The sequence below is a fragment of the Spermophilus citellus genome (genome assembly GCF_964194105.1).
Source record: "Spermophilus citellus genome assembly, contig: SCAFFOLD_193, whole genome shotgun sequence".
NCBI classification, from domain to species: Eukaryota; Metazoa; Chordata; class Mammalia; order Rodentia; family Sciuridae; genus Spermophilus; species Spermophilus citellus.
In genome coordinates, this window is record NW_027672747.1 from 79,595 (window position 1) to 367,952 (window position 288,358).

The following is a 288,358-nucleotide window of genomic DNA, read 5'->3' on the forward strand; positions in this document are numbered from 1 at the left end:
TGGGGGCCATGTCCAGCTTTGGGTTGGATTCAGCTTCTCCCATCCTGGGGAGCCGGGAGGGGACAGGAGAAGAACCAACATCCATCCGTGTGAACATCTCGGGCAGGTAAATGTCTTTTTTTTAAATTATTTTTTTAAATCAAAGACTCAGAGGAGGAAGGTGAAGACTGTGTTTTCCGCTGTTGAGTTATCAGAATGCGATCTCCCGTGTTTCTTTAAATCCCTGCGTGCTTCAGACAGACCTGGAACAGGCTTCCGTCTCCGGAGGTGTGGGCAGGCAAGGGTGGGGGGTTGCTTGGGCTTTCTAGCAGTTATCTAAGTATGACCCAGATTCCGAGTGGGGGGACACGCCCTGCTCCCCAGGCTGGCTGGCCACCATGCCATCCCAACATGCTGCTTCCCGGCTTGGTTCCAACCAGCTGTCCTCAGGGTGGAAGTGCCCTGGCCCGCCAGGTTCCGGGGCTCCCCAGTGGTCCCTACCCCTCTGAGTATGGTTTTGACCACTGTGTGTCCCACAGGGTTGGCCCTTTGTGATACTGGGGTTGCCATTTAAGGGCCACAGTGGGTGGATTCACTTTCGGGGGGGGATGGAAATTGTGGGTTTGGGGTGCTGAACTTGCCCCAGGGAGCGTGAGTTTGGAGTGTGTGAGGCGTCTGCTTGGAGGGGGATGAAAATGAAGATTTGGCAGAAGTCCTTTTTTTGGGGGGTCTGTACCCCTCACCACAGTGTCGTGTGGCTTGGTGTTCAGGGCAGGAGCCAGGTTCTGTGCCTCCTGAATTCCAACCCCATGAGAAGCCTGTCCCTAAAAGTTAGAAATCGCCCCCCACCTCACCGCATGCAGCCCCAGCCCAGTGAGGTGCTCAGGGGTGGTGTGACCACTGCCTGTCACCGGGGTGACTGGTGAGGGGCTTGGAGGACAGGAAGCTGTCGATGTGTGCACACTGAGCGCCAGGGACCGTCCAAGGGAGGACCGCTGGACGGGTGGCTTTCTGGGTTGCAATGGCTTTAGATCCACCTTCTGGAGCCTGAGTCTGGTGTCTTCTAAGAGGAAGGAAAGGAGGTGGGGAGCCTTCTGCGTGTCCTCAGCTCACCCCTGGCCAGCCTGAGTCCTGCAGTTCAGAGAGCTCTTGATGAGGGAGGGGCGGGGGGACCCGCAGGCGAGTGGGGGGCTCAGGCTGGTGTTCACTTGTCTTTGGCCAGCTTGCCCAAGGCGGTCTCCCTCTCGGTGGCTTTGTGATGAGTCCCTGCGTTTTCCCTTACTCTCTGCGGTTTCTGTTCTCTCTCTGGCCTGAGGTAGCCAACCCATAGCCCCACCCCAGAGGGGAAGGTCCCCGCCCCATCCCCACTGTGCCACCCACCTGGGTCCCCGGCGGCACTGGCCTTCTGGGGAGGGATGGAGAGAGGAGGGGCGGAGAGCTGGGGCGGCTGGACAACAGAATCCAAGCCAGAGAGAGGAGATGGTCTGGGAATGTCGGGAGTCAGCACAACAGGGTGGGCTGTGGCCCGTGTTGATCAAACACTGCTGACATTCAAAAATAGACATGTTTAAGTTCTCCTTCTGAACTCTGAGATCAGAGTCTAATGTGCGATCAGGCACAGGCATGAGGGATCCACCTCTTAAATGTTCACAGAATGAGCGCACCCATGCACCTGGCACCATGGGCAGGCTCCCGGACCCTCCTTCCCGACCCTCCCCAGCTGGCGGTGACCATGGCCCTGACTTCTAAGCCCACGGCTGCAGTTTGCCGCCTCGTGAAGCTCGTAGAAATGGGGTCCCACTGGATGTTCTCTTCTGCTGGGTGGAGGCCACTGCTGCAGGCGTCAGGGAGCCGCTTCTGTGGCTGAGGGGTGGATTTGGAAAGGGCTTGCTGAGGGTTGTGGGCCACGAGGAGGTAGTCTTGCTGCCTTGGGGAGGAAAAGGAGTGGATGTTCCCTGATCCTGGCTCCATGCTCACGGAGTCTGAGAGTAACTTGCAGGTGCGGTACCCACACGGTGCGCCCTTCTGTCCCTACACTCAGGGGCCATTTGCCACTGCGGTGTCTTCTTCTCCTGTCCCCAGCAGTTCTGACTTGCAGCCAGCAATGACAGTGAGGGGCTCTCATTCGTGTTGCTTTTCCCTTCCTAAGGAAGACAACGGAGCTGAAAGTGTCTGTTGTTCCGATTTACGTTGCTGCCTCTATCTCTTCAAGTACGTCACCCGTCTTGGTCCCACATTTCCATTCATTGGAAGATGGCTCAGATAGCTTCCCAAGAGCTCAGATCTGTCAGTTCAATGAGGTGCATCTGTCAGTTCTCCCAGGGCCCCCACTTCATGCCTCTCGTTCCTTCTGATGTGCTACCAAATGCCTCTGTCATCCTCCCAGCCCTGTGCCAGAGGCTCCCCACCGCGCCGTGTAGACATTTGAGCCATCGCAAGGGCTGGGGACGTGGGCCTGTGTGTCAGCACACTCTGTCTCCTGCATCACGCCAGGATCCCGGCCCCTCACGCATGTTTCTGAGAACTCCTGAAGAAGTCCAGAGTCACACTGGCATCAGAACCTAGGGACATCAGAACCTAGGGACATCAGAACCTAGGGACATGGGCTCATTGGCATGGCCCCAGGTTTTTTTTTTTTTTTTTGAAAGGCGTGTTCTACATGGGAAGCAGAGGAAGCCCTGGGAGATGCGAGAGCACATTGTGAGACTCAGTCTGTCCTGAAAAGTAGAATGTTCTAGAAGGTATTACTGTACAGGGCTGGACGGCATGAGCCATAGGATCCCTCTGCTAGATGGGCTTGGCTGGTATTCCCGGAAGGTCCAAATTCTGGGAATTATTAACCTGGCTTTTGCGCTGGGAGTCTATTCAACAAGGGTGCGACCCATTGTCTACAGTTCCCCAATCCAAGAAACTCTGAAAATCAAAAGCTGAGCTCATTTGGAGATAAGACCTGATCAGAACTGAATTTATGTCAGCTTTTTTTGGGGTGTTTTTTTGGTGGACTGGAGATGGATCCCACCCGGGGCTAAACACGCACTCTTGGCTCTGGCCACATCCCCGCCCTCGTGCAGCCTTGATTTACAGTTTTCATTTTCAGGCGTGTGTGCATCTGGATATGTTCCTCCACAGGAATGTCTGGAAGGCCTGAGGAGCAGGGAGCGCTCCGTCTCCCCGGAGCGCGGTGTTCACAGAAGCCCATAGAGTGGTTCAATTTAGGATTTTCCCACTTCCTGCTGGTGTGGAAGTGGTGTCCGTTTCGCAGACACTATACTTTGAGTTTTGTTTTGTGCATGGTCTGATCATCTCTCAGGATGCCCTGGGTCAGTCCCCCGATCGCCAGAGAGTGACATCTCTAGAGGGCTTGTGGCAAAGCTCGAGGGGCCGGTGGGTCAGGTGCTTCTGTGCTTTCAGTGGGAAAGAGTCTCTCCTTACAGTGGGGCCTCCCAGGCCCCAACCCCGTCATAGTCAGGGAGCCTTGGGAAGGGGCTAGCGCTTCTCCAACCCAGGTCTCTTGTTCAATGGTGGCTCTGGCCCATTGGGTTTGGGATCAGACCTCTTGGGACTGTGCCGCTCGTCCCTGGGCTACACTTGGACTCTCCAGTTTGGAGGATCGACCCATCCTGTCCTCCTTTCTTCTTTCTGTGAAGAGTCAGGTTTGTTGAGGTATTTGTAGCAAAATTCACCCTTTTGATGTCGTGGCCTGTGAGTCTTGATAAATGCACGTGATCACGTTGCCACCACCATCGAATCAAAAAATGGAACTGTTCTGTGGCCCCAGCTTCTCCCTCGGTGCCCCTCTGAGTCAGCACCTGCTCCCCCGGTTCCTTGCAACCAGTGATCCGATCTCCACGCCTGTACTTCTGCCTTTTTCAGAAGGTTATATAAATAGAATCATGCCATACGTAGCTTTTGGAGTCTGGCTTCACTGGGCCCTTGAGGTCTGCTCACTGTGTGGCAGCTGGCCGCAGCCTGTCCCCTTTAGAGCTGGGTAGCATTCCGTGGTATGGCCGCACCACAGCGCACTCATTTCCCAGCCAAAGGACCTGTGGGCTGTCCCCAGTGAGGGCCGTGGTGAACAGAGCTGCCCCCACATTGGTTCACAGGTTTTAAGGGGGACATTGGCGGTGTGCATCCCGTTTCCCTTGGGTGAGTAAATGCCCAGGCGTGGGATGGCCGAGTGGCCCGGCTATGTGTGTTGAACTTGATAAGAGACCACCGGGGGTTCGCCAAGCTGCTCGCCATTTTACTTCTGTGTCTTTGTCATCCTTCCAAAAGCCCCAGATTCTCCATGCCAAAGCACATGTGACCTCAGGGGCTGAGGATTAGGGGTGTGAACCTTGCAAGACGAGGTAGGGTCAAACCCCAGGGAGACATCGGGGACATGGTCTCCAGCTCAGCGTCTGCACGGTGGAGAGAAGGGCTCCCTGGCGTGGAGGGCTCTGGTTCTGCCTGTTGTGAGGGTCATGCCCCTTACCCTGTTCATCGCCGCCACCCCCCCTCCCCCGGCACAAAGCAGCCACCTGGTAAATGTTTTTTGGTGAAGTAGAGAAGCACCGTCTTCACCTGTTGGTGGACCACACAGCGTCCCACCGATTGCTGTGCCAACGGTGGTGTGAAGGGGAGGACACGGATGAGGTGACCACGCTGACCAAGGTCTCTAGGAGGGTGGTGTTTGCATACTTGGAAGCAGTGGCCCTTGAGGGACTTGGGGCGCATCTCCCAGGTGCTTGGGGTCACATCCCTGTCCCCGTTGCCCCCCAGGAGTGAGCATGAGTCTGCCTTTCCTCAGCCCGAGGAGGCACCGTTGGGAGGCTGGGCTTGCTCCAGAGATGGTTGGGCCCCCCGCACTAGGTGGTCGAGCTCTCCAAGGAGGCTGTCAGCCTTGGGGAGGGAACTGGTTGGCGCCCACCTGGAGGAGGACAGGGAAGAGGGAAAACCTCTTTGGATTCTGGTCAAATGGCCCCGGGGTTCAAGGGTCTCCCCGGCTGCTCCGTCTTGGGCACCGGGGCTTCAGCTTCTTGCAGGTCTGAGGGGTGTGTCGCCTCCGGCAGCCTCTGTCCTGGGGGGTCCTGGAGGTTAAATGGGGTCATGCCAGCGATGACATGGTCAGCACGGTCTCTGGTACAAAGAAGGCTCTAAGCTACGAGCACTGTGAGAGAACAGGGGCGTGTGGTCTCCGGGGCTGTCTTTGGGGGAGCTTTGGCTCAAGGTGGGCTCTCTGGCAGGAGGAGGAGTAGAGGGTCCTTCCACGACAGGCCAGGGACTTTGCCAGGCTGCGTGGCGCTCCCTGGAGAGGACTCTGGGACATTTTGCATCCTCTGTTCTCTCTGGAAGCTTTCAGGGGAAAGAAAAAAATCATGCATGCCCACTTGACCCAGTTTTCCCTATTCCCTTCTGTCTAAGATAAATTTAATTCTCTCCCTTTCCTTCAGTCCCTCCCCCATTTGTGACAAGGTGAGGGTTTTAAAGTGTATAATTAGCTTCCTGCTCTCCCCTCCCACCCGCCGTCCTGTCCTTCAGGACTGGTCAGGAGTCCAGCTCAGAAGGAGGCTGTGGGCTCAGGGCAGGTTCTGTGGGCACCCTCAGAAGTCCCCAGCTAACTTGGCAGAAGAGCCTTGCTCAGGTGTTGGGTTAGAACCCAGGTGCCCCACGCCACGCACCACCAGTGCCCGCCTCCTCCTACTGGTCGCCTGGGAGAGGAGAGAATTCAAGGAACATTCCTGGAGAGGGAGCCAAGTGGGTGGGCACCTTAAGGCGCAAGCGAGGTCCTCACCATGGAGTGCAGAGCTTGGGTGAAGTCCACATCAGTGTCACCGTCCAGCTGGGGTCACACACGGCTTTACCTTCTGCTCAGACTGGGAGGAGCCCCGGGTCTTCCTTAAAGGTGCTTGGCGCTCAGAGGGACCTGCAGCTAAGAATGGGCAGCCTCTGCCCCCGACCCCTGGCGACAGCTTCCTCTCTAGATGGAGCCGTGAGATGGCCACCTGATGATAAATAACATTCACAATGTCAAGTTCAGTTCTCCTTTTGGGCCTGTTCATGGAAGGACCCTCTACTCCCACGTCTGCCCAGAGGTACTACATTAGGTACTACTTACTGCCTGTTGAGCCATAGCACCAGGGGCCAGGCTTGGATGGGGGAGAGGTGGTGATGCTGGGTGGACATGACACATATAGGACTTGGGACAGGAAACCCTGGCTGCAGACCCCAGCTCCAGCTCATAGCTGATGCCTCAGTCTTCTGGCTGTAAAATGGAGAGAGCAGTACTGTCCGAGGAGTTGTACGTAGGATGAGACGCTGTCCCCAGGGAGCCCGGGGCGTGTACAGGCTGTCAGCCTGTGAAACGTAGGCAGATCCTGCCAGGTGTGGTGGTACATACCGCAATTCCTGCCCAGGAGGCTGAGGTAGGAGGATGGAGAGTTCAAAGCCAGCCTCAGCAACTTAGCAAGGGCCTGAGCAACTCAGCAAGACCCTGAGTTTATATATATATGTGTGTGTGTGTGTGTGTGTGTGTGTGTGTGTGTGTGTGTATTTATTTATTTAATTTTTTTTAAGTAGGCAGATCAATGGGCCTCAGACCCCGAGAAGTCTGAAGTGTGAATCGTGGTCATGACTAGTTCTGAGCTGGTGCCTTCAGGGACTGAATATGAAATTGCAGGATGTCTCTTTTCACCCAAGATTAAAAGACTTTAATTCTAATCCAGATCCACCACCCTCTGCTCGTACAAGTCTTTCCTTTTGCCCATTTTTAGTTATTTAGTTAAACAGACAGCCTGCTGTGCCCATAGCCACGAACTCAACCTGCTGCAGGTGGAAAACAGGAGACAGTTTGGGTCTGTGCTGTACATCCTAGAGGCCCCCCAGGTCGCCTTCCCTCGGTGACACAGTGTAGCGGCTGTCTGCACAGCATTTACATTGTATCAAGCACAAACCCACTTGATACAGGATCCTGCTCTCCATCTTCCACAGAAGACTTTAAATATGCAGAGGATTGTGGGGAGGTTCTGTGCAAATACTGCGCCATTTTGCAGAAGGGACCTGAGAATTCGAGGATTCTAGTGCCTGCAGGGAGGAAGGGTGTGTGTGGGGTTCTGGAAACTGTCCTCCCAGATGCTGAGGGATGACTATAATGGATGTCCTGATGGATCTGTCACCACCATCAAGAACTAGAATGTGGGTTCTCAAAGTGTGGTCCCTGGCCCTCCAGGGGCTTCCGCCCTGGGGCAGGAATTCTCACCCCCATCACCTGGAGCTGCTGACACCCGGCCAGGTGGACCTCGTTCCCAGGGCTTGGGGTCCGGGGTTCTGTTGGTGGGGTCTGCAGCTCTGCTGTCCCCACGAGTTCCCATCTGGTGCTGTCACAGACCTGGCCTAGGAGGAGCGGGGAGAGGCTTGAACCTGGGCCCTGCCCCCCCTTCCTCCCATCCCCCACCCCTCCCCAGGGCAAGCGGGTCCTGATTCCCTTGCATTTTCTTTTTTAAAATCTGGTAGATATCTACCTACACTTCAGCGGTAGACATTCGGCTTTCCTTGTTCCTCAGTTTTACATCATCAGGGACTCAAACCTGCTCTTTTTACTCCACGCTCTAAGATTCATTTCTTGCTGAATGTAATTACCGATCGTTTACCATATTTTTCTTGGCTCTATAATATTGTGTTCTGTGATGATTCAATGATGTATCCATTTTCCTGGGTGATGGACGTTTGGGAGACACCCAGCATTTTTTTTTGTTGTTATCATGATCGGTGCCGCCGTGATGAATCAATCACTTCTGAGTAAATGAATGGATTCAAGGTGTTAATTTGAGTCTGTGTGCTTGGGGATCAGGCTCCAGCTAGAGCTGGCTGAGATTTGTCAGCGTTTATGGGCCACCAGCCACCAGGCAGAAAGTGGCCAACTATTCCCCAGTCTCCTTGTGGGTGGTGAAGAGCCGGGTTGACCAGATAGCCCATCCCTGCAGTGTGGATGAGCTGCTGCCTGTGGTGTAGATGTTAGCAATGCAAGTGGCTGAGCAGACAGCATGGGCTCTGGAGCAGGGGACAGGGGCTGGAGTCCTAGCTCTGCCAGTCATTGGCTGGGTGACCACGGCCAAGTCCCTTCCGTGTTCTGTGCTTTGGTCTCTGCCTTGGTTTGCATGTTCCCCGAGGCGCATTTGTTGGAAACTGAATTCCTGTGCCATCGTGTTGAGAGGTGAGACCTCGAAGAGGTGATTCGCAGGTGGGCATGGAGCTCAGGGTTAGAGCGCTTGCCCTGCGCACGGGAGGCCCTGGGTCCATCCCAAGCACTGGGAGAGGGAAAAAGAAAAAAAAAAAGATTAGGTCATGAGAGCTCGACCCTCATGAATGGCTTAATGCCATTATTATGGGGCTGGGTCCCTGATAAAAGGATCAGTTAGTCCCCCCCCCCCAGGCCTCTCTCTGGTCTTGCTTGCTTTCTTGCCCTTCCCCCTTCTGCCATGGGATGATGCAGCCAGAGGACTTCCACCAGATGCCCGTGCCTTGATGTTGGACTCTAAACAGGTGGAGAGCACCTGTCTTGGAAGGTGAAAGGCATCCGTCCTTAGTCCTGCTGAATGGTGCTCAGTACTTGGTAATAGGATACGGGTCTGCAAGGGCAAGGGTGGTGGACGGTGGATGGGTTTTGGTGGCCATGTTTCGGCTTCTCTGACCCAATGCTTGGAATAGTGTGTGCACATAGTTGGTGCCACATAGTTTTAATGTTCTGCCCTCCATTGCCAGGGCTCTCAACTCCGATATCCTTTGGCATCTGTATTGTTGACTGATTCTCCTGAAGGGTCAGCCCAACCGAACTGCTCAAAGACACAAGCCAAGGGGGAAGAGCGAGATCTGTTGACACCAGATCTCCAGGACCCAGCACGGCTTCCCTGCCTCTTAGGGTGATTCCCATGCTCCCAGTGGCCTCTGTCTGCCATCCCTGTGACCCAGTGCCAGGCCCTCTCCAGGGCCCCCCACAGCTCCTCCTTCCTGCAGCCCCACTCTGTCCCTGCGGTCACTGTCTTTGGAAATACCAAAGCAGCAAGAGCAGGCTGGCATCCAACAGGGTCTGGTGAGGACTTGAAGCGCTTGGGTCTTGAACGAACGGGAATGTCCACCCATGTCTGTGACTTCAGTTCTCTTTGGAAGAGCTGTCACAATGCAGATCTCAATGCTTCGTCCATCCCTAATCACATGCAGTAAGCTATGGACCATGTGTGTGGTCTGGGGGAAAGAGAGGCATCTCACAGATGGGTGGATGGATGGACAGACGGACAGACGGGCGGACGGATCATCGGGTGAAATGAAGGAGGGTGGCTGTTGGATGGCTGGTGGGCAGTTGGAGAGGTTATGGGGAGGTGAACGTGTGGATCCGTAGACGGTTGGGCAGGTGGGTGGACAGATGGATGGATGGATGGCTGGGTGGACTGGTGTACGGTGACTACGTGGGCAGATAGCAGACGGGGGGACTAGATGGAAGGATGAGAAGATGGGTGGTGGGTGCTGGGCGTGAGGTGTGTGGCTGGGGTGAGCGTCCACGTCTGACCGCCGACGTCCGGTCTCCTCGTTGACGAGGGGGGGGGGAACGACCCAGTAGGTGTGCTCACTGCCTTTGCTGCGTCTTCTCTGGGACCAGTGGAGTGACACACTTGGATAAAGTCGATGACACTGTATATTCCTGTCGTCCCTCTTCAATTGGAAAACCCTTGAGGGGGGAGGACAGGGGTATCTTGTCCCCCAACCGTCCTGCATGGTGACATGTGTGGCCATTTAATTGGGTGAAGATGGTGCTGTTGAGGGACTACTGAGGTTCTGGAAATGTCTAGTTTTGTTGGCTTCAGTCTGGGACCAAAGTCAAGTCCCTCGGTTGCTGCTCCGTGGATGGCCAGGGTGACACAGGAGGTGGCTGGTGGACTCTCTCCTCTGAGCAGTTTGAGTCAGTGCCTGGACGCTGCCCACCCGCCAGGGCTGCAGATGACACGGGCAGGTCCTGCAGGACCCCACGAAGTGGGTCCGTGTTTGTGATCCATCCCTCCACTCTGCCCCACCCCTGGCCTCTGCTGCCCACACCTGGCTCCTTCTGCCTGGCTGTGCCCTCGGTGCCTGTCCCTTTTCGTCTTGTCACATCTCCCAGTGGCTAGCTCCTCTTTTTCATTTATTTCATTATTTGGATCTTTCCTTTCTTCCTTTTCCCTCCCTCCTCCCCCTCCTCCCCTTCCTCCTCCACTTCCTCCTCCCCCTCCTCCTCCTCTCCTTCCCCCCTTCTTCCTTCTCTTCCCCCTCTCCTTCCCTTCCTCCCCTCCTGCCCGTCCCCATCCTCCTGTCCCTCCTCTCTCTCTTCCCCTCTTCCCTGCCCTCCTCTCCCTCCTCTTCCCCCTCCTCCTCCCCCTCTCCTCTCCCTCCTCCCCTCCCCTCCTCCTCCCCCTCCTCCTCCCCCTCCACCTCTTCTTCTCCCCTTCCCCTCCTCTCCTCCCCCTCCTCCTCTCCCTCTTCCTTTCTCTTTCTCTCCCCCTCCCCCCTCTTCCTCCTCTTCCTCCTCTTCTTCCTCCCCTTCCCCTCCCCCTCCTCCTCTCCCTCCTCTCCCTCTTCCCCACCCTCCTCTCCCTCCCCTCCCCCCTCCTCCTTCCCTCCCCGTCCTCTCCATCCTCCTCTCCCTCCTCCTCTTTTCCTCCCCTTCTCCTCCTCCCTCCCGCCCCTCCCCCTCCTCCTGTCCCTCCTGCTCTCCTCTCTCTTCCCTTCTTCCTCCTCCTTCAGAGCTGGAGATGGAGCCAGGGTCTTGTACCTGCGAAGCAGATGCTCTACCACTGAGCTGCCCCCCAGCCCTCCTCTTCCTCTTCTTTTAGGACCCAGAAGTCACCTTCTCCAAGAGGCTTATCCTCTTAATTTATTGAACATCTAAAGTACATAGAAAAATGAAAAATATATGTATATCCTCCCATCCAGAAACAATCTCTGAAGACGTTTTAATGTACTGCTTTCCCTCTCACTTTATGAATCTGAACTTGGGAGCACAGTTCCATGCTGCTGGGGGCCCCAAAACCTCAAGGCCGCCCTGGATGGCAGCCTGGGCCATGCACTGTTCAAAGTCAGCGTGCGGCCTGTGGAGGGCCAGGCTGTGGGTGTTCCTTCTGAGTTGCGGCTGATGGGGCTGAAGGAGCTTGTTCTAACAAAGATGAAGATATTGTGACAGTTTTTTGACAGATGGACCCAACAACTTCAGGAAGGGGTGTCTTGTTTAAATTCCCAGTGGTGCTGTGCGGGTTGGCAGATGCCCCAGGAGACTGTCGCCGATGGCCGATAGAGCTCTGATTGGTGGATGCATTAGGTTCCCGGGGACCACCTCCTCATGGTCGTCCCTTCTGTCCTCATCAGTAATGGTGCAGGGACATCTTTGTGTGGGAGTCTCTGTCAGCTTCTGACAGTTTTCGGAAGGGAATTCTCCAGGCCATCGCTGAAGCCGCGCGGTCACCGCTTCCTCTGAGTCCGTCGAAGGGCTTGTGCCACCAGGTGGCTGGTGGGTTCCAGGTGTGGCCAGCGAGGAGTGGGCAGAGATCAGTCAGTTGGTTTGGGGTTTTTCCTGGGCTGCGTGTGCTTTGGACTGGGGGGTGATGTTGTCACTGTGGGGATTTTTGGCACCATCTGGAGACGCTTTTGGCTGTCACAAATGCAGGGGGTGTGGTGCGATGCCATTGGCACCTGGTGGGTAGAAGCCAGGGACGCTGTTAAATGACCCACAAAGCCCAGGGGCGGCCTGGGGAGGCACCAGCCCAGGATGTCACGGGTGCGCAAGTTGAGGAACCCGATGTCACGCGTGCCCTGCGAGGGGCGTGGAGCAGGCAGGGTTGTGGGCGACTTGACTTCAATTCGCAGCTTGCCCTCCTGGCAGGCATTGGAGCCCGTGTCCGTGAACTTCAGACCCCATGGCTGCGCAGCCCCGGGATATAAATAGAGTGTGGAGGGGACTTGGCTGCGGCCGCTGCTCCTCCTGTCGTGGCTCTGAAGTCAGGCCTCGCTTCCTCGGCTGCTGGCGTGGTGGGTGCTGCTGCTGGGGACCGGGACTTCAACTCCAGGCGCCCTTGGCTCTCACGCCCTGGGGGGGGGCTGGCACATGCAGGGGGCAGAGCCCGGGACGGGGGACACAGGGGCCACTGTCCTCGCAGCCACGGTGGCTGAGGCCAGCTCTGCCTACCAGGCCCAGAGCAGGCACGGGCCTCCGTGGGCCGGGGCCGGGTGGTGGCCGACTTGGAGGGTCCCTCGCATCCCTCCTGCGCTGTCCGTTTCTTGCAGCAGAAACGGGGTCCCTTTTGGAAGTTTTGAGAGCAGCTGTTTCCACGTGGCTGGCCACACCGTGGGGGCGTCCTGGTTGAGGGGGTCTTTGTCCCCGTCCCCTGCCCCAGGCGGATCCCGGGAGGAGCCAGGCTGCTGTGGAGGGAGGAGGCCGGTGCCACCTGTGTCTGTCCACGTCACCTGGGCCTCATCCGGAAAGGGCATGTGCCACTCATGTCCGTGTCACGGGGTGCACTTGGGGCTCCGAGGGGAGCTGGTGGCACAGTCACCGCAGGCCCCTCCCCCGCCCCTCCCCGCTGCCCCGCTGTCTCTGGGCGCCTCTGTGGTGGATGGACCCCTCCTCCAGGGCACTGTCACTCCCTGGGCTCCCCAGGTGACCAGCAGTTGTCCCACCCACCCCGCCCCACACCTGCGTGGACACAGCCAGGCCTGACCCTTCCTGGCCCCTGAGCTTGCCCAGGTGGAGGCAGCTCTGGGGGCAGGAGGAGCCACCCCGGAGCAGGGGGCTCTGGGGACAGTCCCTGAACCGAGGCCCCTCTCTGGGGAATCACGCGCCCTGTGAGCGGTGGCACGGACCTCGTCTGTCTGTCCATCTGTCTCTTACTGGTGCCACGGATCCCGAGGACAGTGGCTGTTGTACATGCGCCTCCCGTAGCTCCATCAGAGGCACCGTGCACACCGAGGAGGGGACTGCTCAGGGCTCCGGCCAAAGTCACACATCCAGCAAACGATAAGCCTTTGGGGACAGGTGCTGGCTCCGCAGGGACCACTCCCAGAGGGGCCAACCCTCAGATGTGTGTCCCCGAGAGCTGGGCGGGCCAGCAGGGAGGGGGCGTGGGCAGCGCTGGATGAGGGCCTGGGCTTCTCTGTCAGAGCTCCGAGAAGTGGGTGGGGTATTGGTCCCCTCCCAGGGCGTCCCCGTGGAGGGACCTGTCTGGTGGGTTAGACGTCCCCTCCCCTGGCAGATGGCCCCCCACCTGCATGCTCCCCAGGTCCCTGCTCTCCCTGTCTCTGTGTGGGCCCCTCCCCTGTCCCCCCGTCCCCCGGGTGCCTTGGTCCTGTGGCCGGCGACCGGGTCTGTCCCAGCAGCAGGCCCGTGTCCTGTCCCCAGCATCCCCAGGAGAGTGGTTTCATCTCAGCCGGGCGCCTGTCGCTGAATATTTCATGACTCGGGCTACAGCTCGCGCGCTGCGAGGGTTTGATAATGGATTAATGAGGCCGGGGCAGGTGGCCCACTGTCCCCGCCTGCGCCCAGGCAGCCTGGCCCGACTCTGGGCAGGAGTCTGCCTGTGGACGGTGGCCGAGGGACAGGCCACCGGGTCCCTTTTGCTGCACACTGTTGGGGCGCTGAGTGGCTGCCTGGTAAACGGATTGAGGGGGAGATGGGGTGGGTGTGACAATGGGGGACAGAGAGAGGGACAGAGATAGAGGGACGGGTGGGGGCACAGGGGCCAGGAGAGGGAGGGCAGGGGGCCGCCCTGTCCCCGGCCGCCTCCCTCGGGCCTCATTTCCTCCCGGGCCCCCCTGGCCTCTTTTCATTTCCTGGTCTGCAGCGTCCTCCTTCCGTGTGGGCCTTTGTCCTCTCACATCCCCCTCTCAGCCCCCTCTGGTGTCTGTGCCCTCTTCCTTCCGGTCTGGCTTCAGCTGATTTTGTGTCTATATGTGAGGGGGGGGTGGGGGACAGGAAGGGTGGCAGAGACAGATGGACACAGAGACTAGGAGGGACGGAATGAGCCAGGCTGAGGAGAGACAAAGACAGGGACCAAGGGACAGAGAAGCAGACCCATCAAGACACTCAGAGCCCAGTTTAAAAGCCTCATGTCCAAGCCGGGCGGGTGGCGCTCTCCTGTCATCCCTCCTATCATCCCTGCGGCTCGGGAGGCTGAGGCAGGAAGATTTCGGGTTCAAAGCAGCCTCAGCAACAGGAGGCCCTAAGCCACTCAGTGAGACCCTGTCTCTAAATAAACACAGAACAGGGCTGGGGACGTGGCTCGGTGGTCGAGGGACCTGAGTTCAACCCTGGTACCAAAAAAATAAAAAAATAGACGAAGTCCGATGTCCATGTCCATCTTACCCAGGAGCCACCAGGCCACCGTGTGCTCAGGCCCTTGCGCCTGTCTGTCCCCAGGCCAACCCCTCCTTCCTTCCTGGAGGAGCCGCCCTCAGGGACTTCCAGGGGAGTCACCTGCTGGCCTTCCTGGGTCCCTTCCCCGCCCTGCGGTGCCTCTGGACATCCGCGGTACCGAGTTGTGCATGCACGTCCCAGGGCGGCTCCGTGTTTTCCGTGGCTCGCCGTCACCCTTGCACGGCCTCATCCTGTGGTCACCTGACCTTCCACTGGCCATGGGCGTGTCCACTCCCTTTCAGGGCTGTCAGGACCCATGTTGTTGAGCGTCTGCGCATCTCGCTCCCTCTGCGTGAGTGACCGGCTAGTGACCGTGCGTCTTGGCCGTGGCTGGAGACTCCACTCTGCTTTCCAAGGGGACCGTGTGATGTTCCGCTCCTGCCGGCCGCAGAGGAACCTTGGGGTCCTCCACGTTCTCGCCACATTTGATATGGGCCGATTTTTAAGCGGTGGCCTTTCTTGTGGGTGTTGGTGATCTGGGTCCTGATGTTAGTTTGCGTCCCCTGGATACAAATGCGGACGGACGTGTCTGACGCATGATCGGCTGTTGAACTTTTCTCTTCTGTGAAGCACCGTCTCCTGCCCTGTCTGCTGGTTTTGTTGGGTGGTTGGAGGCTTTTTCCATATTGATTTGTAGAGGATCTTTACATATGCCAGCACCTGGCCCTGACCACTGGCCTGTGCGGCAGCACTCTCTGCTCTTGGCGTGTCTCTGGTCCTTCCTACGGTGTCTTTTGGCCATGCCGTCCTTAGCTCGTGTGGTTGAATCCAGGCAGCTTTGCCTGCTTAGTTTGTCAGCTTGGCATCTTACTGAAGAAATCATCTCCACCCTGAGGCCATGGATATATTTTATAATATTTCCGAAAGTCCTAGAGTCTGGTGCAGAGTCTGGAGTCAGCGTGGGATTGACTTTTGCACACAGTGTTAGAGGGACCCACCTTCCTCCTCGTTCCCTAAGGATCATCCCAGCGCCACTTATTGAAAAGGCCATTCTCACTCTGGTGACTTGCAGAGCTGCTCCTTTGGTTGTGAGAGTCTCACTTCCTTTCCACCCTGTCTGGTTGTTGCTAAGCCTGTCAATCCATGTGTCTTTAATGAGCACCAGCTGTGTACTCGGCGCTGGGCTGCAGTGGTGGGCTGGACAGAGGCAGACATTGCTCTCATGGAGCGTCCAGTCTGGTGAGGAGGATGGACAAATAGCAATTGTTATTCAGTTGACAGTGACAAATGCCATAAGCCCCGTGAGGAGGGACCTGCCCAGTTTGCTCTACGAGAAGCAAACAGAGCCACTTCTGAGCTAGAGATGAAGTTCAGTGGCAGAGGTTGCACTTAGCAGGTACAGGCCCCGGATTTGATTCCCAACATCAGTAAATAACTCAGTAAATGATATAAAACAATTCCCCCAAGGAAGTGGTGATAAGCAGAGCCCTTAGTGGGAGAGAGATGGTGAGAAAGATGTTCTGGTCAGAAGGAAGAGCACGTGTAAAGGCCCTGTGGCAAGTGCCTAGGGATTTGATATTTATCCTCAAGGCTCTGTCAGGCCACCGAAGCTGTGATATGATGACCATATGTGTGAACAGCCCCATGGACTGTTATGTGGAGAATGAATTGGAACCGGGCAAGAACAAAAACTGAGACCAGTTAGGAAAAGACTGTGGCCTTGCGGGGAAGGGCCAGTGTGCTCTGGGTCGGGATGGTGGTGTGGAGGTGGAAGTCATTGATCAGCCTGGAAGCTAATTCACACTGGCATGATCTCGCCCTCCCCATCCCCTCCCTCTCTGTTCCTTTTCTGGTTGAATTCTCTGGGCAAGGAAAGCAATTTGTGATTCTGCCAAGGGTATATGCTCTGGAGGATGTATTTGCCACAGATGGTCTTTGGAATCCTAAGCCTCAGAAACTTGGCAAGACCCTCAGCCACTTAGAGAGACTCTGGCTCAAAATTAAAAAATTAAATGGCACGCTGACCCTCAGCACTGAGCGATGGGCGAGGCCGCGGTGAGGACAGAGGGTCGAGTTGGAGAGGTTCTTTGCTTATACTCTGGTGCAATTCTCTGGCTCCTTCCTTTCTCCCTCACTCAAGGGACTATTTGTTTCTGTTCCTTGTGCCCACCCTGCCTCCATTTCTGTTTGTCCCACTATTATCTGGGCTTATTTCCAGCCCCTGTCCTGGGCCCAGTGCTAGAACCAGCAGAGCACAACCACTGAGGCCCGAGTTCGGGGCTCACTTCTGCACCTTCAGCTGTTGGGTTTCAGGCAATCGTCCACCCTTCCTGAGTGACCGCCTTCCCCTGCTCAGCTGTTATTTCTGACTCTTCACTGGGCACACGGTCGAGGGTCACTGCCCGACCTCCTTGAAATCGGGCGTGGTTGTGCGATTTGCCTGAACCCGTGAAATGTGAGGGGAAACGCCGAGGGCCACTTCTGGACACAGGCTTTGAGAGCCGGCATATAATTGCCATGTTTCCTGTTTCCTGCCTCCAACGCTGTGAATGCCCCAAGGCACAGCCTCGCAGACGAGGTGCTGGAGAGCGGTTGACAGACACCACCCCATCCCACCCACAGCGGGCACAGCCAGAGCAGGGGAACGGGCACAAGGTGGTCTCAGCCTCTGAGCTCTGGGGATGTTTGTCACTGCAGCAGGGCACGACAGTCCTGACTGCCTTATCATCTGTGCCTTGGGCTCACGTCTAAGCCAAGGCCTCTCAGGGGGACGATGTATACTCACAGGCATCCGAGCGGCTTCTCGTGAACAATGTTACTTCCCTCGACTTTCTTCCCTGATGTTTAATCTCGGAAAAGAAAATGTGGGAAGAATCGTCTGACTTTTGTTCTGAGGAGGTGATCGGTGCCTGAAGCCTTGGATAGGATTCAGTTTGCTTGGTGGCCTCCCCCGGGACCTTCTTTCCCTCCTGGTCCCTTGGCATCTGCTGGGGGTGAAGGACCCTCTCTTAGCTCCTTTTATTCCAACTCTGGCCACCTTCACCTTCTTTGCCCGTGGTTTTAATTCTGTGGCTCCTTGGCCCCCTCACCCCCGCAGGGTTTTGCCGGGTCCTGGAGTCGCCGCGCCCCTCTCCCGTCTCTTGCGATTCCTGCTGGCCTGGCTCTCGGGGAGCCACCGTCGCAGATTAGCCAGCAGCTCTGGGCTCCCTGCAGCCCGAGGGTCCCCTTTTGCTCACCTAAGCAGGATCCTGGAGCAGCGGCCACCGTCCTGTCCCTTATTGTCACGCCTTCTTCATTCTGGGGAGATGCGCCCGGGTCGGTGGAGCCAGAGCGGGGCCTCCCCTTGCTGCGCTGCGGCTCTGGGTGTTGTCACATGGGTGCAGCCCCCCCCAAGCCTCCAGGGTGGAATCCATAGCGTTTGCAAAAGTGGAAGCTTCCTCGGGAGCCACAGCCACAGACCCGGCTTCAAGGGCGGCAGGACTAGCAGGAAAAGACCCGCGGGCCAGGCCCTCAGGGAAGGGGGCCAGGGGGAGAGGTGTCGTAGGGACCTGGAACCTTCCGGAAAACCACTGAAGCTGGTAGCAGATGCAGCCACCAGGTCGGGAGAGAAGGTGGAGCCGTGGGTGTCGGGCCCCTGGGCCCAGCTGCTCTGTGGGTTGAGGCAGGAGGGCCGCTGGAGCCCAGGCACCGGAAGCCACCTGGGCAGCTGAGCGAACCCCGTGTTCTGACAAGAGGAGAGGGGAAGGCTGGAGAGGCAGGCAGGGCGCCGCTGTGGGTTCCTCCTCCGCGCCCAGCCCTGGGACACCAGACAGATGTGGCTGTCACCCTTGTGAAACTTGTCACGGGCAGGAGGACATATTTTTTGGTGGTGGTGGGCACCAGGAATTGACCTCAGGGGCCCTCGGTCACTGAGCCCCATCCTCAGCCTTATTTTATATTTTACTTAGAGACAGGGTCTCACTGAGTCTAGGGCCTTGCCATCGCTGAGGCTGGCTTTGAACTCATGATCCTCCTGCCTCAGCCTCCCGAGCTGCTGGGATGACAGGCGTGCACCACCTGGCAAAGGAAGGCAATTTTTTTCTTAAACTTTTATTTATCTATTTATTCACTCTTATGTGGTGCTGACGATCGAACCCGGTGCCTCACACTATGCCAGGCAAGCGCTCCACCACTGAGCCCTAGCCCAGCCCTGGGGAGGCATTTTTAAAGGGCAACAAGTATATAATTTGTAATGTTTATTGGGAAGGAACCAGCTATGACCAACAACCCCAAGTTGGATGGCTTTCAACAGCAGCAATGTCCCCTCCCGGTTCTGAAGCCGGAGGTGCAAAGTCAAGGCTGTGGCAGGACGGAGCTGCCGTGGGGGCTCTGGGGGCCGCTGGCAGTCACTGGGGTGTGTGGCCAAGCCACGTCCCTCCAGTCTTTGCCCCCCCCCTTGTCTGTCTGTCATTAGATTTAGGGTCCATCAGGGTGACCACGTCTTGAGATGTCTAACTTAATTACATTCTCAAAGGTCTTTTGTCCAAGATCCCGGTCACTGTTTCCAGGGATTAGGGCGGGATGTGTCTGTTAATGGGGGGATCATTCAACTTACTCTTGGTCCCACGGATGCAGAATTAGGAGGAGGACAGAGATGCCATTTAAGCAAAGACCTGATGGTTAGGAAGCACAGAGGAGAATATGAGCAGGAGAAGGAGGGGACAGCATGTGCAAAGACCCCAGGTTAGGAATGAGTGTGTCCTGTCTGAAGGCAGCCTTTGTGGTTAGAGTGCAGTAAGCAAAGGTATAACAGGCGGGAAGAAGCCTGTGAGGCTGGCAGGGATGGATCACACAAGATCTCTGCGCCGAGGTCTAGAGGTGAACTTGACTTTACCTGCAACACAGGGCTCAGATGGGGTAAGAGAGTCGCTTTACTTCAAGGCACTTATTGACGTGAAACTCATGCAACATAAAATGGACCATTTAAGTGCATCATTCAGTGGCATGTAATGCACCTGGTTCCAGAACATTCTCAGCAGCCCAAACTAAAGCACTCTGTCCACTAGGCAGTCTCCGCCATCCCTCCTCCTGGTCACTGGTGTCTGGTCATCTGTTTCTGTCCCTCAGGTTCACCTGAGCTGGACATGTCACACAAACGGGACTGTGTCATTTGTGACCCTTTGCATCTGGCTTTTTCCCCCTGGCACAATGCCCTGGCCTCTGCCTGGGGGGAGCTGGGGGTCAGCAACACAGACCTGGGTTCCCCAGCCAACTCCTGGGACTAGACTTTCCTCGTGGGAGAGGAGGTGGCCTTGTCTTGGGTGGTGTGGGTCAGGCAGTGGCTGGGAGGAGCGTCTGAAGGCACATTTTAGGAGGGGAGTTGGTGGGGTGAGGAAGATGTCCCTGAGGGTGACCTTACCTGAGCTGCCAGGTGGCAGGTGGCACTGTGCACTGAGGAGAATATCGAAAATGAAGTGAGTTTCCCGAGGGAGTGAGGAGTCTGGCTTGGCTCGATGTAGAGCATTGAAGAGCATCCCCCCAAATTCAGGCTCCCTCAGAATCAGAATACAGCCGTGTTTGGAAGCAGGATCTTTGCAGATATAATCGGAGTTGAGGTGAGGTCATCCTGGATGACAGAGGCCCGGATTCTGTGGCAGCCTCCGTGGGCAGGCTCAGGGACAAGGCTGTGTGAAGGCAGTGGTGGATCTGGGTTGGACTGAGGAACCACAAGCCACAGATGCCTGAGGCCACCAGAGGCTGAAAGAGGCAGAGAGGGATCTTCCCCTGGATTTTGGAGGGAGCTCAGCCTTGCTGACTTCTTGATTCTGGACATTTGGCCTCCAGAAGAGTAAGAATAAATTTCCGTTGTTTGAAGCCACTGCTTGAGTCAGCTTTCTGCACTATAGCAAAATACCCAAGGCAATTAACTTATAAAGAGAAAAGGTTTATTTGGATTCATGACTCTGGAGTTTCCAGTACAAAATCCAGTGGCCCCATATCTTTGGGTCTCTGGTGGCTGGGACATCATGACAAGAGTGCACGGTGGGGGAAACTACTTATGTCACAAACCAGGAAACAGAGAGAGACAGAACAAGGGCACCCACGGTGATCTAAATACCTCCCTGGGAACTGGTGCCTGGAGGTCTCTGGTGTCACTGGAAGAATCTTGGTGGAGTGGCTGGGCTGGAAGCCAGCCTGGGGCGTGGAGGAGGATCAGGGGTGAGGGGGCAGCAGGCGTGGGCACCTCCCTGTGGTCCAGGGATCTGGGTCGGTGGCCACAGTGGGTTGGGATCAGGAGTGGGGGTTAATCTTCACTCTCTCAGTGAGACCCCCTGACCTGTCCTGGGCACTGGTGTCCTGTCTGGAGCGCAGGGGTCCCTGAGGGCCTGCCTGGGTTGGGATTGTGTTGAGTGGTGTCCCTCAGGAGTGGTCTTGGTCAGCATGTTCCGCGGGAGGCCACTGGTCAGGTCATGCCGGGCAGGCCTCTTTGCAGGAGGGAAAGCAGGGCCAGGGAGTACCGAGTGGCCGCCGTGTGGTGTTCACCGGGCGATGCAGGGAGGAGAAGGCATGGGAAGTGAGGGCTCCGTGGGCCGCGGACCTTGTGGGTGGACACTGGTTTTCATGCGGGAGCCCTGGGGGCTGGGGGGCTGGGTGGCAGGAGGGAGGTGTGGGGGGGTGTCGGGAGGCTGGTCCTCTCCAGGTTGCGCGGACGAGGAGGTGGTCAGTGGTCACGGGGAAGCCTGGCCTGGCCCCGCGGGCTCCCAGAGACTGATCCTCAGCGACCCCCTAGGCTGGGTTCCCTTTTGTTCTTGGGAACAAATCTGAAGCTGCCGGCGGCTCCCTGGGCCTTGCCGTTGGGGTCTTAGGGGAATCTTCAGGCTGGAGTTTGACGGGGGGGGGGGGGGGGGGGAAGGGTCAGAGAAGAAAAGGGAGGATCGCACAGAGCACCGAGCAGTGGGTCGGGCAGCAGGGGAGCCGGGACGTCCTCGTGGTAGGGGGACGACCGGGAAGAGCGGCCCAGTTCTCATTGGGAGGCTGACCCCAGGCACCCTCCTCACTCTCCAGACCCCAGAGTCTAAAACTGGTGAATGCGTCCTGCCTCAGTTTCCTGGTCCAAGAAACTCAGACACCGAAATCCTGGATCTGGTTTCATTTCATTTCAGGAGGAAGCCCCCTCCCCCTCCCCCCTCCCCCTCCCCCCCACCTCTGGCTTCGTGGCCCGGGGGTCTGCACACAGGCCAGGCGAGTGCCCCACCACGGAGCTGCACCCCAGTCCCCCACCTCTGCTCTGTGAGACTGGATTCGGGGCTGGGTGACTGGGCAGGCCAGGTGCGCCCCTCGGACCCAGCGGTCCCACATTTGGAATCCTTCCTGGCGTGGCGAGGATGCAGGGCCCTCTGGTCAGGGGTCTAGCACCACACGTTTAGGGGACTGTTGAATAAATGATGAAGCAGCCGCTCACCGGAGCATTTCACAGCCTCTTAGAAGACTGAGGTCCCTGTGCCTGTGGGCAGGGGGGCGTCCAGGGTGCTGAGGGGCACGACCACCCAACACTGTTAGTGCGAGGCAGAGGGGAAGCGCGACCCTGGGCGGTGTTTACTGAGCACCTAATACTCTCCGGCCTCACAGAGGTGCAAGCCAGGCAGATTCTTACTTCATGGTGCTGCCGTCACAAGGGAATTGAGATACCCCGTCAATTAGTAGAGTGTGGGACTGCTCAGTGTCACCGAGACAGTGGCAGCGAGGACAGAGGGGCGAGACCCAGAGGGGCGAGACCCGGAGGGTCAGGGTTTTAAACCTGGGAGCAGGGAGGGCTCCCCGGGAAGTTCAGATAAAAGCGGAAGAGCTCAGCTGCACCTGGGAGAAGAGTGACCTGGGAAGGAGGGGCAGCCGGGCAAGGGACACACACGGAGGCAGGAGGGGACCAGCCCCGGCTAGCAGGGGGCACTGGGACTCTCCACTTTCCAAATGAGACATAAACTTAAAAATCCAAAAAATGATGATTTTTTTTTTATAAATAAGACTTATCTATTCAGCACTAGGGATTGAACCCAGGCCTTCCCACATGCTGGGCCAGTGCTCACACTAAGCTGCGGCCCCAGCCCTCTTTATTTTATTTTGATACAGGGTCAAACAGAGGCTGGCCTCAAACTTGTGGTCCTCCCACCTCAGCCTCCTGAATAGCTAGAATTACAGGTGTAGACCACTGTGCCTGGCTAAAACTATGGGTTAGAGAATAGGGAGGAGGAGAGGAGGAGGAGGGGGGAGCAGGTCTTGTGAGCTCTCTGGATGGTGTTTCTCTGATTTAGGTTCCAGAGGGAAAATTCTGCTAGAATAGTCCATGGACAAGTCGGCAGGATGGGAACCCTGAGAAGAGAGCTAAGGGAGATGAAAAAAGGGCATTTTTTTAAAAACAAGATGAGGTTTAAAAAAAAAACATTAATAATAATAATTTAAAAATTCGGTGAAATTCACAAAACACAAAATTGACCATTTTTAAGTGAACGGCGGATCAGTAGCATTTAGGACCTTCACACTCCTAAGCCACCACCACCATCTGGGCCTTCACCGCCCGTGTGTCCTGCCTCAGGGACAAGGATAAACGGCCCAGGGTCCTCTGTGCGCTGAGCACCTACTCTGCCCCGGCAGGTCAGCGTCCCTTGGCATCTGCTCAGCCCTCCTTGCCGCCTGAGGCCCGCTTTGCTTCTCTGGCTGAGACTGGAAGCAGCTCTGGGAGTGGCCCCCAGGGGTCCCTGGGAGAGTGCCTCCGCCGCACCTGCCCAACAAAGTCCCCACGATGGCAGCCGGGATGACGGCTGTGGTGCCTGTCAACCCTTGAGAGTCACTCATTCTGCCTGCTACGGGTGGCCTCTGCTCAGTGGAGCCAGGAACGTGGCTTAAGCTCTGTCACTCCCTCCTTCCTGGTCATTGTGACCAACATGGGACTAACATGAAACTAAGGTCCCCAGCATCTCCTGACAGCTCAGTGGCCCCTCCTTCAGGATCTGCCTCCTCGGAGCGCAGGGGGGGGGGCCTGGACACGAGGTCATGGCACTTAACAAACCTGATTTGATTTTTGCACCAAAGACAGAGGCTGGGAACGGGATGGGCGTGGGGGGTGGACACGGAGCCGCTGGCTCCCTCGGGCTTCCGAGGGTCTGGCTGGGGGCGAGAGCGTCCCCTTGTCCCCTGCTGAGAGCGCACTTTCCCTGATGCGCCAGATTCCAGGAGAAGGGCCATCAGCAGGCAGCCTTCCCCCCCGCCCCAGGGACCGCCTGGTCATTTCCAGGGCCGCGCACAGCACCCTTGGACCCTGTGGGTCCCACTGATCCCTGGGCGGCGCTCTGTGCCCACCCCTGCCCGCTGCTCCCCGCCCCCAGGAGGCCCCATCCGGCTGCCCCCTCCCCGCCCCGCCCCCGCCTCCCTGGGCTGATGATCCCGGATCCGCTGACACAGGGACTTTCTCTCCAAGCCAATCAGGAGGCGGGAAGCGGCTCTGCTGGCCGCTCACCGCAGCTGGGAGCTGAACCAGGCGTCTAAATCGGGAGCCGGCGATCAGGGCTGGGCTGGGAAGCTTTGCCTGGGCCTGGTCCTGGTGCAGCCTTGGGATTGGGCCAGGGTGGGACCTCCTCCACTCAAGGACCCATGCCACCTGGGTCTGGGGATTGGGGGGCTGGTTCCGTCTCCTCCGGCCCTTGGGGCTTGTCTGAGATGCATGGGGGGAGATGCAGGAAGCAGGCTCCACCCCACCCCCAGGCATTTACTGAGCCGCTGTGATATGGTGGGTGCTTCCTTAGGTGCAGAGGACAGAGTGGTGATCAAAGTAGATTAAAAAATCCCATTTGCATCAGTGCTTCAGCTTCATGGGGGCGACAGTGGACAAGATAAAAGGAAATCTATCAGATGTGTGGATAAAGCCCAAAGGAAAAAATAAGTAAAAAGGGAAAGGGAGTTGATGGAAGTAACCTTTGGGCAAAGACCTAAAGTAAGGGAGGGAGAGAGTCTGGGTGTCTGGGGAAGAGCATTCTGGGAACAGGAATGGCACATGCAAAGGCCCTGGGGCAAGAATGTGCCTGATGTGTTTGGACACCGTGGAAGAGGCCTGCAGGACTGGAGCAGAGTGACCACCGTGGACAGGAAAGGAAATGAGGGCAGGAAAGGGGTGGGGAGGACTTTGGCTCTTCTGGTTGTGAGGTGGGATCCACAGAAAGGCTTTGGAAACTTGCACATGTATAAAACTGGGGTTTCTCTGCTTACTGTCCCTGGCCAGCGCTTTTCTTTTCAATCAAAGTCGGGGTCTTCTCTCGGGCCCTGCCTGAGCAGTGAGCAGGACGAGGCCGACAGGAGGGTGGTGGACTTCCCCAGGGCTCTGAGGGTGGAGGAGAAAGAGGAGCCCCAGCCCTCTTGGGATGACTCACAGCTGCGGCCACCTGGGCTCCACCTTCCCCTGGAGTAGACGGAAGGCGGCCTCTCCCCTCCCGTGCACCCAGAGCCGGGCTCTAAGTGCACATCCTCACTCCGCCTCCCCAGGAGGAGCTGCCGGTCCACTGCTGCTCTGACCACGCTCTGTGTGGCCAGGGTCTAAGGCCAGTGTGGCAGGTCCCCTGCGGGCTGGCCGGTGGACACTTGCAGAGCGTGTGGGAGGCTGTCCCAGGATGGCTAGTGTGGCTGTGTTTGACCCCATAGATGGGCTGTGGCGTCTCTGTCCCCTGCCCTGCGTGCCCACGACCCCCGGCCTCCTCCTAGAACCTTCCGCTCAGAGCTGATGCAAAGGAGGCCAAGTCCCAGCTGCCCGGGCCAGGGAGGGGGATGGGCAGCTTGATGCCGAAGCCAGCCAGGAGCCGAGCTGGCCGGGGGGAGGAGGAGGAAGTCGCATTCCAGGCACGGCCAGCGGCGGCCGGGAGGGCTGGGTCCTCCTCTGTGTACAAACACTGTCCACGAGTGTTTGTGCAACACGAGCCCAGCTTTGCTCTCTGGCGCCTCCTGCCCGGCTGCTCGGAGGCGGGAGGCCAGCGCGGATGGCCGCGGGCTGGGCTGTCGTCTCCCTCAGTGCCCTGGGAGCGCGTGCGCCGGGAGCGGCTTCGGAGGTCGAGGCTGGAGCCCAATTTCCTGCCTCGCTGGGGCGCTCGGCCGGGCTTCCTGCTTCTCACTCTATGTTTCCACCTGGAAAATGGGTTCAGGTGTCTGGGGTGACCTTGGTGAGACCTCCAAGATGCCAGACCTACCTTCAGGGCCCGGGGTGAGGTGGAGGGACGGGTGGACAAGGCCAAGGTCCCCCGAGACACCGCGATCCCTCTGTGGAGCAGTGGCTCTCATTCCCAGGGACCCTGGGTGACGTCTGGAGACGCTGTGGGTCGTCCTGACTGGAGAGGTCACTGGCCTGAGAATGGGTGGAGACCCCGGATGCTGCTCAGCAGCCTGCAGGGCCCAGGGCCGCTCAGCCTCAGAGGACGACCCAGCCCCAAATGTCCAAGGGCTGGGACCACCGTGCCCGGCGACCATCGCCCTGTGGCTTCCTGGGTAGCCTCCGCCTCTCCACATCTGAAGCTGCTCAGATCACCAGCTCTGTTCCCCAAGGCTGCTGGACAGGGATGCCTCTGAGAGATCCGCAGGGGACAAGGGACACTCATTCCCCAGCTTTCTGTCTTTAGCATGTTTTCAAGGCAAATGTGTTGGTACCTGACTTACGGCAGGGTAATATTCCTTTTTATGGATGGGACACATTTTATTCATGTGTCCCAGGAGGTGTGACCCTGTGTCCTATTGTGGTTTTGATTGGCACCTCCCTGATGGCTGATGGTGGTTTGATTGGCATCTTCCTGGTGGCTGATGCTGCTGGGCACCTTCTCCTGTACTCACTGGGCATCTGTGTCTCTTTGGAGAGATGTCTCTCCGAGTCCTTTTCCCATTTTTTAATTGGATTGTTTCTTCTTGTTGACTGGTACGTGTTCTTTACATATTTTGGACCCTGATTGGATACATCTCTTGCAAATATTTCCTACCACGCCTTTTGTTGTCTTTTTACCGTCTTTGTAGTATCTTTCGATGGACCAGCAAGTGGTCGTGAAATCCAGTGTGTCCATTTTTCAGCTACTGCTTGTGCTTCTGGTGTCAAATCTGGCCGCCGGCCTTTAAGCTTGAGTCCTGGGCCCCGTCCTGCTCTTCTCCATGGCCTCCGTCACCTCGTTGTGCGACGTACGTGACCTGTGGCCGTCTCCGGTTTCCATGGGGGATGGGCTGCAGGACCCTCCAGAGGCCCCAGTCTTTGGGGGCCCAGGTGCAGTCTGGGGACCTGAGGTCAGCGCTGCGTGGCTGAGGTCACCCGATCCTACCTGAGCGCTGCTCACGGCCTCGTTATGCGGTGTTACTGGAGGAGCGAAGCCCAGGGACGGGATGGTCTGCCACGTTCAGTACAGGGACACTTTTCAAAGTATTTTCCACCTGCATTTGGTGAAATTCGTGGATTTGGGTGCAGAGGCCCGCGCACCCCACCCGCCCACCAGACACCGTCCACCTCGGGTGGTCATCTCATCTACTCGCTGTCCTCTCTGGGGCCGGGAGTGTTCCTGTGGTTGCCCTCGGCTCTCCCTGGCATCTGGGACGGTGCCTGACCGTGTGGACGCTGCGTCCACGCTCTTCGGTCCATCCCGGGGGAGGGGCAAAGGTGCACATTTTCCTTAGAAAGTCCCCTGCCCGGGGTTGGGACAGGAGAGCCGGGCGGTGCCGTGGCTGGTGGGGCCGGGGGGATGGGTTGGGAAGGGAGGAGGGTGTCAGGGAGCATAGCAGGGCTTGGGGACACTGACCCAGGTCACGGGGCGCGGGCAGCCTCCAGGGTCCCCCCTTTCTGTCCACCCTCTGCGGTTCTCCTTAACCCTCGGCCACTCCCTTTGAGTACATGATCCTGGCCACCATCATCGCCAACTGCATCGTCCTGGCCCTGGAGCAGCACCTGCCCGACGACGACAAGACCCCCATGTCCGAGCGGCTGGTGAGCACCCGTCCCCCTCCTCCCCGGGGTGGCGCTGGCCACAGGAGCCAGGGGTGGGGGGTGGGCGGCTGAGTCCGGCACCCCATGCCCTGGGGCAAGAGATACCCCGGGGATGTCCCCACCCTGGGGCCCAGTGGGAGGGGACAGTGACAGTCACCTGCTCCAGGAAGACCCAGAGCAACCCAGGGGACCGGGGGTGGCTCAGGGGTGACACCTCCCACCCAGCAGGAAAACAAGTTCCAGTGAGAATCTGTGACCCCACACGGAGCCTGGGGCAGCGGCCAGGTGACCGCCCGGGGCCTGGTCCCCAGCCCTGACCAAGACCCCTGCCCTCACCATCGCCTTGGCTTGTCCTGGCAAAGGTCTTCCCAGGGACGGTGACCTCCCCACTGCCTCCGGAGATCCGCGTCCCTCATGCCTCGGGCCTTGTCTTGCTCGGCCACCAGACGTCATGTGCCCAGTGCTGTGACAGCGGGGCCCCTGTCACCATGCTGAGTTCCTGTTGGTCTCACCGGTGCCTTTTATGGCTGTTGGCTCCCTCAAGACGCAAACAGCTGGATCGTTTTTTATCATTATTGATTTTCAGTGCCGGGGACACGACCCAGGGCCACCCAGGGCTCACACCAGCCCAGGAGCCTGCCCTCAGGCCTGGGTCTTGGCAGAGGAAGCAGCTGGCCTCACAACGAGCAGCACTGTCCCTCTTCCCCAGAACCAGCCTGGGGGCCCCTGGGCAGCCTCCTGGGGAGGCCATACCCTGCTGCCCGCGTGGCCATCGGCTCTAGGGACGTTCAAATCCAGTTCCCGGGAAATCAGCAGGCTGTACGCTAGCGCTCAGCTGCTCCCTGAGCCCCAACCCGCCGTGCGTCCGTCCCTCTGCTACCCTCCCGCCCTGGCACAGCTCGTCTGTCCTTCCTAGTTGTTTTTTTTTCTGTTTTTTGGTACCAGGGATTGTCCTCAGGGGCCCTCGACCACTGAGCCCCATCCCAGCCCTGTTTTGTGTTTTATTTAGAGACAGGAGCCCACTGAGCTTCTTACAGCCTCACTTTTGCTGAGTCTAGATTTGAAGTCACCATCCTCCTGCCTCAGCCTCCTGAGCCACTGGATGGCAGGCGTGGGCCATGGCTCTGGCTCATTTCTTTTCTTAATTCAGTGATGGGATGGGACCCGAGGGCTTCACCACTGAGCCACGTTCCCAGCCCTGTCCCCTCCAGAACCAGCAGGGACAGCTGGGGGGGAGGGGACATTAGCATCTTTGCCTCCCAGGCTCATAAACAGGGACGGTCCCACGCCTCTGTTGACTTAATGGTCACTTGTCAGAGCGCGAAGCCTAAAAACTGTAGCCGGCCCAGGGACCCGGGGCCTGGGGACGTCTGTTTGGGGCTCGGGCGGAAAGAAGGCTGAACAAGGGTTGGGATGAGGCTCAGAGCGGGAGCCCGTGGGAGGCCCCCGGTCACCCCAGCACCACACGCACCCACAGAGTGACATCGGTGGCACCTGATGGGGAAATAGAGTCAGGAAGGCAGAGGTGCAGAGGCCTGGCACGTGAGAAGTGTCACCATCAGAGACGGGAAGGGTGCCCGGGGGCCCTGAGGGTCAGCGTCACACGTGCATTCCAAACACAGGGATGCCCAGCTGGAAGGGAGGTCCTGCAGGGGCGCGGGGCGGGAGCTCTGGCCGGTTCCCAGCCAGGACAGGGCTGGCCATTCCACAGTCAGCCACCTGGACCACTGTGCCAGTGCAGACCCGCTGAGAGCCACCTGCCAGGGTTAGATTTGGGAGTGGGGTCAGCGTACGAGGTCCCACCTCAGAACCTTCGAGTGCTGTATGTTGACACGTCCAGCCCGGAATCTGGCGACTTCTGGGAGAACTGTCCGCAGAACAGTCGGGTCCTACCTTGGTGCTGTCCAGGAAGTAGCTGGCAAGGCTGCGGGAGGAGGTTGGCAGGATGCAGAGCTGGGTGGCGGGTGCTGGAGGCCGTGGACCTGCAGGCGGCTGGGGTCCTGGCCCCCGCGGCCCAGCCCAGACCTGACCCTGCCTCTCTCCTCCCCAGGACGACACAGAACCATACTTCACTGGGATTTTTTGTTTCGAGGCTGGAATTAAGATCATCGCCCTGGGCTTTGCCTTCCACAAGGGCTCCTACCTGCGGAACGGCTGGAACGTGATGGACTTCGTGGTGGTGTTGACAGGGTAAGTGCGGGGCTCGCGCCCACGATCCCGGGAGGCTCGCTGGCTGCGGGCTCTGGCTGCGCTGGGGAGGCCGAGCCTCCGAGTCCTCCCACACGCACCTGCCTCCTTCCCCGCCCACCTCCTCCCCAGCCGTCCATCATCCTGGGCGTCTCTGTGACCATAGCTAGTCACCCGGGCCACTCCAACGTGCTCCCACACGCTCTTCCACACTCACGACCCAGCGACCTGGGACATAATCCACCCAGAGGGCAGGGTGACGTGGTGAACGTGGAGCTGAGGCGTGACCCAGGGTCTGTGGCTCCACTCTGGCACCTGTGCCCGCTGGGTCTCTGCTTTGCTCGGAGTCTCGCCTGGGTTTCGTGGTGGCTGACGTTGGGTTGCTGGGCGCGAGGGCCATGCCCTTTCCTGTGGGTGTCAGGACGGTAGATGAGGTGCGGCCGCCGACTCCCGGGGTTTCAGATGTGAGTACGATGAGCAGCGCTGGGCAGGGGACGGAACCGCTCCCTGGGACCCATATGAGGCAACACTAGCTGCTGTGACAGAAGGTCCTACACTGGAAATAACCTAAACACAAAAACGTTCTCTCTCGTTCACTGAAAGCCCAAAACGATCATTGTCATCGTGAGGCTGTCTCCTCCCGTGACTGAGGGACCTTGTCACCTCGTACCCCTGGCTGTCAACCACAGCTCTCCAAACCCCAGGCCTGTCGGCATCAAAGCCCAGAGGAGAAGTGAGGGTGGAAGGTGACGCGGGGTCCTCAGGGCTGGAATTCAGTCACCTGACCCCACAGCCCCGCAGCCACCGGAAATGGTCCCCATGACGTCCAGCCAGCCTCTGGGGTTCCCTTGGTCGGAGCCCGGTGTGGACGTGGCTCCTCTGCCTCCCCCTCTGCGGCCCCTGTGTGGGTCCTCGCGTGGTCTCTGAGGCCACCCAGGTCCAGGCTCTGGCAGGAGGCCCAGGTGTCAGTGCCCACGCAGGTTGCGTGCTTTCACGGTTCGAATCGTGGCTACCGGCTCCTCTGGGCCACGTGGGTCGGAGCCAGGCCGCTGGCGCTGTCTTCTGGGGTCTTGGGACACGAGAACCCTGTGCTGACGCTCGTGGGCTTGGGTGTGCGCTGGGGGACCTCTGTTGGCTGTGGCCACGGTCTTGTGGCTTGGGACGTTGGCAGGTTCCGGGGACATGTCACAGCACTGGCACTTCGCTGTGGCGTTGCCAGGAAGCTCGTCGTGGAAAAGCCTGTGGCTGGTTTTGTCTTTATTAAAATTCAAAATAAAAATATTCAGATTTCAAAAAGTAGAGAAAACAGCCAGCCCCGTGTGCGCTCGCTCTCTCCGTGGACACGCGTTGAGCACCTGCTGGATGCCTGGCTCTGCTCTGGCCGGAGACACTGCAGACAAGACAGGAGGGCGGACACGGTCGGATGGTGCGGAATCAGTGGGGCAGCTGCGTGTTAGACGGTGGCGAGGCCCACAGAGGAGGCCGGGATGGTCTGGGGGCGGGGACTCCTTTGAGAAGGTGACGTCTAGGTGAATGCGTGAGCCGGGGGCACCTGGGGAGGAGCACCAGGCAGGGCAGGGCAGGTGCAGAGGCCCTGAGCTGGACAGGAGGAGGTGAGGGAGCATCCCCCTCTCACCCTGCGGCCCCTCCAGGTCCCACCCCCGTGGCCCAAGCGCGTCCCTGGACTTCGCGCTCACCCTTTCACCTGCGGCTCACTCTGCCGCGCAGGGACCGCTCTCCTTCGGGAAGGTCAGGGCAGGTCCCAGAGTCTCCTAGAGAGTGTGAGCTGTGCGGACGGCTGGGGCCTTCACACAGAGCGCTGTCGAATTTGCACATGCGCTTCACAGTCCTGTCGGCTGTAGAGTGTGTGTGAGTGTGTGTGTGTGAGTGTGAGTGTGAGTGTGTGAGTGTGAGAGTGTATGTGAGTGTGTGTGAGTGTATGGGTGTGTGAGTGTGTGTGTGAGTGTGTGTGCACATGAGAGTGTGTGTGGTGTATGTGAGTGTGTGAGTGAGTGTGTGTGCACATGAGAGTGTGTGTGGTGTGGTGTGGTGTGTGTTGGTGTGTGTGGTGTGTGTGTAAGAGTGTTTGTGTGTGAGTGTGTCTGTGACTGTGTGTGAGTGTGTGTGTGTGAGAGTGTGTCTGTGAGTGTGTGTGTGAGTGTGTGTGCACATGAGAGTGTGTGTGGTGTATGTGAGTGTGTGAGTGTGTGCACATGAGAGTGTGTGTGGTGTGGTGTGGTGTGTGTTGGTGTGTGTGTGGTGTGAGTGTATGTAGAGTGTTTGTGTGTGTGTGTCTGTGACTGTGTGTGAGTGTGTCTGTGAGTGTGTGTGTGAGTGAGTGTGAGTGTGTGTGTTTGTGACTGTGTGTGTGTGAGAGTGTGTGTAAGAGTGAGTGTGTGTGTCTGTGACTGTGTGTGTGAGAGTGTGTGTGTGTCTGTGAGTGTGCGTAAGTGTGTGTGTGTGTGTGAGAGTGTAAGAGTGTGAGTGTGTGTGTGAGAGTGTAAGAGTGTGAGTGTGTGTGTGTGAGTGTGTGTGTGTGTGTGGTGGGGTTGAACCCAGGGCCTTGCCCACAAGGCGAGCTCCACAACCCTCCTGTAGACTTCTCGTCATCTCTGCACGGTGGGTGGTCCCCGATGAGTGTGTGCTGTGAGCTCCGGGGACTAAAGGCCAGGAGAAGGGGTCGGGACATGCTTGGTACAACCACATTTTTTTCCCAGTGTGTGTCTCCAATCTGCACTTGGCCGAGTCCGAGGCTCTGGAGGCCTGACTGCATGAGCAACGTGGGGTTCCTTCCCAAGCTTGAAGTTTCTCTGTCGATGTTTCTTCTATGACCTGCCTTTTGCTCCCCACATGAGATTAATCTGGTTAACAAGACTAGTCTTCCCCATCCATTTTCATGGCTGTGTAGTACTCCATGAGTTGAATTGTAAGTCCACCAACATCTTTATCTGTCTGGAATCATTTCCAGCTCCAGGCTCTTTGGAGCCCAGCTGTTGCCTCTTTCTGGAGAGTGATTTTCTCCAGGGCACGTACTCAGGAGAGGAACTGCTGAGTCGCGTACTGTATGCCTCCTCAGCCTTGCTGGATATCCCCAAATTGCTCTGCAAAGTGTTTGTGCCAGTTCCTGCTCCCTGGGGTGACTTCTGCTGGCGGGGCCTGGCTTGACCTTGCTGGCAAGAAGACCTTTGAAAACCCTGGTGGCTTCTTTCTCTTGTCTTTAATAACATGGTTCTTGAGGCACCTAAGAAAGTTCAAGATGTTCAGCTTGTGAAAGTCTCAGGACGTGACCGTGAAGGTCGCGGGCAGCGGTGAGCAGAGGCTGGTGTGGCACAGACATGGAGTGTGTGCCGCCCCTTTTCACGGCGGGGATCTTTCCTCGATCCCCTGACGTCTGGGGGTCTAGAGGGGCAGTTCTGCACCCGGGTTCTGAGGGCGGGCCCCATGGCTGGGACTGGTGAGCCCTGAGACTGAGCTCAAGGATTGTGTGTGTGTGTGTGTCTGTGTGTATCTGTGTGTGTGTGTGTGTCTGTGTGTGTGTCTGTGTGTGTGTGTCTGTGTGTCTCTGTGTGTGTCTGTGTGTGTGTCTGTGTGTATCTGTGTGTGTGTCTGTGTGTCTCTGTGTGTGTCTGTGTGTGTCTCTGTGTGTGTCTGTGTGTATCCGTGTGTGTGTCTGTGTGTCTATGTGGTGTCTGTGTGTCTGTGTGTGTCTGTGTGTCTGTGTGTGTCTGTGTGTGTGTGTGTCTGTGTGTGTCTGTCTGTGTCTGTGTCTGTGTGTGTGTGTGTCTGTGTGTGTCTGTGTGTCTGTGTGTGTCTGTCTGTGTCTGTGTGTGTGTCTGTGTGTCTGTGTGTGTCTGTGTCTGTGACTGTGTCTGTGTGTCTGTGTGTGTGCCTGTGTGTGTCTGTGTGTCTGTGTGTGTCTGTGTCTGTGTCTGTGTGTGTGTGTCTGTGTGTATCTGTGTGTGTCTGTGTCTGTGACTGTGTCTGTGTGTCTGTGTGTGTGTATGTGTGTGTCTGTGTATCTGTGTGTGTCTGTCTGTGTCTGTGTCTGTGTGTGTGTGTGTGTGTGTCTGTGTGTGTGTGTGTCTGTGTGTCTGTGTGTGTGTCTGTGTCTGTGTCTGTGTGTGTGTGTCTGTGTGTATCTGTGTGTGTCTGTGTCTGTGACTGTGTCTGTGTGTCTGTGTGTGTGTATGTGTGTGTCTGTGTATCTGTGTGTGTCTGTCTGTGTCTGTGTCTGTGTGTGTGTGTGTGTGTGTCTGTGTGTGTGTCTGTGTGTCTGTGTGTGTCTGTCTGCATCTGTGTCTGTGTGTGTGTGTCTGTGTGTGTGTCTGTGTGTCTGTGTGTATCTGTGTGTGTCTGTGTCTGCATCTGTGTCTGTGTGTGTGTGTCTGTGTGTGTGTCTGTGTGTCTGTGTGTATCTGTGTGTGTCTGTGTCTGTGTCTGTGTCTGTGTGTGTGTGTCTGTGTGTGTGTGTATGTCTGTGTGTGTCTGTCTGTGTCTGTGTCTGTGTGTGTGTGTGTGTGTCTGTGTGTGTGTGTGTCTGTGTGTCTGCATCTGTGTCTGTCTGTCTGTGTCTGGGTGTGAGTGTGATATCTGTGGGTGTTGTATTTCAGGACACACTCACCCTGTCTTTCTAACCGTGGTTGAACGCATTAGGGCTGCTGTTCTAGATCTTTCTCTTTCTCCACCCGCCCCCTCCGTCCCTCCTGGTGGCTCAGGCACACGCTGGCCATGACCACAGTCCCAGGGGAGTGGCCTGGCCTCTGTTGGCGGGTGGGGAGCTGAGGAGCGCTGCGGAGCTGGCCTCCTGTGCAGGTGATGGACGGGAGTCCACCTCAGCTCCCAGGGCCCGGGTACCGCCTGGCCCGCGTCGAGTGTAGCCCAGTTGACGGCTCTCCGACCCCCGTCTCCTGGTCCCGGCAGGCGGGGGCAGTGACGCTGTGCGGCTTGGGGGCGTCTTCCCGGGATTCTGTGGGCTCCTTGTGGGTCAGAGCCGCAGGCAACCCTGAGGATGGAGATTCATTAAACAAATTTGAGTCGTATTGACCCCGGCCACTGAGCCAGGCCCCTGGAAGAGCTGGCTTTAGTTCTGAGATGACCGGGCAGACGGCCACCGAGGACAGCCGGGCGTCAGCAGCTCTAGGGACAGTCGTCCACGTTCAGAAAAGAGGCCCGACTCCCGGGCAGGGCGGCCAGCTTGGGTTCTGTGAGAGGCTCCCAGTGCCACGCTGGGCACATAGTAGGTGCTTAGTAAAATAGACGATGGTGGAGCTGGAAAGTGGTGAGACTTCAGATCATCAGAATGTTCCAGAAAATTCACTTGGGTACCGAGGAGGTGGGGACCTTCCGCTGACAGTGACACAGTCCAGAGTCCACAGCAGATGTCCTGACACCAGATGCATGTGGACAGGCAGGCTCCGGGTCTGTGCCCGTGGACATCGGTGACCTTCCTGTTTGGAAGGCCCCGTTTGGGCCCCGCAAGACAAAGGCTCAGACGCTCGGGGACCAGCACAGAGGGGACTGGCGCTGGTCTCTTAGCTTCGTTGAGTTGGGGACTGACCCACCGCGGCAGGCCCCTCCCTTGACTTTCCCAGACAGAGAGGCTCAGTGACTTGCCCGAAGTCACAGTGAGATGGTGGCTACCCGGGGACCTTCCAGAACAGGGTGGTATCCGGGAGCCGGGGCCCCAGGTTCAGGGGCAGTGGGGTCCGGCTCAGCTCAGACTTCCCTTCCCCCCTCCTCCCCCGAGTACCAGGCCCTGGGCCTTTCTGGTGCTTCACCAGGGACAGTTGGGGACCAGGTGCTCATGAGGGTGTCTGGGGAGATGGCAGCGTGCCTGCCCCTGGTCCCCCATCCCCTGGTGGCTCTGCTGTGGCCTGAGGGCTGCTCCCCGCACGGCCCCTGGGCCCCTGTGGTGCCTCCCACACCCGCCCTCTGTCCCCCCCCAGGCCTCCCCAGCCGCAGAGTGTCCCTGAGCTGGGAGCCGCTCACTGTGACACCCTGGCCCTCGTGTCACTGGGAACCTTGTCCAGCACAGTGCGGAGGCCTCCACCACCCCGTCCTTCTCAGCCCTGCCATCCCTGGAGTCCCCTCCCAGTCAGCCACCGCAGGTCTCAGGGACCCAGCGGGAGCCCGCGGGCCCCAGGTTTCAGCACCCTGGACAGCACCCAGCGGAGACCTGTCCCCTCCCCCCCTCCCTGCCTGCCTGGCCGGCAGGGCTGGGCACAGGCCAGGTGGCCAGGTGACCCTGCCCCAGCTGGGCTCCCTTGGCCGTCTCCCCCGGGGCTGGAGAGGACCCCGCTGCCCGTCCCTCCGCGGGCTCGGGCACCGGTCGAGGCCCTGTCCTCTTGGATTGTGGTGACAGATGCCAGCCCGCCGCCCCAGGGGCATCTGGCCTCCCAGGGTGATGCTGCGGCTCTGGCCAGGGCAGGGGACACCCACCTGGGGGAGGGGGGACAGGGGGTGGCAGCCCAGGGCGAGGTCACCAGCCAGCCGCGGGCGGGGCCTGGCGGGCGCGGGGCCGAAATGGGGGGAACAGGGGAGGCCCCTCTTCCTTAAATTCCTGGGGCCCTCGTCTCCTGCTGGGGCGGCAGCCTGCCCCCAGGTCTTCCCTTGGCGCAGGGACTCTGGGTGCCTCCCCCCAGCCTGTCCAGCGACCCTCCCAGACCCTCCTGAGACCCCCTTGTGTCCTTCTGTGTCACTGGTGGCAGCTCTGTCCTTCCTGGGCTCCGTCCCACGCTGCCTCCCCCTCCTGCCCCCAGCCCTTCTGCCCGTGAGTCTGGCTGGCTCGTGCAGGAACTGTGATGGGGACGTTTGTAAAACAGGCCAGTCCGCGGGCCGAGAGGCCCCTGAGCACATGGCTGGCCAGGAGGAGGGGCACAGCCACGCATGTCCCCAGGGTTAGGGTCCTCTTGCCCGCCCCTCCACCCAGAGCCTAACCTAGAGCTATGGGGGGCCCCTGGCGTAGCTCTGAGGGAGCTCAGACACCTTTGGGATCAGCCTTGTTGGTGACTTGTGTGGAGAAGGTCTGGGCAGAAGCTGAGGGTGCCGCCCTGGCAGGGGCGTGTCCTCACGCCTGCTGGGGACTGTTGTGCAGGTAGCGCACAGAACCAGGAGGCTGGTGTGTTTCCTCTAAGTGTGGGGCTCGCATGCTTCCTAGGTCTGTGGAGACGTGACGGACTGGCGGGGGCCGAGCCCTGTGTGCCCAGAAGTCCCTCCATCCGGAGGAGCACGGACTGTGACCCTCACGTATTGTGTGACCTGTTTGCTGTGACGTTCTGAAGGGGTCTGGCCCGGGCTGGCTTTGTCCTCGCTGTTCACGGGCACAGCTGGAGGCCCCCAGCCTCGATTCAGGGTGTAAACTTCTGGCATCGGGGAAGAAACCCCAGACCCCTCGAGCCCCGCTCTGGGCGCCACAGTGTGGCTGAGCTGCCTCTGACACGCTGAGCTGCCCTGGGCAGAGAGACCGAGCCCTGCGGTACCAGATGACTGGGTGGCACCTTCACGCGGCCACATTGCAGCCAGCTGCTGCTCCTGCAGACTTCTGTGAAGACACAGCAGGTGGAGGACAAAGCCATTCCAGGAATGTGACACTGAGGCCACCAGCTGTGGAGTTAGAGCAGATCAAATCCCAGCACCATGGTTTCCAAGCTGTGTGACCTTGGGCAAGTCACTCCACCTCTCTGAATCCCAGTTTCTTCATCTGGAGGACAGAGGTGGCCTAGCCTCCCCACAGTCATCTGAGAAGTTTCGCAGGTTCACGTCTGGTGCGTGCAAGGTGGGGTTTATGGACGGTCTGACCAAAGGACGGTCTGAAGGAGGAGGACAGGGACGGTCCTGTGGGCCTCAGCTTCCTCCTCTGCAGAATGGGAGTCAGACTCTACCTACGGCTGAGAGGAGGATGTGGGGAGATAAGACGTGAGGCGCATAGAACAGCAGCTGGTGTGGAGGGGGCGCTCGATGGTCCCCGCCATTGTGCGGCTGGTGACTGTGATTACGATGACGTGATGATTAACCGCCTTCTCCAGGCCGGGCTCTGTGGCCCAGTTGGTTAACTACAGGGAACGTCCCCTTCTGCTCGCTGGGCGCCCAACATGCAGCCTCCCCTTCAATCTGGGGAGCCCTTCCCCTCTCCCCAGGGTCTTTCACTACGTTCCCCAAACTGGGTTCAATTTCCTGGGCTCCAGGGATCCTCCTGCCTCAGCCGCCCGCGGGGCTGTGACAGTGGGTGTGGGTGTTGTGCCCACGGAGCCCTCCCCATGGGCGGTCCCAGGCCGCGGACCCCCACCTTGCCCAGAAGTTGAAGATGAGGGGGCTGCTTCCTGCCCCTGGCTGCTGGTGGACAGGGGTGAAGTGACTCAACCAGGGAGAGATGGTTGGGACCCTTGGTGGCCCCTCTTCTGCCCCTCTCTGGCCTCCTATTGGTAGTCTGAGCTTTCTGATGGCCTCTTTTATGCACAAGATGGCCAGTCAGGGGTGCTAAACTGACCCCGAGACAGAGATTATTTGACTCTAGCAGAAAACAATATAGTTAAGGAAGTGGAAGGGATAAGAAAGTGTCTTCTTTGTCCATTTGCCAAGACTGTAACAAAATACCTGAGGCTGGATAGCTTAAGAAGCAAAAAGATTGGTTTGGCCTCATGGTTCTGGAGGCTCAAGCTGAGGGGCTGTGCATCAGACCATGGTCAGATTCTGGAAGAGCCCTGAGGTCGTGCAGGACAAGGGACAGGGAAGCGCACAGGTGGGCTTCTGTGTTCTCTAGCCTTTCTGTTTGTAAAGCCACCAGGATCCAATCATGACCTCCCCTACCCCTAACCTCCCGAAGGCCCACCTGTGAGCACAGCGGGGTAAGTTCCCATCTTCTTGGTGCCTCACAACCGGGGTTGAACCCCAGCCAGGCCCCTGGGCTGGGCAGTCTGCAGTAGAAAGTGTGGAGAGGGCAGCCAGGGACAGCGGCTTGGTTGCCTGCTGGAGGAGGGGCTGGGTGGGGCTTCCCCCAGGGCCCTGGGCTCCGCCTCCCCCAGGGCCTGAGCTCCGCCTCCCCCAGGGCCCTGGGCTCCGCCTCCCCCAGGGCCCTGAGCTCCGCCTCCCCCAGGGCCCTGGGCTCCGCCTCCCCCAGGGCCTGAGCTCCGCCTCCCCCAGGGCCCTGGGCTCCGCCTCCCCCAGGGCCCTGGGCTCCGCCTCCCCCAGGGCCCTGGGCTCCGCCTCCCCCAGGGCCCTGGGCTCCGCCTCCCCCAGCTCACCTGGCCTTGGGCCTGAGCAAGCCCACCTCACACAGTGCGGCCTTGTCTGTCACTCAAGTGCTGAGGCTCCAGATGGAGCCTTTTGAGAGTCCCTTGTCTCTGGACTTCGGCTGTGAGCAGGCGGAAAGGCCGCCTGGCTGCCCCTGATGTCCAGTGCGAGCAATGCCCAGGAGGAGAGCAGCGGAGCTGCGGGCAGCAAGGCCGGCTCCCCTGGGCATGGCCTCCACTGACACTCCAGGGACAATACGCCCTGTCTCCTTCCGGACACGGGGGCCCCAGGATTTCAGGGGGCAGAGAGCGAGTCAGAGAGAAGAGGCTCAGGGGCCCCGTGGACCCGGGCCAGGAGCCGGATGAGTTGGCCAGAGTGCCTATCGCGCAGGACAGTAAGAAGAGGCAAGTGCACACTGGGCTTGTCTCACTGTAACTTGAGGACGACAGTCACAGGGGAGCCATGGTGAAGGCACAGCTGCCCACGTGGTCATGCCTGGAAGAGGAAGGAGGAGTGGGGCTCTCTGTTCCTGTTGGAGTTTGGAGTGGCCCAGCAGCAGAGAAATGTTTAAAGGATGAACTGGACATTCAGTGGTGAATAAGAAGTCCAGCAAGTAGGTGGTCACCTTTCTCAGATGGCCATGGCTAGTGTTAAGTAGCTTCTCTGTGATTTTCTTGGCTTTTACCTCATGGCTGCAAAGTGGTTACTGGAGCTCCATGCATCATATCCACATTCTTAGGGAAAAACAGGGGAAGAGGTGGTCTCCATCTAGCTCTGCCAATTTTGGGATCAGGCAAAGCAAAAGCTTACTCAGAAACCATCCGTTAAACTTCCACTTGCATCCCATCAGCCAGAAATATGTCACATGATCACAGGTAGATCCAAGAGAGTCTGGGAAAGTATTTCACCTTTTTACCACTCCAGAGACTTTTCTATCTGTTTTTTGTACCCCTGGTGCCTAACTTCCAGCAGTTTTGACTTTTTGGTGGTGGGAAAGCAACGTGCATTCAGCAGAAACCTCACTTTGGATTTTGAATTACCATCTTTTCCTGGGTTAGCTATTCACATGCAGCACTCCCCGATGCTGCTGGGCGGCAGCAGGTTCCTGGGTTAGCTATTCACATGCAGCACTCCCCGATGCTGCTGGGCGGCAGCAGGGAACCGCAGCCCCTCTTCAGCCTCAACGACACCAGGGCACAAACCACACCCTCCAGTTTACCGTGTGGCCAAGCTGTGCCCTTCAAAAGGCTAGACCATTACGTGCATTTTTTATTTATGATATTTTCAACGTCCACTGGGCGTATCAGGACCTAACGCCATCATCAGTCAGGGAATGAAAGTATATCCTTAAAAGGTGCATTTAGAGTTGGGAGACTTCATTATAAAATTCCACCTGAATTCACTCATGTCCATTTATTCTGAATGCTCCTTTGTATCAGCTACACGTCATCACACAGTGCTGCGTAACAAGCAGCCCCCCAGTGACCAGCATTTATAAAACAGTGATTCTGCAGATTGGTGGGCTGGGCTGGGTTTAGCCAGGCGCTGCACCTCTCTGGGCTGGGAAGAGTCCCCTCCTGGTGTTGGCTGGCTGCGGGCTGATTGAGGTGGCCTCGGCTGGAGGTCCACTCTGCTCCACGCGGTGTCTCGCCCCCAGAGGCTAGCTGGGCTGTGCTCATGCGGTTCGGAGAGCAAGAGGGGTGCTCAGAACCATGGAGGGCTTGTCCCAGGAGTGGCCCGTCACCACTGTGACCACTGCTGGCCTGAGTAAGCAACAAGGCCAGTCTAGACTCAGGTGGCACCCAAGATGCCCTTTCTTGGTGGGAGAAGCAACACGGACCCATTCCAAAGGGGTGTGCAGAGGAGGTCACCCTGACCCCTGGGCTCCAGGGTCACAGGGCTGGTGGCCCCTTCAGGGGACCCCCCACCCCAGCTCCTTTCTTTCTGTCCCTGCCGTCTTCCCAGTGACTTCTCCCTCTCCTGCAGTGCCAGGACTGTGGAGCCCAGGCCTCTGAGGAGGGTCCGCCTCAGAAGCAGAAACTAGTGAGGATCAGGCACCTGCTGTATGCCAGACGCTTCACTTGCCTGGCGCCCTCAAGCCTTCCTTGGCCCTGAATACCTTCACAGTGAGAAACGGTGAGGCTCAGAGAGGGAGTCCACCTGCCCAAAGCCACACAGGCAGAAAGCTGCAGCCAGGATTTGGGCAAGGTCTCTCCTGCGGCACCGACGGTCTGGCTTCCTGTCACTCAGATGCCGCAGCAGAGTCCTCCGTGTCTGGGGGGCGGGCACCAGTTAGAAAGGGGCTCCCTTCTTGTGCTGTATGGGGGCAGGGGATCCAGGGTGTGGAGGAGGAAACAGGGCCACAGAGGCCCGCCGGGCCCTCCCGGTGCCCACTGTCAAGCCGGGTCAGGGCCCTTCCTCGTGGCCATCTGCTGGCACCCGTGACCCCATCCTGTCCCTCTGGAGGACCAGGGCTGAACCCCACACCAATAGGACCTGAGAAGGGGGCTCTAAAGATCCCTCTTTTAAAAAATGAACAAGGGAAGGGGTGAATGTGTCCATCCCTCGAGGGCAGGGACCGTGCCTCCTGGTGACGTGCCCAGAGGAGGGGCCGTCCCTCCTACCTGTCGTCCTGTTCTGGGGCAGGAGGGATGCGCTGGATGCGTGGAGCTTGCTCTGGAGATGGGGACACCCTTGGCCCCTGGCTATGCCTCGCCCTGGGTGTAGTGGACCCGCGGGTTCTGAGAAGCCCGGCCGAGGCCCGAGGACACAGGGGTGGACAGGGACCAGTCCCCCTCCTCCCGTCCCTCCTAAAGGAACCCCTGAAGAGCTGGACCCCAGGCAGGACAGTGACCGGCATCCCTGGCCCCGACTCTGTGGCCCAGGCAGGTGCAGGGGGTGCCCTGTTTGCTGGGGGCCTGCGGGGACTGTCCTCGCACTTGGAGTGAAGCACCTTCCTGGCCGTCAGCGCGGAGGCGAGGAGGACGGAGGAGGAGGACGGGATTCGGGTCCCACTCAGGCCACTGAGCGCAGGTCGCCGGCTCTGCGGTGACCTGATTCAGGAATCGGGGAAGGAAAGACCCTGTTTCCAGACTTCAGCTGCCTGATGGCGCCCGGGGTCAGCAGCTGGTGACAGGGTGCTGCCCAGAGCGGTGAGCTGGCCATGGTCAGCCAGTCCACGCTGGTAAAGAGATGGCTGCCCTCTGCCGACGGGACCTGAGGTGGCCATGTGGCCACCCCTGTTGGCAGAGCAGGTGTCACAGCCCGGGTGGACCTCGGCCTGGACAAGGTCAGGCTGAGCCCGCGGCACTGTCCGGGACCCTTGGGCCACGCCTGCTCCCGCCGGGCTCCTCTGCTGGGGCCTGGGCTTTGATTTTGAGTGACAGGCGACGAGGTGGGTTTCTGGGGCTCTGAAAGGCGCTGGTGTGTGATTCACGCAGCTGATGAGGGTCGCCGTCCATGAGAGTCGCCGTCCCTGCGTGGACGTTCCATTTTTTGGTGATACAAAAACCTTGAAATCTGCTCTTGCACCTGTTCCCAGCCACGCAGCAGGTTGTCCCGAACCCGGTCCCCAGGTCCCCAAGCAGTGCGGCGGCTCTGGGACTCACTCCCCGCCCGAAGCTCCGGGGCCGCGGTGCCTCGTTGGGTCCGTGGGTCTAGATGACGCCGCAGGTCTCGGGCTCGGGAAGAGGCGACAGTTGTGTTTCTGACCTACCGACCAATTGACCGACCTACGGACCGACCGACCGATGGACCGAGGTGCTGGGGGAACCCGGAGCTCACGCTCGCCAGCCCCGCGCTGCGCCTTTCCCCTGGAGCCCCCTCCAGGTCCCCCGTCACAGAGCCAGGGTCCCCTTCTTCTGAAGGGTGACAAGTGCCCCACATGGTCTCCACCCCCTTCCTTCCTCCACTCACCTGGGGTGGCTGTCCCCGGGTGAGTCCGCCCTGGCCACAGGTGGACCCCAGCCACATCTGCTCCCGCTGACTCCCGACGTGGTCACAGTGGCTTCTCCGTTACTCGGATGCAGCCCTCACCCATGTCCCCCTGTGCACCCTGCGCCGCACCTTCAGAAGCACTTAGAGCCACCCGTGCCTGGTGGCCCCATCTGACCTCCTGGCTGCCCGCCCCCCATGCCCGGCCCCACTCAGCCGCCAGAGGGCGCCTGTGAGCACCAGAGGCCTGAGACCCTCCAGGACTCACCCCTCTGCCCTGAGAAAGGGTCCAAGTCCTCCCCACAGGGCCGTGGGCAGCCTCTGCCTGTCTCCTGGTCACCTCCCCTCGGCAGCAGCCCCAGGGCTCCCTGCTGTTCCTTAGACTCACCTCAGGACCTTTGCACGGCCATTCCCTTGGCTTGGGACACTCTTCCCCAGCTATTTGCTTCGCTCCTCTGTCACTTCCTTTGTATTTTTGCTTAAAAGACCTTCAAAAGTGTGACCGCCTCCCCGTCACCCACCCTGACACCCCCCTCCCCTTCCTTCTCTGCCTCATTTCCCACCACCCCCGAGGGGTGTCTGCCAAGCCCTATCTATTTCTCGTCTTGGTGACAGTGGCTCCCACTGGATGCCAGCCCAGGATGTTCTATTCTGGTGCATAGTAGGTGCTCAGTAAGTGACTCACAGAATGACTTGTCTCCAAGAATGCTCCAGGCACCCCAGTCCTGCCTCAATTAGGTGACAGCAGCTGTGCCCTGCCCCTGCCGATGTGCCCTGCCCCCCTCAGCTCTGGTGAAACAGCTGATGAAGCTGACCACTGTGCCCACCTCTGACCATGCTACCCGGTGACACCCAGCACGTCCCTTCGAGTGACCCTCACACTGTCCTCAAGAAATTTCCCGTCTTGTGCACCTGCAGCACTGGCCCACCGGGTACCGTCCCCACCCCGTCCCCTTCCTGTGGCCTGGTGGCCGGCGGCCATGGCCTGGCTGTGGATTTGCCAGCTCCCCTCGGTGGTGGCACCTACAGGATGTCCCTGGGCCACCCACCCCCTCCACATGGGCTGCGGCTTCTCGGGGATGCGTGTCCCAGTTTCCTCTCTGCAGGGCTGGGTGGCTCCCCACCCACGGACACGGGTTCTGCTGCCCTGGGCTGACCGGAGGCTTCGGGGACGGGAGACCGTGGAGCCCCTGCTCCGGGTTCTCTGGGGCCGCGCCTGCGGGGCAGCAGCCACTGCTGCCCCTTAAAGACAAGTCGAGGTTCAAGCCCTGGTGTGGAGGCCCCGGCCCACATCCTCCCCGGCCCTCCCCTTCCCAGCCTCCCAACACCTCGGAGCGGCAGGCAGAGCGCAAGTGGCCAGGAGCCCAGAGAAACCAGGACAGGCACGCTGGGGACGGGCACGCTGGGGACAGGCCCAGAGAGGGAGCTAATTTTAGTGGCTGAAGAAGCTGTAAAGAGAGAAGGGAAGAGGGACAGAGGGACAGAGAAGGGCAGGCCCCAGTGGTGGGCACTGCTGAGCAAGGCGCTGGGGACAGTCCCGCGAGCAGGACCCAGCCGAGGGGAGCGCGTGAGCCCTGGGCCAGGCCGGGCCCAGCAGCCGTTTCTAGAAGGCCCCGCGTCGTGCCCCTTAAGAGCAGGGAAACAGAGGCACTGGCGCCAAGTCCAGCCTGGACAGGAACGAGGGGCACAGAGAGGTCGCGAGGCTTCAGGAGGAGCAGGAAATGCCAGCGCAGGGAGGTCTCGGAACTGAACGGGCTGAGGAGAGACCAGGGCTGGGCGGCCGAGCACCCCGGGGTGGGAACCGGGGCGGATGCGGTGGACATCCTGGCTTTTCCTCCCAGACTGCAGGGCCTCTCTGACCCTCAGTTTCCTTTTCTGTGGAACGATGCTTGCGGTCTCCCAGTGTCCAGGAGGTGCCGGGAGGTGATCACGCAGGGTCCCCCGGGGAGAGTCTCAGGAACGGGAGGTCCCATGTTTGGAAGTGATCGAGAACAATCCCAACAGCAACGCGCATGCTGACTACTCCGCCTTGATCGTTGTGCGCTACCCATGTGTCAGAGAATCGCGTTGTATGTAAAACGTGTCCCACTGTGTGACAGTTACAGTCACACTATGTGCCCGGTCCTCGGAGGCAGTGGTCAGCACGGACACCTGCCCCCAGCACCTCCATCCAGCTGGGCCACACCCATCAGCCCTGTCAGTCCACTCAGTGGCGGTCAGAACAGCAACGCTAGTGCTAGGCAGGCTGGGTGTAGCCGGAGGAACTGGGTCACTGGGCCTGGGTGCTTGGGGTGACTTCCTGTCCCCTGGGCCCCCCTTCCTGGCTGCTATGAGAAGAGCAGCTTCCCCTCCACCACACCTGTCCGCCATGATGTTCTGCCTCCCTCAGGCCCAGAGCTGCGGAGTTGGCCAACCATGGTCCAAGTGAACTTCTCTTCTATGTGGTCCTTGTGAAGTGTCTTGGTCCCAGCAACAAAAACCTCTAGCGAGTGGCAGAGCTGGGGGTTGGACCCAGCAGTGTGACCCCAGCATCTGTGTTCCTTAACATGTGCTTCCTGGCCCCCGTGACAGTCCCACGGAGCAGACACATCCCTCACGGAGCTCGCTCACTGGATCTTGGCAACAATCCAGTGAGGCTTGTTCTTGATGATTCTTGGTTTTATGGAGAGAAAGAGACGGAAGCACAGAGAGGTCAAGCAACTTGTCCAGGAAGCCCCAGCTGAAGACTCTGGGGTGGAGATTTGGGGCAGCCTGGACCCTGCATCCCGGGCTGTGGTGGCTCATAGATTCACTTCTCCCCCTCTCTCTGCGTTTGTGTAAAGATGGGACACTCTCTAGCCCTCACTGGAGCTGGCCGGAGGCTGTCAGTTTTGGGGAGGTGGAGGCCAGAGAGGGAGGAGCAGCTGAGCCTTCACTGTGGGCATCGCGGCTGGCTCGCTCACGTCACGAGTCTTCTGTCCCTTGTCGTAGACAGAGTTTATTTTCCCAAAAATATTTTGTTAAAGAAAATAGTGGGAGGACATGCCAAGACTCGGGCGGGGAGAGGCTCCTGGGCCTGGGGTGGCGGCGAGGCTGGGGCTGGGAGGAGGCCGGCTTGTGCCCTGCCTCTCAGCCACCAGGACGCTGCTCCCGGTGCCTCCAGTCCCCTCCAAGCCCGTGGTCCTGTCCTCGTGCAGTAGCCTGGGGTCCTGCGACAGGGTGTCTCAGGCGTGGCCCTGATGGCGTCTGGGCGGTGGGAGACTGTCCTGGGCATGACTGGGTCTCAGCCACACCCTGAGCAGGTCCCCTCTCCCGCCAGCCCCGACCCTGGATGCTGCCGGGTGCCTCCTGGAGGGCAGCGGGGCCCGGGTGGCGGCTGCTGAGCACGACTCCAGGCCCCGGCGTGAACGCTCTGCGCGGAGGAACACTGTGTGCCCGTGCTGGTGACTGGAGCACCTCCTGCCACCGTCCCTCTGTCCCCGAGGTGCCCCTTATCCCCGGGTGTGGTGCTCGTCCTCCTCAGGACCTGGCTGGACGCCTGAGCGGGAGGCGTCCTCCGGGGGTGACCTGCTCTTGCCTCCTCCAGGTGCCTGGTCCCTGTGCCCCGCCCCTGCCCCTGCAGACCCCCAGGTGTGGGGAGTCCCGTCACCAGGGTCGGCCAGGGCCACCCTGGGTCTGAGTCCCAGAGACGGGGTTTCCCTCCTCCCCTGCTGGACGTCACCGGGACCCTCCCGTCCCACGTCCCTGGGGAGGGGAGACGGGAGCTCAGCCTGTTGGGGTCCCGTCTGGTGTGGGGTCCCCTCTGAGGATGCCGGGGTGGGCCTGGGCGTGGCCTCCTCCTGATGCTTCCCGGGGGCGCAGAGCGGAAACCTGTCGTTTCCTGGGTCAGGCCGGTGCCCTGGGGGCAGGAGTGGTCAGATGTCCCCGGGGCCTCCTGGGAGTCCCTGGTGTCACGTCTTTATTTGGGGCAGAGTCGCTGTGAGGTCCCCAGGCTCTTGGTGCTGCGCGACGGCCCTCAGGTTCCACGCAGGATGGCGGTTCTCCCACTCGGCCCGCAGCAGGCCGTCCGTGTCCCTGGGGGGACAGCAGCGTGTCCGGCCAAGGAAGGGGGTGGGGGGAGGGGACTTGGGTGGGGGCAACCAGAGGGCTGTGGCCTGGAGAAACCAGAGCATGTGACCTGGTCCTTGGGTGGCGCCTCAGCCTGTCCCCGGCCCTGGCCGGAGCCTGATTTCCCGCCTGGCGAGGCCCGGGCCACCAGAAGTGCTTCTCGTCCCCTGGAGTTTCCCCACGACAGCGCTCTCAGGGCCCAGCCCAGCCCCAAGCCCCGCGGCTCTGTCCCCTCCCTCCCTCCGAGGCACGCAGTGTCCCCCCCTGCCTCCTCCTCCTCTGTACTGTCACTTGTCCCCATCTCTGGCCGGAAGCTCCTGTAGGAGGGAGCCCAAGGGTCTCTGTCCCACGTCTGTCACTAAAGCGCTCGGCGACCTGGCACTTACCCTGGGTCCCTTGCCTTGCCCTCTGGGCCCCGTGGGCGTGGACGGAGGCCCATCTGGTCCAATTCCGAATTCCCTAAGGCCCTGGGGCGGGCGGAGCTGAAAATCTGTCACAGAAAGAGCTCATCCCCCTCGAGAGCGGGGCCAGGCCCCCCTTGGCCTGCAGAGAACTCAAGGTTGAGAGAATGTGTGTCAGGGTCCCTGGGTCACCCTCGGGCCAGGAGATCTGCTTAGGGGAGCCACGGGGACCCGAAAACCTGAGAGGTTAAAACCTGCAAAAGGACCCAGGGCAGAGACCAGAAGGGACATCCAGGGGTCCAGGTCAGTCATCCGCCTCCCTCCCGCTGGACAGTGACTCTGGAGCAAGGCCCTGTCCCCAGGCCCAGAGCCTGGAGCCTCCCAGGCAGCCAGTGACTGTCACACTGAGAGAACAGTGCCTGGAACGGCAGGATTCGACTTCTCTGTCCCGCAGCGGGGAGGGAACCCTCCAGGCCTCGGGGCCACCTCCTCTTGTTCTCCCACCACGGAGCGTATTGAGCCTCCTTTGCACAAACCCAACACAGGAAGCAGGGGACAGAATGGAGCCGGACAGGGTCATGCACGCCTGGGCTCCCAGCCACGAGGAGGCCATGGCAGGAGGATCGCAAGTTTCAGGCCAGCCTCAACAACTTAGTGACAAAATACAGTTAAAAGGGGTGAGGACGTAGCTCAGTGCTGGAGGGCTTGTCCCCGATGCTAGAGGCCCTGGGTTCCGGCTTCTAGCACCCACAGAGAGACAGGAGGGAGGGGGCACCCCATCTTGTAAGTCGCACACCCAGAAATGGAGGTCGTTAGGCCCATTGATGGGGACTCAGCCATATGGTCACACCCAGCTGCTAAGAATGCTGGGAAATGCAATTCGGCCCTGAAACCAGGGGACGGCTGAAATTCCACCCCCCGCAGAAGGTGAGGGCTGGGCTGGGCGGCCCGGGGTCGGGGGGCGGTCAGCGCTTCTGCCCCGCGCTGCGTCCAGTTCCCAATGGAGTCTTTGCCCAGGGTGTCTTCATGTTCCTCCAACAGTGGACGGGGTCAGGACATGTCCTCGTCTTCTCTGCCTACACTGTGTCCTAGGGTCGCGTGGTGCAGTGCCACACACTGGCCTATTTGACACAAAGTATTGTCTCATTTGAGCTCTAAAATCCAGCTGTGGGCAGGACCGAGGGCCTGGGGACTTCAGGGAGGGGACCTTCTTGCCTGGCCAGCTTCTGGCAGACACCCACCGCGGCTCCCCCAGCCCCGCTGTTCCCAGGATCACAAGTTTAACCGCCCCCCCACCCTGTGTGTTCAGGTGACAGAATCACAGACCTCGGCCACCCCCGCGTGGCCCTGTACCTTCCCGTCCTTGGGCTGCCCCCCGAGGTACAGACCCCACCGCTTGTCACCCAGAAGCTCCTTCTCCGGGTCGGAGGACGCACACTGAGATCCGAGTGTGAGGGGCCGGGCTCCCTCCAACGGCCCAGGGACACCGTCCCTCCCGCCTGGCCTCCTCCGGCCTCCCCCGCTGCTCTGGGGTCACGTGACCAGCCCCCCTCTGCTCTGCCGGGCTGGCCCCGCGGGGACGAGGCCGGGGCGAGAGTTGAGCAGGGAGGTGGCTTTGGCTCGGGGTGTTGCGGTCACTCGGCTGCTTCTCCAGGGTGTGACCAGGCGCGACATCATGGCAGGAACACTGGGGTGCACAGCGGCTCAGCCCACGGTGGCAGGAAGATGGGAAGGGGCTGGGGACAAGGCAGCGTCCCCGAGAGTCCCCACTTCCCTCTGTCAAGGCCCCACCTCCTAGACTAGGGGGATGACCTCGTCAGTGGACTGATCCACAAAGCTCTGGTGGCGGGTCACCTTCCAGAGCCCCACCTCTGACCACACGGCCTCGGGGACCCAGCCTGCAGTGTGCGAACTGTAACCGTGGCACTCGCAGGTGCCAGGGGTCAGGACGTGGGCCTGGTCACAATCCAGGCCACACCCCCAGGATGCCCTTGGAGAGCTGACTCCTGGGGTCCCTCTTCCCTTGCATCTCGTACCTGAGGGGCTCTTCCCCGACGTGGGCCGTGTGACCTGGGAGATTCGATGTCACCTAGGCACATCCCACTTACCAATCACTGTCCTGAGGACTTTTCGTGCATTAACAAATTTCATTCTGTCTGAGTGTAAAACTGCAGAGAAATTGAGGCACAGAGGAGTTAAGTTATTCGCCCAAGGACACACAGTAAGTGGCAGAGCCGAGGCCCGAGCCCTTGTGGTCCAGATAGATGCTCCGAGCACCTCACGGGTGTCATCACAAATAGTTTTTGAATCCCCACTGTGCTAACTACCAGAAAGATAAACTATAGAGATAGAGAGAAAGAGAGAGGGAGAGAGAGAGATGGGCAGAGTTGGGCACAGTGGCAGGTCCTCGTAGTCCCAGCTGTTGGGAGGCTGAAGCCAGAGGATCTCAAGCCCAGGAGTTTGAAGGTCTGGGCTCTCAAGACCAGGAGACCAGGAGGCCAGGAGGCAGGGCTGGCAGGGGCTCTGCACCCTGGTCAGGACACCGTGTGTTTCCAAGCAGCAAGACCCCCCCCCCGGGTGGGGGACACTGGAGGAGCCCTGCTGGTGTCCCCTGGGGAGCCAGGACTTCACCTGTGGCCAGCCGCTGCAGGCTGGCGGGTCACCTCGTGCCTCCAGGGATCTCAGTGGGGACTGTCCTGTGGGGAGCCCGCCCTCCCCGGCCACAGCCCTCCCTCCTGTCACAGAGGTGGGTGGCAGCAGGGACTGGGCCAGCCTGAGCCTCTCCGCCCTCCTGCTCGGGCTGAAGATGGGCAGCTGGCTGCTCGGGGAGGCCTGGGGCGTCCTGGCACCAACTTCCCCCTGGACAAGTGGCTGCCACCTCGGAAAGGGACAATGATCTCCCTGGAAAGTTCCCTCTGACCCTGGAAGCCACCACCCACGTCTGACCCCATGGGTGGAACAGCTCTGGCCACCTGGTGTGAGTGATGGGACACCTTTGTCCCCTCGTGACTGGCTTGTCTCAGCATCGTGTCTTCAAGCTGCCTTTCTTTTCACTGCTAAGTAATATTCCATTGTGTGTTTTTGCCATTTTGGGTTTCTGCATTCACCCTTGGGGGACACCCGTCGCTTCCCCTTTTGGGGGCTCATGCTGCTGAATGGGGCTGTGCAGACATGGATTCTAGCCCCTGCATAGCATAGGCAGAAATTCTGGGTTTAATTATTTTTAGAAACCTCCGTACTAAAGTTTGAGTTGATTCAAGTTAGATTTAGAATTCCACTCCTTACCCTCGCTGGCCACCCTTCAAGGGCTTAAAAGCCACGTGTGGCTGGTGGCAGTGGGCCGGACAGCCCAGTCGGAGAGCCGCCCGTCACTGTCAGGAGCTGTCAGACAGCGCTGTGCAGAGTCCCCCGGGAGCCTGCCGACTGCGGCAGGAAGAACAGGCCCAGGCTGGCGAGAGAACGACTTCCAGGCCCGGATCTAGCTCTCATTTCCTGGGTGACCTTGGACAGCTCCCCTGGCTCCTCTGGAACTTTCCCTCATTGGTAAAATCAGGAAATCGGCCTCTGAATTCCACCTCCCTGTCCACCCCCATCGGGGCTCAACCCGCCCATTCTGAGCACTCGGATCGCGACCCCGTTGGTCCGGTTCTGCCCAGCAGGTTTCCCAGCTTCCCCAGCGGATGGTGAAGGCTGGCGTGCTGTTGAGGTGCAGACCGGGCAGAGGTGGCGGGCCAGCGGCTGTGTCCAGCTCCTCCAACGCACTTTTCCACGTCTGCACCACCCAGCTCCACGCCACGCACCCCTGCCCTTTCTGCATCTCGCAGGATGACAGCCTTCCATTGTCTTAGTCAGTGCGCGCTGCTATAACAAAAGGCCCCAGGCTGGGTGGTTTATAAGTAAGAGTCAGCAGGTCCAGTGTTGGGTGAGAGCTGCTGTCTCTGACTCCAAGAGGGTGGCTCTGCGGTGTCCCCCCAGGGATGCATGCTGGGTGTCCCCATGGCAGAAGGAGGAATGGCAAAAAAGACAAGCTCCCTCTGTGGATAGGGCTCCTCGTCTGTTCTGCGGCGGAGCCTCTGTGTCTGTCAGCCAGTCCCCCAGGCCCTCCTGCCTCCATCCCCGCCCCATGGACGGCAGTCGGGGTGGAGTTTCAAGACCTGGGTCTTGGGGGCTGCTCAGCCCACAGCACCCACCCACAGTCCCGCCCTCTTCCCACGTCCCTTTGTCTCCTGATCTGACTCTTCACGCTTCCAAGAATGTGCCCCCTCCGTCCCTTCCTCACCTCTCCTCCCACATCCCCCAAAGCCACTTTGGGAGAAGTCCCCCAGTGAGTGACCGCTGTCCTGGGTGGCACTACCGGAACCTCTTTGAGGACCATGGCCACGCCTGCAGCCCTGCGCATGCTCAGTGGAGCTGCCCTGCGCACTCCTGTAAGAGTCTCTTTCCCACTCCGCAGCGCTGAGCTGGGCTCCCTTGAGCCTGTTCCCACAGCAAGGGGTGTCTCTTGGGGACAGAGGTGGCAGCCATCCTGGCTGGAGGTTCTGGCCCTTGTCCACCAGCTGTGTGTCCAGAAACAGATCACCAGCCTCTCTAGACCTCGGTTTCCTCATCTGTAGGACCAGGATAAGGGTTTAATGTCCCTCACCTGAAATGCCCGTTCAAGGTCTCCGGGCCTGGGGGTTTCAGGTTTTGGACTAGGGAGGCTCGGCCCAACCTCCCTCGTGAAGGTCTTTAGAAAATCAGGGAGAGATGTGAGGAGCAGGGTTGGCTGTTACTGCGGCCTCGTTCAGTGTTTGGAAAGGCAAGGACCCCGCCGCGTTCTTCTGCATCTTGATGCCCCCAAAAACCACATCTGACAGTGTGCGTGCTCAGTATAAGTCAGTCAAAGTAAGCAAGTGGCTTACCGCCCAGTGCTGGGGACACTGGATCAGGGTGGCTCATTCCCGCAGTGAGCCACCCCGAGTCTCAGGTGTCTAAAGGACTGAGGCTCGCAGGTGGCCTGGTCAACAGGTGTCCTGGTCAGCAGGTGTCCTGGGCTGGGCTCCACATGGTCCTGCAGGGCCCCAGGCTCCATCCCCTGTGGTTCTTCTTGTCCTGGAGCCTGGGCAGCCAGATGGGGACCAGTGGAGGCCTTGGGGGGGTCTTGCAGGAAGCTGGTGATCCTCCCCCCACATCCCATGGGCCAGATTTAGTCACATGCCTCTGTCTGAACACAACGGTTACTGGGAAGGGTCATCGAGCAAAGGGTCATCGAGCAAAGCGTCCAGAGGCACAAGAGTAGGGAACAGAACAGCTGGCCACCCCGTGCTGTGCCGTGGACCCTGTGCTGGGCCACAGCTCACTGTCCTTGCTCCCCACTGTCCTGCATCTGCTGTGCGTCGGGCAGCTGCCCTCAGTGCCGGGGACACATGTGGATGGATCTCCAGAACCCACGAGGCCAGCGGTCCAGTAGAGAGGACGGGATGGCAGGTGACACCCCATAAGTGGCAGCTGTGGTTTTTAAACCGTGGCGGATGCCATCAAGAAGGAACCAGGGGTGCAGATGGAAGGAGGTGGCCAGAGAAGGCCCCACAGAGGAGAGGGTCACTCTGGTTGACCAGGGACGTGACCACAGCAGCGATGGTGGCTTGAGGCAGGTCGTCCTCACCAGGAGGGAAGCCCAGCTGTTCAGACTCATGGGCGTTAGGAAAAGGGACGAGGCTGGGAGTGGCTCGGTGGCAGAGCGCTTGCCTGGCGTGCGCGAAGCCCTGGGTTCCATCCCCAGCACCTCAACAAAATAAATAAGAAGAGGGGAGAGGCGTCCTGGGGGGCCTGGGGGGCTGGAACCAGGAGCTTCCCCGAGCTGGGGAGGGGCCGCGGGCAGGGCTGCAGTCGGGAGCTGGGCGCTGGACATGCTGCGCTGGGGCTGCTGCTGCGGTCCCGGTACTGTGTCAGGCTGAGTGACTGGAGTCTGAAGTCCAGGAAGAGAAGTCGGAGCCGGAGACCCAGATGCCGGCGTCCTGAGTCTGTGGAGTTATTCAAAACTGAGAAGCTGGACCAGCACGTGGCTATCGAGCCGCCCTCCATCATTCGAGGGAACAGCCGGGAGCCGAGGGGAGCAGACCAGGACCGTGCGCCCTGGACGCCATGTCAGGAGAGGCTCACCAGAGACCCCTGGGAGGGACAGCATGGACGGCCACAGTCTGGGCAGCAGGAAGTCCAGCCAGAGCTGCTTAGGTGCGAGGTGGAGGCAAAGGCACCAGAAAGATCACCAACAGCTGTTAAAGAGTGTTACTGAGAGCCGGGCGTGGTGGCGCACACCTGTCATCCTAGTGACGCAGGAGGCTGAGGCAGGAAGATTGCAAGTTCAAGGCCAACCTCAATCACTTAGCAAGATCCTGTCTCAAAATAAAAAATGAAAAGGGCTGAGGATGGGACTCAGGGGTTAAGTGCCCCTGGGTTCCATCCCCAGGACCAAAAACAATTTGATCAAGAGCTTTACTGAGAAGGGAAGAGGGAAGAAGAGGGAGAGTCAGCTGGTAGGCGAGGTGAAGTTTAGAAGTTGTTTTCTTTAAGATGGGACCTCTGGCAGCAGACTTCAATGCTGGTAGGAATATCCCATTAGGGCCTGGAGATGTGACAATGCCTGGGAAAGAGGGTAGGGCTGTTGGAGGGACATCTCAGTGGACAAGATGGGAGGATATTGGGTGTACTAGTGTGTCTTAGTCTGTTTTCTGTTGCCATAACAAAACACCCGAGATCAGGTAGTTTACAAAGAACAGAGGTTTATTTAGAACATGGCTTTAGAGACTGGATATTCACAAAAAATTGGCACCAGCCTCAGGTGGGGACCTTCTTGCTCCGTCATAACATGGCACATGTGAGACGGCAGGCGTGCTAGCTTGGATCTCTCCTTCTCCTCCTCTCTTCCCCTTCTCTCAGTAATGCCGTCATGTCCCCCACTCATCACCTCCTTTCTTCCTGCCACCTTCCAAAGTCCCTCCCTCCCAATGCCATGAATGTAAGGATCTGGAGAACAGGTCCTAACGTGACTTCTGGGGACACACCTGAGCTGCTGTGTTTCACACTAGGACGGAGCCTGGGCAGGTCACCTGCAGAGCAGGAGCAGGTGCCCTGTGGCTCGGTGCCAGGCACAGGCTGGGCGCTGGCCAGGGCTTGAGGAGTCCGCAGCCGCTGTGGGGTGCCTAGTCTGTCCTGGGCACTGTGCTGGCTGCCTGGGACATAGAAGCCAAGGACAGGGACAGCACCTGCTCCACCAGGTGACACCACGTGTGTGGGTGTGGGGACACACACACCCAACTGTCAAAGGGCCAGGCGCCCAGGAGTCAGGACCAGGGCGTGCCCACAGCCGTCCATGCGGAAGCCCAGGGAGGCAGGTCCCGGGTGCTCCCGTCCCCACCTCCCACCATCTTCCTGTCCCCGCCCGGTGGCCAGCTCTCGCTCATTCAGGAAAGCCAAGATCCAAGGAGTCACAATGGTATCAATGGACCCGTCTCCATGGCAACAGCCGTGAATGAGCCAGCAAGGTAACCCTGGAGATGACTGAATGAGAGGTGGCCCGTTGCCACGGAGACGTGCTGAATGGAAAAGCCCCGACGCGCAGGGACACGAGCAGGGACACGTCATGGGATGAGACAGCGCACAGAGTCGGGGTGTCTATTTTCAACCCCGAGTTACAAAAATACGTCTCCCGGAGGCTCACGATTGCCGCCTCCCCCGCCGCCCACCTGCCGGCTCCTCACCGCTTCCCAGGACCCAGCCCCGTTCACCGGGTCCTTCAAACCCCTCAAGGACACTGGGGGCTCCTCCTTGGGTACATGTCCCCGTCTCAGGTGGTACTTCCTGAACCAGCTACGGCTTCCTCTTGGGGACCAGCCCTATCCTCAAGGCCACCAGCCCCTGAGCAGAAGCTGGCTACGTTCTTTAAGGGCAAGAGCCGGGGGCACAGGGACGGGCAACCGGCACCTGGAATCTCTGCCGTGACCCGGGTTCCTTATCTGCTCAGAGCACATGTCACCTGCCCCTGTCCCTCTGTGGCCTGTCCATGGCTCCACCCTCTGCAGTGAGCAGCAGCCCCGGGGGACGGCCAAGCCCAGCACATCCACCCTTTGGGGTGTTGGAAACATTAAGAAAATGAAGCCGGGGGCTGGGGATGTGGCTCAAGCGGTAGCGCACTCGCCTGGCATGCGTGTGGCCCGGGTTCGATCCTCAGCACCACATACCAACAAAGATGTTGTGTCCGCCGAGAACTAAAAAAATAAATAAATAAATAAATATTAAAAAAATTCTCTCTCTCTCTCTTTCCTCTCTCTCTCTCTCTCTCTTAAAAAAAAAAAAAAAAAATGAAGCCGGTGTCCAGATGCTGATCAGAGCTGGCACTTATAAAGCACCTACTGTATACGAGGCACTGTTGGGAACACTCGCAAACTTAATGGATCCGGTCACAAGCCTGTGAGGCGGCTCCACCAGGTCCTCGACCCACAGCGGGGGGGGGGGGGGGGGGGGGGGGAAAGAGGGTCTCGGCTCTTTCCAAGACAAGTCGTCGGGCGGAGAAGCAGGTTTCAGAACGGCTGCCCTGGTTCGTGGAGGTGCAGACCCTCAGACACTCCTGGGTGAACCCGAGATCCATCTGCCTCCGTGGGGGTCGGGGGCGGGGGGTTGGAGGCCGGCGTGCAGGGAGGGACGCACCTTCCCATGGCACAGTTCTGCGTCAGGCATGTCCCCGTATGTCACCTCCCACGAAACCAAAGAAACAGGGTCCTTAGTCACATCTCCTGGGCTGGGATCTGGCAGAACACGGCGTGAGCAGGGTCTCAGCCTGAGGGCCCCGAGGCCCACCAGGTGGCCGACACCTGAGGTTCCAGTCCAGCCTGGACGCCGGTTCTGTGCAGGAGACAAAGTGACCAGAGCCACGTGCCCAGGCCCGTGTGTGTCTCACGGGTGTGTCTCACGGGTGTGTGCTCACTGGGCCATGGTGTCTAGGCACCGGGGAGGAAAATGGCAGGAGAAGAGCAGATGGAGAGTCGGCGGAGGCCGGGCCTGTCGGGAGGAGGGTTGAGTCCCCTGAAGGCAAGGGGAGCACAGAGGGACCTCGAGGGGGTGGTCATGACCGGACTTCAGTCAGAAGGGCCTTTCTGGCTGAAGGGGAGTGGCCTGCAACACAGTGAACGTGGGTACCCCTGGTGCCGTGGCGGGCGAGGGCCAGCCAAGGCCAGCCCCGGGAGTCGCGTGCAGTTCACGGTATGCAGGACGCCGGTCCAGTGGTGACCGTGATGGGGACTCTGCCCCCAGGCCCTGTGAAGGCAAGCCAGCTCCCATCCTGTACGCTGTGGAGCCTGAGCAGGTTCCTAAACCTCTCTGAGCCTCGTTTCTTTCACCCGCTCAGCGGGGAGGACGATGTTCCTGTGTCACAGCGTCACGGGGAGCATGACTTGAAGTTGACCTCGTGAAGCGCTCAGGACGTTGCCTGGCTCCTGCGGGCACCCAGCAGACACCAGGGACAGCCCATGGTGACGATGCAAGTCCCCGTCACCTCTGTTGCCGAAGGTCTCTTCCCGTTGTTCTGCCGTTTTCTTGGAGTGACATTCCGCACGTTTCCCTCCGGGGGGGTCACATTTAGCACCGACCCATCCCTGGGGACCAGTTAGGCCACCTCTGGGAAGCGCCATGGACGTCACCGTCGTGTGCGCCGGAAGCATGTCCAGCTGCATGTGTCCCGGCCAAGGCCGCACCCCCCGGGGGCCCCGGAAGGGCAGGTGGAGGCGGCGGGCATCTGGGGCTCTCCTCCCTGCCCCCATCCTGCCCGGGCGGCCTGGGCACCGGCCCCTGCAGCCTCCCCGTGGAGCACCTCAGCCACACCTGGGCTGGGCAGAGCCCCCCCCAGTGGGCTGGCCCTGGGGTGGCACCCGCCTGGCCTGAGTCCGCCTGGGCACCTTCCCAGCACCGCAGGAGGCAAAGCTGAAGAAATAAACGAGCGGGAGCCTCGGGGGCCAGGCCGGCCGTCCACACCACCACCCCCACCCCCAGGTAGCCGCGGAGGGCCTGGCAGGAGGTGCCCGCGGGAACCGCAACGGTCATTCCTCCTGCAATGGACACCTGCCCAGCCCTCGCTGAGGCCTGTTACTCTGTATGTGTGCGCTGTCCCTGAGTGTGCACGTGTGTGTGCATGTCCCTGAGTGTGCGCGTGCGAGCCTGGGCCGGGCACTGCATGGCTATTCGCACACTTGGTCCTCTGCCAATCTGTTTTACTGGTGGTGAGACTGAGGCCCAGAGAGGTTGTGCCTCACGGCCACACAGTGGTGAGCAGAGGGGACCAGGGTCACCACACGAGCCCCTCCGTCCTTCCAGGATGGCCCTTTTCAGTGTGGCGAGCGAGGTCACCGACAGCCCACACCAGGCAGCCGCTGCCTTTCTGCTGATGGAATCAGTGACTTGGCCTCAGGCTCCCTTCCTGCCTGTCCAGGGCCCGTGTCCCCCACCCGCCCCTGGATGTGGGCTCAGACAAAGCAGAGTCCCAGGAGCCAAGACCCCAGGACCAGGCAGGCAGGTCCAAGCCTGATGCTCCGTGTATAGCTCGGTGCCTCTCCGTACCTCATCTGCAGAACGGGGTTGGGGGCCCACGGCGTCAGGCGGCTGTGGCATTGAACTGGGTTCATTGTATCACAGTTTTGTTATGTTCTGGGCACAGGACGAGCCCTCCATCCAATCAACCTTCACAGTCTTGCGTGATCTGGTTAAAGTTTTGTCAACAGTTGGCCTCATGTACGACGGTCCCAGAGACCATATAATAGAACTGGAAAGTTCTTGTCACTTAGTGAGCTCGTAGCGTAGCCATTTCCCCGTGTGTGTGTGTGTGGGGGGGATACCATGTAAACGTCCCCTGCACTGTCATGAGGCACCAAGCTCACACCGTCACGTGGGACCTGTAATACTGATAACTGGCCGTCTTTCTGGTTATGTTACTGTATGGCTAGTCAGCTTTCCGTTACTATAACAACATATCTCAAGTAGTCGACTTAAAAAGAAGAAAGGTTTCTTTTGACTTCGTTTAGAGGCTTCAGCCCAGGGTTGGTCATGCCCTGGCTCCCAGGCCTGTGGGGAGCCTGGTGGACCTCACACAGCCGGGAAGCAGAGAGGAAGGGACCAGCGTCCCACAGTCCCCTTCTAGGCACATCCACAGTGACCTGAGACCCCCCCTTGGCCACGCCTCTTAAGGGTTCTGCCACCTCCCGCAGGCACCAGGCTGGGGACCGTGTCCTGGGGACTGTGTCTCAGCACATGCATTTTGGGGGGTCATTTTAGATCCAAACTACAGCTCACTACTGTGCTCCGCGGTTGTTATTTTTAGTGTCCTCCTGACGCTTACAAAGAACCATTCACTGGCAGCAGCGAGCCACGTCCAGCCAGCTGCAGCCTCCAACCGCTCGTCCCCTGCGTCCGTGGGCCGCGTCCAGAGGCCACACAGCAGCTGACCCAGCCGCCTGGGCTCGTGCATGGAGGCCGCTGTGAGGTGCTCCTCAGGAGTCACCTGTGGTGGCTGGTCACTTGGTACATGCTGGTGGCCGTTCTGGGTGGTGGGACCTTCCTGGGGACCCCTGTGATCGGGTAGCGGGGCCCTGGACGAAGCAACGGGAGCAGCTTGGAGACGGCGGGTGGGTTGCCGGGTGGGCACCCGCTGTGACCCTGTGCGCTGGTGTGAGTCATGCACCTGAGATCTCACGACCCCCAGTCCTTGGCTGAGACCCCGGGCCTAGCTGAATGGCCAGGCCTCCTGGGTCCCTCCTTGCTCCTGTGTCCCCCGTCTCTGCTAAGATTCTGGCCTGGGGAATCCTTCCCTTTCCCCCACCCCTGGGGCAAGGGGCTTCCTTCCCAGATGATTGTTTAGGTCAAAGGAAAGACATGAAGGGGAGGGTTGCAGACTGACCTTGAAGCTGCCGTGTGTTGAAGAAATGATCTTCACTAGTCAAGAGAGAAAAGGGAATGGTAGCATTATGATTATTATGTGTCAATCAAAATCTTTTAAAAAGAAAAAGAAAATGATTGCCAAGGCAAGTTCCAGGTCAGCTTGGGCAACCTAGTAGGACTCTGTCTCAAAATAAAAGAAAAAGGCCTGGGGCACAGCTCAGTGGTGGAGGACCTTTCATCCCTAGCGCGCGCGCGCACACACACACACACACACACACACACACAAAAGCTGTATTAGTTAATGCCAGATGCTATAACAAGTAAAAAAAAAATCCAGAAGCTCTAGTGAAAAATCAGCTCCTAGAGTGTGACCAGTCCCCAGGGCCTGGTGGGGGTAGTGGCAGGGATTCATGCACTTGGCTCTGCCCTGCATGGTCCATCAGAGGTCCAGGTTGACAGGGATGTCACCCTGTGTGCACCAGGGATCAAGTCACTCCCACCCGCCCTCCCACTCCCTAGGCACTGGACACTTGGCCTTTGAGGTCCAGAGGGTCTGCTCTGCAAGGTCAACCAACCATGCATCAAAAACATCTATTTAGCCAGGCGCAGTGGTGCACTCCTGTAATCCCAGCGGCTCAGGAGGCTGAGGCAGGAGGATCGTGAATTTACAGCCAGCCTCAGCAACAACGAGGCACTGAGCAACACAGTGAGACCCTGACTCAAGGAAAAAAAAATACAAATAGGGTCAAGTGCCTCTGAGTTCAATCCCCAGTAAATTTTAAAAAAATTTAATTAATTTTTTAAAAATTGCACCTGTACTGAACATGTACAGGCTGTTTTCTTGTCCTTATTCCCTGAACAATGCAGTGTGACAACTGCTTCCATTGAATCGAGTCTTCCAAGTCATCGTAGAAATGATTCCGAGTGTCCAGGAGGGCCGCGTGGGTCTGTGGAGCACGGTGCCATGTACACCAGGGAGTGAGCGTCCTCCGATGCTCACACAGACGGCATCTGAAGTGCAAATATGCAATAACCCACGTGACGTGACAGCCCTGCTTGGTGGCACCTTATTGGGGAGGAAATGGAAGCCAATAGGTCGCAGCTAGGAGGTGGTGGGTCAGATTCCAAGCCCAGGCAGGGCCGTGGAAGAGCCCAGTTGCAGTGGCCACACTGTTGCCCTCAGGGCTGGACCCTCCTCTGTGGCTGTGGCGTCCTGTGCACTATGAGAAGATCAGCAGTGTCCCCCGGCGGTGCCAACCGTCCCCCTGGGAGGCAAGGAGGCGGACTGTTCAGTGCTGCCCAGCGCCATGGCGCATGCGCAGGTCCGGATGCCGCAGGGTCGACGCCTTTTCCCAAACGCAGATTTTAATCAAGGAGTGAGGTCTCAGCTCAGGCGGGATCTGGGAGGTCTCCATCGGGGTCCATCCAGCTGGTGACCTGCCAGTCCTCGGGGCTCTTTCAGGGGGAGTGGTGACCAGCACAGGGCAAGGCAGGGGGCGCAGGGAGCGCCCCCGGGGAACCGAGCGTTAAGTAGCCCTGAAAACCCACAGTGCAGAATGGGAAGTGCAGCGGGCAGCTGCGGGTGTCTCGTGGGTGGGAGGGGGTTGCACGCTCCTGCACACTCACACACGTGCTCTTGCACACTCACATGCACACTCTCCCACCCACGCTCACACATTTTCTTACACAATCACCACTTTACACACTCACAAGCATACTCACTCTTACACACTTGCACGAACACTCTTGCACCCATACACTCTCTCACACTCAGTCTTTCACACTCTTACATGCAGACTCACACACATGCTCACACACGCACACACATGCCTGCTCAGGTCTGCACACCGGCCACTGGGATCGCTTGGTGCTGGGGAGGGCCACCTCCCGGCCAACCTGGTGTGGTCACCATCTTTCGGGGCGACCCCAGGATGACGGAGGATTCTTGGTTCTCTCTCCAGCAGGGATTGGCCTTGCTGGCTTCCCTGAGTCCCAAGTTTTCAGCTTCCCGACCCGGGGCGGGTCCACGTTTTACAGAGGAGAACGCGGAGCCGTCCAGGGCTGCCCGGGCTGGATATGGACCAGATGGCTCCGCGGGCAGGTGCTCATCCTGGTCCCGCTGCACCTCCTTGGTGGGATCCTCTCCCTGCCTCCCTGCGGGGTCCCCTCTCTCCTGTCCTCCTGTGTGGGCTCACAGGGTCAGGCTCTGGGGAAGGAGGAGGAGGAGGGCTCGGGTGGTTCTCAGCAGGGGACGGAGCTGCTGTGCTTGCTGCTTGGCGTCAGCAGGTTGGAGCTGGGCTCGGTCATCTCTGGGACCTCGGGTTGGTGCAAACCTGACACATGGTTGTGCTCTTAGGGGGTTTGAGTGACCCGCCTTGACAAGATTTGGGGGACTGGGTTTTGCTGAGATAAGGAATAAAGGGGCGTGGACCCCGTGGCTCCTGCGCCCGGCCCTTCCTCCCCTCCCCACTGTGGGGCCAGGCTTCTGCCAACTCATGGCTCTGAGGGAGGAGGAGGAGGAGGTCGGAATTGCTGCCTGACCATCTTCCTTCTTGGGTGACTCAGCCTGACACACAGTCTAATGGATGGGGGGGGGCTGTCGTCCTGAGGCACCTGCCCAAGCCCGGTAGCTCCAGGCCGGCTGGACAAGCCACACCCGAGAAACCAGGGCACCTCAGGCCCCGGCCTGCCCCCCCCAGCCCTGTGGATGCAGGTCCCCCCTGGGCCTGCAGAGCCAGAACGAGCTGGTCCAGGCCTGGGCAGCAGCTTCACGGGGTTGGTCTGAGGTCAGCGCTAGAAGCCAGGGCCAAGCCCTCCTGGGAGGGCAGGAGGATCATGGGAATGTAGCATCGCTTCCTGAGCCGGCCTCTGGCTGCGACCCCAGGCTCAAACCCGGCCTCCGTCCCTCGGGGCCTGAAATTTGTCAGAGCCGATTCCAGGGGCAGCTTCTGTGCATTTTGTTTGCCCAGCAAATGAGAACAGTCCTCGCGATCGCTCCTTCCTCGGCTCCTGCTGGGCATCAGGCCACGTGTGTGCAGCATTCACCCTGAACAGCCCTGTTCATGCCCCACACTGCCCTGGGAGGCCGTGGAGGCCCAGGGCCCAGCACGCACAGTTAGGAAATAACTGGGCAGATGGAAACACAGCCCCTTCCCGCTCAGAGCCAGCGCTCCGCTGGCCCCTGCTCTGTCCTTCCTCTCAAGAGAAAAATCAAAGCTGGTAGTTCATTCAGCAGATTGTCATTGGTCCCTTCCAGGTGCCCGGCTCTATTCCAGGCACTGGGGATCCATCAGTGAACAAAAGAGACCACCGAAGGCCTCTTGGAGCTGATGTCTTAGCCACACGACTGTATTAGTGCCTGCGTGTTAGGTCAGCTAAGTTCCTGTCATGTGTATTAGACGTGCTTGCTGCTGTAACAAAGAATCCCCAACATGCACCGTGGCTCAGGCACAATAGAAGTTTAATTCTTGTGCATATAAGACCCAAAATGGGTGTTGTTCTTTTATTCATCTGCTATATCATAATTGTACCTATTTGTGGGGTTCAATGCGTGTAAAATGCATACTATGTAATGACCAAAGAAAGATAATTAGCATTTCCATCTGCTTCAATCATTATTTCTTTGTGTTGGGAAGTTTCAAACTCCTCTTTTATAGTGCTTCTTAAAGTGTGTGATGAATTGTTACAAATTATAGTCACCCTCCTTATTCCTTCTATGTATGGGATTTTGGGTCCCCATTATCCAGCCATCCTCAATCCCCCTCACCGTCCTCCTTCCCAGCCTCTGTGACCACTAGTCTACTCTATACTTCTATGAAATCAATATTTTTAGCTTCCTCCTAGGGGTAAGATCACAGGGCATGTGTCCCTCTATATCTGGCTTATTTCGAACCACAGCATGATCTCCAGTTACATCCATGTTGCTGCAAGTGACAGGATCTTATTACTTTTTTATAGCTGAATAGTATTCCATTTTGTATGTAGACTACATTTCAAAGAGGTGTTCTAGGATAGCGGACAGCTCTCTGCTCCTGAGATGGAGCCCAGGCTCCTTCAGCATTGTGGCTCTGTATTGTCAACCCGTGGTCCCCAAGGTCTCCAGGCTCCTCCGTATTAAAATACAGAAGGGAAAAGAGTTTGAAGAAAACACTTGGGTAATGTTTCTGGCTGACCTGGGGTCACCCACAGGACTTCTGCCACAGCTGGCCAGTCACATGGATATGCCCATCAGCAAAGCCAGGAAGCCATCGAGAAAAGTGCCCAGGAAGGGGAGGGGGCAGCAGCCTCGGCCAAGGGTCCTCCCTGAGAATCCGGCTCCACATCTTGGTCCTTCCCATCTCCCTGCAAGCCCCACCCTAGGGCCACTTAAGGAACACCCCATCGTCCCCCCATGTCCTCTCTCAGACCTCCTGCCCGCAGAGACTGCTCTGGCCTTAGTGACAGAGTGACAGTGGCCAAGGACCCCTGCCTCTTGGAGTGGGGACACCAGGAATCAGCTCCTGCCTCTCCTGAGAGGTTGGTCCCCAACACTGGGTGACATAGGGGTCTTCAGAGGCAGCCGTCAGGGACCATCCCCCCTCGCACCCTCCCACCCAGGCTATGGTAAGGAGGAACACGGTTCCGAGGAAGAGCTTCAGAGGGGCAGCAGGTGAAGGAGGTAGGGAGGCAGCGCCCCCTGTAGGGAAGCCGTCAGGAGCCCGGCTTTCCCGGAACCCAGTGAAGGCAGGCGGGACTGAAGTCAGCCTCCCTCCCGCTCCCAGCCCCTCCCCTGGGCCAACCAACAGAATTCAGAGCAGAGCATTCTGGGAGTTGTAGTCCAGGGCCCACCTCTCAGGGCCCAGAGCAGTGTGGGAAGAGGAGCCCGCCCACACCGCGGTGACTGCTGAATGCCCAGTTATGTAACCCACTTTAACTCAACAGCAGGGCCACCGGGTACCTGTCTTGGTCCATTTTCTGTTGTTATAACTAAAAGCTGGAGGCTGGGAACTTTGTAAAGAAAAGAGGTTTATGTAGCTCACACACTGGGAGGTTCAAGGGCATGGCACCAACATCCTCGGGCTCTGGTGAGGGACCCTGGTGCTGTGTCCTGTGGAAGATGGCATCATGGCGGGGGAGCCTGTCTGAGGAGAGAGGAAATCAACAGCAAGGCCAGGCTTACTCCCTCATAACAACCCCCCAAAGAGCTACGACGCAAGGCCCTCGAACTGCCTTAGCCCTCCAGGGGCAGTGCCCCCCAGGCCCTGCCTCTTATAGGCCCTGCCAGCACCTCTGCCATCATCCCGGGGACCAAGCTCCCCACCCTTGAACCTCGGGGACCTGCCACAACCCAACCTCAGCCCCTGAACAGGGCTTCAGGGGGTGGTGGCGCCTGGAACCCAAGCTCTGGCCATGTGTGGACACCACGGCAGAGGCCGGAACTGTGCAGGGGAATGGGGTGGGGCTCCCTGCTTCCCGGCATGGCGGCCCCTTGGCGGCCCCCCTCGGCCCCGCAGTGTCCCCTTCTCCAGCCGCTGCTCCATTAACTCCACCCCGTCTCTTCAGGCTCTTGCCAAACTTTCCTTAGGAAGTGGCGGGGGGCGTTCACTGTCTCCTCTCCTGAACTTGCTGGGGATCACGTCTGCTTCTCTCTCCTGCCCTGGGTCAGAGCCACCTCCCACCACATCTGCAGGCCCGGCAAGGGTCTCGGAGCACAGTCACCCTTCGGGTCCAGAGGGTTCCGTGTCCGTGGATCTCACCGAACAGGGATCAGACTATTAGAAAAAGTCGGAACACGAGCAGACGCTGTGTTCTCATCATTATCCTCTAAAAACATTCATAACCACAGCCAAGTCACCAAGGGGTGGCTTACAGTTCACGGGAGGATGGCCCAAGTTCTATGCCCATACGGCGCCATTTTATTAGGGACTTGAGCGTGGGGGTGGGGGGTTGTGGTGTCCACAGAGATCCAGGAACTGACCTCCCTGCAGATACTGAAGGATGTCTGTACTTGGAATCGAATGAGACATTGGATCGGAGTCCAGCTGAGCTGCACACTAGCTGTGTGAGCTGGGGGAAGGGACTCAACCTCTCTGATATGGAAAGCAGAGCGAATGGTTGGACCTGCCATAGGGTTAGTTAGCGTGGAGACTGGATAAGACAACCACACCTCCATCCCCAGAGCCAGCATGCGATACATGCCAGCTCCTTTCTATCTGATTTTTAAAACTATATCAGAGTCTGCATGGAAAAGCGCCCTATCTACGGCACCGCCTGGACAATTTGAAAACTGAACGCACTCCTGTAACCTGTGCCCAAAGCAAAGAGTGGAACATCCTCGGCTCCCAGGAGCCCTGTGTGCCCTTGCAGTCACCCGCAATCCCACCTACGCCAGACAGCACACACGGGGCTTGCTGGTTCTTGAACTTTGAGCACAAGAGCCAGGCGGCTTCTTTCCACTGATGTGTGTGAGATTTGTCCGTCACCCCAGCAGCTGTCCGTCATCCAGGCTCTGCGGTGTGCCCCTCGCCAACTGTGCACCTTGTCACCTGTGCCCCTCGCCATCTATGTCCCATGTCACCTGTGCCCCTCGCCACCTGTGCCCTCGCCACTTGTGCCCCTGTTTCACTAACCACAGGCCTTTGGTGTCTTCCCTAGTCGGGGTGAAGGAAGGCTGCTGTGGACGCCCAGATCTCACCCGAGGTGATGTCTCCACGCTCCCCAGGGGTCTTCCCAGGAGTGACGAGCCTGGGTGAGGCTCTGCCTAGCTCCCACAGAAACTGCCACCAACCCCCCCTCCCCAAGCAGCGGGGCTGTTTAAACTCCCAAACAATCACTGTGGGAACTTAATTTTTTTTCTCTTCATTTTTTTTGGGAGGGCAGGGGGGCGCCGCAGGTACCGGGATTGAACCCAGGGGCCCTCGACCACTGAGCCCCCTCCCAGCCCTATTTTGTATTTTATTTAGAGACAGGGCCTCCCTGGGTTACTCAGCACCTGGCTGTTGCTGAGGCTGGCCTTGAGCTTGTGGTCCTCCTGCCTCGGCCTCCCGCGCCCCTGGGATGACAGGAGCGCCACCGGCCTACTAGCTTTGTTTTTGCTGCTGTTTTGTCTGATTCATTTTCATTTTTATTTATTTTATTGTGCGGTGCCGGGGGTGCAGCCCCGGACCCTGAGGATAAGCTCCCCCCGCCCTGTTTGGGTGCTTGAGGGACCTCACCAGGGTGTGGAGCCTGTGGATTCCACCTGGTGGAGGTGACCCACTGGGGCGGTGACACTCCCATCTCCATCCCCAGCCCCTACTCTAAGTTTTATACAAATGAAAATTTTTTTCCAATTAATTCTTAGCTTAGATGATTTGTAGGCCATAAAATAACAAACCTTACTTGTTCACTCAATTACTCCGTCTTTTACTTAATAACATATATTGAGTATGTATCATATATGACATAATTTAGTATAAGAATAAAATATGGTCTTTTACTTGAAAATGACTTATTGGTAAATGGTCATTGGTGGCTGGGGGTGTCACTTAATAGTAGAGCACTTGCCTGGTATGTCTGAGGGCCTGGGTTCCATCCCCATCAATGTAAAAAAAAAATCAAATGGTCATTGGGTTGGGTTTTGTTGATCTTACTACAGACCTATAAATTATAATTATAAATCCCTAACTGTAAAGGTCAAAAACGCCACACTGAAGTCAAACTATTTTTTATATTTTTTTGTGCAAAAGCAATACTTAATATTACTTAATAAAACCCTTAAATAAAAACATAAATAATTGTCTTCACTAATAAAATCTAGTATTATCTGACCTTTTAGAAAGGTAAAACAAAATATCAAGCCTGGTTCTGTTAAAAAATTTTTCAATAGAGAACTCATTTTGAAGTTTGTTAATTAAAAACTGATCATGTAGTTCTTAAGTGTTTATAGATTAAAACAAACAAACAAAAAAATCAACATATTATACAAGATGTGCTGGTCACTTCTTCCAAGATGGATACTTCTCCTTTGCGTGTGCCCTCTGTTCCACTGTAATTAAAGTTTATTACTACAAAATGCTCATGTGAAAACTGAACACTAAGCTTTCTCATGTGGCTCACCATAATGGTAAATCAAGAAAGGAAATGGCTTTGCTGCATGGGAAATGGGGCTAGCTGTTAAATGTTTCTTAAACCTTTCCATTAACATCCTGGCTTTTCAATGGCAGTTATACCATGTTTTAATTATGCAAACAGAAACTATTTGAAATTGTTCTATTCATTACATCTTCACCAACCCTCTCCCCTCCCCTCCTCTCCCCTCCCCTACATTCATCACGGTCTTTTTGATGAAAATATGTTGATGTGATTAAATTTGCAGACTACAGACAACATGCCATAGCTGCAGTCAGGGTGTGACAGCCATTAGAAAATTTTGGTAGCCTTCTTTTGTAAATAATGTTAAAATTATTAATGTAAGAAAAGTTAATATTCCCTATAATGTAGTCCTCGTGGCATCCTGTGTGGTAACTACTGTTACTATCTCTTGTCTTATAGATAGGTACAGAGAAATCATAAATACAGGATTCCCTTCCACTCTGGTCCACAGAGTAGATCCTCCTACCAGAACCATGGGCACTTGCCCAAGGGAGTCACCTGTAGGTGATAAAAATCACCTATAAGTTCTTGGTTCAAAACATTTCTCCACTGTCTATGATACATACCAAAGTTTATGACAATGGAATCACCCTCTAAAAGTACATTTAAAAACTAGTTTGTACCAGGTACACCTGTAATCCCAGTTGCTTGGGAGGCTGAGGAAGGAAGATTACAAGTTTGACAACAGCCTGGGCTACTTAGCAAAACACTGTCTCAAAATAAAAAATAGAGATACAGCTTGGGGATATAGGTCTATGGAGGAGCACCTCTGGGTTTAATCGCCAGTATCAAAAAGAACAAAAAGTGAGTTTGTACGAGCATGTGCCTACAGTTGTATGTGTGATAATATTTTTTTAAAATACAAAATCCTAGGGGCTGGAGGTGTGTAGCTCAGTGAAAGAGTGCATACTTAGCAATGAGCAAGGCCGTGAGTTTTTTTTTTTTTTATTCTTTTTTTTTTATTGTTGGTCGTTCAAAACATTACATAGTTCTTAATATATCATATTTCACAGTTTGATTCAAGTGGGTTATGAACTCCCATTTTTGTCCCGTATACAGATTGCTGTATCACATCAGTTACACTTCCATTGATTTACATATTGCCATTCTAGTGTCTGATGTATTCTGCTGTCTATCCTAATCTCTACTATCCCCCCTTCCCTCCCCTCCCCTCCCCTCCCCATTTCTCTCTCTACCCCCTCTACTGTAAATCATTTCTTCCACTTGTATTATTCTTCTCTTACCCCTCATTTCCTCTTATATGTAATTTTGTAAAACCCTGAGGATCACCTTCCATTTCCATGTGATTTCCCTTCTCACTCCCTTTCCCTCCCACCTCTCATCCCTGTTTAATGTTAATCTTCTTCTCAAGCTCTTCATCCCTATCCTGTCCTTGGTTACTCCCCTTATATCAAAGCAGTCATTTAGCATTTGTTTTTTAAGGATTGGCTAGCTTCACTTAGCATAATCTGCTCTAATGCCATCCATTTCCCTCCAAATTCTATGATTTTGTCATTTTTTAATGCAGAGTAATACTCCATTGTGTATAAATGCCACATTTTTTTAATCCATTCATCTATTGAAGGGCATCTAGGTTGTTTCCACAGTCTTGCTATTGTGAATTGTGCTGCAATGAACATCGATGTAGCAGTGTCCCTGTAGCATGCTCTTATTAGGTCTTTAGGGAATAGACCAAGAAGGGGAATAGCTGGGTCAAATGGTGGTTCCATTCCAAGCTTTCCAAGGAATCTCCATACTGCTTTCCAAATTAGCTGCACCAATTTGCAGTCCCACCAACAATGAACAAGTGTACCCTTTTCCCCACATCCTCTCCAGCACTTGTTGTTGTTGGACTTCATAATGGCTAAGGCCGTGAGTTTAACTGCCAGTACCAAAAAGAAAAAAAAAGGAAAAACACCCAAATTTTATCCTGACATATACTACTACTATAAGAACTCAGTACATCAAAACTATCTTTTTATGTCCTTTGAAAATATTGAGAGCTTTAGTGATAGGACTGCATCAAGTTCTCCACTGCTGATTATCCAATTATTTCTAGTAAAAGCTGCACTATCGTTTAGTGATGAACAAAGGGCCTCTGGGGCTCTGCTCAGTGTTGAGAGCCCATGCTTAGCATGCCTGAGGCCCTGGGTTCCATTCCCAGCACCAAAAGCAAAAACAAAGAAACCATAAAAGGGTTGGGGGTATTCCTCTGGCTGAGTTTGAATCCAGACTCTGGTACCTACAAGTGACTCCCTTGGGCAAGTGCCCATGGTTCTGGTAGGAAGAGCTACTCTGTGGACCAGAGTGGAAGGGAATCCTGTATTTATGATTTCTCTGTACCTATCTATAAGACAAGGGATAGTAACAGTAGTTACCACACAGGGTGCCACAAGGACTACATTATAGGGAAAGTGCTCATGATGGTGTCTAGCATGTCGTGAGCACCATTCAGTGTCACCTCACAACAGCAGCAGCAGCAGCCGCAGCAGCAGCAGAATGATGCTTTTTTTTCATGCTATTATAATAACTCCTTTCAATAGAAATGTAACTGTTGATCCTATGCTGCATAATGCCAATTAGAGATGATTCCCATTATTTTTATTTATTGTTAAGAGAATATACCTAAATTTCTAGAAATTATTTGATTTTCCCCATTCTTTCTTGTCTTAGACTTTCTAATCTTCTCTGACAATTCATATAAATTCTGATGTAGCTACTAATGTCAAGTAGCCTAAAGGCTGAGAGGAGGGATTGAAGGTGTATTAAACAATTAGGTACATTTCCCCAAGTTAAAATATCTCTTTTATCTCTTGTTATCAAAGTAAGAAATGCTTATTATAAAACAATCAGATAATTTAGTAAATTATGAAGAAAAATTAAAAATTGCTTCCAAATTCCACTACCTATAAATAAACACTGCTAATAATCATCTACCATTCCAGATTTTTATGTGAAAAATATACACAGATTTGTGTGCACTTGTGTGCACATCATCTTATATATGTATTTGGATGATATTTTATATTTAGCAATATAAACAGCAGTCAGTATTACAAACGTATAATTTCTTTATTATGGCTGTATAGAACTTCATTATGTGTACATATCATACTCCTCTACCTAACTAATGTACTACTTTTTTTCCTGCTTTCTTGAAATTTTTCATTTATTGATTTCCCCATAGCAGGGCTTGGTCTTTGGTTCTAACTTACCTACAGTTTCTAGAGCTGCATATGGGTGTCTAGTGACAAAAATATTATAAAATTCTACCTCCAAAAAAGATACAGATAGAAAATTAAGATGAAATCTTCTTCAGATTTGCTATAGAACATTGACTATAACTTTTATAAATATAAATTAAAATAAAAATTCTAGAATCTATTTATACTAAATACCCAAATCACTTAAAATTATTTGTAATATGTCTTAACATTTTTAAGCTTCCTTTGTTAAAAATACATAAGTAAGGCATTCTGAAAAATATAAGAGGGATTTCACATTTTTAGCTATAAAAAACATGTTGACCTTATTCGCCCCAAGGAAATAAAGCAATCCCTCTGTTATGGAAGGCTACAAAGAATAAAAGCTAAAAAGCTTGATAGTCATGTAGCCTTAAGCCACAAAAGGAGAAGGAAATATAAGGAAGTTTTTGCCTAACAGCGCTTCAATTCTCAAACCTGAAATCTGACCAAACCCACCTGAATGCAAGAAAAATTAGTTTAAAAAAATTATCAGGCAAATGACACATGATGACATACTTAATGAGGTAATGGTAGTGTCAAAAACCAATGAAATGAATTTTTAAAAATTTGTTAACACTTAAACTTCTGTAAGCCAGATAGTAGGGACAGCATGTGAAAACTGAGGTTAATTAGAAAAAATATGGTAATTGCTACTTTGTAAAAGAAATCAGAGACACATGCCTATGAATTTCTTGTAAAACTATCTCTCTTTCGATACAGTCCCTGGAATATTTAAAGTACAATGTGAGACATTTACACACAGAGCTGCCACACAGTTCCTCTAGTGAAATGAACTTTTCAGAAGGCAATAAAGTCAGTCTAGTATGTTGTTCAGTGATCTTAACAAAATGTGGCCCTAGGAGTGCTGTAATAATGTCACACTTGTGCATTCAGCCACAGGTCCACGTACACACACACAGTTATGCCCTGCTCTAAAAGCAGAAGAATTCTACTCTTAGATTTAAAAATGAGGAGGGACACAAAACTCATAGTTTTGGGGTACCTTCAGCTTCTCAACTAAATGAAAGATGGCACCACATTTTGAGAGTCGACACGGTAAAACTTAGTTGGCTAGAGAGAATGTGTACCATCTTAGATTAATTCCAGAAATTGTTTGAAATTAAAATTCCTATATGAGCATGAAGTATCAGACAGCCATCTCTGGTATGGCTCTATTGAAGTCTACATATGAAGATACTCAGGTTCAATTTGAGGGCATAAATCATCAGTTCTCCTGTTCTCATATTTAAATGACTGTAGCCTATGGGCTGAATGGTATAGTCATTTTTCTCTGCAACTAAACAAGGTAAATAAATGTGATATATTGGCACATCACCCCACCACTCTGCATATGGTGCACATTAAGGTTGTATTCATTTGCCATATGAATATAATTCCTTTTACCACATCTACTATTAGTTACAAGCAGTAAATACAGAGTTGTTTTGCTGGAACTTGAAGGCCTGCATTACATCATGGAGCACTAAACATCTTAGACCTTCTGGAGAATTTCATAGACATACTTTTAATGTCGCCTGAACTTGAATACTGCTGGCATACTGCTTCAAAACCCTACTTGAATTCTTCAAGGAGAAAGAAAACACAGGGAAGTCTTGGTACAATGGTATACAGCAAAAGCAGGGCCAAAAGGGAAGCTTTGGATGAGGTACATCCTTGAATTAATGCCCTTGACAAAGAATCAGATCAAGAGTCATGTCCCAGGGATAAAAAGGCTACTAGCTTCAAGCATAGCTTTCCTATTCAAAATCTAGTGAACATAAGGAATCTAAATTAAAATACCTTCTAAAAAGTTTTGCCCAAATGTAGCTTACAAAAGACCTGTGCTCAATAAGATAATGAGTTTATCTCATAAAAACTGCAGCGCTTGTTTTATTAGGCATATATTGTGATTTTTCCTTAAAAGAGTTATTGTTAAGTTCCAAATCCATGTTAGGTAGGGCAAAATAAAAAATAAAGTAGAGGGCTAGGGCTGTAGCTTAGTGGCAGTGCTCATGACTAGCATGTGTGAGGTACTGGGTTCGATTCTTAGCAACACACACACACACACACACACACACACACACACACGGCATTCTGTCCATCTACAACTACCAAAAAAATGTTTTAAAAGAATAACATGGATTCCCTTTGAAAAATAATATATTTTATCACAAACGTACATATCTTGGCATTTGTGACCCATAAATAATAAACCACAGGCAATTAAAAACAAAGTACACCTGTGTTACCAAGTACTGATTTTCCTATTTCCCATGGTAAGTCCCCAAATGCATCCAGCAGATGGTGCTCTAGGCCACCTACTTTCAAGAGGAATATGGTTTGTATTGCATCCACCTATATTTTGGCAAGACAAAGAATAAGGATTTATCAGTAGCTTCAGTAAAACATATTAGGCTTTACGATAAAAGACATAATTCCTAAATATGTGTACAAAAATATACATATGCATAAGCACATGTGCACAGAGGCAACCAGTGAATAATTCACCCCGGACGTCTTACGATACTACTTTATAGTCACATGGAAAGATCATTCCAAATTCATTTAAAAAAATTTAGAATGCCTTAAAGTTAGAATTCATTTTTAATTATTGCAGGAATGTCTCATTAGGGTGATACTAGTAAAATTAACAACAGTAGGATTTACGGTAATGACTTAAGTGATTGATGAGAGTATAACAAAATGAAGTTTTAGACAGAGAAAAAGCAGGGCAGCTATGTCATACAGTACTTTAAAAAACAGCTCTGTGGTCTGTTAGTGCTAGCCTTATGGTTAATAAAACATTCTTTCTAATTAACGGTGCTGAAATATTCTTAAAGAACAGAATCTTTTTGTTATGAAAAAAACTTGAATAGTTTTGTTTTTTTTCAGTAGACGCCATTCCCATAAAGGAGAAAGCTGACATAGATTAGCATGTCTGATTGCAAAGAGGAAAAAAAAAATGCCACCTTTCAATCAAAACCAGAATTCAAGAATGGAAAAGTGCTTTACTGAAATACTACACACACAAATCTATGCAACACTCTCACAGTCAGCAACCATTTGCTCCTAAAGCTAATCAACTGTGGCTTTAAAAGAATTACTCCAAGACCTAAAAGTGCCAAATAAGCATTTAATTTTTAAAATCCAAGTTTATAATTTATTAATATAAAACAGTCAATAAATAATAACTATTTAAATACCAATTGAATGCATGAGGGCATATTTTCTCTAGCATTTGGAAATGTGCAGTATGGACAATTTTATTCTGAAAGAAAAATATCTCAGGAAAAGTCTTCTGCTAGACAAGATTTAGTTCTAGAACAGAGAGAGCAAGTCCTAGGGCAAGGAGAGGCAATGTATGTCTACATAGAAAATATCTGCCATTGAAATACGCTTGGCTAATTTTATTTTTAAAAATCCACAACCAAATGAATCTTATTTTAAGTTTTCTTGTCACTGAGAAAACTGCATTCCATAGCAGATTAACCATCACAAGACAAAAGAGTTAAAAATGAAAAACTATCTGGTGGTATACAGGAAAACGAGCCTTTTGCTAAGTACTCTAGGCAGGTTTCAGAGAACATCTGAATCTTTTTTTAAAACTCCAAATTATACCATGTATAGGCTTTATCAAGCTTGAATTAGCCTGATTTTGTCCAAATAATATGCATATTTATGTTGGATAGCATTTTTTTAAATAGCTACATGGTTATCAACTTTGCATAGAGCCCCATTATCATATTTGAAGAGAATGATACACATAGGCTCATGACCCTAGCAAGTTAAATTTCCACTTGTTATTATGATTTTTAAATTAAAAACTAAATGAGAGCTGAATGAGGCCTATAAAATGAAATAAAAGCAATGTCTTAGTTTTTTTCCATTTAATTATTTCCCCATTCAAGAAAGAAAAGAAGTCTAAAATACAAATTTTAAGGTTGAGGCATTATATGCATTTTCAGGCCATATTGCAATTAGATATATATAAAAGCCTGACCACTTCTTGAAGGTCATTTCTACTGCACCTAAGAGACATGCTACAGGAATGAGCAGAACCTACAACTCCCCTCTGAAAAGCTCTGTCTGCATCATGGAGCCATCAATGAGCCAGAGGCTTATAAAATCCAAACCAGCTTGTGTGAATGTTTTAGTTTATACATAGTAAAAATGTCTTTGTTTTTGTCATTTTTCTTTCAAAAATCTTAGAAAAGCTTTTTCATTTTTTTAATGTGTGCAAATTCTTATAATATGAAAAAGTGCCTATTTGTCTTTTTCCCAGATTCATCCTTCAAAGCTAAAGCTAAATTAAATTGGGACATCAGATGTTATAAAAGGGCCAGAAAGGACGAGGTTCACTTTGAGAAAGGTGATTTAATTTAGTCAAGATACATTACAATTTTCTAAAATTTGTATTAGATGTGCTGTTTTATTATTCTTTTATTTTTTCCTCCTCATTACCAGCATTACTAGGAGTTAATGTCCACCATACTACAGACAATGAGAGAGTATAGATGAAGTGCTTCATGAAAAATATAACATTATAATATGTACTCTAATGCCAACAAGATGGTGTTTGTGCGGTGATTTATTTGCTGAGCATCCTGTGCTTCTGATAACACCTTAGGCCAGTTACTGCTGTTGCTTTCATTTTATAGACAAGAGAAAAGAACCACAGCAGAACTGGGAACTTAGATTTTAGATTTTACTACGAACCCCAGATTAGGTCACACCTACTTGATTCATTTTTTAAAGAACATGCGTGTAAAAACCATCTCTACATTAACTTATAAAATACTTAAGTATATAACGATATATTTAAACATATACCACCAAGCCCCCATATAGAAATAGAATAGTTTCCACATTCTGGAAAAGCTGAGGATTTCTCATTTTAAAATATATTAAGTCTTGCACCAAACAAACACATTATACCTAAATTTCTGAAATGCAACAGCAATTACATATGAGTATAGCTAGTAATGTCTTTATGTCTCAGAATTCACATTAGTAATGACTATGCACAGCATACAAAACATGATTAAGTAAATGAGTAAAAAAGAAAACAAAACAACCAAGATGCACATTGCTTCCTTTGCAGATGTGTGTACGTGTGTTTTGTTCCTAAATGTTTTAAGATAAATAATAAAATGGTAGACTGATTATCTATGTCAAATTTAAGTTCACCTGAGATAATTTAGTAAATCTTATAAATGGAAGAAAAGAAATTGAAACTAGTCACCCAACCTAGAGGCCAGAAGGCCGAAGAACAGGAACATCAGTCTGCATATGAGAAGAGCGTCAAGTACGTTCCTACAGAATATGAAGAACAAAATCCCTAAAACCGGTAGCTTTAAAATTGATACTATAACTATATGCATAAAATGGAGAGGTCTGTATAAATATGTAAGATACACACCACGTGCACACTGCGATTTGATCTGATCACAAAGACTGAGTTATTCACAGTATTATAACCACTGATTTTTCATATTCTATTCATGTAGGGAGTTATTCATACTTTCATTAAAATAAGAAATATATATTAAAAGTTAACTGAGTAAAATCTGTGTTTACTTACCAGTCCAAAGGCTATAACATACATAATAAGAAGCAACTTCGAAAAATACTTTGCATATATTCCTTTTAAAGTCATACTAGCCTTTGACTAAATTTTTTGAACAAAGCTTTTGCTTTCACACAAATATTATCCATTTAAGCACAACTCTGAGGAGTTGATCCAAAATACAATGCGCTTAAACATATTCACAGTGTTTCATAATTTAAGGCTAAGTGACAGAAGTAAATACCACAGTATTCAGGTAATCAGGGACAACATGATCCTTCCTTAGCCAAATACATTGTGACTTACTTTATATTAAGAAACTGTAAATATTTAAGAGCAGTTCAAATGCTCTACCTTATGAAGTAAAAAATCTAAAGCTATTCTTGCAGGAATTCTTCACTATTGTCATAATCATTTTAATTAAATTCTCATTTTTCAGGTGGTCCCTTTAATTGTTTTTTCCTACTTCTTAATGTGTTTTCTGAAGCCATTTCTTTTCTGCAGCTGTGTGTGATTGGCTTTAATGGTTGCTGCTTCCTTTTTTGCCTTCTGTGAATTACAATTTTAAATGGTTACACATTTTTTGTTTTACTGCCTTCAGCACAGTTTCATAAAGATGTTTAAGGCTGTTGGTGAACATTTTCATTTCCCATCTGAAAAACCAAGAGCCAATTTGAATATTCCATATTGGCCTTTTATGACCTATTTTATCTTTTAATATGTAAATGAAAGCATAATTTTATAAAGACTAGTCGATTTCCATGAAATTATAATTTTTATTTTGCTCTTTTAAAATATGAATTCAATAAACAAGATAATATGTGATTGTTCTTTTATGTTATATCTTTTTGTTCATGAATAAAACACCTCTATTTTATTTGGTGACAGCCATTTCCAATGAAGAGCTAGCAGTTTTGGATTGTAAGAATAACATAACAGAAAAGTAGGATTTCATGCATCAATTTTAATTATCATGGCCACAAAATGTTTTAATGACCAGTCCATTTAGATATTTCTTAAATTATAACTAAGAAATTAAAAATACTTGATTATTCAGTTTTACTCTCACCATAAGGTAACTTATACTGCAATATGTTATTTCTACGTCACATGTAAAAGTTTACTTAAAATGTAAGTTGTACTTACCACCTGGGTTATCTCCAATTCCACTGCTTTTTCCATTCCAGTACCACAGCAGAAGTGTGGCATCCCGTGACCCTGAGAGAATGTAGCAATTTCCCCCAATATATGACTCAGAACAAGTGAGGCAAGTGACGACATCCCAATGGCCAAACACCACTTGGATCAATTTTCCTGAAATAGAAAACAATTTTCTTTTAAATTTACTATTTACTAAATTGCTATTTAAAAAAATAAGTTTCTAGTGAGCAGATAACAACTTGCGATGCCATTTTAACTCAGATTCTGAAAACTCAGATTTTATAACAACAACTCTGAATTTTTCCTTAAATATAAACAATAACAAAAAATCAATTAAACAGTGGTAACACTTTTGAAAGGCATATGTTAAACCTATTTCAACAAATGATTCTTGAGGACCAAGAGACCATATCCTTTACAAATGGCTACTGTAAGTAACAAATGGATCGTGTTTGCTTATTAAAGCAGGCTCAGGAGCACCCTTATTGGAACCATTTTTAACATTTTCTTGAGTAATCCTACATGATTGAAAATAAAACAAAGCTTGGTTGCCTTTCTGTAATAGTACTCTGTAATTCAGATTTCACTAATATAAACCGGTCTCTGAATTAGTGAAGATTTAATATATTTCTTTTTCTTTTAAGTCACTTTGGAGAGAGCTTCTGCTTTTTTAAACTGGGGTTACATGAGTCCATCCAATGTAATTTTTTATGAAAAGACTAATTTATTGTGATTGAAATTTGAGCCAAGTCATTCTTTCTTTGTTTTAATTGTCTGAATGATGAAAATTCCTTTGGGGGTGATGATGAAATCAAGATTAGGCAGTTTAATGGTGATGGCTGGGTACAGTGGAGAGGAACCCAGTCAACTTACTATACCCACAGAGCTTCAAACACAGGAAGAGATGTCCAAGTAAAGATGTCAGGAAAAAACACTAAAGCCCTTGCCCTTTAGAACTTTTGTTCAGCCAGAGATTGTGTTAAAATTCATAAGAACTCATCTAAAGAATTAAGTATCTGTCGCAGCTCCTCTGCACCATTCCCAAAGTTAGTTCTACTAACATTCCTTTGAAATGTCTACAGAATCTACAAATGAATCTCAAAGAATCTATTAGGCATAGATTTTTTAAAAAGTCTCAGTAGAGTCATAAAAATATAATTCAAATAGTCAAGAAAAAGACTACTAAACTGAAGAAAAAAATGTGCCTAAAAAGCTTATGTGTTATGTAAAAATGTGGATGTGTAACCGATGTGATTTTGCAATCTGTATTTGGGGTAAAAATGGGAGTTCATAACTCACTTGTAGCTAATGCATGAAATATGATGTGTCAAGAGCTTTGTAAGGTTTTGAACAACCATTTAAAAAAATTTAAAAAAATAAAAAGCTTATGTGTTTCAATTGGAATACATAATAAACTATTCAGAAATACTGGCATCTAAGTGTTTTTAACTTTTCAAGCTAATAATGAATGTAACTAAGAAAGCATTTGCATTAAAAAATTTAAGTTCTTGATTCTAATAAACCCAAGGTTTGGTGGTGCATGCCTGTAATCCCAGCAATTTGGGAGACTGAGGCAGGAGGATCACAGGTTCCAGGCCAGCTTCAGCAACTTAGTGAGACCTATGCAACTTGGTGAGACCCTATCTCAAAATAAAAGGGACTGAGAAGGTAATTCAATGGTGAAGAACCTTTAGGTTCAGCACCTACTATGGCATGGTGGTGACCAAGGACACCAAACAGACAAACATGTAACTACAAATAGTGACAAGAATTGTACAAGAAAAGAAGAAGATCAGTGAAAGTAACAAAGTAGAACATAATTTGGGTGTAGGGGAAGCTCTCCATAAGATGGGGACATTACACATTTACATTACAATCCTCACTACCAAAGGAATAAAATAAACCTAAGGTTTATTACAAGTCTAAAAATTTAAAAATAAAATGCTGAAAGATATATTATCCACATCAGGTGGAATGCTGAATACATGTTTTCACTCATGAGTGGTAGTCTTGCACACAGCATAGTACTAGTAACTTTAATATCAAATTTATTTCAATCTCAAAAGCAAAACAAAAAGTACATTATTTTCTTCCCATGATTCAGTGGAAGCAAAGACTTCAGTCAAGGCAGGTGTTAACTGCTAAATGTTCAAAAAGTTGTAGGTGGACACAATACCTTTACTTTATTTTTTTTTTAAGAAAGAGAGAGAGGGAGAGAGAAATTTTTAATATTTATTTATTTATTTGTTTAGTTTTTGGCGGACACAGCATCTTTGTTTGTATGTGGTGCTGAGGATCGAACCCGGGCCGCACGCATGCCAGGCGAGCGCGCTACCGCTTGAGCCACATCCCCAGCCCACTTTATTTTTTTAATATTTATTTTTTAGTTATAGTTGGACACAATACCTTTATTGTATTTATTTATTTTTATGTGGTGCTGAGGATTCAACCCAGGGCCTCACACATGCTAGGCAAGCACTCTACCACTGAGCAAACAACCCCAGCCCATCTTCAGCCTTTTGAATGAACACCAACAAAATTTTCACTTACAAAATTAGGTTATATCAATTTTTTAAATTATGGTAAGAATTCAAGACTTTCCAGAATAAAAAACACCATAATAGAAAATTAAGTATGAAAAAACATAATAATTTTTACTTCATTTTAAAATGAAGAGGTCTAGTAGTGAATGGGTACCATGAGATTACAGGCAGGCCTTACATGAGATAAGAGAAGTGAGAAGTCAGGTAGCTGAATCTACTTTTTTCTTTTGTACTGGAGATTGAACCCAGGGATGCTTAACTACTAAGTCACATCCCCAGACCTTTATATATATATATATATATATATATATATATATATATATATATATATATATATATATATTTTTTTTTTTTTTTATTTTGAGACAGGGCCTCCCTATGTTGCTGAGACTGGTCTGGAATCTGCAGTCCTCCTGCCTCAGCCTCTGAGCCACTGGCATGCACCACCACACCTGGCTGAATGTACTCTTACTAATAATTAGAAAGCTGAAAGTTAAATTAGTGTGTTTTAATCACTGAAGGAAACTGGACACTCCATATTGTGTGTATGTGTTGATCAGTGAGTATGTAAGTGACTTGTATTTAGCCTATTGCTAAGTGTGAGTGTGTAAATACTGGGGTGACTTAAATACGTTATTTCCAGATAGACTTATTTTGGATGTGAAACTCAGCAAGGAGCATGAGAGAAAGAACTAGAACTAAGTAGGAACCTGTGGTAGGGGGTGCAGAGGGGGCACCAGGAGGTTCCCAAAGAGCAGCCGTTTACTTGCTACCTTACTTCCCAACACCTGTGGGCACAGGGTGGAAAAATTTAGCAAGGAAATAAGGCTGCATTAAATAGAGGCAGAATGTTCTAAGATTTCTGTGTTAATTCCAATTAGTTAAGTCCATGGCCATTCTTCCAATGTCAGAGCCCTTGGAAAGCATATACTCAGTCACTATGCATTCTCCTGCAACTAAAATTCCCTGATGTCTTAATTTTTGCCTATATAGTTATCAATATAATTTTTCATTTGAAAACTGTTGACTGAGCACCTGCAGAGTGCAAGCGCCAGGCTTGTTTAAGTGGCCATGGTGGTGATCAGACACAGTCCTGCTCTCAGAGCACCAACTATGGCATGGTGGTGTCCAGGGACACCAAACAGACAAACATGTAACTACAAATAGTGACAAGAATTATACAAGAAAAGAAGAAGATCAGAGAAAGTAACAAGGTAGAACACAATTTGGGTGTCGGGGAAGCTCTCCATAAGATGGGACATTTACACAGTTAATTGGAAAGGGTTTCATATTTTAATAAAGATTAACTTTACTCTCTACAATTTATACTTCAGACCCAACCCTGGAAAACATTATTTTTTTTAGGTTTACTTTTCCCTGCTCTGGCAGGCTTCTGTGGCAATCTCTGCTGTTGCTACGAGGTTGAGGCTCACTCCTCCTAAATAAATCACAACATATAAATACCTGCTGCTCTTTTTGGTAAATTATTTTCTGATAATCTCATAAGCGTTCCTCAACCTTTATTTTTTGTTTCCTTTAATACTAGTCCACCTCTCCACACACTAATATCAAATATTACCACAAGCACTAGAATATCCCTTTTTTGACAGAACAAATTTTCTAGTTAATGTTTTATTTGACAGCTGCGCTACAAATAAAAAAAAATCCAGCTCAGGACTCTGCACCACTGAATCTAAAATGTGGCCTGAAAATAATTCCAACTGCCGGGGGAAGGTTTTATTGTTGCCTCTGCTGTTCTGGTTGTGCCCCGAAAACATGATTTATGTTTAAAGAATTTCCTGTTACAACCGTGTTTCTCCTCCCTCCTCCCCCCACCAAATCTAATAAGAGAAGGAATTTTTTTTTGGCTTGTGTGCTAAAATATAATTGAATTCAACACTTGTGATAGCTTTGCCATTATATATTACTGATCATACAGTTTTTCCCATGCTTCTCTGACAAACATAGAAAAAATGTTTAATATTCTTTTTGTTGTTAAAAACAAATGCATTTACCTTAACTGAGATTATTTTAAAATCTACCATCCAAGTTTCCATATAGACATTGAGAAAGATACTTGGATTATCATTTGACATATTTTTTTCCTTCAAGTCTCTGGCAAGTATAAATAAATATTTTTATTCACAACTTATGGAAATGAAGTTTAAAGTAAGGCTACTCCTTGTGAGAATGCTTTATTGACACATAATTTTTAAAAAGTACATTAGGTTTTTGGGAGAAGGAAAACAACTGATATCTAGTTTATTAAATTTTATGTAACATGGCAGATGTACCAAGAACTTAGTGTTACAAATTATAATGTTTTCCAAATTAACCAATGATTGGTGACACCTGTATGAGACAAGAGGGTACAATCACAAAGAATGCTATATTTGAAGACAGAAGAACTAAATTACAAGGCCCAGTTCCATCAGCATTACCTACATAAATTTCAACATGCTACTTAACCTCTTTAAACCTCACTTCAATCATCTGAAAAATAAAGATAAGGACATCTGTCTACTTCACAGGATTATTGTGAATTGAAAACAATATCATGTATGTAAAAGAATTTTTATAAATTCTAAAAAACTGTGAATATAGGAATTAGCTTGATTATTAGTATTATGAAAGTGAAGCTACTTTTGGTTTATAATATTAATATTCAATGCCTTTAAAAAATAGAGAACATCTGGGGCTGGGGTTGTGGCTCAGTGGTAGACTGCTTGCCTTGCACACTGGGTTTGAGCCTCAGCACCACAGGAAAAAAAGAATAAAGATATTGTGTCCATCTACAACTAAAAATATATTTTAAAAAAATAGGGAACATCAACAAATTAAAAAAACTTAAATGTCAAAATCGCTTATATGAAATTTTGGAAAAGGCAAGAGGAGATGAGGAACGGGGCAGTGTTTGCAGGAGGCTGAGGGTGTGGGAAGAAGTTGTGCAGCACAAAGGAAATTCTGGAGGGCAGTGGAGTTGCTCTGTACCTTGATTGTGATGTGGTTACTTAACTGTATGCACTGTCGAAACTAATAAGTATAAACCAAAAGGAACAAATTATACCACCTAAATTTAAAAATAAGTCTTTCTAATGTGTGAACAACCAATACACTACTTAAAAGAATATTTATAAGAATCTAGTGAGAAGATATAGCAGGTTTAACCTGAAAGTTAATTTGTGTAAAAAATCGAGCACAATTCGAGATCAAGTAATGCTAAGGCTGTCAATACCATAGAATAAAAAGGCTAAAATTTGAATTTGATTTCAAAGCAGAGAAAATTCGTTATAAAAATGCATTATAATTTCCTACATTTTAGGAAAACTTACCAGTCAGTTCCCACTGTATTTTTAGAGAAAGTTAGTGAAATTTCAGGTTCAATAGTGTTCCACCTCAAAGACTTAAAACATCTAGTAAAAGCCTGAATGAGCATGCTGTATTCAAGACCCCCAGAACAAAGATATAAGCTATAAAAAAAAACTAGATCACCAATTCCATAAAGCAAAAATCATGCCTAAAAACAATTTATGGAGTTACCTCAATGAAAGGTTCATGGTCAATTATCATTTCCCTACTTTCTCTTAGCTATTTACAATACTATAAAAGAATGAAGAAAAAAAAAACAATTAAACTCCTTGAGTAACAAATACTTCATTTTTCAATATACTATACTTGGTAATATAGGAGCATAAACTCATACTTTATATATTACTAATAAGACTGAAAGATTATTCACCTTAAAGCATTTAATTAACTAGAAATCTCAATTAAATAGATATTTCCATTCTGTAATAATATTTCACTAAGACATATGTAGATTCTTGTTTTAGTTAAAATATCTACTTCCAGGAGTTCAGAGCATAGCTCAGTGGTTGAGTACTTTCTAAGCACGTATGAGGACCTAGGTTCAATTACCGGCACCAAACAAAACAAAACAAAACAAAACAAAAAAACACTTTCATAATAAATATTGATTAGTCTAATGAACTGATATATAATTTTAATTATTTAAAGTATTTGATTACATATTTATTATGTGTTTGTTTTATCCTCTGTTTCTAAACTCCATGAAATATCTAAATGCTTTTCCTATATGCAAACATTTATAAACATTTCTTGGGTTGTATCTCCTGTAATAACACAGAGGAGAGCTTGTTTGTTCCCTAGGGAGATACATGCAAATGCATATACAGACTTAAACTATATTTTAACAAGAGTTCCTGTTACACATAAAATCAGTAGTCTGCTACTTTTCTTCATGATGGTGCAGCTTTTGGCAACATTCTATGCAGAATTGGGTGGAGGCAAGATATCTACTCCCAAGAGAGATACTTAATGAGTCTTTCCAGTGAGGAAAAGAAAATCTTTTAAATAACACAAAAGCAGAAAGATACACTATGTCATAAGATCATGCACATACACATGTGTATGGTATTTTCATAGGGGGTTTTGCCTTCAAAACGGTGCCTGGTAGATAAACCTACTATAAAAGACTGCTACTTAAAAACAAGTTGTAGTTTACTCAATAGTGGACAATGTGGCAGATTAGTTGGCAGATTATTATAATAATAAAATAAATATTTATATAAATAATATTAAATTATATATATATATATATATATATATATATATATATATATATATATATATATATATATTTGGTACTGGGGATTTAACCCAGGCTTTACCACTGAGCCACATCCCCAGTCTTTTTTGTTTTGTTTCTTGAGACAGGGTCTCATCAAGTTGTGGAGGGCCTCACTAAATTGGAGAGGCTGGCTTTGAACTTGTGATCCTCCTGCCTCAGCCTCCGGAGGCACTGGGATTACAAAATGCACCACCATTCCCAGCAGCAGATTATTTTTCGAAAGGGGAAAACAGTGTCCTCTCATTCTTATTTTACAAATTTCAGAATTATATAGTTTTTGGAAGGAAGAAGATAAGGAAAGCATTCTAAGCCTCTCAATGCCAATAGTTACAAACTTTAGCTCACTAATGGAGGAAAATAAAAATTACCTGTGTCTGTAGAGTAGACTCAGAAACTCTTATCCCAGAAGCCACAGACGAGAATATAGCGGTTGTCTGAAGTGATGACAAAGCACTGGGAGTGGACTTGAATACTTTGGTCTAAAAGGTCAGTGATTTGCCTCCTGTGCATTCCTGTATTGCTGGCTGTGAGAATAGAGGAAGGAAGAAAAAACCTACTAAGCACACATGGGCAAAGATTGTCATACTGGGAGTTAGGGGTGAGGAGGAAAGGGGACAATTTCTAAAATAAGAATACTTGACCTTTAACTTTAAATTAATAATATTTGAAAAACCCAATAGGAAAACACAATTGCTAGAAAAATGTGGGTGGTTATGTTCAAGATCTTGGTAAAAAAATTTTGCTTAGAGGAAAGAAATAATAACATACAATTTAAAAATAGTGTACAATTCGCAGTACATGCTTTCTAGCTCTTGGGCAGGACCAAACTAGATTACAACCTCCAGACTGCATCACAGTTAGGTTTGTGTTTCTGACAATCTCATTACATCTATTGTCATGAGAATGCATTCATGTTGTGACAATCTATTACCTTTAACATTTTGTCACAAGGAAGAGATATTAGGATTTAAATGTCATATACTTGAAATATTGTAGCATCTTGTACTACTTTGGCTTTAACGGGTCTTTAATTTGACTAGATGGGAACTCCCATTTCCCCTGTTTACAGCTGTGCTTGCATGTGAGGAAAGGCTAAAATGACTATTTATTAAAGATTCTTGTAATTGAAAAAGCCAAAGCACAGCACACTGCCACTTTCTTACTCCTTATTGAAGCAATAAAACAAGACAGTCTGGCAGTGTGTTCCAAGTGCTTCAGAGCACCTGAGATGCGGTTTGTCACAAGGCATGAGGGCAGACACAGAGTGACACCAAGCACCAGGAAAAGTAATAATCCTCTTGGAGGATACTATCAAGTATGCCATTATCAGAGAAGGAATTTTCACTGAGATGCATTTTTGGCTTTGCTTCCGGGGATCCAATGCAAATAATGGTTCTCGCACTGTGAAAGAAACTCTATTATACCAGAAATTCAGAATGGACAATACTAATTTATGCATCTAACTAGTAAGCTCTTTTTACCAGTTTTCAATTTTTGAGGAAAAAAGTTACACATTATTAATAAATATGAAAATAGAAAGATATTTATATTCATTGTGTATAATAACTAAGTTTATGCGGATGGTTTAATAGAAGGCTCGGAAACAAGGAAAAAAGTGTTCCAAACACCCTCCTGTGCTGTGCTGGGAACCACTGGGGACACCGAGGATGGAATCGGCCCTGCCATGATGGTATACACCACACGATACACATGTATATGCGAAGTCCTGCAGAACTCTACCAAAGTCTGTGGGCACAGCGTGGCCATCTTAGGTCAGGAGATAACTGTTTGGTAATGTAGGTTTCTTATACTTTGGGTGAATTAATGAACTAGAAAGTAGTAGCAGTAGAAAACAGGCAGAATTCTAGTTGGGGATCATTTCTCCCCATTCTTCCACACAAAGGGAAGTTGCTAACAGATGAAAAAGCTTTCACAGATATGGTAATGTTGTAGAAAGAAACAGTATCCTACTGCAGTGAAGGTGTGTGATACATTTTTATTTTAAATTCCCCAAAACCTAGAAATCAAAAACAATATATGTAGTACTTTCTAAACTGGTTACTGCAAGTATTTGTGCAAGTATTTCATTCCACATGGGAACTATGAAAATGCTTATTTTGGGCTGTGTTTATATGACTTCTGCTTCTATGATATAAACTTCCATTGGTCACTTTTGGGTAGTGGCCTCTGGGAAAACCTCTTCAACAGATCTGGGCATATGCATAATTTTGAACTCAGGGACCACAAAGTACCCATGGACAAAGGCTGATGCCCCTTCAGCCTTAAGATGAACTATTTCCTAAGCAAGTGCTTATAATTTAACTTCACAAAGCCATCTATCTATCTATCTATCTATCTATCTATCTATCTATCTATCTAGTATATTTCACAGCAGCTTTTACATAATCTTATTGTTTTCAATAGTAAACTTCTTGAGATTCAGTAAAGTACTTTTATTCAATGAAAATTGAGTATATTTGTCTAAATAAGCAGTCTTCAAACTCAGGCATGCATACCCCTAGGGGTATGAGACTTCCCAGGGGATAAACAGGCACAGATGTTTTTAGGGGAATCAATCTCTAGTTCTTCAACTTTCATATTCTCTTGCCTAAAATTGACTTGCCTGAGAACTCTCCTGTGAGTTTTCCTTTCTCGTCTCCCTTTCCTCATGCTCTTCTAACACTGGATAAAATAATGACATATTTCCCTTCCATGTAGAGTCTTACTAGGATGCTTTACCCCAGGGTATAAACATCTCTTGGGAGCTTAATACAGGGATAATTCAAATAGTGATGTGATATCAAAAAGTGAATGCTTAGATAATATATTCTGTGTAGTTAAGGTGGTTTTCAATAAAATAAAATGAGGATCTAATCACACTGTTAATTAATACATCATTAAAAATAAGCTTCAATAATAGATTGTTACAATGAAAGATAACTTATTATTAGACCACAAAGATAACTTATTATTAGATTGCTATATAAATTTTGCCACATACAAAGGAGTTCAAAGATGTCTGACACAGTTAAAACTCCTTCCTTTCTCATCTATTTTTTATGTGAGTAACATTCCTTAGAGCTTCCATATCTTTCTTTATTTTGGAGATGAGGTCTCAATATCCAGGTTGGTTTTGGACTCTTGGACTCAACTGATCCTCCTGCCTCAGCTTCCCAAGTGCTGGGATACTGGCGTGCATCACCTTGCCTGGCTATCATTCCCATCCTTAAAAACAAAACAGTAGGATAGACCTGTTGACAGATAGTAGGTCCATCTAGGAATACCCAAACTAATTGGGGGAAAGCTCCATCTATTTCAATAAAAACCGGTTTCCAATAAATGTCTGTGTTATTTTTACATTTAATAAATGTTTTATTATAATGCTAACATAAGTATTAATACTTATAATGATCACTCAACGTAGATTAATTTTGTAGAAAGGTGAGCCTTCTGGTCATAGAAAATTTTAAAATTTAAAGTTATATACCTGTGTTTAATTTTCTGTATATTTTTATTGCTGAAAAGTGTAATTTTAAAAAGGTAAGATAAAATTATGTGTGGGAAGTAGGATAAAAACATAAATTGAAGATGAAACAGGAATGAAGTAAAATTTCTAATTATTAAGGGCTTTTATATGCATTTTTAAAAAATAGAAATTGTTTCTAGGTGCAGTAGTGCACACCTGTAATCCCAGCAGCTCAGGAGGCTGAGGCAGGAGGATCACAAGTTCAAAGCCAGCCTCAGCAACTTAGCAAAGAAGCCCTGTCTCAAAACAAAACATAAAAAGGGCTGGAGATGTGGCTCAGTGGTTAAGTACCCCTGAGTTCAATCCCTGGTACCAAAAATAAATAATAATAATAATAAAAATAGAAATTGTTGAGTATCAATTCATTCTGATACTTAGGGATTCCATTGGATACATTAAATTTTTTTTATCTATGCCAGAAATTCTAAGTATTTCAACTTGGGATGAAACTTTTAGAAGTCAACCTTAAAATTTTTGAGAAGATAACATGGTTTTAAATAATTATTTTAGGAACAGAGGCACAGTCTAATGACTGGAGATCTAGAGCACACGGAGGGCAAGTGGTAGTACATAGGATGGATCAGGCCCATGCCTGTTTTTTTTTTTTTAATATATATATATATATATATATATATATATATATATATATATACAGTTTTATTAGAAAACAACCATGTTCATTTATTTATGTATTGTCTATGGTGGCTTTGTGCTATCATGTCAGAGTTAGGTAGTTGTTCTGAAACCTCATGGCTCACAAGCCTAAAATATTTACTATCCGGCCCTTTACTAAAAAAAGCTTACCCATCCTTGTTATAAAGGTTACAATTCCGGATTTAATTAGGCTTTACACTAAAGATATTTATTGGCACATTTTAAAGCAAACAATGAGCCTATAAATCAGAAATAAGGCTTTCTATGACTTAGAGAATGGGCTTTACTATTTTCCTCACTCCTAAAGCTATACAAGTAAGATTTTAATTTTTTTTAAAAAATGTATTCAAAGCAAAATGCAATTTAGGAAACAGTAGTACTTATCCTTCATATAGATACTTTTTAGATTTCTGCTTATATTTTAGAAAATGGTAAATAAATTGGTTTTGAGCTTTAGGTTATTTTTGTCCATCCTGATAGTCTACCTGCAAATGGTAGCCATTTAGCTCTCTATTGAGATGAAGCTTTTAAAGACAAAAAAAGGTAATGTATGCATAGGGGACATCTTGGATTTGAAAAAATAAATCTATTAATTCATACACTTTCTTTAAAAATGTTAAACTCTACCAAATTTATTTGTACCAGAGAAATCTGACAAAATTATGAGCCAAACATCAATGCTGGTAGCCTACCCCAGAGGGAGGCAACTGGGCTTTTTATTCTAAAAGTTATTGAACAGCATCTTCAAGGCTGAACATTCTTGATGATGCCACATTTGAAATGTTCCCATATGGGGATGAAAATTCCAACTAAGCTACTCAAAAGACATAGCAGCAATTACATATTCTAAGTCATGTGCTGCAGAAGCACAGTTTATCCCAGTGGCTCTTTCTGATCTTCTCCCTGTTTTACCCCCCCCCCCGAACAAATTTAACCTCCAATGGCAATTTATTGGGCTGCAGGACCCTAGGAAAATGAATACAAATATCTTAACGCTACCATTGGCTGGGTAATATATTTCAACTTTGAAACCGCTCTGCAATTGCACATTAATCCCCAGACTGAACGGAGGGTCTAGGAAGAAAGGATTGATCTCTTTTAATGATGAAACCCTGGCACTACAGTTTTATTTTTTCACAACACAGTGCTGCTAAGAACCCCACTGTTATTATGAAAATTTCCCTAGCAAAGGAGCTCCATCACATTACTGGTGCGCCAATTCATCGTAACGTGCCTCGCTCCTGCTCATCAACAAGTCTGAGTGATGAAAAGATCCAATATTATCCTGACAGTACTTCATGCGCATTCTCAATCACACATTATTACAGCATCCATATTAATTTTCAGTGACACGCATCCTAGGCCTGTTCAAATTAGGCAAACCAATGAGGGGGAGTTGATGAAATACCAGCATAGCCACAGCTCATTGCATTCCAATTTGCATGCAAATGGTTTATCAGGAAAATTCCATTCCCAGCAACCAGCAAGTGAAAAACAACTGTAATCTACACTTCAGGGCCACCATACAGAGCTTAATGAATCGCAAAGAGAGAAGGAAGTGACAGACCTATGAGAGGATCGATTTCCACTGGCAGCTGGTATGGCTGGTCTTGTACAGCACCTTGATGAGCTGGAATTCACAAAAGATTAGAAAAAAAGCATTATTTTTCATATAGTAAACTACATAAAAATGCACAAGTCAAATCTTACGTAGAATTGTTTCCAACCTCCAAATCTTGCAGTTTTGTGACATTTAAAGACTAAAAATCCAGGTGCTTTTATGACTAGCTTATTAAACATTTATTTTAGATTAGTGCTGTTCTGAACATGTGCCATCAGCAGTGGCTCCAGTCCTGGGCCATAAGCTATAGCAGATGCTTGACTGGCAACCTCTGATGCTGCAACAAAACAAAATTAAGTGGTAAAGCGTGCTGAAAACAAAATGTGACAACCATCTGCTGACTGTAGCAAATACTATTTTTTCGTTACTTCTTAAAAAGGCAGTTTTGAATGCTGCAGCACAAAGGATCCACAAAAACGCCAGTTTATGATGGAGAAAGGGAAAGCTCTAAGTCAGGGAACATTTAATGTTTCATCCATCACTTAAAAGCAATCAATTGAAAGTTTGAATAAAAATAAAGAAAGCTATCCGCAGATAAATGTTTTAGTTAAATGCATTTGGCTGAAATATTTTCTTAAAGATTGGATTGAGGGTTTTTTTAAAAAAATGTTTTATTAATATTTAATATTTCCATGGTTTCAATTTAAAAATACTCTGAGAAGCAAATGAGTTAGAAAAATCAATCTATACTAAGAATAGTTTGTTCCATTCTCAAAATGATTTTAAAGATTCAGGCACGCTTCTTTTTTTTAACTGAAAAGAGGTTTTGCAAGCCATCTCCTTGTGGAAGGTAGGAGGACTTGGGCAGAGAGGAAGCCACTGGATGGGTATGCAGGCCAGGCGCATCATATGCCCTAAAAGGAAGAGTTTGGGAGAGATGATCTTTTCAGCTTCACAGTTCTGATAGTTAAATTCTGGGCCCTTTTCCAAACTATTTTCCCCAAATGACTCACGCATTCACCCTGATTAATATCTGCCTTTTATAGACTCACAAGGATTTACATTACCACTTGGTTGATATTAGAGCTCTGCTCAATACTATAAGATTTTAGGAGATCTTCCTGTCTTTGAGGGGATGAAAATAATAATCAGATATATTTCAATGAGTTTATTCGCTTATTTTAAAACTTACTGTCTTATTTTCCCTAGTTAATACATGCCAACTTTTCAAGGATGTCTGGAAGGCCATTAATACTAATAAATATCTAAGTAAGTACAATATTGGCATTAAAGTTTATAGTTTAGTGTGTATAAGAAGCTGAAGCCACAACGACTCACTCTTTTTTATTGAAGGTATTTGCCTTTGCTGATTACTGGCTCTGCTGATAAAGAAATCATAGGCTGCCTGATCAAGGAAAAAGCCCCAGAGCCTCTGGTCTGCCCAAGAGTAATACCAGTGTCAATCTGCACTAATGCCTTGAGAACTTTTCTCTACTTCTCTGAGAATCTAAGCTCATAGGAACATTAAAACTACTGTCAGTGAAAAGGGCTTATGGAAGTAATCTTACCACTGACCATCTGACCAGTAATTTGCAACTGACCATTATGTGACCTTGGGTAAGTTATGTAGCCTCTGTGCTTCAGTTCCCTAATCTGGGTTTAGTTGGATAATATAAAATTGCCAACCTGACCATTTTGACCTATAAAAACAGCAATTTGATATGGTTTGACTAAAAACAGAACCTATATCCTCAACTTGTTGGAGGGCTTAAGTACACATAAAATCATTAAAATGATCCTTAGAAACTAGAAAATGCTTTATAAACATTAGCTGTTGTTATTTATTTTGGAGGAGGTCTACCAAGTCCTTTGAATGAGAGAGGAAGATAAAGATTTTTTTTCTCTTTTGAGGTGCTAGGGATCGAATCCAGGGCCTGTTTGAGGCACATGCTGTATTGATGAGCTACAGCCTAGTCAGGATTGTGCCTTTTCTAAATCAGGACATAGATAGTACTCAAAGAACTGACAGAGCTAGCTGTTTTGTGAATGAATTATGAAAATCACAGATCCTTAGAAAAGACAGAATCTAAAATTTTTTAAAAGTTAGAGTAAAATGAATTTGATATTCAATGAAGAGAAAGAGCGAGTTCTAATGTTGGTTTTAATTAAGGGATTCTAACAGGTAAAGATAAAATGAAATATTGGATGCATACAAACACACCTGAAATGAGGCACAGATTAACAGAATAAATGTTTAATATTTTTAGGTGTAGATATAATCCAGAACTGGAGATCTCATCCTAGAAAGGTAACTCTGTGGTGAAGCCCCACATTATCATCTTTGTGTTTATCTATATGAAGAGTTGCTAGTCACACTGCAAAGGCAGCATGCATGCAAAGGTGGAAATGAAAAGCACTAATGACACAGGCACAGACAATGAGGACTCACTGAGGAGAAGTACAGGCAAAGAATCTGTAGAACTCTGCATTCCCCCAGGCTCTTACCTTACAGAAAGGTGATCTGAGGCTGGGAATTGTCAAATGCCCCATAAGTGATACTCCAGCAAAGGGAACTCTAATTCACTTTACATACTTTTCAAAAAATTGGACATGGAGAAGAGAACACCTGGCCACCAAGTACCAAGGGAAGCAAGCTTTTTAATCAGGAACATTCCCCTTCCTTAAAAGGGGAATGCCAGGAGCTTAGTTGTCCATGCTTAGAGCATAGCATTACAACCTGGGTATCAACTGGAGACTTAGGAGCCCCTTGAGTCTAATAGCTGCTGAGCCAGTTCTTCCAGAGATTGAGGTGGGGTGGTATAGCAGGACTCTTCAGTAGTTGAGTCTATTTTTAGACTAGAATTTCAGTTTAAAGAGAATTATAGAATATCCTCCCATATTCTATAATTCTCTTTAAACTGAAATTCCCAGGATGCCAGAAACAGCCACCCAGGATAAGCATTATTTGTGGTGGCCCTGGTGTTGTGAACATTAAAACATTTGCAAAACTCTTAAGGGCAACTGCACACAGAGTAGGTAAATCCTTGGTACATGTGATAGCACATACCCATCTATGGATAGAAATCAGAGAGCCCCAGAAGTACATTTCTTAAACAAATCATAATGTCCATACACAAGTATGTCACTTGCATATACTTCTCTAAGAGTTCAACTGAAGCAGACCCAATTAGAAAGACTAAATGTCAGCTTCAGTTTTGACCATCTCCTTTTTTTCTAAAATCTATTCTCTAATCAATTGTTTCCATTGTTTCACTTCCAGCGTCCAGGAAAATGACTATATTTAATCAATTTTGATACCACCCAGAGATTCTTTGTGACCAGTGCTTTATTGAACCAGGTCAGTATACCAGGTTTATGTTTGGAATGTCTTTTATTCCATTCTAAAATCTCTTCTATTAATTTGAATGAGGACTTTGCTCAAGAATTTATACTTGGGCAGCCAATTTCAGGTATTCTAATTTGTAGTGCTTTATGCACACTTTATAGATTTAATGACAAATTAACAGACCATTAAAATATATTCTTTTAGAACTTCCTACCTATAACAATGGCTTGGGGAGAAAGCCTGTAATCTGTAGGACTTTAGAAGAGTTTCCTCCTTATTTCTTTTGTTTCTTAAATTACAGGGCAAAAAAGAACAGTGCTAAATTCAGGTCCCAACATTCTGTTCTAATGAGAGCAATAAAATCACAAAGGGATGATCATAAAATCTGAGTTGGAAAACCTGGGTTCAAGCTCTGCCACTGACTGGCAGATGTGATGGTGAGTGAGCCCAGCATCTTCACTGAAGAACACTGCAGCCGAGGAACTCTACCACCTCTTCAAACTTGGATGGCTTTTGATTCTAATGGTTACTTTAATTGGGCATGGTCATTCAGCTCTTAGTGGAAGAATAAAAGGTACCAACAGAAGGGCATGCAGCATGTGAGCTGTGTAATTTAACTACTCTATAACAAACACTATCGTGCTGTACACAAAAAGTTTCTGTCAGATACCAGACAATGCAAAGTATTTATCAAATGAATGAGTGGGGGCAAAATCTGATAAATAAGTACACACTATTTATAAATAAAATAGTGTCACTGTATTAAAATGTTATACTAGAAACAATATTTATTTGCAAGGATAAAGAGAAACTGCCAGATGCCAAAGAACAGTTTAAGCTTTAACATTTGTACCACAGACCTCAGAGGTGGGAGGGGCTTCTTCCAGTCTTTCAAACTAATCATCGACATTTTGATTCAGACTCATGCTTGTTAACCAAAAGCTCAAGCGTTAAGATACATGCTCGTGGGTATGACAATATCTTCCTACAGTGTTCAGCAGGCACTTGGCCTTTCTTTACTCACCAGGAAGGTTGTGCCACTTGTTCACAGCAAAGAGTCTATTAGCAGTGACCGTGATCACAGCAGGAGCAGCCCAGCCAGGCTGGGTGTTGGCTGCCACGTGGGTGACAGGGGAGTTAGAGGGGAACTTGAGGACCATGATGACTTCCTGCTGGGCTTGGTCTGTGAACATAAATGGACTCTGCAGGAGGAGATACTGTTGAGAGGGCATGACAAGACCCAAATACACATGAAGGAGAAGACAAAGGAGGAAAAGAAAGAGCAGGAAAAGAAGAAGAAGACCATGTTAACACAGGTTGCAAGTCGAGCCACAGAAAGGCTGCAGAAACAGCATCATGATTTGCTTGTTTTTTTACATGGCATTATTTGGGATTTTCGGGGACTGAAGTAGAATATGTTAACAAAAACACTTCAAAAATCTATAAATGTCATTAGCTCCCTTTCCCTGCCCACTGCCATAGAAAACTAAAAGAATGATTTGATTTAGATTCTAAATAGGCAAAGTATTGGGATTACATTAAACTGTTTTAGTTGCTATTACATAATGATCTTTGGGATTAAAAATAAAAGAAGGATAAGAATAGGCAATAGGTGTTAAAAACTAGCCAGGGTAATTTCCAAAGATCATCAAAAGAAGTCTTGAATTAGCTCAAAGATTTTGACAACTAAATAAAGAGATAATTAAAACAAATATATTTATAAGCAATAGTTAGACAGCATGCATATATTATTATGGTCAAGAAATAATTTATGAATGTAATATACCAACTTAATTATACAGGTGTTTCAAAGCAATGCATAATTAAATGTACTTGTAAAAACAATATATTTATATAGTGTACCAAGTAATAAACACTGCCTATTGTAATGCAAATGCCACTGTTCTCAGTGTAGCTACAAGTAAAGAGAAATATCTAGATGGTTCTCATCCCTCTCATTAAAAAAACTAAAGCTCAAAACTTTTTTGATTTGTCCTTTGAAAGCAAAAAGTAATTGAAAATGTTAAATGAAACACTCTTCTAATAACCTGCAACAAAATAAATCTTGAAGACTGCTAAGGATTTGGAACATTGCTACAACCCATATGTCATAACCCAAGACATATACAACACAACTCTGATTTATTGGCTTTATTTATACTTTGTGGTAATCTGCTATCATACAATAATTGCACTGTACATTTTCAGTGATTCTCTCCAACCATGTGTATTTTCTAATAGCTGATTAGTATCATTCAGAATTGAAACACATTGATGAAATGCTTCTGGCTGCTTTCCTACTGCCATATTTCAAAACACCAGGTATATGTAAATGTGTAGGCACATATATTTAACACATATTTATTCAGAACTGCTAATAAAAAATTAAATACATTTGCATTTTACTATCAGTCCTTTTAAAAAAGTTATTAAGAGTACTTAGAAAAACATATTGCACTAAGAATTCCTATTTGCACTCTTTGCATAAAGGTGTAAATAAAGGCAACTAATAAGCTACCCAGACACCCTTCTGAGCAAGTGGCTAAAAGCCAATCAATATTATGAGTTAATCCTCCCTGGATGCTCATTCCATTAAAGGTGTCAGTAATGCCTCATCTGATGTGGCCTCAATTAAATCCAACTATCTGATGGTGTGAAAACACAAGGGGATACAGCAACAGCAGCAAAACCAGACAAATAGGCAGCCTTCGTGTGCCTGCTAATTACTACACCTGGTGTATATTATGGCTCATGCACTTAAAGCAGCACGAGGTGGCATTAATTTCTGCTATATTCATGTGTGTGTGTATGTGTGTGTGTGGGGTGGGGTGCACTGATGGTTGATGGGGGAACTCATCTGAATGTTGGTAAAAACAATTAATAAACGTGTGTGCCTTTGATTTTTAAAATCCCTGATATCAGTAAGTACTTTTTGTCACACAAAGAACCATTTATATGGTTCTTAAGGAATTTTGTGAAATCAGGCAAAAAATAAGAAAAAAGGAACAACAATGAACAAAAATCCTATAAGCTAGTTTTAAACAAGTCCTGTGGAAGGGAAATGAAAATAATTTCAGAGTACTAAGCCTTTTTTTTCAATTACATAGTTTTTAAATAATATTTACTCAAGTCAATTTATAAACTCTGAGAAAATCAGAGTACAACATAATAATAAAGTCTCCCTGAAAGGAAGTTCATACATATTTCTGAGCTTAACAGCTCATATTATAAATATAATTGGGCTCAAATTGAATAATTCCAATGTTTATGCCCTTAAAAACACACACGAAAAATATCTAATGTGTAGGAAGAATGTCTTGTTTACATAGTGACTCTAGTGGGCTGACTCTTAGCCACAGGCAAGGACAAACCACTTTCCACAGCAGGCTGCAGATACAATACCAGAATTGTCCACAGCAGTCTCACAACCAGCTGTCCCTCCAGTAAGTTCCTGCACACCCCATCCTGACTAGAGCTCCCTACACACATGCACACCACGAGAAGCTCTCTCAGGAGCTCCATCATAACTTTCGCCAATAAGCATGAATGAGGAGCACCAGCAGTAAGACAGCACTCTCCACCTTCCTGGGCTGCTCTGTGGCGATGGCAGCAGCCACAGATAAGCAGAGCTACTGATAAAAAGCTTTAAGAGAACAAAACCTCTTTTAACCTGGGGAGCTCAGGCGAGACTGGTCTGAAGTGGAAGCAGCCAGATCTCATTTGGTTTCCCCCAGATTAAGTGTATACTTGCCACCAACTCTAGTTTCTTTTTACTATGCCTTTCTTTTCCACCCACCTATGTATAAGGCAAAAACCAGAATTTATATAAGTCTAAAAAGAAGTTCAGGTATTTAATTCAGAGGATAAAGATAAAAAGAAACAGGGTGCCCCCGCCTCATGTGAGCATGTGCCTTCCCATCTAGGGACAGTAAAGCTGATCTGCCTCAATGAACCAATAATCTTTTGCCACAAGGAAGGCTGGGCATGGGAGTGTGTGCATTGCCTCAGTAACCATGGCTGTGCGGTGACCCAGGCAGAAAGTCAATGGGGCAGCAGAGGGGCTTCCATTAGCCAGCACCCAAACAGCCTGGTCTCACTGACAAGCTATTACTAAAACTAATTCCAAAGCCCAAGCATAAATCATTCTTACTATTTTTATGGCATTATCTTCCATTTGTCATGGCCTTTGTGTAGTAGCTTTCAACCCACTAGACTCACCCTTTATGTTTGTTAAAATCTGGTCTCATTGGTTTTAAAACATGTAGTGAGAAGGTGATAAAATATTTTTTAAAATATTTTTTAAAATAAATATTGTAGTTTATTATTATGGCCAATTCATGTTCCTAAAGAAATAAAGGGGAAAACTCTGGAAGTTGAAAGAAGATGAGAAAGAAGCAAAAGGGAAAAAGACACAGAAGAAGGGGAAGTGGGAAGAGACAGAAAAAAAAGAGAAAGACCAGAGGTGGACAGGCCTCAGTCTGTGTCTTACCCCTTTAGCTGTTGCTCCTTCCTTCCTAATGTCAAAATCCTGCCATCTTTAAGCCATAACACAGAATTTGAATTTATCTCAAATTATTCATATTTCCTTCTTTCTCTCTTTCTTTCACTTGGGCCCTATACATGCTAGGCAGGTGCTCTACCATTGAGCAACTCCAGTAATAAGCAACCTCTTTTATGAGAATCATGCAATTTGATTCCTTACTGTGCCAATTTTTTTTTTTCCCATCTCATTGAAGAATTTCTTCCTGAAACTTCAGGAACTACAAAGGTAGAATGACCATGTTATTTTGCAGCTCAAGTCTAATTCTGGACTGGCTTTTGACTTGCTTCGACCAACAAAATATGGCATAAATGATGTATAAGTTCAAAAGCAAGCCTTAAGAAGTCTCCCGATTCTGTCTTCATTTTCTTGGGAACTTCTGCCATGGGAAGAGTCTGATCTAACTTCCTTAAAGGGTGAGAGTCCACATGGAAAAAGAAGCTCATCCACTCAGCCCCAGCGTGAGTGAGTCAAGGTGAAAAGAGCAGAAGAAATGCCAATAGAACTCTCAGAATCATGAAAAATCAAATAAATCATTGTTTTAAGTCATTAAAGTTTTGATATACTGATATCTGGGTGGCGTGCGCGTGCATCAGGCACGCACGCTCAGCACGCACGCTGCGGAAGCGCGCGCGCAGGCCCAGCCCTCGTTGCCGCCGCCATTTTAGCTCCTGGTTCCAGCCTAACGGTTTGGACCGCTCGCTGGAAGAGTGCGAAGATGTCCAAGCGACACCGGTTGGACCTGGGGGAGGATTACCCCTCCGGCAAGAAGCGTGCGGGGACCGATGGGTAAGCCAGGCCTGGGGTGCGAGGCGGGCTTTGTTGGGGTCCGGGCGGGGAGCGGGCCACGACCGGCGTGGCGGAGCAGGTCGTGGAGCCCGAGCCTTTGTTTTCTTTGGGGCTCCGTTCAGCGGCGGTCCGGGCGGAGCGGCGCCGGTTCGGCCCGGCAAGGGCGCCGCGGATGTTGGCGGGGCCGGGTCAGGAGGTGGAGAGGCCTGTGGCGGCCACCAGGGCGCCGCCTCCGCCAGGCCCAGCCTGCCAGAGCCACTTTGGACGGAGCGGGAGCGGAGCGCGGACCTCGTGGCTTCGGTTCCCGACTGAGGCCTGGCGAGGGTGGGGGAGGGCGCGGCGAGCGTTCGCGCCCAAGGGCACCGGGTTCCGGGCCGAGGGCCGGGAGAGGGCCTGGGAAGGGGACGGCGCCGGGCCGCGAGGGCGGGGAGCGCGTGGGTTCTCGTGTGGGCTGCGGCGGGGGTGGCGGGAGTTGAGCGCGGAGTCCGGGGGCAGGGGGAGCGGAGGCCTGCGGGAGGAAGGCACCGGAAGGCTGCCTGGTGGGCCGGGGGCCGCGTCCCGGAGCCTAGGGGCCCAGCGCGGCGGGAGAGCGCGTTCCTCCGTCCATTCAAACACTTCGGAGTAGACGGCAAGCAAACTTCCGTCTGCCGCCCACTCTCCCGCCATCTCCTTTATTTCCTGCTTTGGTGAAGACGGTGCTAGGGCTAGGAGTTGGCAGGCATACTTTTCCCCCCTAAGTTTTTATTTGAAGGAGCTTTTGAAATACGGAGACTTATTCAAGAAGTGGTTTTCATGCTCATGGCAAAATATCGCCATGTGGAGGTTGAGAAATACAAGATTCATAGGGTTGAGGATTCCTTTTCCTTAGCCATTCTCTAAAGGTACCGAGGAATTTAGCAATTAACTTGAGGAATTGTATCACAGTCATTTTCTGGTCCAGTCAGTGTGTGTTTTCACTCTTGAAGAGCAGAATTCTCTGGGTAATAGGCAAAAAGAAAAACCTCAAACAAAAGTTCGAATGTCCAAATACCTTGCATAATTTCATCAGTTTTCCACGTAATCTTTACTGTCAAGGTGGAGTATAAATCAGAATGGGATGTACTTTTTGATGCCTAACGTATATTTAATTGTAAATACAGAAATATTTATGCTGTTTTATTTTTGTAGGTTTTTTAGAAATTATGATATTAGGTATAGTAATCATACAATAACATAATAACATAGCAGCTTAGACTGCTCCCTCAAAAAACATGAGCACGTTTAACCTCTGTCACAGACCCTTAGAGTTGGAAACAACTTTCAAAAGAGTATAATCAACTCCATTCAAGAAATGAGAAATGCAGACGGGGTGGAGTTAAGTGGATTGTGCAAGTTAACAGTTTTATAGTGGAATCTGGAATGCTGCTTTTTGAATTTCCACTCTCTGACACACAGTCTGATACTGTACTTAGAATCATTACAGCTTGTTTTAGTGACATTTATAATAGGTTGGTAAAGCAGGGAACACTTGGTTCTTGATTTCCTTTCAAGTAAAAATAAAATTGCTTGTCGTTGGCTAAGATGCAGCTAATATCTCCAGTAAGAGGTCAGGTTGGATCAAAGTATACTGGAGAATTGACTCATCAGGTTTATTGTGTATGTGCACCATTTAAAAGGGCTTTCCTTGGGATTAATAGTCTCATGATACACTTAGGTGAATGCTCCAAAACAGATATCCTAAGTGGATTTTTTGGGTCTCTGATTCCCCATAATATTTGAGATTTGCCTGTATTGTGGAGTTCATCCATGAAATAGTGCTTAAGGTCTGGATAAATTCTGGAGGAAGTTTTCAAACTAACTTCTGTGTCATTTGAGTGCTATTTCTCACAGGGCTAGTTTTCTTTAGCAGTGGACTTCTGAAGTTTGTTATGGCTCAAGGCGTGAAATATCAAATTTCCCCCATTTGATAATTTTAAGTAACTTGTTGAATGACCAACAAACCTGTAGTGTTTTTTTTTTGTTGTTGTTGTCGTTGTGTTTTAGTGCTGATAGTTAGGAGGCGTATTTGTTTGAGAGCACAGGCATATCACTTTTGTGAACTCTTTTGTTAAACATGATTGTCCCATTTCTCTAGTACTAAAAAGGGAGGGTCATTTATTTAGTGGGAGATTTCATCCATGTTCTTGCTCGCATACTATATAAGGGTTTATTTACTCCTGGCATGTTTTTGTTTGGGAGCAGGTGGAGAAGTTATAGGTCTCTTACGTATTCTGCCTCTTTCCTTTATTCCATGACCCTATAGAGTCTTCAATATAATGTTACTAACAACAAAACAAACCTCTATGAAGTGTGGAAAACACACTAGATGTTGGCTTTTCGATATTTCCTGATCGATACATTGGTTGTTTATTATATACATTGATATAATACAAATAGAGCACATAATGTACACGTGACACTTCCAGACTTTTTACATGTATAAACACATTTTTATGACAGTCCTATATGATAGGTGAAGAAAGTTGCAGAAACAAAACAGAAAAGGCAAATTCCTGGAAATCTTCGAAAAACATTTTGTGATGAACAATTTTGGATAGTCTTGGCATTTTTACTCATGACTATGAAGTATAATATGAATATCAGTAGAATCTCTATTGTGTGCTTTTAGTTTTGCTCAGATGTCAGTAACTATCCTTTTCATTGGCTGTGTAGTACTCCACTTGTAAAGGTATATCATAACTTACCCAGTATCCTGTTCCTTGCTGTTTAGGTGGTTTCCCAGTTGTCATTTTATAGGTTAAAAGTATCATGAACATCCTTATGTATACATATTTGCACACTCATGGGATTGGAAGCTTGTGGAAATAAGATTGCCAGAAAAACTGTGTGTGTTCAAAATATTCTGATTTTGATGACCAGCTTATATCTTCATTTGCAGCATTTTAATACCTATTATCCCTCGTGAATTTTAAATCCCCCCCACCCCCCACCATACCAGGGATTGAACCCAGGGCTGCTTAACCACTGGGCCACTTCCCCAGCCCTTTTTATTTTTTATTTTGAGATAGGGTTTTGCTAAGTTGCAGAGGCTGGCTTTGAACTTGTGATCCTCCTGGCTTAGCCTCCTGAGTCACTGGGATTACAGGCATGTCCCTCCATGCCTGGCTTTAACATGGTAATTCTAACTTTAAAAAAAAAAAAAAAAACTTTAATAATAACCAACATTTACTGGGCATTTTCAGAGTTAGACAACACTTTCTCGTGTTAATTCATTTAATCTTTTCAATACCTCACAAGGCATTAATAGCTGTGTTTTGAGATGAGAAAAGAAATACTGTTATATAGCTACCTTAAGTGCTGAGCCAGAATTGAGCTGAAAAATTGTATAGAATCATACAATTTTTGTGCTTGACAAAAATACATATTTAAAGAAGAAAATATGCATAAGTACAAGCCTATACATATTTATGAAGCAGAGGGTTTAAGTTCCCACTTAACAGACTTAATTTTTATTCTTCCTATCCTATTGAAGATAGATAGCTTGAACCATAAGGCAGTATTTCTAGGTGATTGAATTGTTTTCTACATCTGCCTCTTTCCTTTTTTCCATGACCCTATAAAGTCTTCTCTGTTACTTTCTTACTTTAATCTTACTAATACTTTTCACTATGCAAATTAATAAATTGAGGCTTACACCTTACCTGTGGTTATACTCCTTTTCTTTCTATACTATGATTGCCTTCATTTCTTGGTCAGCTCCTAATCTTGTGTCTTCAGAATGTATTTGATATTTGCTTCCTGTGTTGTAGAGTTTTTTTTTTTTTTTTTTTTTTTTTTTTAATGAAGCTATGGATGAAGTTGGTCTCTGAAAACCAATCTTTGTTGGCACAGGACTACAAGAGTATGTAATACATAGTTTACTTCTTCCATAATCCCTCTTCCCCCCAGTTTTGTAACTATTGAATTTTTGGTCCATATCTTAAGTATCTGATATTATGTGAGAAGTACAAGAGGAATTTATTAAACATTTTCTTTTCTTGGTCCTTCTTTTCTCCCCATGATGGTATGAGTATTAGAAACAATCCTTTTCATTTAGACCAGATGTTCTTAAAGAGTTCACTCTAGTTATGTGTACCATTATCTTTCAGATGGCTACTCTGAATTATTTGTGACTATAGTGCTTCTCACTTGGTGAGCATATTTCTGCTTGCCCAATTGTAAACTATTCCCCATCCACATTTTGGGCTAATATGAATGCTTATTAAATATGTTGAGCACTATGATAAGGTAGAAGGAGGGAAAGAAAGCAGGTAGTTGATAGCATATTTCAAAGATAGGTCAGGACTCTAAAATTTTGAATTGTGAGACTTCATTTTATGGTTAGTCATTTTTCACATTTTCTTTTGGTTTTGAGTAAAACTTTCTAGCTTGTATACCCTATAATTCTGTAGCATGTGGACATTGAAATGGAAGAAGGAAAAAAATCACCTGTTTAAAACAAGGATTTTCCCCCTTAAGTCTTTTTTTTTAATGGAATAGAATGGCATATTTTTAGAAGGAAAGGATCCGATTTGATTGGTCAGCCTACCATTTCTGTAGATGGACCATTCTGACTCAGTGCTGGGTTTATTAGTATTTTATCTTTGGTCGGTCAAGAATTTACTATTGCCCCATTGATGTACCATTATGGAGAATGACTGCTCTTTCTCTGCTACTGATACTTACAGCACAGGAAACTTGTACTCATTTGTGTATTGTGAATAAGGAGCAATGACACATTTAGCTTCCTGTTGGTCCTCATTATTTTTAATCTGGGTCCCAACACCTCGTGGCAAGTTTCTTTGCTACAAACTCCTTCTTTGCTATAGGAGTTTGTCTGAAATAAAGTGGATTAGTAAAATGAGCAAGGAAAGATTATTTTATTTCTGTCACCAGGCCCTCAGAGGCCACCAGATACAGCCCTTTGTCTTGCTGCTTGTCAGGTTTCCTCACCTAGATTAGTTAAGGTTATCATCGTATTGGGACAATCTAGTAACTAGAAGTAGATATCATAATTGACTACTTAAAACTGGCCTAAGTTTAATAAAGTGGCTGCCTGCATAATTTTAGCATTTTTTAAACAGCGGTAAAATGATGAAGCTAGTTTTAATTCTGCTTTATTTCATTTATGGTTGGCCAGTATATGCGGATTTACCTTTTACTTCCAGTGTTTTACTATCCCCAAAGGCTAAATGCAAGAGTAGACACTGAAAGCAAAGGAATAAAAGTGTTTTAGAATTTTCGTTTTTCTTGTAAAGCAGTATACACTTACTGAATAAAATTGAGGAAGTACTGGAAAGTATAATTAAGAAAGCAAACTTGCAGATAATCCTCTAATTCATATTTGTATTACTTGTGATACTGTGTGTAACATTGTACTGTGTTCTTTTCATTTAGCATTAGAACTTAAAGCAAAGTGCAGCTTGAAGGAGAATCTAGGAAAGATTGTGGGGCTGTCTTTTTTTGCCCAATTTATTTCTGTCTTCCCCACTCCAGCTGCAGTCTCTGACTTCTGTTGTGGAAATAGGAAGTTTTTTTTTTTTTTTCCCTTAGGATGTCTTAACCTTATGTTGAAGTTTGTAGTAAGATACTTTGAGGCATCATCAAGGAAGGAAAAAGTTTATGGTGGAGTGTGGAAAATTCTTGATTGTTATTTCTAATAGTTATGTAATTCATTGAAATTTTACATTAATTTTTTCATTAGGTTAGTGAACATTTGTGCTCTTATGACTGTAATATTGCTTCGAACATTATGCTTAAAATTTAGAATCTGAATTCTAAAATTTTTGTTCTTAGGAAAGAACGAGATCGAGACCGGGATCGTGAAGATCGGTCTAAAAATCGTGACAGAGAACGTGATAGAGGAGATCGAGAGCAGGAGAGGGAAAAAGAAAAGGAGAAGGAGTTGCGAGCTTCAACCAATGCTATGCTTATCAGTGCTGGATTACCACCTTTGAAAGCTTCCCACTCAGCTCATTCAACCCACTCGGCTCATTCAACACATTCGACACATTCTGCTCATTCAACACACACTGGACATGCAGGACACACATCACTTCCACAGTGCATTAATCCATTCACCAATTTACCCCATACACCTCGATACTATGATATTCTAAAGAAACGACTTCAGCTCCCGGTTTGGGAATACAAGGATAGGTTTACAGATATCCTGGTTAGACATCAGTCATTTGTGCTGGTTGGCGAGACTGGGTCTGGTAAGACAACACAGGTGAGTTACTTTTTCTTTTTTCTTTTTATTATAGTTGTTTGGAACTGAATATTACCTATTCTTTCACAAAGTAGAAGGCATATGTAGTCATCCCTACCTCATGCCAGAACTAATAAGACATCTAGGATATTTTTCAAACATGGATGAGTCATTATTTACTGGGCTTCTGTTAATAGATATGTAGGCTTCACATGGGCAGGTATGTTTGTAGAAATGGAAACTTGGATATCATTTGCAGTTAAAATACATGTAGCCAAATTGCCTTCCCTTCATAAGTAACCTGTCAGTTTACCTTTCCATAAGCAAGTGTGAGAGCATGTTTGGGAGTATCACTGGATTGGAGTTTTTACAGATCTAATAGGTGAAAAAAATAAACCTGGGGTAATTTTTAATTTGTATGTGTGTTTCCCTGAGTGAGGTTAACTATCTTTTTTTAAGTTATATGGACTGCAAGTCAATTTGAGTATTTCATGGAGGCTTTTCGAAAACTACTACAGCAACCAAAATAGAAAAGCTTTTATTGAAGACTGAACTTTAGTGAGAACTATTTTCAAGTGAAGGAAAACTTAGTGCTGATGTTAGGAAAAGAAACTGTAGCCTTTTTTTTTAATTAAACAAAATTTAAAAAGTTTTAGAAACGTGCAAGTCTATAACTCTTAATTATGCTAATCTATTTCATTAAGTCCCATGTTTTTAAATTTGCAAATATTTCAATGAAATGGACACATGTGCATTCAGATACATTGGAAATAATGTAATACTAATTAATTATATCACTATACTAATTAAATGCTACATACTATATTTTTTATAGATGTTTTACATCTAATACAATAGGACAAAATGGAGCATTGTCAGAGTATTTTAAATAATTATATCAACTGTTTTACTGGTTTGCAGAATATTAACACACCTGTTAATTAATCAGGCATTGTGTACTTTACATGTATTATATCATTTTAAGTTTATATACAACTCTGCAGGGAAAGTAATCACATTTTATGGAGGACCAGAATGCGGCTTAGATTAATGAGAGAACTCTAGTTTAGTGGGCTGCTCTGGGTTAAATAGTTTCTGGATTTAGGTAAGTTCAGCATTAACAGTTTTGTCCCTTTTCAATAGCCGGTTATATTTATTTCATACTGCTGTTCTGTGGTCTGATGTGGTTCAGAGGAGTTTTTATTAGTAGTTAGTGTGGATAATTTAATCGATTCAAGGCACAAGAGGCTCGTGATGATTTGGATTACACATGCTTTCAGGGGTTACTTTATGTGAATATTGAAGACTGCAGGGAATTTTGGGGATGTGAAAGGGAAACTAGAAAGTTAAATCAGTAAATTTCATCCAGATGCTTTTTAGTATAGTTATCAAACTTGGACACAAACCTAATAAAGAGTACTTAGCAGTTGTTTTGGTTATCCCTGCCTATCAGAAAATGAAATCAAACATAATTTGAAATAATGACTTTAACTTTTGAAAGAGCCATAGAAAAGACATTTTGCATTGTGCTTGGTGTGCACATACTATGCCTATATTTGAGAAATTAAAGCTAGTTCAGTCAGGAAAAACATGAGTGAGGGTACAAGTTTAGAGAAGGGAACACTGCACACTTTGACTAGTGTGAAGGGTTGGTGGGGTAGGTGAGACTGGAGCCCTAGGTTGAGCCTTACTACCTCTTGCCATAGGTAAGGAAGCCATCAGAGTTTTTAATTGGAGGGGAGTGACACAAATTTTTATTAAAAATGTTCAGTCATGAAAGACCATATAGGAGATCCTAACAAGTTTTGACTTTGTGTGCAAGGTTAGTGGGAATGAGGAACAAAGAATGGAGTCTGTTTTTTACTGCCACTGAATAGGGGACATGGGAAGAATTAAAAGAACTTGAAGGAAGGTGAGAAATGGTTTTTTCTTTGAACTTGATGAATTTGAGATACCAATAAAATATTCATTATTCAGAAGGAGATGTGACTACCAGGTTTGGGGGTAGGAGCTAGAGTTATAGGATTGACTTTGTTCTGTTGCAGGCAATGTTGGAATTTAAGAGAATAGAAAAGGCTACTCAGGACAATATATAAAACAAGGATTATGTTTTGGGAAAATAGCCTCAAGTGGAGGAAGGAAGAGCAGAGCAGATGCCTACTTTGAGCAGACCAGTCGCCCACATCTTTCAGGATATGCATCCCTTCCAAATTATATTTCCTTAGAAAGTTTGAGTAGATGCCTTATCATAAACTGTTTTGGGAACCCTTAAAAATCTCTGAAACCCTTTCCAGGGTCCAAGAATTTCTTAGTATTTTTCATACAAAACAAAATATTGCAGCATACTGAATGTAGAGACAGAATTGAGGTTTCTTCCAATAAGCTAGACATGAGAGATATGTAAAAATAATAAAATGTGCTCTACTAGCCAAGTATTATTTTATTTGAAAAATATACATTTTAAAAATAGAAGATAGGTTGTTACTAGTAATTAGTAAACAATTTAGCTGCTTTTCAGTTTTAACTTCCAAATACAATAAACGTATTAATTGTTTGGTATCCTCATTTATTTTAACAGTATAAGGAGTTCTAAAAGAGAACTGCTAAATTAACCAAAACTATATATTTTTAAATTATCAATTTCACTGGAGTGAAATTTTTAAAAATGTGAATAATCTTGCCTTAAGAATTACGAATTAATTTTAAGTATTTTTAATTTGTAAGTCAGTACTTTTTGAGGATTGGTAAAATGAGGGTAGATAATTAAAACCTCATAAGAAGACCACTTAACATGGGTCTGTTGATTTGCAATACCAGGAAGACTCTGCTATTTTAGTGAAGTATTTTGTTCATTTAAAACCATGTAAAAATATTATTATGTTCTCTGAGAAGCAACATAATCATCTTTCATTTGTTTCTCCAGTTACAAGTTATTTCCAAATTAAAAAGTAACCTAACTAAAATGTAATAATAATGCAATAATCAATACTAGTTATCAGATGTCATTGTACACATGGTGTACCCAAAAACCCCTTGTTTTTTCTATAGCATTAGCACCTGATAGGCTTTTGGAAGCTTTGGTGAAGACAAATCATGTCCTTGTAGCAGTAGATTCCAGTTTTATGGGATGGTCATTTGCTTTTTTCCCATGGTTCTTTTACAGTTAAGTCAGTCGAGAAGAACCATAAAATGAGAGAATCTATGAGTGTGTGGATAATTAGGAAGGAAATATGCTGTCATCCTGACAACCATCTTGTGGTTGAGATTTTCTCTTTCCCCTTTTCCCTTGATTGACCTTACTCAGCGAAGCGCTATTGCTGTAAGCCATATTGAATTTGAGACTGGTAATTACTTTCAAGATGGTACCTAAAGTGTTGCCACTGTGCATAACATTCCTGAAAGATGGATTGGAGTACTAGTAGGTGCTAGGATTTGGCTTCTGCTGGCTTACAGAATTTGAATTGAATTAAAAGATACTTGTGCAACAAGGGAATATTTTCTACTTGTATCTGCATATTGTAACTCATTGTATGAATTTTGATGCTGTACTTATTGGAAATTAACATTTTTGTTATTAAGTAGAATTTGTTTCAAGTAGGATTTTTTTCATTGGGTAGACAAATAGTTAATGATGGGACCACTTAAACACTGGTGAGCATACCAAGCAAAGCTTATGTGGACCTAGTGCACAGAATGTAATCACATCACATCCTTGTTACACATGACCTCTTTTTGGATATTTTTCTATCTAAATTATATATGTTAAAGGAGTTATGATACGTTAAGTTTTTGTTATAAATAATTCTCTGTCACTTGCCTAATTGAATTTTATTTTAAATTATTGGAATGAGATAAAAGTGCTTTATATTAAACATAGTTGATATGCGGCAGAATAGAATTAATTTAAATGTGAAATTATTTGATAGATTCCACAGTGGTGTGTGGAGTATATGCGATCATTACCGGGACCCAAGAGAGGAGTTGCCTGTACCCAACCCAGGAGAGTGGCTGCAATGAGCGTGGCTCAGAGAGTTGCTGATGAGATGGATGTGATGTTGGGCCAGGAAGTTGGTTATTCCATTCGATTTGAAGACTGCAGTAGCGCAAAAACCATCCTTAAGTAAGTATTTTATCTTTAAAAATGGATGCTTTTTCTAATTGTAGCTTTTCTGCCACTTGTTAAGAATTTTGCAAGTGGACACTCAAGTTATAAAAATTTAAAATTTGAATAGTTCGAAGTAGGCCACCTTTGACTTTTCAGGTGACATTTTAATGTGGATTCTTTTTCTTGGTTATAATATATGTTGCTTTTTAGTAGAAATAGAAGTTGGCAGATCAGGTTTTAGTTGCTTGAGGTTGTATCTTAAGTGAAAATGTTCCTATAAAATGTGTAGTTTTAGTAGACATGCTCTGAAATATCATTTAAATATGATAGAAATAGAAAAGTAAGATATATCTTAGTGGTCTGGGGATGTAGCAAAGGTAGAGTGCTTGCATGAGGGCGCAAGTTCAACCCCCAGTCTTGCCAAAAAGAAAAAAAAATGGATTTATCTTTGTAGAAGGACAGCTAATGTTAGAAAGAATGATGTGTGAGTAAGATGGGATATGATTTAATTGTAGGCAAGGGACTTTTAATGTTAATTTTGCAGATCTTGATATGTATACATAATGAACTAAAAGGCCAAATCTTGTTATGTAATGTACTCAGGGCACCTGAAGGTGTGTTGGTTCCTTTTAATAGCTGTGGTACATGTGGTCATACTGGTCTTTTTGAATGTTTTAACTTGACAAAAATGTTTTCTTCATTTTATATAGTTGCATTCTGCACAAGTGGTATATATTTCCGGATAGTCATTTCTTTAAAAATCTCATTTTTTTTTTCCTTATTGCTTTTGTTTATCTGCATTTATATGACATTTAAGTTATTTAAAAAGCTTATTTCTTGATGGGCACAGTGGCAAATGCCTGTAATCCCAGCTACTCTGGAGGCTGAGATTGCAAGTTCAAGGCTGTCATGGTCATGGTATTTGCCTGTACTGTGAAGTTCATCCATGAAATAGTGCTTAAGGTCTGGATAAATTCCGGAGGAAGTTTTCATACTAACTTCTGTGTCATTTGAATGCTATTTCTCACAGGGCTAGGGGATCTAGCTCAGGGGTAGAGCACTTGTCTAGCATGTACAAGGCCCTGAGTTCAATCCCCAGTACTGTAAACATAACAAAAAACCTGTGTCACAATGCAATTTCCCGGGCTGGGGATGTGGCTCAAGCGGTAGTGCGCTCGCCTGGCATGCGTGCGCCCCGGGTTCGATCCTCAGCACCACATACAAAGATGTTGTGTCCGCCGATAACTAAAAAAAAAATATTAAAATTCTCTCTCTCTCCCTCTCTTTCTAAAAAAAAAAAAAAACAATGCAATTTCCCAAAGTTTTAAAAAAAGACATGTTGGAACAAAATGTTACGTGGTCAGTGACATGAGTCTTTGTTGATGGATCTATCTGTATCCATCTATAGGATTAGGAAATAAATGGGATTCTTGTCTCTTTTTTTAAAATTTTATATTTTATAGGTATTTTAAAATGTCTGCAGAAGTATACTAGTTTAGTGAACTCCCTGTGTTTATTATGCATCTTCAACCTTGTTTCACCTATATCCCAGTATTTTCCCTGTCTCATATTATTTTGAAACAGAGTTTAGGTATCATGATTTCATCTTAAAATATTTTCGGTGTCTCATTTTCTTAAAATATAACTGTCACAACTTTTAAAAATCCCTTCAAACAAAATATTCAATCACTTCATGTTTTGTGTCCAGTTTTCCTCTAGTCTTTTGAAATATATATTTTGTTTCAGTAGAATTTGATATACAATTTCATTTTTAAGAGCAATTGAGCTTTAAAATGCTTTGGTCTCCTTAACTTTGATTTATAAGGGTTTTTTTTTTTTTGTTTAAATCTTAATCTTAACTAAATAAACTTAGTGATCACATTATTTATTGGTTGTTTGAAATTACATTGTAATTGACAATAATTATGTGAAATCATAGCTCATTTGATACTACTGTAAAGTACAGATAATGTCTAGGACTTGAAAAAAATAGAGTAAAATTTTACTTGTCTTTAGTAGGCATACCTTTCTGACATTTGATTCGCTCTATCATATGTGGGCAAGTTACAGTTAAGATTGGAATTTAGAAATCAAATGTGAGAAAGTTACCAGTATTAGAGGTGTGTATGTGTTTGTGTGTCTGTCTAGTAGGGAGTACGCTTGTGCAAGATTTTAAGTTTTTAGTAGGGAGTGACAATATAAATATACATAAGTAACTTAACATATGTTTAGCATTGTGATGTTTTCTTGTGGAGCAGTTCCCAAAGATTATCTATAAGTAAACCTCTTCAAGAAAATTTATTCCAGACAGGGTAAATTTATTAATGTTCCTCCTTAAGGTAGGGAGTAACCAGTGTTGTTTTTAAGTGACACTATATTAGTAAAAGGGTATACATTATTTTAAATTGCTTTAAAAGGAAACGTTAAAATTTCCAGTGAAATTCTTATTTAATATGAAGAGGACTAATGTCAGTTTTGACTAATAAGAATACTTCATTAAGAACAGTGGTTTATGATTCCCTTGGTGTATTTCATAGTCACATGTCAACCCATTAAGAACCCACATGTTATAAACATCTAAAGTTGTAACTGACTGAAATCAGTTATATAGTTAATTGGGTAGGAAGAATGCATTCATCAAAATATTCTCTGAAGATTCTGCTTGAAGGACTCAGAATTTAAGAGTTTTTTTGAGAATAGCCACATTGGTGTATTTTTTAATTGTACACAGAGTCCAAGGTAGTTTCTTCATGGTTTGAGATACATATGGATAGATGATGAGTCTAATATTGTGCTGTTTTCAGAGGATCAGATCTCATGTAAGTTAGTGCGTACTCTGGTTTTGAAGTCGTTAGTAGCTACTCAGTCCCAGTGGACAAGTTGCTAAATGGTTTTTGTGTTCTGTTAGGTATTTGCTTGTTCCCATCCTTTACTTCTTAAACTTATGCAACATATTTATTTTCCTGTTGCTGTCTTAGTTAGAAATTTGGGGGGGGGGGCAGCCCGATTGAGATGGCTCTAAAGAAGAGAAGACCAGATAGCAAAACACAATGATGCCATGCCATGTTTGTGACTGGTCAGTAAAAATCTTAATTCATTCTCATGGAAAGGAGAAGGTATCGATGGCATCTAGCACTTCTGCTGTGGATTTTAGGAAGCATTTTGTAGTTGGAGTTCTACAGGATCTATTTATTTATTTATTTATTCATTCATTCATTCATTCATTTATTTATTTATTTATTGTGCTGGGGATTGAACCCAGTGCCTCGTGTATGCAAGGCAAGCACCTTACCTACTGAGCTATATCCCCAGCATTTGCAGTTGTACATGATTTAAGAAATTCATCACTTTTTTTGAGGCAGATGAGTTTTTTGTTTGTTCTTTTGTGGTGCTGGAGATTGAACCCCAGAGCCTTGAGCATTCCGGGCATTGCTCTACCACTGAGCCGATTAAATTTTAGGGAAGACAGTGGCTTGATAATTTTGTGCCTGTGAAGAAACACAATATTTGGTTGTTAATTTGGTAGCCAGTTTCATTGTTATTTTAGGGGATATGCCTTTTGTTTTATTCCAAAGCTGCAAAATTACTGAGGTGTTTTGATATCAAGGCAATCCACTTATGTACCATGTACCATGTAATGCTTAGTCATTCAGTCATTTAATTGAGTACTTTGTGTAGGTTGAGCAGTGCTAGGTATAGTAACAAAAAAGAAATCTGGTTCTTGTCCCCATAAAGCAAATCAAGTATAAATATAAAATTTTCAATTGAGATAGAGTCCAAAATAGAATATATGGAAGTATGCTTTGAGGATTCAATTCAATTTGGAAAAGAGAAGTGTGTATTTAAATCAAGGCCTAAAACAAAAGTAGTACCAGCCAGAACAGGGATTGGGGTGCAGGGTGAGTGCGTTCCAATCAGATGTAACAGTGGGTTTTTTTGTTGTTGTTTTTTAAACTTTGTTTTCTGAATGGAAAAAATCATGACCTTTTACTTGAGAAGGTCCTACAGTCCTATACCTACTGTATATTCGTAAAATATCCAACTGATTTGTCTAAGTCAACCTTTTCATATCAGATCAATTTTAAGATGTTAAAGGACTAGTTTGTGTACCATGTATAGATGATTGAAGATAGCCTTTTTGGTCTTTCTTGCTTCATTAAACCATAAACACAGGGAATGGGGTTTGTGTCTGTATCTGTGTACTTGCCATGCACACAACAAATAGAACCTTTGTTCCCTTTTAATCTGAGGAAGTTAAAGTCATAACAGGAGTTTGAAATTTTGTCACTATGTTGTAGAATTTGGATGACTTAAGCAGCATAGTCATGACAAATGGATAGATGATTCATGAAAAGACATTTTCTCTGACTTTGTTAAAATTTCTTTTGTGAAGATGGGGTATAGTATATATAATTTGCCTTTCCCTCCCTAAGTTTTTCCATTTGGGGTGTCAGATTCATTTGAAATTTGGAATTTTACAACACCAAGGACCCCATCTGAGATAAAGTTTATGAACCAGAGCAGCTTTTAGAGAACATGTGTGTTAGCTCTGTAAGACTGTGTACCACCTTGAGATGTTTATCTGGTGTGTAACTTCAGGGCAAACTGCTAAAAAGGCAAGAAAAGGTAAAGACAAGAAGATATGGTTGAAATGTAATTGAATGACTAGAGAGATGAACAGTCTGGGATTTCAGGGTGTGATAAACCGTCCCTTGGAAAGCTTGAGTGAGATAAGTTTTAAACAGACCAGCTAAAGAATGTGTTTCCATACAATTTGGATCATAAACATGTAGAATTTGTTTTTAATCTAAATAAAATAATCTTTGTAGGCAATAAGATGGAAGAGAATACCAAGAGTATTTTAACAAACACAAGCTTAATAAAAACACTACTACAGTAAGGAGCTGGAGGGTGCATTAACCTTTAAGGTGGGCACTGTCATTGTAAGGCATGGCCATAGCAGATTCTTTCATGTCCCTGGCAGATTCTTTTTGTGCCCCAGGAAACAATAAACTGAAGCAGTTCTGTTTAAGGACTACTACAGAATTTCAGAGTGGTTGTTCAACAGGCACCCTCATTTAAAAATAGATGATTTGAAATGAGAACTGAAAGTAAGTAGATCCCAGAACACTGCCTCTGGGGTCACAGTACCTAAGTTGTGTCCTAGCTCTGCCACTTAGCAGTATGATTTTGACTGTTAATTAACCTTCCTGTACTTACTGCTTTTTCAGAGGATGGAAATTATAATAACTACCTTATGGGGTTGTTCTGAGATTCATGTTAATTTGTATGTAACCCTTAAGAATAATTTTCTGATACTCAAGCAGTGTTTCACCCAGCATTGCTGCTGGTAGTGGAGATTTCCAGCTTGAGAAATTATTGGTTCTTATTAATTAGCTAATAAAAACAAGAAAGGAACTTATAAAAGCAGTTTAATGAAATTCCTTTTAACACAGTGATTGAATTGTAATTGAGAAGGGTTAATTGAATTCAAACTTGATATTGTTGAATGAATGAAGCCATATATTCTTCTAGGGCTTGAGGTCAGAAGTGAAAACAGGTGTGGTAATTTAAAGACAAGTTACAAACTAATTTATTGAACATCTGTTATGTGGGTAGACATTGTTCTCATTCAAGTATAGCAATTACATTATGGGAGTAAAAAATCAAAGTGGTTGGTTACCACTTTAAGCAGTTCTTAAACAGAAACAAGAAAGTTATTACCCTAGAAGTAAAAATTTTTTGGCTTTTGTTAATTCATCAGATGATAACTTGATTTTCTATTCTTTTGTGTATAAACTTATACACTTGTAAGGGATTAATTTTAGAAGGCTTTTTTTTTAAAATATTTATTTATTTATTTTTTTAGTGGTCACAACATCTTTGTTGGTATGTGGTGCTGAGGATCGAACCTGGGCCGCACGCATGCCAGGCGAGCATGCTACTGCTTGAGCCACATCCCCAGCCCCTAGAAGGCTTTCTTTGCACAGTGTGACATCTTAGAAAATATTGAACAGAATTGATACATTCATCTCAGCTTTCTGTAAGTGCTGTGGAGAAGGTGAAGGCATTTTCTTCAACACTTGTGAAAGTTTGAAGAGTTGGAAATGAATGTTGGGAAAAAATTTAGTTGCTTTACTTTTTATCATTGATTTTTTTATGCTTTTTTCTTACTTTTTTTTTTTTTTTTTGCTTGATTTGGTATCTGGCTCTGAAACATAACTAAATATATTTTAGCTGTTGGCCATAACAGAGGTTTAAGTTCTGGTGTCTTAAACATTTTAGCTAAGAATGAATCCATACATGTTGCAAAGGGTATTTGATATATTCTTTTTGTCTAGTTTATTGTATTTTGAACAGTAAAACAAGAGATTCCAAGGTGTTCAAAATACCACATCTTTCTTGTGATCATTTACATACAGTAGTTTTTACCGTAATCAGTATTATGGTGCTTTTGTGGTTATGGTGAATGGTGTTGCTCCTACTGTGTAATATTGTTGCTGAGAATGTCAAATTGAACTTGAGCCTATGTAAAACATCCATAGAAATGTATGGGTCCTGTTGAAATGCTGAGTCACTTTGAACTAGTAGTTACTATGGTGTCCTTATGTTGATTATGGAAAACAGTGGTATGAATTATGATTTGAATCATTATGATGAGAATATTTATTTTTCACCAGAAATATGGTGTTAAATACATTGAGTCTTCATTGACATATTTATATCCAAAGAAGTGGTTTGATTTTTTTTAATTGGTTGTGATATATATACACATACACATAAAATAAATGTGCCTTGTCTGAATGTCTATACCTTGGTTAGGCTATTAATCAGGAGATTTTAATATTCAAAAACAAAATTTCTTTTCATAAACTGCTATGTTCACATGGATCAAAGTTTATCTTTTATATCATTAATTTACATTCCAGTAAGCCTGTTATTATAAAGTCAAACCATCCTAAATTGGGGCCTTGGGGCCTGACTGTAACCATTCTGTCTTATGATACATATTCAAGTTAACTATAATGTAGTGTGTTAATCTAAAAACTCAGTGGCAGATAGAAAATTTATATATACCTTAAATGTTTATTTTTATTTTAATATAAAAATTATCTATACATCAGTTTATTAATATTGGGTCAACATCATTTTGTTGAGTGTGGGCCCTTTGTTTAGAATTCAATTTTGCTGAAAAAAAAAATTAGTTCCTTTAGCAAGGCGCTCAGCAACCTAGTGAGATCCTGTCTCAAAAAAGAAAAAAAAATCTGGTTCTTAAGGTGGATTTTAACTCGGAATACTTAAAAAAATACATAAGTGTTGCTTTTCTGGAATAGGAGAGAGAATTCAGTTTTGAAATTTTAGAATTCTAGACCCCTTGCAATCTTTAAGAATTGTCTTGCACATTTGATAGTTTGTGTGTGTGTGTGAGAGGCTCATCTTTTTCATTTTTTCTAAAGTATGCAATACTTAAGGTTCATATGTAGAATTTCTCTTTTCTGTGCTTAGAGGCTATCATTTCATGTCAAATGTAATAATTTGTAATTTGTCATAAAAGTGGTAAGTTCAGTAGTTGATAGAAATGCAAGTTTCATTATCCGAAACAATATGGCCAAGAAACAAATGAGAAACTGGTCAAAAATTGCATTTAGTATTCAAAGTGCTGATTTTGTTAAGAGCTCCTACAAATCAGTAAGAAAATGGCCAACCTTTGAAGTCATCCAAGAATTTCTTTGGGTGATGTGGATGCATGTTTTAGATCTTTAGATACAATTTTGAGTTATCTGCATAGTTAGTTATACCAGAGTATAGTCTATACTTGAAAGGCAACCAAACTCTTGACAGTATGGGAAGAGCACTGACTAGGATTTTCAGAACAGATTTTTTGTTTTTGTGCTGTTCGGTTCTTCTAGAACAGTAATATCAAGTTGTTTCACTGTTTTTTATTAATGGTTGCTTGGCATTTTTTATTGTCTTCTAGTTTGACTAATCTGATTGGTTAATATTTTGCAATTTTTGCTATTAGAAACAGTTGGTGTCCTCAGCACCCTCTTAGAACTTTGTATGCACAGTTTTTACACATTGGCATATGTGAAATGAATTCCCTCAGTGAAATTGGTTGGATCAAAGGTTTTGCTTGAATTTTATCAGCCTTTGCCAGATTGCCCTTCATGAAAATTTTATCTACTCCCACCAGTAAGGAATGAGCAGATGAGTGTCTGTTTCTTTGCCTTTCCTGATACAGCTTAGTAAAATTTATCTTTAGTCAATCTTGTAAGTGAAAAATGTAGTCTCCTTATAGTTTTAATTTGCATTTCTTTTGTATGAAATTGAGCATCTTATAGGTATGTATTAGCCATTTGTATATTTTTGGGATCTGAGACTGATGCTTTTTTTCATTTGTTGAGAAGGATTGCTATCTGGTTGGCAGCAGTTTATAAGGTGGTATTTTGAAATGCATATCAAATTTCAGAAAATTGACAACATACAGTATCACACAATTGATAAAATTTGGTATTTGTTTGGTTTCTTTACTTATCTTTCTGTGGTTGGTTCTTACTGATTTGTAGAAGCTCTTAACAAAATAGCATTTTGGATATAAATTGCAATTTTTGACCAGGTTGCCATTTATTTCTTACAGGTAATGAAAAAACTTTTGATTTTGATCAAGTACTGAACTTACCACTTTATATGATGTCCCAGGCTTTACAACATAACCTGCCCAAGCTTGTTTTAAGTTATTTGATTCTTATATTCTACTTTTGTGTTTTTATTTTAAGCATCTTTGCCCAATCTGGATTTGGTTGGGGAGGAATTCATAAGGTTTAGGGTAATTTCTCTTACCACTCCTTTTGCCACCTATACCAAATAACATAACATTGAGCTATTGGGCCTTACTTCCCTGTGTAGTTAATTTTTTTCCACTCATAGTTGCAACATTTAGTCATTGACACTAAAGTGAGGAATACTTTATATATATTATTTATTATTAAATTTTTAAATGACTTGTTTGGTTTTCTTTCTTTCTTTCTTTCTTTTTGTAGTGCTGGGGATTGAACCCAGGGTCTTGTGCATGCTAGGCAAGCACTCTACCAACTGAGCTATATCCCCAGCCCTTGTTTGATTTTCATTTAGAAAAATATGAATGTTTTTCTTAGTTTGTGATTTTTCCTTAAGCCAAAGGAATGGGATGTTTCAAAAATTTAAAAATATGTGAGTACAAAATTATAAATAATATATGTGAAGGATATAATGCATTACTATGCTTTGTTCAGAATTGGTGATGTCATCTGGCTGGATCAGAATTGGTTAGCTTGCAGTTACTCTTTCTGCATGTGGTGATTGTAATACTGTTAAGCTAGGATGGTGCTATCAGCACTTTGAGTTTTGGGTTTATTTCGGTAATTAAACAGTGCTTGAATATCTGAATTATGAGTTAATTCAAGGGAGTCTGATGCTACATTAGGTATCTATTTGTTTAATCTGCCTCTTGTTTAACTTTATTAATTTAGACTAAGTCTTAAACTTTAGCAAGAGTTTAAGACTTAAGTCTAGTGTATAGAATTTAACAGTTCTGTTAAAACACAGATTGCTATGCCTCACCTTCAAAATTTTTGATTAAGTAATTCTGGTGAGGCACAAGTTTTCTGTTTCTAATAAGTTGCAGATAATTTGTATGTCTTTACGTGAATAGATCATTTCAAGTTTGGTTGTCTTATAGCATTTTTGTTTACTTATCCATTTTTAAAACTTTAGAATTATGACTCATCTTTTAGCCTGGGTAAATATTTATTACTAGTAAGAAAGGTAGTAAAACTTGACTAAGGTAAAGGGAAATGGTCTGTGGCTTTTAGGACCACCAATATCTTCCTTGTTATGTCTTTTATGTGTTATGTGTCAGGTGGATCGATCTCGATATCTCTCTCTCTCTCTCTCTCTCTCTCTCTCTCTCTCTCTCTCTCTCTCAAAGGGTTTCTTAAATTTAGCAGTATAGCAAATGATCAAGTACTCTTTTTTTTCTTGCTTTAGTCTTAAATTAACAAATTTATTCTTTAAATTCTAGAGACCAGGGATTCAGAAGCATTGCATTGACAGAGTTGGTTCCTTCTGGAGATCCTGAGAGAAGAGCCTTTCATTTCATGATTCTTCCTAGCTTCTGATGACAATTAGCAGTCCTTGTTATTCCTTGCCTTATGTATCTCCAGTCTCTTTCTCCATCTTCACCTGGCTACTCTTTGTGTCTCAAATTTCCCTCTCATTTCTTCATTAAGGATATGTGTGATTGGGTTTAGAGAGCACCATAAATGTTTGCGATCTCATGGGAAGATTTTAACTTAACTACATCTGCAAAATTTCTGATTTTTAATAAGGTCACATTCCTAGGTACCAGAGGTTAGAACTTGGTCATATCTTTCTATAGGTACCTTTTTGTTGATATACATACATGTAGGTGTGTTCCTTTATAGTAGTTTTTAGGACAAGTGTGCTAGTGTAGGCGTGTGCTATCATAGTACACCTAAGATTGGGAATCAATATAACATATAAACTAGTTTTAATAAGCTATTTAACTGGTTTTGAGACTCTGGAAAAGTTAACTGCTATTATTCAGGTGTTTTCATTGGAAAAGAAGAGCACATTTGACTCTCTTGACCTTCCAACCTTAGAACTGCCATTTTTTGTAAAATCTGTTGTTCATACAACAAGCTTCACTTGTTAGTAAACTTCACATATTTTGTGATGATGTAGGAGATATTTAACTGCAGCATCTCATGGTTTGTATCACTGGGTGATTAATCAAATTAACATTGAGGAAACATTAGGAATTTTCTCCGGAATCTGAAAGACAGGGTTTGAATGTGGTTGACCATTTAATCTAGTACTTATAATAAACATGGTTGTTGATTAAAGCATGACAAATAATAGTTCCATTAACTGATTTGTGATATTCATTTCCTCTTAGGAAAAATGCAGAAGAATGGCTATGCTTCTGTGTATCTCCATGTTGTGGTTGCCTAACGCTTGAGAAATGGGCAGAGGAAAAAAGATCAAAATAGAGTGGTTTTTTAAAGAGTTTTAAGAAATTTTCAAGTTCAAGTTGTATTATTAGTTTTGTGATTTCCCCCTCCCCCATTTTTAAAGTCCAAATTGATGCATATCTTATGTGGGATCATTATAATTGGTGGCACTTTGGTGGTTCCCATTGCTTGTGAATGCTTGCACTTGATCTGGCTGTATATGTTATCGCTTCATTTGAGTATTGTTAGTTATTGGGACTACACATACTGAATTAGCTAATTAAAATGCCTTCAAAAAATGTTACCCTAGGAGTCTCTGTTGAATGAATAGCTAGCTATTGAGTATCTGGAAAGTTGAGAAACAGTGATAGGATATAAATTTTCTAGTATTTGGGCAAAATAGTATTTGCTCGAATGCAAACATTTATTCTTTAAAGCCACAAATTAGTTCTGTTGAAACTAAGGAAGTTACCCACAAATGGATTGTGTTTTGCCATTGAGATAATGTGCAAGAGGATTGCCCACCTTGTGTCAGTAATACATCCAAAGGCACAAACTGCCAAATGTCCTCAAATAGATCAAAGAAATTCCAAAGGATCTAGAGGCCATAGTGTAGCTGACTCATGCACTGTGTTGGACTAACTTTAAGGCATTGAGTCATATTTTAATTGGCAGTGTTTTTTCTTTCACAATCTTAATAAAATAATCTTGTAGGTAATATGTTACCTAGTCCAGGTTGTTGGTTTTTAAAAAATAACACCACCAAAGTAGAAGATAGGAACTATACAATTGGGACGAAATGGACTTGTTTGCCCAAAAATTGGTTAAATTTAGAGTTAAGTTTTAGTGAAGTAAAGAGAGGGATTCACTTCTCTTGTACACTGCCTGCCAGTTTGCTGAACTTACTGCTCCAGCAGATGGCATTAGCTAAAAATATCAAGTTGGTTCATGAAAGATTAGGTTAGACTAATCATGAAAAAAGAGCCAGAGGATGAAATCATAAATGATGATTTCAGATAATTTCTACTGCTTTTAAATCTGTAAATAAAATCATGGGCTTTTATTTACTGAATGAACAGTGAATTCAGCATTTAAAGGCGTATTGTGTTTTGTCCATGGGCCAAACCAAGGATATAATTGTTTTGTATGAGTGTTAGCAGAGTGGAATGGACTGGGAATGAATGGCTGATACTTAATCTACATGGTGCTTTTCCTATGATGCTTAGATTCCATATTAACTGCCTTCTTTTGAGCCATTCCTAATCCTGGTTTCCCTCTCTTTGGTTCATTAATCATTCTTATGTTGTTTGCCTTTTATATTCCACTTACGTACCAGCATTTCCACAGTGCTGTTGCTGCCCCTCAGTCCTAAAACCTTTATGAATGTTTTCTTTTTATGCTTCATTAAGGTGTTTTTTCAGGTGGGAAAATGTTAGACGTATTCTCTGTGAGCCCCTTTCAACCAAGAACCTGAGCCTGTGAGCTTTGTTAAGAATTGTTAGGGCTTTACTTTTTTGAAATGTGCATTTGCATGTGGTAACATTTTAGTGGTGTGATGTCTTAAAGCAGCTGAAAATGGTTTATTGGTTTTATTTTGCAGGATGAATATTTACGTCTAAGATTATTTTTAAGAAATTCATTTATATCTAAGTGTCCAATTTGGCATTTGTGTGAAGCGTGTGTGGTCATTGCCTTCCATAATCAGCAACGATCCCCTCCTGGAACGTTACGGTGTGATAATTCTTGATGAGGCTCATGAAAGAACACTGGCTATAGATATTCTCATGGGTGTTTTAAAAGAAGTTGTAAGACAGAGATCAGACTTAAAGGTGAAGTAGTTTTCTTTACCCATTTAGTTCATTTTGTGTGTATGCATGTATTAAAGTGGGAAATATCCTGATCATTAATCAGCTTTTTTAAAAAACAACTTCTAAAAGTAGTGTCCAAGTACTGCCTATGTTTTTACTTTGATGTGGCTTCATTTTAAACTTCACTTATATTTCTCCTACTTTTTAGTAATGTATTTTTAAACCAAATCTCTCTTTTCTAACCCATCTGATTCTTCATATTCTAACATTTTATTTTGTTTTTTTGATCATACTAGTCACTCTATTCATCATTAAGTGCAGACATCTCCTTAAAGGATCAGTTTTTATCCCTCAGATTTATGTCTGTCTTCCAACATAAACATCCAGGACGATCAACTCCTCAGAATTCTTGGGGTTTTTTTTTTGGTTTTTTTTAACCCCTTCTTTACCACTTGTACCTTGGCCAGTGTTATTATGTTGATTAAGGTCTTAAAACTGTCTTAATAGTTTATATATATATATTTTTTTACATTTTTGACCCATAGTTTAGGAAGTTCCCCCTTTTGCTTTCTTGTGTGCGTGTACCATACTTTGAAACTTAAAACTCATCATCTCATCATTCCTTGTTAGTATGTGTGCTGTACAAGCACCATATAAGTACTATCACTGTTAAAAATTATGGATGAGCTGTCAGGGTTTCAGTGGAGAAATCTCATTTAAAATAAGAATTAAGAATTCTAGTGGAATGATGTATGAGGGAGACTTACAGTAAAATTTTATTAGTTTATATGATATATGATTTGTATGGGGCTGTGACTGCATAATCATGAAGTTCTGTACCTGAAAAGACTTTTTTTTTTGCTCTGCCTTTGTACAAGTATAGAAGATCCTTGCTTATTTTAGGATTTTTTTTAAAGATGTGTGTATTAAAGATTATTTGGAAGAAGTGAGAAAATTTACACCTGGTCCACTAGTTAATATTGCATTTTTTCTTTTTCTTTCATGTGGAAACATGTTTGTTTGAATAAATGTAGCAATAATCATGACATTAATGTGGTTCTCCATTAGTTCTTTCACAAACTTTCATTTGGTATGTTTCAAGGTAATTGTAATTTACTTACTTAAATAGATATTTCTAAATATCTTTGAATAAAAAGCTTTTACTGTACCTCAGTCTTTCTGTATTTCATTTTTAAAGTGGTTTATTTAAAGATCTTTATAGTTTTCTTTATAACTGTATATAGAACAGTAAATCAGTACTTTTCTGTTTTTTTTTCTTTGAGGCCATGAAAGAACTTAAAGGTGACTCAAGTAATTTACTGTTTTCTTTCAGGTTATAGTTATGAATGCTACTCTAGATGCGGGAAAATTCCAGATTTACTTTGATAACTGTCCTCTCTTAACTATTCCTGGCCGCACGCATCCTGTTGAGATCTTTTATACTCCAGAACCAGAGAGAGATTATCTTGAAGCAGCAATTCGAACAGTGATCCAGATACATATGTGTGAAGAGGAGGAGGGAGATCTTCTACTTTTTTTTAACTGGTCAAGAGGTACCATTATTATTAGCCTTTGGCCTATCATTTCTGTTAAATGGCAACTTTAAACAATTTGGCATATATTAGCCATAGTTTCCTTATTGTGACATTTTTTTGCTTCATATTGATATATAAAATTTGTAACCGTTTTTCTTTCTACTCTTAGGAATACTTTTTAAACCACTAATACTTTTGTGTTAGGGTTAATTATCCTGAGTGTTAAATGATTTTAGAATTCCAAGATTTAGCAAATTTTATCTTCACTTTGGAAAGGCCAGCAAACTGGGACATGAATTTGCGTCACAGCTGATATGATTTCAGGCAGTCTTCATCAGTTATTTAGCTTGTGTGTAGACTTAAGTGCCAATCAATCATCAAAAAACCTTATTTTGTGTTTCATCTTCCATGTACTCTTTGAGAATTGGGAGGATAGCATGTCTTCTTTAGAATTTACCGCATTTTGATATACAAATCTCAGTGTCTTGTGTTCTAAATTCTTCCAATAGGGTGTTTTTAGACATGTGTTCTGACGTTCTCAAGTGGCTAAAGAAGTTCAGGAAAAACTATTTGGATAAAGCAATTTTAAAAAATGTTTTTGTAAATGGGTCTTAAAGTTTTTTGTTGAGTTTTGTTTATTTTCTAGAATGCACTAGAATTTTCTAGTATGTGCTCTTTAATGTACATGCAAATCACTTAGACAACTTGGAGATTCTGATTCAGTGGGTCTTAGTGGATCCTGAGAGCCTGCCTCTAAGAAGCATGCTGGTGGTGCTGACTTTCCTTCATGTCTTAGTGTCAGGGTCTAGAGCAGGTCCAACAGAACTTTTTGCACTGCTGGAAAGATTCTATATTTGCACTTTTCACTGTGATCGCCACCAAGAAACAGGGCTTTTGAGCATTGCAAGGTGGCTAGTATGAGGAGAGACTAAATTTTAATTGTGTCTAAGTTTAAATAGTTAACACTTACTGACCCACATCCTGTTTTTGTATTTGCATGCCCACTGGTTAAGAATTTCTTTTACATTTTTAAAAGGTTATCTCTGATAAAAGAACCTGACAACTGAGATCTTAGATGAATGAAAAACTTAATGTGTTTTGGCATCCCAAAAGATCTGACTTCTCTTCTGGAACTTTTTTTTTCCTCAGGTGTGGTAGATTGCCCGCTTCTGGAAAACAATTCTTTTAAAACAAAGCAAATTCTTGTCTCTTTTCCAAACTTGCTCTAACAGATGAAGTTTGGGGATGAAATGTAGGAATCTGCATCTTCTGTAAACTCCTGGGGCCAATTTTATGTCCTTTTGGTTTAAGGGTCACTTTTCCACAGGAATAGTTTATAGTATGATGCCTATGATATGATAATGACAGCCTAAACATTGTTAAGAAAAATTGCTGCCATTTGTCTCGATACCAAAGGTGTGCTAAGCAACAACATCTCTGCAGTAAATGTGAATTCTCATTTATGTTCACATTCTACAGGGATATTTGGTTGATAATTTTTGAGCAGATGTCATTGTTAAGAGCTATGAATGTTGAGTAATTTTTTTTAATCTTTGGATTTCTTCTGGTTTGTCTTGATCATTTGTAATTTATAATTTGTTGGCCTTAATTTCCTTTCTTTAGAGCACGGTCTCTTGATGTGGATGCTATATGTATTATAGAACATCAATATCAATGCTTTACGCATCAGATGCATTGTTAATAGTAGAGATCTATTGGTATTGAATTTTCTTACTTTTTATTTATTTGAAAATGTCTATTCTGCTTCAGTTTTGAAGAGTATTTATCCTGGATTAGCAGTTTTTGTCTTCTAGCACCTTAAACCTTTCCATTAACTTTAACCTCTCATTTCTGATAAGAAGTCAGCTATCATTTTAGTCATTTTTACCAATGCATAACACACCACATTTTTCTAATTGCCTTCACGACCTTTTCCTCCTAATTGATTATTTACAGTTGACTCTGATGCATATAGATGTGATTTGCTTTGTAACTAACCTTAGTACTCCCTGAGTTTCCTAAATCTGTTAACATATTTTTTTGTTAATTTGGGATAATTTTAGCCATCATTGTCTTAAATATTTTTTTATGTACAATTTATGCCTCTATTCTTCTAGAAATCTAATTATATGTATGTTAGGTCACTTTGTACTGATAGTAACCAAGTCTCTATTTTTTTCTTTCTGATTTTTAGACCAGATAATTTTTATTAGTCTATCTCCAAGTTAACTTTTTGCTGTTTTTGTACTATATAATCTGATGATAGATTTGTTTCATGAATTTTTCATTTCAAATACTATACTTTTTATTTCTTTTAAAAGAAATTTTTCATTTATATGTTGACACCCATATCTACTTATTCATTATGATTAAGCTTTTCTTTAACTCCTTGAAATTAGTTATAAAAACTATTTAAATTTTTTTTCTGCTAATCCTAACATCTGGTCAGCTCATGGAACTTTTTTTATATGTGATATTTTCTCTTGTGGTTCTCATTTTTCTATCTTCTTTGCATTCTGGCAAAATTTAATGATATTCTACATGCCTATAATCCCAGCGACTCAGGAGGCTAAGGCAGGAGTTCAAAGCTAATAAATTATGCATGGCACACATTGTTTAATTTTGCATGTAACTTCTTTTTAGTGCATCAATGAGGTTTTAGTGACATTGTCATCCAACACTTGGCCTTTGTTGTTCAGGGAATGCCTTCATGATTTTAATACTGGTTTTCCTATTCAGACTGTGGATTGGGTTTGAATATACTATTATCAACCACCTGGTCTTTTAATTGCTCATCCCAGTAAACTTATAGTTTGTGAAGCATTTGTTTCTCAGATTCATGAGACTGTTAGAACCTGAAGTAGTAGCTGATGGGTATCTGTGAATTCTTTTTTTTTTTTTTTTTTTTTTTACTTGAAGTAGATTGTCTGAAATAGGCATATTCTCCTCTGTGTTTATCCAAACCTCCCTGTCATGTGCACTACAAGTTACAATTTGGAAGTTACTGTATTAAAATTCTGTCTGTTCATGGTTCTAGAAGAGTGATGTTCTCTCCCAAACACTGGTTACTGCAGCAGCATTTTTAATGTGGTAAAATAAGAATAAAGGCTCTGAAGGCCAAAGATGTTAAATTAAAACTGAGCTTTGCTGTAATACTGTTTTCTCTTCAAAATGTGATGGTACAGGAAAGGTGTTATATGAAGGGGTGGTATTGCAGGGGAGCATTTTAAATTGCAGAAGTAAAAAAGTTATAATATTTATAATTTTGATGAGTTTATTTTTATAGGGAAGATTTTTCTCCCCTGAAATTTTTTCTGGAATAGCAAAATGTTTCCATTATTAAAAATTGAAATTGTTAAAAAAAAGTTCAAAGCTAGCCTCCACATCTAAGGGATGCACTTAGCAACTCAATGAGACCCTGTATCTAAATAAAATGCCAAAAAAGGGCTTAGGTTGTGGCTCAATGGTTAAGCACCCCTGGGTTCAATCCCTGGTACCAAATTTTTTTTTAAATTATATTCTGGTCATTTATAGATGATACATCATAGGAAGTCTGGATTATGTTGTCTTCCTATAAAGGATATTCTGTTTTATGTGTCATGCAGGCTAATTACTGGTGAATTGTTTTGATCATATTAGATTTGGTGGTATTTATTATTATTATTATTTATTATTATTATTATTTGGTTCCAGAGATTGAACTCAGGGTACTCAATTACTGAGCCACATCCCCAGACCTGTTTTGTATTTTATTGAGAGACAGGGTCTTGCTGAGCTGCTTTAGCACCTCGATTTACTAAGGCTGGCTTTGAGCTCGTGATCCTCTTGCTTCATCCACCTGAGTCACTGGGATTATAGGCATATTCCACCGCGCCTCACTAGGTTTGGTATTTTTCTTTATTTCCATATTTCATGGTGCATTATACTTGTACATAATGGTGGGATTTGTTGTTATGTTTTCATACATATGTACAATATAGTGGTAAAACTTAGCCAATATCATTCTCGAGTATTTCTCTTTTACCTGCTTTCCTCTCTCCCCTGATCCCTTTCCTCTATTCTACTGATCTCCCTTTGATTGTCGTCAGATTCCTTTCTCACACACACACACACACACACACACACACACCTTTCTTTTCCTTTTTCCTTTCTGGCTGCCACATACATTTTCAGCATGAATCAATTTTGATTTCAAATTTAGGTCTACCATTTTTCCCTTTACTCTTTTGTGTGTGGTTCTTTTTGCTAAGGCTTATTTCTGAACTCTTAATTAAGTACCTGATATATTAGTGAAGCTGCTGAAATCTGACTCTGCTGGAAACCTAATTTCTTCCAACATTGCCATTTAGCATCATCTTCAGTCTCCTTTATAGCAGTCAAACTCTGCTAAGCCTTAAAGAGTCTCATCTGGTACATTCATATCAAAAATGAATTTCCTCCAGGCTTTTAGTATTCTCTCTCTAACATTACACACACATAATCACGTTGCACCCACCATAAATAGCTCAGACATTCTTGTCCACAAAATTCCAACCACTATGGTAATCTTGCACTTTGATAATTTTCTACTTAACTCAGTATGACCACCATCCTACTTGAGCTTCATCTCCCTAATTGTGTTTTGTGCACCAGGCCTACAGTCATGTCTGAAATTAATACCTGAAAATGTTTAGTTTTTCTAGTTTTATACTCTTTTGTGTCAGGAAAACAAATCCAGTACAGTAGATCTATAACAGTTTCAAGTAAGAATACTAACTTACTTATATCCTTGCCCATCAATAGTGGTAGAGGCACTTAGGTGAACTTACATAGAAACTGCAACATCTTATATACTAAACAACAATTTCATTGCCCATGGAACGCAAAATTAATTGAAAGAGTAAACCCCAAAATGGATATCTGAAAAATAAACTGGTCAAAATTAGTAAGGCAATCAGACTTAAATAATCATATATTTTACCAATAGCACTAGCTTAAAAGTATGGGTCTACAATAACTAGAAAAATACATGTTAATGGCTAGAGTCATAAAAGTTTCTATTATGATAGGCAGTCTCTAATGACGCTTTAATATTATATGATAGTTGTGAAATGATTACAAACTAATAATGAACATAATCTATTTGCAGATTAAAATGTTCTTCCCTGTATTATCTACAAAGTTTAGATGCACCTCAAAATGCCCTGGAAAAGAAATTTCTTAAGTCTCATCAAAATGAACTGCCAGGTTTTTTCCTCCATTTGACATGACACAGTGCCAAGATTTCTAGTCCTGAATACACACTTTCTATAGGGAAGAGACATTTATCTTGGCAATTAATAGATCATTTATCTCATTTCATACAGCCAATTTTAGTTGTAAGAAAATAAATGTTTATGTATTTATTCTGCTGACTTTAATCTATAATCAGGGATCAACAAACTTTTCCTGAAAAGAGACTGATAATAAATATATTAGACTTTGTAGGCAAGTCTTCATTGCCACTCAAGTGCCAGTGTAGCACAAAAACAGACTAGACTGTGGGTAAATATAAGTTTCTGTGTTCTAATAAAAGTTTGTTTACAAAGCAAGTGTTATTGTTGGACACCGTGGTGTGCCCCAACAGTCACAACTACTCAGAAAGCTGAGGCAGGAAGATTACTTGAGCCTAGGAGTTCAGGCCAGCCTGGGAAAGAAAGAAAGAGAGAGAGAGAGAGAGAGAGAGAGAGAGAGAGAGAGAGAGATAAAGAGAGAGGGAGGGAGGGAGGGAGGGGAAGGGAAGGGAAGGGAGAGAGAGAGAGAGGAATGAATGAAAGAAAGAAAGAAAGAGAAAAAAGGAATAAAGACGTATATTTTCTTCCAAGGATTTGCATAGTTTCTGGTCTAATTCCTGGGCTTTTGATCTCTTTCAAGTTTGTACAGGGTCTAGTCTTATTTGTCTACATATGGATAACCAATTTTCCTGGCACCATTTGTTTAAAGCCTGTCTTTTCTCCCAATATGTTTTTGGCATCTTTGTCAAGAATCAGATGACTGTTAATTGTGTTGCATCTTTTTCTGTGTCTTCTGTTCTTTCCCATTGGTCTATGTATCTGGTTTTATGACAGAGCCATGCAGTGGTTATTTCAATAGCTTTGTAGTATAATTTGAAGTCAGGTATTGTGATGATGCCTCCAGCTTGCTTATTGACTTAGAATTGTTTTGGCTATTCTGAATATTTTATTCTTCCAAATGGATTTCAGGACTGTTTTCTCTAGGTCTGGAAAAATGACATTTATTATTATTATTATTATTATTATTATTATTATTATTATTATTTTAAATTTATATATGACAACAGAATGCATTACAATTCATATTACATATATAGAGCACAATTTTTCATATCTCTCGTTGTATACAAAGTGTATTCACACCAATTCGTGGGTATTTTGATGGGAATTGCATCAAATCTGTATGTTGCTCATAAAACCAATTTCAAACATATACAATCATATTAGTAGTGATTTTAGTGTCCAAAAAGAGATCTACTAAACAATAATTACTGGGCTGGTTTGGTGACTTGTAGTCCTAACTACTCAGAAGGCCAAGCCAGGAGGATTGCTTGAGTCCAGGAGTTGGAGATCAGGTTAGGCAACATAGCAAGACCCCCATCTTAAAAATAATAATAATTACTGATGTCAAAACACATCTCAATCATTATGATAGTCACTAACTCTTCATTGTTTTCCTTGAAACTCTAATATACAATTAGTCAATGTCAATTTAGGACTAATTGTGCTGTTTTATAGTGGAGAAAGCTGATTATAATAGTAAATGAAATCAGCTATCATGAACTGATTTGTGTTTATTTAATTACAATTATCATGCTGATGACTCTACATATTAAGTCTCCACCTATAGTCCCCTAGGTGCTAATTTTAAAAACATGAGTTTTCATTAAAAATAAGAAAAAAAAAACCCTCCATATGCATTTCAATAATTCAAATTGTATCATAATTTGACTATTAACACAAGGGAAAATCAATGCAACTAATTCTGATTTAAATTTAAGATTACACAGTGCAAAAGAGGAAATAGTCTTGGAAAGGGAAGTAGAAAAATGTAAGATACCTCTTAGAGGTCAGAAAAAAGAAATTCAAAAATGTGTTTTTTTTAAAGTTAACTTGAAGTGGAAAACAAAAAGCAAAAAACCTTTGAAGCAAAGTCAGTTGTGTTTACAAGGGCCTTTGAGTTTGTTTGATGTTTTAGTGATTCTGGTTTTTAAAATGTTGATTTGTGGAGGATGGGCACAGGGGATTGAATCTAGGTGCTTAACCACTGATCCACATCACCAGCCCTTTTTTAACATTTTTTTTTTGAGATAGGAAATCCATAAATTACTTAAGGCCTTGCTAAATTGCTGAGGGTGACTTTGAACTCAAGATCCTCCTGCCTCAGCCTCCAGAGCCACTAGGATTACAGTGTGCATCATGAAGCCCGGCCTTAAATGTTGATTTTATAATCCTTTGTTTTTAGCTGATAAGAGAAATTACAAAATACAGAATACTTGCAAACTACAAAATATAGGATACTTACAACTAAAGTTGCTTTGTTAAATTATCAGAGTTTAACTAACGTTTCAAGCAGTGACTCTCAAACTGGGAGAGTGATACTAGTCTTATCAAGAGAAGTTTAGAAATGCCTGGGGGCATTTTGTTGTTGTTTCACCATGACTGAGGAAACTACTAACTTTTTTTGGCCAGGCCCATAGATAGTATATAACCTTCAGCTAGTAGGAATAGTCCAAACCAAAGTACCAATAGAGTTCTATCAAGAAACCCTGGTGCAAAGAAGTAATCTACCAAGGAAAACACAGTTGCAGTTAAGTAAGAGAACAGAGCAGGTGCTGGGTGCAGTGCTGCATGCCTGTAATCCCAGTGGCTCTGGAGGCTGAGGCAGGAGGATCGTGAGTTCAAAGCCAGCCTCAGCAAAAGTAAGGCCCTAAACAATTCAGTGAGACCTTATCTCTAATAAAATACAAAATAGGGCTGGAGATGTGACTCAGTGGTCTAGAGCCCTTGAGTTCAATCCCTGTTACCAAAGAAAAATAGACCACCCAGGTGACTTGTTTGTACCAATAGGTCTACCTAAAATGAAAAGGGATTTTATGCAGTCAAATTGTTTTATTATCCATTTAAATATAATTCTTTATTTCTTTATGTTTGTCAAGAAGTAAATATATTTAAGATAACAATGAAAAATAATAAAAGAATGACAAGTGTAGGAACCTAATGATGACTTACACTTTTTGATTACAGACTTGAGATTCATCTGAAATGACAATGCAATCCCTAGCTATTGCAACAGAAATCTTAACCTCTGAGTGAAAAAAAGAAGGATGTTGAGATACCTTCAATCATCTTTTCTCACTTCTGCGTAAGTACCAAGAGAGGTTGGCTAAAAATATTTTACAACCTAAAACATACTATTAAACTTTGCTTTTCTTTAAAATAAGTGCAAGTATATGATATGGCCTAGTATTAATTTACAATCCCTACTTTCTTATGCTGCGACTGTCTTTAAATGTGCCCAGTTTGAACTGAGATGTGCCATAAGTCAGATATCAAAGACGTATTATGAAGAATGTAAAATAACAGTTATATTTTTATTTTGATTACAAGTTAAAAGGTTGACATTTTGAATATATTGAATTATGTAAAATGTATTATTAAATGAAGCTCATCTGTCTTATTTTTTAAAATATGACTTCTAGAAAATTTAATTTACATGTAGAGTTAATATTATATTTCTATTGGTGGTTCTAAGGGATCAGTGAGAAATAAGAGAAAGATCATGTTCAGATTCTCTATTTCATCATTTGGGTTTGATGTCATTCACTGATCCTCTTATGTATTCCAAACCATTTCAAATTTCATGTGGATTTGGGTAAGACTGAGCTTTCATACTAATTGCAGAGAACTTACTTTCCCATATATGTTTGTTCAGTGTCCCACACTGAGTATAGTCTTCATAATAGTGTTTATGGTCCTGTTTCTAATTTTATACTGCATGCATCAGTTAAAATGCTGAAGATTCAGGAGGGTTTGCTTTGCTTCAGTGTATGCTCTGGTAGACTATATGTTATCCCGAAAAACATATTTTCTCCTCCACTCTCCGTGTCTCCTCCAAGAGGTGCTTGTGATCTTCCAAGCACACTTTGGGAGGATGTTATCAGCCTTACTTTGTTTCAGTGAGAAGAGAACAGTTTCCAGAGTAGGAACTATCTAAAAATGTCTCCTTAGTGATGAAAGCATTTATTGCCAAGACTTTTGTTGCTTTGTCAATTGTCTATATTGGCTGTAACTGCCAGGATTTTGCTGTTTAATTATTTAAACCACATAAATGGGCAATCTTTCATATATTATCTCTATTTCTTCTTTAAAAATGAATTATAAAATTTTAACTTTGACCCATATTTGTATAGATGAAATATCTGAGACTCAGAAAAGTTAATGATTTGCCTATAGTCACACAATTAGACTTCTGACTCTTACTACAATCCTTTTGGCTATATTCCTTACTTCTGCTGTTGTTCTGGTAAGGAAGTAATTTATATTTCTGAAAACTAAATGGATAAAGCCCAACAGTGCACTGTGGAAATTGAGATGTGCAGGCCACAAGTCCCCAATATCTGTTCTGCGTTTATTTCAACACACCAAATGTTTGACCTCCGTGAAAAGAATGCCAAGGTAAATTAGGCAGAACCAGAAACAGGAACTCATATACATGCCATATATTAGTGGCAATTTCAGATGTTTGAGTTTCTTTCTTTGTACAGTTGAAAGTGGAATAATATTTGTCAGGGCTAGACAAACAGTAGATGCTGGCAGAAGACCTTGCCTTGTATATGACTCACTTCCATTAGTATAGTACACTTCGACATGACTTTTTAATTGTGGGGAGTGCCTCAGCCCTACTGGTCATGCCCAGCCTAAACCTCTATCTTCCCTGGATTTATGGACAAGATACTTGTTTAAATTCCACTTAAGTTATATGATCCCTTTACTTAAAGTCTAATATTTTATGCATTTTTATTCTATTAAGTCTAAATCCTTATGCTTGATTTTCAAGGAAATTCATAATCTGACCTAAGCACACAAATATGTCATCCTTTATAGAATCCTTTCCTCTTAGCAAAATGAGATGTCTTTACTGTCCTTTAAACATAGTTCTTTCTGCTGAGTCTTTCTTATGCTGTTTAATTCACTTGCCTTTTATTCTCTTTTTAGAATCTGAATCCTATGTACTTATCCAGGTCTAGCTCAAATCCCAAGACTCATCTCTTACGTTTAACTCTTTAGTGTTTACAATTTGTACCAAAATAACGTTTTAGCATTTATTTTGTGGCAGGGTAGGGCCCTTGCCACCCTCCCACTACACTAACTTTTACCAAGGAGGAAACTGGTGTTACCAAGAAAGACCTGTTATTTTTTAGGAGTTCCCACTCTCGGGATTATAATGAGGATCTAGAGTCACCTCCACCCTTGGAGATAGATCCAAGCTTGGGGTCCTTCGGCACAGGTGTAAAGGTTGATCCATTGCCTAAACCTCTTACACTGGCACAGAAGATGATGTACACACACACACATACACACACGCCAAAACTCAGGAAGGAAGGGAGGGAGGGAGGGAGGAAGGAAGGAAGGAAGGAAGGGAGGGAGGGAGGGAGGGAGGGAGGGAGGGAAAGAAGGAAGGAGACCCTTTGAAATCCATTGAGAAATGATACTGTTCTGATCAATTTGTTGTCATTTTCTGACTTACCATATTGTGACCAAGCATAGTGCTTTTATTTTTGTTATTTTTTTACTAAGACCTTTACTAGGATTCACCTGGTTTATAACTTTCTACCTTTAAATATAACTGAATCTGCTGGAAGGTGGTGGCAGAATCTGTAATCCCAGATATTCAGGAGGCTGAGGCTGGAGGATCGCAAGTTTGAGGTAAACTTGGGGAACTAAGCCAGACTCTGTTTCAAAATAAAAACTAAACTGGGCATGTTGGCACACACCTGTAATCCCAGCGGCTCAGAATGGTGAAACAGGAGAATTGGGATTTCAAAGCCAACCTTAGCAACTTAACGAGGCCCTGAGTAACTCAGTGGGACATATCTCTAAATAAAATACAAAAGAGGCCTGGGGATGTGGCTCAGTGGTTGAGTTCCCAAGAGTTCCATCTCTGATAGCAAAAAAAAAAAAAAAAAATTAATAATAAATGAATAAATAAAATAAAAAAGGGCTGGGGATGTATGTAGCTCAGCAGTAGAGCAACCCTGGATATTTGTACTAGGGAGTACAAAAAAAAAAGAATTTTCAATGCATATTACTTTTTGTCTAGTTTATTTCATTCAGAATCTCCCTGTTTTTGCTATTATCAATAGTTCTTTATTCTTGCTAAGTATGTTTTCAAAATTTATTATCTATTTTCCTATTGATATACATTGGGGATTTTTTTAAGTAAACCAGGTTATATTTATACAGTGGAAAATTATTAAGCAATGAAAATAAGAAGTACATTCACATTCAACAACTTGGATAAATCTTATAAAAATACATAGGGAGCTAAAAAAGCCACATACCAAAGAACACATGTGTATGATTACACTGTATAAAGTAACAAAACAGGCAAAACTAATCCTTGTTATTAGAAGTTAAAATAGTGCCTAACTCTGGGGGAGCGGAGGGAATAATTAGGGGAGCAATGAGAAAGGGCTCATGAAGGTGCAATTGATGTCCAATTTCTTGACCTGGGTTAGTGTTCAGTGGATATGTTTACTTTGTGATAATTCATTGTGCTATATGTGATTTTCTTTTGTCTGTTATATTTAATAAAAGAGAAGCTCTATTAACAGTAAAAAAATCAATCTCTACATTCATGTAATAGTTAATAATCAAATGCCTACTATATGGTTAATATGAGTATAAGGGTTCTGAGGCATGTAAGACAGACATGTTCCCACAGTCCAACATTGGGGATTTTTTGATCATTACAAATAAAACCACCATGAATAGTCTCAGTGTGGATGTATGCTTTTATTTCTCTGGAGTAAATATCTCGACAGATGTGATTTAATTTTTAAAGCAACTGCCAAACAGTTTTCTAACAGTTTGTGCCATTGTTTATACTACATGTTATAGTCTGCAGTTCTAAGAGAGATACCATAGTCTTCATCTTTGTCAACATTTGTTATGATGAGTCTTAAATTTTTTCCATCCTACTGTATGTGTAATAACATTGCAATTTTGATTTACATTTCAACTTATGTTGGATATCCTTTCATGTGCACATTCACCATATTTGTATCTACTTTGGTGAAGAAAAAAAAATATTCTGCCCATCTTTTCAAATTGGGTGATTTTTCTTATTAATAAGTTGTAAGAATCATTTGTATATCCTAGATATCATTCTCTTGAGAGATATATGTTTTGCCAATACTTTGTCCTAGTCTGTCAGCTTACCTTTCCACTTCCGTAACAATGAATATAGAATAGACAAAGTGTGTTGTTGTTGTTTTTGGTACTGGGGATTGAACTCAGGGTCATACCACCACTGAGCCACATCCCCAGACCTATTTAGTATTTTATTTAGAGACAGGGTCTCACTGAGTTGCTTAGTGCCTCACTTTTGCTGAGGCTGGCTTTGAACTTGCCATCCCCCTGCCTCAGCCTCTTGAGCCACTGGTATTACAGGTATGCACCACCACGCCCAGCATGAGACAAAGTTTTTAAGTCTGATTTATTTCTGAGATGAGAGAGAGAAAAAAGAGAGCATGAGGCAGAGAGAGCTAGTTAGTTTTAAAAGTCTCTGCCATGCAGCTTTTTATATTTTCTTCCAGAAGTTGTATAGGTTTAGCTGCTACATTTAGGTCTGTAATCTATTCCTACCAGTAGTGTGTGAGGGCTCCCATTGATCCACATCCTTGCCAACTTATTATTATCTTTTTGATTATAACCATCTTAATAGATGTGAAGTAGTATCTCACTGAGGTTGTACATTTCCCTAATGGTGCTGGGTATCCTTTCATTTGCTTATTTGCTTTTGCATATTTTCTTTGGAGAAATGTCTATTCTAATTTCGTGCCATTTGTCTTTTCATATTGAACAATAAGAATTGCTTGTATATTCTAGGTAGTTATATTCTAACTACATGAATTGTAAATATTTTCTTCTATGATTGTGTTTTCACTTTCTTCGATGGTAGCCTTTAAAAGTTTTAAATTTTATGAAGTTCATTACTTTATTATTTTTTTCTTTTGGTGCTTGGGCCTTTGGTGTCTTAACTACAAAGTCATTGTCTACTCCAAGATTTACCTTTCTTACATTTAGTTTTGGTTCTTACATATATATGTGTTGTCCAGTTTGAGTTCTTACATTTATGTCTGTGGTCCATTTTGAGGTGATTTTTATGTGGGGTAGGGTTTAACTTAATTCTTTTGCATTAAAGACTACATCATTTTGAAATATATTTTCATTTGGAATGCAATTCTAGGATGTCAGTGTTTTTTTCTTTCAGAATTTGAAAATGTTGATGTACTGTTTTCTGGTTTGCATGGTTCTTGAATGAATTTTGACATTTTACTTTCACTCCTTTGTACATAATGGTATCTCTTTTCTGTAGATGCTTTTCAATTTTTTTCTTAGCACTGGTTTTAAGCATTCAGTGTATATTTGTGTCATCTTTATCATTTTTCTTATTCATTGAGCTTTTTGAATCTGAGTGTTCATCAGATATAGAACATTTTTATTTATTATTTCTTCAAATGTGTTTTTCCCACCTCTTTTAGGAACTACCATAACATATATATTGGACTGGTTGAAGCTGTGCATACTGATGCTTTGTTCAGTTAAGTCTCTTTCTCCGTGTTTGATTTTGGAGTCTTTATCACTGCATATTCAGTTTGCTGATATTGACTTCTTCAATGTCGAATCTGCTGTTAATCTCATTCAGTGTAATTTTCACCTTAGCCATTGTTTTATCTGATTTTATCTAATTTTATCTGTTTCATCTAATTCAGACATTTTTATATCTTCTTTTTTCTCCTTTACATGCTTATGCTTTTCCATAGCATCTTGAACATATGGTATACAACTGTATTAATGTCCTTGTATAATAACTCTATCACAGTGCAATTAATGATCATTTCTATTAATTTTCTTTTCAACATGGGTTATATTTTCCTACCTCTTTGCATGCCTCATACATTTTTATTGGATTCCAAACATTGTGAATTTACCTTGTTGAATACTGGATATTTTGTATTCTTTTAAATATACTTGAGCTGTGTACAGCTTTTTTGCTGAACTATCTTGGAAACATATTTTGTATTCTTTTAAATATTCTTGAGCTGTGTACAGCTTTTTCTCTGAACTATCTTGGAAACATTTTTATCTTTTTAAGATTCTGCTAGACAGGGGTTACCTCCAATCTTGGGCTAATTTTTCCCTTTTACTGACTAGGTTTCTATTTGAGTTTTTCTATTTGAGTTTCCCTTCTCTGGATGTGGCCTGAAAAATTCTTTCCAGGGAGTAAATTGGGATAATCCTAGCACTCATCTCTCATGCTTAACTTTATCTTAGAGGTCACTCTTATGCTGCTTATTATCTAATATCTGAGAACTGTTGTTTGTATTTTGTCCACTTTTTTTCCAATGTTTCATATGCGAGGGTAAATCTGTTGCCCCTCTTGGAGAGATTTAGTCTTCCATAAATGTTTAACACTATTCTCTGGCACATCATTTACAATAGATGAGGTTCTTCCTGGTAACAGCAGCATTAGGCCTACTGAATGCTCCTAGGCAAGTGCCTTCACAAATTTCCAATGGTATATGTTGTTATGCTGCCAATTATTTGTTTCAGATATGTTTTTTCTTGTCTCATTTAGATTGTACTCTGACATTAGGAACACTTCATATCTTAGAATTTTATGTCCCTGCCACCCAAACTGGTCACATTTACCTTTAACAATTAGTCAACCCTTACCCCGTAAGAATTCCCTTTGAGGTATTAAAGAATAATGCACTTGAGATTATTTATCTCCAGGCCAACAATCACCACCACATTCTATCCTGTTCCTTTTCTGAAGGTTTTTAATATAACCTTATATTAAACATCACGTTAAACATCAATGCCACATATTTAAATGCTATGAGTAAAAGTGAATGCCGATTCATCCACTAATTGTATGTATCCTGGTAGAAAGAACTACCACTACCTTATTGTGGCCAGTTGAGAAATTTTCTTCTCATTATCCACCAGACTAGTTAATATGTCTTTAAGGCAATAAGTTTAAAAGCTAATACTGATAAATCAAAATATTGAAAACTCTACAAACTAAGCAGCTAGTTCTTCAGTAACTGGAAGCACTGACTATGCATATAAAAGTATATCTGATTATGAGTCAAAGTAAATATCAAGAAGGTAATATGCAATTAGATCATTTTGCTATTCTGATTTTTCCACCAATGAATTATCATTAATTTATTCTACAATAAGAAAAATTCTACAACATACCATATTCTATAATAAGAAAAATAAGAAAAAATTAAAACTAGTTTTAAAAGATCTACTTAAATATTCCAGTATCATGTAACCAAACAACTACTCTCCACACAAGTATGTTTTTATTCAACAACAAACACATTCAGGGGTACATTCCTGGAGTTGAGGATGCATGCTGCTGAGAGGTGGACCTTAAATGCCTTGTTCTCATAGCTTATTTCCTCTCAGTACTATTTATATATGGGGGCTTAATAGTTAATATATGTGTTTAGGTTAATAGTGTAGTATATTTATAATATTATTGGAACCATGAGTTTATCCAACAAATCATTTGTTAACTCTCTCATACATTCTAGGCATTTCCCTAGTCACTGATGTAACAGTAGTGAACAAAACAACTAATTTCCTGCTCGTGTTGGAAATTGTGTTTGAGGTTGGGTCAGAGCAGTCAAGTAGATAAACAAATGTAAGGCAAGTGGTAAGAGAAGTCTGAAGTGGTAAGGCAAGTCTGAAGAGAAAGAAAGGCAGGGTAATGGGCTTGATAGTCATGGCAAGAGGCTCTATTTTATGTAGGATGGCCAGGGAAGGCCTTTATCACATGAAATGCCACTGTTACAGAGACATGATAAAGTGAGGGGGCAGTTAGCGAGTCAGATGATTTGGGGAGTTAAGTTGCAAGTGTAAATGCTCTGAAGCAGGGGTGGGCTTGGTGTATTTAAATGGAACTAACAGACAAGAGAAGAATGTTAGGAAATGGGGAGAAAAGGATGAGGGGAGTCACATTGAATAAGAACAGTCCATAATAAGGCAGGGCAGTCCATAATAAAGTCATGGCTTTTTTTCCTGATACCAGAGATTGAACCCCCAGGGGCACTTAAACACTGAGCAACTCCCACAGTCCTTTTTAAAATATTTTATTTAGAGATAGGGTCTCACTGAGTTGCTTAGGGACTCACTACATTTCTGAGGCTGGCTTTGAACTCAGGATCCTCCTGACAGCCTCCTGAGCTGCTGGGATTACAGATGAGTACCACCAGGCCTGGCTAAAGTCATTGCCTTTTATTTGGGAATGGGAAGTTATAGGAAGATTTTGAGCAGAGAGACACAATCAAATTTATATTTAAGAATATCACTCTAGTTGCCATCAGGACAATAGATATTGGGGAAAATGAGGGCAGAAGCAAGGACAGAAGAAGGCTATGGGAATCATTCAGGTGACTTATGATGTGGGTTTGGCCTGTATATTGGCTTAGCAGATGCAGAGGAGTGGTCAGATTCTGGGCATGTTTCAAATGCTTATTTGGAAAGAAGGAAGTCAGAAAAATAAATAAAATGCTGTATAATTTATATCAAATTCTAGAAAATGCAAAACAATCTATAATGACAGGAGATGTTTGGAGACAGCCCAGAAAAGGAGAGGGGAGGGATTACAAAGAAGGATGAAATATTCTTTTGATTTTGGTGATAGTCTCATGGGTATATTCATGTCAAAACTTATCAAATCGTACACCTTAAACGTGCAATTTATTGTAGGTCAACTATATCTCAATAAAATTATAAAAATAAAGACATAATATTGTCTAATGGACTGGAGTTGGAATGTGAGAGAAAAGAAATCAAAAATGGTTTGTAAGTTTTGGGCTTTGAGCACCTGGATAATGGGAATTAAATTGTCATTCTTATTTCTGAGATAGGGAAGACTGAAAGGAGCAGATTTTGAGAGAAAAATGAGTTCAGTTTTCAACATGTTGTTAGAGATGCCTACTAGATACATTTTATAACATAATAAATAGATGGTAGAAAAGAAATGAAGAATGACTCAGATAGACAGTTTCTCTGTATGATCCACTGGTTCTCCAGAAAGCGCAGAAGTACACTGGACCAACGGGGACCTCTCATGGCCCCTGTAGACAAATGTTTGTGCACACCTTTTTCCCATCGTTTTCTTTATTTAACATTATGAACATGGTGGATTACATTCTTTTCTCTAAGTTTTAAAGATTCAGTTAATTTGGGGAAACAACTGATGGGTTCATTGTTGGAGGTTGATGAATAACCTTAGCAGAGACTATAGTAACAAGCCCTTGGTCACAGACAAATGAGAATGGCTCCACCCAGGATGGGAGCATTGCAGACACTCTTCCTTGGGTTGGCTAGCTTGTGCCTTCCCCCCCACCCTTAACTGTACATATCAGTAATTCAGCTATATTATGATTTAAATCATATTTTGTTCCTCTTGTCAGAAAGTACAATTGCTTGTTAGTTGATAGGTTGTGATAAAAAGGAGTCTACTCCTTGGGCTTGAAACTTAGCTCCATTACTCACTGGACGTGTGACTGCCTCAATTTACTCTAAAATAAGGATTGGAATAGGACCTACTACTACTGTAAGGTACTATTGTTCTGAAGATTAAATGAATTGATATGTATAAAACCTTCAGAATAACAACTGGACATAAAGAAAGCGTTCAAGAAATGTTAGCTACTAGCTTTCTTCTCTGACAATAGGTTTTGTCAGTTGGTTCCCACTAAGTTGTGGACTTTTTCGGACCAGGACCAGATATCTTGTCTTTTGATTTTCATCCACTCCCACACCATGCTAGGGCTTTGTCCAGCGTCTGGCATGAATGGTAGCACAAAATGAAAGTTAAAAATATGCTGTTGAATTAAATGATTTCTTCCCTTATGGATAAAGATAAGAATCTCAAGATCTTAGCCCAAAGACTAATGTCCATCTCTCTGCCCCCACCTGTCCCCGCCTTAAAAAATAAAGCAGGCCACTGTCTCCAGTTTACACCCTCACTCACAGTTCCATTCACCTTCCCCTTTCCTAATCAGAGGGATCTTGGGGTGGGGCTGCAAGGAACCTTTAGGAGTTTGAAGGGGAGGGAGCCTGGAACCATAGACTAGCTATGACAAGTCAGGGGTGGGATTTGGTAGTTCAGAAAAGGAGGTACCAGACCAGGAATGGGGGATGGGAGTGATGGTGGAGTGGGCTAGTTCAGGATGGACCAGAAATGAGATGTTGAGGAAAGCCAGAAAGGACCGGTTGGCGGAGTGGGGGGGGATGGGTGGGTGACCACTAGAATCACACGGAGGGTCGCTTGTGAGGTCACAGAAGCAAAGGCAGGTGATTGGACAAGAAGGAGAGTCCTAGTTGCCAAGGCAGCGACTAGAGGAGAAGGTCTTCAGTCGAGGAGAAGTCTCCACTAGAGAAGGATGGAGCTCTGACTCCTTGTGTTCTCCAGTAGAGTCTGTGGATCGACCCCCAGATATCCCTGCTGACGTGTCACCCGGGAAAGGCTTAAGCCTTCCCGGGGGCCACCCCTCAGCGCTTCGCTACCCACCCGCCCCCTGAGCCCCGCCTCCGGCGCCACCTGCTAACACCTGCTGCAGCCTACTCCACCGCGTCACCGGCTCCCGAGGTGACCACAACATGGCTGCAGTGCGGGGGCTGCTCTTCTGGCTGTTCGTGCTCTGTCCTACCTGGCGAGTGCTGGGCCAACCGGACCCAAAGCACAAACTCTGTGCAGACGACGAATGCAGCAGTGAGTGCGAATGCAGCAGTGAGTGCGCAGGCAGGCGGGCGGGCGGCCCGGGGTCTCCGCGGTGGCTCTTTGGGGCCGCATGGGGCTCCGATCCCCTGGTCCCCAGCCCCGCGGGCTGGGCTAGGGGGTCGCAGGATGACGGGTGGGGCGCAGGAGTGACAGAGCCTCGGGACCCTGCGTGTGTCCCCTCCTCCGGCTCTGCCGGAGCCCCGGCCAGCCCGCTCGGGTTGCGGGGGGCTTCGACTCCCACTTGTTGCCAGCATTTTATGTTTCTCTACTGTCTGAGGCGGGGTTGGGAAAGATATAAATGAGAAACTAATGCACAAAAGTAGACCTGTTAACAGTACACATTTTATGTTAAAATTATAAAAGGGCTTTATTAAACATAATTTCTTAATCATAAAATACCTGTACTAGATCATGTGGGTGTGGAGTGACTAGCATAACCTTTTTTTTTTTTTTAGAATTTAATCTCTTTTTATCTGGTGCTGAGGATCAAACCCAGTGCCTCACCTGCACTAGGCAAGTGCTCTACCACTCAACCCTAGCCCTAGAATAACTTTTAATGGATAGCTTGCCTGAATTCCCCTCCCCAGCATTTATCTTTTGTGGATACCATGCTATTTCCAGTCTCTTGGGGGAGAGGTCACTTATTCTGGATTTACTCCACTGGGTTCTAAGGTCCTTGCATTCATATTAATCAAGGATGGAACCAGGATGACAAGCCTTGTAATGTAGTGCTTGACACATAGAAGCCTTTCAATTAAATATTTGTCAAACTGACAATGAGCCAATATCCTGATAAAAGCTTTCTGTTTCCTGGTTTCATATTTGATCATCTCTATCCATTGTTTTTCAAAATGAAATATTTCAACTGAGAGTATATGATAAGAATTCCAGAAGGACATAAAGCCATTGGAAAATTTACTTCCCAAGAGTGCTAATTTTACCTCATAATTGGGGAAAGAAAACTGTTGTACATTTAATCAAAGCAGATATATTTTGGATAAGAATGCAAAGTGCAAGTGAATGTTCAGGGTAGAATATTAAGCTGTAAAGAGATAATCTTTGCTCTGGATCCTATTGGTCTATGTCCTGAGCTCAGGAAGGAGATAGGTTCACCATTTGGCTCCTAGGTTACTTTGAACATATTTGAAAGGCACATTAAGCAAGCTAGACTTATGGAATTCCCTTCTCTATACTGGCTCGTTGAGACCAGCACACTTTTAGATGACAGAGTTCCTGTTATTTCTGAGCAGAATAGACATTTCACATTTTGTTCTGGACCAGAATTCTCTTCTGCACATTTATTCATGTGGGTGTATGTTGGTTTGCCAAGGGAAGGTAAGTTATTGAAGCCTCTATCATAAATGTATTTGTTTATGAAATACTTTGGATTAAAGGCTTCTTTATAAATTTGACTGTATAGTTCAGTCATCCTTTAAATGGGATGAAAACAATTAACCCTCCTGTATCCTTGCCCAGTTGTTCTCATGGGCGCATGCCAGGACATGGAGGGCAGTGTTGAGGTATCTGGAGCTGTGTGCTGAGGGGGAGTGCTGATCATTGGGCTTAAGTGGGGGTAGATAGTATCATCCATCTGGCTCAATGCATTCTTCTCCCTTGTAGAGATGCAGCCACCCCATGAAGATGATTTTCCTAAAGAGAACACAAATCATCTTAATAGAAATCTTCATGAAGAGCCTCGCCTCCTGAATCATCATTTTAATGTGAACCATCCTGAAGAGCCCAGCCTCTTGAGTCAACCTGTGACTGAGGACATGGGTGTCTCAGAAGTGTCTCAGATCCCAAATACTGAGAAAGTAGACCCAGGTAAAGCTTGCCAATTTTTCTCTACAAAGTAGAGGCATTATCATAATGAAGGCTTTCAAGGATATTTGTTGCCAAAGGTACGAAATAGAGCAGAGAGTGGTATATGTACATGTGAGTTAAAAAAAAATCTCTTAAGTGAGAGAAAAGCAAGAATAAAGATGACTAGAAATCAAAAATAGGCCAGAGACTGTAACTCACCTAAAAGCAAATGTTTAGCTATGACTAGCTTGTGTAAACCATTTACAACTAAAATATTATTCTTCAAAGGCCTTATGCTCTAAAACTGTAGTTTTCAACCAGACCAACAGCACCAGAAACTCTGGGGGTGGGACCCACAATCTGTGTTTAGCAGGCCTTCCAGGAAAGTCTGGCCTGGTACAAGTTAGCTTGAATAATCACTGTTCATAGTCTCATAGATTCTGTGTTTTTTCCCTTTTCTTCTAAATGGAATGTAATATAGCTCAAGTCCTGTTTTGACTTGTTTCCTGGACATGGTAATTAAACTTCTTCAAATGCAGTCAATGGTCCAGATCTTTATACTATATACTTACAGGAAACAGTACAGAACTGCAATCCATTTTAGACTGACACTTATGAATACTTCATCATAGTGCACAGTATCCAGTGGGAGATGAGAAACAATTTTTCAAAAAAATCCCCAATGATGGCATCAACAGCATTCTACTTTTGTGTTGCTCACTCTCATTTCATCAGTAAATTAGATGATAACTAATTGTTTTATTTTATCCATCCAGTATGGTGCTATAAAGCCATAATTACTGTATTTTTTGTTTTTAAAGGTTCTGGTCTGTAAGCATAGCTATAGCATTATCCTGCACCAGTGAAGGGCTTGGCAGCACTGATCTGAACCCCCCCCCACCACCATCTGCACACACAGAGTGTAGGAGAACTCATAGCAAGGGGGGGGATTCAGTTAATTTGAGAAGGAATAACATATCAGTTCTCCCATTTTCCAGAAGACATTGCATCCATATATGAACACTACTGACTTCTGAACTGTCTTTAACTCCATAAGGTTCTGAAAATGAATCACGCACCATTAAGAGTTGTTATTTTCATGCTCCAAAACTTTCAAGATTAGGGAAAACTTGGCTTACAAAATTAAGAATGAATTATTTCCCTGGCCTTTTAGGTTCCACCACAAAATGATGTCAATGACCTTTATAGGTAAAATCTTCCCAAATGTCATTTAATGTGTCTCAGGTGCTGAGATGCTGAGCCAATGGGGCAGACTTCACCAGCAGTCAAATTCATAGACCAATAGTGAATGGAGGGCCTGGGGTTGTAGCTCAGTGGTAGAGCGCTTGTCTAACATGTGAGGCACTGGGTTTGATTCTCAGCACTGCATACAAATAAATAAAATAAAGGTCCATCAAAAACTAAAAAAAAAAAAAATAGGCAAAAGCTTAAAAAAATAGTAGTGAATGGAATCTCAGGGTTGAGAAAGACCTTAGAGGCAACTGGTCCAACTTCTTAATAACTGCATGTTGGACTCCTGCTGTTTAATCAAACATACCCCAGGCTCATGTAGCTCATACTGAAATTCCACCCCTACAAGCTCTTAGGTCTAACTGGAATTCTACCTCATTCACAGAGCCTTAATGCAGGTCTGTACCCAATTCCCTTTAGTCTCTCTTGGTATTACTGTGTTCTTTTTAAATAGCTGTCATCTGTCCATTCAATAAATAATTGTTGAGTATCTCTGCCAGGTGCCAGATACTGTGTTAAGCCTTGGCTCATTCCACCTGCAAATCTACAAACCAAGACTCCCTCTCTTTTAGCTTTCCTAAAATTTTAAACACAAAGTTTCACCAGCACTAAATCCATGTTTGTTGAATGTGACCCTGTTTATATATCTCTGGTTTTAAAAATTTTCCTTGAGTAAATATTGTTCTGGTAGCAGTTGTATGGCCATGGAAGTAGTGGAGAGTAGACTGGAGATTGTTCATTTTATAATTGAAGAGTCTGAAAGCTCTAATTAGGATTTTGAAGTTTTCTTCTCTGTGTTAATTGTCTTTAGGAGAGCCACATATTCCAGGCACTGTGACTCATATATTTAGTGAAACACTCGAAGAATATTGAAACTGAAGAGAGACAATTCTTATTCTATAGCATAAAATAAAATAGCCATTTCCCCTTTCAATTTTAGAGCTATTTATAACAGAAGGTACGGTGGAAGAGCCAGCAGATGCCACCCTTTTGGACAACATACTTTTCTTGTTATATTCATTCTTGCTTTATTTGTCTAAGATGGTAAGTTTGACATAGTTTCTTCAATTAGAATGTTGATTATTTATTAGTTTTTAAGTGGCTTCTGGTCATGAAGTGAAGAACTTAAAATGTCTTTATGAAAATGACTCCTGACCCTTTGAGTAGATAGCTCCTGAAACAAAAGCCATAGGGGTGTGGCTTTAATGGCTACTTGGTTTAGCACATGAGGAAGATTTGCTGTCTACCAAGGCTGGACATTTGCACACCTGTAAAAACTTGGTTCTTCCCCTCAGAACCTTTCATTCTGGCAGGGAGATAACAGCATTCACTTGAAACACAGTAAGATAATGGCAGAAAGAGAGGTATTTATTCGATGGTAGAACATTATTGTCCATAAATGCATTTATTATGGTTGGAAGGGTGATCAATAAGGTCAGAAAGTAGTTGAGATGTGTTTGAAACACAGGCAAAGGGCAAACAGGAGTCTGACATGTGGTTTGTTGTTGATTAGACAGGCTGGGGTGGAGGGTGGTGGGGGAAGCTGGCAGTCAGAAGAAATGTGTTCAGAGAAATGGAAACATGAAGAAAAGGATATTTGGGGAGGGCAGGAGAATGTGAATAGTTGGTGTTGTAAAGTGTGAAGTTGGAGGGGGATGGGCCTGTTGGAGAGATCAGCAAATCTTAAAGGAAGTCATGAGCCAAAGTAGCATTAGACCATTAATAGTGGGGATCCTTAGAAAGTTTTAAGAATGAAAGGAATTAGGTTAGATCTGTTTTTTAGAAAGAGTCCCTTAAGGCTGATCTTTCTAAAGAAAATCATGATCCAAACAAGACATTTAATCTGTCTAGAAGCTTATCTAAGCATTTTAGGACTTACCTCCCCCCCATTGGTATTTGTTGATATTGGACTTTTAGAGTTTAATTATAGGAATGAGAAAGCTTTTAGAGGTTGGAGGATAAGATGGTCCTAGGGCCATTGTGACAGTAATCCTCCTCAACTGAAGTTGTTTCCTGTAGGTTGTGTTATTTCAAGGCTTGTGTAAGAAAGATGTTCGTGTTTTCCTTGTAAAATGTATAGATTTTGAAGCCAGGTAGATCTGGTTTCAAATCCCAAGGTTATCATTTAGAAATTTGGGCAAATAACTAAACTTTTGAAAAAAGTTTTCCTCATCTGAACAATGTAGATAATGCTTACTCCAATAATAAGAATTAAATGATTTGACAAGGTAAAATGTCTGGTGAGGTGTCTGGCATTTTGAAGGGTTTTACCCCCACACACCCCCTAATTCTCATGTAGGCAGTCAGAAGGTGGTATAAAGACAATGAATACCTGGGGAGGAAAGACCACCAGGGTGGAAAAGATGTGGTGGGGAGAAACAAATCATTTTTCAGTTGGCTCCATGTTTGTTCATGATGGTGGCAGCCACCTGGGTAAGGGGTATGTACAAGCCAGGCAGTTAGAATAATGATATTTCCAGTGATTAAAGCAGTCTTCCACAGTCATAATTTGATTATCAGAATGAATCAGCATCACTTGGAAAGTTAACAGCCTCACGATATGGGAAGGATTTCTTTATTCATATTTTTAGGTATGCACAGAGCCCTCCTCTAGGTCTAGGTCGGGGGACATGAATGTGGTGCAGGTATGGTCAGTGATTGTACGGTGATAGGTAAGACATAGACGTGAGTGGCAAAGAAGAGGCACACTGTTAGGAGACTGATTTGAAAGGAGATTTCAAAAAGGCATTTTGATGGCCCAGTATATACAGGACATTGTTCGAGGACTAAAAGAGTCTAACAGGTGTAAGGCATGATTGTGATTTTTGAAAGCCTTAAGAAAAGGACTTAACAAATATATGCAAAAATTATGAACAAGTCAATGTAAAATCTTAAACAAGTAGTATGATATCTGATAGGACTGGAGAGTAATAGGCTCTGATGTGTTTGGGAGATGTGCACCAATCAGATTCATTGATCAATGGAATCTTAGTAGAATCTTAGTGTTAGAAGAAACCTTGGAAGGCTGTTTCTCACTCATTGCTAGTTATTTTCTTTACTGTGGCCCTGACGAGTAGTTATGAGGCCTGTACACCAGTATTTCCTAGCATGAGTCACTCTCTTACAAGACTATCTGTTCTTCTGTTGTCTAGTTCATCCTTGTATTGACTCAAAATTTTTCTCCACATGATTTCCTCTATAAAATTGAATTCTTTTCTACATAGAAATCCTTTAAATATTTGAAGTTATATCTTAATTTAAAAATTATTTTTAGTATTTTTATCATGGAAACTTTCAAATAAGAGCAGAGAGAATAGTAGGGGACTATAGGTAACCATAACATACTGTATATTTTAGAATACTAGAAAAAAAGATTGTGAAAGTTTTACCATAGAGAAATGATGTTTGAGGAGGTAGATATATTTAACTGATTTAAACGTTACATAGTGTATACATGCATCAAAATGTCATGTTACCTACTTCAATAATTATGATGTTTGTTTCTATGTACTAGTTAAAAAATAAATTTTAAAGCTTTAAAGAAAAGCATAGAGAATAGTATAATGAACCCACGGGCCATCACCCAACTTAACAGTAATTCCTTGATAGCCAATATCAGTGAGTTTTTTTTAATTTGTTCTAATTGGTTATACATGATAGCAGAATGCATTTCGATTCATTGTATATAAATGGAACAAAACTTTTCCTAGTTGTACACAACACATGTGTAGTCCTACATGTACCTCGGGTAATGAGGTTCATCTCATTCCACCATCTTTCCTATCCCTATGCCCCCTCACCTGTCCTACCTCCCCTTTGCCCAGTCAAAGTTCCTCCATTCTTTCCATGCCCCTTACCACCCACCTCACCCCCATTATGGGTCAGCATCCACTTTCAGAGAGAACATACAGCTTTTGGTTTTTGGGATTGGCTTACTTCCCTTAACCTGATATTCCCATTCACCCGCAGATGCCATAATTTTTTTCTCTTTTAATGCTATAAGTAATATTCCATTTCATATATGTACCACAGTTTCTTTATCCATTCATCTACTGAAGGGTTGGTTCCACAAAACTATGGAATGCTTCACAAATGTGGGTGTCATCCTTGCTCAGGGACCATGCTAATTTTTTCTGTATTGTTCCAATTTTAGTATATGTGCTGCCAAAGCAAGCACACTCTGAGTTTTAACAAATGTAGATACCCATGTAAAAACTACCATAATCAAGATATAGAACAGTTTTTTTCACTAGAAAAGGGGTTTCCTTGGGATCCTTCCCAGTGAGTTCCTTCACCACCTGTTCCAGGCAACCACTGATAACTTTTTTTTTTTTTAAACTATAGATTCATTTTTCCTACAGTACTGTTTCATATATATGCCACTATAAGTGGACTCATATCTGGGAGTGCAATTGCCTCCTACGTTTAATGTATGTTTTTATCTTATGTGATACTGTCAAGCCATGCTAAAAAATGACCACAATCATTTTATACTTCCACCAGCAATTTAGGAGACTTCCACTTGACTTCATCTTCACTAGCACTTGGGCCATTCTAGTGGGTATGTCTTTGTGAGTTTATTTCCTGATAATTAATGACATTGAGTGAACTTTTTTTTTTCTTTTGAGATAGAGTCTCACTAACTTGATTAGGCACTTGATAAGTTGCCAGCCTCAAACTTGGGATCCTCCTGCCTCAACCTTCTGAGTTGCTGGGATTACAGACATGTGCCATGATGCCTGGATCAAATACTTCTTAATGAGCTTGTTGACCATACTGTTTTTGTATGTCAACTCTCTCTGGCTAGCTGGAATCCAGACTTCTCCCAGCTCAGTGCCAACTGTGGGATTGGTTAGCTTATAGTTGTTCTTGGCCCTCGCAGGTACTGCTTAGAATGTAGCCCCAAACTGAAGACCACCTCCATGCAGATTTCTGGAACTCTTTTTCTTTGTGGCTCCCATCTTTCTGGTAGTTTTCTCTACATATTTTTGGCTGCTTAATCTCCTGGAACTCTGGTCTCTCTCTCCTCAGTGAGACTGTTATGCCCCATTTGGGTTCCCCTTCCCCAAACTGAGGTCTAGAGGGTGCCTCCAGGTAGAATGCTCACCTATTTGTTCTCCTGCTCTTAGGGGTGACAGTTGCATGTCCCTTGTGGCTTTCTATCTGAAAAATAGCTTTTTAAAAATATATTTTGACTGGGTATGGTGGCACATGCCTTAATCCTAGTGGCTCGGGAGGCTGAGACAGGAGGATCACGAGTTCAAAGCCAAAAGTGAGGTGCTAAGTAACTCAGTGAGACCCTGTCTCTAAATAAAATACAAAATGGGGCTGAGACTGGGGATGTGGCTCAGTGATCAAGTGCTCCTGAGTTCAATCCCTGGTACCAAAATATATATATATACACACACACACACACACACACACACACACACACACACACACACATACATATTCCAACTTTCTGGTTGCTTTCAGTGGGAGAACAAGTCTCATATAAGTTACTCTCTATTGATTTCTCCTTTTGTTGTAACTTTTTGCAATAATTGAAAAAAATATGTTTGTGGGACTTCTAGGATATATTGTAGTTTGGGTGAATAAATGACATCCCCCTGGTACAACAATTTAACCTGTTTTCTCTATTGCCTTTTTTTTTTTTTTTTTTTTTTTTTTTGGTGGTGCTGGGGATTGAACCTCGGGCTCCATGCATTCTAGGCAAGTGCTGAGCTAACAACCTCAGCCTCTCTCTGTTGCTTTATATTTCTTGGAAATTGGTAGTCAGGTTTAGGTTCAATTCTGTTTCTTATGAAAACTTAATAGGAAATATTGCATTGACATCTGCATGTCCTCTCCTTTGATGTTGACTACTAGTCAACAGTGACCTTGGTGAGATTTGCTAATATATTACAGGTTGCAAAATAGCAATGGTCTGAGTTGCTGGGATTTTTCTTTCTTCATTTAAAGGCTGGGATGCCTATACAAATAAAAATTTATGATTGATTATTCTTTCTTTCTTTTTTTTTTTTTTTTTTGGTACTGGGGATTAAACTCAGGGACACTTGGCTAGTGAGCCATATCCCCAGCCCTATTTTGTATTTTATTTATATACAGGGTCTCACTGAGTTGCTTAGCAATTCGCTTTTGCTGAGGCTGACTATGAACTTGCTATCTTCCCTCCTCAGCCTCCCAAGCTACTGGGATTACAAGTGTGTGCCACGGCGCCTGGCTATGATTGATTATTCTTTACACAGATATTTGGTTTGTATAGTTAAGGCAGGAGATAAACATTTGATTCCTTTTCTTCATTTAAACACTTTTCAGAATAGTAAGGTATTATTCTAGCATTATCAAATGATACCCAAAAGGGCTTTTGAAATCTTTTTAACTTTTATTTAAGAGTCAGTATGATGTCATGCATTTAAAAATATTTGGTGTGTTTAATCTAGTTAGGAATAGTAATTGTTCTTACCTGATGCTCAATTTCTCTCCCTTTTGCCTTGTAGAAGCCTCTTTATCTTGGCTCCTGGGACCCTTTGCCACCACCTAGTGGTCATTGTTACCTATTTCCCTTGCTTTTGAACTATGAGAGATGTTCCAAGTTCATCTTAAACATTCCCTGTCCAGACCTTGAAGGAACTATTTCTCTAAAAGAACTTTGGTTCCTTTCAATAGGAAATGATATTTAGAGGCTACATTCCAAGTACTAAGATTGCTTATTGCTCAAATTGACTGTCATTTGTAGGCCTTTTTAGTGAACAAAGCTCAGAAATATATGGGGATTTTTCATCATGTCATTTAGATAATTCCCATGAAAATTCAGGGTGCTAGAGAGATTTTACTTCACTTCATCTATCTTAGATTTGTGTTTTCTTTCTCTGATGTTGGAGTTCCAGTTTTCAATGACATCAATATAATTGTTTACAGTCTTGTGCCACTTAATGACATTTTGTTCATTAGTGCATAATAATGGAGCTAAAAAATTCTTGTCACCTAGTATTTTTAATATCTTTTTTGTGTTTTGATATGTTTAGATATATAAACATTTACAATGTTACAATTGTCTACAGAATTCAGTATAATAATATCTTATAGGTTTTTATCCCCAAAGCGATGATATACCATATATGAATACCTACGTGTGGAAATGGCTATATTTTCTAGGTTTGTATAAGTATACTCAATGATGTTTACACACTAAAATTGCCTAAGATGTGTTTCTCAGAATTTATTCCCATCATTAAGCAACACACGACTATATTTATGTTATTTAAAATACTTTCAGGAATGTATTCCTGAAATGAAATGAAATTCTCTTGTCTTTAAGCTATATCCCACTAAGGTATGTTTGAAATAATTCATTTCTGTTGTTTGTCACCAACATGATATCACAGGTTGTTTCATTTTTGCTTTCAATATTTAGGTGTTACTTTTTAAAGATTTTTTTGTTTATTTTACAATTATTTAAATATTTAGAAGAGCCAAAGTTAATTTGTAAAAATAAGTTGTTTCTGTTTTCTGGTACTGGTGATTGAACCCAGGGCTCCTATCCACTGAGCCACATACCTAGCCTCTTTATTTTTTTTATTTAGAGATAGTTCTCACTAAGTTGCGTAGGGACTTGCTAAGTTGCTGAGGCTAGCTTTGAACTTGTGATTCTCCTGCCTGATTTTGAAAGAACTCTAGCTTTTGTCCCAGTTCTGTCTACCCTGATGTTACTCTCTTTTATAGTTAACTTTTAAAATTTATTTCATTATGTATTCTGCTATTAAAAAAATAAGCAAATGAGAAAAGGGATATGTAGCTCAGTGGTAGAGCACTTGCCTACCATACATGAGGCCATGTGTTCAATCCCCAGCACCATAAAAAGAAAAAGAAAAGCAAATGATTTTTACATCTAGCCATGATAGCTTTATATAGGTACTGGCTTCACCTTCCCAACTGAAACAACTAAAATTACTGCATATTTATATGCAAAATATTGATCCATGCCTTGCATTAGACACCTGAATTAACTCACAGACTTAAATATTAAACTCAAAACTACAAAACCTCCAGGAAAAAAATAAGAGAAAAATTTTTGTTGAACTTAGATTCGGCAAAGATTTCTTAAATTTGACAACAAAAGCATTAAAAAGGATTTGACAATGTGGGATTCATCAAACTAAAACCTCTGTAATTCAAAATACACTTTGAAGTGAATGAAATAGACAAAACACAAGCTGGGAGGAAATTACTGTAAAGCATTTATCAAGACTTGCATCAAGAATATATGAAGAACTCTTAGAACTCATTATAAAAAATATAGTCCTGTAAAATAACACTTCATCAAAGAAGATAAACAGATAGTAAATACATTAAAAATGCTTGACATAATTATCAGGGAAATGCAATTTTGAAGCATAAGAGTTACCACTACACACTTATTAAATATCTAATATTAAAGACAATTGTGCTGAGTGGTTGGAGAAGAGATGGAGGAACTGGATGGGTACACAGCTGGTGGGGATATAAAGTGGTAGAATCACCTTCTTAAAAAGGTAAACATACACCAGTCATATCCAACCATTCTTTTCCAAAGAAAAGATAAGTTATATAGCAATAGGAGGAATTTTATATCAGTGTTCTTGGCTATTTTATTTGTAAAAGCCCCAAACTGGAAAAAAAATCCAAATGTCTATCAATAGATGATAGACAAATTGTGGTACATACATATAATGAAATGCTACTCAGCAATAAAAATAGATGATAGATAAACTGATGTAGATGAATCTCAAATTATGCTGAATAAGAGAAGCCATAGAAAATACAATATATTATCCCATACACATAAAACTTGAGGAATACAAAGCAATCTATTAAGATAGACATTTTGCTGGAGGAATGGGAAAGTGGGGGGCAAGAAGGAAGGGTGACAAAGGGCAGAATTACCTAGAGAATGAGAATATATTTGGACATAAAGGATGTGTATATTGATTATAATGGTGATTTCATAATTTCATGTTAAAATTTATCAAATTGCACACTTTAAATACATGTAATTTATTGCATGTCAATTTTACCTCAAAGCTATAAGAAATAATATATTCATCTTTTTTCACTTTCTAAGATACAAATAGTATTCTATAAATATTTTTCTCTACTTCATTTTTAAAAAATGTATTCTGGAAACCAGCTTTTAGCAGTAGTTAAAATTATTTTCTTTCTTCTTTGGTTTATTCAACAACTTTCATTGATGACGGTTGTTTCAGCCTTTTGTGACCATCTTGTATTATTATAATTAATGCTTGAATAACATAGTTTTGTAAATACAAGTTTTAAACATTTGTTGTTGTATTCCCAGTATCTTTAGAAGTTAGGGCTGGGGGACTATAGCTCAGCAGTAGAGCACTTGCCCTAGATACCCTTCCCCAGCACTGAAAAAGTTAAAAAAAAAAAAAGTGGGGCTGGGGATGTGGCTCGCCTGGCATGCTTGCGGCCTGGGTTCGATCCTCAGCACCACATACCAACAAAGATGTTGTGTCCGCCGAGAACTAAAAAATAAATATTAAAAATTCTCTCTCTCTCTCTCTCTCCCCTCTCTCACTAAAAAACAAAAAAAAAAAGTGGGATTGTTGAGTTAATAGGTAAATATATAAGCAGTTTTGGGAGATGTTGCCAAATCTCATTCATAAGGGTTGTATCATTTTGTATACTTATCAGCAGTGTCTGAGAATTTGTATTCCCCCACATTCTCTCACCTACTGAGTATGTTGTCAAACGTTTGGATCATGCCAATGCAAGTGAGAAATGGTATCTTGGTGTGGTTTAATTTGTATTTTGTTCATTATGAGCTAAGCAGAGCATGTTTCCATATGCTATAGCTATTTGCATTTCTTTTCATGAGATCTGTTTATTTCTTCAGCCCATTTTTGTATAGGTTTGCTGGCCATTTTATTTATAATGTTCTTTATATTTCAGGAACATGATTCTTTGGACAATAATATGTTGCAAATATTTTTTCTCAGGTTGTCATTGTCAAACTGTGTGTGTGTGTGTGTGTGTGTGTGTGTGTGTGTAGCAGGTTTAGATACATCCAGGAAAGATTTTTTCGATGAGGCAGGTTTTGCCCACTCATAATACATAGAAAATTTCACCCAATATTTTCTAGTACTTGTTTATTTTCTATTTTTACATTCATGTTTCTTATCCATTTGTAGTTTATCTTTTGAATAAGTAGAGAAAAATCCAATTTTATAATTTTTCATGTGGTAACGCTACTTATTAGAAAGTCTATTTTCCCCAAACTAACTTTTATTGTACCCCAAATGTCCAGTTGGTTCTGTTTCTGGATTCTCTATTCTGTCCCACAATCTCTATGTATTCCTGGGCTTGGACGAGGGTACATGAATTAATTATATAGTCTGCCCTCCCTGTACCCTTCATTGCTCTTCTTTTTCAGTGCTTTCCTGCTTATTCTTGTTCTTTTGAATTGACTATATTCAACTTGACGACAGATTTTTAAAGATCCACAGATGTTCATTCCCTCCCCAAGTTAAACGTCTCCAGTTTCTTCAATTTTTAGCACGTGCTTTTCGGGGGCTATTCATGATTCTGTTCTTTTCCACAAGTCATGCAACCTTAAAATGTGGCATCCAGAAATGAAGCCACCGGCGTGGGGTGATAATGACATGATTCCTTAGGGTAAGGCTTTTTAAAAAGAGTGTCATCCACAATTGGAGAAAGTAACAGGACTGGAGTGAGCAGGGAAGGAAAGCCCAGTCCGAGCAATAGTCCTTTAGAAGGGAGCAGGAGAAGCTTCTCCTCTTCTGTCTGCACTTTTGGGGCAGGTACCTGGTGTCTCAACACATTGACAAAAGGGTTTTGCTCTGGGAAGGGCTGGGAGGCCTGACTTTCTCCTTTTTCCTAGTCTCTGCCTATAATCCCCTTCTGCTAGTTCCCTGTCTTCCTCCAGGGCCTTCTAAATCGCCGGTCCTCTCCCAGTTCAGGGGACAGGTGAGCCTCTTTCCTTCTGGAATCCTTTCATTTGGACTCTTCCGCTCCTCCCGCTGTCCCCCGCCGGGCTCCGCAGTTGGTTCTTTCCGCTCCCGGCCCCGCCCCTCGGCATCCTCCCTCTGCTCACTGCAGTCCGCCCAGGGCTTCTTCTGATGATGCGTTTTACGTGCCTTGGGCGGAAAGCACTGCGGTGGAGGAAGGCAAAGTTCACTCCCAGTACCCACCCCCTGTGCTGGGTCCTACTTAAGTAGGAAACGGCGAAAGAGAGGGTCCTGTGCTGTTCTGCAGGGAAGCGTTGCTTCCGCTCAGCTGTCCCTACACCATGGACTCAGTACCTGCCACTGTGCCTTCTGTCACTGCTTCCCCGGGGGACCCGGAGCTCCTGGGACCCCTGTCGGTGCTCTACACAGCCCTCATAGCCAAGCTACTGGAGGTGAGGGTCCTATTTCCAGGGAGGGACCCCAGCTCTGGCAGGCGGGTGGCTGAGTTCTGGCAGAGTGGGTGCACTGACTGTCGCGGCGACGGAGAAATGGAGTGTGTCAGGCCCAAGGCAGGCAGGACGTGACTGTATTGTTAAGTGAGGCCGGTGAGAGTGTACTTGAGCTTTCCCCACTTGCACTTTTTTTTTTTGACGGAATAGAGGTGACAACCTCATGGTATGTCCCGAAATGCAGCCAACAATCCAAACAGCTAACGTTACTACAGGTCTTTTCCCTACTGAGACTGCTGGGGAATTGGGCCCAAATGACAGTTATCTCCTATTATGTGTAGAGGACGGTGAAAACAGGGAAGAGTAGGCAGGTGTTTACTGCACTGCCTTTGAGCAACCATTTAAAATTAGGCTTTAAATTTTATAGAAGGATGTTAAATTCAGAGAAGTTTATCTAAGCCAGTTTTCAAGAGTTGTCTGAAATTACATGTCACTTATCTGTTTATATAAGAGTGGAATGGAAGTAAGATTTAAAATCTTATACATATATCATCATTGTTTTTATTTGTTGCCATAAAATTAATTAGTTCTTTCATATATTTAAGTATTTGTCTTAAATGAATTTTTTAAATTATAAAAACCAGGTTATCTAAGAGAAAAGAATGATCCAGAGGGATTCTAGCCAGGTGTTAGATAATGTGATGATATAGGGCCTGTTACAAACTGGAAATGTATGCTCAATTTAAAGTATTTAGATTTGGGCTGGGGTTGTGGTTCAGTGGTAGAGCGCTTGCCTAGCATGCATGAGGCACTGGGTTCAATCCTCAGCACCATATAAAAAACAAAATAATGTGTCCACCTAAAACTAAAGATACATAAATAAATATTTTTTTAAAAGTATTTAGATTCATTATACTTGAAAACACTGCAAGCAAACAAAAAATATGAGACTGCCAATATCCTCTCTCTTGAAGAAGCTATTGGAAAATATTGAGGAGGTGGATTTCTGATGAGGAGGTTGGTTTAGAATTGCCATGATTCTTTGTGACTGTTTTGTTATAAATTTAAGGTTTCCCATTTCTTCTAATTTGTCTGTTTCAGCTGTTTACTACATTGCCTGATGATACTCAACCTGGAACTGATTTTTATGGACTACCATGGAAGCCTGTAGTTTTCACTGTTTTCTTTGGGATTGTATCCTTTGTCATTTTCTTTTGGAGAACTGCTCTTGTTGTGAGTAAATTAACTTACTTATACCTTAGCACATAAGCACAAGGATTATTTTATATAGTCACTGTCCCCCCCTTTTTTCTTTTTCAGTTGCTAAAACACAAATTAGTGGTTTAAGTCAAACTAACCTTATAAAATAATTTAGTGTGGGTGCATTTGGTAGAACTGGTAATTCTTACAGCCATCCTGACCAGTAGTTTCATATGTATCAGAAGTCTTAAAAGTGGGATAAAAGGTGGGATAGGTTAGATAAATATCCTTTTATGTAGCATATATGTCTAGTAATCTATCTTAAAGAAATAACTATGCTTTGAAGATTTTGGTAATGTTTTTCAATGGAACAGTGTATTAGATTGAAGACTTAGCACAACATAATTCATTTAGGGGTTATTGTATGTTCGATTAATGGAATAGTAGGCAGATTTATTTATTTCAAAGCTTTGAGGTACAGAAAATGCTCACAATTAAATGTGAAGTGGGAAAAAAAGCAGAAACTAAGATTTAAATGTTGATGAACTGTATGTTAATATAAACACATATAAACGGGGAAATGCTGCAAAGAAATACAGTAAAATGAGAAAAAGGAGATGAGATAATTTTTCCAGTCTTTTATATAAATTTCTCCCAGATTTTATGATTTGATCATATGTTCAGAAAATACCTTTTTATTTGGAAGTATAGATTATGTGTTGTCCAAAAATCCATTAAATGTTTTGTTCATTAAGTTTTTTTTTTTCCTGAGTAGAATTAGTCTATCTCTGTGTATGTGTGTACATATATGTATAAGTGTGTGTGTGTGTGTGTGTGTGTGTGTGTGTGTGTGTGTATATATATATATATATATATATATATGCGCTTATACATACTTATGTTTGTACTGTAGGTCATTCTGTTTCATAGTTATTTAACATAATTGGAAGAAAATTATTTTAGGTAAATGGACTTTGCATATGAAAAGCCTAACAGTTAAAGAGGCCAAAAGCATTGGATACAAATCTTTTCAAATCTGAGTGTTCTTTTTCTGATTTCTTAATTATTTCAGACATATCATTGTTAAGATAAGTTTCCTCTCCTTGTACAATTGAGTGTAAAATCTCTTAAAAAGTATTCCCTTCTTAAATAGAAGAATCGTTTGCCTGGATTCCTGTGAGGAATTTTCTAATCTCATTGAACTTTTTCTCAGCTAAAAGGAAAAAGGAAATAGAAGGATAAAGAGAAGGGAAAAACAGGAAAACGTTTTATATTTCTTTCTCTTGTTTCTTTCATTTCAAGAACCCCGGTACCTGTTTCTCTTTTCACTAGGTTATGTGGGATCTGGTTCCTAGCTTGTTGCTCCTCAGTTTCAGCATTTGACTTTGAAACTTTAGTTCCTACCTTAGATGACTGCTTTTATGCTACTTCCCATTTTCCTCTGTTGTCATTTTGAGTAAAAGGTTAGCAAGGCTATGACATTAAAGAAATGAACATTTCTTTCTGTGTTGGAGTTTTCTGAATGCAGTTTCCTATTACGAAGATCCCATGGATGATCCATGGACACATCTGAGTATCCCATCACCATTTATAACATTTGAAAGTAATATGCTAAGTTACAAAGAAATTTAGTGATGTTTTAAAAAAAATTCTGCTTAGGTTTTATTATCAGGCAGTTTATTGCTGTCTTTTGGAAATGATTGTTTTTGTCCTTTCCAGAATATGTTAATTGTCATTTCTCTTGTTGCTTGTACATTTTCTTCTAGCAGTCTTCCCTTTCAGATTTCTTGCTATATATTTAGTGGTTTGCAGAAATAAGATGATGTAGCCTCTTAGTTTCTAAATTCAGCCAATAGCCAAATTTAAATTGGAGTTCTAAGATGTTTTCTGGTGAGTGAAAGTGGCATATCTTAGTACAAAGATTATGCCTTTAATATTGTTTCCTCGGATTCCTTTTGAATAGTCATTGTTTCTAGACTTTATCCTGGTTATTTAGAATTGTCAAGTAAATGATTTTGAGTACACACACACACACACACACACACACACACATCTTTACTGTGAAATAAGGTACATATCTTAGTGTTTTTATGTCAGAGGCTATTTATGAAATATCACTACCAATTAAATTTAAAAGGCTTGTTAACCTTTACTTATTTTTAATCCTATAAATTATTATCCTGAACCAGAATGTTATTAAATTCTCACTTGGTTATGATTCTGACTGTTGTTTTAGGAATGCTGTTTCTATTGAGCAGATGTTTGACATCAAATTTAATCTTTTTTCTCTCTTCTAGGTAAAAGATAGAGTATATCAAGGTAAATTTTTAGGTTTCTTAAACTTGTAATAACCCTTTGTATTGGTGTTTGATGTGTGTTTTATGTATGTTAGAAGTAGATACAGTGACTTTTAATGTCTATTATCTTTTTTACCTCCTGAAAATTTTACTATTCCTAGGTTGCTAGCATGGATAATAGAGTGGATGATGATGGTTCCAGCTCTGAGATAGGAGATAAAGAGGAGGAACAAATTGTGGATAGGGAGATGATGATAAGTTTTAATTTGGGGCAGATTAACTTTTGAATATTGATGTAATGCAGATGTATTACATTTGAAGAGTATTTGTATGCTAATGATTTAATCATGCATTAAGTAATTGAGTAGATAATTTAAAGAATGGTAATGTGAATCAGTATGTTCTCATTTCTGTTTTTCTTTGCAAAGAATTAAATGATTCCATTTTCTGAAAAGAAAGTATTTTGAGAAGGGAGGAATATCAAGCTACAACACTTTACTGTATTTCCCATCTGTGAAATAAGCTTAAATTGAAATATCATTTTGGATGGGAGGGGTACCTGGTATTGAACTCTGGGGCACTCTACTGAGCCACATCCCCAACCCCCTATATTTAGAGACCAAGTCTCCCTTAGTTGCTTAGTGTCTCGCTCTTGCTGAGGCTGGCTTTGAACTTGGGATCCTTCTAGCTCAGCCTCCTGAGCCACTGGGATTACAGGTGTGCACCACTGCGCCCAGCAAAATATCATTGTTCTTATATTTTTCTTAAATTTTAATAATTTTTATACTCTTATTGCTAATAAGCATAGATTGCTTTTTAAAAGCATAATAGTTATGCAAAGAAGTATTTCCTCATAGTACCATATAACATGTCTTTGCTTTTAGTAGATTGAGTAATTGAATTTCATTTAGTGATTGTAATAATCTTGTGTATTTCCCCCTTTTAGTCAATGAACAGCAAATTTCCAAAAAGGTGAACAATTTCATGAAAGAAAATGAAGAACTAATGCAGAAATTGTCAAATTATGAACAGAAGGTATAATTATTTTTTTGTTTCTTTCTCCCTTGGTTCTAGCTTGAATCATTTCTACCTGTTTTAATTTAAAAATCGTATTTTAAAATTTTAGTTTCATTATTTCCTACAAATCATCCAAATTCTAAGCAGTCATATGTATTAAGTACTGCTTTCTTCTAGAAAGGGTCACTTGTCTGGAAGTAACTTGTATAGTAGCACTATAATTTGTGTATCTTAATTCTGAATGCTTTATTTACATAGATAAAGGAATCAAAGAAACAGGTCCAAGAGATCATGAAACAAAATATGATTCTTTCTGATGAAGCAAATAAATATAAGGTAAAAATCTCTTCTTTGGGGGGAATTACATTCTAAACTCAAAAGTAAATGTAATGAGTGAGTAATCTTGACACCTTTTTTTTTCCAGGATAAAATGAAACTTCTTGAAAAAGCTAAAGAACTTCTGGATGAGAGAGCTAAAATTCTTCATGTTATGTTAGAATCTGAGAGAGAACAGAAAGCTAAGAATCAGGACTTGGTAAGAGTTTTGCTGCTAAGTGTTACTGCAATTTGGCTTTTGAAATATTTTGTAAAATTGGTTAAGTTGAACTTAGTCCAGCTGTTAACTAAAGTAAGATTAGGAGTCAAGGAAGTTGAACCCACTTCTGCCCATTTTGTGGAACTTTTAAGTATTGATACAACAAATTATTTTTATGGGCCTAGGAAATATTTTTATTCTCAACCTTGGATAATTTTCATATTGCTTTGCTCTGCCCTTGGAAACATGCAGAACAACTAAAAAACTATTGTCCAGTTGAACGGTATTTGTTTACTTTTTACTTGAAAGAGTAATGAATTAATCAATTTTCTGTACTTAAAAAAATTTTACTTACATATTTAATTTTCAATTTCTATAAGTTTCTGTAATTACATAAAAGTTGCAAAAGATAGTAGAGAGTGTGTTCTGAAATATCCTACCCCCAAGTAAGCTTGATCACCTAGCTGAGGTAGTATTTATAAGATTTCTCCACTGTAAAAATTCTTTCCAATCCTTTTCATATTGTATTCTTTGGAAGTTACCATGCACAGCCCACAGTTAAAGTATGAAGAGTTACAAACTCAGGATGCAGCTCATGGTAGAGCACTTGCCTAGCATGCATGAGGCCCAGGATTCAATCCCAGGCATTGCAAACAAAGATTGCAGAGTTATGTCCACTTCCTTAAGGAGCGAGTATCTTTATAAATTTTTTGGAATTCTTCTGTATGTGAGATTAGTCTATTATTCCTTAAATTTTATCATTTTTTACTTCAGATAAGAAAATTTTAAAAATGATCTTGGGAAATTTTTTCTCTATCACTAGAAAAAAATTACTAATTTGAACTGGTTTACTTGAAACAGTAATTAATTAGTTAATTTTCTATGCTTTAAAACATTTTATTTACTTATTGCATTATGATTTTCTATACTTTGACCTTTTTTTTCTGGTTATCTCATAAACAGTAAGGTTGTGGATGCCATGAAATATTTATGACTTCATTTCCCTCATCTCTTTCAGTTCTTGAATTTTGCTTAGTCCAAAGCTGGATCCCCTGCATTTACCTGAAATGTAATGGGATGGCTTGACAAAAATTTTGTTGTGTTTATCTTTTTTAGTATATATATATGTGTGTGTGTGTGTGTGTGTACACACACACACACATATATATCAGTATTTCTACTGAAATCATAATGCATATTTTGTGTTCTGTTTTCACCTGGCAGATAAGGGAAAATAAGAAATCTATAGAGAAGCTTAAAGATGTCATTTCAGTGAATACTTCTGAACTTTCAGAGGTAAAGCTGCCAACTCTTGCTAACGGATATTAATACTACATCTTATTTTTGTTTCAGACCAAAAATTTGAGGTGTGCTAAAATGTGCAAAAAATGAGAACTATATGATGTCTGGTTTGGGAAAGTATAACTTTGTTTTTTCTTTGGAATTAATTCACTAACTGTAGTGTTTTGCATTAGCTTCAAATTGTCCTTAATGAAGCTAAGCTTCGTGAAGGGAAGGTGAAGTTGGAATGCTGTCAGCTTCAGAAAGAAAATACCATTCTTAAGAAGAAGAATGAACAGGTAAAGAAAATTTGATGTCATACATAATGTAAACTAGAGAAGTGAATATCATTATCTTGTATCTTTCTTGGATCTGTTTCTGAGGTAAGGAATATTCATGTAGGACCTTTTCTAGATATGCAATGCTCCCCAAATTGAGTGCATATATATGGTCTCCATCTGTTTTGGATTTTTGGATTATTGCTTTTCTTATCAAATGTCAATCAGTTATTAACTTGCATAGCCTCAAAGAAACTTTTTAAATCAGAAAATTAAGTATTTTATGATCCTCTTTTGAGTAGTTACTGATTCACCGGCCAAGGGAAGATTACATGATAAGGAATCTAAATTTAGGAGACAGTCATATGTGCCCAGCCATTCCTGCTGGAGGTAAATTATTTGAATTGGCAGCAATTTTCTGGGGAATGCAATAAACAGGGTCAACTTCCTGATAGCTCTGATGTTCTTACTGCAGCTGTGAGAGTTGGGGCCACTCTGCCCTCTTCCTTAACCAAGGTCTCAACCCCCTCGATTGAGGCAGGCCACTGAGGAGTATGGCTCTCTATTTCTTTGTCTAAGTCTTGTAGTCCTGATATATCCAGTGCAGAAACCCCTCCCTAACCCATAGGAATTCATGTGTTTTGACTTTTCAGTTGCAGCAGGAAGTCAAAGACTGGAGTACATCACACGCTGAGCTCAGTGAACAAATGAAATCATTTGAGAAGTCCCAGAAAGATTTACAAGTAGCTCATAGTCACAAAGATGATACTATTAATGTAAGTTTATACTCCAAATACATGTTTCATCTCATGAATTCTCCTGAAATCTTCTGAATTAAAATCGAGAGTCTTCCAACCTTTTGCTTCTTTTCTAGGCTTTGACTAATGACATCACACAGTTGAATCAGTTACAATGTGAATCTGAATCTGAGGATCAAAGTAGAGATGAGTCAGATGAATTAACCAATGGAGAGGTAGCAGGTAAGATCAGTCTCAGGGAGGTTGAATCCTTTTTTGCTTTCCTGTCTTTAATTAAGTATACAGATGCTACTTTTCAGCTGGCTGAATTTCTTCTTAAGCTTCAGGGTTGTAGACACATATCACTGGATCTATAGATATGTCTGTTGCATTGGCAGAGGTGGGTTGCTGGGGTATAATGTAGCAATAGGCATGTGAAGAACACTGACTTTTTCTATCCCATTGAAAACTAGTAAGTACACTGCAGCTACAATAATCACATCCTATACCTCTAAGTATTGAACATTGTACAGTAAGAGAAATTTATTTCTTAACTTATGCAGATGATACTTGATTTTGATACTCATCATCTCTATGGCTCTGTGGTTTTAAGGTCCACAGTCAGTCTTAAGAGTCCGGAGGTAGTTGGAACCATAAACTAAGGCTGTGAGAACAGAGGCTAGAGACTATCAGAAAGCTAGAGAGGGAGTGTAACAGTGTTTACTGATGAGGAAAATATTTCCAGATGTTTTCTCCCAAGTTGGATATTGCTTACATAGCAAGTATTTCAAACCACACCTGGTAGTAGATTCAGGGAGAAAATAGAGGATTGAATTTTTCTAAACAAGACACTTACTTGCCCAGGTGAAGATAGATCTGAGAGAGAAGAAAAGCTTTTATCTTACAAGAATAGCATAGATAACATTTTAGTTGTGCATACTAGAAATTCACCTTTTTTTTAAGACAGACACAGTACTTTCATTTATTTTTATGCTGAGGATCAAACTCAGTGCCTCACACATGCTAGGTGAGCACTCTACCACTGAGCCACAACCCCAGTTTGAAATTCACCTCTCTCTTTTTTTCTTTTTTAAATCTAAGCTTGCAATTCTCTTAAAACTCATTAGTCTAATCAGTTTAATTATTTAATTGATTTTTTTTTCTTTTGGTGTTTGAACACAATCATTCTTTAGTTTGGGGAAGTTAGGAGAATATAGAGTTAAAAGTAAGGAAAGAAAAAGCTAAAGTCTTTTGTTTTTTAGGTGATCGGAACGAGAAGATCAAAGATCAAATTAAGCAGATGATGGATGTCTCTCGGGTATAGTTCTTTGTAAGAGTCCCATAGTGCCTGTGAATTCTTCCTGTGCCTCACTTTTAAGAATACCTCTCTTTTGTGCAATTTTTAGACACAAACTACAATATCAGTAGTTGAAGAGGATCTAAAACTTGTACAACTTAAGCTAACAGCCTCGATGTCCACAAAATATAATCTAGAAGGTGGGTTCTTCTTGAGAAGAAATTGCCATGTTGGAAAGACTTAAAATTTTATTGGAAAGATAAAGAATGGCTTCTTGCTTTCATGCTTCTTACTTTTCTTGGCACTACTCCCTCGAACAAGTTCTTAAGTCCTTGTACACATATAGAGATAAGCTGTTTTATCCTTTACAGACCAAAAAAAGAAATTAGAAAGTGACTGCAATTCACTACGGTCTTCTAAAGTTGGACTGGAAGATGAATGCAAAACTCTTAGGCAGAAAGTGGAGATTTTAAATGAACTCTACCAGCAAAATGAGATGGCATTACAAAAGTAAGATTTTCATTGTTTGTTATTGTTATCACTGTGTGAACTAACAGATAATTTTATCTTTTCTTAAGATTATTTACAATTTCTTCTAGTTGTAATAAGTAGAGATTTGTCTTTTTTCCTTTGTGTTTTGTTTCCTATAAGTTGCATTTTTCTTTCCATCATCAGTCTTAAGAGTCCTGAGGTAGTTGGAACCATAAACTAAGGCTGTGAGGACATCGTAATCAATTGTCAAATTCATATGAAGGCAGGAAGTGGTAAACTGGTATTAACAGTCACTGATGTGGAGATACCTCTCAAAGATCTAGACCCTTTCTATGATCACACTATTTATTTTAATTACCTTTCATTGTGATCAGTTATGTAATTCTAATGTTTTGAACTTGTATCTCTAACTCTGGACCTTTAAAAATACTGAGTGATTTGGAATGACATGTTTTAGTAGAATAAAAACTTCAAAAAGGAATAATATTTACTTATTGATGGTACAAGTTTTGGACTTGAATATCTCAGATGTTCACACTAAAAATTGAACTGTGGCAAGGACCTTAGGAGTTATGATTACAGAAGTACTTGTTTGTAGTATATATTTATATATTAATCTTCTCAGTGTGGAGCTAGTTATTTTTTGAAAGTTCATTTGAAGTTTTTAATCCACAAAAATACTTGAATTCTCTAAAAATAGGTTTTTTGTGTCATATTTTATTTGTTTGCACCTGATTTTACTCTTCGGCATATATATATATATATATATATATATATATATATATATATATATATATATATATATATAATCTTGTTAAAGCAAAGACAGACCTTCTTACAGACCTAACTATTTTTAGGTATTTTGACTTCTGTTGCCTAATTAATGCATTAAATATTGAAACCTTTCCATTAACTTTTCTAAAATTCTTTGATCTCCAAGCGACCTTTTTAGAATCTCGAATTTTTGTTCAGGCCAGTTCTAAATGCCTGGCCTGTTTCAAAGAAACATTTCTCATTTTATCACTTTTTTTTAAAAAGAACACTTGTTTTCTCTGTCCCTATTAGTAATATGAATGACCTAAATGGCAATTAATTTTCTTTGTAATGCAGCTAAATTGTAGCACTATTTTCTTCAACTCCTCCAAAATTCATTCAGTCATCATCTGTGGTTTGTACTCTTTTTACTCATCCCCAGGTACTATGTTAGTTCAAGCCTGTGTCATCTTTTCTGTTTCTAACCTAGGTGATCTGTCTTCATTCTCCGTTATTTATATTTTTATATAATTTATTTCAAATTCTTAGTAATTTTCTCTATAGCCGCTTGAGTGGACTTTCTAAAATATAAGTCTGTCCATGTCAATATGTGCCTGTGGTTTATGAAGAATTTGCTTTCTATTTGATGACCTGTTCTTTTTTTAATAGTTTAAATATTTTTAATCATTTTCCTCATCCCCTGTATAAGCTTGATGTAATCATAAATTATAATGGAATTATAATTATATAATTATAATTTTATTCATCTTCTCATAATTTAAAGGCCATGGTATATATTCTGGATTTAATAAAAACCTGACATAGATTAATAGGTTTATTATTTTTTTTATGGGCTTTAAGTAGCTCCTGAATCAGATAACTGTTGTGGCATTGTATGTTAGTACTTCATATACTGTGAACTCCACAAGGCATTCATTCAATTTATACACATATTTAAAGTTTCTGTAGTTCTGCATTCTACACTGTTGGTTTCTTATTTGAAATTATTTTCATTCTATTTGAACATTGTCCTTTAATGATAGATTTGATTAGTGTATCAAAGGTAGTACAAGGATAAACAGAATAGTATTTTATCCACTAAATATTGCTACCTTTACAATCTGTATTAGGTTGACATGAACTTCATGATTAGAGTTAAAACCAGTTTCCATTTTTGAAGGATCTTTCTTTTGGCTACTGAATTTTGACTGTTACTTAGTTTTAGCAATTTAAAAATATCCAATTAATTACCATCTGTTTTAAATTTTTTCTTTAAGGAGTCCATTATCATTGTTGTTTGGTCTTATCCCTCCCCTAGTTCCTGTAGTCATTTCTCTGTTTTTTTAACAGTTGTATTGGGAAGTGCCTAGGTGTAGTTTTCCCCACCCCACCCACATTTTCCTCGTGCAGTTATGTTGCTTGGGACCATTAAACATTTCTTGAATTTTCGAGTCTTTTTCTAAATGTTGATTTTACCTCATTCTCTCTTCTGATTATAATAATGCATATTAGAATTTGATTTCCCCTGCCTCCTACATTCTGGATTTATTTCTTCTGGATATTTTCTTCTGACCTGTCTTAAAAGTGCTAGGATTTATTTTACTTCCCAAATCTGCTGCTAAAATCATTCATTGAGTTTAGGATTTTAAAAAGTTCAGGGTTTAAAATATTATTTTAGTTGTAGATGGACATAATATTTTATTTTATTTTTTTATAGGATTTTTTTAAGAGAGAGAGAAAGAGAGAATCTTAATATTTATTTTTTAGTTTTTGGCGGACACAACATCTTTGTATGTGGGGCTGAGGATTGAACCCGGGCTGCACACATGCCAGGCGAGCGCGCTACCGCTTGAGCCACATCCCCAGCCTGACACAATATTTTATTTATTTTATGTGGTGTTGAGGACTGATCCCAGTGCCCCGCACGTGCTTCACCACTGAGCCACAACCCCAGTCCTATTTCAGTACTACAGCTCAAACCCAGGACCTTGAGCCATGTGCTCTACTATTGAGCCACCTCCCCAGACTCCTTGCTCTTTCTCATAAGGGACTAGTGTCTTACTACTTTCCAAGCCATCTTTAATCTCATCATTCTGCCTCTGCCTCCTGAGTATCTTCGACTGTAGGTAGGTCACCACACCCAACTATTTCTTGGTTTTATAGTTTCTAATCCTTTGACAAAATTCATAATCTTTTTTTTTTCCTTTTTTGTGGTGCTGGGGTTTGAACTCAGAGCCTTGTGCATGCAAGGCAGCACTCTACCAACTAAACTATATTCCCAGCCCTGAAATTCATAATCTTGACTTTACCTTTTTGACTATATAAAGCACAGTGATTTTAAAACATGTGCGGATAACCCCATTAGGTGGTTTACTTTTCTGTGGGATTTTTTCTCACAGAATTTTGTCTTACGGAGTGCCTGGTCAGTTTTGATTGGCTAACATTGTGATAATTATAGATGAAATTTGAGGACTAAGATGAAGTTATCTTCTTATAGAAAAGTGTTGAGGTTACTTGAGTAAGATTGTCTCTTTAAATTTAGCAATTAAGATAATTCAAAAATGACTTGTCTTTTCAATGTTTCAGTATTGTTCCTTTTGAATTTTTTGCCTGTTCATCACTTAAGTGTGCAGTACTTTCTAATCTAAACTCAAAGGCTAGGGCTTTTATTAAGGGTCCCTTTATCTGTAGCCCCAAACACTTCTTTTTTCCTCTAAGCCCAGGAATTTGATGAAGGCTTAGTTCAGACTCATTATATCTTTGTGTTATCTTCAATATGTGGGTAAACCTAGGAGAAAAGTACCTCAAAGTGCCAGCCTTTTTCTAATGGATCTTGGCCACATACATATATCTTCACTGCCTTTTTAGCTTGGATCCTTTCAAACACAATTTTATATTCTTATAAAGATGTTTTAATTGTTCTTAGTGCTCTCAGACTAACTCTTTGATAATTGGAAACAAAATTCTCTCTGTCCTTCAAGATTCAGTTTTCTCCATATTCCTTCTTAAGCCAGTGGGGAAAATTATTATATTCCTTTAGGCGTCATTTATACCTGAAACAGTGAGCTCTTTTATTCTTTAGCATCTTACAAGGTAACTAGTATATTATAGCCACTCATAAAATACTTGCTGAAGAATTAAATGAGAAGCTATATAAGAATATATAATCCCCTTTTTCTATTTGGTATCAATAATCCTTTTTTACTATAATTCTTCTGATTTATGGAAAATTAAGTTTCAAGTTAATTATCTTTTGAATTGGAACTATGGCTAAAGTAGTACAAGGATAGCAGAAAATAGTATTTTTTAAATCATTAAATGTGGCTACCTTTGTCTCAGTAGATGAACATCTTGAGTTTCATGATCAGAGTTAAAACTTGTCAGTAGATAATACTCTGATCGTGGGTCAGTTTGGCTTCTTTTTCTGGTTGACAGACATTATCAAACTCAGATTTGTCTTTTTGCTTAATTGCAATTCTTTTGAAATAGATATCTAAAGTGTGAAAAATGTTCTGTGGTTAATTGCATAGCTAAAAGACATATTCTAGAAGATTTTTTCTTTGACTGACTATATCTTTATTATGGTACCAGTCTTGGATTGAGAAAAGAGTTCCTCCATGACAAAGATATACTTAGTGTCCTACCCATGGCAGAAACGAGAAAAGAATTATCCCCTGCTTTATCCTAATATGTTTAATGATGTTAGGTAGATCAGTCCTGATCTTCCACATTGAAGTAAAGTGAGTTTTTATTATCTTACACACAGGATACTTGCCCTTGGGGCACATGTTGTTTTCACATTTATTTTATTTAATGGTAAGTAGAGAATTAAGAGGAGAAGTTAGAAAATGTAAGTGATTTGCCAGAGTTTGATTTACAAAATTGCAGGTTTGAATTCCTATTTTATGTGCTTAAGCATTTTATAGAATTGTGGGAAGTGATATTCACAGAGAGAAACTTTTGATTTGATAACTGGCTTTATTTTAGGAAACTGAGCCAGGAAGAATATGAGAGACTAGAAAAAGAGCAGTGGCTGTCAGCTGCAGATGAAAAGGTGGTTTCCGCTGTACAGGAGGTTAAAAATTACAAGTGAGTTCAGTTTCTAAAGGAGGGTGTCAATGTCTAATGAACTAGTGTTAGCTTTCTTTTTTAATCTTTTTTTACATTATGTAGATAGAAGAAAATAGCATGGAAGTATAAATAACGAGAGGATATGAATACATTCAATTCACACAGGAGAAAAAATAAATTTCAACTTTACAAATGAAAAATGTTAACAAAAATTTACTTATACCCAATGGGCAAGACCATAGGGAACTTGGTCAATGCAAACAGTTCGGAGGGTTTTGTATGTTGTAGTAATTCTTTAAGAAATCAGTTTGCTGTGTGATGTATCAAGACCCACAAAAGTGTGGCATTTGATAGACCTTGGAAATCTTCTATGGATATAATTTGAAAAAAAGAAAAAAAGTTTTAAGGAGGAAGATATTTCTAGCAGAATTACTTGAGAACACACTGATAAACAGTTAAGGAAATTATAATTTATCATTCAGAATCTCTAGCAATTAAATGATAAAGAAGTTATTAGAATTAGGTTTTTATTTTATTTATTTATTTATTTTTGGTGCTTTACTACTAAGCTACATCCTTAGACCTTGTTTTTACTTTGAGACAGGGTCTCAGTTGCATAGGTTCCCACTTAATTGCTGAGACTGACCTCGAACTTGTGATCCTCCTGCCTCAGCTTCCCAATCATTGGGATTACTGGCATGTGGCATTGCACCTGGCCTGTAGTATTAGTTTTGATCACACTGGATTCATATAACTATAGAAATGTTTTTCTTATGTATGATAAAGTCTTTAAAAGTATAGCTGATGGAATAAAGGGAAAATGGTCAGAATGTTTCAAATGTTATTCAATTGTTGTAATTCTTAGGCGGAGAATTGAAGAGATGGAAGAAGAATTACAGAAAACCGAGTGCTCATTTAAAAACCAGGTAGTAATTAATACTGTCCTGTAGTTGCAGAATTCTTTGATATCTAATACAGACAATTATAGGCTATTATAATGAGTCCCTAAAAACATATTTTTTTTAATGTGTTGTCCTTTTCAGATTGCTATGAATGAGAAGAAAGCTCATGATAACTGGGTAAGATTTTTTCCCCCTTTTCTTTATTTTGTGCATAGCCTACCGCAACTGAATTTGAATATTTTCTCTTTAATAGCTCAAAGCTCGGTCTGCCGAAAGAGCTATAGCTGAAGAGAAAAGGGAAGCTGCTAATTTGAGACAGAAGTATGTGATTTTGGTATCTTACTATATGTTTTATAGTGTTTTAAGGTTATGCTAGATATTATCTATGAAGGAATAGATTGCTGTTTCATAATTCAGCCCATTCTTTCTCAATATTCAAGACTATTGGAAATGGCCCAAAAGATGGCACTGCGGCAATATGAACCCGTGATTGTAAAACCTATGCCGGGAAGACCAAATTTACAAAATCCTCCTCGGAGAGGTAGGGGACACTTTGTAAAAGGAGATATTTTATTTCTTGGTGCAGAATGTATGTAAATTACTTTTTATTTCTGTGTGTAATGGTTATGAAATAATCTGAATGATTTGCTAAAGCGGGAGGTGAGGGTTGGTGTCAGGGAGAAGGCTGCCTTAAAGTAGTAACATGGCATTGTTGTCTTTAGGTCCACTGAGCCATAATGGCTCTTTTGGTCCATCCCCCGTGAGTGGTGGAGAATGTTCTCCTCCACTGACAACAGAGCCAGCTGGGAGACCTCCTTCTGCTACTCTTAATCAAAAGGATACGCCTAGAAACGGATTTGGTGAGCATTCACTTGTTGCTTTATAGTAAACTGCTTCAAGGTTTTGTTTTTTTTTTCCCCCTTTTGAATATTCTAATGAAAACATAGAATTTGGGCCTGAACAATATATAGAAGATAATTTCGTACTTTATCTTAGTGAATGTTTTCTGTAAAATCTGTTCTAGAATAGAAAACATTTTTTTTTTCCTGGAGGTCCCTGTATTGTTTTTTCCTTTTAAATTTTACACTGTGAAGTGTAAACCTTTATCTTTAAATTAAATCTCTATGGTGTTCCTTTCCAAAATATTATAAAAGTAGTCTTAAACTTTATGTAGCATACATATTTCCAACATGAAATACTGAGTCTTATTTCCAATTCTAAACAGGACTGTAGTCTTGGTAAGATTGGAAGTCAGGTTATACAGACTAAAGAAAAGCCAGCCTATACATACTTCAAGTCTATAGCTTAAAGTTTAGGACCAGTACTTATTAATCTGCTGTTCTATCAACCCAAGGCAGTTCTTTATTTTACTTAAGTCTCTTCATAAATTGTGATTTACGTATTGGGCAACCCATTTTTTAAAAAAAAAAAATATTTTTAATTGTAGATGGACATGATATCTTTATTTTTTAAATGTGTGCTGAGAATCAAACCCAGTGCCTCACACATGCTAGGCAAACACTCTACAACTGAGCTATGACCCCAACCCCTGGGAAACCCATGTTTCATGTTGCTTTCTAGTTATTGTTGAACCCTGACCTGTCCACCAGTGGTTTATTTCTTCTGAAAAATACATACAAGGGCTCTGATCTTCCTTTCCCAAGGGTCAATGGATGGACCTTTACCTCGTACTGGTCTTCTGAGGCATCTGGGAAACCCGTTGCCTCTGGTAAAGGGACCAAGTAATTTCAAAGAATCTGTAATTGTGGATGGAGGATTTTTATTCTTTTCATGTTAGAATAAGTCTGAATCCATTCTTTGATCTCTAACAGACCTAGGATGTGGTCCAGCTCACGTGAACAACAGCTCCAGAAGTTCTTCTCCAGCTAAGGTGACAAATGAGGGCAAGGTAAGTTCTGTAGTTACTGTGAATCATGTGGTCATGCAGGAACATGTAGCTTTCCTACAGTACTTGCTCTTTGCTTTATCCTTCTTTGTGTTCTATTTGTACTATCCCATTTGTTTTTTTAAAAAGCAAACTGTTCCCCAAGAACCTGAGACCCCCTCAGTCTCCACCATTACTTCTTTGACTGAGCATCCAGTTGGAGTAAGTACTTAGAGGTTGAGAACTGAATTGGGTTTTATTCTGTGCATTTCTGGAAAGGATATTCAGAGCATGACACTGATCTTGTTTGCTTTAAACTGCATGCAATATTGAGCTTACTTTTCTCCTTCACTTGGGAATGTTGCTTAATGAACTACAGAATGTGAAAAGTTATCACTCTAACTTTATATGGTGTTTTGTGTTGAATGTTCTAAGGCAAAGTAAATTCATTATAAATTACATAATTCATCATTTTTATTTTTGTTTGGAAGAATGTTATTTAAGAATTCCTCCATTTGTGCAAACCCTATTTTGAGTGATTTGAATTAGACTGGTATCAGATTTTCTGAAAGTGAAATACTGTTTCAGTGAAACAATGATAATCTGAAATGACCTCTTGAGCCAGTCCCAAGAAATGGTCTCATTTGTTCACATAAGTGTATTCTCTTGTAACTGTGTTGCTATTATATCTGGTAGGTCTTCTGCAGCTCTATAATAAAATAAATTTTTAATTGTTTAGTTTCAAACCCACTACCCATAGGAAATGATAAATCAATATCTCAAATGGTGTACAGTAAATGAAAGTAAATATTAAAGCCTTGTCTTCCTAATTTGTGTGTATAGCACTGTGTTGGAAAATACTTCTCAAGTTCCAGTGTATATATATTCCAGGAATATACATCTCTGGAGAAATCTAAGGGCAGCTTAGATTAGACCCCAAAACCCTTTGTAGTAGAAGATTTAAAAGAGAGCAAAGACCCATTGTTAGAGAGGAGTAGAGGTGGGAAAAGCATGGCTTGGAGGCAAACCTGGGATTGAGTTCCTTTAATATGCAGTGTGGCCTTCAACAAATTATGATATTCCATTTGCTTTTGTTCCCTCTTATTTAAAACAAGACAGTCTACTTAAAGATCTCAGAGGTTGAATAATATATGAAAGACTTACTGAAGATACTCTGAATAGTAGCTATTATTACATGGGTAGAGAATGGATTTTTCATTTTATTCTGTTCATTCTTAATATGGAAATAATGAGCTATTGTGATGAAAGGGAAGTGATGGGGAGGGGGGGACTCCCTTTGAAATAGATTGTAGTGAACACAGCATGACATACTGGTCAGAAATCACCTCTGTTAATAACCTCTGCCAGTTCTCTTGCCTTTCCCTTTCCTGTGCAGATATAATCAGTAACAAACTGCTCCCTCTTGTGGCATCCTTCCAACTTCTGTAAGCTGTCAGGGGGAATACACAGGAGGGGTGGGTAGAGTTTTGTTGCACTGATGGTGCTCTCTGGACAGGTGCCTGTTTTGGGTTTTAGCTTTTATCGGTGTTGGTACTTTGTCTTAATATATAGGAATTTTAAAACTTTTAACTGCTTTCAAATCTTAAATTGCAGGTTCATATGGCTATGAAAGGGCCCCCTCCTTTCTCAGGGGTACACTTCATGGGCCCCCCGATGGGCCCCCCGATGGGATGGCCTCCACCACCTCCCATTTGGTATGGACCGCCACTTCAGCTCGGTGGGCCTTTTGGGCCTCGGCCAATTCCTCCACCATTTGGTATGATGATCTGAACAGTAGTGATTGACTTATAAATCACATTCATCTTTCATTTCTATTGCTTGCTAAAACGGTTGCTATCTCAGGTCTTAACAATGAAAGGATAAAGCTGAGTACATTTTAACTTTTCCTCCAGTTTTCTGGGACATATGGGACACTACATAATCTTATACTGAGATAGGCAATAGCTATCTCTCATAGACAAGGATAAGGGGCTATATACAGAAAAGCCAGAAATATTACTTCTGCAGATGTTTGTTGAAAATCTGTTGATATGCACTGCAATAGATGGAAAGGTGGATGAGACACATGCCATAACTTAAAATTTTGTCACAGATATGAAAATCCTATAACATAAAGTTTGTAGGCACCCATAATGGAAGCATAAGCAGTAGGTTATAGAATATAGAAAAGGAAAAGTCAAACCCTCCTTACCTTGAGAAAAGTCAGAGGGAAGTGTTAAAGAGGAGGATTTAACAGTGACCTAATAAATGTTGCTGATTTAATTAGGTGGCTGTGGAAGGCCTTTTCCAGGAGGGCATGCACCTTGATTCTGATGGCATGTGTAAAGTCCATGCTGAAATACTTCATGAATTTTTAATGGATACAGTAATAAATAGTGGGATTTCCTTTAATCAAAATTTATTTGATGTAGTAAAGTTCTTATTTCATAATCTATCATCTTGTCATGGTAATATAGTACTTCCAAATATAAATGGAGCTCTTGTGAGACAGAAATAATTCTGCAATTATATAGTAGGGAAAGAAAAAAGACAAGCCTGGAGCTAGGTAGAGCCATGTTTAAATCCTTAATATGTTGCTTCATGGCTGGTTGGTCAAAGGCTATAACCTAAACTTGTTCCATCTCAGTTTGCCTCATCTAGCAAGTCAGGATGTTCGCCAGTTGATGTTCTAGGCTTGGGAGAAATTAAAGACTATATTAACATACTTGAAATCACCCTAGTTCAGAAATTTCTGGGTATTTACATAACTTTCTTTTTATTTTCCAGGTCCTGGTATGCGTCCACCAATAGGCTTCAGAGAATATGCACCAGGTGTTCCACCTGGAAAACAGGATTTGCCTTTTGACCCTCTTGATTTTTTTCCAGGACCCGCACCAGCACCATTTAGACCTTTAGGCTCATTTGGCCCAAGAGAGTACTTCATTCCTGGTGCCCCATTACCACCTCCAACTCATGGTCCCCAAGACTATGGGCCACCACCTGCTGCAAAAGACTTAATGCCTTCAGGCTTTAAAGATGAACCTCCACCTACACCTAATTCTCAGAGTAGTGAGGGCCGTTCACAGGAGTTAAAACAGGGCCCATAAAATTAACCTCTGACACTTAGTCAGAAAATGGACTATGAACTATTCATCAAGTTAAAGGATTATTGGCTTCAAAATATAAAAGTTTATTTTAAATGGTTTATGTTTTTAGAATGAAGCTGCCTTGGCGCAGTATACATTTTGAGCCAAAATATTTTCCCCCTAAATATCCCCCACTTAAGCTAGAGTATCCTTCCAAGTTTAAAATGTGCAATAAGGAATACCTTTGTTTTAGTTAATGTAGCATATACAATTGCTAAATGATTTAGAATGTCATAATTATGGACATTTCCTGTGGAAATGCTTTAAGAACATGTATTTCCATTATCCTATTTTTAGTGTATTCCAGTTGATAACAGAGAAATGGTGTTTTATAAGCTTGATTTTTTTCTCTTTCAATATCTGGTCAAAGAGACTATTACACTAAAAATGTTTACTCAAAGATCATACACTTCATTTTCCTTCTTGCTGAAGTTCTTTGTTGTAATAGTTCATAAAAAATTGTTTATTAATATTTCCCAAGTGTCTGTTGATTCATTGGATCGTCATGAGACTTTGTGCCATTGGGGAAGCATGTAAACTCACTCTCAGAACTGAAGATAGTGACTTGACAGCATATTCCCTGTTGCTCACTGTTAAGGAGGCTGGACCTTGGTCAACTGTGGACTTCTACACAGGATTTCTTTTACTTGTGAGAAGTCTTGTGGCTCTATTTTTGTAGCACATTCATGTACTTTTTTCTAACCACTGTCCATGTGAGAATGGTTTTCTGAGAATGAGTTTACATTAGTAGCAAGAGTTGTTTGACCTGAAGTTCTACTGCTTTTGCCATTATTGCATTATAACAGTAAAATATAAGGTGGTATGTTGTGTCTATAAAAAAAATAAGGAAATTTCTTTTTAAAAATGTACACAACACACTCTTCTCTTTCCCATACCTTGCCACTGATTTTCAAGGAAAATGATAAAAAAATTAGAAAAGTATAATCCTCTAAGAATGAATGAAACTCTAAGGCTTATAATGTCTTTAATCAGCAACTATGGGCTGAATTAAATTCTTGTTTTTGATAGATACTCAAATATATTTTATTTAAAACAAGAATTAAATTCTTGTTTTTGATAGATACTCAAATATATTTAAAAATATATTTTATTTAAAAATCAAATGAATCTGTAACTACTGTCTTTAAAACAATGTTTCTAAGAACTAGCTCTCCAGAACTGTAATTTTAATTACGGCAATTTTAACAGTACATTTTAAGAGGTTTAAGATTTAAATAAAATTATAAAAGCCTGGTACTTTTGTTTACTGCTAGACCATATTCTTCCATTCTTTTAAATTCTAGAAAGTAATAGGATTGTTGAAACCTAGAACATAACATATCATTGTTCTTTTTATGTCCCCTAAGTATTCTCAAAATAGGGGCAAAACCAAAGTCATTTGCCAACTATTTTCTCCCATTAATCTCACAATGCATTTGCTATTTTCCTTCCATAATGACTCATTTAGCAGCAATGGAGTAATTAGGCAGACCAGAGAATATTGATTTTGTAAGTGGGAGAAATGTCAGCACAAACATCATTCCATGCCTGTCTTGGGTCATCACTTAATACATGATGAGGCAGACCCTGGGAGGGCTGGGATGGATTTAGATTTCTGTTGGCTTCAATCTGAAACAAGCACAAAAGCATGGCATATGCAAATGTGTGATATGAAGATAATATGATAAAATTCTAGGTGTCATGATCCCTTGCAGGTGGATCCAGGTGGTAGGGACCACGATCATGAGGAGACAGAGAGTCAGAGGTCAGGTGACCTGTCTCAGATCACACAGGAAGTTGGAGAGCCAGGCTCAGACCTAGGTCAGCAGAGCAGAATTCTGCTCTTCAGGGAGCCCCAATGTGGTTTGCTCTTTATGGGACCAGGCTGGAAGTGCCATGTGGGCAATGCAGTCCCTTTCATGAAATATGGTATGGAACCTATGGGGAAACCTGAGAAACAGCACTCCTCAGTCTCAGCCTAGCTAAGAACATATCCATCTCAGGCTTGGCCACTCACACTCAGGCCTGGAAAAAGACAAGCCAGCTGGACCCCATGTCCTCCTCCTCTTCCCCTCCCTCCCCATACCACCACCACTTCAGTCCCTACCTAGTTCTTGGGACACTTCAGACATCCCATTTTTGAAAAGAAAAGGGCTGGACAAGGAAAAGGGTGAGAGAATCAGGAATGGTTTAACAAGCAGGGAAAGTAATAGTTTTATGCCCGTATCAAGGTACAGCTCCAATCCCTCACTAGGAAACTAGTAAACAGGGCTCTTGCTTACATCCTACCCTCAGACACTCCAAGCAGTGGAAGGAGAACTGTAGAAGCAACAGGTCACCATGGCTCCACCCCAGACAACGTACTGACATTTATCCAGGAATAAATGGTTTCTTGGTGGCCAAGGAGAAAGAGCTGAAAGCCCAGTTGGCCAATATCGGTTTAAATGCCAACTCTATATGCCTCTGGGTGGAACAATTACCCTTCCTGGGCCTTAGTTAACTCATCTGTAAAATGGGATAATCCCTGCCCTGCCATGGTCTTATCTGTTGTGAGGGCCAAGAGGGAAATGATCAACTCCATATAAATGTTGGCCAGACACCAGACATAGCGGCACATGGCTGCAATTCCAGTGACTCAGGAGACTGAGGTAGGTGGATCCCAAGTTCAAGGACAGCCTCAGCAACTTAGCAAGACTCCATCTCAAAGTAAAAAATAAAAAGGGCTGGGGATATAGAGTCACTCTGATTCAATCCCCAGTATTGCAAATAATAAGAAGTGTTGGCTAAGGCAGCTCAACAAAAGGGAATGTGTCCAAGAGCTGATATGTGCAGCAATGGCAGGGGTTACTCCAGGTGGTAAGAGTTCCCCATCAATGAATCTGTGCAGACAGACTCAGCATGTCAGTATAGGTGGGAATCAGAGCATCCTGAACTCCGTTTTGTGGACTCAGAAGCACATTTCCAAGGAGTTACACATCTAAGAAACTTCCTTCAAGGAGTCATGCATCTAAGAAACTTCCTTCCTTTGGTTCACTGGATGCTGTCCCAATCTTATTTGGACTAGGAAATATCCTCATCCCAAGCACAGATTAACATCTTAAAGAATGTGGTATCCTGTGGAACCCAGTGTGAGAAATACTCCTATGAGAGCTTTGGACAATGAATGAGGGAGGCAGAGAAGAAAACAAGGATATCCAAGTGCATCGCTGTCTCAGAGAGACTACAGCACTTTGCCCAAAGTCAACTAGATGCCAGGGGAAGACCTACTCCTCAACCTCCCTTTCTAGCATGGCTGGAGACAAGACGCCGTAAAACAGGATTTGGAAAATCTCAACTAGGAATCACTCCCATGCTACCCCTGACCTTAACAAGCCCAGAAACCTGGAAGGATTGGACGGGAAGGACTCCAAGGAAATATACCTCCCCCTTCCCCTGCCTAAAAATTCACCTCACTCTACCCTCAGGGTAAGCAATGTGCCTTCAGACTACCAGAAAAGGGACTACGACCCTAAAACAGTAGACCACACTTCAAAGAAAAGTTTGCAGAATCACAGGAAGCAGAGAGAACAGGGAATCCCAATCCATCTGTGCACTAGAAACCCCCTTTGTTGATCCTGAAGGAAGAAGCATGACCACCATTGCCACCTATTAGGACACTGGAGGGCCACTTGAACAAGACACCAGCACCTTTTCCCTCACAACCCAGTGCCCTCTCCTCCCTGGAGGGGGTTGGGGGGGTGTCCATGCCTGGAAAGACCAAGGAATCCAGGAACCACTGGCTCCCCTGGAAGAGTTCTGGCAAGCCCATCCATGGCAGACCCATCCATAATGGCGGAGACTTTGCTCCCAGCAAGGACAGAGCTTTATTAATTATTCAGGGAACAGCGCAATTATGCAAATCTGTGGGCAGCCACTGCCTGACTATAGCCTTCTTCAGAGGGAGCCTAGGGGGGATGGGGAGGCCCAGAGTCCAAGCTACTGGAGTTACCCAGCCTGTAAAAGGGCAATAAACCCAGGCCAGTCTCAGCCAGACCACCTCCCCACTAGAGCCAGCCCCACCCTTGCAGGAGAGCTGGTGGCTGCTTTAAGGAATGATTTTGAGGACCCAGGATGCCGTTTTCAAAAAAAAAACACTAGTTGAGCCAGCAGTGCCATCATTCCAGGCTTTCTTCTGAAGGTCCTGAAGGCAAGGAATGATTCCAAAGTTCCCTCTTAAAAAAACATGTTTCCAAGGAAAAGGAATACCTCAAATCCAATGTTTACCAAATGATGTTCTGCAGAACATTCCTGCTGCAAGATATTGACAGCTGCTCTGGGATGGGAGACAGGAAACCCAGAACTAAACAAAACTAGCTTCTTTACTGCAGGTCCTCTCAGGGCCTTTAACCTCCTAGAGTAAGGATGCAAAATGTATTTGAAGAGCAACATCAAATCTTACCCCCAGGAACCTCTGAAATTGATTTTGAGAAGATCTGAATAGACTGCTTCCCTAACCTATTGGAACTATGGAATTCCCACACCCCCGGTACCCATTAACATCTGCAAAATTATCATGCTCTGAGGAACTCAGTTCCCACGGGTGCACAGGACCCAATGAGTGGGAGAGGTAAGGAAGACAGCAAGACCTTCCAAATACAGTCCTGGCTTGGAGGGACTATAAGTCTCATCAAGTTCTCTGTCGGCAGTTAACCCTTGACTCTGAACTTCCTTGGAGTAGGTTCTCACTTCCTTAGAGTAGATTCTCTTCATAAACAGTCATCAACAAACCTGTGGATTTCTTGAGCCTACAGTGAGTGAACAAGACCACCCCAGGCAGACTGGCTTAGGAACTAGTCAGAATGTCTGGCTAAGACACTGCCACTGCCCCACACCATATCCAAACACCTAGGGGGCATGGCCTGCAGCCAATCAACAACCCCCTCACAAATCTGCTGCAACAGCGCCCTGGGTGGGGATTCACCTACCTTCCCCACAGATCCAGAGCAAAGTTGGTCAGAGAGCCCATGCTCGCCATCACCACTCTATCAGCCTTCACACCCTCCTGGGCAAGGGAGGAAGCAGGTGCTATGGAAACCAATTACCCAGCACCATCCCTTCTCCCTCCCGTCCATCTTGCCCAGCATCATAAATCAACAGATCAAATGCAGCCACTACTCATCAGTTCTGCCAAGAGGAAAGGGTATGTGGAAACCCAGAAGCCAGGGGGAGCCCATGAGAAAGACACTTGAGAATAACTGCAAAGTTACAAATGGAAGAGCCAGTCAATAAGCCTGCCCTTCTGTTCCAGAGTCCCCTTCCACTTGAAGGCCCACCTCTACTGCTACTCCATCACCATCTTAGGGATTTCCACACCATAATAGCCTCTGCAGAGCCCCTGGTGACCCTGGACTCCCCCAAGTCTTCCTGGGAGCTGCCATGTTCTCTGAGAATGAAAACACTCTCCAGAGTGTGAAGACACTGGAGAAACCTGGGTGCAAATCCCATCTCTACCACTCATCTGCTTTCCACTCATGGAAAGTGACTCTTACCTTTCAGAATCTCAATTTGCTCATGTGTAGAACAGGGAGAGAGGGCAGCACTGTGCACTGGTTGAAGCACAGACAAGGGAGCCAGGCTGCTTGGGTTTGAATCCTAGCTCTGACAACACAGAACACACTACATGGGCTGTTGTGGGAGTGAAGCGAGTTTATCTGTGCAAAATGCTCACAGGAGTGAAGCGAGTTTATCTGTGCAAAATGCCCACAGGACGTGCTCAGTCACATTAGCCAGTATGTTAGAAAGGGCCCTGCCTTTGGGTCCAAAGAGATCTGGATTCTAAATCCATCATGAGGCAAGTCCTGAGTAAAAAAAAAAAAAAAATTACTGTCTAGGCCAGTCTCCTCTCCTGTCAGACAGGGAAGGACAAAGTAAGAGTGGTCCAGAGGATTGGAAATCATGTATGTACATCACATAATGCCCAGTGCACAGGTGCTTCACAAATGGTAGGCAGTTTATTGAGGTGACTATTGACAGAACATGAAACACATGTTAACAGAGTTTGTGAGCAGAGACCACATAAAAGAGTGATGGGGGTTGGGGGCAGGGGCTTCATGAGTAAAGCTGGACTGTCTGCATTTCAATCTCAGCTCTACCACGTATGAGCTGCAGGACTTGGACAAGTTGCTCATATATCTGGGACTCCATTTTCTTTTCTGTAAAGTGGGGATAGTAACAGCACCTGTCCTTTATAGTGCCAACGTAGGGATGAAGTGAGGAAATGTATTCTGGGCACAGAGCCCAGCCCATCCTCAGTGGCCACTCAAGGGCAGTGGGTGGTGCCATAGCAGCACCAAGAGAAGCCTGCCTGAAGACAGCAAGATGGAAGACATCTGTGTCCCACCCCGCTACAATGGCTCTATTCTACAACAGCTCCAGGGGCTTCATGACCTGAATGCAGCAAACCAAACCCCAGGAAAGACTTCATGCACCCCTCTGTGTCAGCCTGCTTTCCTCCAGGAATCCTGCGCCTGCAATATTAGTTTCTGGTTTTGCTTTTTGAGACAGGGAATCTGAGGCTCAGAGGAAAGCTGCTGGCGAAGGTGGGCCTTGGACCAGACCTGGGAGATCAACTACTCATCAATGGGCAGTGCAGGAGACAGGGCTTTGGCTTTTCAAATTCCAGCTCCTGACTCACAGGTCCAGATCTCCCTGCACTTTCACCCATCCTCAATCCACAGTCCTAGCAAATACTTGGCCCCACAGGGAAGGGAGGTGGGGCAGTGCACCCTTCCTGGCCTGGCCTCTCCATAGACAGTCACTCTCATCACTGAGCAAGACCCCTCCAGCTTTGCTGAAAACCTCCACTCCCAAATGGGGGCAAATGGCAATTGGTTCAGTCCTGAAATACTGGCTTGTAGGGGCTTTGACTCCACATCTACTCACACATCCCATCCCAGGCTGGGCTTGAATTATATTACAGCTGCTTGTTCGATCCTGGGAAGTGACCTCATCTCTCTGAACCTCAGTTTCTCCACCCATAACCAGGGAACCGGCCAGAGGAGTAGGTCTTGGTCGCAGAGGTAGGCTCCTGGAAATTAGGAGCCAAGTTCCAAATTAAGCTCTGCCCCTTCACCTCTCTGAACCTCACTCACCTGCTGATCATCAGATCTCAACACCCTCAGCTGCTCCAAGCACCCCCAGGAAACCAGAGCACTGGTCAAAGGAGCTTTCCAAAGGGGGAGCCCCATGCAAGCACAAGAGAGGGCCCCTGCTACTGCTCTGAGGAGAGTTTATTTAAAAGCCTTCACAACCTTAAAAACAAATGGCAAGATGGACTAATGGTGGGACTCTTAGGCCCCAACCAGGGAATAAATTGCCTGGGCTGGGGGTTTTCCCCAAAGGGTGATTTTAGGCCATTCACATATTGAGTTTCAGTTTCTACATCTGTGAAATAGGAAATAAAAACCCTCCTGCTATGAGGAATCAATAAGAATACAGCTTGGGAAGTGCTTAGGCAAGCCAGTGGCACACACTGTGGCACAATTCTCACCCCTCTGCAAGAGTTCTCAAACTTTGGGAAAACACAGTTGCTCCACCCACTCAGAGAGTGTAATGCAGAAGGTCTAGGGTGGGGCTCAAGACCTGCATTTTGTTAGGTATCCCAGGCAATTCCTCCTTGTATGGGCCCCTCCCCTGTTGGTCTATGCATACAAGAGGGGGGTTTTATCACAGTCCATTGTGAGCTAAGTTTCCTGATGCAATCTGAGGAGGCTGGAAAGAAGAAAGAAGGCATGAAGGGATAAGGAACAGAGGGGGTGGAGCTGGAAACAATCTATTAATCAATCTCCTCCCCTGCCAGAAACAGTAATTGTTGAGGCTCACACATCCTTCACGTGCTAACAATCTGCAGCTGCAATACAACGCTTTGATTATGAATGTCAAAAAGACAGAGCATGAAATTAACTTCCCCTTAGTCAGTGGGCACAGGGAGATGTTACACTAATTCACTGCCCTCGGTATGAAAACTCCCCACGACAACGTCGCATCAAATTAGAGCCCATGCTACCCTGGTGCCATCCATATCTCTGCCCAATGTGCTCTTTTACCATCAGACTGAGCCTGTGAACAAGGTCTCTGCTTGTTGGAGAAAGGTCAAGGCGACAGGCAGAAGGTGCCATCAGGGCCTAAATGGGGATGGGAGGGTGGCCTGAGCCAGGTGGGACAAAGGCAGGGCCCCTCAGTTCCCCCATGGGGGAGGGAAGGGGTCACTGTGCTCAAGAGTAACAAACCCTGCAAGGCACTGAACAGGGAAATAACTCCTGTGCTACTGGCCCTGAGAGGTAAAGCTAAACCCAAGAGCTCTGGGGGAAGGTTGAAGTAGCAGGGTCTTGAGGCGGCCCACTGGCCCATCCCTCTGGCAAACCCTGAACACCTCCTTTGTGCAGTCCACAAAGTGCTCTTTTAGTGTCTCCACCCAGCACACCAACCACCAAGGCACTGTCACTGGCCAAGGTCTACTAGGGGATGAGCCAAGAGTCGGGCATGCAGGCCTCCTGATCGAACACAGAGCAAGAGCAGAGGCCCTATTATTCTTAGCATACTCCTAGGATTGAGTCTGACCTCCAGCCTGAGTTCACTTCTTACCCTCCCTCAGAAATGCCCAGGGAATTCCCAGGCAGAGTGCCAGGGACCCTTGCAAGAGGGATAAATCCTGCCTCCACCTCCCTCCCCTGGGACCTTATCTCACCACCCACCTGGCACAGATGGAGACATCTAATGCAAAACTGGTGACTTCCATGGGGACTTGCTTTTTAAGTGCCAAGGATGGGTCTCGTGTGTGCATGCAAGAGGGTATGTGGTGTGGCCTGTGCAAACAAGGATGGGCAGTCACATGCCCAAGGAAGACAGATACCCTGTAACTCAGAAGGGAATGGTAAAGCAGGCACACCTGGGTCCAGGAGGGAACCATCCATATCACCTGCATGACACTAGTCTCTTGAGTCCTGGTGTCAGCCTGAGTGAGGGATGAGCAGGTGTTCTGAGATAGGTGGCAGGCAGGATTATGATGGACAAAAAGGGGTGCAGAAAGGAACTGTGGCTTGTCCACAGTTGTAGAGAACAATAGGCAGGGCCTGACCAAAGCCCAGATAAGGGATGTACAAGCTGGGTCTCACTTCACACATGGGCCACAGGTGACTCCACCCTGAGCACTCGGGAGCTGGGTCCTAGGCAGATATTTGGTGGTGGCAGCTTCCTAGGGTGTGGTTGGAGCAGAGCCAGGGGTGAGTATCCTCTGCAGGACCCACAGAGTAAAAAAGGGGTTAAGCACAAGGCAGAGTGGACAGTGACTCTGGTCTTAGGCATGTCACCTGGCCACTCTGAAGCAGGGACAGCCTTAACTCAGTTCAGGCCTCCAGTCCACACCTACTCACACATCCCATCCCAGGCTGGGATTCTTTCCAAGGCCTTCCTTCTAGAAGGTTGGATGGTCTGATGGCCAGAAGATGAAAACCACCTGAGTTTCTTCATGCAAGGGGAGCTTGACCCATCACCAACAGCCAACCCCACAGGAGAGTGGGCTAATAGCCCAGAGCACAGGAGAAACTTGGCACCCCAAACCTGCCAAGCGCCCCTCCCCCCCAAAGAGTCACCAAGCCACTGGGGGAGCCACATGCTTTTTCTTTTTGCCTATTCAGTCTCCTTATGATCTCCTCCAGTTTACTTCTGTGGCCTTCTAAAATAGCCATTAATTAGAGCCTGGTAATTAACTTTCTGGTTCAAATAATATTTTGCAAAGGAATTCCATTAAAGAGTTGATTTGCATATCTTCAGACGTGAGGCCTGGTAATAGGCAGGGCTACTTGGGGAAACTGGAGGAGATCCCACTGTACCCTCAGGCTGCCTGGCATCCAGTTAAGAGGATAGTCAGAGAACTTGGGATATTCTTCCCAAGAAAGTGGGCAGCTTGTTCATAAAACCAGCCAACAAAGGTTCACATGCCCAGACAGAAAATGCACCATGTACAAAGATATGCATGCATGGGGACCCAAAGAGATCACGCTGCACACTTGAGCACAGCTGGGCATATGTAAACACTCATGCACACACTGGTACACACAAATACAAGAAGAAAGCACACAATAATAATAATTGTAACCAACACTTAACTGAGCACTTACACTGAGTCATCTACCTATATTTAATCTACAAAAATAGCTACTTCATATGGCCCAATCTGACATGACGTCATATTGGTCTGTTCCAAAAGCTGTACATGTATTAACTCATTTAAAATGCACAGACATGTACAAGAACATTTACATACCACATATAGACACCTTCACAAGGACAGGGGAATACTAGCAAAAATACAAAAACATGTACACACACTTGTTCAAAGAAAGGGTTCTCCAGCCTTTGAAACCCCAATCTGGAGCTGATCACATTCTCACCAGCTAATTTCCACCGTTCCTAAAAATACTGCCCAGTTCAGATCTCTGGAAGGTACACAAGGGAGCTGCAGATATAAAAGGAGGGCAATAAAAATGAGAAAGCAAAAATAAATTGGCTCTTCTATGTGTCCAAGTCGTGTTCTGTGGCTTTCCCCTTCCTCTCTGGAATTGAGGCTCAGAATCAGGTGCTCACAATTATGGCTCTGGTCAACCCTGCCCCCACCCCCAAGGTGCCCATAAGGCTCCAAGTTAAAAGCTGCAGTCAGGAGGGGTTCTGGTTAAAGGGCCTGACTACTCTGAAGGTCCCACCTCCATGCCTTTGAGGGCATGCCTCAGTTTCCCTGGATCTAACAGTACCTTCACTGCCTATCTCCCTGTAGGGCAGAAGAGCTCTCACAGTGCTATATAAACACAAAGCCTCCTTAGAACAACTGCTGTATTAATAATTAAATCTGATTCCCTTGTGGAGAGGCAGGGAGAAGAGAGTAGAGGGAGGGCAAGGCCCAGCAAGCAGTCCTTGCAGGTAATTAATGAACTCCCTGTCCTACCACTTATCTGTAGAGTTTAACAGGCAGGCTCCACCTACACTGGCCTCTGGGCGCTGAGGAAGTCCAAACAAGGCAACCAAGAGTTCTGCAAAGGACTTGTGGGAACATTCTGGAGGCAAAGGACAGGAAGAGACAAGTCTCAAAAGAAGCAGCACCATTGACCATTAAACTTGGGAAAGCAATATTCAATAACAAACAACTAAATGGAAAGATAACAGAGAAATACCATTTTTCTACCTATTCATGACAGTGACTATTTTAATGATAACATTCAATTATTTTAAAGAGTGTAAGGAAAGAGGTAGGCACTCTCAAAAATTAGGGGAGAGTAAATAATTACAGGCTTTTGGTGATAAGTATTTTTATCAAAAACCTCAAACTTCATATTCTTTGACTTAGTAATTCCATTTCTAAAACTTTATCCTTTGGGAAAAAGTCAGAGATAGACAAAAATTAATACCCAAGAATTTAATTCCCCACATTATTTTTAATAAAGAAAAACTGGACATAACTAAATGCCTAAATTATTAAAAGTAAGGGTGGCTCAAACATAAGATAGAACAATGAAACAGGGCATGGTGGTGCACACCTGTAATCCCAGTGACTTGGGAGACTAAGGCAGGAGGACCACAAGTTAAAAGCCAGCCTCAGCAATTCAGCAAGGCCCTGTCTCAAAATAAAACATAAAAAGGCTGGGGAGGTAGCTCAGTGGTTAAGCACCTCTGGGTTCAATCCTTGGTGCCAAAAAACAAATAAAGATAAGGCAATGAACTTTTTTTTTTTCTTGGTACTGGGGACTGAACCCAGGAGCTCTCTCCATTGTGCTACATCCTCAGCTCTTTGTACTTTTTGAGACAGGGTCTCACTAAGTTTCCAAGGCTGGTCTTAAATTTGGAATCCTCCTGCCTGATAGAGCATCCCTGCAGCAATGAACTTTTCAGATAGACTTTTAAAACACACAGAGGAAAGATTCACTTCCCCAGGTATAAAAAGGAAGAAGGGTCACTTTGCCCAGCCACTTCTCATGTTCAAGGTTAATAAAGATCTTTCTGGCTTAATTCACTTTACCAGCCACAGCAACATCTATTATCTCTCTTGAATTTTAGAATGACACTGCATGGTAACTTCTTATTATTCCCACATTGTAGATAAGAAAATTGAGGCTTACCAAGACAAAGTGACTTATCCCTAGCAATATTAACTAAGACTGAAAACACACAACACTTGACTCTTTCCCACGGAATTTTTTATTTAATAAAATTTTAGAAACATTTTAAGAAATGTGAGAGACCCAGTGCTAAATGCTAAGGAAACAGCACTGAATAGGACAGATACTTTCAAATAAGTATGTGCTGAATGTATTAATATTAATGTCTCCAAGGACATTTTCATCATTGTGCCCATTTCACAAGTGTATAACTGAGGCTCAGAAAGCCTAAGTGACTTGCCCCAGGAATATCTGGCTTCAAATCAAAGATCACATACTCCCATTACTTTTGGTGTGGTCTGAACCGCCCTACCATCTCACCATCTCCATGCTTCACAAACCAGCCCCAAGGGAAGGTGGAGAAGGACCAGACCCTCCCTGCCTACAGTAGGGGATGAAATGGGAACACATCCAGGCCAGGGTGCCCAGCCCCTTCTGAAGGACTGTACACAACCAAAGCAAGAGAACAACTTCTACCTTCCTTTCCCCCTGTTCCTTACCAAGCTTCCTCTCTCTCCTTCCTTCAGGGACTGCCTCACCCCCAAGGAACAGAATTGACCTCTGCCTACTCAGGGCCGTTGGGGAATCCCCAGAAGCCCCCACCACAACTTCCAAGTATCTCCCCTTCCTAGTCCTCCATCATCTGTAATCCCACCATTACTAACTTTTCCAACAGCCCACACATTCCCTGGAAGAGGCAATGCATCTCTGCAGAACCAGCCCTGCTCACCTGCACCAGGTTGCATTTACGAGTAATGTCTTGCACTAGGCCAACTGACAAGAAAGGGAATGGGGTACTGCCACTACAGGGATAGAGACCAGTGGAGAGCCAGAGGAGACACAATCTTAGAACAGTATCAGGAGGAAAAAGGGATGAGGAAAGAATAATAATGCCAGTTGACCCCCAGCCCCTACCCCGCCACTCCTCAGGAACATTATTAATGAGTCACTTAGAAATCATCATCTGGGAAGGCAGAACCACCACATCCTGTATCACTTTTACCAACATTAAAACAGCCCTGTAAATGAACCACATTTCCAGCTTGCAAAATGAAAATGCTTTTGCCAGCACACCTTTCACCTGGAAAGCGCTCTGAGCAGCATTCATTTCTGCTATCCATGAGAGAAATGATTACCTGTCCTTGGTGCTTATTGCCAAAGCCTCTAAAGGAGAAATGAGTGTCTAAGGAGCCCAGGGACTATGCAGACCAGCTGGGAACCTCCCCCAAAGCCAGATTCAGGAGAATAAGTACAAAGGCTCAAACCTGTCCTATGGCTCTTGAGTCCACCAAGCCCCAGCTAGCCTAACTCCAATCTCACAATCAGAGAGCAGCATTTCCACACCTTAGGTACATTCCTCTCCCAGGGAGTAGAAAGATCGCAGCACGGAACCAACTGGTTCCCAACCTCTGGATCAGAGAGTTCAGTGCAAAAAAAGAACCTCCCTAACACAGCAGTTTGCAGAGCACACAGGCAGCATGCAACAAAGCTTCTTCAGTTACCATATAAATCACAGATTCACCCCAAGGTGGATTCAAGTGGCCACCCAACAATGCCCCGGGCTGTTCATCTTCATGGGAGGGCCACGGGGAACAAGGCTCACACTTACCACCCTAGAAGCCCTCAGCCCCTTTCCCATCCCTGTCCCCATCCACTCTCTCAGCACTTACCCCAGCCCCCAAGGAGAGACATGGCAGCCAGTGGAGGTCCTGTGGAGACAGGATTCAACTCTTCCTTACTGCTAAGCCAAACCAAAGGCAGCCTATTCTCTCCTCCAGCCTTCACTAACACAACCAACCCACTCGAAGAGTAGGAGTAGGTACCTCTCCACTAACCAGGTTTGACCATGAGAAAAGAAGAGGGGTCACCATAGTTAGTTTTACTCACTCAACTCCAAATAGAAAGACTCCAGGGACTGCCCCAGAGAAATATCTGCCCGCCCACCCACCCCAGCAGCAGCCGGGCAAATCTATTCCTAAGCAAAGCAACAAATCAGGAGCCCTCGTCTTTCAGCTCCAAGGCTGGGTAAAAGGATTTCAAACCCAGTCTCTTTGCCTGTTCATGGGAAATCTAGATTCCCTTTCTGTGCCAGAGAAGCTACCAAGCCAGATTTTGTTTACGGAAAATTAGTAAGACAATTCCACCACTGCCAGTGACATTCAGCTCCCACCTCTACCATTTACCCTCAATTTCAAAACCAGGCTTGTAGTTTCACTCCCAACCCCCACTCTGCACCCCCTTAACATGTAGCAAGGCTGACCTAAAGCCAGGATGGGGAGGACCTGCACGAGGTCATCTTAGCCATGCCCTGACCTCCCTGCCAGGGTTGCCAACCAAGCGCTTGCCAGTTGGGTTTCTTAGCCGGCTTCCCGCTGGAGGGAGGTAAACACGACATGCATGCCGCCTGCTCCCAGGAGGGGAGACACACTCAGAGGCCGGATGCCTGCTGTCTCTTCTGCTCCCCAACAACCACCACATGCACACAAAACAGGTTACGTACACAAGCCCCCGCATGCGGGTGCAGAGGGTCCTGACCCCTGCCAAGGAAAGCGCAGAGAAGGGCATGTTCCTGGGGAAGACAGCTGGAGGTGGGGGCCGGGCGGAGGGAAGGAGGCAGCAAACCCGGTGGCCTGCCGCCCAGACAATAACAAAGATGGGAAGGCGAGATTTTCAAAGACGCAGTGGCTGCACCCAGCACTGAGCTCTGGCCTGGCTGCATCTTCCTGCCAGGGCACGCCTGGTCCCCTGGGGCACCACGGCCATCAGAGAAAGGCTGAGGTTCCTGCCCAGGGTTGGGCTTGGCAGCTGGGGCAGGGAGCCAGCTGCAGGCAGTGGTGGGGATGGAAAGAGCAGCTCTGGGCTGATGGAAATTAGAGGTCTGGCAATTCTACTGGGATGTGGAGGGGTACTCTCTGGTAAGATGCTAGGGTCAGTTAAAGAAGACACTCAACCTTGGGCAGGAGTTAGGCTATAACTTGCACTCCTTTGCCGGCTGGAACCAAGGAGGAGGGGAGAGACATTTTCATTCTACCTATGCTTCCCCTACAGGGAGTGCCAATCGTACACACGGACACAGCCCAGTGAAGGCAGCTGCCAGTGGCCTGAGATGTTGGGGCTGAATGCTGAAAAGCTCCTTGGTGCACCCCACTCTTTCACCTCCACAGGCTAGGCAGGGACACGTTCTAACTGGTAGAAGAATCCAACGCTCTGCCTGAGCAGAGTGGAAAGGTGCCTCTGGTTGGCACCACTCAAGGAGGAGGACCCAGTCCCCAAGAGGCTGTGCCCGCCCAGTGCCCCAACGTGCGTGGCCAGGATGGCTTGCCCTTGCGAGCTGTACCCTGCTCCACTGCCGGTGACTCCCCAGCAGGCTGAACTACCTTCTTCCTCTCCTCTGCCCCACGGGCCACCTCCCTCTGGAATTTCCACACCTGCTCCCTGCTTGCCAGGAGCAGGAGATACCCCTGGGAGTGTAGAGGTGAGGAGGCGAAGCAGCTGCCCAGGCTGGGAAGGCCCTTCTTCCTGGCCATGCCCCTGAACTCAGGGCCTGGGCACTGCCCGCCCCAGCCCCCAGCGGAGCACGTGCCCTACTTAGAGCAGATGTGCCCCCTAAGCGGCCCAGCCGCCTGCTCCTCCCCTCCAGATGTTCACCCTTTTCCTCACCACCGCGCGGCAGGGTCTCAGCAAAACCCAGACGAAAAATGTCTTTTGTATCGGACACCCGGGGGCTCCCGAGGCCAGGGGATGGGTCCTAGGGGTGGAGGCGCCACTTCCGTCCTCAGCTCCGGCACTGCACGGCCCGGGAAACAACGCCCACCTCGACCAGGCGAGACCGGACTTCTCGGCTAGCGCACTTCCCGCCGGCCTCGCCTCGGGCCTCGGACACCCCCTCCTCACCTCACCCAGCTGGGGAAAGAAAGAGTCCTCGCCTCGGGCCCCGGTCCGAGATGGTCCCCACAAGTTCCTGAGGGCGGCGTGGGATCCCCCCCCAGGTAGCGCGCCTGAACCGGGGCTCAGGCTTTGTCCCCGCGCCCTCGGGGCGCATCCCGGGCGGCGGCGCGGGGAGGCCGGGCAGGCGGCGGCAGGCTCACCTCTCATTGTCGGCGGCGGCGGCGGCGGCGGCGGCGGCGGCGGCGGCTGCGCTCCGGGACCCCGGCAGGATGTGGCGGAAGCTGTGGTTGCGGTCCAGCTTGGGCTGGCTCTTGGTGCGCTTGATGGAGCCCTTGAGGCGGCGGCTGAGGAAGCCCTGCGCGCGGGGCGACAAGAGGGGGAAGGGGAGGCGGGGTTAGCGCGGCGGCGGCGGGCCGGGACCCGCGCGGGATCCGCACCCTGCTGGGCGGCCGCGCGGCGGAGGGCGGGCCGGGCTCGCGCTCGGCCCCAGCAGCTCGCGGCCAGCGCCGCCGCCCGCCCGCCCGCCGACCGAGCGCCGACGGTCCGGCCTGCGCAGCGCGGCCCAGCCCACCCCGCGTCGCCCGCCCGCCAGCCCAGCCTGCCACGTCGCCCCCGCCCCCTAAGCCGCTGTTGCCATGGCGACGCCGAGCCGAGCCAAGCCGACAGCGGCTGAGGCCGCCCGAGCCCTTCGGTGCCGGGGCGAGAGGGGCGGGGCCGAGGGGCGGGGCCGTGGAGGGGCGGGGACCCCCGGGGGCCTGGACAGACCGCCGCCTCTCACCTCCGCCTGGCCTCGCAGCCTGTCGCGGGGAAACGAGGTCACCTCCCTACCCACCTGGAGCAGTACACGCCCCCTGCCCCGTCGAGGAGTGATAAAGCGCTTTCTCCACCTGTGAGGCCGTGCTGTCAGCCCGCGGTTCACAGATGGGGCGAACTAAGGCTCAGAGAGCAGGTGCGTGGTCCTCTGAGGGGCCAGCCGACCGCCACCTGGTACCCTGACCACCTAGACCTCTAACCCGAGTGGCAGCCTCTGACTGTGCAGGTGGAGTCTGACACTACTGTACCCCAGCAGGGACAACCACCTTGGGGACAGGAGCCCTAACACTCAGTTTAGGGCGAGGAACAAGGGACTGAAGTGCAAGGTACCCCTATCGTGTTTTTCAAGATTGGGGACACCCCATTGGGGCCATTCTTCCATTTACCAGGCTGCATTGGAACTCAGGTTACAGCTTGAAGCTGCCCCATTCCAAGTGCTCTGGACTAATGGAAGAGCTGCAGAGAAGAATGGGTTGCATCAGTGCTCCCTTTACAGGTGATGGGGACATAGGGACTCCAGAGGCTACCCACAGCCTGGGTTCTGCAGGGCTTGGAACATGAAGGCAGCTCAAGGCAGGAAAACTGCAGGGAGGAATCCCTGAGGGAAGAAGAGTTTTCTGGGAAGGGTTCTGGCACACACTGCCCCTACCTCCAAATCCAAGTGATTGAACAACACAAGTGAATGGAAGAATAACTTATTTTAAAGTTGATGTTGTACACAATCTGAAAACTATATTTCATCCACCATGCAATACGGGTTGCCTTGGCAGTCCTCTCTGGGTCCAGGGAGTGGGTTGGACATTGGCTGTAGAGCTGAATTTGTCCAGCTCTAGGGCCAGAGAACCATAAACACAACAAGGTCAAACCTTAGCTGTATGAATTATCTCCTATCAGTCACACAAACAAAAAACAACAGCAAAACATTATCTGCACATGAAGCCTTGCTCAGAGAGGTAAAGTGATTTACCCAAGAACACCAAGCCTCCAGGTCTGCCTAATGCCAGAGATTTTTCCATAAGACATCCCTCTTTTGCCCACCCTCTTCAAGCTTTCCCGTTTCCTATTTTTCTCTCCTTACTTATTTCTCCTCAACCTTTCACATCCATAGGAGACCTATCCCTGTGATCACTTGTCAGCATTCTGCACATCCTCTAACATCTGCCTGACATATCACCTCACCCAAAGGCCTTCCTGAATGGTGGACTCCAAATGCATCTGACTCTGCAGCCCAGCATTACCTGTCAAGGTATTCAAATGAGCTGCAGCTCAGCAAAAAATCTCTCAGTATCAGAGGTGGCAGAAGGAAGCCTCCTTCAGAAGGGTGACCCGCAGGCAAGGCACCGCAGACTTGGACCACCAGACTCTGGAAGACAGCATGCAGGCAGCGATCTGCACCTCTGTGTAAACTCTGGGCTCTCCCCACCTCAGCCTCACCTGGATTGCCTGCATGGAACTGTCCCAGGTATTGTGTCAAGCAAGCTCCCCCAAAGGCCTTGTACCTTTTCCTTGGATTTTATTTTCTACCCTGATGAAAATGTCAGTTTTTACACTCTTGTGGTACAAAGAACCACAAAGCATGTTTCACAATTTATGGGGCTCATTCTGCAGCAATATTGACAGCTTGATCCTATTTCTGAGTTTTAAAAAAAAATAAAGTCCTCTCCTCTCCAGGAGGGTGGGTGAATGTGTGCCACTTCCTCTTCCCCACTCTTCCTCCTATGAGACACTTAATGCTTCTCTGACAGCAGCTTCCTCTTTAAAACCTACCGTGGATGGCATCTAACCCCCACTGGAAATAGCAATGACCTTGGGACTCAATGCTCTTTATAACATCCACTCAGTCACCTTATTGAGAGCCTGGTGTGCATTAAACACAGTGACCCTGACAGTCAAGAACACTATGGAATAAGCAGTGTACACTAGGTCCAGGAGCTCAGATCATGGGGAGAGTGATTTCTCAGGAGAACAGGGAGGGTTCCCTTTGGCCCCACCACCATACCCCATATCTGCCCTACAGACCTTGTTTCCCACAGGGACCCAGCTCAGGTTCCTGCATATGACAAATATTCATCATCCTGAAAGGGGACTCAGTTCCAAAAGACTGCATTACTGAGGTGACTGAGGCCTAGAGACAGGGAGGGATTTTTCCAAGGTCACACAGCATGGTGAATCAAAGACCCCAGACTCTGGTCCCCTGTTCTGCCCAAACTCACAGCTTGCATTCTCTCCTTCACCAGGATAGAAGGCCTGGCGGGGGTTGGGGGAAGTCCTCACCCAGCTCTGGATGAAGGGAAACAAGGCTTTTCTCCTGTCCCTCGGAAGGCAGTAGCTACACCCCCGAACTCCAGAGGACAGGCTGACTGATCTTCAAGGGACTGGGGAGTGGCTCAGTGGTAATGCACTTGCCTAGAATGCAAGAGGCCCTGGGTTCTATCACAAGTGCTGCAAAAATAGATAGATAGATAGATAGATAGATAGATAGATAGATAGATAGATAGATAGATAAATAGACAGACAGACCCAAGTCAACTTTTAACTAGTGGCAGTCGGGAAATCATGCACCCTTTCTTTCAGAGTTCTTGCTGTCCTCTTCCTGAGCTGTGCTGGAGCCTGCTGCCAAGCCGGTCAGTGGCTGAGAAGACTGGTATGCAGGGCTGCAACCCAGCGGCACAGACCCCTCACTAAGAAATTCCAGACAGGTCCCCTTGTCTCTGTGAAATGGGGGAGCAGGCTGCACTGAGGACCAAGGAGGCTGGTAAAGCTCTAGGCTCAGCGTGTAGCACACAGTAAGTGCTCTCAGGAAAAGCCAAATGTTATCTCACATCAAATTCCCACACGAATGCACAGGCTTGTTAAACTCATTGCTGTAACATATGCTATGTCCAGCTCATCTTGAGGGTGAGACACGGTTTCTACTATTACTCCCTAGCCCACCCAGCCCTACACACACTCAGATCCTCTTAACCACAACGCTCAGGACCTGACTTTATCCCCACCTCTCCAGAAAGCTGCCCCCCAGTACGGGGGCTGGCCTTGCTGACCAACCCAGTTCTCCAGGGCATAGGGTGGGCACGACTGCTCAGGTGACGCCTCGGCTTTCATCCCGGGGAGCAGGGACTGATGTCTAAAGCGCAGCAAGCAGCCCCCAGAGTTCATGGGGACCACACGGCTCTGTCCTCAGATGGGGCACTCCACCTCTGAGAGCACAGCCCTGTGCCTATGTGCTAGTCAGGCAGCTGCGCTGGTTTCGGAAGGCCCCAGGGCTTTTGTGACAAGCTGTGCCCTCAGCCTGTCCCTGATGACTGGGTCTGGACAGCTGCGTGGCCTCTGCCCTTCTCTGAGGATGGACACAGCCCCTTCCCTGCTGACCCACAAGCCCCCTGGACTTCCTTCCATATCACTGACCAAAGCACAGGGCAGACTCACATGGGAAACCAGGCCCGAGGACCGCTGGGTCCCCAAGCCGCTCCCCACGCCAGCTGCAGCCATGAGCCACTGTCCTGAAGTCTGGCTCACGCCCCGCTCCTACTCAGGAGCCTCTCCAGTCCTCGCGATTGCAGCCGCCTGGTTTCTTCATTCGCCCATTTCAATCAATTCCAAGTGATGATGATGATGATAAATGACCAGCTATCGAGCTCTGGTTCTGCCAAGTGGCTGTGTCCCATAGTAACTCACTGCATACCTCCCACTCCGGGGGCAGACCACCCTGGAGGCCCAGGGCCTCTAAAAGGAGGAGTCCTTAAGAGGATGCAGGCTGCAGAATTGAGACTGTTTGGGGTTGTCAGGACAGGAAATGGGGGCTTGGAGAAGCAAAGGCACTAGCTGAGCTGACATGTGGTAGAGCTGGGACTCTAACCAGGAAAGTCCTGTTCCTGGGTGAACAGGGGAGAGACCCCTCCACCCCATGTGAAACTACAGCTCAGATCATCCTCCATGCTCCAACCCAGGTAGAAGGGGAGGCACACAGGACCCACCTGGAAGCTCAGTCCTGTCCTCATGTGCACCTGGCCCTCAGCCCAGGCGGCAGCAGCTAGGAAACCACGGGCTTGAGTTCCAGCACCACCACCCACACACCGGGGAGCCCTGCATCGAGACACCAGTCTCTGCACCACTGTTCCTCCCTCTCCGTGGAGCGTGGAGCACGTGCCTGGCACACAGCAGCTATGCAAACAAGGCAAATTCCAGTTCCAGCATTTCCAACCCCTGCATCTATTTGATCTTGCCTTTTCTGCCCACGGCCTGCCTTCATCACCCTCTCCCCTTCCAACAAACTGACCATGAGGCACTGAAGATGGAGTAGGGGGGCTGACACAGCTTTGACTCCCATTGGCTCCTCAACTGCCCACACTGGAACCCCAAGACAGTGCTCAGCAAGCCCAGAGACAGAACCCATGGTCCTCCTTCAACAGAGGCCCAGCATCTAAGGTCCATACTCAAACAGAGAGCCTTCAAGGAGGGAGGCTATTTTGACAGACATCTCTCTTAATATCTTTCTGAGGCTTTGTTCAAATGCCAAGAATACATCTAAATCAAAAGGAAAGGCACAGGAAGATCCAGTTACTGCCACCTCTCGGCCCCAGGCACACAGGCTGTAGGCAGACCTAAAACATCAGCAGGCTGCAGGGACACCAGGGCGGGGAGTAGTGGGGGTCCTGCCTCCTGGGTCACAGATTGAGAGCCAAGAGGGCCCAGAGACAGGCCAGTACCACATGAGGCCCCTCATGAAGCCCAGAGAACAATAGGACTTGCCCAGAATGCACAAGCTAGGCAGTGGCAGGACAGCAGAACCCAGGCCCCCTTGTTCCTCAAAACCCTAGCCACTGACATTTCAAGAATCGACCAGGCTAGCCAGGTATGATAATGCACACCTGTAGTACAGTGACTCAGGAGGCTGAGGCAAGGATCACAAATTTGAGGTCCACCTGGGCAACTTAGAGACCTTGTCTGAAAACAAATTTTATAAAAAGGGGGCCTGGGGACAATTCAGAAATAAAACTCTCCTGGTTTCAACCTTGGTGCTGAAAGGAAAGTGGGGTCTGAGGGGATCTCCCAGGTCCCCCCTTTTGCAGGCCTCCGCCTTCCCATCTGTAGCTAAGGGGCTGGGTTGGGTGATCATCCAGACCTTCTCAGTACTGACATTTGAGGTTCTCTAGTCAGAGCAGCGGCTAGGGCCAGGCTGCCTGGCTTTCCCGAGCTTGACGCTAACAGTACACCAAGGAATTCTCTGGCTTGGCTCGTGTCCTCAGATGGGCCACTCTCCCACCCTTCTTCCCAGGTGCTGGGGCCCTGCCCTTAGCAAGCTGTCCATCCCTGGCCTCCTACCCCGGAAGGTATGTGCCATCAAAGAGGATCCCAACTGGGGGATGACTCACAGAGGACAGAATGTCAGACATTGTGACAGGTGAAGGAGGGAAGGCCTTTAAAGCTGGATTAAGTTGGTGCTTTCTGATGGCCACCCACTCACATGCCCCCCTAGGCCCTCAGAACCCTGCCCACCCCGTGCCAGCACTCCATCAAACACAAAAACCCCCACGCTCCACTTCGCCTTGAGAGGCAGCCGGACTACTTGGGTTCAACGAAGAGAACCAGTGAATAGACTATGAGGGACACTCGAGGGTCACTCTTCCCTGAAACACTGCCCAGAAAACCAAAACTAAACACCTTCACATGGAGAAACACATACGCCAGAAACACACAAGTTCAAGAAGAGGCATCCACACAAATACACACGTGTGCCCGCCTGCAGAGAAAGGCTCACGCAAGCATACGCGTCTCCCCAACACAACCGCGCCACAGACACGGAGACCCATGTGCACATGGGACAGCACACACACACACGTACAGACACACAGGTTAACAAGCACACTGAAACAAACCCACGTGTATACACCACGCTCAGCATCAGCACGACACGGACACATGGGCCCATCACACCAGAGCAGAAAGGAAAGGTGGCCCAGAGGTCAAGGAGCCGGGAGCCCAGAGCCTTCAGGGTCCTGTGGCCTGGCAAGAGCTGGAGACCCCTGCCCCAAACACAGCTCCTCCTGCCCATCAACACCCCGGAGATCGCACCCTGAGCATACCTGTGAGGTCCGAGGCACCTCCATGTCTAGGAATCCCCAGGTAAAAGGCAAATGCCTCCACTGCCCCCTGAAGAGGGGAGAGCACAGGGCTCCACTGCTCAGTGGCTCTGGGACCTTAGGCCAGTGGCTGAGTGTCCATGGCTGTCTTCTTCTGTAAAATGGGGACAAGAAGCAGTCCCAGTGGTGATGTGATGAGGCGACACATAGAAGGACCGCAGCCCGCTTCCTGGCACACACTCCATTCTGCCTGCTGACATGGTCACTTTGTCGTTTCCCTGTGACCACCAGCCCCGCCACAAGCCAGAGAGCCCCTTGCACCATGGGCTTTGCTCACCCTCAGGTCCCTCCCCTGGCTGGGTCTCCCCAATACCCTTGGGCCAGGCCAGGTCTCTCTGCCAGCTCATCGTGGTTGTGATTATCCATGAATTTGCTTAGCGTCCCCACCCCCTCTGGGCTGTAAGAGCCCCAGAGAAGGACCATGGCAGCCCATGGCAGGGTGGCAGATATTTCCTAAATATTTCCCGAATGAATTAAGACATGTTTATGACAAAAGAAAAAGGAGAAAGGGCTCGGAGAGGCCCTTTACAGGATCCCACTTTGGAGCAATCTGAACGGGATGGTGGAGGCGGCAGCTCTGGAGGGCAGTTTAGAAACAGAGGGGGAGACAGCAGGTGCCCCTGCCAAGAGGAGCAGGGGCAGGACAGCCTCACAGAGGGAACCTGAGCCCAGTCGCAGCTCAGGCACAGGCTTCGGGGAGGCAGGGCTGAGTCTGGCTGCCTGGGAGGCCCTGGAGTAATCGTAGGGCTTCCAAGTGACACGCAGCATCCCAGCCTGGGCCCACCACCTCCTTCCCCAGGGTGGGGCACACCCAAGGCAAGGGGGCCCTCAGGAACCTGGGAGTCTGGAGGGGAAGGAGAGTGGAGCCCAGTCACTCGAGGGGCGGAGGGTGTGAGGGGCAGGGGAGGACAGCAGAAAGCCCTCCCAGTGGCCTGCCAGGGCCCGGGATTGGGTGGGGGGGGTCAATGTATTACTGAGGTCTCAGCCAGGAGCGGCCAGGGTGTGACTCACTGTTCCATAAATCAATCCTCCATCAGCCGGCACTTGCCTCGGGGTAATAAGCCCCTCAGAGGTTTGAGGGCCACAAGCACCTCATCAGCTCTGCAAGGTCTGGGCTAGCCCTGGCCTAGGGGTCAGTTGGGGACAGGGAAGCCCGCCCACTCCCTCAGGGGGACTCACCCCTGCAGCAGGGGCTCTCCTAGTTCTTTCTCTGCACTGGGCCAGGCCCTGTTGCTAAGGTCCCACCCCCAGGCCAGTCTTCCTGAGTGACTCACTGACTTCATTGCTTGCTCCCTACCCTGTGCCCTCTGATACCCAGTGGTTAGACCACACTCAGGGTCAAGGACACAGGTCCAAACCCAGCACTGCTATTGATGACAGTGAGAGCTATTCCAACACCCTAACAAGAATGAGTCCATGTGAGTCCATGTTATCCTGACGCTTACTTCTGGCAATGTATTAGAGCTTTATGTGAATTCTCTTTTGTTGTTTAATTCTCAAAACCCAGTGTGCAAATGAGCGAGCCAAGGCTCAGAAAGGGCAGGCAACTTGCACAGGGCCACACAGCCAGGAAGCAGCAGCTGGGTTCAACCCAGGTGGTCTGCTCCAGAGCCGTGCTTCCTACATGATTCCACTAGAGACCCCAAAGCCCTGGGCAGTACAGCGAGGAGATTGGTCTAGCTGACCTCTAAATCCTTTCTAGCTTGGGCATGCCTCCCTGATGACTCATTTGCAAGTGACAACAAATGACAGGGACCTTCTGGGGACAACAGCTTGCCCAATGGAGGTGTGCTAATTGTAGATGACCCTGCCTTGCCCTCCCAGGCATCCAGCAGCCCAGGCCAGCCCCAGGCCAGCAAAGCCGGAAGTGGTGTTATCTCATTATCCCTGGATGAAGAGCCAATGGGAACAGCAGACCCCCAGGCGCTCCTGGCCTTGGGAAGAGGGTGGCGAAGGCCCCCTAAATCCCTGAGTGAGTGAGCCGTCCACACCAGGGACACCAGACCCACGTCAGGAGAGGCCCTTGCAGGCCACTGTCCTCCCATTGTCAGGCCAAGCTCCCAGGGGAAGTCCAGGCCTCCAAAGGCTCACGGGAACCCCCGGTGCAGGGTCAAGGTCAGTGTCCAGGCCTGGGCGGTGTCTCCCTGGGGTTCTGTGGTGGGGCGGTGACTTTTCCTGACCTCTCTTCCCTGCTCAGCCCACTCACTCCATTTAACCCATTAACTTCCACCAGCCCCTCCAGTGCCCACTAGGGTCAGGCCTTGCCCCAGTGCTAAGGGCTCAGATGAATCAGAAACAGCCTCTGCCCTCGAGAAGGTCACCACGGGCTGGGCTGATGGGAGAGGGACACGTGGTGGTGCATCGTTAAGTGACAGAGTCCTTGAGAGAGGTTGTGCAGGCAGAGTTGTTCTGGAGACTGGGGAGGGGACTCTTGCCCAGGTGAGGGCGTCACAGGGGAGGGAGGGAGCCCAGGATGGCCATGAGGGACCTTTGGCCGAAGGACCAGCCAGATCCAAGGCACAGGGGCTGGGAAAGACGGTGGGTCCTTGAATGCCAGGCTGGGGAACTAGATCCCCCCATTACTAGGGGCCGTCTCCGGCACTGGGGCAGAGAAGTAACAACCATGGCTCATTTTAAATGTTCTTTAAGCAATTCCACAGGAAAAGTCACTCATCCCGAAGTGAAGACTTGTGTCAAAACAGATGTCACTGCTGCCACCTCCACAGAGGGCTTCCTGGCTTTGGAAACAATTCCCACCGGAGAGCTCAGATATAATTATGTCTGCAATCCCAACCAAATGCCACTTGATCGCTTTATCTTCCTAGCGTGAGGAGGGACGAAGGCATCTGAGCCTTGCCCTCCAACATCCATGCTCCTGGTTCCAGGAAGGAGGGTGGAGAAGGGGGGAGGGACTGCAGGGCCACAGGGAAGGGGAAGAGAGGAGTATTTCTCTCTACCCCAGGGTGTCTTCCCAGCATAGATGCCTTCTAACCATCGAACAAGGCCTGTGGGATGCAGAACAGGACAAAGTAAGGCAGGGAGAAGGGAGGCCCATATTCAAACACCAGCTCTGTCTGCTCTCTGTGTGACCTGGAACCACACATCTCCCTCTCTGGGCTTCAGTGTCCTTATCTGTAAGAAGGACAGGATAACAGCACTGGCTAGCAAAGACTGGGCAGGGGGCAGCTGCCAGGCTCTGTGAGGACTTCCACATCCGGGCTCCGAGCTGAGCAAGCCTCGGCTAGTTCTTCCCTCTCTGTCTCCCACTGTTCTGCCACCTTTGGGAAGTGGGGTGCCTGTGATCTGCCTCCCGTTGTAAGGATGAAATGAGACAAGATCTAGGAGTGCCCAGCGCCTGCCCTGGGCAAAACAGGCTTCAGGATCCCCCCTACAGAGAAGCAAAGAGTAATAGAGACGGGTTCCAGCCGGGCCAGCAGGCCCAGGCTCTGACCACCACCCACCTCTCCCAGAATGTCCACCTGGCTCCCTCCCAAACCAGTAGTAAGGCTGGAACAAGCTGCCTGTCAATTGTCAAAGGGTGGCAGTGGCTGAGTATCCACTGGTGACCACAGCACTCTGGCCACCTGCGCCTGTGCCCTTCCTCATGGGAGGCTATCTTCATCCCAAACCTTCCCCTCCAATGTCCCTGACCACAGTCTCCTTTCAACATTCCAGCTCTCTGGTCGACCCAGGCCTGGCTGGCTCGGCCACCCCTGCTGCCAGGCCCAGCAGTGGCCAGCTGATGGGGTGCTCCCTGACTGAAGCGGATCCCACCACCTAGCAGGTGGCTCCGCGGCTCTGCAGCTCTCAGGCTCCCTGGGCCAGCACACAAACCCCCAGGACATCACTGGGAGTAGCCACCCAGGTGGCCACTCGCTGCCCTCTGCTGCCCCCAACTGGCAGGAAAACACCCTGCACAGGCACCTCCAGTTCTGTCCATCAGGACTGGCCATCTGAGAACTCTGTGGTCTCTGGTCAGTGAGGCCCTCACTCCCCATCTCTCTCCACCTCCTGGAGCCACAGCTTAGCCTATAAGCTCTTGGGGGGGCATGGTGCTGAGGGGCAGTCGGTGAAGATGGGGGTGTTCAGGTTCCCTGGAGCTCCGGGGCAGTACTGGGCAGGGGTGCGCCCCTGTGCAAGCAAGGGGTTGTGCCTCCCCTGTGCCAGGTACTGAGCACTCATGGCTCCGGTGTTCGTTTATAGATGGGGATAGAGAGGTTCAGAGTCGGGGCAACTTGCCTGAATCACAGAGGGGACAGTAGCCAAGATTCGAATCCTGCTGGAGGAAGCTGGGGCCCAGAGAGCAAGTGAAGAGTGGAAGGCAGAGCCCCCACAGCCTCCCGCCCGCTGCACTGAGCCTGCCTGGGCCCCGTTAGTGCAGAATAAAGTTGACAAGGATCCGATTATCTGAGCCCTTGAAGGGCAGGGCTGGGAAATGGAAGAAGGTCTAGGAGGTGCCCCCGAAGATCCCAGAGCAGAAGAGGAGGGTGCGGGGGCTCCCTGTTACCTCCCCTTTCCACACCCTCCTGGGCCAAGCTTGCACACCCAGGATGAGAAGAGAGATTCCAGGGTACCTGGAAGTGGGCTCTCCCCCCCACGTCTGCCCTCAACCCCCCGCCCAGCAAGGACATTCTAAGCCCAGGTGTTGGGGTGGGAAGGGCTCCCAACAACCTGCTTGAACCTATCCTGAACCTGCCACCCCAGTTCCAGTCTCTGTCCACTGAAGGAGGTCCTGCTGGCTCGGTATATTCCTGGGTGAAGCACATTCTGCACCCCAGGTCTGCTCTGACGTACTCTGGTTTATCTCAACTCCTTCTTTGGGGACTCCATGCTTCTGTTAATACAGCCTCATATTCTGTTTACTCTGTTCACTGTCATGGGTCTCCTCTCACTTATATTCCAGCCATTTCTCCACACCTCAGCCCCCAAACTGCTCTCAGTTACTCCTGATGTTTCTCATCTCCTGACCTTCACAGGGGCTGTCGTGACGGCCTGGAATATCCTTTTCCTCTCCCTGCCTGGAAATTATAAACCCAGCCAACCCCTCTACATTTTTGCAGGGAGCAACTACATTTTTTTTAAAGAGAGAGTGAGAGAGGAGAGAGAGAGAGAGAGAGAGAGAGAGAGAGAATTTTTAATATTTATTTTTTAGTTCTCGGCGGACACAACATCTTTGTTGGTATGTGGTGCTGAGGATCGAACCCGGGCCACACGCATGCCAGGCGAGCGCATTACCGCTTGAGCCACATCCCCAGCCCTGAGCAACTACATTTTAATCCTACATGTATCCTCAGTGCCCAGCACAGGCTCTGACACAGTTGACACAGATTAAAAATTTATTGAAAGAAAGAAAGGAGGAAGGTGGAAAGGGCTGAGGGAAAGTGAGTGAGTTCACAGCCAGGAAGGACCCAGGGACTGGGGTGCTGTCTGAGGCCCCCGCTCTGCCACTGGCCAGTCTTATGACCTTGGGCCTGTCCCTCCTCCAAGAGCCTTGGGAGAGGAGCCTCGTACAGCAGAGCTAACAAAACCACCTTCCTGATTATCAGAGGGGTGGGTAACCCCCTAACCCTGCCAAATGTCACAGTGCCACCTCTGTCCTGGCTCAGACTCTGGCCTGGCCTGGCTCCAAATAGGGAAGCTCCCATATCCCTGGCCCACACTCCTGCCCTGGCCACCCTGGACAGCTCCTGCATCTGGTGGCCTGTGACAACATCCCCACCCCCTACATTCCCCTACAGAAAGGGGCCTCTTCCCACAGAACACAGGCCCAGACGGACGACAGGGACTGTCCCTTCAGGTTTGAATAGCTTGCTAACAATTAAGTCCCAGGGAAGGCAGGGCTGGAGGGGCTGAGGGTGCTGGGACCCGTTCTCCCACCGACTCTCACCTGCTGACCTCTTGCCAGACACCAGGTCAGCAGAGTCCAGCTCCTAGCACAGAGCAGAGCAAGGGACATGAGTCTCGTGGGCAAATTCCTCATACTACAAAGTGGGTGCTGGGACCCCTCGTGTGGGGCCTCAGCCTGGGACTCAGCACAGCTGCCCTGCCACAGGCTTCCATGTGTCCCAAGGGGTGGTGCATTTGAGATGCCAAGGGCAGTCCCGACTGGTGCAGGAAGCCCCCGAAGGGGACCTGGCACGCCTTCCCTCCCTGGGCCTCAGTTTCCCTGCGTGAGGGCAACCCAGAGCTGCCTTCATGGAGAAGGGGCATTGGTGGGGGAATGTGCCACAGAGAAAGTTGCTCTCCTGTCCCGGAGTCACCCCTCCTCTGACAGGCAGCCCCCGACAAGCTGTGGGTCCAGGGCCAGGAGATGGGGTTGTGCCAATGAGCAGGAGGAGGCATTGGGGCCTCCTAGGGCACTGGGACCCGCAAAGGGCTATTCCAGGAAGCCCTCCACTGCCCGGAAGTGATGGGAGCCGGGGGGGGGGAAGGCCCACTCGGAAGCAGGTGGCGGATGTCCAGTGAGGATGGGGTGTGGTGAGCCCTGGGCTCAGCTCCAGGCCCTGCCCCAGACAGGCCCTGTGACCTTGGGAAAGGACCTTCCCCTCTCTGAGCCTCATTGCCTCCTCGGTGTGAGGAGGGTTGGACAGATCGTTTCTGACCGCCTTTCCATGCTGGGCAGGGGTCACCCTTCAGTCTGCTAGCGGGACTTCGCCGGGAGCCTTGTCCCTGTGGCTCCTGCATTCTGGAGAAGTGCAAAGGCTTTATTACCCACCCCAAAGCCCCTCACTTCTCTCCCCAGGCCTTCTCCCTTATGCCCCCAACCCATCCAACACCTCGATCACCATCACGCAGGTCCCTTGGCTTGCTCCTGCTCAGTTAGATATCCATCTAATTGAAATATTCTTCTCCTTTTGTTCCTGAAAAACTCCTACACATCCCTCAAAGTCCAGCCTCAAAGATTCCTCCTGCAGGAATTCTTTTCCCTCCTCCCCAGGCAGAGACCCCTTGTTCTGGGTTCCTGCAGCACCCCAGGCACATGTCACGCCTCAGAAACAAGCACCTGGTAAAAGTGAGTTCTTGAAAAGAACCAAAGACCTGCTTGTGGAAGCACCTGCCATCGACCTGGTACTGAGTCCATCTGCAGCTCCTGACAGCCCCCTGGGCCTTCCCCTCTCTGACACTTTTCCTTCTCCATCTCGCAAAAAATAGCCCTGAGACCTAATTTCAGCTAAACCTTCAAACACGACTCTCTACTTTCAACTTCCCGAGAAGGGATCAATTGGCTGTCAAGTTTCCCGGAGCCTCTGCCACCTCCCCACCCAGACCAGACCTGCAGGAGCGCCTCAAGGTCGGTGGGAGGGGGCGGGGCAAGTGAAGGAAGGGAAAGGACTCCGCCCACAGCCCAGCTGGGAAGGTGGCAGGCCGAGGGACTCTCCAGAGACCAGAAGAGTCACCAGCTCCCCCCTCACCCCAGCAAACTGGGATCCCTGGGAGCATGCTGTTCAGGGACTCCAGGGCCCCAGAGGCACAGTCTCTGCAGATCCAGGGCCTCACTTGCCACCTGACCCCTGCCCTCCTCCCTCCTTCCCTCCCAGGAGAAGGCTCTGGTCCAGAGAAGACAGACTGGGAGGAATCTTTGCAGCCTCAGAGCTGAAGGTAGGAGGCCTCTCCCAGACCCTCCAGCATCCTCCCATTAACCCAAGGTCCCCTGCAGCTCTTGTGGGCACATGCCAGTCTCCTGGCCCTCTGTGGCCCTGGGGAAACACTGTCCCGTCCCCCAACCCCACCTGTAGGTAGGAGGAAGTTACACCAGATGGGCAGGAAGGGTCCACATCTGGTCCAAGTCACAATGAAGGTCTGAGGCCATGCAGGGGCCTCAAAGTCACGTCAGCTGACCCTCAAGCCCTTTCTTTTATCGGCTGCACCAAAACATTTAAGCACCTACTGTATGCCTAAAGCACATGCTGCCTTACAAAGTCCATCCTCTTTAGTTCACAAAAGGGGAAATGAGGTTCTCCCTGGTCACAAAGTCTCTGGGGGCAGAGAGGGAGGATAAGCACCAGATCACCAATGCCCTTCAGAGGGGCTTGGGTCTGCACTGATGCACGTGCATGGGACAAGCCAGGCTTCCAGCACTTTCAGATGACCTCTGACCAGTCCAGGCCTTCCCTGCCTTAGTTTTCATGGTGCAGGGAACAGAAGGAGACTTAGAGACCTTAGCCTCTGAACTAAGGTCTCCCAACGGGGCACCTCCACAAGACATGGCGACATCCTCACTCCTGGGTTTAAAATGACAGCAGCAGCAACAGTGACTCAGGTACATGCTGTGGTGTCTCCTGCCTCCCCCAGGCAAGACCACGTTCCCCGGGCTCCCTCGGGGTCTACATAGAGCAGCTGCCGAGCTTGTGAGGATGGAGCCGGGGAACAAGCTCGGGGCTGGGCTGTGCTTCTGGCCCTGCCACAGGCTCTGTGTGCAGGTCTGTCCCCAGGACATGGGCCCGGCTCACCTGGCTTCCCCCAAAACACCATCCTCTGCCCCTGCCCCAGCCCTCCCCATATCTTCACTGGTCTAAAAGGGAAACGCGACTTGAATGAGAATGTTGGATTTCATCTGTCAAGCACCGCCATAGGATCAGGCCTGGTGGCACGCTCACAGTGAGTCTTCAGGACAGCTTGCCAGCTCCACATGTCACTGTTGAGGATATAAGGCTCAGGGAGGCCAAGTGCCTCAGGAGGCCACGCAGTTCATGAAAGGGCTCCCCAAACTCAAGCTCTCCAGTGCCCCCAGCTCCAAGCATCTGGCCCAGGATGGAGTCTCAGTTCACACCCCTTTCCTTAACGGCTGAACACAGAAAAAGGACCAAGGTCCCAAGAGATGCACACAAAGCTGAAATGTCCCACTGTTCCAGCATCTCTGCCTGCGTATCACTCAGGAGCTGTGTGACACCAGGAAAATGACTTCACCTCTGTGAACCTCAGTTTCCTCATCTGTGAAATGGTGATATTTATGATACCTACCAACAGGGTTGCCATGAGCAGTGGGCAAAAATGACCACCTTAAAGGTGCTCTGCAGACCCTCCCTGGGCAGGTGGGCTGTGGGTGCAGTCCTAGGGGCTAGAGGCTGGCAGGCTGTCTCTGACTCTGATCCACAGGTAGTTTCCACCTAGGAGACTGAGCAGAGACACCACAACGGGAAACCCGCCAAGCCCCGCTGGCAGTTACAGGGCTGCAATTCCAGCAACTCAGGTGTGCTGGCATGCTTATTAGAGCAGCAAAGAATGGGAAGTGGCAGAGAAAGGTTGCTGATGGGGCTCCTCCTCCTCAGCCCCAGGAGGCGCACTCTTTCCCAGTCACAGCTCTGCCTCTCACCTCTACTAGCACTTGGAGCTCGGACAAGTGCCTTAACCTAGCTGAGCCTCAGTTCCCTCACCTGGAAGATGGGTAACCAAAGCATCAGCTGCAGGGCTGTCGGAGATCAGGGAGATCAGGGATGCAGGACAGAGCCACATGCAGCAGGTGAACAATCAGTGGAGTGGACTACTGGATTATTATCCATAGTGCCCTGAGGTCCCCTGAAGGCTCACCCTGCCCACTGTGGCCTTGGAGACCAGAGAGGGTGGGATTTGGCCTCTGCTCCAGTGGGTGGGAATGGGTGTCACCCTAGATAAGTTCCCAGGGACCTACTGGCCATATCCAGAGGCATGACCCTGAATGCCCTCAGCACAGGCTCCTCCTCCATGCCAGAGGCCCCGGAACTCTGCACCACCTGTCAAGGGAGCTTGGTAAAATGCAGATGCCCAGGCCCAGTGAGCCGCAAGCTTGAAGGGGCCCCAGGACCCATCTTCAAAGCATTTTTCTGCCATATAGACAGGCAGAAGGGTCAGCGGTCCTGGGCAGGGCACCACCTGACCTGTCACAGCCTGCTCTCCAGCCTCACCTCGCACCCAGCCCTTCAGTCCCCTCACGCCAGACCCAGCCAGTGTCTCAGCATCCCTCAGCACGTCCATGTCACAAGTCCCCTCACAGCCTCTATCAACAGCCAGTTTCCACTGATCCTGCAGGACCCAGCTCAAAAGTCAGCTCCAGGGAGTCCCTCTCCCACCTACTTGGACAGTCAGCGACTCCAGCTCCCCTGCAGTCCCCGAGTCAGGGTACAGCCAAGTCTGCCACTCTCTTCCCTGCACCTCTGTCCTCTGCCAGCCACAGGGCTGGTTCCTCAGCCCGTAGGCCTCAGTTCAAACATCACCTCCCAACCACACCACCTCAAACAAGCTTCCTGTTTCCCTGGTCTACTCAAGAGTGGGCACAAGGGGGCTTTGTCCACCGTGCTCTCCTGACCTGCGCCTCCGCTCTGCCCACCACCGGAACGGGCCTGGCATGGGACAGGCATGCCACAACTCTCCAGTGAAAGAGGGGATGGTCACACTGGCAAACAGAAGCTCAGACACAGACCTGGGCTCCCTGGGGAAGACCACGTGCCCGCCACAGCATCGGACAACAATGCTGTGCTTGCTGAATGAGGGAGGGAAGGGACCGGACCCTCTGTCTGACTGTGTGGCAATACCAAGAGGCACGGAAGTCCAATGTCGGGGGTCCCTGGGTTCTGTCTCCACAAAGTCATTTAAGTTTGTAAAAAAGAAAAGAAATTATGTGGGCGAATGGCCTAAATTCCAAAGCTATAATATATAGGCTGTGATCTGTCAATTCTAAGGCATCATCGGTTGGAGAATACAGAATTATTTTATTTCCCACCAAGACAGAACTGAATTATGACCTGCCAGGGACTACCGCACGACAGACCTCCAGACACCCAAACGACACCCGCCCCGTCAGGGTGGGGAAGCAGCATGTGTGCGTGGAGTGTGGGGGACCTAGCTTAATCTCTTCTCTTCCTGGGCCAGGGCGCTCCATGTCTGGTGGTCTTCAGGGATGCCTGTCCTCCACCTGACCCCTCCCTTGAAGGATGGGACCCAAGTGGCCCCGGGGGCAGGGCTGAGCCACGGAGAAGGGAGCAGCCAAGGGATTGGATACCTAGAGCAAGGGAGGCTGGACGCTCTCCCGGTCCATGAGGCTCCAGGAAGGGGGACCACGGGGTCGCAGAGCAGCACCCCGGGGCCAGGTGGTGATGGTTGGTGGCAGTGTCGGTGGTGGTGGTGACGCAGAGATAGTTACCGTGACCCGGAACGGCGAGGCAGCTGAGGGCTCCATGCTGGGGCTCTTCTCTGAGAGGCTGCCGGGCAGGCTGCGCCGGGAGCCCGGTCTTTCTTGGGGTGACTCTGTCGAGAGAGGGAGAAAGGAGGTGAGTACATCCGATAGCTAAAGCACATCCATGGAGGCCTCCCTGCCACTCACATCCAGCCACGCACAACAAACAAACTGGTCCCTATAAAGTGGGGCAGCAGAAAAGTCCAGCAGAATTAAAGAGAGGATTACCATCCGAGGCAGCAGCTCCACTCCCGTGCAGACACCCCAAAGAAGGGAAAACGGGGACATGGACAAACACGTGTGTGCAAATGTTCAGAGCAGCTTTGTTCATGACAGCCAAATTGCAGACACGACTCAGTGTCCATCGACAGATGATTGGATAAACACAACGTTACAGACACGCAAGGGAATGCCGCCTGCCCAGAGGGATCAGGTTCAGAAGAGAGTCACAGCGTGGACAGACCTTGAAGGAGCATCATGCCAGGTGACGCACACCAGACACAGAAGGACAAATATGGATGGATTCCACCTCAGTGGGGAATATTTAGAATAGGCAAATGCACTGGGACAGAAAATAGATCAAAAGTTCCCAGGAGCTGGGGGAGGGGGACGGGAAATGGTCACTGAATGGCTCAAAGTTTCTGTCTGGGAGAATGGAAAAGTCGTAAAAATGGATGGTGGCAATGGTTATACAGCATTGTAGATTTTTTTTTTTTTTTGGTGGTGGGGTACCAGGGATTGAACACAGGGGCACTTGCCCAATGAGCCACATCCCCAGCCCTGTTTTGTATTTTATTTAGAGACAGGGTCTCACCCAGTTACTTAGGGCCTCACTAAGTTGCTGAGGCTGGCTTTGAACTCATGACACTCCTGTCTCACTCAGCCTCCCAAGCTCCTGGGATTTCATGTGTGTGTCACGGTGCCCGGCTGTAGATGTTCTTAATGCCACTGAGTTGTATACTCAAAATGGTTAAAATGAGCTGGGCATGGAGGTGCACACATGTAATCCCAGCTGCTCAGGAGGCTGAGGCAACAGGATCGCAAGTTCAAGGCCAGCCTCTACAACTTAGTGAGCCTCTGTCTCAAAATAAAAGTAAAAAGGGTTGGGGATGTGGCTCAGTAGTACAGTGCTCCTGGGTTTAATCCCCAGTACCATCCTCCCCACCACTAAAAAAAAAAAAAAGTTAAAATGTATTTTAGAACTATTTTTTAAAGTATTCCCCCAAAACCTCACGTCTTGGGAAGTACTGAGCTCCCTGTTCATGGAAGTATACAAGCAAATCAGGCCTCTCCTGGTCAGAAGTGTGGAAGACACCCGCCCCCCCAAGCAGGCAAAGCCATCTACCCAGGCCTGGACCACTTCCTGCAGATCCCTTCTGTCAATGAGAATCGAGGATCTCTGACTTCCAATCCAGATCCTCTTTTGCTGAGGCTTTAAGCGTGGGAGGTCTGCAGAGGCCAGGCAGGTGAGGAAAGCAGCCTGGCTGATTACTGCTACTTCACAAGAGGGAAAATGTAACCAGAGCTTCCCACGGCTTCTGGCAAAGCCAGAAATCTGGGATTTTAAAAAACACGAAATATTCGGACTTTTACATGGTGACAGCTCAAGAGAATCTTCAGCCACCTTCTGATCATACCCACTTATGACCTCCTGGGCCGGCCCAGCCTGGCTACTTCCCCAATGGTCCCCCACACCATGCTGGGCTGCCTCTTCTACTGCTCTGGAGTGGCTCCCACAGAGGACTCCCTTCCGGAGACCCTTGGTGACCCCCTCCGCCCACCACTCTCAGCCCCCTCTGGCTCCTATAGCAACAGCCAGGCCTGGGCCTCTGGTCTAGCTCTCATTTGCACAGTGCACGCATGCGCACACGTGGGACTCCGGACTCCCACACCTAAGCCGGCTGCATCTCCACATCCCGGCACCCCGCTTGGAGCGTGGTGTGTGTGGGTGCTCGGGAAAGACCTGTTGACTCACAAGAAAGTCTGAAAAGGATGGGGCTGGGGTTTCCCTGGTCCCTGGGGACACGCAGGAGTGCAGAGTGAGAAACACCAGCAAGGTGAATGTACATGTTCCTGTTCGTGGAGGTGCTGAGTGCACACCCCCAGCCCACCCCAAGAACACTGGAGGTGAGGATGGTGCCGTCACGGCAAAGCACAGGGTGCACACGGGGGCTGGCTTCTGGGGCCAGGGGCACCTGCTGCATTTCCTGCTCCGTTCTCTCCATGTAACCAAACAGGGGTCCCCAGAAGCCTGAAAGGACTTCAACTAGAACAGGCTCCGATCCCAAGCCCTGGACAATGGCCAAGCAGGCGAAGCCATCGACCTAGGCCTGGACCACGTCCTGCAGAAGCCTGGGTCCCCACTGCTGCCCGTGCAGCCCTGGCTGCTTCCCCTGCTCCGCACCGTCCCCCCCTCCTCCACTGCCTCCACCAGGCACACGCCAGACACCCACTCTTTCTAGAGGTTTCCCTAGGAAATCTCTGCCCACGCTCCCAGTCTGCCTTCTCTCTCCTCCCCCAGCCTGCCTCAGCACTGCCTGTGCTCTGAGACAGCAGGCATCACTGCCACCTGGGGCGTGTCCCCTGGTAATCTACCGCAGCTCTTGTCATCACCACCTGGAGGGGATCCACAAGTGCTCTGTGACAGTGCATGTCACCTCTACCTGGGAGATGTCCTCTTGTGCTCTGTAATAGCAGGCCACCTCCACCTCGGGGTCCCACCCACGCACAAGGCACTGTGGTAGCAAGCGAACATGACGCCCCTATTAGGACAGATGCAGAAGATGGGGGGCAGTCCCTAGCCCCAGGTGACCCGCTAGGAGGTGGCCACAGGAATGAGGCCCAGGTGTCTGGACACTGAGTCCCTGGCTCCTTCAGTGCTGAGCCCCTCCATGTCCCAGTGCCCAGCCAGGGGACTGACACACAGTAGGCATGCAGCTCATGGTGCAAGCCTCATCTGGAGCAGCCCCCTGGTCCAGCCACTCTCCAGGGCAAGGGCAAGGGACGGAGAGAGCAGGACGGGCCAGGCGCAGCCAGACCAAGTGCCCTCAGAGACAGCACACCCCTCATCTGGCACCCAGGGTCACTCCATGGCGGCCTTCTGGCACTTCTCTTGCCAACTGACTTCTCCAGCCTTCCGTGAGGCAGGGCTGCCCTGTCACACCTTCACCACATGTCTCCCTAGCCGGCCGAGCGGCCTGAACAGCTCCCGTGGGAACACAGTCACCCTTCAACTCTGGGGCAACGTCCCCGTCACTGCAGGCAGAATGACTCACCCCCTCTCCACATCAGAGCCTGGCAGACTTGCCACTTGTCTTCCTATCTCCAAGCCACCGTGAGGTCACCTCCACCTCTGGGTCCCCTCCACGTGCCAGGCTCTGTTTCCTGCACGCCTCCTAGGCCAGGCACCCAGCCGCGCTCAGTCAAGGTCTGATCACCTGCTCCTCATCCATCAGTAAATATCCGTCCCCACTGAAGTCAGTGGGCAGTCAGGCCTCGCCTAGAGGGTCCCTGGGGTCACCAGGACAGTCAGGGCCCCCAGGGCACCACGGGAACCTTTAGAACCATCTTCCCTCTCCCAAGAGGCTTGCACAGGCACGCACGCACACACGCACGCACACACACACACACACACACACACACACACGTGCACACACACACGTGCACACACCTGCACACACCTGGCTACAGTTTCACCTCCTCTTCATGGCAGGTGGACCTGATGGCTCTAGGCAAGAGGCACATGGTGTCACCTGGTAGGGCACAGGTGCCCAGCGATGCTGACTCACCCCTGGGACCCCGACTGATGATGACCAGAACCTGCCCAGAACCTGCCCCTTCCCTCCTGGGTCAGAGCCAGGAGCTCCTCAGAGGTTGCTTGGTCCAATCTCCCATTTCCAGATGATGAAGCTGAGGCCTGAGGGAAAGGAACCTGTTCATTATGTCCTGCAGCAAAGACCCTCTTGGGTGCTCCCCAAATAGCTTTAAGGTAGCCTGGAGTCCTGGGCCAGGGCAGGGGATCTCAGAAAGAAAGAACCTTCGGGGCTCGGGCTGCAGCTCGGTGGTGGAGGGCCTGTCCCGAGTGTGCGAGTGTGCAAGGCCCATGTTCTACCCCCGCCCTGCAGGTGAGAGAGAAGCCCACTCTCCCCCAAGCAAAGCAGCAGCGCTCCTCCCTGCCTCTCGGCCTCCAGGCCCACACAAGAAACCTGAGGGGGGACCTTGATACCTCCGGGGTCACTTTGGTCTGGCCCCGGGGCCAATCTGCACCCTTCTCTGCCGGCCTCCTGCTCCAGCTGCTGACCGTATAGACTGAGTCCTGGACCCTCAGCTTCCGTGGGACTCGGCCAGTGGGGAGCCCTGGCAGGAGACCAGAGGAGGGACAAGATCGCCAGGGCTGGCTGCCCTCTCCATGGAAGGCCCCATCAAGATGGCCCTGCCTCCTAGGCACTCACCTCCTGGGACCCCCCTCGGCACCTCTGAGGACCTCGGTGGAGCAGCCCCCGCTGGGCACTGCCACCACCCAGGAAACAGTCCCCTGGTAAGCCCTCCTCCAATCAGCCCAGTCTGACCCCAGGCACACGGACCTGGAGGGACCCTGGGGCAGCCAGAACGTGCCCAGAGTGTCACCACTCAGAGTCTGAGTCCACCTCCAGACAAGGAGACTGAGGTTTCAAGAGGCAAAGGTGACTTCCTCTGTGCGTCCTCCAGGCAGGGCGTGAGGGGACCTGCCAAGAGTCCCTCAAATGATCCCCCAAACCTTAGGGCTTCAGGGAAGGCAAAGGGGACCTGGAGCACGGAGTCCTGGGTGGGGGGACTGGAGTTAGCCCTGACTCTGCTGTGTGACCCCAGGCCAACCCTGCCATCTCTGAGTTTCTGATTGATCCTCAATCCAGTGAGTCAGGAGTAAGAGAGTGACCACTTCCACTCCCCAACACCAACCCCCAAATAGAAAAAAAAGACTTCTATTTACACAGGAAGAGAAGGCAGGGGGCTGAAGCCCTGGGTCTTAACTGCTCTGTCTCTGCCTCTGGGGACTGAACCTCAGAGTCCTAGACCTTTCTCCTTTGACTTAGCAGCAAAGCTGATGCAAACAGAATCCCAGAGAGGTTAAGCGAATCTGCTAATATCACACAGCATGAAGGTGGCCTTGGTGCGAAAGGATCATGGGAAGGGAGACCCAGCACCTTCTCTTGAGGCTCCCTCAGACCTTGGAGCATGGTCCAGGAGTCTCTGCTGAACTCAGTCTCACTACATGACCTCCCAGGCACCCACCTGGCAAAACTGCCTCCTGGGATCAGCTGATGCTGGATCCCCTTTCTACTAGGTCAAAAAAGTCTCCACTCTACCAGCAAAACCAGGCTGCCTTCCTATTCTTAGAAGCCACAGCCAGAGAGATGCATTTTAACCTTCATGTGTTTGCAAAAAAATAAATAAAATAAAATCGGTTTCATTCAAATGCTGCTGGCTTGGTTGCCATGGATACCAGCTAATCATGAAGGATGACTGTTACTTGTTCCCATGGAAACACGGAGGCCCAACGAACATCCTGTAATTTCAGACAAGACACCACATTTCAGTTGTCGGATTGCGCTGTCCAGACTTAATGCCTGAGAGCAGGTGGAAGCAGCAGGCGGCGATGCTGGGGTCAGGGCCGAAGGGGCCGGCGAAGGGGCCGGCGGGGTGAGCAAAGAGCAGGTGCTGGCCGGGGACCAGTGGCTGTGAACAGTGATCAGGAAAATGCAGATACCATCTCCCGCCTTTTGGCTGGGTCCTAGACCAGTCCAAGATTTAGAAAGAAATCAATTAAAAGAAATTAAGAAGAAACCAGTCCAGAAACGAAAAAGAACCTTTCTGACTCCCAATGCTGGCAGAGATGTCATGACACTCTTTCATCTCGGCTGGTGGAGGGAAAGCTTCAGAGAACATTTAGATAATAGCTACTCAGAACCAAATAAACATACACTCGGACCTGAAATTTCCCTCCTGTGGATCCAGACTAGAAAAATGCTCCTTCCTGAGTGCATGGATGCTCACTGCCATACTGTTCATAGGAGCAAAACAGTGGAGGCAGCCTAAATGTCCACCCACAGGAGAACAGACCTTGGAAGAGTCACTTGGAGGAATACTATACAGCAAAGAAAAGGGAAAGCTCTCAGGGGCATCATTCTGTGGAGGAAGATGGCACAACAAAGGACCCAGATCTAAACAGGTCAATATGAATAAAACTCAGAAGTGAACAAAATCAATTGTAAAAGAGATAGAATGTGATCCACTTAGATACTGGGTTTTTTTAATGCAAATGTTCACAGCAGCTTTATTTGTAGTAGCCAAAAACTGGAAATGATTGAACATTCTCCAACAGGTAAACCCTAAACAAACTGTGTAAGACAGAATAATGGCCCCCAAAGAAACCCACACCCTGATTCCCACAGCCTTTGAACATGCTACCTAACATGGCAAATAAAGGACTTTGCAGATGTGATTAGGGATAAAGATTTTGAGACGGAACATGATCCTAGATTATCTAGGTAGGGACATCGAATCACATGTGTCCTTAAATGTGGAAGAGGAAAGCAAAAAAGTGAACCAGAGAAATATGACAAGACAGAGGACTTTGACAGCACAGGAGGATTCCCAGGTGGCTCTGTCAGTGGATCTAACCCTAACCCTAACCCACACACCAAGGAATGTGATCACCTCTGGTGGGGTCTGAAACATCCCTCAGCTGACAGCCGGCAGGGAAATGGGGACCTTGGTCCTCCACCATGTGGAACTGAGACCCACTAACAAGGAATGAGCAATGACGTGGATTTTCCCCTAGAGCCTTTGGAAAGGATGACAGCCTACTGATATCTTGACTTTGGTCTGTGAGATAATACACCTGTGGTTTTTAAACTGTGAGTTTTAACTGTTACGGAAGCAAGGAAGACGACCCAGGCTGTGATTCAGGGGCAGAGTGCTTGCCTAGCATGCATGAAGCCCTGGGTTTGATTCCTAGTACCGCCAGAAATAAAAAAGAAAAGGATTGTGTTTGCCATGGAATACTACTCAGCAATGAAAACAGAATGCACCGTCCATCCACGCGACAACTTGGATGGATCCCAAGGGTGTCCTGCTGAATGAAGAATGCCAATTGGAAAAGGTCCTGAGGTATGTGGTTCCCTTTGTGTGACATTCTCAAAGCAGTAAAGTGATAGAGATGGAAAGCAGCTTAGGAGTTGCTAGAGGATGGGGAGGGCCGGAGGGCGGATGGCGTGACCATCAAGGGGCAACACAGGATCTAGATGGTCACACACATCTGGGAGGTCTTTGCTGTACCCTTATAGCAGGGTGGTTTTGAAGCTGTGCATCTGACCACATGACAGAGACGTGCACACACACAGAAAAGAAGGGGGGGGCAGTCCAGCACCCACCCACGGCTAAGCCACAATCTTCTCCTTCCGGACGTAAACAGTGTCAAAGGGCACTAGACAAGGGGACTCTGAGACTATGACAGTGAGACACAAACAAGGCCACTTCCCCATTGTGTCTAAGCAACCCACAAAGCCAAGGTTGCAGTGCCACCCACAAAATACCAAGCCTCCTCCTCTCAGCTAAAACGAGAGGCTGCCTCTCCACCAATGAGCTGTGGCTGCCCGCAGGTCTCCTCCCCCTGGAGACAGGATTCAGGACGCCCAATCCCGGCCCTGCCTCCGCTTTCCATCAGCAGCCAATCTGGAGGGAGGCCCACTGCCTTAGGCAGACCTCCCCAAACCACGCAGCCCAGGCCCAGGTCTCCGTAGCACACTCCGACGTGGACGCCCTGGGTGTCTTGTGTGTGCGTTCGCCCTGGCCACAGTGGCTGATAAACACCCCGGCCCAGTTGAGGAGTGTTCCTGGTGGGCTGCCGGCTGGAGGGCACAGAAGCTGGAGGGCAGGTACCAGAGTTATGGAAGGTGCAACCACTGCGGGGGACCCAGTCCTCCAAGGACCTCTCTGTACCATTTGCACAGGGACCTGTCAATCTGTACTTATTCCAAAAGTCAAAAGCCAAGGCATACCATGGAAAGTAGGCTGAAATACATTTGATGTCTAGATGACTGAAAACTAATGTGACATTTTCTGTGTGCGTGTGTGCAGTCACATAGAAAAGCATCATAAACTTGCGGGGCGCAGTGATGAACACCTGTAATCCCAGCTACTAGGGAGGCCAAGGCAGGAGGATCACAAGTTGGAGGCCAGCCTGAGTCACTTAGAGGGATCCTGTCTCAAAATGTAAAATAAAGATGAGTCAGGTAACTCATACCTATAATCCCAGCGACTTGGGAGGCTGAGGCAGAAGGGTTGCCAGTTCAAAGCCAGCCTCTGCACCTTACTGAGGCTCTGAGCAACTTAGTGAGACCCTGTCTCTAAATAGAAAAAATAAAAATAAAAAGGGCTGGGACGTGGCTCAGTGGTATAAGTGTCCCTGGGTTCAATCCCTCATACCAACAAATAAATTATTAAATAAAAATGGCTGGGGGGCGGGCAAGGGGATGTGGCTAAGTAGTAGAGGGCCTCTGGGTTCAATTCCCAGTACTGAAAAAAAGAAAAGAAAAACATTATATGTTTGTCATCAGGGCTTCTCTTTGGAGAACAGGACGGGCTCTGGGTGGGGACAGAGGCTACCCCACTTACTGAAGGAGAAGCGATTAAGACTTCCCCAAACTAGCAGTAAAACTGAAATGAGAACAGATGATACAGTGACTCAGTACCAGCTGTCCTCTCTGAATACATCAGAAGAGAAAGGAAAAGAAGCACGAGAAAGAAAAGCAATGCATCCAAATCAACGCCAGCCCAAGTGGCCGGCCAGAGAACACGGGTCAAGAAAATCGAGAAAGAGAGAGAGAGAGAGAGGAGAGAGAGACTTGGAAACAAATGTCTGGGTGAGGAAGCTCAGGTCCCACACCTGGCCACTGGACGGGCTCCTGCTCCCTGAGGCAGTGGCCAGGTGATCCGAGCAGGGAGCCCCGGGTAAAACATGGCAGATATCGGGGAGTCATCGGATTGTTAGAACTTCCCAGTCGGAGGTCCTGGGGGGCACCTCTGTGAGTGGCTGTCTGCCTGCATGTGTGTGTGCGCGCGCGCATGCGCTGCGGCAGAGAGGGCTGTGTGGACACGGTGAATGGAACACATCCACACTGCTATTATCTGCTTTGACTCCAAGTGAAGAGTGTCCGCAGAACAGATAAGCTGCCACGCCCCACGTCTCCCAGTCCAGCCTTTGTCCATCCATCTCCGGAACAGGTGCTGCTTAGAGGTTATTAAACGTTTCTCCTCTTCGACAGGCAGAAACATGGTCCAAAAGAGCCTACGTCCTAATTCCTGGAACCCGTAAATGTGCTCCTTTATATGGCAAAAGGGACTCTGCAGATGTGATTAAGGATCTTGAGATGGGAAGATGATGACCTGGGTGGACCCAATGTCATCACAATGCTCAGAGAAGGCAGCCAAGACAGCGAAGGCTGTGTCATCGTGGAACCAGAGGTGGGAAATGTGGGGCCAGGAGTCAAGGAATATAGGCAGGTTCTAGAAGCTGGAAAAAGCAAATGGACTCTGCCTTAGAGGCTCCAGAAGGAGCACAGCCCTGCAACACCTTGACTTCTACTCAGCAAAATGGACTTCAGACTTCTGGCCTCCAGAACTGTAGAACACATTACTGTTGCTTTAAGACACCATGCTTGATACAGCAGCCACAGGTACCCGGTTCCCACTGGTACCAGTAAAGGCTCAACAAGTTCTAGTTACGTCAAACTAGAGATGAAGGAATGGAGAACTGATCATTGGCCAGTTCAGATTGTGGATATCTGAGGATTCTCATGTCTCCTCTTCCAAATCTACAGCTGCCTTAAAAAAGAAGAGCTTAAGCTGGGCACAGTGGCTCACACCTGTAATACCAGCAGCTTGGGAGACTGAGGCAGAAGGATCACAAGTTCAAAGCGAGACACTGAGCAAATCAGTGAGACCCTGTCTCTAGATAAAATACAAAACAGGGCTGGGGAAGTGACTCAGTGGTTGAGTGCCCCTGAGTTCAATCCCCAGTACCACCCCCAGGGATCCAGGATCGGATTTAGAAATATAATAATTATACCCATATTTAATGTAACCTTTCCTTCTTCACATGCTGTTGTTACTAAATGACATCTGAAAGGGCCTGAAACCCACAAAAATAGATAGTACCTTTGTTGATTATTTCAGAATATAGCTTGAAGATGTTTTCACATCTGTACGCAGAGAACATATCATCTGCACTGTGTACTTTGTCCTTAGTGTAGAAACTAATTACATCAATAATACTTCTTGAAGGCATATAAATTCTAATTATAATGCCACAGAGGGAGCCAGGATTATCAAAACCTAAATATTCGGGTATATTATTAAATTAATCTTAATTCTCACTTCATTCAATAATCATAAACTATTTCTCTTTCCCAAGAATTCCAGCTTAGCACTTAATGTTCTGTGCTTCTGTATACAAACCATATTACCAAATTAGATCAACACGGCTAGACTATGTAGCAAGCTCATCTTTTCCAGCAAAGGAAGATAAGCATACAGTTTAAAGGGTATATAGGTTCATTTTCTAATATAATTGTGTGTGTGTGTGTGTGTGTGTGTGTGTGTGTGTGTGTTTTGCTGGGGATTGAACCCAGGACCTCGTGCATTCAAGGCAAGCACCCTGCCAACTGAGCTATACCACCAGCCCTTTACCTTTCTGTATTTGACAGGTTGGAATTCAAAGTTTTAAATTTTCCTGAAATTCCTAATTTAATGATGTAATACTAAAGCAAAACTGAATTTCAGTTCTTTGTGTAATTTTTAGCCTAAGGAACAGTTGACTCATAGATTCTGGAAGGGACATGAGGTTATATTGGAAAAATAGCAGAGCAGAGCATGTTATGTCCTATCATAGATCACCATTTTAGTTTCTAGAATAGATCACTTTATGTTCTAGAATAGCCCCAGGACTTGGGGGAGAAGAGACTCAAGGCAGATGCGAAGCCCATGCTGCCTCCTAGGCCATGAGTCACAGTCCTTCATCTCTGATGCATGCAGGTATCTCCTGCCTTCTGCCAGCACCCATAAAATTCTACCAGGCTAACTCGTTAGCCCACAAATTGGGTAAACATCTCAGACGCTTCACAGTGATCAACAAAGAGCATCAGATGAACACCTGTAATCCCAGCTATTCCCTATGATCCCAGCTACTCCAGCTATCCCAGCTACTCCCTACAATCGCAGCTACTTCAGTAATCCCAGCTATTCAGGGGCCTGAGGCAGGAGGATCACAAGTTTATGGCCAGCCTGAGCAACTTAGTGAGACCCTGCCTCAAAGTAAAACTTTTTAAAGGGCTGGGGATGCAGCTCAGTGGCCGAATGCATAAATGCAAAGTCCTGAGCTCAATCCTCAACACCACCCATGCACAATCAATCGTGAAAAAATACTTAACAACTTTAACACGTACAAAACTAATAAATTTTTTAAAATGCTGCTAAAAGGTATTAACCAAGATCTAAATAAATGGACCATGTTCAAAGATTGGAAGACTCAGTACTGTTAAGATAGCCTGTCTCCCCAAACCGACCTACAGAGCCAATGCAATCCCAGTCAAAATCCTAACAAGCTTCTCAAAGACCCTGAAAAGCTCAATTTTAAATTTAGATATCAAAGCTAAGGACTTAGAATAGCCAATCAAGCTTGAGAAAGAAGAAAAAGGTTAAGGGACTTATATTAACTGGTTTCAAGTTGTACTTTACAGTTTCAAAATAGAGCTAATATAAATAAGACAGTGAGGTATTACCATAAGGATAAGTGCACAGATCAATGGGACAGCACAGAGAATCCAGAAATAGACCCGCACACATGTGGTCAGTTGGCTTTTGAAAATAAGTAAAAGATGAGATTTTTTTTTTTAACAAATCACGGTAGAACAACTGGCTATCTGTATGTAATAAGAATGGAATCTCTAGGAAAGGTGGAGAAACCAATTTAGAGACGCAGGGACTGTGCTGTGTGTGTTTCTATCTTACAACTGACTCCTGAGATAAGAAGCATCAGCCCCAACTTTAACAGGAGGAAGCTGACATTGACATCGCGATCTAGGGAAGGAGCCCAGGGATCTCTGAATCTGGGGGTTGCCTCAAGGCAGGAAAGAAACCACGGTGCAGAGATGACTGAGAGGACCATGGGTCCCCAGTCACTCAGGACGCCAAATGTCCTCTCTGCCCTGGGCTCTTGACCACATTCCCCAGCCATCTCTGCCCCCAGCCCAGCCTCCAGTCACCCCAGCGACAAGGCAGAAAGGGATGAGCTGTCGGGGGGATCTCACATTTTGTTTTCACTGTGTTGGTTTGAGGCCTCCAAACTGTGACAGTTCATTGTCTCCTGCATGGAACCGGGACCAGAGTTCAACTTGTCTCCAACCCCAGAGTGTGGTTCACATTCAGGGGTGCAAACAACATGATCCCCTGCTTTTGGAGTGTGGGGGATGGACTCTGGTGGGAGAGAGGCACGGGGACCACATGGAGGGCTCGGTGTGCAGGACAGCCGTCCCCGTCCTGAAGATCTCAGCCCTTGGTGAGAGGTGGGCACAGCATCTCCTCAGAGAGGACCTGGGGTCAGACTTAGAGCTGGTGCCCAGGAGGTGGGAAGGAGAAGCAGACCAGACTCATTCTTTCCTGTTGTATCCCAGGATCCTGTGCAGAGCTTGTCAGAAAGGCCAGGGCAAGGCCTCGTACCTCGACTTCTGGTTGAAAACCACTAGTTCAGTGTAACGCCTGTGGATAGACCCTGTCACCAGCTCTACCCCGCTGCTTCAGCTACTAAGAGTCGCTCTCAACAACACATGCTCCCAACTCCTCATCCAGAGAAGCCTCTCATTTATAAAGAATTCCACTCTTCTAGCCGGACACCGTGGTTCATGCCTATAATCCCAGCAACTTGGGAGGCTGAGATAGGAGAATCATGGGTTCAAAGCCAGCCTCAGCAACTTAGTGAGGCCCTAAGTAACTCAGTGAGACGCTGTCTCTAAATAAAATACAAAAAAGGGGCTGGGGATGTGGCTCAGTGGTTAAGCACCCCTGAATTCACTCCCTGGTACCCACCCCCCCAAATTCCCATTCTTTCAGAACCCTGAAATTCCTGGCACACCAAAGCACTGGCCTGAAGGCTTCTCTTTCCTACACTCTCTGAGGACTTCTAGGAATTTGAGTCTTCAGTGGGAGGACCCTCTCCATTTCATTCCTGTTTTCTCCTGTGCCTCTTTCTCTACAGCTGCAGGCCTCTTCCAGGACCAGCGGAGTTGACCTTCGTTGAGTTGCTGGAATTGGGGAAAATAAGGGCTCCTTAAGGTACCTGTGCGCTTCTCTCTGCTGTGTGTGATTTCTGTCTGTCTGTTTTTAAAACACAATGCAATACTACACATTTGGAAGCAAATGCACATGTAGTGAAATGAAAGCGCAGACAAGATACACACCATCTTTAGGCAGCTGGCTTCACTCCTGAGGAAGGAGCCAGGCTACAGCTGCATCTCGGGGCCAGGGAACTTTCCCCTTAAAGGGCCAGACAGCAAATATTTCAGGCTTGAGAGGCCATCTTTTCAGCATGAAAAGCAGCTAGGGGCAATTTATAAATGAATGAACAAGGTTATGTCCCAATAAAGCTTTAGTTATGAACACTTCAACTTGAATTTCACACGTTAAAAATATTATTCTTGGGCTGGGGATGTGGCTCAAGCGGTAGCGCGCTCGCCTGGCATGAGTGCGGCCCGGGTTCGATCCTCAGCACCACATACAGACAAAGATGTTGTGTCCGCCGAGAACTAAAAAATAAATATTAAAAATTCTCTCTCTCTTTCTCTCTCTCTCTCTCTCTCTCTCTCTCTCTCTCTCTCTCTCTCCTCTCTCACTCTCTCTTTAAAAAAAATATTATTCTTGCTGGGTGGCGCACACCTGTTAATCCCAGTGGCTTGGGAGGCTGAGGCAGGAGGATGGCAAGTTCAAAACCAGCCTCAGCAACTTAGCGAGGCCCTAAGCAACTTACTGAGACCCTGTCTCTAAATAAAAATTTAAAAGGGCTGAGGTGTGGCTCAGTGGTTAAGAACCACTGGGTTCTATCCCCAGTACCAAAAATCTTTTAAAGATCAATCTTCTTTTAATTTTCATTCCAATCATTTAAAAATGTCAAAAACTATTTCTAGCTCCCAAGCCATGTGAGAATAGGCGTGGAACAGGTCTGACCTGTGGGCCATTTAATGACTCCTGCTGTCTCTCAGTCATTTTGTGTCTAAGAAAGAGAAGGGGAGGGGAGGGGAGCGACGTCTGAAAGGTGATACCTGCAATGCCATTCACAATGATTTTCCCTGCTTTCCAAATATTTTAGGATTTTCAAAAACTTAAGGAAAGAAAGGGAAAGGCTTGAAATAATCCCCAAATGTTCCCAGAACTCGGTGAGTGTTGGGATTAAAGACGATTTTTATTTGCTTCTTTTTCTATGACAGATAGCTATTATTTTTGTCCTTTTCAGAATTGGGGGGGTCCTTAAAAAGAGGGAAAAAAAAGAGGAGATGCAGGAGTGTGGCCCATAACTGGGGGTCTGTCCCCCGCACCACCACCAAGGACTTTCAGTAACACACAAGAGCCTCTTCTGGAATGTCCCTGTGAAGCTGTCCCGTCCCCTCCAGGCGCGGCACACTCAGGCCCTTCCTCTGCAGGCAGTGTCCTCTGAAGGTTAAGCTCCCTGAAGGCCTGGGAGCGGCTGCTGGTGGGGGGAGGTGCTGGGCCTCACCCTGTGTGCGGCTAAGCCTACAGCCCTGAGCAGGTCCTGATCCGAGGTGGGGGTGGCACATGGGATCCCCAAGCTCTTCCCAGACCCCCTCACCCGCCATCCAGGGCTGCATGTTGCCACCCCACCCCAGCTGCTGGACCACCCCAGCTCCAGGACCTTCCACCTGCCACAGGCCGCAGCACCAGCATCCAGAGCAGGCCACTGGGCCCCTCCTCCCCCCCCACCCCCCCACCCCCCCCACCCCCCCCACCCTCTCCGCCTTGACCCCTGACCGGTTCCCTACACCTTTCCAAAAGCCTGATCCCACCAGCAGCTCCAAGCCCTCTGGCCTCAAAGGTGACCCCTGGCTTCTTAGGAGTGCCAGGCTCCTATCCTTTGGGAATCTCAGGAACCCGTTCATTTATTTATTATCAATAAAAACCATAGGGCAGGACTGGGCTGTGGCTAAGGGGTAGAGCGCTTGCCTGGCCCGTGTGAGGCACTGGGTTCGATCTTCAGCTCCACATAAAAATAAATAAATAAACAAAATTTCTTTTTTATTAAAAAAAAAACACGGGGCAACATGAGGCAGGAGTGGGCAACACGGGCCCTGAGCATCTGTCCTGCCAAATACAAAGATGGCCGCCTAATAATTCATTTAAAAAATGTTCTGACTCCCAAGACCACCACCTCAGAATGAAGGGGAGGAACTGAAGCGGGTTACTGCAGTGAGGTGGGTGGCGTGGGAAGCTCACCGGGGTGGCCTGGGGCTGTGATTCCGCTGCAGGCCAGGGACTATAGGCAGCAGGAATCCAGCACTAGTCCCCTGAGTTCACCCATCCAAACCCGTCAGCCTCTCTGCCCCACCCCACGTCTCTGCACATCCTTGAGGAGTGGAAAGACCTCTGGCCCCACCTCCAGGACACCTCCCCAGAGGCCATGGCCACGCCCACTCCAAACTGCTCCTGTCCCTCCCTCCCTGTGCCAGCTCGGACCACTGGGTGGCCGACAGTCGCGGTGGTTTCTGCTGCCCACCCTAGCCTCCACCCCACCCCAGGGAGGCTTGCTGGTTGCTAAGTTCTTTTCCTAAGTACAGGGAGGGCTACCAACCGGACTCTGTCACTCGGCTGCTGGGTGATGGCAAGCGAGCCACTCGGCCACCCTGACCTGCAGTTTTCTCTTCCACACAAGGGAGCAGGTAACAGTGTCCATGAGGACTGAATGCGATGGTGCTGATACAGGGCTCGGGAGAGCAGCTGGCACTGCGTGGGCACTCAAGGAACAGAGGTCACCATCATCGCTGTTACTGCTACTTTCGAAGTCCTTCCTTGGTGGCGGGGGCCACGCCTCTTGGTCACCATTCAAGGCCCTGACTGTCGTCCCCATCACACCATCTGCTAACCTGATCACAGCACCTTCCCTGGGACTCTGAGCGCCACCAGGCAGGGGCTGGCTGCATCGTCATATCATGGCAGCCCCTGGCCCAGAGCCTGCACACAGTAGGTGACTCACGAAAGCCCTGCTGCTCTCAATAGCAGTTATACTTGTAGCAGCCTCTGGGGATGCCGAGGAACCATCTGGATGGTTCTAATCCCCACAGGTGTCTTGTTGTACCTTTACATCAGTCCTAACAGATTTGTAACCAGCCCCTCAGGCTTTGGATGGACAGATAATAATGACAAGTCACCCAGTCCACAATGATATCTGACACTGTGCTGCATCTAGTTGTTAGGTATGCTTCTGAGCCCAGAGAGATTCAGTGACTTGTCTGAGGTCACACAGTACACCCGGCCCCATTCAGGACCCCTGCCTTGGCCATACTCCTGAACCAAAATCAGTGTCCCCAGAATAGATGTATAAGTGGAAAGAAAATCACTTTTTTCCCCCTAAGATTATTCCAGATTGCCAGTTTATTGGTGTCCAGTCTCTAAACTCAAGCTCCACAACTCTCCATACCAAGGGGAGGACACCAGGAAGGAGCCCCATCTGCCTGCCAGCTCCTCAGCCAGCAGCTCTGGGGAGGAGCGCCAGGCTCACACCCCCACATCCTCCTGCCTGCACTCTGCCTTTTCCATTCACAGCCATGTCAGCCCATCACCTCCACGGGCCTCAAAAAAGAAATCACACAGCCCGGGTGCCGCCAATACTCTCCTGCCTGTCAGAGGGAAGAGAGAAAAAAAGCTAACAAGACTTGCAAAAGAAAAATCCCCCAAACCACCGTGCGGATACCCAGCAGCTGTCAAAGTCAACACAGGAATGGGGTGACGCCGGGAAACCCGCTTCCCATACACTCAGGCAGCTGTGAAGTCTGACTGCACAGACCCAGCGGCGCAGGGCCCACGGCCTCATGGGCGCCCTCGTTCTGCTAGGTACAGAGGGCACGTCTGGACCCTAAATCCAACACTGTCCGTTGCAAGTTACCGAGTCTACTTTTCCCCCATTATTATTTGGAAGGCCATTGACATCCCCCTTGCTTCCTTATTTATGCAATCAGAGGAAATCAGAGCACAGAGAGGCGCTTCCAAACCCAAGGCCACGTGGGCCAATTTCAGATGGATAATTAAATGCCTCTACTGGATGGGGATGGCTAAAAATAACCACCCTGCCACTCCTAGAGCCGGCTTCCAAACACTACCAGCTCGCCTGCTCGTTCTCAGACCCCCCCTCCCGGCACCGTCAGGCCCAACCTTCCCAGGAATGGCAGAGGGGGGGGCGGGAGCCGACTCCCCAAATACCTACTTAACGGAAAACAAAACTTCAGCTCCCAGCAAGCTCTGAATGTTCCTGACCAGGAAATACTCTCCCTTTCCTGACATTTAACCAAGTGGCCCCGAGAGGAAGGTGCAAGGGAAATATCACAGCATTGCTTTTCTTTTAAAAATAGTCAAAAGGCTGCATGTCATTTCCAAAGCAAAACACGTAGGGAGTCCAGGATGTGAGCGTGTCCCTGTCCAGTTACGCAGGAGCTCCACCCCCCAGCTGAGAAGACCCAACAACAACAAAGAAAACCCGGCTGCCTCAGTTTCCCTCTCTGTGCTAATCTTAGGAAAAAGGGACAAAGGGAACCAAGACTTGAAATAAGATGCAAAGGGGTCTGGGTTCCGGACCGCATCTTTCCTTGGCATCTTTAGGGAACTTCAGGCAAGTGGCCACGGCTTCTTTGGGCCTCAGTTTTCCCAGCTGTCAAAGGGACCCCCAGTATCAGCAGCAGAGTGAAGCAGGCTCCCTGTCCCTCTCTTTACCACCGGGTCTCAGTAAATACAGAAGCAGAATGAAATGGGGCAGAGACCGAGCTCCGAGGAACCAGACCACTGCACCTACCCTGCTGAGATCAAGAGCAAGCAACACCCCAGGTCCATCACACTCTGAGTCACACCGACCAAAGAAGGTGGTCTGCACTGAGATTCCCAGGGCGGCTCTGAGCACAGCCTTGCAGCCCAGTGGCCTCGGTTTTAACCTCACACCTAACCTATACCATCCTAAGCCATTTCCTCACCTACCAATGTAACCGTCCCAGGTTCAAGGAGGGTGGAGAGTTAACCTCTGATGCGAGATGGCGAGGTCCCCGACACAGGGCTGGCCCACATGCAGCTTGATGAAAGGGAGCTATTGTTATTAAAGGGGATGAGGACAGTCCAGGAACACCAAGGCCAAGTGGCTGGCACTCCAGCAGGTTAACTGGCAACTCCAGCCTCCCTCAGGACCTAGAGAGCTCTGGGGAGTGGGCTTCACCCCAGGGGACCCTGAACATCCCACTCATCACTCAGGAACTTAGGGGAGAAACAGGGCTGAAGCCCTGGGACCTGTGAACAGCACAGGGAAATGGGCCGGTAGCAAAGTATGAATGAGAACTAGGTACAGGGGCACAGGGGCTGGGCCTGGGGAAGGAGGGGTCCCTCCTGGGCTATTCCACATAGGTAGAGGAACCAACCAGGAGGAATGACTACCGACAGATGGCCCACCGAGTCCCTTCCCCTGCCTCCCCCAACAAGTGACAGCCAGGATTGTAGGAAGTGATGGCCATGAACAGCAGATGGAATTTCTGACTGTGCAAACCATATAGGAAGAGAGCAGGAGGCCTTACCAAAGCCAAGGTCTGACCTCAAGCTCTGCCTGCTCAGGATTTGGAGCTGGGCAGAGTGAGGCTCCATCAGTTCTGAGCTGTGCGACCGTAGGCAAGGATCTCACTCTCTGGGCTGCAGTTTCCTCATCTGTAAAATGAGGATAATACTGGTATCTACCTCATGGCATTGTTCTTGGCATTAAAGAGGTAAGACAAGTGCTGAGTTAATCTCACCAATGGGAGCTGAGTGACACTCGGCAAACAGGATGCACCATTTTAAACATTACCACAGCCCATGATAGGAGTGAGCTCCCCACATCCTAAGGTATGTAAGGGTGAGGATGGTCTGGAGAAGCTGGGTTCAAGTCCCAGAGGCAGGATTGTGTCCTAGCAGGAACAGAGGACCAGAGAGGTGGCAGAGGGTAGAAGGATTTCAGCAGTCATCCAAGGCAAAGCCAAAACTCTGCATGGGCCTCCGGGGGACATTTGAGGGTTAAGGATCACAAGATACAACTAGTTCCCAACCTCGGGGCTTTCCCAGTCTTGCCCAGCTCAGGGGGTCCACGCTGCTGCCCCAGAGGCTCTCAGCAGGTCTCACTGAAGCCAGGACCCCCTGAAAAGGCCCCAGCACCCTGTGCTTGCTGCAGTTGCTTAGGGGTCCTTCCCTGCCCAGGGCTCCCAGGTAGGAACCAGCTGCATCCAACAAGCTCCCCAACTCTGCCGCCATCTTAGAGGCCAGCAGCCGTGGGTTTCACACTCAGTTCCATGAAGGTGGCCGTGGACGAGCCATAGCCCCTCTGTGCCTCACTGCGTCTCCAGGCCATCCCCAGCAACCGGATCACCCGACTGCCATGTTCTGAGCCTTGGCGGGGGGCACCTCCTCAGGAGGTCAGCCCCAGCCCGTCTGGGGTTCCACTGTGTGGCCCCTGGCCTTCATTCTACAAAGTGTGTTGCAGGCTCCTGGGGCCCCCTCCTGAGGCCCACAGCCTCCAGCAGGCCCTAACAGGAAAGGCACACAGCTCCCCAGGCCCCAGGATGTACCAGAGCCAGAGGGGTCATGGCTGAGCTGGGAGGAGAGCCCGTATGTCTCCTATCACTGCTCAACTCCCCAGAAAGGGCCCCGTGCCCCAGTGTACCCCCAAAGCTGGCTTCCCCAACTAACAGGGGCTTGGAGAGGGCAATTCATCTCCATGTACCCTCAGCACCCAGGCAGAAGCCCAGCACACAGTAGGTATTCAAAAGGTATTTGCTGGCCAAATGAAGGGCCATGAATTTATCCAGGGTCAGGGGAAAGGACAGAGCTGTCCTTAACCCCAGTGCAGGTAGGTGGGCAGACACTGGTTGGTGACACTTTTCTAGGGACAAGACCCCTCAGATTCATGGGCCGTGCCCAGCCTTCAAGAGGACCCAGGGTCACAAGGTACAATGTGATATGGCCAGATGACCCTCACCATGCAAAGATCACCAGTTCTGGCCTCTTGTTATCATCAAGCTTTATAAACAACCACGGGGCTCGCTGTGCCCATTCTTCAGATGAGGACACCAAGGCCCAGGGCAAGGGACAGCCTAGCTTGTCTGCCCCACCCTGGTCAAGCCTGGGTGGCTGCATCCCTGTCCCTCATTTGCAGTCCTGCCAGGGACAGTGTTCTGCTCTCAAGTGAGCAGTGTGCCCCCTGCCCTCCATTCAGAGAAGGAGTAGGGGACAGGGAGAGATAGGGAGCCTCTTCCGAGGTGCTGGCCTGGCCATCTGGAGGTCCCTGTCACCAACCACATCCCCTGAACTCTCCTACTTCAGAGCACACACAGCCTGAGCTCCTGGTTGGTTTCCTTCAGTGCTAGTGGCAGAGACCAGAGAGGGCCAGACCCAGGCTGAGGTGCTGTGTGCCACCCTTCCTCTGGAGTCTGGTGCCACCACCGTGGGGCCAAACCCCAAGGACCAGGGGGAAAAGGGTATCCCTCAAGGCCAAGAGTGGTTTCCCAGCCTGAGCTATCACCTGGGCAGGGCTCTGTCTTCAAGATGGGGAGTGGCCCTGGAGCAGGGTCAAGTGCTGGGGTTTCATGGAAGGAGGGCTGTGGTGGCACTGGACACCTCTGCCAAGGTGGGCAGGAGCCCAGCCTCTGCCTTACACCCTGCCTGCAGCTCTCACCCAGCAGTGACTCCCCATCACTGAAGGTCCTTGATTAGGGCCAAACTCTGTCCCCTGCTATTCCCTCCTCTCCACTGCCCTCCCCCATCACAGGATGAATGAACTAGGTCCACACACAAGACACTGTCCTTTTCCTGACTTCCGCACACTGTTCCTTCTAGCAGGGAAAGGACAACAGTTCACACTCATGTGTGTCCCTAGCCAGGAACAGGCTTCCAGCTTTCTGCATTCAATTTATCACACGAGGTCACTGAGGCCTGGAGAAGTAACTAGCCAAAGGATAGTTTTCTGCAGAGGTGGGATTTGAACCCAGACCTGACTCATTCACTCCCCTGCCAAAGGAAATCCGATCCATCCGATGAGGCATGCTCCAAATGTCACCTCCTTTGTGAAGCACTCTGATTTCCCCAGATAGACTTCTGTTCCAGGACAGTCCCCTCCCACTCCCAGCAAGGCTGTGAGGAGGATGGGACACCAAGCAGAACTCAGGCACCCTTCGGGCCTTGGAGCTGGATCTCAGGTGACAGCCTGACACATAGATGGTCCCCTGCACCATCTGGTTGAACGGAAGGAGGAGTTTGGGTACTCCCTACACCTGCAGTCAAGGATGGAGCATCCCATAGAACAGGTCAGGGTGTGTGCAGGAGAGCTCCTGGTGGCCAGAACATGACCGGACATTTGTACAATTTCCATTTTTCACAGCATGAAACTGTCTCCTCCAGGAATCCTTCACCTACAGCTACTGCCATTTTATGGCTGAGAAAACTGAGGCACTGAAGGCCCTGTCCAAAGTCACAAAGCTTAAACCCAGATCTCTGGTCTCCCACACCAAATCTGGGGCCTGGGAGTAGCCTGAGGCCATTTCAGGAAAGGTAAAGGGCAGAGGAGAATCACTGGCTTTGAGAGACCCACAGGTATAGAACTCCCAGCACACACCTGTGCACACACCCGGCCTTGAACTTGAACTCTTGTGTGCATGGGAACTCACTACTTCCTGAAGAAGCCCTGTACATCGTTGTTCCCGGACTGAGGGAAAAGTCTTCCCCATTCTGGGGGGAAGTGACCAAATGTGAACTGCCTGTCTGCCTCATCTACCCTCACACTGACAAGAAAACTGAAGTTCAGGGACAAGGGGACCCAGGTCACAGGCCAGTGGGAATCTAAACCCCCTGGGCCTGCCAGACTGGGCATGGCCTTTGCTCAAACCCCTCTGCGGTCATGCTAGGCACAGAGCCAGCCTGCCCGCTCCCCAAGATAACCTGGCCCCCTCCTCCCTCCAACCTCAGGGACACCCCCATGGGGCTTTGCAGGGCTCTAGCCTTCCCAGGGCTCCTTGCCCTCCGCCTCCCAGGGGCCTCCCTCCCACCTAGCCAGGGAAGGAAGTCCCCAGGATCACAGCATTTCCAGCCGAGGATCCTGTTACTGGAAGAGAAAATGCGGGGCACACCTCCCCCTCCGCCTGGTCCTGCTGCTCAGAAGAGGAACCTTTGCAAGGACCCCTCAGGGGGGTCCTGGACAGAGGCTCCACTCCTTCACCTCACCTGTCCCTCCACCAAAGAGGTGGGGAGCTGTTAAGTCCCTGAGAAAGAGAGAAGTTCAGGGCCGGATGCTGGCTAAGCTTGGGGCTGGGCAACGCAGCCTGATGAGGGGAGCCCAGACCCTCTCCACTAAGGAGGTGCGGTCTGAAAGGCGGAGGAAAGAGGCCCCGGATCCCAGTGTCCCTTGTCCTCGCAGGGCCTCGACTTCCCCAAGAAGCAGGATAGGGGCAAGCTGGGGCCATGCACATCAGGCAGACTAGGGTCCCGGAGAGGAGCGGAGGGGGCCCTGGGTCCCTGGGCCCCAGGCCCTCGGTAGGGAGGACCCGGGGTCTGGGTCGGGGTGGCGCCTACCCCTGGCAGGCCGGGTCCGGCTGCGGGAGCGGCTCCTCTGTCGCTGCAGCCGGGGCCGCCGCAGCAGCCGGTAGTAGTAGGAGGACCTCCCGGTGCTCTTCCTGGCGTTGCCGCCCGCGGACATGCTGCCGCCCGCCGGGCACCGGGCTGGGCCTGGGCGCTCACTCGGGCCCCATCGGCCGCTCCGGACCGCCCGGCGGGCGCCCCGCACTCTCCCGCGCTGCGCTGCGCCGCGGCCGCCGCCGAGGCCCAGGCTGCCCCACAAAGTCGCCCAAACTCCTCCCTCGCCTCCCCGTCCCTCCCCCAAGCAGCCGGCCCCGCCGCGGGCCGGGGACCGGGAGGCCGGGCTGGCACCGGCCCGGAAAGTCAGTGCGGGAGAAATCCCGGCCTGGAGTCAGCCGGGCAAGGCGGCCGGAGTGCCCCCGACCCCAGGCGGGACCCCTGGAGGGGTGCACCCCCCCCGCGGGGCGCAAGGGGCACCCCAGCGCGCGGGCAGGTGTGAACGGTGCACACCCGCGTGTGCGCGGCCCCGAAAGATGCCTGCTTGGAAGCCAGACGGGCACCGTGCTACGGGAACAGCCACCTTAAATTAGGGTCCCAAAGAGGCTGATGGCCCAGGCTGGTTCCTGTCCCAAGGGAAGGAACTGAGCTGAAAACCCTCCCGCAAACACACAGCTCCACAGGCCCGCGTCCCAGGCAAGTGGAAAGCCTTCCCTTTCTGCAGGACAGTTGTCTAATCTCTCCATTTTAAAGGCTGCCGTCTAACACAAACAGTATTCCTACATCATTAAGATTACAGTGTGTATCTCAAGCACACAAGTGTCCAGACTATCAGGAACTTCAGGGGGCTTTGCCAAAGCTGTACATTTTGTTCCTTTTGATCTGGACCCTTCCCCAAATAAACCATCACAGATCCCTAGTCGTCCTCCCACTGGGCATGGTCAGCAGCTCTGCAGGCCTGAGGGGAGGGCAAAATGATCCCCAGGCTACTCTGGGGACCATAAGCTGAGCTGAGAAGGGAAAGTGCCAACCCCACTCTCTGTATTGCTTTGCCTGAAAAACTTTCTCAAAGTCTCTAGCTCAAGAACCTTCCTTGGCTCCCCAAAGTGTAAGGGAAACAAGTCCAAACTTCCTTCCTTGATATTTGGCCCCAACCAGACCACCCTTCAGCCTCATCTCCACCTGCTTCTCCCTTCTCTTTGCTCTACACCCACCAGGGACCCTCCTGCCTCCATTTCTCCATGGAGCCCAAGTCCACCCTTTTAGGTCCTGTTGCCCTCCCTGACCATCCGGGCCATCAGCAATCTCTCTCTCTCCCCTCAGCAACATTTATCTTTTAAATTATTAAAACAACTACCTATCTGAGCTCCTCCCTTCAAGGACAGAAGGGGAAACTGAGGACGCGAAGCGAAGTCTGAGTTCCATCAGTCACTCATTAAGTGACAGAGGCAAGGGGCCTTGGCCTGGGGCTGTGGACATGCACACTCAGGGGTGGCAGGTCAGTGTCTGAGGCTGTCTGGGTGTCTCCCTCCAGAAAGGAAGGGAAGGTGGGGCCTGGAGGGGTGGGCAGCCTGGTGGGAATCCGGGCCAGGTTTTGGTCCTCACTGGGGAAGCCCCCTCCTTAGCTTCTGAGCATGGAGGGAGGGCCCAGGTCAGGAGGAGCTGGGACCACAGCTGGAAGCCAGGCGCCTTCCCAGGACCAGGGGGGAGGGGCGGGAAGGGTAAGGCTCCTTCAAACCCAGTCTGGGGAGTCCAGAGCCATCAACTCCCCTGGCCCCTCTTCCCAGAATAATGGCCAATCCCACAGAAAGATGGAAAACCACAGTGTCCACGGGGACATCAGTAGCCTTCTTTGGGTTAAGCATTGCTCCATCTCATTCCAACAGCAGAAACGCACAGGAACGGCTTTAGAGACCCCAGGTAGAGCCTGCACCCAGCTGCTAGGTGCCTCTCCAAGCTGTGGGCCTTCCTTGTAGGCGCCTCCTCCGGCCCAAGCACCAGAGCCCAGAGGAGCACCTCCCATGCAGGTGGGGCTCAGAAGCCACCCAGTTACACCCCGACACTTCCAGAGGACAAATAATCTCCACCAGTTTGCAGGATGAGGAGCCCCAGGAAGTCCTGCTCAGAGTGGGGACGACAATCTTGCTCCCAAGGCCGGAGCTCCTCTGGCCCAGTTCTAGCTCCTTTGAGGGAATGGAAGCTCGCTCGGAAGCTTGCTGCTAACTCTGACTAGTGCTGGGGACAAGTGGTCTTGGCCTGCCCCCCAACTGGCAGCCTCAGACCCTTGTGTGGCGGGGCGGGAGGGAGCAAGCCCATCTCAGGATCTCATCTGTAAACAGTTGGGTTCCAAAGGTCTGGCCCAGTCTCTGCTTCAGCATCTGCGGTCCTCTGTACCTCAGCTTCCCTGCCTACCTAGAGGCTTGGTACCCCTGACCTAGACCCCTGGCCAAACTGCCTGGAGGGGAGTCAGCTAGTGAATTCCTGGCTTTGGGATAGGATGGCTATTTACCCTGGTGGCTGGGTGCTGTGTAGGAAGGGGGAAGGGCAGGATCTACAGGCCTGGCCTTCCTGGCCCAGGACCCTGTGGTGGGCAGGCAGACAAAGACAGCTCCCTGGAAGCCCCAGCAGAGCATCTGGAATGGATCCTGCTGGTGGAGCTAGCCACCCACCCCCTCGGCCACCCCCACCTCCTGCTGTGAACAGGAACCCCAGGCCTCCTCCCCCGAACAGCTCCCTATCCTGACACAGCCTAGGCTGTGGGAGGGGCACCTGAAAAGCCTGGTCCATCCCTTCCACTGCTTCCTGTGGCTGACAGACAGACCTACCGACAACAGGCCAACACACACACCAGGGGCAGCCCCCTATGATTGCCTCAGACAGAACAGGCTTCCCAGGCCCTGCCTGATCCAAGAGCCCCCGGCCTAAAAGTCCAGTTCTCCCACCTGGTCCACCTCCAGAGGGGCTCCTGAGTCGGTCCAGTTCGCCACTCCACAGCATGCTGCTCTGAGTGGGGGTCAAGACTGCAGCCCCCAAATCACCCCAGCTTATCCAACGGGCATATTCCCAGGTTTCCTCAAGATACTTGGTCTGGTAGGTCTGAATGGGGCCTAGAAATGTGTGCGTTCAATAAATCCCAGGCAGGGAACTAGGGCTCACTACTCAGTCACCCAACCCCAACACCGTCAGAGCACCTACCTCTACCACAAAGCAGCCACCCCCTCTGCAGGTCCTGTCTCACTCCTCCATCCAGCCTCCAAGGCTCTTTCCAACCTCTGGTCTTTCCCCTTTTATAGGACAATGCCACCAGGCTCTTGGGAAGGCCCAGGACTGATGGACACAAAGAATTCCCCTCTGGGCAGAAAACTCAACACCAAGTAGAATTACACCATTTGGAAGGAGATGGGGGTGCCTTAGAGCTGGTCTGAGAAGTCCGGGTTCACCAGGGGCCAAGCAGGGGCAGGTCAGAAGGTGCTGCAGACGCAAGGGGCTAGCGCTACCCCCCTGCGATGGCGCCTCTTCCTGAGATGTTAGGTTGAAAGTCAGAGAGCCAGGAGAAAAAAAAATCATATGGCCAAATTTACCTTTGAAAAGCCTTAAATTGCCCATAAAGCAGTTTTTCCTTGAGCACTGGAACGGATCACCCATTCCTTCAGCAGAGCACAAGGCAAAAGGGCCTGGACTACATTGAGGGACCCTGTTGTATTGGGAAACACCACCATTGGCAACCAGGTATCTATCTTCAAAACCTAGATTCTCCAAAGGAGGAGAGATGGCCATGCATGGAGGGGATCACAGAAACCAAGACTTCCCAACAGCACAGAGGCCTGAGCTGGACCTCGAAGGGCTTGTCTGAGGGCAGAGTTTGGCTTTAATATTAGGTAGCTGGACTGCATTTAGCAGGTGCCTTGCCCCAGATCTTGCTCTTGGCATTCCACACACATTATCTCACTTAATCTCACAGCAACCCCAGTGGACAGATGTTTTTTGTTTTGTTTTTGTAAAAAACAGTGGAGACACAAAGAGAGTAAGTTCCTTAAGGTCACACAAGGAGCCAGAATTTGAACCCAGGGAACTGGCAAAAGCAAAGGTCATTATAAAGTTGAGCAGGACTTAATGCGGAGGCAGGGGAAGAGCAACAGTGCAAAACTTCCCTGGTCAAGGGACAGCAGGGGGCTGGGGGGACGGGAGTCCTGACCGGGGAAACAACCCACACCAGGCTCCACACAATGGGTGTCTGGAGGGCTCAGACCTGTCAGGTTTCCTGTCGGGACAAGGGTGGGGGGCGGTAAGCAGGGAAGTCCCCAGCCAGGCGGTCCTGTAGACATCCGCCTTCCAGCCAGTCTCCACCTCTGTCCTCAGAGCCCTAGATGGGGCATGGGGGGAGTGCCTGGCACTGAGGGTTCAGGTCACAGCCGCTGCCCTCAGAGGCCGCCTTCCTGTACCCATCCTGCCTTCAGAATGAGGCTGGACCCGCAGGCGGACCTTCACTGGGGAGATGGGGAGGCTGGAGACCAGTTCGCCCTGTGCAGGGGAGAGCAGAGAGGCCCCATGAGGCCAGACAGGGCATCCCCACCCCACCCCCACCTGCCTCCCAAAAACCACCAACAAATTTAATGACATCCTTTGCAGAAAATGGCCACAGCAGGGCCAAGATCACCCTGGGCTCGGAGGGCTCTGCTTCTCACCTCAGACGGAACTGGGGACATTTGAACACACACAGACAGAGCCTCCGGAAATGTGAGTGCTTTTTCAAACAAGTCACCTCCTGCTGGGAGTGGAGCTGGGGAGAGGCCTGGGCTCTGACTGGGGTAGGGCTGGGAAGCAGCACAGGGGACTGGACCTAGGACCTTGTTCCCTCAGGTTCCCACAGGCCACCTCCCTGAGAGTCTATCAGGATCCAGAACCCAAACTCTCTTCCAGAAGCCCGGAGAAAAGGAGCTTCTTCCTGGTACCTACCAATAGCCTATTTTAAAATCCTGGGTCGTCAAATGTAGAAAGAACCTGAGGATAAACGATAGGGGCTGGGAAAGCGTGGCCCAGAGGGAAGGACAGCACCATCCTGCGGGAAGGCCCTGCCTAACCCTGGGCACCCCCCAGTCACAGAGGGTGGATGGCCCTCTTACCCAGCGCCAGCACCTCGGGGGTGCTCAGCAGGGCTCCTTGAGGGTGAAGGGGCGGGGTCAAGGGAGGGCATGACCCTCCCAAGGTCACGTGTAGGGGAGAGGCTAAGCCAGGACTCCCCCTGGGGACCTAGATCCAGCTGCCCAGGCTGCCTGCCTGTGTCTGCCCTTCCGTCATGCGCCCGTGCATTCTGCCCACAGGCCCCTTAACTTCCCCTCCAAGCTGGCTGCCCCCAAGCCGAGGGTCCAATCCCGTGGCCCTGGGGAGGCTGGGATCCACTCTCCGGCCCGTCCTGGCCCTCCCTTGCCCACCCCCAGCAGCTGGTGTGTCTGCCCAGATGGCCAGGCCTGGAGCCACACTCTCTCTGCACTTCCTCTCCCTGCCCTGACCCAGAAATTCTGCCAAGTTCCAGGTGGGCCCCGGGCCCCAGCCAGGCTCAAGGCCCCTCCTTCTCCCTGACCCAGCCTGGGGCTGAGGCTCAAGGTCTCTGGGCCTCTTCCCCTCCCCCTCACCCAGTGATGGGCCCAGATTGCTTCACCCCACTGGGTGGCCAGAGGGGGTGGCATATGGTCCCAATGTGAGGTCAGGGAGCCCCCTCCCTTTCACAGGCAGGCCTGCCTGGTTATCTTCAAACCACTTCATGGTTGGCACTGGCCTCGGCTCCAGGACCCAGGGCCTGGCTAGGTCTCTGCAGAGCTCATGAGGAGGTCAGCTGAACTGGCCCAGTAGCAGGCTCCTAGGAAGTTCTGGCATAGGCAGGGAGCTGGAAGGGCATGGGATTTGGAGTGAGGAGCTAATGCCTTTTAGCTGTGTGATCCCAGATCAGTGCCCTCACGTCTCTGTGCCTCTATTCCCTGGAGCTCTATGAGCGCTCTATGAGCGCTTGGGAAGGTCAAAGAGCACAGCGTATTAAAGCCTTGGGGATACACTGGGCAGCACCTCCAGCTCTGGGCTATTTCTTTTGTCACTCATTTGTAGGTTCTTTAAGAGGACAGCCCAGAGCTGGTCGGATCAGTTCTTGACCCAGAGCAACTTAAGACTGATTGGGAGAGAAGGTGGCAGCATTAGAAAAGTGGTGACTGAGTCCATCGGTCTGGCATCAGCCCTGAGAGAACTGAGAGGAGGAGGAGGAAGTCCTGGAAGGCTGCCTGGAGGAAGAGGCACTGGCATTGCGCTGGAAGGCTGAGTACCAGTGACTGGGTAGAGAGCAGAGAAGGAGAGGGGAGAGAGTATGGCCATAGGCCCAGAGGTGGGAGCCAGCAAAGTGTTTCACTAGGGACAGTGTGTAGAGCTGTGAGACTGGAGCAGACATGGGGTGGGGACTTGCGGGCAGGCTACATGAGGGGTGAGATCAGGGGAAAGCGATGGAGAGAGATCCAAGTGGGGGCGAGGCCCAGGCAGCCCCTCCAGAAGGGCAAAGAAGAAGTGGTGAGGACAGAACCCTGAGAGGAGATCTGGGTTTGAGGCTTAGATCTGTCGCTGTGTGGCTGTGCACCTTCAAATAAGTCACATCCCCTCTCTGATCCTCACTCTGCCATTATAAAAAGAGGGGCTAGCTCCTAAGACAGGCCTGAGGTGTGGGGCGGGGCTGCGTGCCCATGAACTACACTTGGAGCATTCAGAAACAGACGCCGCGGGGCCCCACTCCCAGCATCCCTGAATCCAATCTTGGGGACAAGGCCCAAGGAATCTATATTCTTAAGAGAGCTTGCTAGCAGCTTTTTGGGGGAGCCACTGGCTAAGACGGTTCTGGACTCTGTGGTCCCACCCCAGGTTCTTTGCATTGCTGTCCCTTCCACCTCCTTCATGCTGACCTGGTCTTCAGAGGGTCACCTCCTTCCCAGTGTTCAGGCCTCAAATATGACTCCTTCAAGACCTTCCCGGCCCCCTTATCTCAGGCCCTAATCTCCCCCACATCTGCCCACAATGTCTCGTTGTTGCTTCATTGGGTTTTCTTCAGCTGACCACAGCCTCCTGAAACCATCTTATCTGTGTAACCTGTGTCCACCAATCATCTCCCCCAAACTCTAATGCAGAGGGGCCCTTCTCAGCCTGATTCACGGCCACATCCCCAGAGCGCATATCAGCACCTGACATTTGTTTGATGAGGGAGGTGAGTGGAGGGAGCTGGGCTCAAAGTCCCCATTCTTTTTTGAAGACTGGCAGTCATGGGACCAGGGACAAGAGACTGCCTCTCCGGACCTGGGCTTTTCTCCCTGTGTCGCAGGCTGGAGGGTTTTCGTGCACATGGCAGCCCGGGGCCAGTCAGGAGGCTGGGGTGCAGTTCCTGGCTCTGTGCAGGAGCTGGCATGGGGGTGGCTCAGAGGACACACGAATGGATGAATAAATGCCCTGGCTCCGTTCTCTGCCTCTGGACAAGCCTCCTCCCATTCACGGCCTCAGCCTCCCCTCCTGTAAAATGGGCTTGTTCTGGTGGGTCTTTCAGAGACCTTGAACACTACTTGAACACTACGCTCACAGTCTCTGTGCTTAATCCAGAATACAAGTGGGGGCCACAGAAGGTGTCAGGGGAGGGGTAAGCATTGCCAGAGCCATGGGATCCCACCTAACCCACGGTGACATCCTAAGGCCACATAGGTGAGAAGCAAATACAGCTTCTGCCACCTTTTCCCCTCAGGTCCCCTTCTGAGTCAGAACAGTGAGACTCTGCCCCAACCCTGGGAACAGCATTTCGCCTGGAAATTCTCCGGGGGAGGAGGAAGGGTTGGGGACTACAGTTTCTGCACCTGCTCAAACAGGAAGTGGCTGAAAGTTTGGGGCCAAGGAAAACAAGTTCAGGGTCATCCTGGAAATCAGTCCCCATGGCTAGGGACTTGCCCATTCCCCAGATGAAGCTATCCTAGTGGTTAGTGATGAACACACACAGATGGAGCTCAAGGGGGAATGGCCCTGACCACGGGCAAAGGCCTAAGAGGAAGCCAAGTCTGCCCAGCCTGTTCCAGCACACCTTTGGCCATGGGGAACTCACTACCAAACCAGTTCCTTGCCCTTGGAAAGTCTGAAAGTGAAGCTGTGCCCCTATTAGAAACTGAAGAAGCCACGGGGTGTGACTATGCACACGTAGAATCCCAACTCCACGGAGGCGGAGGCAGGAGGATCACAAGTTCAAGTCCAGCCTGGGTGACTTAGCCAGATCTTGTCTCCAAAAGAAAAGGAGGAGGAGGAGCAGAAGGAGGAAAAAAGAGAGGAGGGGGAGGGGAGGAAGAGGAGAAGGAGGAATAAGTAGATTTCAGAGGCCATGAGGGATCTAGTGGTCAGCTCCCTCTTGAATCAGCACTCAAGAGGCTCAGGACTTGCCCGGGGTTCCTCATGCACCCCAGGGTCCTGCCTCCTTTCCCAGCAGCAGCTGTGGGCACAGTGAGACGATGCCAGTAGGCGAGGGCTGGAGTCGGGGCTCCTGGCCCAGGTACCTACTCCTGACTATAATCTCGGGTTAGGTGTGGGGGCTGACTTCTGGCTAACCCTTATTTGAAATGCCAGAAGACACAGGCAAGGATCCCAAATTGTCCTCGTGCCCCTGAGAGCACCGGGGTGCAGCTGGGCTACAGAGGCCTCTACACCGCCCTTAGATGGATGGCCCTCTCCTCTCTCCTGTAGCCCAGGCCTGAGGAGGCTGGAAGGTGGTTTCAGAGCTTGCGGGGCCTGCTTTCCCTGACCTCGAGTTTGTGCGCTCCTGGTGCCCTCTTGCTCACACTCACCACCCTTACGCGGACTTCCATGCACACACACACTGACTCCCACTCAGGCCCATCCCCCACCCCAATGCTGGGCTTGCCAGGCCCAGCCCCAGGCCCACACAGCCGCCTGGAGCCTCACCCGCAGCCAGGGCTGCCCCTGCCGGGCTGGGGCACCCCGGGACAAAGTCCTTGCCCCAAGCTCCACCATGGGGAGGGACAGACTGGGGAGCCCTTGCTCAGAACTTCTGTGTCTCTAGGACTGTGCCCAGGGTGAGCCCCTGAGTGGCACAGCTCAGGGCTCCAGTCTGCTGAGTGACTTGGCAAGGCTCCCCCCACCCTTGGCCCTGTTCTCCATGGTGCAAAGAAAGCGACAGTCCAGAAGCACAATTCTCAGACTCTAAGACACTTCAGGGAGCCAGGCATGTTGACACACACCTGTAATCCCAGCAGCTCCAGAGGCTGAGGCAGGAGGATCATGAGTTCAAAGCCAGCCTCAGCAAAAGTGAGGCACTAAGCAACTCAGTGAGACCCTGTCTCTAAATAAAACACAAAATAGGACTGGGGATGTGGCTCAGTGACTGAGTGCCCCTGGGTTCAATCCCTGGTACCAAAAAGAACAAAAGACCCTTCAGAGGCGCGTGTTAAAATGCAGATGCTCAGGCTCACCTTAGAGAGTCAGGTTTAGCCAATCTGGGGCAGATCCCAGGAACCTGAATTTTCATGCAGCAGGAAGTGGGTACCCCGGGTATTTTTCTTTAGAAGTGGGGATTGAGCCCTGGGGTGCCCTGTCACTGGCCGACAGCCCCAGCTCTTTTTATCTTTTGAGACAGGTCTCAACCTGCCATGGGAGCCTCCTGTCTCTGCCTCCTGTTGTCACAGGAGTGAGCCAGCAGTTCCACCTGTGGGCTCTTAAGTTCCCCATGGAATCCTCAGCAGAGACAAAGGGGCCATGTTCAGACTCCAGCTTGCTCTCTTTCCCGGAACCCAGGGCCCACAGGCAGGCAGGGGTTATGAACCTCGTGGTGCAGAAGGGCCGACAGAGGCCCAGGCTGCAGCTTGCACACTCCCTGAGCCACCGTGCAGGCTCCAGCTCTGCCTCTCTCCCCAGATTCCCAAATGCAGTCTGCAGCCTGGGGCCCAAAGGGTCAGCTCAGGCCAGGCAGCAGCCCTGATTGGCACCTCTGTCCTGGTCTTGGAGCCCTCTGACTTCATCAGGTCTGAGCTGATGAAAAGATCCCCTCACGTCTCTGATAGGCATGGTGTCCCCTTACAGGACTGTGAGGGACATGGTCCCATTTGAGGCAACACGGCCTGCTTGGCCCTGTGCTCTGGCCAGCTTCAGAGTGGATGCCGCTGTCACAAGGGAGGCTGAGACACACGCACTGGGAGAAACGGAGGCACAGAGAGGAGAAAGCCTTGCCCACACTTGGCAGCACCCAGTGCTCACTGTGTGCCAAGCAGCGTGAATGCAGCTAGTCTTCACTGCAACCTGAAATGCAGACACTAGGACTGTCCCCACTTACAGACACAAGGGTTGAGCAGTGGAGGAGACTCAGCCCCGCAGCTGCCTCCATGGTAACTCCAGGCCGCTACAAACGGTCTCCCTCTCTCGTTTCCAAGTAACTAACCTGCCAACAACCCCTTTCCAAAGGCCAAGAGGATGGAGCATTTGTAAAAATGTGTCCCGGAGCAACGAGGCTGGGGGCCCTGGCTTCTGGTCCTAGCCCAGGAGCGCGGTCAACAGATGTCCCCCAGTAGCCCACGGTGCCTGTCTCCACTGCCTACGTCTACCCTTGCCCATGCCCCCTGGGTCTCTCCTCCATGCCTCTGCTCCTGCCATTACCCCTCTGGGACACAGGGCACAGCGTAGGCTTCCTAGACCCTGCATCTTGTGACCTCTGACCTCGTCGAGCTTGTGTCCCCTTCTCTTCATCTCTACTGACACGACCCAGGGCCAGGGCAGCACACCTCTGAGAAGCTCCGGGGACTCCCCACCTCCCAATTGCCCCCACTTCTTCTCCTCCCTCCAGAGTCTATTCTCCACTAAACACCCAGAGTGGACATTTGAGAAGCGGCTCTATGTCCCAAGCCACCAGGAGCTGGCTGGCTCCTGGCTCCTCTTTCTGGCTCACCTCTCCCCAGCCACCTGGCCCACTCCCACCCACTCTTCCTTTCTAGAAGAGCTGCCCCTTCCTTCCCAAACTCACCACCAGCCCCCACGCCTCCCTGCACCCTCTTCTCCAAGCTCCCTGCCCCTTTCCCGTCTCATTGTGCCGAGGAGGACATTTTTGGATGACTCATTTCACATCTGTCTCTCCTGGCACACCGTGCACTCTCTGAGGCTCAGTCCCGTTGGCCTGGCTGGGGGTCCTACCTCCAGGGCCCATCCCAGAACAGTCACAGGACAGCTGCCAATCAGGAGAGGGGGCGTCGCAGGTAGCATTCAGGAAAGCACCGTCTGGCGCACAGACTCTGGAACTCCCAGGGAATCTAGGCACCATGCAGCTCCGGGGCTCTCAGGAGAACAGGACCAGAGGCCCCCAGACCCACCCCGGCCACTGCTCAGGGCTTCTCATTCCCTCCTCTCAGGTTTCAGTGCTTCTCATTCCGTGATTTATAGCCCATCAGACGAATCCCCCGATTATCTCTCACACCCAGCGCGCTGCCTTTCTGCCGTTTAATAATGCCGGTGGCTCGCTGGGCCTCTCCCTGGAGAAATCTAAGGTTTGCCTGTGCTTCAGGAGCAGGCCCACAGGCCCTTGTGGGATTCAAGGGCTCATCTCAGACCCCAACTGGAAGAGCAGGTCAGCGCCTCGCACTCAGGGCTAACTGTGCGCGGGCCCCATTGCTCTTGCCTCCCGCCCTCCAATAGAGAGCATAGCAGCTGAGTGCCCATCCCAGTGACCTGAGCATCCTGGTCGATTTTAGGGCAAGGTTGGAGACTCTGGCACTCCTCCAATAAGCAAGGTCACCTCCAGCCCTGTCTACCTAGCAGGGGGGGGGGCTTGCTGGGCTCAGACACCACGGTATCTTCTGTGCCAGGCTTGACTTGAATTATCTCAGCACATCCTCCCCACAACGTTCAGAGGCCAAAAGCACTGCTATGCCCATTTTACAGACGGGAAAATCAGTCCTCAGAGAAGCAACGTTGTGCCCCTTGGTGTGTCCGGGAAGCAGAAGGCAGCTCCCCGGGGGGAAATCTTACTGGAGAGAAGGTCAGGAAGGGTCTAAGGCCATAGGGAGCTCATGGCTCCCTGCTCAGCTCCCCACACAAAAGCAGAGGATGCAGGAGGCAGTAAGAAGGCAGGGCCCTAGGGTCTGACAGCCTGGGGGTTGCAGTTCCACCTCTGGGGGTCCTCAGCTGTGTGACAGGGGCAAGTCCCCTATCCTGAAGTGGCCCCTGTGCACACCTCCTGCCCAGGGCTATCCTGCGACTGGGCTGAGAGAACTCCTGGGAAGCTGCCTTGTAAACTGTCGGCCGGGGCGTCACTTCTGCATGTCGGAACCGTGGAGTCAAGTCGTCATGTGAAGACCTGCAGGGGAGCCCTGCCCTCTGGGCGGAAGTGGGGCTGTGTGCTCAGAACCAGCTCAGAACTGTGCCAGGATCTGGGCAGAAGACGAGGCCCCTCCTCAGGCCACAAACGGCTCGCCTCGCTCTGGTACCAGCCCGCTCACCAGCCCAGACTTGGGAGAAGCCGCACAGCCCTCCTGGGCCTGGGCCCTGAGAGCACAGGTTCCAGCGAGGCCCAGCCAGGGGGCCGGGTGGCAGGACGTTCCAGGTAGCTGGGGCCAGGCCTTCCCACTCATGCTCCCCTACTGGGTCTGCTCCCCTCCCCCTCCTGCTCCTGAAAGTTTCTGCTTCCACTTTATAGTTTCCGTGGCAACCACCTCTCTTCCTCCGATTGTTTTCTTCTTCTCAGTCACTTTGCCATCTTATGCTGAAGGGAGAATGAGAGCGGGTGGAGCAGGAGGTCTGGCCAGGAGACAGAGGACAGTGAGGGACACAGCTAAGAGCAGGGTGACCTCTGGGGTGCAGCCAGGGGGTTCTGCAGCCCTGGTGTGCCTCCCAAGGACTTCTGGAACAGGCACTGTCCTTTGAAGGGTTCTCGAATGCACCCCCCAGGGCAGCACACCTGCCTGGCCCTGCAGGGGATGCCTGTGGCTGGGCACGCCAGGCGTGGCAAGCTGGCTGGACCTAAACCCACTTCCCACTACCTTGTCTTCACCCACAGGACAGCATCTGACCCTGAGCCCTGCCTTCTCTATTCAAGACCTGCTTCCTTCTCAAGGCCTGGTTCCACAGTCCCCTGCCTGTCCCTTCTTCCAGGAACCTACCACCCCCACCCCTCTGAGAGCTCTTCTTCTGTGTGTCTACCTCTCCTGGTCCTGATCCTTCTCTCAGGTGGGCCTCTCCTCTGCAGGCAAAGCCAAGACCTTCCTGGTTCCACTTGCAGGTGCCCAGGGCTCTGCACAGCACCTACACACAGGAGGTCTGCAGGGGGCAGCACCGAGCCCACAGCCAGGCCGACCAGGGCTGCCGTCCAGTTCCACCACCAGCTAGCCTGGAACGCCTCAGAAATCTGTTCTAGAACTCAATGTTCCTGGTGGTAGAAGAAAGACAGAACTCACTTCCTCGCAGGGTATTGAAGACTGGAGGGAGTCTGTGGGTCTGAGAGAGCCTAGAAAATTCTGAAGTATTATACTGAGTCCGGGATTATTTTTAGACCCTGAATTGTGCCATCCAATGAATGGCCCCAGTGCCCCTTGATGCTCAGATCTCATGGCTCTCTTCCTCCACCTGCTGACCTCCTGAGGCACTGGCTGCTGGTGTCCAGCCAGCCCCACACCACAGCCACCCTCTACCAGCTCCTCCTGCACATGCACGCAGGCGCACGCGCACACGAACACTGTCCCACAGCTCTGCCAGCACACAGCAGCCCAGCTCATGAGGTGGAGCAACAGGGTCTTCCCAGGCCAGCCAGGGCTGGGCAGGACCACAGGGCTGTCTTCTGCTTTCCCTATTGCCACTTCCCCTGAGGCTGGACCACCAGGACCCCTTCCCTTGAGGTCTGGGATGACCCTGCCAGACAAAGGCTCCCCCTCCCAGCCCACCAGGATAGGTCCCCCTCTTTCCCCCACCCCCACTGCCTGCCCAGCCTCAGACCAGCCTCGGAGGCTTCCCTTCCCGACTGCTCACTGAGGCTGCACCTGCCCAGACTTGTGCTAGGATGGGGCTGGATTCCATGCAGGAGGGGATGCAAGGGCCACGTGGCCCAGGGTGGGGCTCCTGGGGATACTTGAGGGCCATCTCATCTCCTTCCAAAGACCTGCAGAATCAGACAGCTTAGCAGGAGAAAAAAAGAATAAGCCCTCAAATATCAGAACCAAGAAAGTAAATGCAGGGCCAGCTGTGGCCAGGCAGGGTTTCTGCCTCCACACTCCCTCTTCTATCCCCACTCTACTCCTGCCTCAAGAGCCTAGGATTCCCACAGCTGTCACTGGGAAGTCAGGCCTTTCAGCACCCACCCTGGTGTGCATGAGGGACACTTCCCAGGGGCTCGCATTTGAAAACCACTGCAGTCCCTGAATGCAGAGAGTTGTCAGCTGGGCGAAACACATGGGCTCCCACAGGGACTCAGAGAGGCAGAGAAAGCCTAAGAGACAGGGCAGTTGAAACCAGGGGAGGCTGGGCCTTTGAATAGGATCCCTCAGGCAGAGGGTGTGGTGCCTGGAGCGAACCCACTGAGATTAGCAGCAGTCCAGGCCCACAGGAAAGACCTTACTTGACCTCTCTCTAGGTCATAGTGAGGGTTTGGGCTTAGAGGATGCTGGCCTGGTTCCAGGGCCTCTTAACCCAGGGCAGTGTTAAATCTCCCAAAATGGCCCAGAATGAGGCACTTTCCAGACTAGCCCCTGAAGCCAGATCTGCCCTGGTCACTGATCACAGGACAGTAGCCCAAGAGTGTCATGAAGCTATTGGGTGGTGGGCGCTTCCCAGGTCTTGAACCCTGCAGAAACAAGTCTCCTCGAGTTCCCTGAGCAGCCCATTCCAGGATTTCACACCACCCCACAGTCAGCCAGGAAGTTCTTCCCCCTATCTAACCTACTTCTCTCTTGCTGAAATGTACACCCACCTCGCTTCGGAGACACAGGAATAACAAAGCACAGAAGCTGAAGCGCCTCATGAGGCACTGGGTTTGCAGCAGAGGTGGGAGCTGGGGAGGCTCTGGGGAGTCAGTGGGCAAAGACACAACCCCCAGCTCTGACAAGAGCGGACAAGGCCTCTTTGTGTGCATGATTAATTTATAGGCCTGGGGAGGGCGGCGGGAATGTCCTCTCGCTGGGCCTCGGAGGCTTCCCTGACCCAATTTAGAAGCTGTGTTTATTGTGTTGCTCATGTCAAACCTTCCTGATGAGGTCTCTATTCCCAGCGTGCTCATGAATTTTCTGGGGGTTTAATTGTGCACAATCTGAGAACAATTTATTAAGAAGATTAAGCCCCCAAAATATGCTTCTGCATGCTCAACAAAACAGGGCATATTTATTCTCCGCCATCGGTAGGCTCCCCCTGCTCAGAGCAGCCCCATCTCTCAGTGGAGTTAACGCTTGACCCCCTTGACCTGGGCGGTAGGAAGCCATGTGGAGTGTCCAGTTGCTGGGAACCGTCTGGGTCGAGTGTGGGAAGGTACACATGGAAGTCCAGGATCCCAGGGTCCTGGCCAGGTGTGCCCAGGGCTGGGAGACCTGCTCCTGCAGAGTTTGGGGTTTCAGACCCTCCTTTGCTCATTTGCTCAGGACATGCCTGCTCAGCAAGGCTCCCTGGTTCACTCCAGAGAGAATGGTTTAGATGCTTCCTGCTCGGAGGCTTGGAAACCAAAGTGGAACTCCTGATGTCACTCTCTGAGCTCTCTCTCTCACGCCCCACACCTGCCAGAGCCTGGGGACTCCTGGATGGAGAGAACTGGTTTAGGTCCTGGGAGGTGCTAGAAAGAGACAGAAGTCGTTTGGTTCTTTCTGGGGACGGGGGCTCAACTGGAGGGGTCAGAGGAGGGTCAAGCTGGGCAGGGGAGGTGAGACTAGGGAGGAGGTGTCCTAGGGGGAGACAGCACCTGGACACCTGGTCTGTTCTCAGATGCCAGCTGCAGAGGCTCAGGCCCTGGTTCCAGTCTGAAACCTCAGGCTTGGTCCCCTCCTCCTGTCTGTTGGTCACTGGGGCCATCTGTTTATTACTGGTCATAAGCAGAGTCGTGCTGTGGCGTGCCTGGGCTCACTCCATGCCAGGCCTGTGCTGAGCTTTCAACTCCTGTCTTCTTGCACACCGAGCACTGCGGACAGGTGCTGCTATCACCACTGAGTCTCAGAGGAGGGGATAAACCTGAGGAGCATCATCGATGTGCCCACAGCATACAGAGCCAGGATGCAGACCTGAGCACCTGAGGACTGAGCCTCCCGCGCCTCCACCTCATTCCACAGGTGGGACGACTCCGTCACAGGTCCCCAAGAGGACACTCAGTCTGGGCTTAGGTCAACTCTTAACACCCCCCCCATCAGATAACTGCCCACCTGACCTCAATCCCAATCTCTCCTGTCATCCTTTCATACAGCAACCAGGTCTGTCCTTGAACCCAAAGCTGACCTTCCAAAAGCCATGCCGTGGTCCCTGGGCCACCAGCCCTGGCTTACCCGCTCCTGCCTCACATCCTCCATCCGGCTCTACCTTCCAGTGAACCCGCCTCCTCCTGCAGCCCACTGGCACCCTGGCCTTTGGCGTCCATTCCTGGGCTCAGCCTTGTCCCCTCCCCTGGCATGCCCTCCTCCATGTCTTGGAAGTCCTCAAGGCCAAACCCAGCACCGGCTCTTCCACGAAGCCTTCCCAGGATCACCACACAGGCTGCGGCAGCGGAGGGGTCTTACTCTGAATCCCCAGCAGTGCAGGGGCTCACTGTCCCCTCACATAGCCATTTGTGTTCAGGGCTCATGCCCCTTGCCCACAGCCCCTGGGGCTCCTGGATTACAGGGTCCTCTCCCTGCTTGTTCAGTGAGGACACCTGACAACAGGACACCTCGGTCCTGTTACTGCACATGGCCAGAACAGCCTGCAAGCACCCTTCCCCTGGCCTCAGCACGACTTTTTTGCCTTTTCTGGTGCCCATGGACCCCTTGGGCCTCTGCTGGGGACTAAGAACCCCTTTCCAGAAAAAAAAAAAAACTGTTTAATTGCATTAAATAAAATACTAAGGATTACCACTTTGCTCATTTATTAAGAAGATTAAGCCCCCAAAATATGCTTCTGCATGCTCAACAAAACAGGGCATATTTATTCTCCGCCATCAGCAGGCTCCCCCTGCTCAGAGCAGCCCCATCTCTCAATGGAGTTAACGCTTGACCCCCTTGACCTGGGCAGTAGGAAGCCATGTGGAGTGTCCAGCTCACAATTACACTGACATACAGTCATCAAGATATTTCTGAGTGCCATGACAGTACTGCACCTCTTTATCAATGCCTTCAGTAACGAGATCTTGGTCTGTTATTCTGAAGTATGATGAACAAAATCATCATTTCAAGAAGTCCACCATCCTATGTCATGAGAGCTTCTGAGATTTCTATAATTTCAACCAAATCAGAACAGCCAAAGCTATTGTAGGTTACCGCCTGCATTTGCAATTGAAGAAATTACAATGTGGCATTTAATTAGATGTTAGTGAAAATAAAGGTAGCATATGTATTCCACCCGGAGACTCTGTAGATCCCTACTCTGTAGATCCTGGGAGCTCTGGCCAGGCACAGTGGTGCAGGCCTGTGATCCCAGCCACTCAGGAGGCTGAGGCAGGAGGATCGCAATTTTGAGGCCAGCCTCAGCAACTTCAAAAGATTGTCTCAAAATGAAAACTAAGACCAGCGGGGGCTTAAGGGAAAAGGGCAGGATTTGTCCTGGAACTTAGATTCTGGCTGTGCTGGTGGCCAAGCTCTGACCTTCTGGAAGCCTCCATTCCCACCCTCCCACCTCAGTCCCAGCACAGAGGAAGGAAGCCTGTGCCCACAGTTTGGTTGTTGCAGCTGATTCCAAAGCTCCCGGGTGGCTCCAGTTTAACAGAAGCCCCAGAGAAGGATCCCGTGGAGCTACGTGCCCCAGACTGGCCCTGCCGCCTCCCAGGGAACTTGTTTTATGTCTGAAAGAGCAGGGATGACAGAAGATAAATGGCCGAGGAAGGCTGGGGTGGGCTGCGACTGTCTGCACAGAGCCTGCCCGGCCGCCCCCTTAGGAGGAGGAAAGCACCATCAATTCCCCGGGAAGGACGGGTGCCATGAGGGCCACCCCCACGCAGCCACATTTCGACCCAAGCACCAAGCCCTCCATCTGGCTGTCCACCCACCTCCCGCCGCGGTCAGCAGCCGGGCTCTCCTCCTCCCCGGCGTCCAGGGCCACATCCAACCCAGTCCTGCCCCAAAGCCTCGTCGCCTGTTCACTGTTCCCAGCAGAGCTGCTCTTTGCAGACAGGTCTTCTGGTAGATTGAGGGGGTGCCCTGAGAGGGACCAGGACCCCTGTGTCACCCTGCCCCTCTGCCAGCAGCACCTGAGGCCCACTGCTGAGGCCTGAGGACTCCACTTGGGAAATCTCTCTGGCCTCACTCAGACCCCAGGGCCTACCCCTCATCAACTACCTGATACAGATCTGTCCCAACCACGCCTGCCACGAAACTCAGGCAACCTCGCACCTGTCCTGAAGAGGCAGGAGTGTGGCAGAGGGAACACTCACATGATGCTCAGGAAGCAGACAGAGGTAGACTCCACTCAGCAGATACAAATATACCCGCCAAAGGCCTTCCCCCAGGGACCCACCTCCTCCAGCCAACCCTACCTGCCTAGAGTTACCACTCAGCTAATCCCACCATGGGATTAATTTGCTGATTGGGTTAAGACTCCCATAATCTAATCTTTTCTCCTCTGAACCTTCTTGCATTGCCTCACACATGAGCTTCTGGGGGATACTTAACATCTAACCCATAATATCCACAAAAACAAACAAGGGTTAAAAAAGTATAAACTGTTTCCAGAACAGCCCCCCGTTTACTGTGTGGACAGACTCAGGCTCCAAAGCCCTGAGCCATGCTGTGGATGAGGATGAAGATGGTGCCATGGGTTTTATCATACTTCATTTCTCCCTTCCCCTTACTTTCCACCATTTCCGTTAAGTGAGGAAATGGTACTGAGGATTGAACCCGGGAGCCCTCCACCACTAAGCTACATCCCCAGCCCTTTCTATTTTTATTTTGAGAGAGGGTCTCACCAAATTGCCGAAGTTGGTCCCCCTCTGAACTTGCCATCCTCCTGCCTCAGCTTCCCAAGTTGCTGGGATTGAAAATATGTTAAAGTAATAAATAAATAATGTGTGTATACATGTAAATTAAAATGTGATACACATTATAATGAAAAAACACAAGTATTCAGGTGGAGACTAACTGTGGGGAGGTCACTGTCTTTCAGACATACGGTCAGGAACAGCCTGACACTTGAGGTGCCAGCAGAAATAGGACATTCCCCGGAGGAGAGGGGCCAGGCCAAGGGGCAGCAGTGGAAAAGCCAGAGGCGCCTGTGGTCATGCAGCTCAGGACAGCTGCCTGGCCTCTATGGAGCAGGGCAGCAGGACCATGGACTGATTGGTGACATTCCCCAAATGCCAGCCACCTTCTCCTCAGCAGCCATCACCCTCACCCCAAGAAAACCCCCAGGGAATCAAGGTAAGTCAAAGCCAGAGGACCCGGAATGGCATGATCTCCACCCCATGCCCACACACCCATGGTACCTGTCACTGTCTTGGCCAAACCTGTCCCAAGTGGGCTGTGAAACAATCTCTTCCAAGGGGTCAAGTAACATTGGGTCTCTTCCCTCCTGTGGGGAGGGGGTGGGGTGGCCACGGTATTTTAAAGCTATGAACAACTGACATCTGTTAATTATTATCTGTCTGCTTCTGTTTTGCTTTCCCACACCCTTGCTCAATCTAGCCAGCAGCCCCAACCCTGAGAGGTGGAAATACTGCCTCCCAACAGAGAGAGAATTTGGGGGTACAGAGGCCCCTTATGTCGTAAGTGGAAGGCTCCTGGCCACATGGTCTTCCAGATAGTGAGTGGGGAAGAGTAGAACTCAGGCCTGCAGCAGGCGCTAGGGGTCCTCATCCCGGCCCCCCTCAATCCCACTTATCTGGAGGTACCCACTTCGTGCCTAAGAGGTGGCCATACCCATCAGGCCAGGCCTTCTGCTTGCAGAGCCCCGAGATTTCCAGGCTGACCTCCAGTCAATCAAACTGTAAATCCCACGGAGTCTACAGAATGAGCACCCCAAGGAGCCAAGGGCACGGGGAGACACACAGAGCCACGCTGTTGTGGTGGCAGGCAGGGGTGTGCGGCACGGGGCCTGCACCCGCTCTGGCTTTGTGAGGGGACTGTGTTCCAGGCAGGGGAACTCTGAGAACAAGGGCATGGCCATGGGACAGGCGGGAGGACTCGGAGTGAGTATTCAGGGGGCTGAACCAGGGCTCACAGGAAGGAGCTGTGGGCAAGGGGTGTTGGGCCAGAGAAAATGGGGAGTGCCAGAGGATCAGGAGAGTGACCCCATCACACCAAGGTTTAGAGAGCTCCCGCGGGACAGCACGAGAGGAGGTTGTGGCTGGGTCCCCCACAAGAAGTGAGGGCAGGGATCGGGCACAGGGATGACGCCCAAGGGGAATGTCCAGACTTGCATGTAGCAAGAGAGAAGGGACAGGAAGGGGGAAAGCCACCTGCCCAGGGTTCCCTGGTGGGGACAGGGTTCAGCAGCCTTCACCCACAAGGGGCAAGTTGTGGGCTGGGAGAGGGCCACTGTGAGGAAGGAAAGCGGGACGTGGGAAGAAAAGGACTCCACACTGGACAGGTGGATGGGCCTTTGAGCATCCAGTGACAATCACTTCTCTCCACCTGGAATGCAGGAGAGCAGGTCAGAGGCAGCAATTCCCACCCGGGACTGGGAGCAGTCCAGGTTCAGGAAGCCACGGACACCCGAGGCGTGAGCAGGGCTTCCAGGTGAGGACTGGCAGGTGAGGAGAGGACAGTACCCAAGATAGGACCTTGGAGAGTCAGGAGGCATGCACAGAGAAGATGTGTGCAAGGACACTAAGGGACAGTGATGGGGAAGGCCAGAAGTCCCCAGCTGGAGGAGAGTCAGCACTCAGCAGGGCGAGGCTGGCTGGTCTCAAGCAAGAGCATCACAGGATCAAAGTTCTGGTGCATTGAGCTTCTTCTTCATGCCAGGCCTTGAACTAGAGGCTGATTCGTATTAGCCACCCTGAGGGGACGCTGGGGTTAGTACTGCTATCCCATCCGACAGATGGGAAGGTCTGCAAAGAACAGCTCAGTTACTTGGCTGGCCAAGCCCAGTCCTAAACCCACACACCCCAGTGGCCACCATCTGGAGAGAGGTAGATGGTCAACATTTACTGATGGGTCAGAGGCCAGGATTTTCAGAGGGGAAGGAACTAGAAGGTGAACGGGAGGGGCAGACCGCCTTTCCTACAGCCCAGAGGAGCAGGAGCCAAGGGGTGTCTGGCCGGCGCTTCAGCAACTTCCTGCAGAGCCAGCCCAGGCAGGCAGAGAAGGAGCCGCCCATCAGAGCGGAAGGATCTGGAAGACTACAGCAGGGGGTCAGAGCCGGGAAGAACCTTCAGTTCTTGTTCTGCCTTTAGGATCCAAACTTGGAAAACAATGACCACTAAAAGCGATCTGATGACTAAAAATTTTAACTATTACTAAGTTTAGCGACCAGGGTGGAGCCTGCAGAGTGACGTGTAAGTGCAGACTTTGACTGTCACCGCCAGCTCCAGGTTGTACCCTGCTCCCCTATTTAACTCCATCTATGACCACCCCCACCCCTAATAGGGGTCCTGTCTTCTAAGAGCCTTGTCATGGGAGAGAAAAACAAATGCTAACTTCCAACCCACGGAGGACTTGGGGATGATTGAGATCATCCCCATTCAGTGTCCTCTCAGAACCTAAGACGTAAGCTAGAAAGAGCCGTGTTTAATTCAAAGGAATCAGTCACTAATGGTGGAATTCCGGGCACCAGAGTTAATCTCAGGGAGCTTGTGAAATCATTACCAAGATCATACCACACTCTGCTCAAGTGTAACGGCATCTTCAATTCTCACCAAATCCTCACTAAAAAAAAAAAAAAAGGAATCCTAAGATCTGCCTCCTCCTCCAACATCTCTTCTCTCACAAGCTTGGCCTTAAATAGTTCAGTGGGAGAATTTCTCAGTTTCATTAAAACAGTGCCTGGCACATGGTAGATACTCCATATAGATGTGTTGACTCTGTCACTGCAGAGAACAGTTCAGTTTTGTCACAAAGCACTTGAAGTCCTCCTCAGATTCCTCAGAGTGCCAGGAGCCACACCTTCCAATAATCACCCTTCATCGTGTGCTTTTGCATTATAATTCTCTTGGTTCTAGAGGGTGCCATTGCACCTGGACAGAAAGGGCTGCCAAGCATGCACATTTGGCCTTTAAAGTTTGGAAGAAGCTGCCAACATTATTTAGGTTCAACCCAATTGTTTTCAACTTTTCTTTATTTCTTTCTTTTTAATGGTACAGGGGATTGAACCCAGGGGTGTTCTACCACTGAGCTATATCCCCAGCCCTTTTTATTTTTTAATTTGACACAGGGTCTGTCAAGTTTCCCAGATTGGCTTTGAACTTGAGATCCTCCTGCCTTAGCCTCCCAAGTAGCTGGGATTACAGGCATGTGCCACAGTGCCTGGCTATGGTCAACCCTTAAAAGAACTTCTATAACACCCAAACTCACAGCAGCCAGGCATGTGAGATGCGCAGCACCCACTCTGCCACACCCTACCCTGCAGCCCAACACAAGGCTAGGGCACATCATTAACCAATCATGGGACTCTTTTCTGCTGAGCCAAGGAGCAGTTGTAGAACCCTTCTCAATGCACAGAGTTTGGTTAATAGGAGACGCAGTGCCTGGGTATTGGACCTACAAGGTAAATTCCCTCTTAAGGGGAAAAATGTTTCTACAAAAATCCATTGAGTCTGAAGCGGTGATGCACTCCTGTAATCCCAGCAGCTCAGGAGGCTGAGGCAGAAGAATCGCCAATTTCAAAGCCACCCTCAGCAATTTAGTGAGGACTGGGATGCAGCCAGTTGGTACAGCACCCTGGGTTCAATCCCCAGTGCACATACACACACACACACACACACACACACACACACACACACTATCCATTGAGTTTAACAACCATTCATAATACGCGCATTGCATGCTTATGGGTGGCTTGTTTGTTTATACCTGTGTTTGGTCCTGTGTGCCCAGTTTTCCTGGGGACTCTCCTTTCACCATTCCCAGTGCAGGGAAGAAGCAGAGCCCAGTAATGGAGGACAGGGGGCAGGGATAGGAGGAGAGAGACAGATATCATGTCTGATCATTTACTTGGGCCTCCTTGGGTTTTTTAAATACATGATCCCAGAAAATCCCTTCAGCTTTGGCCAGCTGGGTGGGGGCGGTTGTCTTTATACCTGGAAAAGCCCTGGCTGGTCCCCACAGAAGCACCAAGCTGGGCACTGAGCCCTGATCTCGAGGTGACATAGTCCCTGTCCTGTGGGTGCTTCCCGGTCTGGCAGGTGATTAGACACAGACCCAAGTCACAATCACAGCACCAATTCCAGCTGCAAGCCGTGACAGAACCAGAGATCAGGGGCCCTCCCCACGTGTGCCACCCCTTCTAACACTGGGCATCTGAAGACCCCAGCCCTGCATTCAGGCCCGAGACCAGTGCAAGGCCTCGCCCTCCACTGACCCCCTAAGTGAACAAACTTCTACTTCCTCATCGGAGAAGAAGGGGGAAATGCCATGTGGCACCCAGGTGGAGGGTGATGGCGGAGTCACAGTGTCCGGGGGACTGTGCTCACTGTGACAAGGGACAGGCCATCCTTGGGGCTAGACCAGAACTGTGCCCTGTGGGTCTGGAGGAGGGAGTGGGGAGGAAGGGAGAAGAGGAACCTCATGGAACCTATCCTCATAGGCCCCAACAGGACAGAGATGGGGGAGGCTTCCAGTCCAAGATTTTCCTTCCACACCCAGCGCATTTGTCTGGTTTGAAATCGGGACTGTTCCCGGGAGAACATTCATCCCCCTGCCCTGACACACTGGCTTTTATCCACTGAGCACAGTCACACGGGGCCACCCCCACCGAGGTCCGCCCTTCATGACCTTCTCCACCCCGGTGCAGCCAGGTGCCCCAGCCTGCCCCCCACTCCCAGGGGGCAGGGGATGCCCTGGGTGGGGGACAGGACTGGGTCTGCCCAGGAGAAGGGTCAGGCCAATTCCCAGCAGCTCTTCTCCTCAAAGGTTCTCCAGGGAGTTCCCACCACCTCCAGGGCTCTCACAGAGACAGGATCAAGGCCAAGGCCAGAGTCAGGGTGACCCAGCCCACAGGACCTGAGAGCCCGTGCTTCAGCTCCTCATTTCCCTCTGGCAAACCTGTCCCCATTCCAGGCAGAGCACACCCACACACCTTCCAAACAGAGGGAAAAACTCAAAGCTAAAAAAATGCATCATCTACAATCACCGACTCAGCCCCCACCACCTATCAGCAGCTGCTGGCCGCCAACGCCTTCCCAAAGGCCTTTGTGGGTATTCCCCTGCCTCTGCCCCAGCACCCACTCCTAAGGCAACATTCAGCAGCTCTGAGTTATTCAAATCAATTACTCCAAGGAAGAACCCAGGCAGACAGGCAGCAGAATAAAGACGGTAGATAATTCCCACCGGCAGGTAATTGCTCCCCTGAGAATTTCAGATAATAAAAGAGGAATCTAAAAGAAAGCATTTTTCCCCAGAATGGCAGGGGAAATGTGCATCGATAAACAGAGGCTGCTCCCTTCCCTGCAGCTCCTGCCATCTCCACTGGGCTGCGTCCCTGCAGGGGACTCCAGAAGGGCCTTGGGAATCCACCCGCTGGGGGTGGGGGTCAGGCAGGGCCCAGTTCAGCCGTGTGGCCTGCTGGGCTCTCAGAGGAAAGGCGACTCCTAGGTCCTTCCTTGGGCAGGAATGAGGACTGAGGATGGGGCTTCGAGGGTCTCAGACACACGATTGGCAGTTAATCACCCAATTCCATATGTCCATCTCATCTCCACAAGGCCAAAGGCTCTTCAAGAGTGGGTCTTGGCTGTCACACCCTGCCCTACTTTGCCACCTGGCCCTCTACCCCCATGAAGGACCGGCCAGTGGATCCAGGTGGTGACAGAGGGGACAGACACTGGCTTATCTGGAGCCAGTTACTGGGTTCTCTGGGTCTTGGTTTCCTTCATGGTAAAGGGGGCCAGAGCATCCAACTGTTATATAGGTGCCTACAATGCCACATCTCCAAGAGCATCACAAAGCCTGTCACCAGGCATTCCAAGAAGAACGTGTGCTACCATCAGAGGTTAGAGAGGGCTGGGGTAGACAAAGCTCCCCAGGTTTCTTTCAGCAGGCCCTCCCAGAGCCTTTACGACTGCATCCGTGTTTGGGAACTGCACAAGCAAACATGAAGCCGTTCTCAACTCCTCTCCTCGGAGCATCTGAACAGCCGAACATTCGACGGAGCACACGTGGGCCAGCCAGGCTGTAGATCCTCAGCATGAAAAGGCCACAAGGCACTTAAGACAGGGTTGGCCTCAGGAAAATGTCACGGAAAGCATGGTGCTTGGGATAAGTTCTGAAAGAAAGAGGAGGGAATCCGTGGGCAGGAACGGGGAGGGGACATGCCACACAGCAGGACCTGCCCATCAGGAGTGCAAAGGCGGAAAGCCGGGTCACCCGGGGCCCTGGGTGTTATCTTTGGAGAAGGAAGAAGGCAGGATGGGGAGGGCCATAGGGTAAAGAACATGGTGCAGTTTGTTTAAGGTCCTTGGGTAAAAATAATGGCCGACTTAGGAGTATTCAGCAAGTGCTAGGCCATTCTTTATGACGCCCAAGAGGCAGGTTCTCTGTGTCTCTTGCTTTGGAGCCGCTTTAAGTGGCTGCTTCAATTCACTCAGCTACTAAGTGACAGGGCAGGGATTTGAAGGCCCAGCACATCCATCTCAGGCCCACTCGGCTCCCCCTCCACAGGGACAAGGGGCTGGGCAAAAGCCAGCGCCACCCACGTCCAAGTGCAGAGCAGAGTGGCTGGCTCCCTGTCACCCGAGCTTCTCCTGGTGCCTTAATTCTTTACTTATGTTCCATTGAATGCACTTCTCAGATCTGTTCATGGGTCACTTGTTCTAAATATTTAAAAGGAAGTCTTTTCCACTATCCATCCATGAGTGGGCCAGAAGGTGCCAAAACAGCAAATTGGCACGGAAAGAAACACGTGGCCAAAGCCACCAACATCCTCAACAAGAATTATGTTTCTAAGCACATGGCTGCAGCTTGATTGATGGGCCACAGAGCTGCTCTAAGTGGGAACAGGCCTCTCAGGAGAGGGAGGTATCACCACTGTCATCAAATACATCTCAATACTCATCTCGAAGAAGGCACCGGGCCACTTCCTGCCCTTGCACTGGAAAGGAAGTAAAACTGTGTGCCTTAATTCAATTAGGTAATTAATTAGACAATGCACAGGGGAATTCCAGCTAGGACACAAATGCTTAAAGTCCCTGCGCTGGTAGGTGCAGAGGATGTCAACAACAAACAGGAACTCGGGCAGGAGGGGGAGGCAGGGGCTGTAGAGGTGTGTCCCCCGCCAGGGCGGTTGATAATGACAAGCACTTACCCCATGCCAACTCCTCCGAGATAAGCACTTCACAAGCATGACCTCACCCAAGTCTCAAAACAACCGGGTGACGGTGACGTGGGTGGTACTATTCTCCCCCTTGGGTGGAAACTGAGGCGCAAGCAGTGAAATGACCTGCCTGGGGGAGGGGGACAGGTGCTGGGGGGTGACAAACCTAGCTCAGATACCAAATCCACAACTCCTTGCTCCTGGTCCTTCTTGTTCCCTCTCCAGGAGCATGTCCAACAGAGAAGGGGCTCTGGCAAGGTCTGGGCCCAATGGGGAAACTGAGGCAGGGTTCGACATCTCCTCGCCTCCCTGCAGGTCTTGCCCGCCGGGCCTGGGTGCTCTCAGCTGACTTAGCTACGTGGCCACCACGGACAACCAGGTGAGCTGGGGGAAAGTGGGTTTTGCAATGCTGTCTGCAGCCACCTGGAAGACTGTCCTCCTGGGCTGGCTCCAGGCCGGTTCCCCTGGGAAGCCCCCTGACCCTTCACCCTGTCCCTACTGTCCACACAAGCGTGTGGCCTCTCCCAAGGCAGGGCATACTCTCCCTCTACGGGACTCTAGCTAGCGTGGACCCTTGGGAAGGAGGGAGGGAGGCAACGAGCAGCCAGCCTCAGACTCCTGAGCCAGCAGGATGCTTCAGCTGACTCTCCTGGTGCCTTAAACCACAGAAACAGCCTGAGGGGCGGGGTGGGGGGACGCCAGGAGAAGGAACCCTCCCAGCACCTCCAAGAATCTTCTTCTCCGTTAACCCTTTTCTCTATCCATCAAAGCCGCTCCCTTAAAAGCCCACACTCAGAAGCCTTTGGATTTGGCTGATCTGAGTCCCTGTCCAGGTTTACAAGAAAAGTGAGTAAATAATTCAGACCTCTCCCTACCGGAACTGCCTCTGCCAGAGGAAGGGAGTTCTGGAAAGCAGCGAGGGCCTGAGCATCCCAAGACCACAGCTAAAGCAGTCTTCTTAGAGACCCTTGTAATAATAGTGCAAATGATAAGCCATCACAAAAACAGGAACACCCTGTGCACTTGTCTGTGGGCCCAGCATCATGCTCTCCTGGGTCTAAGTTACCTGACACCCACCCCAGGAAATAGGTGTCATTGTCCCCAGTAATAAGTTAGGATGGAGAATGAGGTAGCTCTGCCTGAGGTCAAATGGCTGGTATCACGGACCCAGGTCTGTCTGAAGGACCCAGGCCACACACCCACCTTCAGCCTCTCCACCCTTCCAGGCTCCCTGCAGTGGAAAGAGATGACTGGGCTCTTCTGCCACCTCCCATCCCAAGCCCCGGACTCAGCAGCCATCAGATCCTCTTCCAAATCTGAATCAATGCCTTGCTATTGGTCACTCCACTCAAAGAAAATTGGCCCCAGCAGCCCCCCTGCCTTGAAGGTCCCTGCAGGGGAGGATGGGAAAGAAATGAACAACAATTTCAGAAAAGCCAACAAGGTATAGGGATGGAAAGAAATGGACTCAGGCCGTGAACCCGTGGCTTCTGATGTGCCTTTCCTTCCATGGCACCTGGATATAGCCATACCTGCTTCCCTCTGTTCCCTCTCCCTAGCTGCTCAATGATGGTGCTGAAGTGGGAGTTGGAGATGAAGCCAATGTAGCCAAGGACTTCTCGTTCATCCCCTTGCTACCCTCACCCGCTTCATCACACCTGGCCTGCCTCTCGGTAATGATACTTTCATGATTCCTCAGGAGGCTTTCAAGCGGCTAGAGGGCAGAGCAGCAGTGCTTGATGCAGCAGGCTGTGGAGTCGGGAAGACCTGCACTTCAAACCCTGACTCTACCCCTTCCCAGCTGGGTGACCTTAGGGAGTCCGTCCTCCTCTCTGGACCTCAGTCTCCTCGTCTACAGAATGGGAATGATAACAGAACCTCCCAGTCTGTTGTAAAAATGAAGCGGAGCCGGGTGCAGTGGCATATCCCTGTGATCCCAGCGGCTCAGGAGGCTGAGGCAGAAAGATGACAAGTTCAAAGCCAGCCTCAGCAAAAAGCAAGGCACTAAGAAACTCAGTGAGACCCTGTCTCTAAATAAAATCCAAGAAAGGGCTGGGATGTGGCTCAGTAGTCGAGTGGCCCTGAGTTCAATCCCTGGTACTAAAAGAAGAATGAAGTGGGCTAGTTCTTAGAGAGCCTTAAACCTGATGCCTGGCCCATGGGAAGTACTCAGAAAGCATGAGCTGCTAGGTATTTTTATTATAGCCCAGAGAGGTCATGCACCTTGGTCAGGCTCACACAGCCAGTGTGAGACACAGTGAGAGCTGACATCAGGTTTGGGCTCTAGTCCAAGCTCTTCCCTGACTTACAACCACTGTCCTGGGAAGCTGTCAGATGGCACAGCTTAAGCCCCAGTGGCTTCCCCAGGCCGACAGTTCATGGGCCAAGTACAAAGTCCCAACCGACAGGTCTGTTTTTCTTACACACACATACACACACACACACACACGTCAACAAGTGGCTCAGAGTGAAAGTTCCCCAACCTTGGCATCCTCCCCGATCCAGAGGTGAGGAATGACCTCATCCCTGTGACTAAGCCAAGGCCGATGCCAGGAGCCCTCTCTGGGAACACAAAAGGCCTGGCACCGCTGGCTCCCAGCTCCAGAAAGAGCCCAGCCTGAGAAAATGGGATCCTCACCGAGTGGGACTCCCTGGCCCTAGGGTGGGAGAAGCAGGGTGGCCCTGAGCACGGATGCAGCCGAGGACAGCAATGGTCCTGAAGGTGTGGGTGGACAGCCAGCTCCGCCATGAATGCTCCTGAAGGGTCAGGCAAACCCGGGCCTCTGACCACCCGGTCCTAAGACAGAAGGACTGCACCAGAGGGTTTCTAAGGGTCTGTCCAGCTCAGGTCTGGTCCAGCTCCTGTCCTGACCAGCTAGGACCTTGACCTCACTGGTGAAGGAGCACGGCTAATAAAGGCCCAGGGCTAGAGGCCAAGGGACAATCAGATGTTCAAAGGAAAGGATTCCGAACCAGCATCCCCCCAAAAAAGGAATACAGAAAAACCTTCCCTGTTGTCCCAGCAGCCCTCCCCTCCTGCAGACTGGACGTGAGCACAGATAGAGGGTCCTGGGGCGCAGACACAGGTGGTCATGCTGCTGAATTGTGGGCACCGTCTGCAGCCAGAAACTGGGCCCAGGCCTCCAAGCGCTCTCTAAAGCAGGCCCTGCCTACGTCAATGGCGGCCCAGCCACTCAAGTCAGATAATGGAGCCAGAGGGCTCTGCACAGCCTCAAGTGTGACATGATCCCCGAGGGATTATGGTGTCTATTTTTAACTCCCCACATCCTGGCCGAAAAACAAATCCCTCACACGCCCTGCAGATCCCTATCAGGGGGCTGACTGAGCCTTTTGGGAATTCTTTCCTCCCGGAAGCAGCGCCCTCTTTGACGGCTTCCCTCTGCCAGGAAAGGCCCCGCGGTCTGTGCTCCGGCCACCGCCAGCTTCCATTATGTCTGGCCGGGTCCTTGTGGCCCCGGCAAACAGCCTTCTCCTGGTGGCCTCAGTCGTCACATATTCTCCAACGAGTGTCAGCCAGGTGGGTCTGGAGAGGCGGAGGAGGGCCACTCTCTTGTTTCTGTATTCATTTACCCCATTTCGCCTCCCAGCCCGACTCTGACAAGGTGGGTCCTGCTCTGGGGTCACCTAGAGGGGACAGCCATGGGGCACCACGGTGGATGCTCAGTCTAGGTGGGGGACGAGGCAGGACAGGTAGGCTGATAAGGTGACAGGACAATGAGGGAAATATTCAGGCTGGCCTTGCCAGCCTCCATCTGGGCAAGAGATTTGTGGGGTCCGAACACAAAATCAGCCACCTGTCTCCTCTCTCTTTAGAATCCCCAGCACCCCTCAAAAATTCTCCAGATGCTTTTGAACAGATACCAGCCACCATGACCTATGAGGGGACGGGGACTTCCTCCCTTAGTCAGAGCTCTCCTGCCTGGCCACCTGGCCCACCTGTGTGGGTGTTGGTCAAATTCATAAACATGGCCCATTCCCCTGTCCCACCTCCCTGACATGCCGCTGCCTGGCTTTACCCTCGTCTAATGACATCGCCCAGGAAATGACCCCAACATGGAACTCTCGGAGGAAAAATGCTCCCTGACTGGTAAGTCCTCCATACAGTCAGCCCCCTGGATGGCAGTGAGCACTGGACCGAGGGAGGGAGGAGCCTCCTTCTGCCTGGGGAGACTGGCCCAGAGCTCCCCCTCTCAGAGCCGGTTTCCTCTGCAGAAAGTCAGAGGAGCCTGGATTAAAAAGACCCCTCTGAGTGAGAGCACTCTACAGGCAGTAATGGCTTGTGTTGGAGGATGAATATCTGTCTTCCTTTTTGTTCCTTCCACTTGGGCCTATGTGGCTGTCAACCCTCTCTGAACACAGGGTAGAACAGTCATAATGACCCCTCTGTGCCCCTGGTGTCACATCCATGACCCCACAGGCCTTTCCTAAAGAACCAGGTGAGGGGCTGGAGATGTAGCTCAAGTGGTAGCGTGCTCGCCTGGCATGCGTGCAGCCCGGGTTCGATCCTCAGCACCACATACAAACAAAGATGTGTCCACCAAAAAAACTAAAAAGTAAATAAAATTCTCTCTCTCTCTCTCTCTCTCTCTCTCTCTCTCTCTCTCGCTCGCTCGCTCTCGCTCTCGCTCTCTCTTTAAAAAAAAAAAAAAAAGAACCAGGTGAGTTTTGACTGTTCCTATGTGAGACCTGAAGTTCAGCCTGCAGGAGGGGACTGACAGGTGGCTTTGCCACACCTGCTTCCAGGCCTGCCCATCTTTGAGGCCACAAAGTCAGAATAGGCTTCAAAAGCAAATTAGGGCTAGGGATGTGGCTGGTGGCAGAGCTCTTGCCTAGCATGCATGAGGCAGGACTTCCATCCTCAGAACCCACTACACACATAGAGCAGATCAAGAACGAACCAAAGATTGGGGCTGAGGTTGTGGCTCAGTGGTAGAGCTCTTGCCTAGCACATGCGGGGCCCTGGGTTCGATCCTCAGCACCACATAAAAATAAATAAACAAAATAAAGTTATTTTTTAAAAAGAGCCTAATATGCAAAAAAAAAAAAAGAACCAAAGAATACAGGGATGTCTTTCCGCAAAAACCCAAAGAAACCCTCTCTATCCCTCAGCTGGAGCCAGCCCAGTCCGAGGCATGAACTGAGAGTCAGACTCCCCACCTGATCATACGGGGAGCTGGGTGCAGGGAAAAATGCCCTGAGTCAAAAGCAGCCTGGTTCAAAGCCAGTCCAAGGCCACAAAGCTGGATGAGCATTTACTAGACCAAGGAAGGCCCTTGCCAGGCCACACCCATTATGTGGGCACTGAGATGACACAAGGCCAGGTCTGCGGCCTCAAGAGGTTCAGAGCCCATCGTGGGAGACAGACAAGCCCACAGGGAAGTGTAAAGCAGGTTGGTTCATCAGAACTCGAGCCAGCACTGAGCAGAGGGAGCCCACCCTGAGTGGGAAGAAGAAACCCAATGGAAGTGGCATTTGTGCTAGACCCAGAGGGAAGTAATAATTTGGGTATGAAGCAGTGGCAGAAGGGGCCTTCTGGGAGTCACAGGCAGAGACCAGGAAGCATGAAGTCTGAAATCTGAGGGAGACCGATAGGGAGGAAAGCCGGAGCCAGACATGAGGCCTTGCTGGCCAGGGCACACCGGTCTCCTGCGGTGGGTGGGTGACAGGGAGCCATTCTTGGAAGAAGACTCAGGTAGCTAACAAGGTCCAGCTATCAAGGGCCTGCCTCAGGAGGCCAGGCTGCCAGGGTCTCCCCCCCACCCCCGCACGGGGAGAAGGCAGCTGGGTCACCTCAGCCAGCTGCTCCAGGGAGAGGTGAGAGCCGTTCTGTCAGGGCTGGAGTCAGGGAAGGCTGAGGAAGCCCCAGGAGAGGCATCGGTAGCCTGGGAGGGAGACAAGGGGCCCTGCACAGCCCGCTGGTCTCTTGGCCCCAGCTACTCTAGACTGGAGGGGGACTCCAGCTGGGTTGTTCCCAGAACCCTGATCTCCCCACTTGGTTTCCGTCCAGGACCCGCACCATCACTCTCCGCGTGTTCAGAGCCCAAGAGACTGTTTCCTTGGGAGGTGAGCAACCTCACCCCACCCTGGGCTTCTCTGGCTGCCGTTCCCTCTGCCCAGTGCTCCGGGCCCTTTGCACCCCAGGTCCATAAGAGCCTTTCTGGCTGAGTTCATCACTCCCAGTGTGGCACCCTGCTGGCTGACCCGACCTGTCCCTCATGCCCTGAGCCCATCAGACTCCCTCTCCCCAGAACTGCAGGCCAAAGTACAGCCCATGAAGGTCAAGGTTGCAAGAACCTTAGGGACCAAGCTGAATGACCTCAACTCCACCCCCTTCACAGCCGGGGATATGAAGAGAACACCAGCCCTGCCGGGGGTCACACGGGGGTCACACAGCCGATCAAGGCCCAGGGCTTCCTGCTTCCAAACAGGGGCTCTGGCACCAAAGCCTCGAGAGGGGGAGCAGAAAACAGCGAGGTGTGGGATACAGCACAAAAAAGGCCAGCACACATTGTCAGGGACCTGAGTTCCAGTCCCCACTCTGCCACCTCCCCAGCCCCTCCCACACACATTAGGGCTTTGGACATGTCACTGCAGCTTTCTGGACTCCAGCGACCTTTTCCATAAAATGGGTATTTAATACTTCTGTGCCTTCCGCAGGATCAAAGAGGATAAAGCAGAACAAGCCCTCTCTGCAGAGCAGAGCTGGGAGCCGGAAGGCGACACTGCTGAGGTCTGTGCAGGGGAGCCCTTCACCCCACAGCCCTCCCAGCCAGCCCAGTCCAGCCCAGCCCAGCCCAGCCCAGCCCAGAGGTCCTCAGATGACACATTTCCCGAGAGCTACCCAGCAGTGCAGCCCTCCAAAGAGAGGGATTTCTTTCTACCAGATTCAAACTGCAGATGTGCGCATGGCAGAACCAGCCCATTCCCCTCCCCCAGAGATTCAGCCCAGCGCCTCATGGCATGGGAAGGTCAGAGGCCACCGTGGGAGGATGGAGGAGGAAGGTATGTAGGGGAAGGGAGTCCTGCCCTCCTCTCCAAGGTACCCCCTAACCTGACTGAGAAACCCAAGCACAAGGTGCACAAACCCAAGGTGTGCCAGACCTACCACAAAGCAGAAGCCAAGGTCCTGGGGTGGGGGTGGGGGTGGGGTAACAGGCCCATCCCCCTGCACATCCACTAGTAAAATTTCACCAGGCTCCTTTGTCCCCACGGCCTACCCCAGAGCCCCAGACATCCACTGGGGGACTCCCACAGACAGCAATCACCTTGCTGAGGGTGTAAGGGCATGCCCCTTCTGAAGTGGGAAGGAAGCCCCAGAAAGAAAAAGCAACCAGCTTAAAAGAATGATACCAAGACTGGAGTTGAGACTTCTTGGGACCTGCATGCCATATTCTCTTCCTAAGAATTCCTTACTGTTATGGTTCTCAAACGGTGCTGTGCAAGAGAATGGCTTGGAGAATTTTTTTCAAGGCAGGTGCCCAAGTCTGGAGTAAAGATGAGGAATTTGCATTTTAATGGGTGCCCCCCCCATTCGTACAATGAAAGTACCTGACACACACCACAGGCACAGGAGCATGCGCATGAACTGTGCACACACACACACACACACACACACACACACATATGCATGTGCTCAGGTGCACACACATGGACATGCATGAAAGAGTGGGAGGAAATATCATGAGACACATGGGTGCTAATCCAGAGGCTGGGTTTGGGGTACAGCCCAGACCTTACTGGCTGTATGACCTTGGCTAAGTCCCTTAGTCTCTCTAAACCTGTTTCTTTATAGGCAAAATGAGGATAAAAAATGATCGGTCTCATGAGGTTGTCTTAAGGATGCAAGGAAATGTGTGTAAAGCCTCCAGCACAGGCCCTGGCATATAATAAACACTCAATAAATGGTGCTGTGATCATTGCCAAACTCAGTTCCAGTGTGCCGAATGCCTGAGGATAGGAACAGAATGCCAGGCACCAGGGGACCTCAGTGAATAATTGAGCCAGTAAGAGATGCCCGAAGGGTTGTGCTAGAATCAGGGGGTAGAAGTAACAGGGACACAGATTTCTGCTCTAAACAGGAAGAATTTTTTGATAGACTAGAGATGCCCAATCATGAAACCAGCTGCCTCGTGAGCTCACTGTTACTAGAGGATCCTAGAGGAAAAGACTAGATGTTCGCCAGGCAGGGGTGTGCACCAGGAAAAAAAAATGAGGAGGGGGTGGCCTAGATGATCTTGAAGGTGACTTAGAGCCAGGTTCTGCAGGTCAGTCCCTCTCCCCATCATTCTGGTAATTGGTTCTTTTGCAGAAGCCAAGGTCCTGGGGTTGGGGGGGTGGGGTGACAGGCCCTGATATTTCTAATAGTTACCCCCAAGGACCCAAAGGGAGCCCAGGCAAGGCCTGACACTCTTGGAATGGCTAATGGCAGGGAAGAAAATGGGTGGGGCATTCTTCAATAACATGTGTCCCCAAGGGCGTGCGTGTGCATCCCTGCACTTTCCTCAAAGGGGCTGCTTAAGAGAGTCTGGGCTTTACTCATTCTGAAGAGAGGGGAAACTGAGGCAGGGGGTGCTTAATCCCTCAAGCAACAAGGTGGCTCAAGGTCCAGGGTGTAGACTGGATGCTCAAGCCTTCTGTATGAACCAGGTGCCTTCCACTTTTACCTCACAAATGTCTCGCTACATCCCACTGAGATGGGACTTCAGAACTCAGAGAGGTTAAGAATCCCACCCAAGGGCTCCCAGCTAGCAAGCAGAAGGGTCTGAGGTTTCAATCCAGATTCTCCCCCAAAACTGGGTGTTTGGTTTTACACTCTCAGATTTATAGTCTCAGATAAAGAAAACAAGAAAGGAGTTAATGTTTCAGGGGGAATAATGTTTGATTATGATCTTCATTAGTGATGAGCTATCTACTTACCCACCCATAATTAAAATTAAGATAGAATCCCATCTTCCCCCTCAGGGCAGAAAGGGCAGGTGTAGAGCCAGGCACACACCAGATAGTTCAAGTGTGAACCATCCAGCAACCAGAAAACCCTGATACCCTTGCCCCCAGGCTGGGAGCCGGAAGCTAGAAGGTTTTGGTCCGGGTTTTCACTCTGTTTTGCTCAAGGCATTTTCATGGAGGGTGGGGTTCAAAGCAGACAGGAAACAGAAAAGAGACCTCACTTCAGCCACCTGCCCTCTCATAACTGAAAACTGGCTAGGTAGAACAACAAAAATACCCCAAATTTGGGGGCCTCGGGTGCCTGGCTCTGGGCAGCGAGGGTTGCCTCGGTGGGGTGAGGTGAAAGGGTTTGAAGTTTTGGGAGACTCCTGGCCACCTCAACTTCTGCTGGTGCGGGCCCCAGTTGGGGTGCCTTCCTCGTGACACCCTCCTCTCCAGAGGACCCAGCGGCAGCCCTGAGCCCCGAGGTCAAAGATAGAGGGTAACGCTCAGCAAAGTTTAAAGGGTCAACATTTGGTACAGAAGTCCCCGCGGGAGAGGAGGCTGTTGGTGAAAGAGGGGTAAATAAAGCAAAGCTGCGGCCCACTCCTCAGTCCTGCACCCCAATACTTTGCATCCGAGCCCCCAGCTCCTCTCCAGCCCTGGACCCGGCTCGGATCCCTCAAGCCTGCAGAGCCCCCTCCGCCTGACCCGCGGTCGCCAGCTTTTACCTCTACGCGCCGGCCTGGCCGCCGGGCGCTGCCATCCCAAAGGCGCCGGAGCTGGAGCCACCCAGGGCCAGGCTGGCGAAGCCGCCGAGTCACTGGCACGCGGGGTCCCGGGGTCCCAGGGCGGCGGCAGGAAAGTTTCCGCGGCGCCAGCTGGGTCTAGCGAAGCAGGTCCGACAGGAGCGCGCTCCCGTCGGCTCCGCACCTCCCCTGGCGCCGCGGCTCTCCGGCTCCCGGACTCCTCGGCCACCGGGCCAGCCCGGCCCTGCCAATCCCAGGCCCAGCCGCCTGCAGCTCCGCCCGCCCGGCCGGGGCCGAGCAGGGGCGTGGAGGGAAGGGGCGGGGGCGCACCTGTTCGGTCGATTGACCCCATTACCGCCGCCCCGCCCCGGCCGGACTGGGCAGGGCCGAGCCCTCTGCGCCCAGCCCGAGCCCCGGCCCCGGCGAGGGCCCGGGATCCAGGCGGAGCTACACGCCCTCTCCGCTCCCCGGGCCTGGCGCGATCGAGCGCGCCCGCAGCTCAGCTAGCCAGCCGGGGTCCTTCCCCTGGCTTTAGCTCCAGGGCTATAGGGGTTGAGCACCGAGCAGCGGGTCTCGACTTTGCTTACAAAACCACCCCTCTGCCAACCCACACTGCCCTCCCGCAAGGATTTTCGTATGTCTGCTGACCCCTTAAACTTTCCAGTGCTTTCTGCTTCCATCTGCAGCTTCTGGCCCTAAGGACCTAAGAGAGGACAAGAGCTTTGGAAAAGGACAGCACGCAGAGATGTCACCCAGAAGGCACCTCGACACTTGTACCAACACAAACTCCCGAGGACCCCAGCTGGCTCCGGCAAACGTCTCGCGCATTCTTGCGATCGGCTGTGGCGGGTCCCCCAACTTCTCTTGGAGACCGAGAAATATATTAAACCTTAACGATTTTATTGTCCCACTTTCCAGACAGGAACACTGAGGCCAGAAGGGGGCGAACCCTTTTCGGACCTGATGGCGGGACCGCCACCTTTTCAAACTAAAGGTGAGTTTGCAGAGTTCTCCTGGCTCCTTCCCCCCCCCCCCCAGCCCTGTATCGACGTCTGGGTCCGCCCCACCTGGGCCCTGGCAGTGGCCCCGGGGTCGGCGAGGCAGACGAGGCTCCCTGCGAGTGCGCCAGGCCTTACCTCTGCAGCAGAGCGTGTCCTCGCAGAGCGCGCTGGCCGGAGGCTCCAGCAGCGGCAGGGAGGCCCAGGCCAGGGCGCGGGAGGCCGTGCCGCCGGCTCCCATCCCGGACGGGCTCTGCCGCTCCGGGTCCCGCGGGCCTTCCACCCTCCGCGGCACCTGTGGGGCCAGCGCTGTGCCCGCGGTCTCGGCTTCGGGGTCAGTCCCCGGCCAGGCCCGGATGGTCGCTGAGCAGGGCTCCCTCAATTCCGTGGTCTGCCCGGGCTCCGACTCCCACTGCGGCGGCCCAGGCAGGGCGCTATTTTTAGCGAGAGCTGCTCTCCCAGTCCAACAGACAGAACCAGTTAATTCGGCCGCTTGGGAAGGGCCTGCATAGGGAGCTCCCCGGAAAGCAGCTGCAGCTCTGCTGAAAGCTGATCCTTCGCATTCCTGCCTCTCGAGGCGGGAGGGCGGGAGGACGCCTCTAATTCCAGAGGGAAGCTGGCGTCCTCTCTGAAGGCAGCCCTGGGCCCAAGTGCACGCCCAGGTTGGCTCTAAACTGGCTCTGAAATCTGGCCCGACCTCCTTACACCGACCTCAAAGACCTCAAGCTTCCTATGATGTCCCACAACATGCACACCTGCAGTCCCACCCTTCTGGCTGATCTCCGGAACTAGGAAGTGCCCCTGAAAATGGGGTCTGGGCTCCAGCATCTGCTCACCATCACCACTCAGAAGCTACTTGATGAATGAAGAGGAAGAGGAGTGAACATCAGATACAGGATCTGTAGACCCTGGACAATAAGGAATTCATGGACATGGTGGACAATATGGGGTGAATAGATGGGGGTGGCTTTGAAAGCTTGCAGAAGATTTTGAAATCTTACAGAACTCCAAATCCAACACTTTCTAGTTGTGTGACTTTGGCAAGCCACCTCACCTCTGTGCTTAAGTTTCCTCTTCTGCAAAAAGGAGTTTGGGGTCTTAAGACAGTCTATGGAATACCCTTTTGTAAGCAAAAGTATTACATCCATTATATGGATGTTCATGTAATGAGTGAAAATGCAAAGAATAAGACATGGATCTGCTCTCAAGAAGGCACTTGCTCTTTTAATTCAAAGTATAAGCCTAGAAAGGTACAAGACCAAGTGGTATTGGACTAAGGATAAATAGTCCAGTGAACTAGAATAAAGACTGCAAAAATAGACCCACACATATATGGAAGCAATATTTGGCAGAGGTGACACAGCAGATCTGTGGGGAAAAGGTTCATTCTCTATAAATGGTGCTGGAGCAGTTGTACATCTATGTTAGGGTAGGAAAAGGTCATGGGTGCTGGGCATGGTGGTGCACACCTGTAATCCCAGTGGCTCAAAGGCTGAGGCAGGAGGGAGGATTGCAGGTTCAAAGTCATTCCCAGCAACTGAGTGAGTCCCTAAGCAACTCAGACTCTGTCTTAAAATAGAATGCAGAAAATAGCTGGGGGTGTGGCTCAGTGGTTAAGTGCCCCTGGGTTCAATCCCCAGTTCTAAAAAAAAAAAAAAAAAGTGACTTGGGATCCTGACCTCACATCACACATAAAATATCAATTCCAGATGTACTGAAGACTTAAACACACATGAACACAACATAAGAGGAAATGATTTCTTGAAAAAGATGAAAAGCACAAATCATCAAGAAAAGGATGGATACATTTAATTAAAATATGAAACTCCTTTTTTTTTAAACCCAGTGCCTCACACATGCCAAGTGAGCACTCTACACTGAGCCACAACCCCAGCCCCTGAAACTCCTTTTTATCAAGGGAAATATGTGCGACATAAGATCCAAAATATACAAAGCCCTTTCACAAATCAATTTTCAAAAGAAACATTAGAAAATTGGGGAAATATATGAACAGGAAATTTGCAGGAAAGGAATGATGAATGGCCAATAAACATATGCAAAGATCGTCAGCCTCATTTGTAATCCCGGGAAATGCAAAATAAAACCTCTGTAAAGTGTCACTTTGCACCTGTCAGACTGGCACAAAAACAAAGTGAGGCAGAAGGGACATGGAGCATGGAGAGTTCTGGTACCCTGCTGGCTGGAGCAGGGGTGGGTACAGCCACTCAAGAATGATGTGGCAGCTTTGAAAATATTGAGGGTGCATGTACCCTGGTGACCCAGGCTTTCCTATGGAACATACCTGGAGAGCCTCTTGCTCATTGAAACAATATTTAGATTAAAGAAGACTCTGAAACAGCCTCAGTGTCTATTATCAGAAGAATGCATAAGCAAATTGTGAAGTGTTCAGAGAAATGCTATGCGGCCAAGAAATGAGTAACTAGAGATTCCTTACGAACCACCAGTAAAGGGGGGGGGGCAAGTTGCAGACAATCAAATTATATGATATCATTTACACCGATTTTTTAAACATGCAAAACAAAATACTCTAAGTAACATAGAATTTCACAGATGTAGCAAATGCACAAAGACATTCAGAAGCATGATAAATATACCATTCAGAGAAGTATTTACCTCGAGGGGTAGAAGGAGATGTGATAAGGTGGTAGGAGGGGGCTTCTCCCATTTTGAGACTTTGTTTCTTGACTGGAATGGTAAATACACAGATTCTGTCTTATTTTTCAAACTTCTGCATATGTGTGTTTCTGGGGATCAAACCCAGAGCCTTATGTAATGTCAGGCAAGCACTCTATCACTGAGCTACATCCCCAGCCGCCAAACAATTTTAAAGTACAGAGCAAGCATGATGGGAATTTTGGAGTTCTGCTCCAAAACTCACTTTCCTCTTTCATTCTCCTTGCTCTCCCCCACCCTCCACCCAGGAACATTTTTCCACTGAGCTATATCTCCAACCCTTTTTATTTGCTTGAAACAGGATTTTGCTCACCTGCCCAGTCTGGCCTCCAAATTGGGACCCTCTTGCCTCAGCCTCCCGAGGCTCTGAGATTACAAGCGTGAGCAGCCATGCTCAAGATGACTTTCCTCATTTTGATAATACAGTCATAGCGTCTAAGTGCTCAACTCAAAGCCCAGACATGAACACCTCCATCCCCAATCTCCAATGGAGTCCTTTACACCCTAGTCCCAGTCAACTGGGACTCCTCCCACATATGCATCACTATCAATCAGGCCCTGAAACCTGGCACACTCTCTGAGGCCTTCCTGAATTCACAGACTGCTCACTCTTCCCAGGCCTGGTCCTCCCTATCTCTGCCCAGCCCTTGCCTATTTCTCCATTACAATCCAGCTCAGGCATTTCAGCTCCTGGGAAGCCCTGGAGGTATTCACTGCCTCCTCCAGGTAGAGAGTTCCCACCTGCCCTCTTCGCTGTTTATTAGAGTATGGATTGTTGCGCCTGGTTAGGAGTCTGTTTCTGGGAGGAGACTGTGAGCTCCTCCAGGCACCAGCCTTGTCTGAGCCACTGAGCAGCCCCGCTGTCTGGGTGGGGCTTGGCCTTAGGAAGATGTGTTTAATGAATGAAAGGGCTGAGTAGACCCAAGTGCTCAGAAACCCGCAGGAGCCACGCCAAACTGAAAAGGAGAGCAACCCCACCACCTATTTGGTTGATTGCTTGGTCTTCACTGAACATTCTTCAAGATAGTGTGAACTTTAGGGTCAGAGAGAACTGTTCACACCTGGGCTGAACTGTGTTGCCCACTGTGTAAACTGACGTGCTATTATATCCCTCTGAGCCTTAGCTTTGGGGTCTACACAATGAGGATGTGACTAGTTGTGACTAGGGCTCATCACAGGAGTTATGAAAATTCAGTGAGATTACAGAAAGATTACAGACCCTTTTGCAGGGTCAGGTAGCAACCGTGTCAATATTGGCCAAGAGGAAGATATTTGCAGGGAAGACTGGAAGGAACCGCCTATGAAAAATGGAGGTCTAGTCAAGCGTGGTGGCTTGGTTTCAACTACTTGGAGGCTGGGACAGGAGGATCTCTTGAGTCTATGAGTTTGAGACCAGCCTGGGTGACATAGCAAGACTGTTTCCAAAAGGAAAAGGAAGGAAGGGAGATAAAACTATCAAAAGGCTGTTCACCGATTCTCAACAAAAGCATGCACCCGGAGGCTGGTTGGAGCTGGGATGGCCAGAAGCATGCTCCCAGTTCCTGCTCCTAGCACTGCTTCCTCCTGTCCTCTGCCCCTGGCCATCCCACCCCCTGCTCCAACACACACTTCGGAAGTGATTAGCTGCACAGCATTTCAGAATCCTAGGCCCTCCTCTCGGTCTCCCCTATCCACTCTGGCCCCCTCCAATCTGCTCTCACATATATCCCAGGGAGCCAATCTGGGCCCATCTTTTCCTTGCCTGCTTCCATCTGTAGGGGCGAAAGAGCCTGTGGCGCCTTCCCCAGGGATGCATCTGAAGTGATTTACCAAGTGCACTATATATGCAAAATCTACATATGTCCACTTGTCGGGAGCTTCCATCAAAGCAACACAAAGGATTGCAAATTGCTTACGGTCCAGACTGTAGAAGATGAATTGGATGGCGTTACAGTCTGTACATGCAAACAAATATATAAAATTGACAGGGCCGTGTGGTCACTGCAAAAGAACAACACTGTGTGCTTCAAGGGTTCTGGCGACAGACTGTCTGAGCTAAGGAGCCAATTGTCTTTGATCCGGGTCTCCCTGAACCATATAATATTATCCTGGTGACATAGATATGAGCCACCCATGGCACTTTGTCCCATGCAAATGTCTGCCATCTTTCTTAGTGGCTCTCAGGAAGACCATCAGTGACTTCCTTGTTGGGACCACCAAAGGATACTTTCCCCGTCTTCATCTAGCCCGACCTCTTGGCCAGACTTAACCCCATGGAAACTTCTGCTCTCGTCTTTCTCACCACACTCTCCCAGTTTTTCTCCTGGTTCTCTGGTTACTCCTTCCACTCTTTGGCTACCTCGTTTTACTCCACTGGGCCATAAGAGTTGGAGGGGAGACGGTCAGAGCCCCGTATCCTCGACCTTGCATGGAGCTCACAGCTTCAAACCACCCCCACCCCCCCCCGCCCCGCCCGGGCTCATGCCAGTAATTCCCACACAGTCCCTTCCAGCCCCGCCTGGGCACCCGTGGTCTCTTGCCAGGACTTCAGTAAGCGCTGAGCTGGTTCCCTGCCTCTGTCTACCTGTCTCCATCTTGGTTGTGTCCATTGATTCTCCCCAGGAGGTTTTCCAAGCATGAATACAACCACGTCACCCCCACCCCTGCTAAAAGGTCTCAATGGCTTCTTACAGCTTCGTGTGGCCTACCAAGCACTGGGTCTGCCCCCTCATCCATCTCTCCAGCCCATTTCCTGACATCTCCCCCTCCCTCCCTCTCCACCCCAAGCCACTCCAGCCAACTTCCAGGTCCTCAAATATGCAACATTCCTGCCCATGACCTGCCTACCAGGTTCCCCTGTCCAGAACCTTTCTCTGTCCCCTCCCCTCCTGGACCCAGTTAACTCTTCCAACGGCAGCTTAATGTCACTTCCTCGGGGCAGTCTTCCCTGGCCTCCATGTTGTACCCCATAGCCCTGGGTGCCTTCCTTCCCGGTGCTGACCACCGTGTGTTATTATGTTATCACCTGATAAAACATCACCATCCTCCCCTGAGCATGTGGATCACGCTTGGTTTTGCTCATTGCTGCACCTGGTCCCACCCCCAGCAAGGACCCCAGCACATAATAGGTGCTCTATGGATGTTGGCTGATGAATGGATGAATCGATGTTTGCTTGTACACCTCCCCTGATGGGCTCTACTTATCATGGCTGGACACTGTTACCAGAGATTTCTACACCTAGGTCCACTGATATGTAAGCATACTTGGATGCTTTTCCAGTTGCTTTGTGTGTTCTATCATTTAATTCTCACAATCACCTTTGAGGAATGTTCTGATATCGTCTATGTCCCTTTAATATGAGGAAACTGAGGCTCAGAGAATACAAGCAAATTGAGCAAGATCACACAGCCATGTAAATGGCAGAGCTGGTGCTCACATCTACATCTGTGGGATTCTAAACCCGGGGCTTGGTAACCACTGGGATGCACCACCCTTTTCTGCATACTATTCTGTAGTAGTCCAAGTTAATTCATAACTTAATCTCCCAAGGGGAAGGCAGGACCTTCCTGGATAGAAATAAGATTCAAAACCTCATCCACCAAAACATCAGACTGTGTACACCAAAACCACCAGAATCCCCGGGCAAGGGGGGACATGAGTGGAGGCGAGGGAAGGATAGGGAAGTGCACTCACCCGGTGCCTGTGCACAGCGGTGATGGTCAGGAAGAACAAAGAGCAGAAATGGACAGAGCTCACTGCTGCCTCCGAGGAGTTTAAGAATTAAATACCAGGTGGAGGTTGGCTGTGTGAGACATGAGGCATGGAGGAGGACCATGCGCTCCTGACAGAAAGGCCCCTATTCCAGGGCTGACCTGCTCGCAGCGGGCACAGCCCTGTCCAAGCCTCACCAGCCCCCACTTTGAATCCACCCCCACCCCCAGGGTTTCTCCCACACCCACCCCTGCTGTTGACAGATTCCCCAAGTGCCTTTCAAGGTCAGCTCCCCTTCCCCCATGCCAGGCTCCAGTCTGGGTGCTGGGGATGCAGGTAAAGAGAAGAGTGAGGTGCTCCCAGATGCATGGGGCAGAGACAGGCAGCAGTGTCCCCAGGGACCACCTGTGTGCTGGCCCTGTGGCCCACATGTGATAGTCCCAGGTGGCTGCTAAGCATAAGACAGAGGTGGCTGTGGGGCCCTGAGGCCAACCTGGGCAGCACAGGTGGTTCAGGAAGGGCTCCTGAAGAGATGACCTGTGAGTGTGTCTTAAAGGAGAGAGATGACAGGCAGCCAAGAAGGAGCAGCCTTTGCAAAAGCATGAGCAGAGGGGAGCACGCGGGGGGCCGGGGGCAGTTTACAGTCAAGACCACTGGGCATCAGGGATGAGGGGCAGCCAAGGGAGAGGGGAAGGAAGAGAACAGTGTGGGTCACCAGGTCCCTGAGCACCGTGCCGGGGCTGGGACTTTGAGGAAGCCACTGGGAGATCCCAGGGCCAGGAGGGACATGGAGGATTCTTGAGTTTTACATGAATCTCTTCATCTGGAGGAGGAGGAGGGACTTAAAGGAAATAGACTGGGGACCAGCAAGAGAATGATCCAGGGAGTGGCCGGGAGGTGCAGCAGGAAGGACAGACAGCTTAGTAGTTTGGTCAGAAAGAAGACCCAGATTGGATGGTTGCTGGAGGGAAATTTTGGGGTGGGGATGGACCGTGGGCTACACAGCACTAATCCCCCTTCTAGAAGGAAGGAACCATTCTTCCAGATGTGGAAGGCTATAGGAAGATGTCCTTCAGCTGTCAGCAGTTTGGGGTTGCCCCTGATGAAGAAAGCCATCTCACTAAAGTGACACTCCCTGGGATGTCCTACATCCAGGAATTGACCAACACAGGAGCATGATGACCTGGCCCCTCGGCACTACCCAGGACCACTCTGAAGGGCCATCCTGGGTCCAGACACAGGGTGAATGGGACCTCCATTGAGATTGCACACAGCTCAGCTTTGCCCTGCACCGCTGCTGCCCGTCCCCTGCACGGGTCCACAGCCTGAGCGCAGACCCCAGCGAGCCTCCCGCACACAGAAACATCTCAGACCCGGCTTTCTGGGGTTGAAATGGTGCTGGTGAGGACAGAAAGCACTTGTCCCCGTGAAAATGACCCAGTAGATAGTGTGACTTCAAAGTTGCCAGGGAGAAAGGTGAGCAGTACTCAAGAGAACAGGTAAGGTTCTGGGACAGGTGGAAAGGCCAGCTCTTCCTGAGACAGATGCAAAAATTGGAGACAACTTTGGGTAGAGATGAGGTCAGGAAGTAGAGGGAGTCTGAGTCTTCACTTTTTTTCTTTTTTCCTCCTTTGCAGATGGAAGAAAGTAATGTTGGCTATTAGGGGGAGGGTAGATAGTAAAATAATTATGCAAGAAAATAATTACCAGGGGCACAGTATCTATTGCCACTGTAGTAGTAAGGAGTGCAGGGCCTCAGTGGGTGGGTGGGATTCTGCCAGCCTGTGTGCCCAGAGGGGCAGAGAGGACCCAGCCAGGGATGATGTGAGGGACTGGGAATAGGATTCCTAAATTATACACAAGAGGCCCAGTTAAATGTTACTTGTTTAGTATAAAGACATCTTTTGCAATATTTGGATATACTTATGCAAAAAATCATCCATTGTTTACCTCGTTCCTTTCTGACCCCTTCCTACACTGGATGGGCGACAGACTTCAGCCCAGGTAGTTCTCAGATTCTCCCCTTCCCCTCCCTTGCTCAAACACCTCCAGGCTCACCATTGTCCAAACCATTGATGGGTCATTTGAGGCCCTCTGTTTTCTGATCTTCAGCCACCCTCTCCACCCCATCCCGCATCCTTGGACACTTGGTCCAGGTCTCCTGCCTCTTAGTTTTTGGCTTTAGCCATTTCCTCTGCTTATAAAGGCCTCTCCCCAAGTCCACTCTGCCAGGAAGCCTCCTAGGTCTAGATCCCTCCTGGTGGGAGGAAGTAGTCAGAAGCACCTTGGGCGAGTCCTTTCACTCTGAACCTCCTCTATTTCCTTGACTCTAAATGGGCTGGATACTGCCTCTCTCATCCAGCTGCTGAAGGGATGAGAGAGAGTATTTAGAAAGGGTCAAGCACACCCTCGGATGTGGTACTCTCCCTGCCTCTGGCCAGATCCCTGCCTGGCACTCCAGGGTGTAAATGCACTTTTGCTGGATTGCATTGACTCAAAGGTTCTGAGCTTTTACATTTCAACTTGCTTCTCAGAATTACCAGGCCCAAGAGTGGAACTTAGACAAATTCAATTTCCTATATTAAGATGATCTGAAAAGAGATGAGTAATGAGGCCACTATAATTCTGATGGCATAACAGGTTTTTCCCTCAGTCCACGATGGGCCAAACCGGCTCCCCCTGAAGGGCCCCTTTTAGAATCAAACATGGCGCCTAGCCGCTCCAGCTGGAAGCAGGTAATATCCGCCACACACATTTCTGTCTCAAGCCCCCCCAATCCCAGCCCACAAAAGGTGATTTCTTGGAACCATTAGCATAATTACCTGACTGCAATGCTATAGAGGAGCGATTAGATGAGCCTGTGATTTTTGCACAGTTATTTGTCTCAAGTAAGTCACCTGAAGTTCATCTGCCATGAGGATTCATGGCTGCATTCTGTAATCGTAGGGAATTATTTTGCTAATAACAGAGGTACCTTGATCTAATTTAGTTTTAATGCCAAGAGGTGCCCTCCCAGAATAATCAGCTTCAGGCCAATTCCAATTTCCAGGTTTGTTACACATTCTGGAGAGAAGATTCAATTCAAGGAGGCTGAAGTTACTTCTTTATCACCTAAAGTCATCTAGGGGCAAAATGGATCCTACCTGTACGTGTTTGCAGAAAAACGCAGGGAGAGGCCCAGCCGCAGGGAGCCAGGGTGGGCGCCCAGCCAAGAGGAACCACTGGGTCAGGTTCAATCCATTAGATATTCCTGGAAGAGCCCTACTTTTTCTTTCATTCATTCATTATCTCATTCGTTCTTTTCTTCCATTTCTGGGGTCTCTCCTCAGCACGACCTGGTCTGTGCTGTTATTGGATGCAGCAATGACAAATACGGGTGCCAGTCTCTTCCAGAAGCATTAACACTTATGTCCTGTGAGCCAGGTGGGAGCTGCTATTGTACCCATTCTGCAGGTGAGGAAACTGAGGCAGAGAGGTTAAGAAACTTGTCTCAGTTCAGACAGCAGTTAAGGACACAGCTGGGATTTAAATTTCCCCCAAGGTCACAGGCAAGGTAGAATCCACACAAGGCATGGTGCAAGCCCCCTGCTCTGTGCTCTCTTTCAGGCTTAACAACTACTCTGGGACAGGGGTGACATTAGCTTCATTTTATTGAGGAAGAAACAGAGTCTTGCGGAGATTTGACTTGGCCAAGGTCAATGCAGGGAGTACATGGAGGAGTTGGGACTTGAACCCTGAGATTCTGATTCTGAACCTGGGGCTGCCTTGGCCAAAGCTGTGAAATATGTGCAGTGTCTTTTGATATCTTTATTAGAGGCTGGGTTTAAGGTAATCACCCAAGTGCCCGGTGACCTGCAGTCCAGCTCTGATCCCTTGGGGCAGTTCCTCTTCCCCACCCCCACCTCTCGCCCTAGAAACTCAGTCCTTTTGTTCCTGTTACCAAACAAACCCAATTGTCCAATTCCTGTTCCTTCATTCACATGTTTATGCTTTCAACAGAAGGCTGTCTGGTTCTGCAGGACAGCCAGGAGGTAGCTGTGACTCTGTCCCCACCCCCCAGTCCTCCCTGGGGGAGGGAATGGGGTGAATGGGGTCTTCCTCCATAGAGGTGGCTGGAAAACCACTGGGCCGGATCCTCTGTTGGCTCCTGGGGTTCCCAGAGCCAGGGACCTGGGCTCACTGATGACCGGTGACGTCTGTAGGGCTGGAAGGCTGCTAAATGCCTACGTGAGACCCTGCCCCACCTGCACCCAAGCTCAGGGTAGGGGTCAGCCAGCCCTGGCACTGGCTTCGGGGACAGGCTACTTCCCCATTGGTTGCCCATTAGTCTTCTCCCCTGTCTTCTCCCTTTTTTGAAGTTGTAGTTGTTTATACTCCGTCCCTCCTCCCTCCAACAAGTGTCCCTGTTGACCACTTTCTGTTGAGGCTACAGGAGAATGAGACAAAACTCCCGTGTGACCTCAGGACAGAGACTTCACAGATGGCTGCATCCCCAGGTGACGGGCGCCACCCACACCCAGTTGCTGGGGTTGGGAAGGCTTCCTGGAGGCAGTGGCCGCCAAAGGGGCACCAGCGTGTGAGTGGGAGCTGGCAGGTGGCAGGGAACCACAGGTGGGAGGGAGGCAGATGTTTTAAGCCTCAGGGAGAGGGGCAGGAAACTGGGGAGGCTGAGGAAGCCTGAGTGTTTAGGAGCCATCAGCCACTCTGTCTGGCTGAAGCATGGGCATTGGTGGCCATTTGCAGATGGAGTAAGGGAGGCCATCCAGGATGCAGCAGCAGGTCGCCAAAGGTCAAGAGCCTGGATATGGCCGGGTATGGTGATGCACACCTGTAATCCCAGCAACTGGGGGGGGGTGGTTAAAGCAAGAGGATCCTAAGTTCAAGGCCAGCCTCAGAAATTTATGGAGCTCCTGTCTCAAAATCAAAAGGACTGGGGATGTAGCTCTTCCCCAGTACTGGTACTGGGGGGTGGGGGGGAGCTGGGGAATTGATCCTGAGGGTCATGGGCCAGTGGGGGTTTTCAGCAGGGGAGGGAGCAGGATCTGCGTTTAGAAGCTCATTTGAGTGCACAGGGAGGACTGAGGGGGGTGGCACTGTGAACATGCAGATTCCCTCCCTCCCCCTTCTCTCCTCCCCAGCCGCCACCCTCCCTGACACAGTGTGAGTGTGTTGTTCCCCCCCCCACACACACACACACAACACGAATAGAAGGAAGGGGGATTCGGGCCTGCTGCTCATCTGCCCTGGCCGACCCAAGCCTGGAAGGCAGCCCTGACCTCTCACCTCCTGGACCAGGGTCAAGAGGCCTTCAACACTCCATCTCCCACCCCAGGCTTGATTTTGGTGCTCTCTGCAAAGCGCCTGCTTATGAACAGAGGCTCTGGCAAAAGGGCAGCTCCCAGCCCTTCTCCAGCCCCTTCAGTCTGAATCCTGCCTCTCACAAGCCCCTTCCCCAGCCCTGTAGCCCCTCTTGGCTCAGGGTGGTTGTGCCCACCCCACTCCCAAAGCCCCACGCTGTGGGGGAGGGGGAGGTCCTCTCCCCAAACACAAGCTCTTTTGTTCCAGCCCCTTGGCTTGGCCCTCAGCCCTGCGCCCGCTGCCCCGCACTTGTCTCCTGGTGGAGCTTGCCTTGCTCTTAATGAGCCCCGGGGCCGCAGAAGATGCTGGCATGCAGGGCTGGGGCTCAGGCTACTCCTGGCCCAAGCTAGGGACTCTGCCCCTGCCCTGCTCAAACCCCTTCCACAGCGCCCACCTACTCCAGTTAGCTAAGCACGCAGGCCTAGGGGTGCTGCTGGCTTTCCTGTAACACAGGCCAGCAGGATGATAAAGCCTGTCACCCCCAGGGCCCCCTGGAGCCTGGCCAGCTGTGTGGGCCATCAAGCAATGGGCTTCGCTCGGGCTGGGAAGTCCTGAAACTCATGCCCACCTCTGTTGGGGCTGCTTCCTTTGCTGGGGGGACCCTCCCTGCTGCACTGAACTAAATCTCAATTCTTTCCACCCCCTTTTCCCAGCAGGGACAGTCCCAGCAGCCCCTCCCAGAAGCCCCCTTAGACTCCCTGATTCCTTGATCAGCCCCACCAGCCTCACCCCCTGCTGGGTCCCCATTTGCCCTTCTACACCAGGTGAAGTGGAGGTGAGTGGAGACCCCAGGCCCCCTGCAGCTCAGCCCCTCCTACCTCCCACTGGAGTTGGACAGTCCCATGGGGTGCTCAGTACAGACTCAGAGTAGCAGTGAACCGTGGGAAGCACATGGGCTTTGGAGCACGGGGACCAGAGTTGGAATTTGGACTCTGGCCCTCCTAGCAACGACTCGACTCGGGGCAATCTCCAGGCCTCTCTGCCTATAAATTGGGAGGGGGCTTCCAGTGAGAGCGGTGTGGGCCACGTGTCTCCTTTCCTCTGTTCTCTGGTTCAGCTTCTCAAGGTGCAAGAGGAGGAGGATCGGGTTGCCCTCCTAGATGCTGGGAGAGCCCTGGGCTGCTGAGGACACGGGGCAGTGGGGGGACTGAGACACCTCTAAAGCCACCACCCAGCAACACTACTGCCCCCTGGACTCCTGGCTGCCTGGACTCTCTCCCTTCCAGCCTCCTCCTGCTGGGACTGGACCTCCCAGAAGTGGGCAGCCAACCCGGTTCCCCTGAGCGGCTCAGGGGAGGGGGCCAGGTGAAGGTGGGGTTGAGGGTCTTAGAGATTCTGGAAAGACTCATCAGAACACATTCCCTCCCTGTTTGAAACCATTCATGCGGAAGAGCCCAAGCTCTGGGCCTAGCACCTGAGGTCTCCCTCCTGGTCCTGCTGACCTCCCCAGGCTCCAGCCTCCTCTGCCCATCTGGACCTGGGTCTAGTCTACCGAACTGCCTGAGGTTCCCAGAGAGGCTACTGTGTGGCTCTCAATGCCTGCCCTTTCTCCTGCGGTTCCCTTTGCCCCCTCACCAGGCCGACACACCTCAGGCTCACCTTCCCTGCGCTGTCATTGAGCCTGTTCTGAGCTCCTCCCTGAGACCAGATCCAGCCCGTCTGAGGCTCCCCAGGGCCTCTGGAACCAAGCAGAGAGACCGAGAGCTGTTGGGAGTGAATTAAGGAGGCTGGGAGTGGGACCCTGGGCTCCAGCCATCCTCCATTCCAGCGTCTGCCCCTTAGAACTGAGCGGTCTGTGGGGTCCAGGGGAGGCAGGGGGGTGGAACATTCCAGTGCCTGGGCAGCCTCTAGACTAAATCTCAATCTCTAGAGCAAGGCTGGGTATCATCCCAAGGCCCAGCAAGGATGAGAATACTCTGGAAATTCTGGGGCAGCCCAGGTCCCCTCCTGCCACCCAGATGAGGCTGCACCCTGCCAGAGGCTCCAGAGGCTCTTTAATACCACTCTGTGTGCTGCAATGACCCAGCCCCCTCACTTAGCTTGCAAAGTACTTTTACTTGTATCAAATCACTCCACCATTCATTATTCATTCAACAAACATTCAGGGGAAAGTGCTGGAGCTACAGAGTTAAAGCTCTGAGGTGTGTGCAGCAGGGACAGACATACACAAACAGGTTGACAGACAAGGCCATCAGGAGTGACAAGGCTGCCTCAGAACCGTGAGTGGAATGGTGACTTACAGAGGTCCCTTGGTCTGGGATAGGGCCTGCCTGGAGCAGGGGTGACGGAGGCCCCGGTGGGAGCTGGCAAAGGGCAGAGGTGCAAACACAGGAGGGGTGTGAAGGGTGCAGAGGTGTGGAGAGGTGGACGATGTTTGGTCAGCTGTGCTGGTGACCTCACTGAGGACCACACGGGCAGGGAAGAAGCAGAGACCAGAGGAGGAAGGAGCTGGATATGGTCAGGAGGAGCAAGGAAATGGTGGGAGAGACTGGGAGAGCCCACGAAGATGCTGTAGGGTGGTCCTCAGGCACAGGAGGGGACAGAGCCCAGTGGGCAGGACTGGCCTCCATAGGGGAGTTGAGTGAAGAGTGAGGCCTGCAGCAAAACACAGGCAGACTCAGAAGAGTCCACCTGGAGAGGCCGAGGTGGGTCGAGCTTGCTGCCCACTTACTGCTGCACACAGTAGGCCGTCACCAGGTGCCTGTGGGTGCAGCCAAGCCCTGAGGGAATGGGAGGAGGCAGAGAGACACAGAGATAGATGGCGAGACAGGCAGAGACTGAGACAGAGACGGGGAAGTCTCTGACAGGCTGCCCAGGCCCGCGGTGCTGTCAGAGGCCAGCCTGAAAGAAGAGCCCGGGAGGGGCAGACAGCCTGTTGAGGGCCACAGCCAGTCGGGATGACCATGGCATATTGCCAGAAGGGAGTAGTTGAGAGGTGACACCAGCGAGCTACTGAGATGATGATGGTCATGTTAAGCTGTGTATTCAATTGTATGCAGACCTTTACTGTCTGGCAATAGGGCGGCTCTTGCGGCCTTGGGCACCGGCTACTTTGGAGTTTCCGTGGAGTTCTCGCAGAGTTTTCACTGGGTTCAGAGAGAGTTGGGGCGGAGCCCAGGGAAGAGTGGGGTGAGTGGGGGTGTGTGTGCGTGGAGTGCTGGTGGAGTTCGGGCAATAAAGCTTCCTGTTGGAACATACAGTGCTTTGTGGCAACTTGGTGATTTGTGCCCAGCCAGACTGTGGCAACAGCCACCGTCACCCGCCCTCCACAGAGCTGGCAAAGGAGAGACCAGAGGTCTCAGAGCAGGGTACCCAGCCAGGCCTGAGCCCTGACTCCTAGCTATGGAGCCGGCCGGGCCCCTTCCTCCATGTGGGGCTTCACCAGGAAGGAAGGGACCCTTGGCCCCAACCTGAAGGAAGATGCTGGGCTGGTGGCCACCTCCAGCTTCAGGGGCCAGGGGCCACCTCTTGCTCCCTCTGAGGCTCACCCCACTCCCTTCCAGGTCAGCCTCACACTGGGGCTCCAGGCCGCCCCCCACTGCCTCCGCTGACAGCCGCCCCCTCGCTCAGGACCCGGCTTCCTACATCAGCAAAGGGCAGCGTGAGGCCATCCACAGGGAGGGCGCTGGCAGGGGAGGGGCAGGCATGGGGACAGGCAGCAGGCCACTTCAGGAACTGCAGTCCCTTGAACTGCTCTTTTGCTCACAGACTGAACCCAGGGAGCCCAGGGGATGGGGGAGCCCACGCTGTCACAGGCTCACGCAGGGGCTTCTGTGGATGCAGAGACCAGGCACAGGCCCGGTCACCCTCCCGCGGGGCCCTGCTCTGCACGCTCGTCTGCCTGCACACGAGGCGCTGGGGGAATGTAGGTCACCGGCTGGAAGGCCCGCGGTTGTGGTGACCCAGCCATCCGGGCACAGCTTCAGACTGGACAGGAGTCCACCCCTCCCTCCACCTGCCTCTGCCCCTGCTCCCATGAGTTGGTCCAATTCCAGGCCCCTTGAGCTCCTGTCTTGTTGTCCCCAGGATCCCTGGGCGGGCTGAGACTGCCCAGCCCTGCTCTGCTGGGGCAGGGATCCTCTGTTTGTCCCTCTGCAGGGCAATGCAGAGTCCCCAAGGGATGGAGGGAAAGTGGCTCCCACCTTGGAGAGCTAGAAGGCATGGCCCATGAGATGTCCTAGGACTAGAGGTCACGACCCCACTGACAAGTGGGGACAGAGTGGCCTCAGCAAGGCTGATCAGGGCCAGCTTCCTGCAGCAGGGGAACCCTGGCTGGGCATCTGAGCTGAAGCTTCGGCCAGCCTTGGAAAGGAAGTGGTTCCGATACGTGGCTCCGGTCCCTCCACCCTGGAGTCAAGGTCACATCTGGAAGGACCGTCACAGACTCCCCTACAGAAGGCTGTCCCATGGCCCCGCAAGCACAGTCCCAGGACCCCAGACTCCCTCCCGTCCAGAATCTGCTCTGCCACCTGCGTCCCGTCTCAGTGTGAACACCCACATTCCCACCACCAGGCCAGAGATCCAGGGTCCTCCGGGCTCTTTGCTTACTCACAGACTGAACCCAGGGAGCCCAGGGGGATGGGGGACCCCCATGCAGGCACAGGCTCACGCAGGGGCTTCTGCAGATGCAGAGACCAGGCCCAGGCCCTCGGGCCCTGATCTTCATGCTCCTCTGCCTGTGCACACACATGGGCTCCATGGGGAGCCCAGGGCAGCTCACAACCCGGAGGAGGAGACAAGCAGAGAAGCCGGTGGACTTTGCCCATGGTGCGGTGGGAGGGAGTCCAGACCAGGCCGGCTTCCTGGAGGAGGGGGCCTGACCTGCACCCCCAGGATGAGCAGGTTGCGAGGTTGGTGGGGAAGGGGAGGAGGGAGAGTGCTCCAGGACCTGAGAGGAGAGCAGGGCACAGGAGGGAGAGCAGAGGCTGGCACCACAGGAGAAGGCAGAGCATGATGGTGGAGGGAGAGGAGGGGGTGCTGTGACCAGAGAGGAGCATCTGCAGGTCAGACCCTGGTGGCCTTGAGTCCTGTGGGTGAGTTGACTTTGTCCTGCTGCAGCGGGGCAGGGCGGGGGACTGTGGGGATTTTAATACGGCCCCTTCTGGCTGGCCCTGGAGAGTGAGTTGGGGACAGGTGGAGATGGGGAGTCCCAGGGGGAAGCAAGATGGCTGCCCAGGAGTTCGGGCAGGGCCGGGCCTGAGGTGGGGGCTGGGTGATGGAGTCAGGGCGGACCTCTCAGGAGGCAGGATGATTGAGTGAGTCCAGCTCCTCCCTCTCTGCCTCCATCTCCCCATCATGCCATGGTGACAGGTAGGAAGACCCTCGCAGACCCTTCCCCCGGGCCGTCCACTGCTCACCCAGGCCCCCCCCAGGGCTTCCAGAGGGGATTTCTGGGAGGAATCCCAGCTGGAAGGG

The 288,358-nt window shown here is 48.1% G+C and overlaps 4 protein-coding genes and 1 long non-coding RNA gene across 5 annotated transcripts; 3 read left to right on the forward strand and 2 right to left on the reverse strand.

The window, feature by feature from the left end:
- Window positions 1-77,217: 77,217 nt before the first annotated feature.
- LOC308640662 lies at window positions 77,218-94,607 on the reverse strand. Its single transcript, XR_014020329.1, has 4 exons — window positions 94,419-94,607; window positions 90,055-90,117; window positions 84,676-84,831; window positions 77,218-77,266 (listed from the first exon to the last, which is right to left on the reverse strand). It is a non-coding gene; the product is annotated as an uncharacterized lncRNA (long non-coding RNA).
- Window positions 94,608-98,652: 4,045 nt separating this feature from the next.
- LOC308640663 (ATP-dependent RNA helicase DHX15-like) lies at window positions 98,653-120,123 on the forward strand (the record flags this gene model as incomplete). The annotated part of the gene is made up of 4 exons (XM_081312466.1): window positions 98,653-98,723; window positions 104,538-104,973; window positions 108,879-109,072; window positions 120,015-120,123. The coding sequence occupies 4 exons, from the start codon at window positions 98,653-98,655 to the stop codon at window positions 120,106-120,108; spliced, it is 795 nt and encodes a 264-aa protein (XP_081168592.1). The 3' UTR covers window positions 120,109-120,123.
- Window positions 120,124-121,786: 1,663 nt separating this feature from the next.
- LOC308640664 (transport and Golgi organization protein 1 homolog) lies at window positions 121,787-161,842 on the forward strand (the record flags this gene model as incomplete). The annotated part of the gene is made up of 8 exons (XM_081312467.1): window positions 121,787-121,898; window positions 123,211-123,430; window positions 144,104-144,307; window positions 146,478-146,581; window positions 158,058-158,189; window positions 160,454-160,475; window positions 161,400-161,488; window positions 161,729-161,842. The coding sequence occupies exons 1-8, from the start codon at window positions 121,854-121,856 to the stop codon at window positions 161,840-161,842; spliced, it is 930 nt and encodes a 309-aa protein (XP_081168593.1). The 5' UTR covers window positions 121,787-121,853.
- A 1,713-nt stretch (window positions 161,843-163,555) lies between these two features.
- LOC308640660 (transport and Golgi organization protein 1 homolog) lies at window positions 163,556-177,319 on the forward strand. The gene is made up of 14 exons (XM_081312464.1): window positions 163,556-164,340; window positions 164,439-164,544; window positions 165,564-165,619; window positions 165,708-165,798; window positions 165,970-166,108; window positions 171,780-171,840; window positions 171,958-171,993; window positions 172,070-172,137; window positions 172,257-172,357; window positions 172,539-172,676; window positions 173,649-173,725; window positions 173,852-173,923; window positions 175,316-175,478; window positions 176,489-177,319. Exons 1-14 carry the CDS (start codon window positions 164,272-164,274, stop codon window positions 176,806-176,808), a joined length of 1,497 nt encoding a protein of 498 aa, XP_081168590.1. The 5' UTR covers window positions 163,556-164,271; the 3' UTR covers window positions 176,809-177,319.
- A 10,317-nt stretch (window positions 177,320-187,636) lies between these two features.
- LOC308640665 (disabled homolog 2-interacting protein-like) lies at window positions 187,637-234,155 on the reverse strand (the record flags this gene model as incomplete). The annotated part of the gene is made up of 5 exons (XM_081312468.1): window positions 233,904-234,155; window positions 210,990-211,093; window positions 193,121-193,275; window positions 189,763-189,835; window positions 187,637-187,651 (listed from the first exon to the last, which is right to left on the reverse strand). The coding sequence occupies exons 1-5, from the start codon at window positions 234,025-234,027 to the stop codon at window positions 187,637-187,639; spliced, it is 471 nt and encodes a 156-aa protein (XP_081168594.1). The 5' UTR covers window positions 234,028-234,155.
- Window positions 234,156-288,358: the final 54,203 nt, after the last annotated feature.

What these genes read in the sequence shown, in the direction of transcription:
- LOC308640660 (XM_081312464.1), top strand. Translation starts at nt 164,272, where the DNA reads ATGAAATCATTTGAGAAGTCCCAGAAAGATTTACAAGTAGCTCATAGT. An exon ending in AACCAATGGAGAGGTAGCAG is followed by an intron (nt 164,545 to 165,563) that starts GTAAGATCAGTC and finishes TTTGTTTTTTAG; the next exon opens with GTGATCGGAACGAGAAGATC. An exon ending in AGGTGACAAATGAGGGCAAG is followed by an intron (nt 173,726 to 173,851) that starts GTAAGTTCTGTA and finishes TTTTTTAAAAAG; the next exon opens with CAAACTGTTCCCCAAGAACC.